Genomic DNA, 212,077 nt, shown 5'->3' on the forward strand with positions numbered 1-212,077 from the left:
AGGTGGACGTGGAGCTCTGAGATAAGGATGTTCCCTGGGACCCCGATTCTGGTCAATAGTCTCTACTTAAAAAAAAAAAAAAAAAAAACTTATGAAAATTTCAAAGATATGCCAAAGTAGAGAAGACAGTAAAATGAACTCCTATACATCCATCACCCGGCGTCCACGATTATCAACACTCTGCTGTTTAGTTTTGTCTGCCCTCAACTTCTTTGTGTTTTGTTGTTGCTGGTGTATTTTGGGGCAAATCCTAGAAATTATATCACATGACCTGTAAATTCTTCAGCATATATCTCTAACAGACATATCACCTCAACACGACCACAGTGCCATCATCACACTCAACACAAGTAACGAGGATTTCTTCGTATCACGTAAGACCTTTCCCTGTTGTTTTCCCCCACTGCCTCAGAGTCCACACGTTGCATTCGGTTGATTGGTCTTTTAAGTTTCTTTTCATCTACGGCACCTTCCCCGCACCACACAGACGTATACATAGATGCTTTTTCCCTACCATTCATGTGTTGAAGAAACCGGGTCATTTGTCTTACAGACTTGCCTGCGTTTTGAACCCGGCTTACTTCCTCAAGGTGTTGTTTAACATGACCCTCTGGCCTCTGTATTTCATGTAAACTGGTAATTAGATCCAGAGCTTACTTAGATTCAGATTCAAGATTTGTTTTTGCAAGACTACATCGTAAGTGGTGTTATGTACTTCCCATTTCATCACACGAGGAGGCATATACTGTCTGACTGTCCCAGTTTTAATGTTGTTAAGATCCATCGCGGGTTCAGCTTTTGTCGGCCTGATCCATCCAGTATAAAGCTCTCTATCAACCTTTCGCCTAATTATCTTAGCAGCTGTTGATCATTGCCTATACCTACTATTTCGTAAGGATTAATTGTCCATTTCTATGATTTTTCCCGCATTTATTACCTGTGATTCTTCTATAAAGAACTTTCCCTCATTGACTTTGCCCTGAAATGAGTCTGAACAGGAAAGACAGGATCAATGCTTGATTCTTTCCCTTTATTGCCTATTATGAGTTGGTGCCCTAGCAACCTCGGTGATGACCAGTGAGACTTTTTTAAAGTATCTGTTATGAACTCATGGCTTTTTATACATTTGATTGTTTTTATCCATTGCGGTCAGTTTTTCCATGTTCAGCTTGTTTCAGGTTGCCCCTGCTGTGTTAGTGGTCCACACTAAGTCGTGGGTGTCGATGAGGTTTGGGGGTCCTAGAGTTGCAAAAAGTGCTCTAATAGGAAGGAGGAAAAGGAGATGAGTGTGGTGTCAGGAAGGCACATGAAGAAAATGTTTCAAGGAGGACGGACTGGTTAGCTGTGTTGTGCTGCCAATATGATAGGAAAGATGAGTTCTGATGAGCAGCCATTAACTTAGCACTGGGAGGTCTTGGTGATCTTGGTAAGATGGATGGTAAGAGTGAAAACACTGGAGGGGGTTTAGGAACAACTGGGAGGCAAGAAATTGTAATGAGAGAGTATAGATAATAGTTGCAAAGAATTTTACTATAAATGGAAAGAAAAAGATGGGATGGTAGCTGGACTCCATTTTTTTACTCATTTTTAAAAATTTGTCAGGTTTTTAAAATTTTTTATTTTGAGATAATTATAGATTTATAGAAGAGTTTCAAAGATAGTACAGGGTTCCCATATACCCTTTACCGGCTTCTCCGAATGTCAACGTCTTACATAACCATGGCATATTTATCAAAACTAAGAAATTAACAGTACAGTTAAATTGGTACAGTACTACTAACTAAACCACAGTTTGTTTTTTTAGGATGAGAGAAATAACAACCTGATTGTATGAAAAACTATGAAAGAGTCATTTAGTGGGACTTCAGTTGGGGAGGTGATGACTTTTTCTAGAAGATGATAAATGGGTTAACTTATTCATTGAGCATCTATTGTGTGCACTGTGCTAGAAATTGAAGGTAGGAAAGTACAAGACAAAGGTTAACTTGAGGAGCAAGTTAAATACTTTGAGAAACTGTTATTTTGTGATTGAAAGTGGAAATGCTTTGGAGGAAGATGTTTTTTTGCAACTATCACTGATTGAAAGAGAAGCTGTAGAGGATGGCTGTCTGGGCCAGTCGTTGGAGTGATGGTATCCTATGGGTGGTGGAGTGGGAGGAGGCAGTGGGAAAGGTTGGGGAGAACTGTTATTACTGGGCGCATGGCTGCAAGTGTGTATACGTGCACAGATGCGAGTCAATATGTGTGCACATGCAGTGATTGTCAAATAGTATCCAGTGTCATATGCCTCCGCCTGAGATTTTTTTTTTTTCCTTTCTGAATAGAAAACAGCAATTTCCTTTATTCCTGGGTATTGCAGATGATCATGTGCTGATAATTTAATCTGAGAGCTGTTATTTCATTTTAAATGAAACTCAAAGAAGTATACTGTTCTCATCTTAGAGAAACAGTGAGGTGTCTCATCTTGAATATTACTCTTTCCTAATACGCACCTAGGCAGCAAGCATGGTGATGACACAAAGATACCTGTTAACCCACCATCAAATCAAGGCATGCATTTTAAAATGTTTTGTCCTCAAGAATCCAGACTTTCCTAGTAGTTGGGTGGCCATCTTGATTCAGTCTGTTCTGAGTTCTTAAAAACCCTGCAGGAGCCCATTAGCCTAACCTCATCTCTTCCATCTCATCCCATGTCCCATTTTGCTGTGCTTGAGCCTACCAAGATTTTATCCGTTCCTTTATTCTTTTTTAATTACCTGATAAATATGGTTGTATAAAAATCAAATAATATACAAGTATCTACACACTAAAATGATGAAGTCCTCTGGTCCCCTGTCCCACTCTCTCAGCTAGAATGAACTTTTGTGTAAAGAGCTTGCTAGGTGTCCTTGTAGATGTGTTTTTTACGGTGTGTTAACATGGAATACATATATAGCTGTGTGTGCTTGTGGATTTCATTCTTTTAACACACTCCAAATTATGGATATATACCATAATGTACTTAACCATATCTCTATGACAGACATTTAGATTGTTTCTGGTTTGGGGTTATTATAAACAATATTGCAGTAAACAAACTTGTCAGTATAATTTTTGTGCACGTATTCCTGTACAAGTGCTAGAAGTGTCATTTCTGGATCAAAAATTGACTGGTATTGTCAAATTACCCTATAAAACGCCTAATCGATTTATATGCTAATAGAGTATGAAAGTACTCATTTCCCTACCTTCTGGCCAACACTAGATCATTTAAGTCTATAAACTTTTTCTTAGTCAGTTGGGTGAGAGATTCTTTTTTTAAATTAATTTCTTGATTGCTCCCTAGCATTTTTTCATAAAGTGTTTTAGCCATTTCTCTTTTTTCTTTTGAGAATGGTGTGTGCACGTTATGTCCATTTTGATATCTTACTGATTTGTAACTTTATAAAACAGAATGAATGCTAATCCTTTGTCTGTTATATGTATTGAAAATATTTTTTCCCAGTCTGTTACTTGTCCCTGAATTCTGTTTGTTATATCAGAGTTTTACATTTATATCTAACTAAATATGTCAGTCTTTTCCCTTGGCTTTTATGGATATATTTTCTTCTGATACTTTTACAGGTTTTTAATCCATTGGGAATTTATTTTTGTGCTTGAGAGGGGATAGGGATCGGACTTTTTCCATATGGCTCTCCAATTGCTCAACGCCACTTATCAGATATTCCACTTTCCCCAGTGGTTTGAAATGCCTCCTTTATCACATACTACATTCTCACCTACAGACGGGTTTTTTTCCCTAGACTCTCTCTACTCTGTTCCATAGGTCTGCCTATTTGTTCCTGCTCTGATATCACACTGTTTCAATTACTCTAGCTTTTTAGTATATTTTGTATTTTCTTTACCACCATTTTTTTTCATCTCCAGGTTATTTAAGCACAAATAGCTCTTCTTTGTAGCAATATAACTTACTTTCACAGGTCAAGTTATAAAGTAAAAGTGATGGGAAATAGTAACTCGGGTTAGTTAACCTGAATTCAGTGGTGGTCTGGATTTTGGTTGGAGCTCTATTATCGGTTGAACACTACAGCAGTCTTGGCATCTGATGAGGACTTTGTTTTATCTCATTAAATTACTCCACTGCATTTATGTGAAGTAGGCAGGGTGAATGATGCTGTCCCATTTTGCCAATAAGGGAAATGAGACAGAGTGGTTAGAAGGCTTGCCCACGCTCACATGGCTGGGAGTGACAAAGCCAGACCTATGGGATTTGGTCTCCTCCTCTCAGAGGACTTCCCTCTCCACACTCAGCCTTGGGCTTGTTCCAGAATCCTCCCCAGCACTAAAGGGTAGGGATCTCCTCAATTTTTAGAAAGATTCAGTTAACCAGAATACCTCATCACCAGAGCATTCCAGTTGGTAAGAAAAAATGTTTTTTAATCCAAATAGGCCTGCCTGTTCTTAGAGACTGTAGAAGCCTAGAGAGAAGAAACAAAAAATGAGACAACGTGTGGTTGGCTGTGTGGTATGATGGAAGGAACATGGCGCCACGTATCGAGAGACCTAAATCATCCCTATTGTACAACAGCTTCCTGCATGACTCACTCCACCTCTTTCTGTGACCTGCTCTCCTTGTCTGTCAAGTGGGTAGGACTATGCAACTTAAAATCCCTTTCAGCTTCACCATTCTACAATTTCATGATGGAAAAATGGGCCTTAGAGATCGAGGGGAGTTGAGGTTGGCCATTCTGATGAGAGACAACTAAGGAGTGTCTTACCTGTCCTCAACTATTTGATGAATTGTCACAGTGACTGTTGTTTGCCTCTCCAACTTTGACAGAATAAGAAGAAATTGCCTTGGACTGAAGCAAGGGAAATGCTTGGTTTGATGTAGAGGACTTTTGCATTATACAGCTGATTAAATTCTACAGTTGGGGCTCAAGAGAAATGCTGGATTCACCATTAATAAGAAAGAAAACTGACAACATTTTCCTACTGAGGCTTCAGGTGGTCTGGACTGAGACAGGGGCTGAATTGATAGTTCCCCAGCTTCATGAAATGGAAGAGTTGTAGACAGTTAGTAACTTAGGCATTTTGTGGATCTAGAAACTGGCGAGCTTGCTGGTTGTCCTTCATTCCAAGATGATTTTTTTGTTCTTTCGGTGAAGAATCAACAAGATAGGAGGTACCCAGGACTGAAGGTTCAGAAACAGAGATCCATTATAAGAAGTATTTTAATACTCACCCTGATAAGTGAAATATATTTCTTAGCAGCATTAAGCCTTTATATTATTTAGAGGTAGCAGAAAAATCCAGAATCATATTGAACTTAATGACTAGTGAGCAACATATTTAAATAACAGTGTAAGTTTTGACTGCATTAATTATAGGGTGAAAAACTTTTCCTCACCAGTCAACCAACATGAGACCCATGTTTTTAAACCATCTCTGGATTGAATGAATCTTTATCCCATTTCCAAGACACGGTCCCCACAGTTGATGGCATCACCATTAAAAGTGGTTTGGGGGCAGAACTTAAGCTCTGCCCCTTGAGACCCAGGACAGATGGTTCCATGTACCACTGCATGCCTTACCCATGGATCTCCCCCACCAGCTGCTCTTGTTTCGCAACTGCCTCCCTCCAAAAATTAGAGACATATTCTTTGGGCCTTAAGGGAAGTATCAAGACTTATGCTTTAATGACTTTGTAGAATAATGTTGAATTCGTCATTCAAATCCTGAAAACTAATCCATGAGAGAGGATCTAGAAAAGTTCTAAACAACGGCATTATTCCTGGAGTATTTGTTACTCTGAGGAAATGCCTTTGATAAGGATGGTACTCATCTGTTCCTTTTATGACTGGTAGCTTCAATACCTCCCTCACCCTCCCATCAATTGCAAAATCCAGTCAATTTTTTCACCTAAATTACTCTCAAATCTGTCCCCTTCTCTCCGTCTCCACTGAGACACAAACCACCAGCACTCCCACCTGGACTACAGAGCTGGCCTCCTACCTTGCCCCTCTGCACCCGCTCTGGGCCCCTGCACACCCTTCTCATTCAGCAGCCAGAGAGACCTTTTAAAAATGCAAATCCGTTGTCATTTCCCTGCTTAACACGGATCCCATTACTTTTCCCATGAGGACCAGAATCCTTGCACTGTTCCGAGGCTCTGCAGCATCAGGCCCCGCCCCCTCTCTAACCTCGTAGTTGCTATTCTGCGCTACCCCCCCTGCCCCCGCACACCCACGCACTCTGCAAACCTGCCTCAATGGACTTCTTTCAGTTACTTGAACATAAGCTTCTTTCTTCAGAGGCTACCCTCAAATTCCTCCTTGTCAATTCTTGCTCCTCCTCATCACTGACATTTATATGGTACTTACTGTGTGCCAGCCAGTCTCTAAGCACTTTACATATATTCATTTAATTCTCGCAACAACTAGTACGCCCATTTTACAGATGAGGCAACTGAGGCACAGAGGGGTTAAGTAACTTGCCCAAGGCCACACACCTGTAAGTGGCAGAGTCAGGATTCTAGCTAGGCAGTGTGGCTCCAGAGTCCAGGCTCTTAGCCCCCCCCACACACACACTGCCTCCCTGTGGACTGCTCACCTGACTGCTCCTCTCTCAGGTCTCGGCCTATACTCTGACTTCCTCCCTGAAGCCCTCCCTCACCAGGTTACATCTCCCTGTCCCACGTCTTCATGGCATCCTGCACTTCTCCAGGGCACTTTTCACAGTGACGACTACTGGTGCAACTACTTGGTGTCTGTTGTAAGCTCCGAGGGAGCCGGGAGTGGGTCTGGCTCGTTCATTGCTGTCTTCCCAGCACCTAGCATGGTGGTGTGGGGATTAAAAACTGTGTGTCTGCAGAGTGACTGGTCGGTGCCCTCCCGCCCACGTGACCGCACAGGTCCCCCACGCGGCCTGGCTGCTCTGCGGGAGGAGACTGCCGTGCCACACCGTCTTGCAGGGGCTGGGGAGGCAGGCACCTGCCAGGTTCAGAGAGAGCTGCCTGCACCCAGAGTTAGGTTCTTAGTCTGGCCACAGAATTGATGGTTATCAACAGGAACCTGTGGTGAACATTGCTTTTGCTTCCTTCTCTGGCAACAGCCACCTCAGACTCCCAGCCAAAGGCTTGTTGGATCTTGTACTTAGAGCTCAAGTTCACACGCTTCCCTGTTCCAAACTCCGGGAGCCAGGTACAGGAAGCCCAGACTCTCCTGGGAAGCTGCCTCGGTCGTTGGGGCAGGTCACCGAGCGGGCAGAGTGCTGCTAATCGCCAGGGGCCCACCCTGCACGGCTCACACAGGCACTTCCGGGAGGGCTGCTGGCAACAGGAGCGGCTGAGACAACTGCGCAGGCGGTGCTGGGCTGCCCGCGGGCGGCCTGCGCACACCCTGGTCCTCCGTTCCCCTCCGCCTCCCCAGTCCTTTCACAGCTTCATCTCTAGTCCCAACTGCTGCCGTGGCCCCTTGGAGCCGTGAGCCCCCGCAGGACAGAGCCGGACTGTGCTGCTCCCTGCGGCCCCCCTGGCCAGCCCAGCCCATACCGGCTACAGAACTGTGTTAAGTGACTAGCGAGTTTCCGGTCTCCATATTCCTACTAATATGCACTGCCACATCTGAGAGCTATTCCTGAAATATGTTTCGTGGTTTAGAACAGGCCATAATTAATATGTTTAGATTAGAGTACTGATAAAATGTGCTTCATAAGAAAGGAATTAGAACGTCTCCTTCTAGTGTTTTCTTGAAGCTGGTCCCATCACCCATAACTAGTGAAGTATGATTGATTTGGAGCTTTGAAAAAGTCCGACAAGGATTGGACTGATGTTTACTGTTTTGTCACTTATAAACCACTAATAAAGATTTTATTAACATTATTACAGTATTTCTGTTAGGATGGGCTATGCTATGCTTCAGTAACATAAACCTCCAATCTCGGTGGCTTAGCACAGCAAAGGTTTAATCATCCCTCACGTCGTGGTCCATCTTGAACTATGCCAAGGGCGTTGGAGATGAAGAGAGGGCTGGGGTTGCATGGGGTATTTTTAAAGATCAGGCGCAGAAGTTGCTTACCTGACATCTGCTCGTGTCCCGTGGGCCAGAACCCACTCACATGGCCCCAAACTGCAAGAGGGGCCGGGAAGTAGGGGGGCCCTGGGTATGGGGTGAGCACGACAGTCTCAGCACAGTTAGTGATTACCTGTCAGCATTATGATTAACTGCTACCCACAGAACCCTTACCACGGACCTAGCTCTACCACATCCTATTAACCCTCACAAAAATCCCAGGAGGTGGGTGTCATTAGCCCCATTTCACACATAAGGAGACTGATGCTTAGAGATGGGAAGGAATTAACTTGAGGTTACGCGTGTAGGTTCCGTGCAGTTAGCGCTCTAACCAGCTCTGTTCAATTCCAAAGCCTGGTTGGGCCTTTCCGCTACACTGAGCCCGATGTAGAACGGTCTCCCTGCTTTATTAACAGAGGTGTGCTCAGGCCCAACAGAAGGCAGTGCTTTGACCTTGTGGCCGTGTGCACTTGGGAGCAGTACGCTTGGATTTCTTTAAGCAGATTTGATAAGAATTCCTCCCCCTCCCTGACTGGCCTGCGAGGGATGAGAACCTCCACCCCTTACCCTCTCCTGAACCTCTGGAGGTGAAGAGTAGGGTCCTGAAAACACTTTCCTAGTGAAAGACTCAGAATTCAGCCACAGCTTCATAGGAACGTCTCTTTTGTTCCTGGGACAGGTTGTTTTTTTCCTTCTAAAAATCTCCTTTCCTAGGCGAATGACTGGGCCGAAGAACTACCAGAACCCTCCATGGCAGTCTCTCTGTTCCCTCCATGAGGCTGGCCTTGGCCCTCTGACCCCCTGGAACACCCCATCGGGCTGCTGGGTGGTGGCAGCAGGGCCTAGCGCAGTCACTTACTTCCCCCCTGCAGTCACCTGGTTAACTCCTCATTCCTTCCAGACCTTCTGTGACAGCTACAGCCCCAAAGACCACCTACCACAGGCACAAGGCTCCTCATGCCAAACTACTCGTCTCTGCAGCTCTTACTGGTCCCGGGGGCCTCGTCAGCGCCAGCGACGGCTTTTTACCCTATGGGCAATCACAGGAAAGTGACATTCCCTTCAGGAATCCCCCGACTTGAAATGCACATGCAGGATGTTGGGACTGGTTTTAGGGGCTGGGTTATTTACCTTTTGTAAAAAGCATTTCATTTCACAAGGAACAGGCTGCGATTCGATTCATAGTGATCCTGTGGCCAGTGGGTCTCACCCCTGGCTGCACCTCAGAATCCCTGGGACTGGGGGGTGGGGGCGGGAGGGGGGTTTACAAATCCTGGTGCCCAGGCCAAGCCCCAGAGCAACCATTCACAGTCCCCGGGGTAGGACCCAGGTACCAGGAACCTTTAAAGCTCCCCCTGTGACTCTAAGGTGCAGCCAATCTGGGAACCGCCTGTGGTAGATTGATCTTCCGCCAGATAGCAGCAGGGGTGTGGGGAAGGGAGAGGGAGAAACAGGACCTTCAGGAATTATTTGTCGGCCTGGCGCTAGGGCCAAATTCCCTGAGGAATTCAAATTAGCTAGTTACCTTTAATTTTTTCCCACAACAAATTCAGGCATCATAAATGTCATTTAATTATTGAGAAATGTACCCAACACTGAGTGACGTAAGGCTGTTCACCTGAAGGGTGCAGCTGGAATCCTATGCTTTTCAAAGTTGTGAAAGATGAGCATTGTTTTTGTTGTAGCTTGTGCTAACTAGCATATTTTTTAAAAGTCATGATCCTCTAAGATATGGGGCTAAGAGATAATATTTTTATTAAATCAAAATTCTGTATAGCTATTCCCGAGTATAATTGTGGAAAATGTCATTTTTTCCCCCACTATTCCTAGTTTACTAAGAGTTATCATGAATGAATGGGTGTTGGATTTGTCAAATGCTTTTCTGCATCTATTAAGATGATTGTGATTTTTCTTTTTTTTAATTGATTTTATTGAGGTCACATTGGTTTATAACATTATATAAATTTATTTCAGGTGTATGTCATTATATTTTGGTCTCTGTATAGACTACACCATGTTCCCCACCGAACGTCTAGTTGCCATCTGTCACCATACACATGTGCCCCTTTACCCCTCTCACTCTCCCGAGCCCCCTCCCCCTCTGATAACCACCAATATGTTCTCTGTATCTGTGTTTATCTTCCACATAAGTGAAGTCATACAGTAATTGTCTTTCTCCATTTGACTTATTGCACTTAGAAAATGTCATTTTTCAATAGTTGTCTTCTCTTTGAACAGAGCCTTCAACCTTTCTCGTAAGCTCTGGGGGTGGGGGGAGGTTTGCTCAAAAATGAAGGGAAAAGCAACTGTGCAATATGGCTGTACAAGGGTTTTCCATTCTGCTCTATGAAAATTTATTACATATGTTTTTATTTTAGCAATGTAGCAAACAGGGAAAAGACTTGCCTCATTAAATAATTTACTTAAAAGCCTGGAAACGTGCTTAGAAACTGATGCAGGCTTTTCGTTTTAAATATTTTATTTATTTATTTATTTTTTTCCCCCCAAAGCCCCAGTAGATAGTTGTATGTCATAGCTGCACATCCTTCTAGTTGATGTGTGTGGGACGCGGCCTCAGCATGGCCGGAGAAGCGGTACGTCGGTGCGCGCCCGGGATCCGAACCCAGGCCGCCAGCAGCGGAGCGCGCGCACTTAACTGCTAAGCCACGGGGCCGGCCCTCGTTTGTTTTAAAAAGGTATTTGTCTCCACCAACATGGGCCATGGGAGGTGGCCGCACCCTGACACCTGGTGGCTCCTGAATCTCACTTTCTGTCTTCTTTCTACAAATGACCAGATAGCACAGCGTGCTCAGCTGGCTCTGCTGTTTCCCATAGGGGCTTTGTGTTCTTCTCCAAAATCATCATGCTGCCAGGAGTTAGAAACTTATGAAAAGTGAATGGGGGACATGGAGTCGAGTCCTCTGGACATTAGGAAAGGACTTTTTATTGCGACACGATAAATACTCAACACTCAAAATGCACTGAACTCATCGACAATTTATTGCTTTAAGTAACTAAACAAGAAAGAGAAGAGACAGGCTCGTTTCGGTCAAGAGAAGAGACTCGGCATTCTCTCTCCAAGGTTAGCCCGTGGCATCTACTTAAAGCCTTCACAATACTCTCCAGACAACATAAGCACGTGACAGCAGACATGGGAAACAACCTGGCCAATGATACACTAGTGAAAATAGCACAGAATGGGCTCCCAACCAGTCGGGCTGCCCTGAAATGACAGAAAGAACGTGTGTTCATATGATGTGCTGAGTACAAAATTTTTAAAAAAAATTTTTGGCATTAATACTAACACGGAATACCTTCTTGGACATTCTGCAAGAGCGGGTGCACAAACAGAATTACCTCTTCATTTCCAGATGACCAGTCTCTATGGGAATACTTTCAGAAAAGCCAGGAGGGGGCGCCTCCCCTCCCCAACGTCATTTTCTTTGCAAAAGCAGCCGGGTCTGAGGGGTTTAGGTGGGGAAGGGCAGCTGCCGGGGCTCCAGGGGGCATTACAATCACCAAGTAGCTGCGGAAAGCAGCCGAGTGTGGGGATGAACAGGCAACAGCCTTGGTTTGCAGCTAGGGAGGCCCATGGATGTGACCCCAATGCTCCCTGAAGGCCCTGCGGGGCCAGCACAGGCACTGGACAGTCCAGACCCTTCCATGGGAGGAGTGGCAGAGCCAGGGCTGGGCCTCCAGCCCTGAAGTCTAGAAGAAATAGCCTGACCTCTTGCGTTCCAACACTGGGGCATACGACACATTTCGAATGGATGTGCAGAAACCAACACTGTCAGGGACCCGGCCCTCGGAGGGCCCAGGTGACCTCATAAGGAGAGGTCAAGCCAAGCCATAGGGTAACACACAAGACCAGGGCAAACCAGCCCTTAACCCAGAGGCCGGCATGGTGCCTCGGGTTTGCCACCTCGTCAGGCTTCAGCGCCAACTGCCCGAGACTCAGTTGTCTTCTGCTGTAGCGGGCTCTGCAGCCGCCTCCTCAGCACCTCCCTCCCTGGCATCCTCCCCAGGATCGGGACTGGAGTGCCCAACGCAGCCCCCCGCCACGGCCCTGCAGTGGCCGGCAGGACCATTCTGCACGGCCTCGCCCTCTGCACAGAGCTGGCTGTCAGGATGCAGCTTCTCTCCCGTGACCCCTTGGATGGGGACCTTCATCTCCTCGGAGGCCCCGTCCTGCTGCAGGCCCGGCACGCAGTTTCCCACGTCTCCAGCTTTGGACAACTGGTCTTCTAAATTCTTCTCGTTCTCTTCTGCTTGTCGCTTGTCTCGGGCGCTGAGCTGACCTCTGGATTTCCTCATCTGCCTGGTGTGCGCGTCTTCGCGGGAGAAGCGCCACTGGAACTAGGAATCAGAGAGGACGGGGAGAGAGAAATGCAGTCTCCGTGAGCTGACTGTCTGTTTGCAGTCACACCCAAGTCACTTCTCGGAGCGAGACACAATTCCCAGTAGTGCTGGAGCATTTCCGACACCAAACCTGAATCAGCGCAAACACACGGGCCCACCGCCAGAGCGTGCGCGACGCCTTCCCTGCATGGACTTCAGGGCTTGGCGGGGGCAGGGGGCCACTTCTTTCAGCCGGCCCCCTACCAAAGGCCTGCAAAAGGACGTCCTGTGATCCCATTATCCGGAGAGCCAGGATGGGAGAGGAGACGGGGCGCCTGCCCTTCCTCGGTGCCAGGTGCTGGCTACTCGCTTCCATTCTGAGCAGGCCATGGGTGAGCAAGCACCGGGCCGGCATTCTCTCCCCAGGTTACCTGGGTTAGAGGGGCACAGAGCACGGGGCTGCACCACCCAGAGGCCCCTGCAGGATAGCGGGATGCCAGCCCCGCCTTCGAGAGCCCTCAGCTGAGTCCCCCTCACCTCCCCAAAGGTCACCTCCCTTCCTGGGGCAACCTACGACCAATGACTGGTCCGGGTGGGGCACAGCGGCCCATCCTCCTTGTCCCAACTCGGGACAACTCTAAGAGGCCATCCCAACTCCAGAGCTACCCGGAGGGTTGGCTGAGGCCACTACTGCGACTGCGTCACAGCCCAGCTGCTCCCCCTGCCCACTCCGCGCCCTGCTTTCCTCACAGGTGTGGCTCCCAAGAGCACTCCCCCTAAAAACTTCCTCCATCCAAGTCCGTCTCAGACGCTGCTTCCCAGGGAGCCTGACCTGCACCCACGTGTTTCCCGTGGGACAGATAAGTCAACAGAGGCTCAGAGAAGACCACGGCCACGCAGTCAGTGATGGAGCCGGGCAGGAACCGGGTGGTGTCAAGGCTGTGGAGTGAGACCGCCGGTTGAAGAGTCCCAACTCCGCCACTCACTGGCCTGATTTCTCACCCTCCTGTTCTCACCTCTACAATGGGGATAGTAACTCGAACTCAAATCGAGGTCGGTAACTCGATTTTCTGCAAAATCAGGGTTAGTAACTCTTTCTGTAAAAGTCAGATAAATATTTTAGGCTTTGCAGGCTACATGGTCTCTGCTGCTCTACCGGTGTAGCACAAAAGCACACAGAGATGCAGTGTCTGTGTGCCAATAAAACTTTATCGACAAAAACAGGTGGTGGGCCTGATTTGGTGCATGAGCCACAGCATGCCAAGCCCTGCCTTAGAGGGTATTGATGTGGATTCAACGATGCGATAATCCAAGTAATGGGCGTAACACCGTGCGTGGCACATCATTACCAGATATGCTGTTCCCACGACTGACACCAGATGTGAGTTGCATAAGATCAGAGATGCCCTCTTGTATCCCTGGATACAGCACAGAGCGGGCACTCAAAATCTACCCGGGGGGTGAATGATGGAGACGACAGAGCCCAGCCGAGCCGGCTACACTGCACATCAGGATGAACCAGTCCTGTAATTTCAGATTTGAAATACAGCTCGGGGTTTAGTGAGGAGGCACTGGTGCATTCACAAGACATCAGGTCTGGCCGATTTCCAGAAAGAGAAACTAATTTGAGGAAGAAAAGAGAGGAAAAACTTTCAAGTTCTGTTGAGTCTGCTGACTCCATGAACTGCCACAGAGGAAGAGAGTTTGGGAGCCTGTGCACTTGGAACAAATCTGGGCAAATGAGTTTGAGCAGACACGGAAGCATGAAGAAGGGTGTTAGGGGCCGGCCCCGTGGCATGGCGGCTAAGTGCATGCGCTCCGCTGCTGGTGGCCCGGGCTCGGATCCCGGGCGCGCACAGACGCACTGCTTGTCAGGCCATGCTGTGGCGGTGTCCCGTATAAAGTAGAGGAGGATGGGCACGGATGTTAGCCCAGGGCCGGTCTTCCTCAGCAAAAAGAGGAGGATTGGCATAGATGTTAGCCCAGGGCCGGTCTTCCTCACAAAAAAAAAAAAAAAGGGTGTTAAAGAGAACAGTCTGGAAGACTCAGAGACATGGGTCACTGTGTTGATAAAAGAGTAATGTGTTTTGAGGGCTAACAACTCAGCAAGGACTGCAGCCTCCTTCTTCCACACCCTCAACATAAAGGGTCCCCACAGCCTTCCTGAGCAAGGCCCCTCTGACCTGTCATTCTGGGGGTCAGTATCCTCAGGATGGCCTCCACCTCAGATGGGGCCAGTCCACTCTGAGTGGGGCCTAGGTCTCCAGTGCTCACAAAATCAGATGCCACAGAGCCATGTGGCGTGCACTTGGGAAGACGACAGCCACAAAATCTCCAGGACATGCCAGGCCCGGTTGTGCAAGGCACAAAGACCAAGAGAGAAACCCCCAGAGGAGAGAGAGCTGGGTGGGTGAGGGCCACAGTCAGGACCCCAGCTGGAGGGAGTGGTCTCGCTGGGAAGAAGAGGATCATGGGACGAGATCCTGGGCAGGTGACTTGGCTGTCCTGCAGGTTCAGCTCACTGACCCACAGGACACACGGGGGTTTAGTGTAAGATCCCACCATGGTCATGTCCTTCTACTTCAGTCGCACCACACTGGTTTCACCAAATATGGACTTAAATCTTAGACATTCTGTGACTGAAAGAAAAATAAAGGGAGCCTTCAGTTCTGATGATTCTTGCTAAGCTGGAGAGGGGCCCCAGGAATGCAGTTGCACCATCAGTGGAAACGATTTCTTAAGGCTTTACCCCATCGGAAATAATTGAGTGCTTTGCTAGGAAAAACCAAGAATGTGCTATGTAAATTATTTAAAATCTGCTACCTCTGCAGAGTTTTCAGTAGTAGAGATCTATTTCCTCAAAACATTTGCCTAAACACTCACAGGGTTCTGAGACTTAACACATCATGGGATTCTTGGATTTAACACCTTTGGACAAGACTGGTAAATGTGAATATTCCATCGAAGTAGAGAAAAAGGAGTGAAGTACATGTTGAGGTTAGGATTTAACATTTATCCTGTCACCCTCCACCCTGCCCTCCCCCCCAATCCCCAAATGAGTTCACCGACAACGTGGGGGGGGTTCCCCCTGACACTCCTGTTTGGGGAGCTCTCTGGCCACAGCTGACCGACTTCCCCTGGGGATGGTTTGAGCCTCTTCCACCCAGGCATGAGTTCCAACAATGGAATCACAAATCCCTCTACAGGTGAGGTGGTGCTCAGACCCCCCCACCCCCACCTTCACGGTGCCCACTGCAGCAGAGACCGCCCCGCAGGCATCTGGAGGCCCCGTGAACACCAGTGCAGGACGCTGACTGCGGACCTCAGCGCCACGGCTGCTCCTCCAGCGCCAGCCCACCATGGCTCTCCGGCACGGCATGGCCATGGATCATTAACTGCTGCCTTGTCACGTGCAGCTGCTGCTGCCTTTTTTTTTTTGTGAGGAAGATCAGACCTGAGCTGATGCCAATCCTCCTCCTCTTTTTTGCTGAGGAAGACTGGCCCTGGGCTAACATCTGTGCCCATCTTCCTCTACTTTATATGGGACACCGCCACAGCATGGCTTGACAAGTAGTGCGTCGGTGCGCACCCGGGATCGAAACCGGCGAACCCCGGGCCGCCACAGCGGAGCGCACGCACCTAACCGCTTGCGCCACGGGGCGGGGCCCTGCTGTTGCCTTTTAATTCCAGCCCAAATGGAAGGGCATTTTTTTTTTCTTTTTATTTTTTAAATCAATGACCCAAATACTCAGAGCCTGTGTGTTGTGCATGTTTTTAGAAAAAGGCTGGTTAAGCCTGCCTATACATAGTACTCTGAGAGACAGTCAGCTATCAGGGAAGTTGGAGGAAGTTTTACTTTTGCCAAAAAAGTGGTGAGATTGCTTCAGCTGAAAGGCCCTAAACCCTAAAACGTCAAGGCATCATAGCACGGCCTCAGGGACCGTGGTGCACCTCTGCAGCCCCCTCACACTGACGTGGATGTGAACAGCGCCCTCTGCAGTTGGGCGGTGTACAACCGCGATGATTCCACCTGCACCAGAGTCCAGCCTCCACACGTGTTATTTTTTAATGCAAACCCAGAGCTTCTCTCAGAGCTGCTCTTGCTAAATAAACAACAGGACTTCCGTGGTTCCTCTGGATGCCAGCCATATCCAGCTTCCTGTAGAAGATCACATTTTGTTGATCTCCTGATACAATAAACTAGGAGGACAGAGACCGTGGAAGGAGCCTGTGGCAGGCACACCAGCCGCTTTCTCCAGGAACATGCCCAGGCTGCTGGACAGAGAGGATTTGGGACTGCCAGCACGGAGCTGGGTGGGAACTACTGCAGCCAAGGTTCTCTGTCCCTCAGAGTCATCACAGGAAGACCTGCTACCCCAGTGCCTTCTGGGACTGCACCGTTTTCTGTGTCCTCAGATGGGCTGTGGTGACGTCACTGACTCCCCGTGCCGCCTGGGCCCCCCCATCCGACCACGGTTGTCCCGGGGGCTGCAGCCAGGCCCCAAAGAGGCCCTGAGTCTTTCCTTTTCCTCCTCCTCTCCTCTGCAGGGGCATTCTCACGAAGCAGGGAAGTCGCTGCGGCTCAAATTCGGGGTCTGTATAATCTAAAGCTAAGAGTTCTGAGTTTCAAAGGAGACTGCCTGTAGGGTACCTGCCTAGAGTAGAACAAGCACACGGCCAGGTGCCTGCTATGTGCCCCACATTGTGATAAGGCGTCCCATTTCCCTGAATCCCCAAAGCAGCACTCTCGCTAGGCATTGCTAGCACCATTTTATAGATGAGCACATAGACGTTCAGAGAGGTTAAGTAACTTGCCCAAAGTCACAAAGCTAGAAAAGAGCAGAGCTGGAATTCAAACACAGGTGTCCCTGGCTCCACATGACCCTTCTGGCTTCTCATTCTTAGTGAGTGAAAGGCTTTAAGCTCTTGCCTTAGAGGGAAGGGAGGAGAGGAAGCGAAGGGAGAGGCCACACACCCTTGCACTGGCTCAGCCCATCGCATAGGTGCCTCAGCTTTCAGACTGTACGAAGTTAAGATGTGTTAAGGGGTCAGCTAATGGAAGTCCAGATTTAACTGCCATTAAAGATACTTTGTTTGGCTTATTAAAAACAAATAGCTCCCTGATAGGCCCATTTAAAAAAAATCAATAATGATAAAATTTGAATGGTGGTGCACAGATGAGCCTGGGAAGGGCCCTAAACTATTTACCTAAGACACCGGCTATCAGACTGCAGCAGGCATCAGATCATCAGTAGGGCACCTGCAAACAGATCACTCCCCCCAGCCCAGAGCTTCTGACTCAGAGACTCTGCATTTTTAACAAGCTCCCAGGTGAGGCTGATATTGCTAGTCCATGGGCCACAGTCTGAGAACCACTGAGCTAAGAAAAACACCCCCTGCCCCTCCCACAGCCCCCAGCTCTGCCATCCACGCAGGGCTTCCTCCAGCTTCCTGCCTTCCATCCTCGCACCTGCTCCCTTCCCCACCCAGAGCTTCCTCCTCTAAGCTGGGGACAGTCATGGTCTGTAACAAACAAAAACTGCTCCAGATCCCAAGGCTCAAAAGGGTGACACCACAGAAAGCAAAAAGTGGAGCGGAGGGATGCGGCAGCCCCTGGGACAGTGACGGCTTTCCGGGTTGAGGCTCCGAGGGGAGGTCTGTGACATCCACACACTGAGAGGCAGGCGGTCTAGCCTGGAGGACGTATTCCATACATTGAGCAGCCCAGGGAGAGTCGCTGAACTCAACAGACAAGCCGGGAATTAACCAGGCTTCCAAGCAGGGGGTCTGGGGCATTGGATGTGCTGCTGGTGCCTAAACCAAGAAAGATTCCAACCTGCCATCCATGTCAGAAATACGTGTGGAAAGGAAAAAAAATCCTTCACTTTACAGCAGTGTGTCTACGGTTCTGTGTGGGGTCAATGGGTTTAATTCACACATTTTGAAAACTGTCGGTTATCTGCCTCCACTTCAAATAGCTTAGTCAGAAGGAAGACTCCTCTGGTGTCTAGAAATCATCTACTACCTTCGAAGGAGTTTAGTATCTGCTTTGAAAGGCACACTCATGTATAGACAGAGAGGTTTCCTTCAAATGCTAAAAATCTTGGAGAATTTTGTCCACTTTGCTGATTAAAAGAGGACTAAATATGCTAAGTCCTTGATGTGCCAATGCTGTGATCTCTTTACTTACATTTCAATGCTAGACGTAACACACATGTCCTGGGCTCAGAAGTTTGATTACTTATTCATTGACTCCACAAATATTTTTGTTGAGTATCAACTAAAAGCCAGGTACTGGGTATACAACAGTTAGAAAAAAAATCTTTGCTCCAATAGAGTTAATGTCTGACTCTACAGGTAGAGGATAAGCTACTGATCACAAATAATTAGAAACTGCGAGAAGAGTCCAAAAGAGAGGAACGTTTTCTTCCCACTGTACCAACAAAGGAGGCTGGCTGAGTGTGGAAGGGGAGAACCCTCTCCTGAGACAATACAAAGGAAGAGAGTGTCTTAGGCATGGGGAACAGCTGAAGCCAAGGCCCTGGGGCAGAAAGGGACTCAGAAGAGCAGGAAGGCCAAAGGCACTGGAGTGCAGAAAAAGGGGCTGATCACATGGGGCCTGTGGACCATGTTACGGGATTCCATCCTTAAGAACAACAGGAGGCTTTTGACGGTGTTTTAAGCAGTGGGCTGACATGATTCAATTTGCTATTTTAAAAGATCATGTTGGCTCTGAGTGGAGAACATATCTGAAGGGGACCTGTTTGCAGAGGATTAGAGTGGTCGAGGGATTCGAGTTTCTATGACCTAAAATAGACATGTCTTAGGACAGACTGAATGGGGGCACTGGACAGAGATGCAAGGATGACCTCTGCGAAGGCAGGTGCCTCTGGACCCGTGGTAGTCCATTCCTCTAGGTAGTGGGGAGGTGGTCCCTTCCTCCAGGTAGGGGAGAGGTGGTTCATTCCTCCAGGTAGGGGGGAAGTGGGCCATTCCTCCAGGTAGGGGGGAGGTGGTCCCTTCCTCCAGGTAGGCGGGAGGTGGGCCATTCCTCCAGGTAGGGGGGAGGTGGGTCATTCCTCCAGGTAGTGGGGAGGTGGGCCATTCTTCTAGGTAAGGGGAGGTGAGCCATTCCTCTAGGAGGGGGAGGTGAGCCATTCCTCTAGGTAGTAGGGAGGTGGGCCATTCCTCTAGGAGGGGGAGGTGAGCCATTCCTCTAGGTAGTGGGGAGGTGGGCCATTCCTCTAGGAGGGGGAGGTGAGCCATTCCTCTAGGTAGTGGGGAGGTGGGCCATTCCTCTAGGAGGGGGAGGTGAGCCATTCCTCTAGGTAGGGGGAGGTGGGCCAGGTGTGGGGGAGGGGCAAAGTCTCCTGTTGCTCTGAGATTGTTGAGTGGTGACAGCACAGGTGGAACTGGGGTCCCTGGGGAGAAGTGAGGGCAGAAAATGCAGATAGAAGAGTCACAGACACAGACATGGCGAGTGAGCTTTTCTCACTCGAGGGATGAATGAGATTTTCTAAGGAAGAGGTACGAGAGTGAGAGGAGAAATGGGGCTGGATTTGACACCGAGCAACCTGGTGGAAAACCAGGAGAGTGTGGAGGGACAGAGCCAGGAGAAAAAGGTGCTTCAGGAGGTGGAGGGTGGCGGAGAGTGTCAGTGCTGCAGGGAGCCCAGGCACGGTGAGGACGAGATGGAGTTGCTGCCACGGTCATGGGGTACACAGACCTCACGGGAGCAGGACACTGACCCGAGTCAGCTGAGGAGCGAATGGCGGGGACAATGAGATGGAGACAAGACATCCGGCTGTAAAGTTCCCTCTTTGGGACTCCACCAGTGACGTGACTTAGAGGATCTCGAGGGAGAACAAGTGCTTGACACTAGCCAATCCTTGGAATGAGCAGGGGATAAATAAGTACTTTAAAAGAGAAAGCAGTCAAGCCATATTTGTATAGCCTAATTAGGGTTGGAAGTTTCCACTGACCAGAAAAAAATGACTCCCATCCTCTCTGGATTTTCCCTGAGGAAAGACATTCTGCCTTCTTACAGCAGCTTGAAAACTCTACCTCTAAAACCTATCTGCCCGCTCAAGCTTCCACTGGCTCGTGCCGCTCTGTGAGATGCACGGCCTTTACCAAAATCCAACCATGTGTCTCTCCTTTGGGATCCGCGAGCGCCATAACCAGGAAGAGCTGGCAAGGAAAGGCAGCACCACCTCCCTCTCTTAAAGGCGGGAGCAGGGTCTCTTTTGGCATCTGATGGAGACCTCGCGTGCATTGTTGTTGAATGTCACTCTGTGACTGCATGCTGTGCCCGTGGGCCTATGGCTAAACTGTAAATGACAGCGGTCCGGGGCCAATCTATCTTCCAGCCGGCGGCTGACTGCTCCTGGTGGTTAACGGTGGGTTTGGCGGTTGCCTTCTGGTCCTCTGCTGTTGTCACCTGTCACATTAGTGTCTCAGAGCTTGGAGAGAGGCCTTCCCCTGCTCTCCACCCCATCTGGCTTTGGGTTGCCATCTCCTTGGCGTCCCTTTCACCAACGGCCCACCCCTGGATTTGTTGGCTGGTGAGGGGCTGCTCCAATCTGTTCATTTGCTGGCTGCTCCCGTCTGGGCTCCACGTCCAAAGAACACGAGGAACCAAGAGTGGGGAGCATGGGATGGTGCCAGGCGTGAGGAGAGAGGCAGGTCCAGAAGGCTCTGCCGGAGAGCATGGCCCTGGCCATCAAAGGTGGAGCAAGCTGGCTCCAGGTGACACCTGACTCGGGCTTCGGCAGGTCCCCTCGACTCACTGGCTTCTTCCTGAGCAACTGGGGAAACACCCTGGGAGAAGCACCCACCGGCTGCCAAGCGTGGGGTGTGAAGCCTCAGCATCGTCTGACACAACGAGGACTGGGGCTCCACTTCAGGAAACACAGGAACAATCCTGAGAATGGCCGGTCTCTCAGTGTGACTGTGTTTTCAGGACAGTTCATGTGATGTCCAGTGAGGGGAAGAAGGCCCCTGGCGATCCCCAGGACAGCCTGGCCTGAGGACTCACTGCCACAGGCTGAGGCTGGCCTCTGTCTACACCAGCTGCTATCACTCAGAGCCTTCAGGTCGGGGCCTGTCCGAAGGGGCTCCAGTAGGTTCTCTCTGACAAGATCACCAAATTCTGACGTCCCCAAGGATCCCATGGGGCAGGCCAGAGCTCCAGCCAGTTTGTAATGAGATTAAGATACAGAGAGGCTGGGCAGGAGCTCAAACCATCTCACCCCATTGGACTGAGCTGACTTCATCCCCTATTTTTAGCCTGGTGGGAATATCGGGCATGCCTGAGCGTCCAGAAGAACCTCTCTCCTCCGCTCCTCTGGCCTGACTGGCAGATGGGCAGACAAGGCCCTTCAGCGCCCTCACCTGTGCTGTTCTGGCAGCCTCGGGCATGATTCAGTTTGCCACAGGGCTCAGGTGTTCTGAGGGCTCTGAAAGGCTGCCCACCCAGCGGCTGTAGAAGCTCCACTTGAAGATGATGTCCCGCCATGGAAAACCGAGGAAGGCAATCAAGGTCACTTACCTTTGATTCCTTCTTCTTGATTTTCTGAGGTAGACATGGTCTCTGAAGAAAGACAATCTGCTTGGTGGATACATTCCCCTCCCTGAAACACACACGGGGCTGAGAATGAGTTATGTTATACCTGGGGGAACTCCAGACCTCACACAGACGCTGCCATCCCTAACTTCATCAAGCCAACCACCCACAGAAAGGAAAGCTGCCACCAACGAGAGGTCAGAGATCAAGAAGGCCCCCCGCCCACCCCCAGGGCATCCACCCTTGCTTCCAGGGGGCTACTCAGGGGCCCAACAGAAGCTCTGGGGGCTTTTCTGCAAAGTTTGCTTCGTAGCTGGAAACTCCCCTTCCCTTGATGTGAAATAACAGCTAGCATCTTGGCCAAATGATGACAAACTGGCTTCTTCAGCGAATCTCAAAGGGTGGGAGGCCTGTTCCCAATCTGTCTCTGGTAATGAGGCCACGGAGGGGCCTGGTTGGCCCAGGGTGGGCGGGTAGATGAGGACCTGGGTGATGAGCTCCGCCCATCAGCCATCACAGGAACAGCAGTGGAGGGCCCTGCTGTGCACAGGGTCCTTGCCACGGGCCTGATTCACCCTCGCAGAGCAGCAGGGCCACGTGGCTCCTGCAGGCGCAGGGATGAAGGGCAGGCAGCCAGGCAGGGACTGGCATTCACAAAGTGGGTGAGGGGGAGCGCAGGAGTGCTGCTCATTCATATGGCACAGTTGAGTGCACTTTCCTCCCCAAGAGGCAGGACCCCATGGAGCTGCCTTCAAAGATGACAGAGATATTGTTTTCTCCCTGCCTCCACCCTTCTGATCATTTTCTTAAATCTCTGTTTTGCAAATGTGTTCTCTGCTGAGGCAATGTGTCACTGCATGGAGTGTCAGAGGGAGAGGACTAACGTTTCCTATTTGGTTCCGGGGCTGGGCTGGGTGACTTCACACATAACGGCTCATTTAAGCCTCACCACAGTGCGCCAAGGACCGGGACCACCACCTTTACAGGCAGGAAATGGAAGCTCGGTTAAGGAGCAGCCTCGAGACCACACAGGGAAGATTCAAGCTGGGATCTGCCTGGTTCCCTGCGCTCCCCACCCCACCATGATGGGTCATTTAAGGCACAGGAAGTGGAGGATTAGGGATGATTGTTTACAGGTGTGACTATCCCAGACACAGACAGAGACCTGTCTGCACACTCTGGGTTTAGCTCAGAACTAGCTGGGGCTTCACATTCAAATACATTCTCATCGTGATTCTTGTCCTCTGGAACAGATGCTGGGGCAGGCGTTCTTCCATCTTATAGAAGAAAACTGACAAAGCTACATGACTTGACCCAGGTGGACAGTTAGCAAGCGGCAGACTCGGAACTTGGGTTCAAGTCCACAAATCCAGGGTTCTTTCCACTCGACTGTACTGCCTTTTGCCCAAAGAAGTCTTGGCTGAGAAACAAGATGGCAGCTCCCAGTGGCCAAGGGTCTAAAGGCAGCTGCAGACTGGCTCTTGCAGGTGTACGACCCACCATGCCCTAGACCTGCTTGTGGAGGGACCCAGGAAAGGCACTGATTGTCACTATCCTTCTCCATCCTCAGACTAGGCTCTGGGGCTGTACTGCCCTTTTGTCTCCCCAGATCACCATCTCTGTCTCATGCTGTCCATCACTCTGCAATGGTGAGCATGCAACCGGACTCAGGGAGGGCAGAGCACTGAGAGCCATGGGAGGGGGCCTCCCTATGGGTCAGCAAAGAGGTGGCCTGGTGTAGGAGAAGGAATGCCTGACACTGCAGACTGAGGTTCTAGTCCCAGGGTCTGCCACTTACTGGGTGTGTGGCCTCAGGTATGTGATCAAGCCTCTCTGAGCCTCAATTTCCTCATCTATACAATGGGATTCATATCTATACTTACAGCACCATAGGATAGTTAGAAGGACTAGTTCAGATAGCAAACCCAAAATACAGATGGAAAGCCTTTTAGGGTTGGTATGACTGGGATAAGCCCATGGGCTCAAGGGATGGAGGGCAGAGCCGAGGGTGGACAAATGAATGTGAAGTTGTAAGGACTGCCACAACCAAGGGCTGAGACCCAGGCCTTCACATCCCCTCTGTGGGGCCGCTGACCAGCGCCATGATCTCGGGTGAGTCCTTCAACCTCCCTGGCCACACTTTCCTCAGCTGTAAAATGGGTTAAATTAAAAAAAGTCCTACCTCATAGGATTTTTTGAGGACTAAATGGGATTTTATATGCAGTGTGCCTACCCAGCCCAGCACAAGGCACACAGTAGGTGCTGAGTTTCTTTGGCCTCTGAGAGCCCTGGGCCCCCTCAGCCCAGGTGGCTCATCTTTGACATGCTGGGCAGTAAGATTCACTGACCAAGGCTCCCTACGTGGAAGAGGGGTGCAGGGGAGTGCTCTGGGCAGGGGGTGGGGGGATGGTGGTTAAGAATCTGAAATCCTGGCTCTGCCACTTCCCACCTGGAGAGTTTCTGTAACCACGCCAGACTTGCAGGCTTGTCACAGAGATTAAGTAAGTTATGTACATGAAGTGCTTACTGGGAACAGTGCCTAGCACAGAGTAAGTGTTCAATAATAATAATAACGGCAGTTATTGTTACCTGGTCGTCTTGATGACAGGAGTTGGTAGCACACAGGTGAGCTGCCAGCCATAGGCCGCCAGTGAGTTCAGCAGGGGCACATAGTCTGTCTGCACCTCGACGCCCTGGGGGAGAAAGGCCACTGTGAGGGCTGCTGCTGCCTCAAGCCGACACCTGAGTACTTCGAGGGGACAGTCAGTCTGCCAGCTCAACAAAGCGGAAAGAGGCGGGCACCCTGCAGCCTGCAGGCCTCGCTCCATAATCCTTAAAGAGTTTGGAGCCCAAGTGCCAGTATGGGATTTCTGTCTCAGACTCAGTCTGTGTAGTCAGCAAGGAATTAGAACCAAAGGATTAATCTATTAGTTTTGTTTTATTCTTGTCTGGACAAATAGCCTCCTGTGAGTTTCACTGAAGAAGCACAGTCACCTTGCCTCAAAGACATGTATTTGGGGCATATGACAACGCACCTGCTCCAGATGCTTCCGGAGCGTGTTGTGGGGAGTTAGACTACATTTGATAAATGATCAAGTCATTTGCATCCAGCCACAGCAGCCACACACACACACACACACACACACACACACACACGGCCATACGTGTACACACACATACAGGGAGCTCCACCTGTGTTACCATCCTGCCAGTTAGGGATAAATGAATGCTGCCATGTTTTATTTTATATCATCGTGGGAGTAGGGGACTAACATTTGCCTTTCAATTTAAAAACTCAGCCCTGCTCCCGCGGGAGAGACCCCTAACGTGAGGCCCCTGCGCTGGGTTCCACGTGATGCTTTCTCACTGCGGCCGACCTCATTTCTTACTCTGGGCTGCTCACTAACACTGAAAGCGCAGCTCTCACCCCCGCCCTGTGTGTCCACTGGACTCCCCATCTCTGTTAGGAAGGCTGCAGAACATCTCAAACGTGTCCAGATTCCTTCCAACCGAGGCAGCCACGCGGATTCAGTCAGCTGGTGTCTCGGAGCCGTGGGGAGTACAAAGATGAATGCAGGCAGGTCCCGCCGCTGGAGCTCACAGTCCAGCAGAGGCAACAGCACAAACATGCACGGAACCGAAATATGAAATGGCCCGTTGGCAGGGCCACAAGGCTTCGACGGTCAGCAAGAGAGGAAGGATGCCGGCTGTGGTCAAGGCAGGCTTCCTGGGGCTCAAGGGCTGGGCAGAAATTTGACAGGCGGAGTTGGGGAAGGGGTATTCCAGAGGGAGAACTCCAGCATGTACACGTGGAAGACCACCCTGGACCCAGAGCACCTAGGACGGTGGGCTTAACTTGGGAGCAACGCTGATCAGAAAGGGACCATCCGTGGTGAGTGGCTGTCCTGCTGGAGGCCTTGTGGGAACAGAACCAGCTCATCAGGCTGCCCTGGGTTAGGGGTCAGGAAGAGAGATGAGCTAACAACCAGCCTCTTCAAATGGCTTTTAAAGCTCCTGTCACTGGGCACCCGTCTCACTGTGGCTACCAAGTTGCCTGAACCCCTGGCAACTAATTTATCCTTTGGGAGCCTGTCTGCTCAACTATACAAAACAAGCTTGGATTATCTCAGTGGTTCTCAATGCATGGTCCCCGAGTCAGCAGCATCAGTATCACCTGGAAACTTGTTAGAAATGCAGATTATTGGGACCCCACCCCAGACCTGTGGAATCAGAAACTCAAGGAATCTGTGTTTTAAAGGGCCCTCCTAGTAGTTCTGATGCAGCTAAGAGCCTGCAGTTCTGTGGCCAGAATCCATCAGCTGTTACTTCGTATCAAACCTTTCCCATCATTCTCCAGGTGAGGAGAAAAAGTGGAGGGGATTTGAAAGGATCAGCTCTGTGAGAAACACTGTGCAGCTAAAGAGCATGGAGGGGAAGGAGGGGAGACGGGAGGGGAGGAAGGTCGGGGACAAGGGGGGAAAGAACAGGAGGAGGGAAGGAATGGGAATTAATAAAGGAGGGGGGCCGGAAGGGAAGGAGGAAAAGAGAGAGGGGTATAAGTATAACCAATTTACTGGAGTGGGTTAGGAGGGGACCCCATTCTGGCCCGTGCCTGAAGCCCCACTCAGGCCAGAGCTGGCAGCAGATGACCCAGCGACCCTCCTTTCTGCCCAGGGCCCTCGCCCATGAAACCTCCCTTCCAGACCAGCAGGACCAGTATCCCTCATGCTGGGCATGGCCCTCACCACCTGCTGTGGCTGCTTTATCCTGAGAACCCCTGCCCCCATCCCTGCAGCCCCGATTTAAAGAGGGGAGGGAAAAAATGTTAAATCCACACTCTCCAGCTCTGAGAGGTTATGATTACTTGGGCCTATCAAGAATAACCTTCCCACTTTATCAAGCACTGTGACAAACCCGCCACAATTAGACAGTAGCCATGGCAACCAGGACCAGCTCTGGTGCCTCACAAAGCCCTGAGTGGCAGAATGGAGTCCTTTTATTGATGGCTGTGCCCTGGCCAGGTTTTCTCTGCGGGCTGTTTCTCCGCGGGCACCCAGAGCCGCGAGACAATGGACAACCCCGCGGCAGCCTGACCTGCTGCTCAGACGGGCCTCGCAAGGGCTGCTTCGATTTTGCTCTGTATTTCGTTTGTCACTATCTTAAAGAGAAAGACAGCGGGATTTCTCCCAAACAGTTCTTCCCCTCAGGGAAGAGGATGTCAGCCAGAGGGTGCAGAATCATAAAGACTAAAAGGAAAAGAGAAACACAACAAAACAACCCTGCTGGAGAGAGCTGAGGGCTCCATCTCCTGTTAATATCTGGCTGTCACGTGGTGGGTTGAAAAGTAAAATACAAATGGTAGGGGGTGAGGTGCTACACGCTGCCAGACTCTCCCACTCCAACTATGTGGGCTGGTCTCGATTTAATTAATGTTGAATGTGGTCTTCCATCAGCATCTATCAAAGCTGGTTTGCATATTATCAATACAGTAAGAAGATGACATTTCTAAAATATGACATGAGCCCCATGCAGCCAGAGGAAGGGGCTTTCAAGTCCATGAGCTAAGAAAAGTGGTGGGAAACCTACCTGGATGGAAGGCTCTCTTTGATCTGCTTTTCTGTGACACTCCGGTGAGGACAGAAAAGCACAAACAGCACTCCAAAGTCAGCCGGCTTATCACACGGAAAGACATTTCTTTCTGGGAGTAGGAGCAAAAATTTTAATTAAATCTCCACTCTCCTGTGTGGATATGTAATCTCCGATCACACCTGGAGTGTTAAAAAAATGGAGCACGTCCTGTGGTTTTTCAACTTGTACAAAAGGAATTCATTTGTATTTAAGGCTCTTCTTCCTTTGTTCTCTATAATTTGTCTGGTGGTCGCAAATTGCCGAAAGAAACAGACATCCAGCACAACCTTCCCTTACCCTCCAAAAATGAGGACAACGGAATGCAGAGTTTACGAAGAAATGCATTTGTCTTTTGATCATTTTTAAAGATCCTCTGTGCGGGGAAATAATGAGGAGCTAAAACATGGGCCCAGTGAGAAAGTCTGTAGCCTGAATGTCAGTTTGCTCTTCTCTTTTCCCGTTTTCATTTGTGGAAGCAATGTGGGAGAAAAGCAGTTTAAAAGAAAATACTTTGCTCCTTCTACGTGACTGTAAATGAAGAGAGCAATTCAATTTCCCATGTCTGAAAAACTGTGCGGGACCAGCTCTGGGATGCTCTCCTATCTGGAAACAGTGACTGGGCACTGTTTGCCTGTTCCTGACAGCCACAGGGCTGGGCTCTGGCTTTTGACCACGAGGGCACGTGAAGAGCCCTGCAATAAACACTTGTGGGTCTTTTGTAAAACTGCTACCAAAACACTAATGTCCAACACCTATTGGCAGGGTACATTTATACTACTATTTATTTATGTATCAATTCTAGATATCTTTTGATTTCCTCCCATGGGAAATGAAGGCTCAGCGCTCCCATATGCATTTCTACCTTCTTTCTTAATGCCCCAAATGGCTATAATGTAATTTTAATTAATCAAGTCAGTGTTTGTGTATTATAACTTTGCAAATATATCTCAATGCTGGGTCAAGTAATGTACTATGACCATGCCTTATTTTTTATATAACCCTTTATTTTTCCTAGAGTTAACTGTGACCTCAATATTTTTTCATCTGTCTGGTTGTGTTCCAACACCTCTATTTTATGCCAATCAATAAATATCCCATGTGCCTAAATACATTAGTTCTATTTTCTTCCACTGGAGACATCATTTCTGGAGCTTTCTGTACCCTTGCTCCAATCTGGTCTGGCTGCTTTCCATAGGTTCTCCCTCCACTGCTGTCTATGGCTGGTGTTTTTTCTCTCTTAGTTTCTTCCTCATTTTGTTGAAGCACATCCTCTAGTGATTTCCTAGGAACTGATGCCCTGGAAGTCATCTGAATCTCTGCATTCCTAAAAATGTCTTTGTCTTCACCTTTAACTAACAGTTTGGATACAGAAGTCTGGCCTGAATTTTCCATTAACATTTTGAAAGTACTGCTCCACTAGCTTCTAGATGTGATATCTAGCTTCTATTGAGATATCTATTTAGATTACTAATACTTCGTGTAAGCTGTTGTGTTGCTTTGGAAGATTTTAGGATATTTTTCCCCATGAAGGTCTAGAATTTCACAATGGGCCTTTGCGTAGGTCTTTCTTACTCAAAGGGCTGTACACTTGATGGCCTTGCAATCTAAGGATTCTAGTCCTTCAATTATGAAAAGTATTCTAGTTTTTTCTTTGATAATTTTTTTCCCCTCCATTTTCTGTCTTCTTTCTTTCTGGACTTCCTATTAGTTAAAATGTAGGATGGATATTTTAATTTTATTACCTCCCCCCGACCCCTTAATTTTCTTACTTCCTTTAGATTTTCCCTTCTGAAAGATTTCCTTTATTTTCCAGCCTTCTTATTATGTTTTTAAATTTCCTGCTGCCTTATTTTTAAGATTCAAAAGCTCTTTCTATCTTTTGATTGTTTCTTTTTGTTTTTGTTTCACAGATACATATATTTTATCTCTATGTTTTAAGTGGTTTCTTCTGATCCCTGCATTATCGCTACATTTACTGAGTTGCACGAGGCAGAGATGGGAGCCTGGGGTCTTGCCTCACGGTATAAGGACTTGAACCAATGCCCTGGTTTTCAGCTCTGCAGTTCACTTCCCACCATCCCATGGTGATTTATGCTTTGAAGACGAGACCTTTTCTCAGGTTCTGCAAGAGAAAATGGCTCCCTTCTACATCCAGGTTGCAGCTTCCTCCACTTTGCTAAATCAATTAGCATTCCTCCATCCACTTTCCATCTTCTAAAAATTTGATGAAATCAATCCTCTTCTTCTTTCTCTTCTTCCAATCTTTTAGTTCTTGTAGGTATCTATCTATCATCTATCTATCTATCTATCTATCTATCTATCTATCTATCTATCTATCTATCTACTGACCTACCTACCTACCTACAGTCAATTTTCATTATTCATGGGAGTTATGTTCTATACTGTGCCATAAACACTGAATTATTGAATACTGAACAACTGTTCCTAGGGGAAACACAAGGTTAGGTTCCTGTGAGCCTCTGGTCATATTTTTGTCAACTAATCAGTACATACCCTTGTTTTATGTGTTTCTGTTTAAAGACACCTTGTTTAATATATATTGTTGATTCATTGAACCTCATGGCCAGCAGCACTGTAACTCATGCCTGAATAAAGCTCATCTAACACACGTATTTGCTCCATTAGGCACATCACAGCCTTCCTGTGCTTAGAACACTACACAGCACGTCAGCACTACGTGGCAAAGGGACACTTGTTTATAGTATGGGAGCTGAAACGAGAAGGCAGAGTGTCGCCTTACCTGGGAACATGCACGTGGCTACTCAAATTTTTTGCCACTCCACATATATCCCCAAGTGACTGTGAAAGCACCATGAGTACTGATTTGGGGATTACAAATAAATTTTAGCAAGTAGGATTCGAAAATATGAAATCTGTGAATAATGAGGATTGACTCTATCATTCCTTTAGTATCATTTCACTGGGATTTTTCAGAAGAGAAAAGAAATAGATGCCTATGTCTAATTCCCCACATTTAACACAATTTTATTATTTTAATTTTTAAAGGGTCCCCTGGAAGCCCTTTCTAACTAACTTAGAATCCAGAAGCCATAAAGTAAAAATAATAAATCTGGTGACATAAAAACCCTTCTGCATGACAAAAGACAAGCAAAGTCAAAAGACAAATGACAAGACGGGAAATATTTGTAGCTCTGTAATAATGCAGACAAAAAAGAGCTTCTAAAAATTGATGAGAAAAAAAATCCAGTAATCTAAATTTTAAAATGGACAAGGATAGGAAGAGAGTCACAGAAAAGGAAATTCAAATGGCCAGTAAACACATGAAAAAACCCCCAAATCTCACAATAACAGAAATGTAAATTAAAACTACCCTGGGATATCATATTTTCACTTATCATATTGGTAAAAACCCAAAAGTTTGACAACTACTTTGTTGACAAGGCTGTGGGGAAGCGAGCATTCTCATACATTCCTGGCAGGGGGGCAAACTGATTCAACCTCATGGAGAACAATTTGACAGTGTCTCTCCAAATTACAAATACATTTACCCTTTGACCCAACAATCTCACTTCAGGGAATTGATCCTATACATAAAAAATGACAAAAGTACAAAGTTATGCACTGGAGAACTGTTTGCAATAGCACTGAAGACCACCCAAGTGTCCATCAATGTTGGGCTTGTTAAATTATGTTTTATCCATATGATGGCTTGGGGGCCTGGGTAACGGCTGCTTGTGTGTTGAGCCAAGGCCTACAGGACAAGGAGGACAATGAGAGGGAACGCATTCCATTTCAGACATGCTGAGTTGAGGAATGTGTGGAAAGGTCCAGGAGGCAGCTGGATGAAATAAGGCCTGTGGTAGAAACAATAATGCTCACCCATCCCCCCCAAAAGGTGCCTATGTCCTAATCCCCGGCCCCTGTGAATGTCACCTTCCATGGTAAAAGGGATTTAGCAGATGTGACTAAGTTACAGATCTTGAGATGGGGAGATTATCCAGGTAGGTTCAACGTAATCTAAAGGGTCCTCAGAAGAGAGAGGCAGGAGGAGGGTCAGAGAAGAGGGTGCGAGGATGGAAGCAGAGGTCAGAGTGTTTGGCCACGAGCAGGGTGGCCTCTGGAAGTTGAAAAGTCAAGGAACAGATTCTCCCCTAAAGTCTCCAGAAAGAATGCAGCTCTGCCAACACCTTGATATTAATCCGTTAAGACCCATTTTGGACTTCTGGCCTCCAGAAGTGAGAGAGAATAAATTTATGTTGTTTTAAGCCACCAAGTTTGTAGTAATTTGTTACAGCAGGAATAGGAAACTAACACACAGTCTAAAGCGAGGTAACAGTTAGGATGAAAATAAAGACTTCGAGGCGTTGGCCAATGCAGGGTATGAAAACTCAAGGAGGGGCTGGCCCCGTGGCCCAGCGGTTAAGTGCGCGCGCTCCGCTACTGGCGGCCCGGGTTCAGATCCCGGGCGCGCACCCACGCACTGCTTGTCCAGCCATGCTGAGGCCGCGTCCCACATACAGCAACTAGAAGGATGTGTAACTATGACATACAACTATCTACTGGGGCTTTGGGGAGAAAAAGGGGAAAAAAAGGAGGAGGATTGGCAATAGATGTTACCTCAGAGCCGGTCTTCCTCAGCAAAAAAAAGAGGAGGATTAGCATGGATGTTAGCTCAGGGCTGATGTTCCTCACACACACAAAAAAGAAAACTCAAGGAGGGATGAGGCTGGCTAGGATTGCATCTCCTGGAGAGAGAGGTAAGCAGAAGATGAATAAAAAACACTGAACTGGGAGGAATCAGCTCTTGAGCAGCCCAGAGTGGGAAAAAAGCTTAAGAAGAAAGATCCACACCATCCAATGTCTTGAGAGGGCAGGCAACATGAAGCCTGAAAAACCACCTCTGGAGTGGACGGTGAGGTCTCAGGAGACCACGGCCAGGACATTTCAGGAGGGAAGTTTCCAACGGAAAGACGGCGAGCAGTGGCTGGTGGTAAAGACAAGATAGGGTGGGTAAACATGCTCTCAGGAAATCTGGGGTTTGCCTTGACTGTGCCCCAGCTCAGCAGAGACCCCGGCCACGATGGCACATGGGGAAGATATGAGTCACACCCTCATGTGGTGGAAGGTAGAGATCTAAAGGTGGGGCAGGAGGGGAATGCCTAGCTGGAAAGAAGGAACATTTCTTCTCTATTTATCAAAAGGAAAGTGAATGCTACAATACTGGGCAATCTTGCAGAAAACTCAGCAAGTCCTTCAGTATCCTAAAGGGCAAGGTGATACTTGGTACCACTATTCGTTATGAATCTCCACACTGAGTCAACCTCGCTCTGTGCTGGGCACCTGGGAAGCAAAGATGTGTGAGCCTCTTCTGCCCCAGGAGATCCCGGTCTGGGGGGTAGAGGGGAGAGTAAGTGTTTGGTTCCCCCACCAGATGGTGGCTACCATGAGGTCTGCTGGAGGGAAGGAAAAGAGGAAGAAACGACTTGCTCCTCAGTTCTCTCTGGGGAAAGGGCAAATCCCTCTGAGGCCAGCGGCGGCTGCGTCCCTTCCTTCCTGGCCCTCATCCTCCCCCAGGCCTCCCACAGGACCACAGCCTCTGCCAGAGGGAGGGAGGGGTGAGGACGCTGGGCCGGCTGGAGATGCTGTTTTCCTCTTTGTTTTACACACAATGCCCCAGAAAAACATTTTGCTGATATGTAATTAGGCCAACATAATAGAGTCTAAGAAAGCAGTCGGGCTCATTTTAGACAACTTTGGCTTTCATAACGTTCAAAGAGAATATATTAAAAAAAAAAAAAAGCTTAGTTCTCAGATGTAGAAAAGTGAGCAGATGAAAATACATGCCGTGCTTAGAGGCTTCTGTTCCAAGACTCTTACCCACCCTGCTGGTTAGTTCACATCTTTGCCTGATTTTCTCCACCACGCAAGAAGGCAACAAACTCTGTAGCCCTTTGAGAACCCAACAAAATAATAATAATAATTGTTATTGAGATACATTATTTGCAAAAATGGTCTCAATTATTACCTCCCTGTATCCAGGCCTCTTTACAGCATAACTCTGCAGCTCCTCCCATAAAGAGGCAGAATCCATTCCTCCACCCTTGAATCTAGGCTGGTCTTGTGACTTGCTCTGACCAACAGAATATGGTAGACGTGACCTTACGGGAGTTCTGAACCCTCCAGGGGCCTTGCTGCTTCTGTTTGCTCTCGTGGAACCTTGCCTGTGCTATGAGGACAAGCCCAGGCCAGCTTGTTGGGTGATGAGAGACATGTAGCCCAACCAACTAGCAGACGTGAGAGGCGCCATCTTGGACCAGCTAGCTGCCAGTGGACCCGTCAGCTACTGCAGAAGCATGAGTGAGCCCAGCTGAGATTAGTGAAGCCTAGGCCAAATCAGCAGAATTACCCAGCTGACCTGTGGACTCAGTAGCAACAATAAAGGGTTGTTATTTTAATTCACTAAGCTTTGAGGTGATTTATTCCACAGCAGAAGCTAACTGATATATTATTATTATTCTAGGAAGAGCCGAATGCCCGAGTAAATCTCTAGGAGGAAAATCATAGTACAAGTCACCTCGTCTGATTTGAGAGAAATAAAATGTAATAGCTATTACTGAATGGAGCTCAGTGTGGCTCATTTTTCACAACCCTCCAAGCTGGCACACCTAGCCCTCATTTCCTCCATGCCAGACACACTGTGACCTGGCATCACTTCTGGAGCCCCGAAGTCTAATTCAGGACAACCTACTGTGAGGCCCAGCATGGCCACCAGCCTACCCTGGGAGGGAGAGATAAAAACCCAACACTGAGGAAGAATGTCCTAGCTCAAGACACTGCCCTGGCTTCTCCTAAAGTACCACGCGTGCCAAGCTGGCAGGGAAACCAAACCTGCACGCGCAAGATAACACTCTCCTGGATTCTAGGACAAGCGGGGTGGTTTGGTCCTGGTACATGCGGTTTCTCTGAAGTCACATACACAGAAGGCAGAAAAGGCCTGTGGGGCGGAGGGACAAGATGGCATGCCATACATACTATCAGAGCTGTCTGCTGACATGGGCCTGCCTGGGCAGAATGAGAACCATGCCAGGTGCGTTACAATACAGGGCTCCCAGAGCACATGGGAGGTAATGAAGCCAGATGTTTCCAGGTTAAAGGGGCGATGGCTGGGGCTGACTCTGACCATTAGTAGGGACAGACACTGCAGTTCTGAGGGCAAACAGTTAAGCAGCTCAAAGCTGTTACATCCTGTGGGCTGCTCCGAGGGACCTCATCCTGTGACAGCACGAGCCTTACGTCCTCCAGAAGCTGACATTTTCCACACAAACTGAATGTATCGGGGTGAGCATGTCCTCTCCGGCAGACTTGGAAACAGCTCTGTTTGATAACAATTAAACAAGAAACATTCTCTCCGTCCAGGGACTTGCCAAGTCCCTCCCACTTGCTTTGATGAGTGAGAGGAAATTAGACTTGCTGGGAGTACATGGGATTTGCTACTTTATTACTCTCTTTCAACAATATGAGGTGGATGAAGGATCATATTTTAAACCTTTCTTTCTTATTTTTTCACCTTATCTACTACCTAGAAAAGAGATAATTTAAAAAGAGCTTTCCCACAGCATATAATTAAGAGGTATTTACTTTGGAGTAGAGAGTGGGGAGGTTTGTCAGCAAAACCTCTAGAACTTAAAAGTTCATCAAAGTCCTCACCTTCAACTACAGTAAATTCCTGACAGCACAACAATAATCATACACGCTAACCCAGGTGATGTCTCCGAATGAAGGTTGGTTCAAAATCTTAACAGAGGAGGAAATGGAAGTTAAAGGGTTATTCCATTGTCACTGGGTGAGCTAGCAACAGACAGAGCCACACAGAGTCAGGCTGTAGTGGTATTGGGTTCACTCTAGAAAAAAAAGTGGGTGGAACTTGTGACAAGGTGGAATATTCAACACAACAGATTTTCTCTCCCTGGCTTTCTCCACCTGGTAAATTCAAGGTGCCACCTTTCCATTTCAGCCTACAGTCAATATTCTCTTCAGTCAATATTCTCTTCGTGGTGACCCAACTGTCTACATCTTGTTGCTATGGTTACCACAATTCTAACTCAACCCTCTCTCCTCATATTCCCCTCTCCCTGAAGCCAAATTATGTCCCATTAAATCCCACAGCACGTCCTCTGAGGACCCTGCTCCTGGTAAGTGGACTTCTAATAGGGCCTCTGAGGTGCTGGAAACCTCCAACAGGAATATCCAACCTTCAGGACATGTCAGCCCCCTGACTGTTCAGTACCTCCTGTTGCCATGAGTCCTTCCATTCTCTCTGGCTTGCTACTCCATGACAGCCTAGAGACAAAAGCATCAGAGCCTGTAACAGATGCACTCTTGGATTTCCATCAGCATCTGGACTGTGACCCACCAAAAGACGAGCTGATGAAAAGAAAACCAAAGTTAAGAAAATGAAAATGGTTTCAGAGAGACTGGCCAATTCTATTTGGGGTCCTGAAGAAAATCCCCCTTCATCATATTGATCCCTACTTAGCACTGATTTATCTGTTTATTGCGATCTCCTTCACTGGAACTCAAACCTCCACAAAGGCAAGGAGTTTATTTTGTTCCTGATGAATCCTAAGCGCTAGGGAAGTGTCAGGCAAAAATGAGTGCTCAATAAATAGTTGTTGAATGAAGGAATGAATGCATCTTTCCTAGCATTTCTGCGGTAGGTTCTGCCACCACTGTCTTATATTTTCAAATCTTATCAAAATTGCTGTAAATCACATCCAACATTAATGAGACATGAGTTTACCCTTAAAAACATGAGTTAATCTGCCAAGATACTGTAATACCATTCTTCTGAGCATTCTGTATGTGGAATTTGGCAGTATATTCATGTAAGAAAATTAAATGCACAGAGTCATATGTTGGTCACCAACCACTAAGGCCAATGGATGTTTCAGCAAAGATTGGTAAATTATTAAAGTGGCCACACACGGATTCATCCCCTCCCTGCATGTGTGCCACTACAGTGTATTTCAGATCGTCCTATCAGGAAGGAGTGTCTCTTTCTCCACCTCTTGAATCTGAGCTTGGTTTTGTGACTTTCTTTGGTCAATGGAATACTAACAGATATGATGCAAACCAAGGCATGAAATAAGCTAGCGCACTGGGACTCTAGGGAACCCTGTGACTGCCATGCTGTGAAGAAGGCTGGGCTAGCCTACTGGATGTTAAGATACACAAGACCCTGTTGCCCCAGCCAACAGCCAGCCGACCGTCAGACACGTGAGTGAGGCTACCTGGATCATCCAGCCATCATCTGATGCATGAGAGAGCCCAGGAGCGATCAGTTAACCCACTTCAGAGTAGAACTGCTCAGCTGACCCAAAGAATCATCAGCTAAATAAGCTGTTATTTAAAATTACGAAGTTTGGAATGGTTTGTTACACAGCAAAAGCTTACCAATACAGACTGGAAAACAAAATACCCATCTACCATTTAATAGAGACAAGCCTGCCTGCTTCTTTCCAAGTGACTTTGTCTTCATATGGGAAGGTGACTCTGCAGACTCTCGTGGCCCAAATAAATTTTAAATAGGGTGGCGCCTGTGTAATGATCCCCACCCATCATGTTCTTGCCCAGTGCCCCCTTCTGAAAAGCATCAAGAATTTTCAAGGTGAAATCAGAAGTAAAATTTGTTTCCAAGGGATAAAAAATAGCTAGCTTAAAAAAGTATGGACCTTTCAGTCAAAAAGTCATATGAAGCACAATGATAAAGCTAAAGAATATTCATGGTTTACAAGGGCAAGAAAATGGAAACCATATAAAATCTACCAATAGAAAACTAATTAAATAAATTAAGATATGATTGTTCATATACTGCAATATTTTACAGCCATTTAAAATGAAGTAGCAACAGCATGATCCCATTTTTTTCAAAAAAATGCAAATATAGACAGAATATATATACTAGAAGAATACACACCAAGATGTTATGCGGCTTTCTTTTCAGTGATGATGAGAGTAGGATGATTTTTGCTTTCCTTTTTTTTTTTTTTTTTAACTTTTTTCTTTTTCTTTTTTTTTTTTTTGCTGGAAAAGATTCATTCTAAGCTAACATCTGTTGCCAATCTTCCCTCTTTTTTTGTTTTTTCCCCCTCCCCACAGCCCCAGTACATAGTTATATATTTTAGTTGTAAGTCCTTCTAGTTCTTCTATGTGAGCCACCACCACAGCATGGCTACTGACAGATGGGTGGTGTGGTTCCATGACCAGGAACCGGACCCCGGCCACCAAAGTGGAGAGCACCAAACTTTAACTGCTAGGCTATCAGGGCTGGCTCTTGCTTTCTTTTCCTTATTTGTATTTTCTAAACTGTCTTCAATTACATGTATCACTTCTTAAAAACATCTTGAGATATAATTGACATATCTAAAAATTCACCCATTTAAAGTACACAGTTCAATGGTTTTTAATATATTCACAGAGTTCTGCAACCATCACTGTGGTCTAAATTTAGAACATTTTCATCACCCCCCAAACATTCTTGTACCCATTAGCAGTCACTCTCCTTTCCCCCCACCACCCCTAGGAAACCACCCATCTACTCTCTGTTTCTATAGATTTGCCTAATCCAGACATTTCATATAAACGGAATCATACAATATATGGTCTTCTGTGACTGGCTTCTTTCACTTTAGTGTAATATTTTCAAGGTTCATCCATGTTGTAACATGTATTCATACTTCATACATTTTTATAGTTGAATAATATTCCATTGTATGGATAGATCATATCTTGTTTATTTATTCATCACTTGATGGACATCTGGATTGTCTCCACTTTGCGGATATTATGAATAATGCTGCTATGAAGACTCATGTATAGGTTTTTATGTAGACCTATGTTTTCATTTCTCTTGAATATACTCCTAGGAGGGGAACTGCTGGCTCATGTGGTAACTATGCTCAACACTTTGAGGAAGTGTCCATGCATCACTTTTGTAAAAAGAAAAAAAGAGTTATAAAAATTGAAGAACAGATGTCTTGGCCTCATTAGGCTAGCTCCTGAGCCTTCTTCAGTCTAATTTGCCAAATGATGTAAGCAAAGAGATACCTTCCACCTCAGCTGAAGAGTACCTTTAAGAATTCTGCCTCAAAGGGGCTGCTGACTTACAAGCAATGGGTGAACCATGCATCCCTGCTTATTAAAGCTGGAAGGGATCAAGGTGGTCCTCCAGTCCAGTGGTTCTGGGATGACTAGATTTTTAACATGCAGATCCCTGATCTCCACCCCCAGACCTACTAACTCTGAATCTCCAGGGGTGGTGCCTGGGAATATGTATTTTTAACAAGTGATTCTGAGGATCGACAGGGCATGTGAACCACTGCTCTGGTGCTTCCTGCCCGAAGCAGGAGGACCACCTACGTCACTCCAGAGAGATGGCGACTGAACATCTGCATCACTCTGTACCTGGGAGCTGACAGCCGTGGGCCCAGCCACTTCCATTGCTGAATGGTTCCGTAAGAGCTCTCCAGAGGGACCTAGTTTTTCCCTTGCAATCAAGGAAACAGAGTCTAGCTCTTTTATCATAGATTGGCCTTTCAAAGATATGGAGCCAGCTATCTGCCTTATTTTTTCCTCCTCCAACATAAATATGCCCAATTGTTTTCAATCATTTCCAGGCATATCCTCCATTGCTGTCCCTCTGTTCTGTCCATCCCACAATCTGTCTGTGTTTCTCATCAAATATGGCAGTTGTGGGGGACACAAGACTCCAAGTCAGCCGGCACCAGACTGAAGAACAGAGGGATTAGTGCCTTCTGTGCGCATTTTCACAAATATGGCCAGTTCTCTTTTATAAGTAGCAGTAACCTCATGTTGTTCAGTATTCACTCAAGCAATGTTTGTTGAAAACTTGTAACATGAAAGGAATTAATTTGGATCCAGGCAACATGAATATCAGGAATGGCTAGTACCTGACTCAAGGAGTTTGCATAGCAATTTAAAAATTAAATAGCTCTAAAGTAAAGTGGAACATGCTAAGTGCCACAAGGAAGGGAGAGCAAATCCAGCTGATGGTATCAAAGATGAATCCACAAAGAGTTGGGCCAAGGAGGGTGAGGACCTCAAAGGTGAAGACTTGAGGTGGAGGGGGGACTCAGCAGAGGGCAGGAGAGAACACAAATGGAGGGACAAAGCAACACAGGGTGTGATCTGGAAAACCCCACTTTGTCATAGCCCAGGGCATCTGGAGCATTTGGAGGGGAGTAGTAGGTACACTGTTCATCCTTATTAAACTCTTTTTCATTAGAATTCCTGTCAAATCAGGTATTTCTCCATTCTGCATTACTAATTTTTTTGAACTTAAATGCAATTGATTTTTTTTTTTGATACTTAAATGTATCCCATTATATTTTATTGGGCTGGTTTTGATCCAACATTGATAAACTAATAGATAATGAGACTGGAAGGCGTTTAAGAAGTCAAGGAAACCTACTCAAAAAAGCTGGACTAGATAAGTAATTTTCAAGGTTTATGGTTTTGTTTCTTTTCCTTTTTTTAAAGTAGCGGAATGCTTTCCATAAACATCAATTGTAATCTAAGTTAGAAACCCCACAGGTAAAAATGGACAGATTCAGAAAAAGCAGCTCTGGTTGATGTTGGTATGGGTGGGTTGTCCAGAATCTTCCCCATTCTCCACTCAAACATGCCCTTGATCCTCTTCCCCCGTGCCCCACTGGAATGTTCTTGCGGAGCCCAGGAGCATCCATGTTCTTTAGATCCTGATGGCCACCCAATACACTCCGTGGCCCCCCAGCTTTGGGTCTCCACAGGTCCACCACCTTCTAGATCTCTACACCAGCCAGTGAAAAAGATTGAAACAGGACAAGGCACAGGATGGTGTCATAGGGGCCATGAACAAAGACTTCCCTCCAATTAAAGCATGTCCTTCCAAGTGCAACCTCTCAACCAGCTTTGCTCCATCCATAGGCCCTTCCTTTTCATTTACTTTTACTAAAATTCTTGGCCATGTAAATTTCAAAAAGAACAAATTCCAAGGAGTGGCAATGAATTATCACTTAACTACAAGAAAGCTCTCCAACCCTCTACACTCATTGATTAAAATACTGAGTTCTTCTTGGAGAATCATTTGCCCTGTCCTCACCTGTGGCTCCCAGACTGCGTATGCATTTAACAAATTCTTATAGGGGGCCACATGGAAATCATGAGAAGGAATGTGGGCAGCCCCTAGGAGCAAAGACCAGCCCCTGGCTGGCAGCCAGCAAGGGAACAAGGACGTCAGTCCTACAACCGAAAGTAACTGAATTTGGCCAACAACCTGAATGAGCTTGGGAGTAGATTCTTCCTTCAGAGACTCCAATAAGGAATGAACCCCTGCCAACCCGATTTCAGACTTGTGAGACCCAAGTAGGGAACTCAGTTGAGCCCACCTGGATTTCTGACCTAGAGAAGCTGCAAGTTTGTGCAGATGTTTCAAGTTTTTATAGAATCATCTTCCCCCCTTCTAATCTCAAACACACTGGGAAACCTAAAGGTCAAGCCCTTCTTACCACACTGAGGGTTGCCTCCTCCTCGTATTTCTGTGGCATGCATTGAATGTTTTAAAGTACGCTATTTTTTTTTAAATGCATTTGTCACAAGATTGTGAAAATGTGACGATTGCCTTCAGCCCCCCTTCTTCTGTGGCAAGGCCCTAAATTCACGGTGCCCCATGATCTTCAGCATAACGCACACTTGCCTCACCCCCATCTTCAGCTTTAAAAGGTTCGTGGTGATTTAGTGCCTTTCACCACCCCTCAGGAAGCTTGACAACAAAGAGAAATTATTTATGGATGTGGAAAGGCCAGGGGGTGGGCATTCATTCTTAATGTCTGCACTCCTTCCCTCCAGTTAAAGGAATCAATCCTTTCTATTCGAATTTCCTCCATTCATCGTGTTTTCACAGTGCCTGACACACAGTAGGAACTCAATATTTATTTATTGCATAAATATTTTAAAAGGTCTAACTTATGTGTATAACTAAATTTTGTACAGGAAGTGAAATATGGGTGTCTGAGAGAACAGGAGAGTTGAGTTTATGGAAGAAAAAAGCGCAGATAGAGATTAAAAGTCAAATTCTTCCTTTCGTCATCCCACTATTCGAGCTGTTACCAAGTCTAGTCTTCTTTAAAATACCTCTGAGAGCATCCCCTGCCTTTCTAGTCCTACTCAGTGGCAAACACTGTGGGCTGCCAAAGCCAATAGCCACTTGGTAGCCCGGGTCCCCCTTCCTAGCTGACACCCTCTCCAGTCCCAGCTAACTGTGATCCTTGACAGTGACATGGGTCTGTGACCCAGCCCTGGCCAATGGGCCCTGAGGGGAACTCTGCTTGGGGGTTTCTGGGAAAGGTTTTACTTGTTAATAAAAAAGGGCACATGGCAGGAAATGCCTCTGTTCTTCCCACTGTCATCATGTTCGCATGAGATGCTTGGAACTGCTGCAGCAACTATGGGATTAGGATCATGAGAAGACACCTGGCAGACAAGCTGAGGACCAGAAAGCAGAAAGGTGACAGCACCTGGGTCCCTGATGATGTCTTTAAGCCATTGAAAAAGCTGACTCTGCAACGACCCCACCTTCCTCCAGACTTCCTGCTCGGTGAGATGAGATGAAAAATCCCTACTGTTTAAGTCACTTCTAGTTGGATATTCTGCTATTGACAGAGGAACGCATCCTAACCGATACCCATGACCCCCACCCTTATTCTCTCACCTTGGGACCTCTCCCCCAGGCTTCTGTCTGCCTTTCCCCCATTCCGCCTCATCTGTCCAAACACACACCACTTCAGGGCCAACTGTCTGGATGCACAGCTCTCTGGTGAGATCCCCACCATGGCCCCCTTCAACCCACTGCAAACCCAGGCTCCTGCCTCGACCACAAATGCAGACATACTGCCAAGTACACACCACAGGGCCATGTCCATGCGTGTTGTATGGGTTTCCTAGGGCTGTTGTAACAAGCGACCACAAACTTGGTGGCTTACAATAATAGAAATTTATTCTCTCACAGTTCTGGAGGCCAAAAGTCCGAAGTCTGTATCACTATGCTAAAATCAAGGTGTCAGCAGCGCCACACTGCCTCTGGAGGCTCTAGGGGAGAATCTATTCCTTGCTTCTTCCAGCTTCTGGTGGCTGCTGGCATTCCTTGGCTGGTGGCTGCATCACTCCAATCTTCAAGACCAGCATTTTCAAATCTCTCTCTACTCTGCTCTCACATCCCCTTCACATCCTCTGTGTGTAAAATCCCCCTCTGCCCCCCTCTTATAGGGATACATACGATTGTTTCTAGGATTCACCTGACAAGAGATTTTCACATATCAAGGTATATGGGGTAACTATTCGGGTTCAAAACTGATTCGGCTTGAACTAAAGAAGCCTGACTTACGGCCTGTCAAACATACATTGTACATCTGCTTTAACCATTAAAGTAAAGAATACACTCTCTTGAGATAAGAATGCATATTTCTCCTATGCCCTATTGGTAATGCCCGGATTAGTCGACTATCTTTCCCACCAACAGGGTCATGTTGACCTGCTAATCTGCAACTAAATATCTCTTTGAAACTTTGATGAAAATGTATCCTGGGTGTGTTTCATGTATGTTCTTTGTCCTAAAAAGATATAAGACTGTACTGAAAACCATGCTACTCTGGAAGGCTTTCTAAGGCCTTCCAGGGTTATAATCCTCACTCTGGCTCAAGTAAACTCACCTTATTTCTCTTATCTATAGAATGGCTATGGGTTATTTTGTGTCAATACATCCATATAATGCAGGATAGTCTCCCATCTCAAGATCCTTAACTTTAATCACATCTGCAAAAATCCTTTTTCCAAATAAGGTAACATTTACATGTTCCAGGGCTTAGTACCTAACAGTGTTGGAGGGTACTGCTCAGCCTACCACACGTATGTCTATGTGTGTACACCCACCTCTCTGTATCTCAGGGAGGAGCTGCCTCTGGGAAAGGAGAACTAGAGAACAGAGGGCCAGAGCGGGGAGGAAGATTCATTTTTTAATATATACACTTTTGGACTATAAGAGTTTTGTTTAAGATTATTATAAAACTCACAATAATATTTTATCTCAATTTGCAACATAATTCACATTATCACATGGAATTTTTTTTTAAGATATATTCTATCTTAGCCAGGTTCCCCAGAAGCAGACCCTGAGAGGAGGATTTACCGCAAGTAACTTACTAAGGCGCTGCTCCCAGAGAGGGGGTGGGGAAAGCCGGACTAAAAGCAGAAGCCAAGCAAGGTCACAGGTTTCTGCAGTGTCTCCTGGACAGCAGCTTAGCGTTGTCCCAGGGGGAAGCTCTGCAGGGTAAGTTGTGCTCAGAAGTGTCCCGACCTGAGACAAGGGAGCTGGGCTTTCATACACCCAGTCAGTCACAGACAAGGACTACCTCGGGGGCATCTGAACCTCTAGGCACTTCTGGCTGTCCTTGCCTGCGCAAAGCAGGCTCCGGGAGCCCTGGGGGCAGGGTCAGCCAGGAGGCACAGGCGCGGGCTGCTGGGAGTGAAAGCACATTGGTTAAAAGAGATCCGGGGGATCTAGAAGAACACGGATGTTATCCACTACGTGTTCTAATGGTGAAAAAAATTAATACATGTGTTTTCTCTTCTGGTCTGCCTCTGCTCTTGCCACTTCCCCCCGGCAGGAACCGCCCCCCAACCCCCCTGACTCATCCACATCCTGACGGTCAACACCCCGCTGAAGCCCACTGGGTCCAGAGGCCTGGGTCAGCCTCCACGTTCTCCCAGGGCACTTCTGTCCTGTCAGCAGCACTGAATGCCTTGCTACTTATTTGCAGGAAGTCTTCTTCTCACCTGGATGCTCCTCGAGGGCAGGGGTTCAGCAAACATCCCTCTGTGTTGCTGTCCCAGGGCAGCAAAGAGAGATCGCTCTCTCTGACCCTCCAGGGTTTCCCAATTCCCTAAGAGTTCTCTGTTTTGTACCCACTGATACCCTTCACCTTAAACTATTTTTACTCCTACATAATCTTCCATGAGTACCAGCCACCCCTGGGAAGCGGGAGGGCTGCTTTTGACCCAATAGCCCATCATCTCTGTGTCCTGCCACTGCTACAATCCACGTGACATTTCACGACCCCAAGCCAAGTGCTGCTGCCAAGGAGGCAGAGGGAACATTCTGTCTGAAAAAGAAGAAAGAGGGACAGATGGCACGCAGGGGCCCACCACCCCAGCACAGGGTCAAAGATTCAGATCAGAAGTCGGGACTCAATGACCTGCTGGTGGCTTTTTTGGGTCACTGTTTTTAAATACAGTCTCTATTATTTGGGGAAGAGGAGTGACTTACTTGGCAAACACAGACCGTACAAACTAAGCTGTCCCCGCCAAGATCCTGACAGCAAAGAGCGCCAGAGGCCCTTTCCAGGGCCAAGAAGCACAAGGACTTCCAAAGTTCAGGGGAAAGTTCAATATGGCGCCGTGGCCAGAAATGCTGGAAGGGAAGCTGGCTCCAGGTGGACGTGTCACTCTAGAACAAAAGCTGGAGGCAACTAAGGAAATCAGAAGTCTGTAGAGATTGATGAGGGTGGATGTCTGAGGACAGAAGGGAGGTCCCTGACCCTCCAGGGATGGTGACAAAAGTGAGGCAAACCCAAAAAAGGAGGAGGAAAGCTAAGCCTAGACTGAGACGAGATGCATGTGACCACATCCATATATACGCGTACACACACCTTTTTAATTATGTTCAAAGCAAGAAGCTGTACAGAAAAAGGAGATGTTGAAGACAATAAAAAGTAAAATTACTCAACTCCTGTTTTACTTTCTTTTCTACAAGGAGAAAATAAGTCTATCTAAAGTCTAAGAGAAAAAAGGATGAGGTGAGATATAACTAGTGATCTTTTAACAATTAATATTTAATTACACAGTTAAATGAGTATTTATATAAAAATGAAAATATTACAGACAAAGCAACCTCCCATCCTTTAATTCCAGGTCACAGGTAACCACTGTTATCAGGTTGATGGGTGCCCTTCCAGGCCTTTGTTCTGCATTTGCATATACCCAGAGGAAATACATCATACTGTTTTGTGAAGTTTTTCCCCATTAATGGCATCACACTGTTTGTATCTGTACTAGTCAGGATTCTCTCGAGAAACAGAACCAACAGGAGATAGAGAGAGAGAGATATCTATACTTATATATATGCATATATATATATATAAAGAGGGAGAGATTGATTTATTTCGAAGAATTGGCTCATGTGATTATGGGGGCTGGCAAGTCCAAAGTCTGCAGGGGAGGTTGTCTCTTAAGGCCCTCAACTGATTTGATGAGGCCCACCCACATCATGGAGGATTAGTAATCTGCTTTACTCAAAGTCTACTGATTTGAATGTTAATCACATCTAAAACATACCTTTACTGCAACATCTAGATGCGTGTTTGACCAAGCAACTTGGTACCATAGGCTAGCCAGGTTGACACATAAAATTAATCATCACAGTATCATTTTGCAACTTGTTTTTTGACTTAACAACCTTTGCTGGAGTTCCTTCCATGTCAATTTATACAGAATGACCACATCCATAATAAGGATGTACCATCCTTTATTTAACCAATCTCCTACTGAGGGACATGTACCTTGTTTCCTTTTTTCTGTTACTAATAATGCTGAAATAATGTCCTTGTATATGATTTCTTTGTGAACAAATGTATTTGTTTCTCTACAAGAGATGGACGTGAGGTATGGACTTGCTGAGTCATGGGTACTCATGGGTGCACATTTAAAATTTTTAATAGAGGGCCGGCCCTGTGGCTTAGCAGTTAAGTGCACGCGCTCCACTACTGGCGGCCCGGGTTCGGATTCCGGGGGCGCACCGACGCACCGCTTCTCCAGCCATGCTGAGGCCGCGTCCCACATACAGCACCTAGAAGGATGTGCAACTATGACATACAACTATCTACTGGGGCTTTGGGGGGAAAAAAAAAAAGGAGGAGGATTGGCAATAGATGTTAGCTCAGAGCCGGTCTTCCTCAGCAGAAAGAGGAGGATTAGCACGGACGTTAGCTCAGGGCTGATCTTCCTCACAAAAAAAAAACAGAAAAAAGAAAAAAGCTCTTGCTAAAAAAAAAAAAAAAAAAAAAATTTTAATAGAGCTTGGCAACCTGCCCTCCAAAACAAACCTCAAAATTTTAGATGATGAATTTAAAATCCATCGAGACTAGATGAGCTATGTCTTAAGGAAGAGGTGCTCAGGCATACCACTCAGCACACTAGTGTGTCACTGTCGAAGCTGAGAGGGGACACGAGGAGTCTGACGCGAGTGAAAGCACTGAGAGAGCTGCTGGCATAGATCTGAGGTTATCTGACGACCTTGCAGGCCTCCTCTGTGCTGTGATTTGCTCGGGGCTGGAAGAAGAGTGGAGTTACAGCCCGGGAGGGGCTGGTGTCTTCAGTCCTGGTCCTGTCACGGCAGTGATCGTTCACGGAAAGATCTTCTGTATCACAGGAAAAAGGCAGAGGACTGCTGTCTTTGGCACTAAAGGCTATGATCTCAGAACCAAAATAATTATCTTGGAGAAACTGTGGCAATGAAAAAGAAATGCCAGATGGTTTAAAAAGAACAAATATTGGCTCCCTTGTCAGAGCAGAAGGTGGTAAATTCTAGATACCATAGCAATTGATGTTACTCCTGGCAAATTGTAGGGGGGTTGTAAAAGAGAGGGTTGGGGGCCTTTGGAAACAAAAGATTAATCCCCAGAAGCCTGCAGAAGTTCACGAAGAACAAGTGGGACCTAATATGTTGTGGAACAGGGTCATGGGACAGGTAGGGTGGAAGTATGCCCAGAGTGGATTTCAGTTACAGAAATGCATCTTACCAAGCCCCTCGTGATTCCTTCAGGGACAAGATGGTGACATGTTAGACGGAATAATGGGGCCATCTAAAGCCTCTGTGGAGGAGTCTGGGGTAGCATTAGGGACCAGAGGAGAGATTCCCACAACATGCCAAAGAACCATGTCCTCCATCCAGTCTGTTTGACACTGGAGAGGAAAAGATGCACAAAACACCCCTAATAAATGCCTTATGGGTGGACTTTTATCCCACTCACAACTGCCTTTAATTGTAGGCTGTAGGTTTCCAACTGAGAAAAATGCAATTATTTGCATTGGACTCCGCACTCTCCTGAGCCCAACCTCCTCTGTGCTTTTACAACAAGATCAAGACCATCGGGAGAGGATCTTTCTTATTGATGATACCAGGTGACTGATAAAGGAAAGTGCTATTTATGCCAAGTACTACATTCATAACCTTTTAATATATTACCTCTTTTAATTCTCATCAAATTTGAGACGTTGTTACCAGTGTCCCCATTTATCCAACTAAAAATAGAAAAACAAAAAGGGAGCAGTCTACTTTTCATCCACTCAGTTAGTTATTCAGCTGGGAATTAGAAAGCCAGGATACACACCCAGGCCAGACTCGACAATCTACATTCTTTCTCCAACAGACTGCACTGTTTGCAGAGCTGTGAAGAGCTAGGTACAGTTTTTGTGAGTGTGGGTGTGTGTGTGTAGAGAGGGAATGGCACACTGGCACACAGAGCTGAGGACATTAATATGCACAGGAGTAAAGAGGCAGGAAAGGGACAAGTCAGTCCCAACTGTGAGCAGATAGAAGCAGCTGGTCAGAGAGGTTTTGTGGTCAAAGCCCAGGAGTTCATGGGCTGGCCTGGGAGGACAGTGGTTGCCAGAAAAGCAGGGTCAATCAGAAGCCAAGAGGGACCTGCCCCGGGCTTGAACAGGAAAGACCTTCCCAGAGGCCAAAAGAGTGGGGAAGAGAGGAAGTAGCTGGGTCTCCAGGGTGGAAGGTGAGGGAGCTGGATAAACACCCACAGGCCTGGAGGGGGCATGCAGAAGGGTGGCTGTCTGTGGTCAGAGTGGGGGTCTGACAGAGTCTCTTGAAAGAGCTGAGTCATGGGCAAACTGGCCCTGGACGGGACACTGCTGGGCTGGGTGTCACAGCTGGATACACGTGGTTCCTCTAAGGCAGGGATTCTCTAAGCGGGCTGAATATGACACTCTGGGGGGACAGCCTGGATAGCTGTGTTTAGAAAGCTTTCAAGGTGATTATGATACAAGCTCAATTCCGAGAAATGTTGGTCTACCCTTGGGCTGAACCAAAAGGCCTCCAACCCAATTCAGGAAGCCTTTACTGGGTGCCCTGGAGAACAAAGATGAATATCTCCAGGCCAACAAAGTCACAGTGAAGGGAAGAAAGGGGATAAATAAATAACAATGATTAGAATAGGAGCCTGACAAGAGTATGCACACAGAATTTTGGGAACACAGAGGAATGGTCTTTAGTCCTGAAGGAGTCTGACAGGCTTCCTGGAGGAGGTGACCTATGAGCTGACTCCAAGGCTGCCTACACCAGCTGCAAAGAGAAAGAGAAACTCATACACCAAGGGGTACAGTCTGCCCAGAAGAGTTCTCCCCTCCTTTTGCCCTTGAGAGATGGTAACCTCAGAGGCTGACACGGCTAAAACGGACAGGAGTCTGTTTCCACTGTGGGAAATACAGGGATGCTCCAAAGACATCAGAGAGAAGAGCAGGTCTGAAGACTTGTGTAGGGAAAATTGGTGAAGAACAACATCAAAACCATTAATCCACTTCTCGTCACTATCATGATAATTAAGAAAATCTGTTTCTGCCTAACTGGATGCCAGCCACACCTGTATATCATAACGTGGAAATGTGATGAAATAAAGGCCCATTCAGTGGTGTGCCAGTAAATGCTTACAACTGCCTCTTGTGCGGGGGGGCGGGGGATCTAATTTCTAGCGTCTGCCAATTTCAGTGGTGTAATACTTCCACCATGGCCAATTTCAAGCTACCGATCTGAATGAATCTGTCACTGAAAATGGAGTTGGGAAGAGATGCACAGAACTGGCTTTGCAAGCTGGTGCACACCACTGGGCCCATCACAGCTTTAAACCTCTACTTCATTTCCAAGGATTCCTGGGGAAAAGCCAACGCATTCCTGAAGCGAGTGTGTGAGTGTGTGCATGTGTGTTTGTGTAGGTGTGTGAGTGCTCACCTGCAGTCACAAAGATGGGACACGGGATGATGACAACACGACCCAAAACTAATATCGCCAAATAGATTAATGCTAGATTAATGCACAAAAATAAGAGGAAAAAAGTTCAAATATGTGAGAAAGAAATAAAATTGACAAGTAAACCTAATGGAAACCAATCTGCATATCCAGGAAAAGTTTCTGAATAAATGATCTAACTTCTTAACCTGATAAACCTTAACCTTCTTAACCCATAAAATCGACCTCTTTTTGAATTAAAAAGACAACAGCGTCCTTATTTTAGTTTGTAACCTTATCTCCTTCCCACAGACATTTCAGGTAGTATGCATTCAGTTACCCATCAAGGTCACAGTTAGTTTCAAAGGCTAAAGACAGACAAATGACTGGAGTACTTTTTCCATCACCCCTTCATCAAATAACACACTACAGACATCTGGCAAAACTGGCCCCTGTACTGTACTTTTAGATACTGCTTCTTCAAATCGAGTGTGCATGAGGAACTGGAGGGTTATGAAAACACAGATCACTGGGCCCCATCTGCAGAGTTTCTGATTCAGTAAGTCCCAGGTGGGGCCCAAGATTCTGCATTTAAAACAACTTCCCAGGTGATGCTGATGCTGCTGGTCCTGGGACCAGACTTTGAGAATGATTTTGGATCTTTGCCATAAAGTCATCTTTCTTGAGGAAACCACAATGCCCTCCCTTAAACAGCTGTTGTAACATGCAGACAGCAAGAGATTTTTACACACGTCTCCATGGCCTGCTAATTGCTTCCGCACACGCACCTATTGTTGGTGCAGCCATGCATGGCTTGCTGATAGCCGAGTGTTACAGAGCAAACTGAGTGTGGACTGTGTTCATGGGGTCCTGATCCTCGACTGCTACCCCTGTCATTTCATGTTTCACCATCACCTGGAGCCTTCACTCTCCTACTTGTGGTGGGCTGGATGAACGGCACTGCCTCCACCTTACAGTTGAGGAAGCTTAGGGTCCCGAGAGAGGACATGACCTTTCAGACTGAGCCTCATTTCCTTTGCACCCCATTTCCAGTTAGGGGCGTGGAGGTGCACTGGGACTAAGGTCAGATGGGAGTAACCGGTGGAGCCTGATCACAAACCAGGGCATCATCTGACTCCTTACCGTCCTTACTCCACATGCCCTCAGGACTCCTGGCCCCTATCCTAACTGTCCTGGATGCTGTGTTTTTGGAATTCCTGTGTCTGATTACCACAGTTTAGTCCATTGCTGTCACACTTGCAAGCAGTTATTTCCCATCACTGTTGAGATGCAGGCATGCCCCCCACAGCCCTCCTCCCCACTTCACGCCTGCTCAGAACTGCTGCGGGCTAAAAGGCTGGGTAACAGAGTCCTTGGGGCACCCCGGCCCAGCAACCAGATGAGAGACTCGCCTCCAGGCTGCAGTTCCAAGGGCACAGGGTGTGGCGAGCACTGCTGTCTGGGGGTTCCTGGGGCCCCACATTCCTCACAAAGAGCTGCATCCACATCTGTCTTACTTTGGCACAGAGAGCGGTTGGCAGGGGTGCCGCAGAGTGATGCCAACCCTGTGCTCTTTCAGGGCTTACGCGAGAGCGTTCAGGAACCAGTCCTCTCTGTTCAAACAGCTTCTCCCTTTACATCCCAGATCCTGGGTGGACAAGAGACAACTCGAAAAAGCCCAGGCTTCCACAGGTAGAGAAATGCCTTTAAAGTACACCCCAGTGAATCTCAGAAATAAACCAGCTCTTCTAAGGGCCCAGAGGAACGTGGTTTGAGGAATTCCTCTGCCCACAGCAATTTGGTGGCCTCATGGGTCAACATTTCTCAAAGACACCCTTCAGCACTTAATGTGTACCTTGGGCCAGGGACCTAACTTCTCTGTGCCTCAGTTTCCTCATCTGTAAAACAGGGGCTGTCACATTACTTACTTCATAGGCTTACTCTGAAGTTAAGTGAGCACGTATGCATACTTGGCAGAGGGAGCCATAGGGTCTACCTCTAATAATGATGTTGCTGTTATTACCATGGAGGCCACAAACTGTGTGTTCACCTCATTCATGTCACTTACAGTTTTTAGTTCTACGCAAATTCATGAAGGAAGAATCTCCTTCCACCCAATGGTCCAGCACACACAAAGTGTTTTTCCTACCGAAAGGGGAAAGCGGGGCCCACCCCCCCCACCTGGAGGGTGGAAAAAGAGGGGCAAGAAAGGACGCAAGGGGTCCTCCTCAGGTCTCCCCAGGTCACACTACCCGGCAGAGAAAAGCCACAGCTGAGCAGCAGCCACGGTCAGGTCCAGCCAGCGGGTAAAAGAATCACCGTCCAAACACAAGAAGCGCCCCTGCCAATCCCCCACTTACTTCCAGGACTGTCCATTGTTCGACAACAATAGCATCATAGCCCTGCATGGTTTTGCTATCTTCTGTGGAAACAGCTTCAAAGATGAATACTCCATCTGTCAGGCCGTGTAAGGAATCTGTGGAAAAAGAAACGGGCGGGGGGGGGTTCTGTAAACCGTCTGTGGCAGAAGCCTTGCAAGCAGCAAAAATTTTCACTGCATTCATTAATAATCCCAATCAGAACATCTTTTCAGCATGTTAATTAAAGAAGGCACACACAGCCATAGAGTCTAGCCCCATCAGAATGAATGAGACTAATTTACCTCGCAGTTTTGAATAATATCCTTGATTTTATGAGCCCAAATTTCATTGTTAGCAATCACCATTTGATTTCACGCGTTTACCTTCCTTTTCACGCTCCAGTGGCAGGATGCACTGGGGAGAAACTATTCAGGGTAAAACACAGTCATTGGAGACAGTTTTTAGAAGAAAACTATATTTAGGTGGAAGAGATTTTTTTTTTTTACAGGGGGATAGATATAACACACCAGATCTGAGCTTGTCAGACCCGTTCTAGACGCGTTGATTCTTGGAAGTTCCCATGATGCGGGCTGCTGTACAGACAACACTTCAGGCAGCTCTTGTCAAGAGGTGGGATTTGGGGGAAGGGGGAATTTTCCTGAATGATTTACCACTGAAAATGTTTCCTTGGGCACGGCTCCCATCCATGGACCAGGTTCTGAGTTCTGCATGATTCAACAATGGACACTAAACATACAGCATGACTCAAGAACTGCTTTAGGCAACAACGTTATAAGGAAACTTACAACGGGGTCCTTGCCACAGCAGAAGACATCAAGGGAGGGGCTTTCAGCCCTTGTTTTGGTTAATGGCTCCTAACGGCCCTGGATTCATTTAGATAAGAAATTGCGGGAAAGAGGACTGGACTTAGAAGAAGGTAGTCTGGGTCCGTGCTCTATCATGAAAAGCAATGGGACCACTTTCAGGAGCTTGGTCTCTCATCTGTGAAATGGGGTTGTGGGCAGAGAATTCCTCTCGGTCCCTAGATTCTAGCCTACGAATTACAGCTCAATCATTCTGTTATGGACAGAACTGTGTCCCCCGCCAACTCATATGTTGAAGCTCTAACCTCCAAAGTGACTGTATTTGGAGATAGGGCCTTTAGGGAGATATTAAGGTAAATGAGGTCATAAGGGTGGGCCCTAATCTGATAGGACTGATGTCCTCATAAGAAGAGGAAGAGACACCAGAGCCACCCCCCTTTTGCATGGAGGAAAGGCCACACGAGGACACAGAGAGAAAGTAGCTGTCTGCAAGGCAGGAATAGAGGCCTCACCAGAAACCGAATTTGCCAGCACCTTGATCATGGACTTCTAGCCTCCTGAACTATGAGAAAATAAATGTCTACTGTTTAAGGCACTCCATCTGTGGTATTTTGTTAAGGCAGTACACATAAAAAATGTGTTTAACGATATACTATTTTTATTTTAAAAGGATAATTCACATAATAATGTGACCTTTTTTTTCAGGGAGGGAAGGGAGACAAATTCAGAAAGTTCTCTGAATCATACTGGAGTTCAGGAACTGCCAGCATTTTCCAGCAGTCACAAAGAAAAAGATGGACAGATGTAAAGACATAACAATCTTTAGCTTGTCTTCCAACAGACCTCATAAACAAAATCAAAAGGCTATCAAAATGAGAAAATTATTTGCAACAACAAAAGCAAATAAATAAATCACTAAGCTTAACATTCTTTTTTTTTTTTTTGGTGAGGAAGATTCACCCTGAGCTAACATCTGTTGCCAATCTTTCTGTTTTTTTTGCTTGAGGAAGATTAGCCCTGAGCTAACATCTGTGCCAATCTTCCTCCATTTTGTATGTGGGTCACTGCCACAGCATGGCTGAAGAGTGGTGTAGGTCTGCAGCCAGAATCCAAACCCACGAACCTGGGCTGCCAAAGTGGAGGGCGCTGAACTTAACCACCACACCATGGTGCTGGCCCCTTCACATACTTTATATGTAAAAAGCTTTTACAAATCAAGAGTTAAAAATACTAAAATACCATTAGAAATGGGCAAAGGACATCCACGAGAAACTAATTAATTCTCTCTCTCACTCACTCACTCTTGATAGCCAGTAAATAAGTCAAGTCATTCAATGTCCCCCATCATTCAATGACGGGGACATGTTATGAGAAATGCCTCCTCAGGCAATTTCGTCATTGTACAAACATCATAGAGTGTAAGATGATATAGCTTACTACACATCTAGGCTCTATGGTACTAATCTTATGGAACCACCATCGTATATACAGTCCATCATTGACTGAAATGTCATCATGCAGTGCATGACAGTATTGAAAAAAATTTTCATTCTCTCTTTTGTTTATCAAATTAGCAAATTTTCAAAAGAAAATGCTCACTGCTGGTAAGGGTATGGTGATATGGAAAGCTTACTATGCTAAGTAAATTTTAACTGCACAGTCTTTCTAGACAGCAATTTAACAATGTCTCAAGAGCCTGAAACAAAAAAGTCTATTCTCTTTGAGCAGAAATCCTTTCAGTCTATCCTGAAGTAATAACCACTAATGCCATCAAATATTAATCTACAAGCATTACTTAGAAATTTCTTAAAAATATAAACAGACTAAATGTTCAACAATCCAAATATTCAACCATAAAAAAGTAGTTAAATAAATTAGGAGATTTCCATACAATTAAATACTATACTGTCCTGAAAAAAAAATCACAGGAATTTAATGATTCAGAAAAATGCTTTAGGGACAACACTATGGAGAAAAAGACAGGATACAAAACCACAGTAGGAGGTGTATGTAAATTTTTATGTTAAAAAAGTGTTAGACGAAACTTGAAGGAAACACATAAAATGCTAGCAGCAGTTATGAGTGGTGGAATTAAGTATAATTTGATTTTTCTTTTTTATCCTTTTCTACAAGGTTAGTACAAGAGTTCATACAGGCATAACACAAGTAAACATACAACAAAGATGACAAACAGTTTTCCTTTTCTCTTCTCTGCATGGCTCTTGAAGGCAGAACTAGAACCAAAAAGTTTTAGAAACTATGGGGGGGAAATTTTAATACAATCTAAATATGAAAAGCCTTCCTTACAATAGTCTAAAAAATGGATGATAAAGCCTCAGAAGAGTGAGCAGCATGTTACTGGAAGCATTCAAGTTCACACTGAAAACCTTTCAGCCACTCACTCATTCCAACCCTATTAAGCACCTATTATGTACCAGGTACTCTTGTGGTCACTGGAGATTGAGCAGGCAGAAAGACAAATGAAGTCCCTGTCCCATAGAGCTTACCTTGCAATGGGAGAGGGAGACAATAACATAATGTCAGAGGTGATAAATGCCATAAAAATATAAAGTGGGCTAAGAGGAGAGAGCGAAGGTTGAGGCAACGGTGGTGGCTATTTTTGAAAGAGGTATTCAGGATAGGTCTCCCACGTTGAGTAGAGACATGAACTAACTAAGCAAGCAAGTCATATGGATCTGCAGGGTTTGAGAGTTCAAGGTAGAGGATATAGTTTAAATAGAAATGCAGAGTGAATGAGGGGCAGCCAGGGACCAGAAGAGCAGCAGAAACATGAGAAAAGAAAGTCAAGACTACGATGACTGGTGGGGACACCAGCCAATCTGGGGGCTTTCTATGACTTGGTTGGCCAATGGAATATCAGTAGGTATGATGCAAGCAGGGGCTTGAAAGCACTTGTGTGGTTGAGCTTGATCTCTTATGTCTCTGCCACCACTTCGAGAGGACATGCCCCAGCTAGCCAGTTGGTTCCAGGAAGATGAAACACACATGGAGCGGAGCTGCCCCAGTGGGGTCTAGCTTAGACCAGCTGACCCACAGACCTGTGAGTGAGCCCAGCTGAGATCAGCAGAGCTGCCTCAACAGAGCTGCTCGAGCCAACCTGCAAACATGTGAGAATAAATTTATATGTGAGAATAAATATGTGAGGATAAACAGAGCTCACTGTTTTAAGCCAATGAGCTCTGGAGTCGTTGGTTATGCAGCAGTATCGTGACAATGGCTGACTGATACAATGCCCAACCTAAACTGAAAAACATGAGACCAGTGTACTTTGCTTGGCCTGGGGACTTTCTGGATTATTCCAGAATGATAGAGAGGCCTGACTAGCTCAACAAACCACAGCTGTGAGGTTAATTCCTGGAGCACAGCAGCCTTATCCTGATATTATTTCAACCTGAGAAGATAACACTCCATTTCAAGAAGATCGCCGTGGGTTAATCAATACCACGCTCCAGTTTCTTATTTGCTTCCTATCCTGAAAGTCTGGTATCAAACAGCATTAGCAAAAATTCTAGGCTCACCTCTTTCATCTGCTGTGCTAAAAAGTTTCCCCCAAGTGTTGGTTCAATGCCCTCCTGAGACATCTTAGCTTGGTGACCAGGGAAGAACAGAGCTGCTCTTCAGCTAAACCACATTACAAGTATTTTGGGGTCCAAGACAAACATGGACCACAGTCCAGGTCTGCGTAACACGGGTCCTGCTGGAGCCTCTGCTGCAGTAGGGATGCCCTACAGAGCCCTCTCAATAAAGCTTTCCCAAGTCCTGACCTGGGGATGCCCAGGACCAGAGGATACTCAATGATTCCTTCAAGCACAAATTCTCTCAAGGCTTCTACAAAAATAAGTTATATCCAATTTCCAAAGCCTTTACCTACAGATCTCCTCAAGGGACGACCTCCCAGCCCTTTGAATATGCTTACCATGTGCTTTAAGTATTAGAGCGTCCAATTTGACATAAATAATATCATAATATTTAGCCTGCCAACAACACTATACAGCAGAGTTGAGGCCCAGAAGGGGGAAGGAGACACTGCAGCCCATCTAGATTTTCTCTCCCACCCGCTACTAGCTGTCCCTCCGTCGTCCCGAGTCACAGGCCTGGGAAGAGGGCTGTGTGGTCAGTAGGGAGAGGTATGGCTGGGCTTGGGGGCATAAAGTAGGAACAAACCAGGTCCTTATGTACCAGCTGACTCGTGCCGTGTCTGCCTTCCCGCCTCTCAGCCCACCGCTCTGCTATTCTGAATCCAGTGTGCTGATTCCATCTATTTAACTATGAGGCAAGTTAAGAATGGCTGTCAAAATTTGGTCATCTGTAACAGCAAAAAAGTCAATGAACCACAGAGAGCAGACAGCTGGGCTTTTAAATAGCCCCTTATTTTGACGGCCTCATCCACTTCGCATCTCCTTATCACCCTCCTGGCTCAGCCTCACTGTAATGTGCACCGAGCTGGGTATAAATAGGTCTATCTTAGAGTGAAGGCTCCTGATGTAAAAGGTTAAATCGCCCTCCATCTATGGAAAACACTCCATTATCTCTGCATTTGTTATTAAAGTAAAGATGCTTCCCTACTGTGCACAGAAAGCTATTTGCCCTGGTATTGTATAAATATTTGATGCTGGTCTTTTGGCAAAAGGCCACCTTAACATTCCAAGCTTATGATTTACAAGAAGGATGTGGGAAAAGGAGATTTGCCCTATTATCCCAAGAGGTGGATCCCATGAGGCAACTGCTCTTCCCCTGCAGCCTCTGAGACATGAAGACTCTGTCTAGCAAGCTAACCTTCAGGCTCACCCTACATGCTGTTCTTCTCCAAAGTCTACCTGAAATGTGCACACCATGGCAAGTGGTCAATGTATGTAGTCTATAAAAAAATGTGACTCTTCTTTTAACAAGCCAGGTTGGACTAAATTGTCCCCACTGGGGTAGCTATCATAACTGATTTCCTTGGCTCTCTGAGTGCCCCTTCTCCCCATCAGAGGCCGCACGATGCTCACAGCACCTCCCTGGTTCCAGGAATGGCATGCGCCAACTGCATAATCATAATTGCACGTGCTGTCATACTGATCTGTAACCCCACTGCAAATGCAATCACTGTTCAACCGATCTCGGATAACGGTGCCATGTTGCTCCCGAATCACACCACAGCTAATTTTCTGACATTATCAAGAGAGCGAGCAGGCCTGCTCCTGCTCTTACTTCCCGAGCCCTCGCTGCTGCTCTTGGCCGGCCTTCCTTCCGGCATTCTCAGTTTGAAGCAGTGACTAATCTATAGGAAATATTACTCTTCTTCAGTTACAGTAAGGGTTAGCCTGCAAGTTCGGTGCCATTTAACTGACCAGATGCGGAAGAAATGCTGATTTGGTGCTTGGTGGATGGGAGGTAGTCAGCAGGCAGAGTTCATGGTTTCTTATTGAATCCTACCCAAAATTCTGCAAGGGTTATCCTTACCTCCTGGTGGGTGAGAAAATGGAGGCTACAGAGTTAAATCATTTGTCCATGTTCAATTGGAAGGCCACAACCAAACTAGACCTTTCATTCCAAAGCCTCTGCTCTTTGAACAGCTAACAGATATTCACTGAGCTACCACGAGTGACGGACCAGGTGCTGCTGCTCCAGCAGGGGGCAGGTGTGAATGGCCTCGCTTCCTAGCCCTGTGGAGCGGGTGCTCTCCGACCACTATACCTTGGTGTTTTGGGTGGCATCTCAGGAGGGTCACAGGGAGATGGCCTGAGGGCTTCAGTTTGGGGCCATAACCATGCAAATGCTATGCTTTCTTACAGGTGGCAAAAAATGAATAAAAACACATTTGTAAATGGACAAGTTGTGTATAGCGACACAAGGGATAGTAGACAGCAACGAGAAAAAATGACCTGCAATTATATGTAAAAATGTGGATGAATCTCACAAATATAATGAGTGAAAAAAGCCAAACATGAGAAGAGCATCTCTATTTAAATAAAGTTCACAATCTATGGTGTTTCAGGTCAGGACTGGGGTCACCCCTGGGTAAAGGGACTGTGAGGGGCATGAAGGGGGCTTCAAGGGGGCCTGTATGTTCTATCTCTTGATCTGCTGCTGGTTACATGGGTGTGCTCACCTTGTGAAAAATCCACTGAGCTATATCCTTACAAACTGTACAGTTTTCTGTATGCGTGCTACACTGCAATAAAACATTTACTTAAAGATGTGCTGTTACGGATACAAGAGAAAATATACTTAATGACATAAGCGAAATCTCTCCCCTACATTACTAAGTGGATCCTGTGAAAGAGAAGCCACACCTGTAACCACTAGGCCAAACATTCCTGAAGACGGTGGTGTCTCATGGGAGTGGCCATTGGAACCTCCTGGAACCTCATTCTCCCTTCCTTTCCATTGCCTCCAGGCCCCAGCTCTTTGCTCCTCCAGATCCTAAGTGATAACAACACCCCAACACCAGGTTCTCCCCTCACTACCATCGGCCTTACTGCAGGTTCCTAAGTAATAACAACACCCCAACACCAGGTTCTCCCCTCACTACCATCGGCCTTACTGAGCATCTTCCAGAAACCTTTATTGGTCACCTTCTGTATACAGGGCACAGTGTACAGGCACTAGGACGAGAAGAAGCATAGGAGGCAGGAGCTGCCTCAGGGTTTGCGAGTATGTCTGTATAAAATAAGTGTCCCGACACGTATTTCATTTGAAATATGCACAGGTTTTTTACATATGTATTTTGCAAATATAGGTAATGTAGGTTATGCTGGGTGTCAAAAAAGGGGGTATAAATACCAAATGTTATTTGGACTTAGATGCAGCTGGGGCATCAGGGAGAGTCTCAAGGAAGACCTAATCTCTTAATCTTTTAAAAAGGGTAGGAATGGAGAGACATCAGGTATAACGTGTCTCCAGATGTGATGCCACAGGTAGAACACAACATCATCTAGAAGATGTTCTAGTCATAAATGCTTAATTTATCAAGGCCTTAGAACTAAATTCCAGTTTATAGGAAAGAGAGGCTAGAGAAATAAGATAAAACGACATCATGAGGCACTGACCAGACAAATCCAGAATGCAGGACATTCCGCAGGATAAGAGGCTAGATTTATTTCAAGCAGTCAGGGTCATAAAAAATGACCTTTCTAGGTAAAAGAAAAGTGAGGACATGGTCACTGTCTGCAGTACATGTCGCTAGATTGGATTCTGGTTTGGATAACTTGCCGCAAAGGACATTTTTGAAACAACTGAAGACATCTGAGTATGGGCTGGATGAAGATGATACTGTCAGAGGGGGAAGGACAGTGGAGCCAGGAAAGGGCGAGGGCAGGGGAGGGGGAGGGATGGGCAGGGCCAGGACAGGGCCAAGGGCAGGGCAAAGGGTGTAGAGTGAGGGCAGAGCGAGGCGGGGACAACAGAGGGCGAGGGGAGGAGAGGAATGCAGAGCAAGGACAGGGCCAGGGGGACAAAGGGAGGGCAGGGCAAGGCAGCTGGTGGCAGCAGCAGCATCGGTGGCCAGTGACAGCAGCAGGGATCCTGCAGGCCTGGAAGCCTTTGGTGACAAATCAGGCTCCTGGGTGGGTCTTCAGATGGTGGGCACCCAGCTCCACCTCATCCTTATGCTGACTCCTCATCAACAGCAGACGGTCTCCCCTCCTGGCCTCTCCCACCCTGGAGAAGCGTAGATTCTGGCCTTCGTCTCACTGGCTGGAGTGTCTGTGTGCCTGTCCACTCTGCTACCTGACCAACCCCTGGACTCGTGCATACTGCTGGCTGGTGACCCAGGTCCTGCTACTTCTCTAGGGTGACCCTGGAGCTCCCCTCCTTCCCTGAGGGCCGCCCAGGGTCCTGCTGGGGACCTTGACCTCTCACCAACACGGCCACCTCTTTCCTCTCTTTTCCTGCCCTCCTCACGTTCCTTTTCCCCGTCCACACCCTTCTTTCTTCCTACCACTTTCTTGCCACTTACTAGCTGGTAACGTTGGCAATGACTTAACCGCTCTATGCCTACAGTTTCCATGCTGTAACCCAGGGATAACAACAGTACCTACTTCACTGAGTCGTGGGGATTAGCTGACCTGCTTAGACCAGCACCAGCGCAGAGTAGCTGCTAGGTATCCGCTATCAATGTCAAGCTTCGCTTTCATCTGGACCCAAGAGCACAGCCTCCCTGGCCCCGGACACCTGGTCATTCTAAGGAGAGGATCCCTGGAGACCGGAAGCAGAAGCCCAAACATGAGGACTGTAAAAGCCTTTACACGTGTTGAGGGTAAAGACTCAAAAACAGAAGCCGGAGTCTTACCTGGATAATTAGGACTAAAACATCACCTTGTTTATGGGACAAAGTTCTCATGAGTTTTATGACTGTGGAAAATATTTTGAAGTACAAATATCCACTGAAGAATCAAGACTGGTGCTTTTCCAGATGGCCAACAGCTTAAAGATGTGCTCTCGCTCTGCCAGGCTTATTTGTAAGGACACTAATTATCTTATTAGAAATAGGTTCCTTTTATGATGACAATTAGCTTGCTTTTTATTTTTTAAAATTCTGGGAAAAGAACATATGCATATTTCATCCCTGGCCAAAGGAAACCTCTGGCTTTTCCAGAGCAGAAACGCCCTAGCCCACTGAGCATTACTCTCAAGTCACACTCTCCCTCCCACCAGAAACATAAGAGTGAAACTGTGTTTGAATTTTGGTGTGGGTTAAAATTATTTTGTTCGGAGAATTGTGCAGCCGTCCCTGAGACAGACGCGCAGCTATGGTGGCGCTCTACATGTGCGCAGCCCTGCGGTAGAGACGTCACAGGCTCCGTGCAGGGCTTCACAGCTGCACCTGCCAGGGGAAATCTCACGCTCCATCTTCAAGGCAGGAAGGTTGGATTTAATGCAGCTAACGCCAAGGGAGGATGTAACAGCACTTCAAACACTCAAGTCAAATCCGAAGAAAACTTGTATAAATTTTCTGTGTTTTTGGACGCAAGGTCGGAGAACAGGGTAACGGGGAAGAGTGGAGGAGATGAACTCAGCCTTGGTAGCCAAAGCCATAATGTGTAGGGAGACAATAAACGGCACTGTGAACTTTCAAGGTGACCTCTCTTGGGGCTCAGCTTGCCCCTATCACGCGCGGGCAGTAGAGCCAAAGAGAAAACTTCCCTTTTGACGCCCACATCTCCTAAGGGGGGAAAATTACCAGTGGCCACCTGTGTAGCGGCTACCTCCAGCACCCCTCGGCACATCTTTAAGATGTCAGCACAACTAACCATCAGTTTCCCAGGGAGAAATGTAAAACTCTGCACAGCCACTGAGAGCCTCTATGGGCACCAAGAGGAGATAAAAGGAGCAGATGGTGCCACGACCCAAGATGGCTGATGCGGTGTCCCTGCAGGAAGCAGGGGGCGAAGAGTTCCTCCCTGGTCTCCCCTAATGCCGCTGAATGAGGGCTGTAAACATCTGCCCCAAGCAGATGCCACTGTGTTTACAGTGCATCTCAAAACAGACTGTGACCATCCCAGCTTCAGGGAACTCTGCAGGCACCCAGGGCAGGCTCTTTGTGCAGGGGAGGTTACTGACTTGCCGCCAGAGAACGGAATTAACTCTTCATTCGCTATATTAATGAAATGTATACTCCAGCATCACACTGTCCAATACACTAGCCATTAGCTACATACGGTTATTTAAATTTAAATTAATTAAAATTAAATAAATTAAAAATTCAGTTCCTTAGTCATAATAGCTACATTTCAAGTGGTCAGTAGTCACATGTGGCTGGTGGCTACCATACTGGACAGCACAGATATAGAACCTTCCCATCATCACAGAAAGTTCTACTGGATAGCGCTGCTCTAGATGTATTCTTAATGAGCCAGTCACCTCTCTCATGTCATTCATCCATGCCACAAATGGCCATGGCCCACTATACTATACAAGGCCTGCTGGTATATTAACATGTTGACATTAGATACCGCTATTTAGAGAGTAACAAGGGACTTGCATCCAAAATTAAGACCAGTTCGTGCTGTACAATGTTCTAAGGCTTTGGATGATTTAAAGTGTATTAATTCAGAATTAAGACCGATGTCTCTTCTAAGGATGTTTGCTGGCATTTCAACGTTGCAAATAATGTAGAATCCAAATCCTGTTCGTGACTCTGCTTATTCTTAGAGAGAAAACTGCTCAACAACCACCACACAGTATTGTCGAAGCCCCGCGCCAGGTTTCGCTAGGATCAACGAATTTGGTGTTATGTTTCACTTACTCAGGAATCCTGCTGACTGGCAGCCCTCAGAATCCGCACTTGTTGGTGTGTTGGCCCCACTCCCCAATTTGCCTCCTAGCTTTGAGGCACCCTAGTGACTCAACTTGCCTTTGTGTTGACATGAAAACCCTTTCTTGGCTTGACACTTCCCCACTTTGGGTAGACTTTCTCTCTGCCTTAGAAAAGCTGACATCAACAGTGCTACTCCATGCAGCAAATCCTCAGAGATAACCCATTCTTGGGGAGGGGCACTGGGTGCATGAGACCCAGCAACACTGTGTGTCCCCATAGAGCCTACAGAAACCAGGCTGTTCAATTCACTTCTCTGCTGTTAATTCCAAGGTGCTGCTGCTGCTACTTCAAACTGTAATAGTGTCTACAAACAATTTGCACTTTCGGAGCAGCAGGATCCCAGGGGCTAATTAACAAACCCGGGGGGAATAATCTTTTTAAAAGCCTTTAAAAGCAACACAGATTGAGGCCACCATCAATGAAACAGAATCACTCCCCCTTCTCTGTCATTTTAGAAGATACCTGGCTGACTCCTAGAGAGGTTTAGAAAGCATAGGTGGTGGGCTTTATGGAAAATGCCTCACCATGTGTTAATTAGAAATTAAATGCAGCATGTTATCAGCTGCAGAGCTTTCTGAATGGGGCGGGCTCTGGAGATGGACTAAGATGACAACAGTGAGAAGCAGAGTTCGTAAGGGCCACAAGAGGGCTGTGACTTCCATACCGTTGACCATGCCAAGGTAGAAGACCGCGTTCACCAGTGTGCCTCCTTTCCGGAAGTGGTCGCTCATGTGCTCCAACCAGTTGGCGTCCAACCCACTCACGGTCTGGCCGTTCTTGGAGACCCGGAGAGGGATGGTGACAGGATAGTACTGCCGGCACTTCTGATGGCTCTTCGGTTTGTTGAAAAGGGTGAAGATCTCCATTTCTGTTGAGATTTGAAAGGGGGTGGGGAGAGAAGAGGTCAAACGGTGATAAAAATCCACCTCATCGGGTCTAGTGGAATCTCTTAGAAGCCTGAAGAAATGGTATCAAAGGTAAAATCTCTGTTAGGTCGCACTGTTGCCAAATAATAAAACTGGATTCCAAATACTAAGTTAGGGTGTCTTGAAAGTGACATGGACCTCAAAGGTTGAGCTTCAAGTCAGGGACTTAGGTTTTGAATCTGGCATATAATAAATAGCTGTGATCTGGGATTAATTTGTACAGTTAGGTGTTTAAGAAAAGGACATAGTAGACATTTCTAGAAATTTACACAAAGATGTGTTTTCAAAGAAAAAACAGACATATTTGGGTGAGAGCTGGTCTTAAAAAAAAGTAAATGTACAGAGGCACATAAAAACAAAAATACTGCTGTAATTCCAGGAACCTTGGACACCCTCAAACTCACTATTTATAAACTGCAGTGGTGTTTCCTGGGGCCAAACCCATAATACTTAATTAAGCACATCAAAAATACATCATTGATATGTAAAAATAAATATGTTCCAGTAAACGAGGGTTCCTGCCTGCAGTGGTAGGTCGCTCCAACAGCCAAGCAGGCGCTGGGAGCAAGGCGCCGAGCTTTCCCTTCCGTCATTTATAGCTCGGTTCTTCAAAAATCAATACTCACTACCACCCGGCAGCTGACCCGCGCCTGCCATACATGCTGCCGGCCATGAGTGAGCAGAATCGGCCTCTGGGAGCAAATACCTGGAATTTCAATCTAAGTCTGAAGGTCTATTTTTGTGCTACTCATTTAGTCAAGCAATCAGAGTTCCCTCAGCTTAAAAAGCCTTGCTTACACAGGCTAGTCAGGAATATGCTTTGGTTTATAAAAATATCTATTTGGATAATAAAAAAATCCCCACCCCTCTTTCAAAGAAATATTTTAAAGGTCATAAACAATGGCTGACATTAGCAAAAAGGACAAAGTACATTTGTGCTCCCTGTGGGAGACACCTGACCTAGACCCACATGTGGGGACGCTGTCTCCCATATTTCAGTATTGCACAATTTTTGCAGTATTCAAATGCTAGCTGAATTATTACTTTTAAAAATGGACCCACTCTCCTTTATGTAAATAAATGCATTTAAAAAGGAGACTTTGCTTCATGACCATAAGGGAAACAAAACTATCATGTGCCATATACAGGAGGGAACCATGAGGCACATTAACACCAAATATGTGCATCCAAGTAACATCTAAAATTCTCTCACATAGGTATTGCATTCTGGGACAAAGGAAGTCTTTCCACAGCCCCATCTGAGCAAGCATCAGCAGACATCTCTGGGGAGCAATGCTGAGCCATGAGACTTGGTCATCAGCAACAGTGAAGCTAACAGGGGAGCCATTTCAAGCTATCCACTGGATAGAACCAATTAGGAAAGGAAGGTGCCCATTTCACAAGTGGCCACGTGGATTTCAAACAACCAACTTTGGCCTATTCATCATCCCCACCCCCAATTACCTTTCTCAGTCCATTTGCCAGTAAATGCTTTCACATGAGAAATTAGGTCTTGGTGTACGGAGCTGGCAATGACTAGATTTTGTGACTTTGAAATACAAACGTTAGGAATGGAGTCATGCAGAGAAAGGTTCGTAATGGAGGGGAATCAAGCAATGGATTGGAGCTGGGAGGACAGGAAGTGATCGGGCCTTTTCCAGTCCCTGGGCGCCAGGGGTTCAAATAAAAGCCACAGCTACTAAAGTCAAGAGGATGAGCAATGCTTTAGTGAGTCCTTGACTTCATTTGGATTTCTTCAAAAGCAGACCCTTTAAAAGTTTTGGGTGCAAGTAGTTTATTTGGAAAGTGATCCCAGGAAACAGAGTGAGGGAGTAGGGATGGAAAACAGGGAAGAGACGAAAGCCAGTGGAAGGGGCATTAACGAGCAGGTTACTGCTACGGCAATTGGGGCCCCTGAGACACCGTACAGAACACACCACAGGTTGCCCTACTGAGGGGCAAGGAAACTGGGGCATTTACCCTCAGGGACTGAGGGCCACTCCTTAGGCAATAATTTCTGGGGCATCTGGCCTGGGGGTGTGTTCCCACTCTAGAGAACACCTGCAGGCAGACACTAAGAAAGCTGTCCTCAGCTGTTAGCTTGGCTCAAGGTGGGCCAGAGGACCAGTCGCCGTGGTCTGCTATAGTCAAGATCAAATGCATGTGAATTAAAAAGAAAAAGAAATCACAACCTCTACGTGGGAGAAGTGAGTGAGGAATTTGGAAGTGGCCAAAGTCCAAAAATGCATGACAACACTAGATCACACAGAAGGATTCCACTCACATGGCAAGACAAAAACACAACTTTCCCAAATGCATAAGGAAACAGAAAAAGGGGAAGGCCAAAAGGAGAAGCGAGAACGCTGGGCGTGGGGTAGAGGGAGACAAACCAGAGATAAGGTGGATGCTGCGGTGCTGACAGCGCCCCGGCTTTCCCGCTGGATCCTCCCCAGGGGGAGGACCGAAGCCAGAGACAGAAATAAATTTTCCAGGAAGGAAAGGAAATGCTGTTGGAATCAAGAGCCTCCAAGCATTAGCAGTGATAAAATATTGGGAGAAACCTGATTTCAGACGCGTAACCCTTTAGTCAACTCCCATGCCCCATGTCTCCTCCGCCATGATCCTCTCTACTCACATGGAAACCAGCCAAGGGAAACTGTCCCAAAATGATGCGCTTTGATGTTTTAATATTCTGATTCTCCAACACATCGTCACATGAGCAGGCACCAGGGATGCCAAAAAGAAGCCCTGCGTTTGTTTAAATTTTCTCAGCTGCTCTGTGACTCTGCCATGACCCCAGTTGGAAGATTTTTCCAGACATGGGACAGAAAGTCCCAAAGGAGAGGGGAAGGCATTGTTTCTAAGAATGTTCTGAGAACAGCTGAAGAACTGGCCTGGCAGAGCACCCCAGGAGCATCAAGATTGTCTTTTCCTTTATTTCTATTTCTGTCTTCTTGTCTTTCTCTTTCCCCCAACAGGAGGGGCCCTGCCTTGTGCCATTTAGACCCCTGTGTTCAGAAAAGTCCCTGTGATATGGGAGGTGCTGCGAACATGTTTGCTGGATTGACCTAAGTCAGACGAGTGTGGGAAGCTGGGGGAGGAAGAAGAGGCATGGGGCTCACTGGGTGCTGCCGGCCTGATAGCCAGGTCCACTCAGGCCTTGCTAAGCTCCTCGGGAGTGGGAAGGAAAGACGCAGATGCCCAGCTATGAGGCCCGTGCCAGGCAGGAGGGACTTAGGCACAGGATGGAAGTCTGCAGTCTGTCTGCAGGTATGGCCCCAGAGAGCCCGTGATGGGCAGGTAGCAGGCGAGCTGGTTGGGTCCTGGTGTCCCAGGAGACCTCCAGGCTGGAGGGAAGAGAGGGCTCAGAGTCTGGATTAAAGCATGGGGCTCCAAGGGCTAGACTGGGAGAAGGAGAAAGCTGGCGAGTTAGCTGGGTGGGAAGGAACAAATGGGAGTCAGACTTGGCCTGGTAGCTGGACTGAATTGGGGCTAAGGTCTGCTGAGGTCATGGGCAAAGGAGCTCAGAGGAAAGGTTTGCACTGAGAAGGCAGGGCTGTGGGCGCCATGGTGGGAAGAGAGGGCCTCGGGCCTGTCCAGATTCCTGAATCTGGGAAAAGGCTGCTTCAGGCTTCGATCAGGCTCGGGTACTAGTAGCAGGGCCCCTCCGGGCCTGGGCGAGGCCTGTTTGCCAGAGCAAAGTGTGGGAACCACTGCACGCACAGCAATCCACGGGAATCCACTTGTAAGGATGACAGCAGCCATAGGTACACGTCCTGTACTTACAAACGCCATTCACCTTCACCATCTCACGTGACTCTCCCAACCTTCACGGGAGGGGCTGCATCAGTTCTGTGCCCAGAAGCCTTAAGTGGATCCCCCAGAAATCACAAGCTAAGTGGCAAAGCCAAGAGTCTTTCAAACCCTGAACCTTGGGCTGTTTCCCAAATCTAATAAGAGGCTAATTTCATCAACACACAGCAACAGGAGCTGATGACTACGTGGGAGTTCAGTACCTGTGTGTTAATGGACTGAATGCAAGGCCAGAAAGATGGTGGCAGGTGGCAGATTTGGGAGGGGGCGGAACCACGGGGTAGAACCATCCTGGGAGTGCAGGGAGGGGAGGATACTGGCCCAGCGATGGAAGGGGGGCCACACATCAGGAAAGCAAGACTCAGGAGGGCACCTCCTCTCTCTCCTCCACAATGAGCTGGCTGCCAAGGAGGCTACGGAACAAAGTCCCCTTGGCTGAGCAGTACTATTGAGATCATTGGCTTGGGTTTCTGGCTGACATTTCTAAGCGTCTTAAGTGAGTAGGTGTGGGGTAGGAAGGGCAGCGCTTGGAAGACCTTTTATTATTTTTCTGGTGACAGTGAGAACAATTTGAATTTGCGTGACCCCCTCTGGCCTCCTTGTTTCTCTGATCGAGGTTGCAGCTACAGAGACGCTGAAGGAAGGACAAGACAGATTGGAATGTTGGAGGCCAGGAGAGAAGTGACAGTGGACACCCGGCGACCCCTTCCTAACCTTTCCTTGCCCTGGCCTGTTCACGACATATGAAGAAAGCAAGCTCCTCATCGACAGAAATGCATCACAAGGTGCCGTTCGTGCTCTTCTGAGCGGAGCTGCTGGGGCCGTTCTTGCCCATGATGAGGCAGGGGCACGGGGCTTTCCCTGCAGCAGCTCAGGTGATCTCTGCACAGCGTGGACAACAAACCAATAGAAGATTCCCCAGGAGGAGGAAATACAAGTCAATGAACAGGAAGAAAACCACATGATGGGCCTCCCAAGGGGCCTGCGTGGGCAAAGGGGGCATAACCTCTGGACCAGAGCAGCCCCAGAGCCCACGGGGATTGGGGGGAACCTGCCCCGTTTCCAGATGGAGAATTCACTGGCAAGCCCCATCTGAGCAGTCGCAGCCTAGACTCCGAGGCCCCCCCAGGCCTCCTATAAAGGAAATAAATTAAACGAGGAGAGGAAGGGGAGGAGGGAGACTCCCTCTGGATTTTTTTTAATTGTCTTGCTGTGATTGCCTATTTAAGCCCACCTGGCAGAAAGAGGAGTAAAAACACTTCACCATCCTTAGGGGGCCCTGAGAGAAAGGCAAGCTGAAAGCTTAGCGAGCAGCAGGGAGGGGACACTGGGGGCGGGGCGGCGATGGTGCATGGACTTCCCAGGGAAGGAAACCATGAGACTTCCTAGGAAAAAGATTAGGAGGGAAGCTGGGGTCAGGTGAGGGCCATGACCAGTGGGGACAGGGTCCCTGGACGTTCGGCCTTCAGGGAGGCTGAGTGCTCAAGTTATGAGATAAAACTTAACTCTATGAGGGCATGCAAGGTGACTTTCCTTATCTGTGAAATGGGCGTAATAAGAGCATCTTCTGTCACACAGCCACTGTAAGGCGTGTTCAAGATGACACATGGGAAGAGCTTGCCACCATTATGACTGTGGTCTGTCCATCCCCCGCCAGGCCATGCATGTGCACTAGTAACCCCTGTGTGTGCATTAAGTGACGAAAAAAATCCAAAGACCCATTTATTCCACAACAAGAGGAATAAAGGATAACAGTGAGCTGCCTAAATTTCAGAGAGATCTGTGGCCTCCTGAGCAAAGAGATAAGGGCCAGCCTCATAAGTAGACAATAGCTGCCTATCTAGTGAGATGGGTGGGGGTACTGTGACACCCTCCACAGCTGAGGGCTAACCGCCTCCAGAAACACACACATTACTTCATTATTCCCCAGGAGGAGGAATGAATCTTGGAGATGAAGGAATCCTGGAGAAAGATGGATTCTGAAACATGGGAAGTATCTGAAAACTCCCGAGGGAAACCTCGGTATTAACTGCCTCCTTTCTCAAAGCCAGGCTTCCATGCGGAGGTGGAGGTCAACAATCAGGACCACTGAGCCTGTACCCCAATAATAACAGCTCGCACTTATGAATAAGCCGTGCTGAGTGCTTTAAACGTACATCTCACTTAAGCTGTCAACAAGAAACTATTTTTTATCCCTATTTTACAGGGTAAGAAACTGAGATACAGAAAGGTGTCTTGCTCAGGACTGCCTAGCCAGAAGGTGGCACACTGGAATGTAAACCGAGTCTGGGTTCTTAACCACTGCACTACCTGCCTCTCCACAACTTCTGCCCTGAACCCTCACCCTCCCACAATCCCGGATGGCAGAGAAGGGCTCTAAGGAGGCCCGTCTTCCTTCTCAGGATTCTGAGCACACACCCAGCCCAACAGCAATGAGAAGATGTAAGTTTCTAGAACAAGACTTGGACATTCACCAGGAGGCACACACAGGGTCTAAATGTGCTCTCAGCTCCTCTGGACGGAGCAGAAGTCTACCTCCAGCAGTGTGAAAAGTCCCACAAATGAAGAGCTCCACTTCAGTACCCATTTAAGAAGGATCCAGGCCTTGATTAAACAATAGTCCTAACATATCCCAGCACTGAGGGGGCACCAATCTCTCCCTCTAAATCAACTCTGCAAATAAACCCCAAAATGAACCATCCCACAATTTTCTTTTCAGGAAGTAATGACATAACAAAAGAAACAATTTCACCTTCTTTTCTATTCTCAAAGCCTTAACTGTTCCTCATCATTTATAAGAGGCTAATTTCAAGAGAGAATAAATAATAACATTAACCAGGGAGGTGATCCAGAAAGGCCTATAGAGAAAGGTTTCCTATGGCCTGGGGGTCTCCTCCTGTCAGTCCTGTTACTTATCCACCTTCCAAAGGCCAGAAGAGGCCCAAGCTCATCTACTAGCCGGCTCTCGGGAAATGGCTGGACGCTAGATTTCCTGAAGAAAGAAAAGGAAAGGGAATTATGGGGAATGAAGGGAAACTTCACTCCCTGTAAACTGAGGGCCTCAGTAAATCTCGTTAGTCTATTTGGGTATTACACGGGACAGACCAGGTAGAGAGGTGTAACAGATGGTGGTTCAGCCCGCCTGGGGTCACCTGCCAGATCTGCCAATTTCCAGCCTGGTCAACAGGTTTACTCTCTAAACCTCAGTTAACTCCGCTCTAAAACGGGCAATGACAGAGCTCACCAACATCTGAGATCTATTGGGAGAATGAAGAGATCAGTTGTATAAAATGCTTATGGCCACAGGGCCTGCTACACAGGAAGTATTAACAAATGTCAGCTATTATCATCCTGGTCGTGTTCTTATCTGAAATTCCCAACCTGAGGCGCAGGCTCTGATGGCCATTACGTGATTAGGAGGATTCATAAATTGGTGGCCTCTCCTTGGCAGAGTGTTCTCTCCACGGTGCTGATCTGTCAACTATATGAACTCCCTGAAATCTGGTTGTTTACAGCCTAGTGATCTGAATCACCAGTTTCCTGCACAATTTGTCCTCAACTGGCGTTCTTGATTTCTTTCTTTAGGCAGATATTCAAAATAAGCAGACCAGAAGTGGAATGTACATTCTGCAATGGTGCCCCGGCATGTTAACACTTCCTGTGTTAGAGCAGGGTCATTCAGGGGCAGCGCAAGAGCGCAGGGGATGAAATAACTCGCGTTCTAGAATCCACTTCAAACGTGACATTTCGAAGCAATTGCAGGTCAATTTCATGTGGTTCTGCTGCCTGTAAGCCCCAAATTCAGTAAGTAAACAGTCAGAAGGCCCAGAGAAACTGCTTGATAAAGTTTCTCCAGTTTGATGAACTGCTGTCTCTACACTCCAATTCCATTTCTTTTTCCTAAAATGCCATAGGGATTACTGAAAAGCTGTTAGTCTCTCTTTAACCAGGTCAAAAGTCCCGGGACTGACATACTTACTTTCCGAGAGTGGCTCTTCATGCACTTCTGAGGGGTCACCATTCTGTCTGTCCAGAGTCTTGCTCACCCCGCTTGGTGAAAATCCTGCGCCATCTCCCTCTCCCGCGGGCAAGCTGGGTTGCTTGGCGACGGGTGCCTCCCCTCCTGGGCCCTGGCTGGGCTCTGGGCTTCTGTCCATCCCTGCTGGAGCACTGCACACGTCCGCAGCCCCCAGGCTCTCCTTCTCCCCACATCCGCCCGGCTCCTTTTTCACATCTCTGGCGTCCCCCGGGGGGCTGCTCCCTGTAGGGCTGTGGTACTGAGGTATGACACCGACGAATTTCAGGCCCCGACTCGCCGCCTCCTGGATCTGTGAGGCAAACAAAAGGAAGGGAATCAAGTGAATGGGATGTTCTATCAGAAGGTGGGGGGGGGGGGGACACGTGCAACATTCAAAATGCCTCATTGGAGGCCTTTGAGGATATTTCAGTTTGAACATGAAATGTATCAGGCTGGCAGAGGCTCCATGTCCTCAAGGCAGTGTCCACACCCTAACCCTGGCCCAACTGGGGACAGATAGCATGGGGCTTGTTGTTTTTAACTACGAAAAAATAAAGACTTGGCTATGAAGGGCTGGGATTACCTCTCTTTGAACACTGCCTTCGTCCCTATTAGTTGTTTTTTATTGAGAGGCTGGAAAAAGGTTCTAAAAAGATGAGCTGGAACAAAGAGCATTTGAAAGAGGAAGTTCATCTTGGTAAGAGTTTATTTTTTCATTTTTTTTTCTGATGAATCACCTACTTCCTGCCAATCAGGCTACCGTATAATACAGCATGTCTATATAACCATACACTAACTACCAGATGACATTTTATGACCCAAAGAGCTTCCTCTTTTAAATAATTGTTTTGGCACAGAAGGGCAGAGGTGGGGAAAACCGTTGCCATGTGAAAGCTGATGCGCACACTCCCCGCCAGAGGGGAATCTGATGGACACCTGCTCGTGGTACTCTCAGTCCGAGGCAAAGCCAAAGGAGCCGGAAGACCTCGCCCGGCCCACACGCATAGCTCGGGCAGACTCATGACTCTCCAGGCCATGGTGCACACCATCCGGTCTAGGTGGCAGGTAACTTCCCAAGCCCACAAGATGGAAGACTAACGCAGTCCTCCACACAGAGGACTGTGGCACTTGAATCCTCCCCTCCCTAAAAAATACTCCCAGGCAACTGAACCTAATAGTCATAAGTGAAAGAAAAACTGAAAGTAATAGCCTAATAAAATCAAGCAAGAGCCAGTCCAAACTAGAAGATGGGCTGTAGCAGACTCTCTGGGCAAGGACGCCCAAGTCACTTTACAAATAAATGGGGAAGTAGAGACCTCAGAGCTGTCTAAGTCTTAGTCACCAACCCCTCGGTGGATGAGCTCAGAAAATGAGGCCTCTGCAGTGATCACCTCCTGTCATCTGAGAATTAGTAAGACACGCCAGTGTGGAGTACTCCCTCTGAGGGAGAAGCAAGCCTTGGCAGCCCTCCTAGGAGGAACCACCCTAACTTTAAGCAGAAAGTCATTTTAGTTCAACACTGCACATTCTAGAAAACAATCTAGAGCAGCTGCAAATATGCAGTCCCGTCTTTCTATAAAGTCTAGCCTCTGCTAGACATAACATTAGTAGTAATTACCATCTATTGCAGACCTGCTATGTGCCGGGCATTGCATTAGGCATTTTACAGAAATTGTTTTGTTCAGTCCTTCAACGATCCTGCATGGTATCATTATCTCTGTTTCCGGTGAGGACGCTGAGGCCCAGAGACATTCGAGTCATGGAGCAAGCAGTGAGAAGCCAGGGTTCAAAGCCAAGTCTGGCTTGGGCCAAGTTCATGCTCTTAAACATAAGACTAAGTGGATACATCTCACGGCATCAAGTACACACATGTTCTTGGACGTGTGTGTCCACATACATGCCCATGGTTGGATCAATTCACTCTTCAAAAGCCAAAAAAAAAAGAAACAAACTTCAAGTCATCCTTTCCATTCCAAAAATGTATTTTTCACTCAATCTGTGATATCCACCTACTTTTATAAATTATTTTAGAAAGCTTATTTAAAAAGACACAGGTAGCAAAAGTTTTAAAAGAAAAGAATAGAGAGATAATTATACCAAAGAACCTTAGGCTAAGGGAAGCTACTGCATACAAAGCATAGCTCTGAGCTTCCCGGCAACACAGGCAAAAAGAGAAAGGCAATGGATTTTACAGCTCTCAAATGAAATGAGGAAACATGCCCGGTCAATAAAAGAGAAGTATAATTTGCTAGTAAGGAACAGAGAAATTTGTTGGATAACTCTTGCAAAGATATGGAGCTAAATGTGTCTTCCTTTGTTTTACAGAAAATAAAGAGACGTTCTTACACCATTTATATATTCTAAACTTTTGACAGAAGGTGAAGACATTACGCTAAAGCAGAGACCTCTGAGCGTCCTTCTACGTGGAGCTAAAGTGAAGTAATCCAGGTGACCGACAGGTGGACCACTGCGACAGATGGCAGCATTCTAAACTGTGCCAGAGCCTGGGAACCGCGCCACTCTAGTACCAACTTCTCAAGTCTCCACTGCAGATGAGTGGGATGGCTCTTCTCTAGTCTTAACTGTTCGTGAAATGATGCTGCCAGCCTACGCTTCTTCAGAAGGGTTTGGGAAGACTGGCTTTCCATTTAGTGTTGAACACGTTATGGAAATTCTCAACACACCAAACCTGTTGTCAAAATAAACAAAAACTAAATTTCTACAAATTTCTTCATTTGAGAAAATAACGTTAATAATTTCCAGATGTAGCTCCTACAGGCAGGACAATTAGCTATTTCTCCCCAAACTGCAGACCGCTGTTTCAGCTCTCAAGCCCCCTACACCCCAGTCTGGCTTTCTCCCTAATACACGGCAAGTCCAAGCCTCTCTCTTTGCTGCTGTGCTTGAGAAACGTACACCGTAGGCACAGCCTTGCACCGGCCCCTGCTCTTAGCATCTTACCACAGAGGAAGCAGCTGTGACTGCTGAAGCATTTTTAAAACTGATCCCACGAGGGCTCAACCATAGGCCAGTCTCAACTTGAGTCACGGGGTTTGAAGGCAGAAAGGCCTGGTTTGGAGCCCCAGATGTGCGACTCACTGGCTTAGGGGACCAGGGTATGTTACATAAGCTCTCTGTGCCTCAGTTTTCTCATCGCTAAAATGGGGGAAATCATACTTCCCTTGGCGTTGCTCTGAAGATTAGACATTATGAATGGCAAATGTGCCAAAGGACGGGGCACAGAGAAGGTACTCATGGCCATCGTTATTGCTCTGCCCTCTCTCCCTATCGGTCCCAGGCTTCCGCGGCCTGCAGACTGCTGAGAGTCATCCAGAGTGAGGAGGCAAGGACTCCGGACACAGGGCATTATCCCAGCCCTCTCCTTCCTCACCGGAACTTGGAGAATCGGAAAGGCTTCGACATAAATCAGACGTGTGCCCTTCTTCCACAACACACTGGACAACCACACTCCTTTGCCCTACTGTACTGCAAACCTACCCTCTACACCAGGGGATCTCCAAGTGTGGGCCCACATGAGCAGCATCCACATTACCTGGGAACTTGTCAGAAATGCAGATTCTCAGACCCCACTGACTCAGAAACTGAATCAGAAATCCTGGGGTGGGGCCCAGAGATCTGAGTTTTAGCAAGCCGTCCAGGACATTCCAATGCACCCTGAAGTTTCAGAATCACTGTTCTAGAATATACATTCACGGGCAGGGGTTTGTGCACTGCTATGTCCTCAGTGCTGGAATGATGTCCAACGCATAGTAGGTGCTCAACAAGTATCTATGAGTGAATGAATACATTAAACAATGAGTGAACATGTATGTCTCCTCTCCCAGAATGAGTTCCTTGAAGGTAGGGATGGAGACTGATGAACTTTTCAGCTCCAGAACTCATCCAACATTCATTGAGTCCCTACATTGACCGACACTGCGCTTGGGTGCTGGGGATACCAACTGGAGTTCCCACTCTCAAGAAGACTCAGCCAATTATTGTAAACAGACTTTAAACATAATTATACTAACATGTAATGGCACATGGCACAATAATGTTTATATTATGTTACATAAAAAAATCAAGATTCTAAACTTTATAGACACAGTATTATGACAATTATATAGTATTTCTATTTGCACGGAATTTTTCAAAATTTATCTAATAAGCATACATATTACTTTTATAACTGAAAAAAGTAAATATTCCAAAAATGTCTCATACAGGGTGATAAATGCAATAATGGATAGAAAGGTAAAGAAACGATAGGGATGAAAGTGATTATTTCTGCCTGAAGGGGAGTCTGAAAAAAGTGTCTCACGGAAGGTCAGAGCTGTAACAAATGAAATGGTGTAATGCAATAGGGAGAACTGTAATGTGTATGCTTCACCTTAAACATTCAAATTCAATTTCTTTTTTCAAAATACCATGCTAGACAAAACCTATTTGGGGACGAAATTTGTAGGAAGCTTTGAAGGATGAATAGGAGTTCACCAGATAGGTGAAAAAAAGGGAGAAGGGCAATGCAGGTAAAGAGAAGGAAGGATAAACATGGGTAAAAGCTTGATGGTGCACAACAGCTTGATGTATTGAGGAAACTTCTGGAAATATTTCTGAAACATGACATGAGAAGCCAGGAGTGCCCAGAAATGTGGTTGGACTGGAAATCACAAGGACCATATCACGGATGTCATTGGATACTATGCCAACAAAGGCTCTGACCTCACCCTGCGGGCCAGCATATCCCCAACTTTCCCACTATAGGAACCCCAAGAGCAGAGGAGAGTGGGGGTCTGAGGGCAAAGCACAAGATTTCTTTGAATGCTCATCTTGTATCTTAAACAATGAAAATTTTTATCCTGTACCATAGTATTGCATAGTATCAAAACTTTTAAAAAGATGCCAAAGTTAAATGGCAAAGATGCACTCCTCCCCCACCCCGCAATTCCAAGCCGTCCAGGGAAGGTCATGTCTCAGGAATACGAAACATCTTTGTGTATAAATCTTTGTCTGCAGCTCTACTTACTTCCTTCGGGTGGATTCCTGGAAGTGGAATTAACGGGTCAAGGGGTATTAACTTTTCAAAGGCTTGGGACAGGCTGCCAAACTGTTTACCAGAAAGGGTGAGTAGTCCTTTGTAACCAGAAGAACCACATTTAGATTTTATATAGAACATTTGGCTACATCCTAGGGGCCTTGACACTTCCCGTTTTCTACCTTATTCTAGAATTTATAAGCACTCTCTTTTCTCTTTTCAGTGAAGTCATTTGACTGTGTTTGTCAAACTGAACCCTGTTTGTCTCTCATTCACTTATTTATTCATTTGTTCATTCATAACCTTCGCTGAGGAAGTCTCACACACATCATAATGGCGGGCACTAGATGGTGTCTATCAGGGTTCATCCTTGGCCACCAGCTCTCCTCACTCTACACTCCCTGTGGTGACCTCTACTCACCTGGGTTTAGCCACTAGTCATATGTTAATTATTCCCAAATTTAGACTCCTCAGCCCTGACTTGGCTCTGGGTTCAGACCTACATGGCCAATGATCATAGCTGATGAGTCCACCATGGACCTTGTCTCTCAAACTAGAGTCAAGGGGTCTTAGCTCTTCTCTTTCTCTATTCCTGTGTATCCACTCACCACATCCTGCCAGACTTATCCCCCAGTGTTTATGGAATCCCTCTCCCATTCTCCATACATCCAAGATCACTTTACTTTAGGAACTCATCATCTGTGGCTGGACACCACTTTTACTTCAAGCTACACCAGGTCTTCACGGGCATGGAGTCAAATCAACACGGAAGATCAAATCATGAATACTCAGGCCACCTTGGTTAAGGAATTCCCCACAGATTGTCACATGCATGCCCACAAAATTTCCCTAACACCTGCAATTACTTAAAACAATAACTGATAACATTGTACAACTCTCTTCAAAGAACTTTAACATGCATTATCTTAGGCCTCAAAATAATTCCTCACAGAAGAGGAAACTGGTTCTGCGACAGTTATGTGACTGGTCCAACTTCATAGGGCTAATCACAGGCAAAGCCTAGATTTGATTCTGAGTATCCTAAATTCAACCTTATGCTCCTTTAATGATAACACTCTTTCTACTTTATTCAATCCGACCTGGGCCAAGATGCCCAGCTGGACACTAGTTTAAACTGAAATACACCCTCGCCCACTTTCTTCTCATTTCTGCTGCATTTGAACAATTGCTGGTTCAGGCACCAAAAATTAAATAAGACCATTTTCAACTGATCCGAGTCTTTATTCAACTGCTCTCTAATGAGTAAGAACAAATTTGATGGTAACTATCTTTTCCCCACCTAAAATCAGGGATCGTGATGTGAAAAAGATTTCTTTTTTCTATAAAAAGTCTCAACATATTGTAAAAAATTATATCATCTTTGGTTATATATTTAAATAATCACTTTTATTAAAAATAACAACATGACATTAGAATAGTCCCAGAAAATCTAGGACATATTGTCTGTTACTCTGCTTTCGAAATGGATACTATGCTGCTAATGGTAAGTGCAAATATACACTTTGTCTAGTACACGTATTTGTGTCTCAGAGGTCAAGTATCAGGCAGGGTGAAACCAGTTAGGGAAAAATGGGACATGGGTTGGATTTAGTAAAAATGAAAGCTATAAGTAACACAGACAAATGAGCAGAAAATGCTCCTGCTGACAGGTCAACAGGAATTGAGTATCCAAAGGCCATATTAGATGACATAGGTGAAGGGTCAGAGACAGTCTAAGACCATTTTGTCTGAATCTAATGAAGAAGGTGTCGTGCTTAACTTTATGTGTCAATTTGGCTAAACTATGGGGACTAGTTGTTTGGTTAACACTAATCTAGATGTTGCTATAAAGATATTTTTTAGAGGGGCCAGCCCCGTGGCACAGTGGTTAAGTTCATGCACTCTGCTTCGACGGCCTGGGGTTTGTGCATCTGGATCCTGGGCACAGACCTACATACTGCTCCTCAAGCCATGCTGTGGCAGCGTCCCACATACAAAATAGAAGAAGATTGGCACAGATGTTAGCTCAGCAACAATCTTCCTCAGACAAAAAGTGGAAGATTGGCAACAGATGTTAGCTCAGGGCCAATCTTTCTCACCAAAAAAAAAAAAAAAAAAAAAAGATATTTTTTAGATGTGATTAACATCTACAATCTGTTGACTTTAACTAAAGCAGATTACTCTCCATAATGTGGGTGGGCCTCATCCAATCAGTTGAAGGCCTCAAGAGCAAAGACTGAAGTTTTCCAAAGAAGAAATTCTGCCTCCTGACAACAACATAGAAAATCTGCCTGAGTTTTCAACCTTCAGACTCAAGATGGCAACATCACTCTTACCTAAACCTCTAGCCTGCCAGAAGGCCCTGCAGATTTTGGACTTGCCAGCTCCCACAACTGCATGAGCCAATTCCTTAAAATAAATCAGTCTCAATCTCAATCTCTCTCAGATAGATGATTGATAGATAGATAGATAGATAGATAGATAGACAGACAGACAGACAGACAGACAGATAGACAGATAATCCTATTAGTTCTTTTCCTCTGGAGAACTCTAATACAGGAGGAAAGCAGGTAAAGGGAGTGAGGGAAATAAGACAGCACAGGGCAGAATGATGGAGGTCTCTAAATCTAAACCTGACTTGGTGTGAAATGAAGAGATGGCTAAGAGCTCCCAAAGGCAGTGAGAGAGCACAGGCCTCAAACAGGAGCAAGACCACTAGGATTTAATCTGGTATTGATTCAAGGTCCCAGGGGAGAATTGAAGTGCAGCAAGAAGGTTGACAGCGGTCACTATTGCCCAGGTAAAGGAAATTTCCCCGCCATGTTTTGAGGTGAGGGAAGTTCAATCTTTAGCTGGTAGATTTAATTTCTACAAGTTATAGGTAGTTTCTAATTTTATGATGAACTTAATGGAATGCCTATAACTAATGAGCTAATTAATGCTGGGAATCAGAAACTTACTTTTTGAAAATATAGAGAGCTGCTGTCCAATATGGTAGCCACTAGCCAAGTGTGGCTATTTAAATTTAAACTACTTCAAATAAAATAAAGTTAAAAATTCAATTCCTCAGTCGCATGAGCCACATTTCAAGTGTTCAATAGCCACTGGTTGGATAGTGACCACAGTATTGGAGAGTGTGGATATAGAACATTTCCATCATCACAGAAAGTTCTATTGGCTAACCGTTGCTATGGAGCATAATAAATCACATAAGGCACTGAGTAACAGAAACAGAGTTTTCAACAATGATTTCAGAGGCATATAATATAGGGTAAAGATCAAGACTCACACACACATAAATCCCAAATATATCCTAAACCAGACCACTGGCCACCCTGACCCTCCCTCACAACTCATGGGCCACCTTTCCATGAGAGCTGACATTTTAAAGTCTTAGGGATCCATGACATACACAGGGAACCTACAAATAGAGGCATGGACTGTATATCAAGAACAGGCACAAAAATGCTGTTCTGGGTTGCACGGTTACACGAGTCTTTACGGTGAATATTTTATCACACACACACAACCTTCTCACCTTTTGTCACCTAAAGTCTTGTACAGCTTTCCGAAAAAGGAGGTTCAAAAATAACACAGGTTTTAGCTCAAGTCTGAAGCTGCCTTTTGTTCTAATGTGTTAACACTTAGTTTCAGGAATTGAAACCTTTACCAAACACTGCTGGGTGTTTAGCTCCATTATGGGGCCACAAGGAAAGATCACGTAGACCTTCTGGCGTTGTGGTTTTCTCTTTTAATGACTAACAGGTCTCAGAATGAGCCCTAGACAAGGAGCCTGAGACCTAAAGCTTTGGACCCAGCCCTGCCACTCACTAGCTGTTACTGGTCAACACAGTTGATTTATCTGAGCCTCAGTTTCCTCATCTATAAATGGGGATAATATTATCCATTCATTCATTACATAATTATTTGCTCACTATCTACTATGTGCTGGGCACTAGGTGCTGGGGAAACCATAATGAGCCAAACAGGCACTATCCCTGACCTTCTGGATTTCATATGTGTTGGTCTAACTCAAGGAGCAACTGAGTGACTCTGAGGTCCATCCTTCTCACACTGTCTATGCTCAGTTTGAGGGACCACTGCTTGCCTGTAAGTCCCTGGTGGGGTTGGGGCTGGAGGAAAGAGGTACTGCTTTATTCTCCTCCACTATTAGGGGTGATTTGGTGGGAAGCTAGGGAAATGATGAAAGAACTCAGAAGACTGTAAACTCTCTTAAAAACAAAAGGAAGCGATGGGGCCGTGTCTGGTGGGAGTAGCGAACGGAAAATCCTCTGGTGGCTCTGTTCAGAGCAGGCATTTCTGACAAAAGGAGTTTTACTGGCCCTCGTTATCTGTGTTAATTAACTCAGTTATTTCACTTAGATTGTGCCTATAATTTCACAATTCATTGAAAATATAGTGCATGGGAGTTAGAAATCAGTAGAAGTGAGAGGAAGTGCTATTAAGCTCCCATCCTCCAAAGATCTTCAACTAGCTCTTAGCGCCCCCTACAAACCAACCCGCCAGAAGATCCCAACCTGATGTCAAAAGTGGAAATCAAAGACCCGACAGGGAAGTGAACAAGGAAAGGCCTATCTGTGAGGAACAACCCAGTGGTGTCTCAAAGAGCAAGTGGTTAACATGGTAGGGCCAGGGCTGGACCTCAGGAAGACCTGGAACCAGCATCTCCAGCACTGTCAGGAAACTTTTTCCAAGTCTTGTCTCTACTTTTCTTTATTTGTTGGCATCATTCTTCTTTCTTATCTAGGGCCAATTTTCTCCATGTGGCAGAAAATATGGCCACTGCCAATTTCTGAGTTTTTCTGCTTACAGCTTAGCTACTGGAGATAGAATGTCTAAGCTTCCTGGTTACACACAAGGCAAAGATCACAGGGAAGGGCTCTGATTGGCTCAGGTCTGGTCAAGTGTCCACTTCTGGGTCAATCAGCTCTGGCTAGGGGCGGGGTGGCTCCTATGGAAATCACACAGCTGGATTGTGGGAACAAAGCAGCTCTCAGAAGAAAATGAATTTCAGGGCAGACAAAATAATTATTTAAATATCTATCATGTAGAGACATCATCTGATGTGAAATCAAACCTGAAATCTGTTCAGTACCCACATGTACTAAAATAAAGAAGAGAATATAAGTCAAGTGTTATATAAGACAACTGATATTTAAGTCAAATCAAACTGGGCAAATAAATCCACATCTATTACAGCAATGTTGATACATTTTGGTCAAAGTGGCTCAGTGCTCTAGGTTACTTTGTCTGCATAGACACAGCATTCTTGTACTTCACACAGGGTATCTACATATCTCCATCAGGTCTGCTCAGGACATTTTTTTCCCCCAGCATTATTGAGGTATAATTGAAGACTGCTTTTTACGAATACTTTCTGGAATCAACGTCCAACCCCAAATCATCCCACTACACACAGCAGTTTGCCATAATAGATCAGGAGGGGCACAACAGAAGGAGTCAACATGCAGGAGCAGATGGGTGTCACCTCTGACAGATGTTCACTGACCCTGCAAATCCCTAATCTCCCTCAATGTATGCTCATCAGCAGAATTGAGCATGTATGTGTTTGCCTGTGCTCAGACCAGGATCCTGGAGCAAAAGCAAAGACCTTGGCCCAAGAGAGCTGCTGTCATCCAGGTCTGAGCACTGAGGCATAAGAAGTGGCAGGAGTATCTGCCATCTCCCGCCAAGGCTACAAGACCCCCCAGGCTTGCACTAAGGCCAGTGCACACCCACAAAGGAAATGGATAAATTGAATCTCAAAACATTATGTTAGCAAAGCATTTAAAGAGACTCTTGTCACAGTCTCATGGGAAAGTCAAAAAATGTGCACTGGACTTCACAGTTTGTTAGTTTTGTGGCTGCTGAAATCCACAGTTGGTAAAATAACCTTACCCAAGTGGAATCTGTGCATACAGAAATGGCTTGGGGCAAGGATTCTCATTAGGGACAAGGCTAGCAAAGGTGAAGAGATAAGAAAATGTCATAGGTTATGCAGAGAAGAGCAAACATTCAGTGTGCCTGCACCAAAAGTCCACAATCAGAATAGCTTACATTTCCTGAGAGCTTACCATGACATGGATTAACTCATTTAATCCTTGCAATGACAATAGGTATTTTTTTTATCTCCATGTTACAGATTAGAAAACTGAGGCCCAGAGAGCCCGCACAACTTGCCCAAGGTCACACAGCTAGTAAATGGCAGGTAGGATTCAAACCTAGACAGTCTAGTTCCAGAGACCATATTCCTACCTATTATACTGCTCAGCATTGTATTCGCTACAGCGTATCCTATACTCGAAACTATACTGTGAAATACCAGGGCCAGATCTTGAAGAGCGTTGAATCTTTCGAGTCTGGACTTTTTATTCTGTAGGCAATGAGATGCCATCGCCGCTTCCGAGCAGCAGTGACATAATTAGGCCTATCCTAAGGAAAATTAATCTGTCCACAGGACGTGGTATGGATCGAGGTGGGTAGGGTAATAGAAGCAAGCAGACGGGAGGCAAAGAGAGTAGTTGGGGGCCTGAGAGTCACCGCAGAGCTCGTGGGAGAGGTCACAGAGCCGACACTTGCCATGGGAAAGGATGTGAGGGGTAGGGGGGAGACTAAAAGTAGAGAGAGAAGTCTGTTGACCAAAAGGTGATACACCACAGGACCCTGATGTGTTAAACAACTGGTCACCTATCGAACAAACAAGGACTATTAATAACTGTGCTGGGACAACAGGTATGAGCTAGAACTCTCCAAGCAAACCGAGACATAGGGCCACTTAATTAAACATGGCCAGCAGTGAAGACCCAGAAACCTGCTTTAAAAAATACACAGGGGTGGGGCCGGCCTGGTGGTGTAGTGGTTGGGTTCGTGCGCTCTGCTTTGGTGGCCTGGGCTTTGCGGGTTCGGATCCCGGGCGTGGCCCTATGCACCACTTGTCGGGCCATGCTGTGGCAGGCGTCCCACCTATGGGGTGGAGGAAGATGGGCACGGATGTTGGCCCAGGGCCAGTCTTCCTCAGCAAGAGGAGAAGGATTGGCAACAGATGTTAGTTCAGGGCTAATCTTCCTCTCACACACACACACACACACCCACACACCCAAAATATACAAGGGGGCTGGCCCAGTGGCATAGCGGTTAAGTTCGTGCACTCCGCTTTGGAGGCCCAGGTTTGCAGGTTCAGATGCCGGGTGTGGACCTACATAGTGCTCATCAAGCCCTGCTGTGGTGGCATCCAACATATAAAATAGAGGAAGATGGGCACAGATGTTAGCTCAGGGACAATCTTCCTCAAGCAAAAAGAGGAAGATTGGCAACAGTGTTAGCTCAGGGCTGATCTTCCTCACAAAAAAAAAGAAATACACAGGGCCAGCCCCAGTGGCCTAGTGGCTAAGTTAGGTGTGTTCTGCTTCGGTGGCCTGGGTTCGGTTCCCAAGCATGGATCTATACCATTCGTCTGTCAGTAGCCATGCTGTCGCAGTGGTTCACATATGAAAAAGAGGAAGATTGGCAACAGATGTTAGCTCAGGGTGAATCTTTCTCAGAAAAAAAAGAAAAATACTCAGATGTCTGCTCTGTCTCATCATTCCCTGTCCAGTATGTGATCCGCTTTTTCCATTACTCTCCTGCTGTTACATCCTTGGCTTTCTCTGCCTGGACCCTCCCACAAATGTCAACTCCATCCCTCCACTCAGGGTCACAACAAAGAAGGTTTAAGGCCTTCCATCTTGTAGAGAGCATACAAAATGGAAGAACTCATGCTAAGGACTTGGCACAAGAAAACGGAGTTATAGGCATAACAGACAACACCTTAAAGGAACACCCATGGAACGCCTAAAACCAAACCACACAAACCACAGACACACCTAGAGATAACCAGATGGCATGACTGCAGACCTGGATAAGATAAGGAAGCAGCATAAAAGAAAGAGATGATGGAACACCGACGCCAGCAAGCCATACTCAAGAGAGGAGGACACACTGCTAGTCACCTTGCTGGTTCCTGTGCCTCTCGCTGTCCCCTTCGGCTGGACCGATTTCCCGTTCCAACTCATTGGACCGTGCCAAGGACTTTGTGGACTTTGGTCTGTAACCTCACGCATACTGAATGCTGTGTTTGGTGTTAATTAATATGTTCTTATGATACTCATATGATTGAATGTGTGATGTTTGATTGAGTCTCCGTAAAGGAATGCCGGGTTGTTACCGCCGTTCCCAGACCTCAGTCGCTTGCAAAGAGATCCTTTGAATTCATCCTAATAAATTCTGGCATTATGGAAAGACACAAAAGAGAGTGGACAATCCATTATTATCTCATTACACATCTAGACCACTAGTGGACACTCTGCTGACCTGCCATCCCTCCATCCACCCCTAGATAGCCATCTTGTCCTTCCCCTTGGAGCGCCCTACCCCACACGCTGATCACTCCCCTCCACTGTCACAAGCCTTTGCTTTTTGACCATTCAAAGTTCGTTGCCATCCAGGGCCTCAGCACTCGCAGCTCCCTCTCTTTCGGATGCTGTTCCACTCAATCTCCCCATGACTGGTTTCTCCTTGTTACCAGGGTCTCCTCTTCCCGTTTCCGGCCTTCCCTGAAATCCCAGTCTAAAAATGGACACCTGGTCACACTTCAGCAGACCTCTTTAATTTTCATCATATCACTTATTTCCACAAACTTTTTTACTAACTTATTGTCTGTCTTTCCCAGTTGAATGACAGCTCCATGAGAGCTGGAATGCTATCTATTTTGTTCTCTGCTATGTCTCAGCATCTAAAACAGTTCCTTGTACCTAGTAAGTACTCAATAAATGTTTATTAGAGGAATGAACAGGTAAGAAATTAAATTTGCAGAATCTGAGGTTACTTCTAAGTGGAAACTTATATGAGTTTACGATTTCAAGAAATATTCATCTGGGGCCAATGTATTGCAAATACACTCATTTGAGATTTTGAAAATCTGCACTTCGTTTGCTACCTGTATCATTTTATCATTTTAACAGTGGAGAATACTGAGGCCTACAGAAATTACGGGGTTGCAGGTCCAGGGGTACATCTCAAAAAAGCAATACGGTTATAATAAAATTACTCCCAGCCCCTGGGTTTCCAGTCCATCTCTTAACAAACCAAGGTAATCTTCCCCTCAGGAAAACGAAAATATGCAGCAACAAACAATTTGTTAATATCAGTACTTCTTATCAACATGAAAAATGCCTCATAACTGGGCATTCCTCTGGGCCATCTTTCACAAAGGCACTACCTAAAAAAGACAATGCATTTCCTAAAAAAAAAGGAAAGAAAAAAAGCCCCGCTAGAATCTAGAATTCTGGAGCTGCTGAGGTTGACAACCCCAATTTTATACTTTGGTAATACCAGTGACCCCCGAATTACAAGTTTGGGGCAAAGAACCCCAAGGCCTTATTAAGACTCCTGAGAATCTTTTGGAAAACCAGTTTTAGAGCCTTCCTGGAACTAAAATCTCAGCACCACAGTTAAACGATTTAGGCAAAAGAACATACGTTTAAAGGACTTGAACCAGGAGCAGATGCTTCCCTTCACACCATGCTGCTTTAACATCCAGTATTGGTAACTTTTTTTTCCCCACCAGTCCCTGATTTACATAGGCTTCCACAACATTAATGAAAGGCACTTTAACAAAACGTTGAGATGGTGTGGTTGGACCAATGCTATCCTAGTTTTAACTCTTGGTTAAAAAAAACCTTTTCTATTCCCATGACTCCAGATCAACAAAAATATAACAGGGTCATAATGGCATTTGAAACCTCTGTGGTAAATAGAGCAGTTAAACTAAGTGCTTGGGCATGGTTTTCATTACAATGTGCTAAACAAATGAATGTTTTATTGTTCTTTTGTAAATACCCTGGAAAACTCTGGGATGGTTTTTCTGGAAGATGGAAATGATCTGAGAGAGTTTCAGATCTCATGAAGATATGTGATCTCTTCGAGTAACAAATAGGGTTTTTTTTAGGGGGGCGGCCTTTGCATGTTGGGAATTAAACTTAAAGACTATTTTCAATGCCCAATAAACCTTATATTCAATAGTCAACTTCTGATTTCCTCTTCTTGCCTTCATTTTTATTTATTCCATATTAGCCCTGCATGGTCTCAAAGTTCTCTCCTAATGGAATGAACCATAAATGAACATAGCATGTCTGAATTCATGTATGTGGCAGACGGTATTTTCCAAAGATGGTCACCACAATATTTCCCACCCCACATAGCCTGCTGGAACCTTGCCACTCCCCCATCAGGAGGCAGAGTCTACGTCTCTCTACTTGAACTAGTCTGGGCCTCCACCAATGAGTGACGTGGGAAAAGGACACTATGAGCCTTTTGAGACCTGGTCATGATAATTCCATAAACTTCCATCTTGTTCTCCTGGGATGCTTGCTTTTAGAACCCAGCCACCATGTTTTGAGGAAACCCAAGCAGCCTGTGGAGAGGCCTGTAGCCAGCAACAACTTGCCAGCCACGTGAGTGTGCCATGTTGAAAGTGGACCCCCCAGCCACTGACAAGCCACTCCAGGTGGTACCAGGTAGAACAGAGATTAGCTGCCTCTTCCAAGTCCTGCCCAAGGCGCAGATTTGTGAACAAAATAAATGACTGTTGTTGTAAACCACTATGTTTTGGGGTGGTGTGTTACGCAGCAATAGACATCCTCTTAAAATACAGTAATTCTCACTAATTCACACCCATGGGAAGATACCAGACTGCAGTAATTTCTTAAAGTAAAATCCACAATCCTTTAGAAAGGATGCAGTTAGCAGCACTCTTAAATATGCAGAAATGTAAATAAGGATAACACAAATACTTCCAAGGAGTGGGCCTTTAGGGAGTGGGTCTGCTTTAACAAAGAGGTAAGAGCAGTTTGTAATGAGTCCCTGAGTCTGTGATGGTGGATCCAAACTACTGGAACCAGAGGGTACCCTGAGGTAAGCCCCGGCCCTGCAGAGTGCCTTCCTTACATTATTAAGCCGCTGAGCAAACCTGTAGGCAAACGTAGGCTCAGTTCTTGTTTATCTCAAGTTACAAATGTGCAGAACATGAATTAATGATGATGTTTTACTATTCAAGAGCAACACAGAATGATACCCACATTCCCAGCCACAATCAGAGTCAGAAAAGGTCACAGAGACTCCTGTGCTTGAGGCTTCAGAAAAAATCCATTGGTGTTATTCTTAAGGTGTCATAAAGAGAATCTTCCACTGCCCTCTGGGGAGTGTCTCAGAAGTTAGTTAGAATAACCACTGTATCTCTCATTCAAAATGGGAAGTCAGTGAAATAAAGTTTCTATGCCAACTAACAAATAAGTGTTCCATCAAAAACTAACTTTATTTCTACCAGGAATATATTTAAACATTTTCTTTTAAAGTTTTTCCATCTCTTCAGGTATTTTTCTTCTGACTTCTACTCCCTGTATCCTCCATATCCCAACCTTTTTCTCTCTGAAGAAGCTTTCTTTATAGAAACTTCTTTGACTGCCTTCTGCTAAATAACATCCTTATCACCCCACCAATAACATTCTCACTACCCCCAATAACATCCCTATCACTGCTGCCAATAACATCCTTACTTAAAGAAAATGTGGTATATGTATACAATGGAATATTATTCAACCATTAAAAAGAAGGAAGTCCTGCCATTTGCAACAACATGGATGGACCTTAAGGGCATTATGCTAAGTGAGATAAGTCAGACAGAGAAAGACAAATACTGTATGATCTCACTTATATGTAGAATCTAAAAAAGTCAAACTCATAGGAACAGAGAGTAGAACAGTGGTTACCAGGGGCTGAGGGGGGAGGGAAAATGGGAAGATGTTGGTCATAGCGTATAAACCTCCATTTATAAGATGAATATGTTTTGGGGATGTAATGTACACTATGGTGACAATAGTTAACAATACTGTATGTATTGTACAAGTGAAACTTGCTAAGAGAGATGTTAATATTCTCACAACAACAACAACAAAGATAACTATGGATGTGTTAACTAACCTTAAGGTGGTAAATCATTTCACTAATATATAGGTACATCAAATCATCATCATCATGTTGTACACCTTAAAACTACACAATGCTATTTGTCAATTATATCTCAATAAAGCTGGAAAAAAAATAAGATCCCTACTACCCTCACCAATATAACATCCCTATCATCCCCAAACAATAACATCCCCAGCACCCATCCTCCCCAGCTACCTTCTCAAGACCTAGGAATGCTGCTACAAGGCTAACAAAATGAAGACATAGATTGGGAAGTAATTAATTATATAGGAAACCTTGGTTTCATCTATTTTCTCTTACTAGAAGACTTGGGCCATTTGTCCAAACATACCTATCTTGGGTTACTTCTACAGATTACAGCACCACCCACAGAATGGTAATCTATCTTATTTTTCAGTCTTTTAAACACTTAAGAAGTCAGAAGTGATCCAACAAATGAATCATTTAAAGTTTAGATTTTCCTCACAACAGATTTTTTCCATTGGAGTGTCAGAAGGTAACCTTTACTTTAAAAAATGACCTTAAAAAAAGAAAAAAAGAACTTATAAAAATAATAGCCCTTATATTGAACTCCAATTACAGTTATTAGTTGAGGGGAGAGACAAGAATGGTTGTCGATTATCAAACACTGACTTACTGGATGCAGAGCACAGGGAATACTAAGATGTGCCCAGCACAATTCACAAAATGAGGGCCTATGGCACCAAAACTCAGCATGCCACCCTCATAAACCTGAATTAATCAAATAAGCCTCTTTGATAATGAGGAAGAAATAATTTAAAAGCCAGACTGATGATAGAATCACAGAACATTAGAGATTATCAATGTGCAAAAGTCTCATTTTACAGAGACGAAAGCCAAGAACTTGAGAAAATGATGTGCCCTGCCCAAATGACTGCCCGAGTATGAGTTAAGTAGTAGGTTTCCTTTACTGAATCAGGAGAAAATTCTGGAACTGGGCCTTTAAAGTTCCAGATTTCTCCTTCAGGAGGCAAGTCAGTTTCAGTAATTGAGAACTTTGTGTCCAAGTGCTTCCCCACCGCCCTCCTCCCCTAAGTCATCGTCCACACTGCTGACCCATCCTAACAGGACCCAGCTCTTTGACGGGAATTCTCCCGAAGGCAGAAAAGGGGAAAACCTTATGTGGGTTGTAATCCTGTCAAACTGGCTCTCAAAACTCTCAGAAAAGATTCCACATAATCTCAAGCAATAAAAGTGAAACCTTCCAGTTTCGGGGGAAGATACAGCAGGCAGTCTAACTGTCTGCCAGGATAAACTCCAGGATGAACTGCTGTGAGGTTAGTCCAAATTCCCACACTCATTATCTGTGCTGGATCCCAGACAAATCCGGCAGACAGGAGGTCTCACTGAGGGGACGTTCAGCACCTCTGAACAACGCAGATGGGAAAGTTCAACCTGTGCTGTAAACCCGCTAACTACCACATGTGTTCACTGACAGTGCATAATTAGCACTCAAAACATGTACACGTACATATATATATATATATATATGCATGCATGCCACTTTAGAAACTTTCCTGGTGATAACAGCAAATTCCATATTCGTAAACGTGTCTGCTGGGAAGTATTAAGTAGAAACCGTGACCTATAACCCTCATGAGTCACTTCCAAGGAGGGCTTACTCAACAGCTTTCAACCACCCTAAACACTGAAAAAGGGTACTGCAAGTTACAGGAAAAAGAAAACGTACGAGTGTCCATCTACTTTATCTTCATTGCGTCACCTCCGAAAGCATCTGCTCCCATACGATTCTGATAGCTTTCAAGCCTTGGAAATCCATGGGCTCTCCCTCTTTCATTCCATAAATATTCATTGAGCATCTGTTCTATGACTTACACTCTTCTCGCCATGGAAAAAAGAGACAAGAAACAATAAACATAATAAGTAAAAATAGTAAAGCATCCTAGAAGGTGAAAAGAGCTACAGATAAAAGAGTAAAAGAGAAGAGGGAATCACTACGACGGGGAGTGGCAGGGAATAAGGTGCTCTTTTAAACATGGTGGGCAGGGTGGGCGGGTGCACTGCGAAGGGGAACTTGAGCAAAGATGTGAAAGCAGTGAAGGAGCTAGCCAAGCAGACACCTGGGGGAAGAAGGTCCATAAAAGTTATCTCCCCTGCCAAGAATCAGACCAGTATTCACTACCCACAACATGATGACCACACGCACAGTAAGCTGAAAGGGGAAATACACAGTCCATATATAATCACACACTACATCTCCTGGATAGATCTTGGGTTTTAGCCCCCAAATGTTATTTCTCAGAAAAGAGGGAATTACTTTATACGTTTACAGACTTTTACAAAATCTCGCACAATACAAGGTCTTGGTCACTTTATTTTGAACAACAAAATGCTTACTAGGGAAAACACATTAATCAAAGCTGGTTTGGAACCTTTATTAAAGTCATCTGATGGACTTAATTTTTTTTTAAAGCAAGGAAATGCAGGAACAAAAATTTAAAATAAGTCCTCTAGCATGAAACAAAATTTTGGGTGCTACAGTAAGCACGCTTCTTAAAGACCACTTTTAAAGACCACTTTCTGGGCCATGGATGAAATTTCACAGAGTGTGGAGGAAAAGATGCCATTTATAAAAGATTCCACTGATATAAAGTTCAAAACCAAGTGAAGCTAACCTTTGGTGTTAGAAATTAGACGCAGGCTACCTTTGGGGAGGATAGAGCAGGAAATGACAGGAGTGACCACAGGGAGGGCTTTGAGCTGTTCTATTTTTGGACCTGGGTGCTGGTTACCCAGGTGCGTTCATTTTGTGCAAACTCACTGAGCTGTACACTTACGATTTACGCACTCTCTTGTATTTACGTTATCTTTAATAAAAGGAGACATCTCCTTTTTTTAAGAGCAATGCAGAGTAAGTGGTTGCATTATGGAGATTTCTCCTCCACATGTGAGCTGGATAAGAAAAAATAGCTATCCTAATGTTCCATGAATGAGCACTTATGACTTAGGATGGAGTCTCTAGTGAGAGATCATTCATAAATTTTAGCAATGCCGAATTCCAAACAATTTGGATAAAAGTAAATACGATGAGCTTGAAACCTGTGTTAGATGCTCCTAAAAGTCACTCTGGTCATGATAAAGACGCTGAAAGCAAAGATGCATGGAAAGTGTAGGAATAAAACTGCTTCACGAAATGTAAACACGGGGAAAAAGCACTATTTCCAAATTTATATATTTTTATATCATTTAAAATATGTATGTACAACTAAATTAATAATTAATATTATAAACAAAAATTTAATTATTTCAAATATATTCCTAAAAGGTTATATAGTAAAGTTGACCCAAAACTGTTTTTTGGATCTTTTCATGAGGAAAGTTTGTGGCTGACAAGACTCATTATCACAAATATTTTGTGTCAACTGAGAAAATACAGAATACTAAAAACTGTTTAAATCAATGAGGCCTACAAAACCATGCTTTCTAAGCCAGCAGCCACTAGTCACATGTGGCAATCGAGCACTTATAATGTGGCTAATGAGACCAAGGAGCTGAATTTTTAATTTTATTGAATTTTAATTAATTTAAACTTAAAAACCGAAGCAGTATAAAATATTTTTCTGTTAAACACAACTTTATTTGTAGGACATTTCACTTTTAACTACTGAAAATTTAGTGTCCAAATTGAGATGTGATACAAGTGTAAAATATACATCAGATTTCAAAGATTCAGTTTGTTAAAAAAAAGTACATAAAAGATCTCATGGCATATTAGTAAAATTAATTTCTCACCTGTTTTACTTTTTTAAATATGGCTACTGATTTTTTAATTACAAAATTAAACACTACTAAAATTTCAAATTACATAGGTGGCTCAAATTATATTTCTATTGGACAGCACTGCTAAGGAATAAAATGCCACTTTTGATTAGTGATTATATGGGAGAGATAAAAAACCAAAGCTGGAAAAACCAATATATTTGAAGATCTGATTAATAACTATGGCACAAGAAATTCAGGGGTGAGGGTGAGGGAAGAAAGTAGAAACGGGGAGAAAAGTCCAAGAAACCAGTACTTCTTTTAAGATACCATGGTCAGATATGCTGGGACTGACCAACAGCAGAGCGAACGCTATCTGTGATTCCACAGCTGTCAACAAATCCAGTGACCTAGTTCTCGCTGACTGTGTGTTAGAAGATTGCCATGTCTGTTATTAAAGAAGCAAGAATGACACAGGCGCCAAGCACATGTCTTTCTAGGGTGACAAAGAGGGGAGGGAGTTTTAAATTGCCCTGCTCCAAATCTTCCCTCCACTAGAAGTTTGGGTGAGGATTAGGAAACAGTTACACCAAGTGTCTGGGCAGAAAGACTCGTTTTAGCAGAACCAAGAAAATACAATCAAGCACTTGATTCATGCGAGCCTATAGCGATTCTGCGCAGTTGGAGACAATCAGTATAGGAATCCACTGTAAAAAGAGAGACTGACGCCGCCATCCAGTGACTGCCTGTGATTGTCCGTGGTCAGTAAGTGCTCAGTGGGTTGTTGACTTGGCACATTTTCCACAGATGCTCCATGATATAAATAGGTATTTGGGGAGGAGGAAAAGGGGGAAGTTCTTAAATTATATTTGAGAAATGCTGAGTTAAGCTAAGTAAGCAGGTTTCTTACTGCAGACCTCCTTCAGAGCCTTGACTCTTCTAAGGAGCATCACGACCCTCCAAGAGGGCTTACAACATGCATGTTTCCCAAACATACCGGACTACAGAACCTTCCTCTTCCAAGGAGCACTGCAGAAAGGGCACACGTCAAGAAGTGTTGGCTTGGAAGGAGGCAACTCCAGATCTTCAGCCGTTTCGGTTTCACCCTCAGCCAAAAAGGAACATTACTGCCTGCTGCAGGCATGGCTCAGGGGCAACGGAAGCCGGAACCTGGTGGCTGTCTCAGCTTGTCCATCACCAGACCAGGGGCCTATTTCAGCAGCTGTGGGAGCAACGTACATCTCTGGTGCCCCATGGACACAGCCGTATCCTGGAGAAGCAGACATTTGTCCCTCACCTGTAGGAGCTCCCAGGCTGGCGTACAGCCAACCCAAACAACTGGCCTCAGGCAAAGTTATATGAACCCTGGCACCACCAGCCTCCTGCTAACAAGAGGGGATGAAGGAGACATTAGCTTTCCCAAGGTGCTGAAAGCAACCCAGGAGGGTGGAAAGGTATCCTAAGTGTTATGCCCAGGACAATTTCTCCCAAGAACAAAGCACTCATGGGCACATATCTGCCACCTCCATCCAGCTTACTTTGGATAAAAGACTGGTCTTTTTTGGGCCGGCCCTGTGGCTTAGCGGTTAGGTGCGCACGCTCTGCTGCTGGCGGCCCGGGTTCGGATCCCGGGCACGCACCGACGCACCACTTCTCCGGCCATGCTGAGGCCGCGTCCCACATACAGCAACTAGAAGGATGTGCAGCTATGACATACAACTATCTACTGGGGCTTTCGGGGGGAAAAAATAAATAAATAAAATCTTTAAAAAAAAAAAGACTGGTCTTTTTTGTCTGCTCTATCAGCCTCTAGAAGAGTTTCTGATTCCTTGGCAAGTCCTTGGAGAATTTTGGGCAATTTCTCTGCAGAGACCACAAAGGAATGTAGGCCTAACAGCCACAGGCCGTCCACAGAGTCAACAGGTCACTCTCTGCTCTGTGCACATCTCAATGCCATTTTTAGGAATCCCAAGTTAATTTTTTTTCTGATTTAACTATAAGTTCTTCTTCTTATTATTATTATTTCATGTGATATGTTCTCCGAATGCTAAAAATTACTTAAAATTGCAATGTTTTACATGGGCAAGTTCTAATCCCCTAGTCAGATACTAAAATTCAGTTGCTTAACAAAAAATTACTTTAAGGGGAATAATGAAGATAATTTAGTAAGCCTGTGGAAAGAAAGAACACCCTAAATTTAAAAGTGAAATAAAAAAAAAAAAACTCAGAACCATCCTAGGAATAACACAGGGACACACATGAGTTTTATGGGGAAAAGGGCAGTGGTTTTTAATCATAAGCCAAAGACATTTTGGATCAGGCCTTGTAAAATATGTACTGGAAGGGGAGAGGCCATCAAAACAGCTGCCACGAAGGGCCCCAAGGACCTCATGGCGACGCCACCAATGGCAATTCCTGATTTTTAGTCTTAGGGGCACCGACAGGGTTGACAACCCCTTCCTTGTTGCAATACCCTTGGCCTCCATCACCCCACTCTCTGAGTTCCCCTGGGACCTCTCTAGCCACTTTCTGCATCTTTTTTCTGCACAGCAGTAAAAGCTGGAATTCCCCAGCGTTCAGTTCGAGGCCCTCTTCCTTTGCACCCTCCCTTTCTTCCTCAGCGATTTCATCCATGACCATGGTTTCAATTACCATTTGCCAGCCGGTGTCTCCAGCCCAGACCGCTCCTGAGCTCCCAGGCCACAGAAACGATGGCCTGTTTGGCAGTCTTCCTTATCTCAGCAAAGACCCCCAGTCATCCAGCTGCACCAGCCAAACCAGCCTGGTCCCCTCCCTCTCTGCTATACCCTGTATTCCAATCCGTAAACAACCAGGTGCTTTTCCTGGCTCAATGGCTCTTAAATCTAGTCACCTCTCTGCATCTTCACCATGATGCTATGCAGACTGTAAACTAAGCTATAATCTCTGTCTATAGAGAGACTCCAACAGGGTCCTAAGGGCATTCATTTCTGGCCCCTAGTCCAGTCTCTATCCTGTAGCCTTCAGATCTTTCCCAAATGTAAATTTGCTATCATTCTCTAGCTCCTCCTTAAAACCCTCGAATGGCTTTCCATTGCATTTGGGATAAAGACCTAAATCCTGAGCCCAGCCTGCAGGCCCTGAACATGTGAGCCCAACTAACTCTCCAGCCTCATCACGTAACACTCAACCCTCCCCTCTCTCTGGTCAAGTCACAATGGCCTCCTTCCTCTTCCTTGAACCAAACACGCTCCCTTCCCATCTCCTAGCCTTTGTCCAAGCTTTTCCAGGCTCCACTACCTCCACTCTCCCTCACTTTTTGCCCCTCAGATCTCGGTGCAGACATCACTGCTTCCTCCCACTGCCAGTCTGGGTCAGGGTCCCTGACCAGAGCACTTGTCCATTGGGATTATACCTCCATCACGTGACTCTCTGCTCCAGGTCTGTGTCCTCAGCTAGACTGTAAGCTTCACGTGACCGGGGACATTACCTGCACTGGCTCACTAAGGTATCCCCAAGACACTACCACATAGGGGCCCTCAAAGATCTGTTCAAAGAAACATGAATGAACCTTGGCCCACTGGAACTGGGTCTTGGAGTCACGCAGAGGAAGAAAATGAAGCACAGGAATTTGTCTCATTTTTAGGAGTGATCAAGACAAACATATGACCTCTTCCCTCCCCTCAGGCTCAAACTAATTTCAACTAACCTCCCTGGACAGAACAGGAAGATCCCAGGCCAATGAAAATAGCAGGAGGACAGAGGATCAAGAGAGACTGGGGCGGGAGAGGAACTTTATAAGAAAACAGAGGCCTCTGGGCAGCAGCTCCCACATTTTTCCTCCACTGTAAACATCTAAGCCTGTAAGTTTCCTCCTACCTCCTCCTCCAGCCTCAGAGGAAAGGGTGTCCAGGCCCACGTGCACAGCTGATGCCCTCTCTGTAGGGTCCCCTCACCGGGACCTGCCTCCATACTCTGACTTCTATTAACTTTTCCCTCTCTATTGGCAACTTTCAGCTTTTAAAGATGCTCAAGTCTCCTATTTGAAACAAACAAACAAACAAGACTTCCTTTTACCAGCCACCACTCCCTCTCTCTCCTTCTAAACTTATTTACTCTTAAATCCACGGCAGGGAGGCCTCTGCCTGCTCCACCTCTTGAAAACTGCTCTTGCAAGATTTATCAGAGGCCTCCAGTGGCCAAACCCATTGGGCCACCCACCCAGTGGGTTCCACTTGACCTGTTTCCTGCTTTTACTATTCTCCAGTCTCTTCCCTCAGATTCCGTAACATCATGCTCTTCCCTTTCTCCCTCTGCTTTGTAAAAGTCCTTTCTCTTTCTTCTTCCCTGGACCCTCCCCACAGCTCTGGCCACAGTGCTCTCCTCTCTCCCCTCTGCAAGCCCGGGTGAGTTCATCCTGTCCCATGGCTTTGCCACCTCAATCAGTGGCTACTCAAAGCGTGGTCCTTGGGCCACTGCTGGTCCACAAACTTTTTGTTACCAGTCTAGGACAAGACAGGTACAAAAAGTTAGAGTAAGCATTTAGACACTTTTCTAGCTAGTCAATGTTGCCACCATGTTTTTATTGTATTTTACAAAAGTATCACTCCTTAATGGATTGAGGAAAAATCAAAACAAACAAACCAAACTGGTCCTTCACCGCAGATAATCTGAGAAACACCGGTCTAGATCTTGTAGTTTTTTAATTGATCTATCTGCTTACATTGAAAAACCAAGAGACTTCACAATAAGAAAATAAAAACATTATCAACTTCCCCAAAACAAAGCAAACCAACTAGCCAACCAAACAACAGAAGATCTTGTGATACTGGGTCAGCGTTTTCACCAGGCAATAATGAGTTGATGCTAAGTGGTGGCTGCCCCTTGAGATGGGCATGTGCCACCCGGATGATCACCTGAACCACTTCTTCACCATCATTACCTGCCTGGCCCCTGTGGGCCTCTGAGTCTGCACCTCAGACAACTACATCTCCATACCTAGCTTCCTCCTGAGTTCCAGCCCAACAACCACACCTGCCTTCTGGAATGTTCCCCTGAGTATCCCAGTGGTCCCTCAGTCCCAACATGTCCATCACCAATCTCATTACTTCTCTGGCCCCAAATGGCTCCTCATGCTGTGTGTTCCCATCCTCTCCAATGACCCCACCTCACACTTAGGTCACCTGTGTGTCATCTTAGGCTCCTCTCTCCCCTTCTATGACACAAAGTCTTAATAATTCTTCCTCTGCATTTCTCTTTTAATTTGTTCATTCACAAATATTGCTTAAGTTCTGGAGACACGACAGGGAAGAGGACACCCCTGTGCCCAGCAGTGCGTCACTTCTCATCCTCAGCCTCTTCTCTGCCAGCCCCCAGCTCACTTTCTTCCACACTGAGGGCACCCTCATCGTTGGAATTACACCTATTTTGCCTTCAACCCCCCACCCCACCAGATTTGCCTTTTAAAAATGTCATAATTCTCTTCGTTTGGGGGTAGGTGGGGGTGCGGTGAGGAAAAGGAAGCCTTTTTAACATAATTTTCCTTTCACTCTGAATCGGCGTTTTGCTCTAATTAAAATTAGACTCTGCACAGCACTCATAGAAATGAGGCCCTGAACACTCAACAATCAGCCAGGAAGTAAATGATGAGTCATTTATATACCACAGGCAAAGTTTCATAATCCTGGGGTTTGGGATATTCTGTTTCATTAAAAGAAGCCATTGAGATTTTAAAAATCTGTCAGGTTCCTTTCTTTAGGTCAAGACGTAAGCAGTACCATTTGTTTTCTGAAGGGCAATGCATCTCATTTAATCCAGGCCACTCAGTTTCTGACCGTGTGTCGTCCTCCCACAGGACAAGGCAGGGGTCTGCCTCGCCTCCCCTCAATTGTCTTCATGCTAAAGGCTCCATGGTCCAGTGTAAGACAAACCCAGTTCTAAGTATGTCATGCAGGGCAGTGCCACTCCTGCGTCATGAAAGGAGTGAATCTAAGGAAGAGAGCCCAGAGCTGAGGGCCTGAGGGCAAAGGCCTGAAGTCTCACCTGGACATTGGCAGGGTGGGTGGCTTTTCCCCGTGGGCAACGAGGCCTGGAGCCCCAGCCTCCACTGAAGGGAGGCTTTGGAGGTGCTCCAAAACCTGGCCCCATGGACCAAACACAGTTACACCCATCTGCCTCTCATGCCTGACCTCGCCTTCTGCACAGCCCCACTCTCAGTCCCTGAGGATTATGCAGAAGAGGCAGCAAGGCCAGTGGTCATGAATGTGGCCTCTGGGTCAAGCAGGCTGGGATCAAGTCCCAATCCTGCCTTTCACAGGTGTAACTTTGGGCAAACTGCATAGCTGCTCTCTGCCTCAGTTTCTTCACCTGTAAAATGGGGATAAGCCTTCAGAGGGGTGAGATGAGGGTTAAGGGTACAGTGCATGTAAAGGCTTTAGCACAGGGTCCGCCTGGCACACATATACTCCCTCTGTGGAGTAAAATTCCATTTAAAATTCAAATAAACCTATAGATACATAAATATGGGCCAGCAGCATACAATACAGCCAGAGAGACAAATCACCCTCTTTTTTTAGCTCTTCTGTATTCCTGCTCCCGGGGAATTCCTGCCCCTGGACCTTGGGTTCCAGGCCATTTCCTGTATCTTTATAGTAAACCCTGCCTGACTCACCTGAGCTGGCTTGAGAAGGGCTCTGTTCCATGTCATCAAAAGGGCCCTGCCCAGAACAAGCTTCCTCCTCCCTTTGTCCATCCTGCACTCCAGTCAAACAGGACTGGGCTCTTTCTCAGCCTTGAGCCTTCATTTCACGCTCCTGTCCTCACCAGGAACGGCGCTGTCGACCTCGCCCCTCCATCTCCACAAGTGTCCAGCCCTCACTTTTCAGAGCCCTCATTGCTACACTACACCTCTCCAAAACCATCCCCCCGGGGCCACGCAGCCAGGGAACCTTCCTGCTCCTCCGGCTGCCGCCTGCTGTGGTGCATCCTCACGCAAAGACCAGCTGCTGCCATCATTTAGCAGACCCAGGCCCTGGGCCAACCCCTCGTCCCCTCTGAGCTTAGTTCCCTCCTGTCTAAGAAGGGAGACACCATTGCCAGCACGGCCTCTTGAACAGAATCATTGTGAAGCACAAACCAGAAAATGTGTGCAGTGACTCTGAAAACTTTAAAGCGCTTTCCAAACATATGAGCACTTTCCCAAGAAACTCGAAGAATGTCAAGTAATTTGAAGATGAACACGTAGGCCCTTCGTTCTATATCACTCTGCTTCTTTACAATCCTCCGGGAACTCTGAAGTATAGGAAATCCCAACGGGGCCCACAGATCCACCAGCCATGGAAGACAGGCTCCGGAAGCACTTGGCAGCCGAATCTTTGTCTCAAATGAACAGAGACGCACCGTCGCTCTCCCACAGCCTCGCAACTCTTTGTCTCTGGAGCATTCAGTTCTAGGATTTGGAAAACATATTCTCTCCAAGTCTGCCCATAAATCTGCATTTTAAATGTTCTGTGGTCCATCATAAATAATTTACATAAATGGCCAGTTGGATGGAGCACAGCAGGATCCAAGAGGGAAAACAAAAGGCAGTAGCCACATTTAATATGACCAGTCAAGTGTCAGAGAATCATCAGACCATATGGAAAGGAACAGAGTCATCTCTATACAATTCCCTTCACCCTCTGTGCAAAACCATGATGGAGAGGGGCTGTGAATTATGGCATCTTCAGCTAATTTTACACGACAGATACAAATGATTTTATTTTTCCTAATTGTGGAAAATAATGAAATCTCCTTTCCCTCCTTCTATCCATGTCCTCTATCCAAAGGTTCTGCTAATTTAAAACATTTGGTGGAAAAATCATACTGCGACATTGTTCTTAAGAACAAAAATTCTCATCACTTGCAGTTTCACTCTCATATGCAGAAAAGAATATGAGCTTATCTTGCATGATGGCACAATGACAAAATGAGTTAATTACCATCTCATCGCAAGACGGATCTACTTGTCATAGGAACAGGAGCCATTATTTCACACAAAACAATGACCCAGATAAAAAGTAATGACTGTAAGCTGTAGCTGCCAGTGACACAGCTTCATCTTGGCCTAAGTGAATGGCAATTAACAAGTGTCACCACCATATATATAAATAGGGACCAAGCTATTCATTAAATATTTACTGAATGAACACAAATGGGTTTTAGCATATTTCTTCCCAGGAAGCTCCTGTGATCTACCTGTGTGACGACCGAAAAATTTACACATGTGTAAAATTCTGCCATCAGCTGGAATAGCTGTTGACCCTGTAGAGAGGCATCTGGGTCCCCTCTGCTCTTCGCACACAGAGATACTGTTTTCTCCAGAAATCACGTCCAACAACAGCAAAGAGGAACAGAGGGAAGAGGGCCCGGTCCCAACGTTTTGTCTCTCTTCTCCTGGTTGTCATGGCCACTTGCCTAGAAACTAAAGCCACAGACGGCACTGACAGCCAGAAATGCTGGATCCTTCCAGGTCCAACCATAGACAAACAGTGTGGGGACAAATGGTGGGGAAACCTCAACACACCTGGGATCTCCAAGGTGGGGAACTTTCCTTCCACCCTGCTGACTATGACCATGAACCACTTCTCTACGGAGAGGAACAGAGGTGACAGACTCTGGGATGCACATCTGGAGACAAACTCCCAGTCAGAAGTCTCAGGGCTGACCTAGTGTGCAAGTCTGTCTGGACCCGATAATTTTTATTTGAAAACCAGGGGTATGGCAGGGGCAGGACGGCACAGTGGGCTTTAACGTGTATACTTTTCAAAATGTGAAAAATAGAATTCTTAAACAAACATAGAACAAGCAGGTGTCAATGACTGACAACTAATTATTGAACAAACCATCAGGTCCTGATGTGTACACACATGCACACACACGTATCATGAGTATAGGAGAAAACAGTAGGATAAGAGTAAAAGTTAAATACAAAACTGGCTTGTCCTTCAGGACATAAAAACCATAACTCTGAGGTTATCTCCTTGTTGGACAGATGTCCATCTGCACTTCAGGCGCTATAGATACAGAGCATCTTAGTGCCCACTCATCAGGCTGCTGTCACCTTAAGACCTGATACGGGCACTACGCAACGGGTCAGTCATGCAATATCTGGTTTGGTTAAGACAAAAGCACGAAATCACATGTTTTCAAAAGAGCATATTTGATAGTATGGGCAGAGCCTCACACCCTCATCCTACCCACTTACCCCTCGAATATTCCAAGCATCCGAGTCTTAATTACAAAACCATTTCTAAAACTATATTTTCCCCAGTAGTCAGATCACGGGGTAAATTCCACCTCTAGAATGTCCCTACCCAAGTTTATTACAACATTTTATTTGCAACAATCCAGAGAAAATGGCCCTCTTTATATAGACATCAATGTGAGTTATAAACACCTGTGTTCTCAGGCTTTTCCATGTGTGAACAAAACTACTTTTTCCTGTTTCTTAAGTAATGATCTGACTTCTAACAGCAGAGAGAGAGTCTCCATCATCCTAGTAAAATTACCAGAAATTCTGACCCTAGAGGCCATCTGATTTCTAGGCTGTAGGTCTTAGCCCCCAGCATCCCTGAGTGGTTACTCCCAGGCCTTGAAGAGCCTGGACACTCAACAAATGTTGAAGGGAGGGAGGAGACAGGAAGGGAACAAAAAAAGAGTCATTGGGTGTTTCAAGCAACAATCTAATTATTTCATTCTTCTGCAAAACTCCTCTCAACAGCCTCCCATTGCTTTTACAGCTGAGTCCTGGCCCCTTCTCCCACCCCTCACACTCCTTTTCTTCCCAGAAGCTCATCTGATTTTCTTTTGATTCTCCTGCTCCCTCCTGCCTCAGGCCCTCACACATGCTGCTCCCTGCTTCTGGAGGGCACCCCAACCTGCCCCACGCAGCCCCATCACCAGACAATTCCCCCTCATCCTTTCTGTCTCAGGTGAGGCACCTCCCTGATGGCCAGATCACATGGAGTCCACTTGCTCCTCAGCCCTACTGCTTTCCTCTTGGTAATGCTCATCACACTCGTTCAGGGTCTGTCTTCTGGTTGTGAGGACATGAGAGCAGGGACCACGCCTATTCTGTTCTCTGTATCCAAGCAGCTAGTACTATTTCTGGCCCAAAGCTGATAGCTCAAAATTGACAATATTTATTAATGAATTCACTAATCACTAATTGACTGACTAGATCTCAAGCAAATCATAAGCACCTCTACAGGACGGGGAATTGTCAATTATTTTGGAAGACTGGGTAGGGGAGAACAAGATAAGAGTTAAGCAATGAATTTGGCCACAGTTTGGGCAAGACGTTCCTTCTACAGTAAACGTCATCATATTGAAACCCAAGTGGACCCTGCAATTAAGCAGGAAACCTCATACAGCATGAAGAGAAGTTCAAAACCAGACACATTTCTGGGCAGAAAATGAATCCCCTGCAACTAGGCAATTTTTCCCTGGTACAATCGCATGCCAGTGGCCACAGCACTCTGGCTTGCTCCCACACTAGGCAAGGAAGGGGGCTCATGGCAACCAAGACCCACAGGATGAGTGGAAGGTGGGATCTGGGGGGCTCACGCCAGATAGGGGGGTTGAGAGGAGTCTCGGCAGTGGGCCCACAGGCCTGTCAGCTGTTAATGCCACTCCAGCCCTAAAAGACAGGATTCAGGGTCCCACCAGCCTGGGACAGAGGGGGAAGCCACTTTATTTCAGAGTCAACTCCAGCCTGAGCGATGTGTGGGAGGGGGCTGCCCAAAGGTCCAGGTCAGAGGAGACGCTGGCTCCTGCCCGGCCTGTGGGGTGTGGCTGACCTGCCCTAAACCAGCCCCTCGCCTGCTCACTCAGGGGAATGCTCTGCGAGTCTGTTCAATCGTGTGCTGACTGCACAGCTCACCTTCTTAACAAACTCTGGGATGATTTTTTGGTCTGTCAGGTGGTCCAAAGAGGAACAGCAATCTAATTCCAAGATGTAGCCTTCATTGTGAAGATCAGTTTTCTGAGACCTAAAGAGAGAGGAAGGAACACACACAAAGATTAAGATTTTGCACAATACAAAAAAAAAAGAATCATTAGGCATTTAACTAAACCCCAAATTCTTTCCTGAAAGTAAATGTCAAAAAGCACTGCTGAAAAATAATTTATGGTAAACAACTCAAATAATATAGAGAGATCTACATCATGGAAAGACCTCCAAGACATACCATCAAGATAAACACATTATTACAGAATGACAGGTTTAGTACAATGTGGTTTATATGTGAAACAACACACACGCACACAGCCCCACATCCTTCAGTAATGTATATTTCCCAGTGGTTTCTACCTTCCAGGGCTTAGAAAAAGAACTAGTAAGACGCACACCAAACCAATCATAGCAGTTACCTCTGGGGATGGAGAGGATCTGTGTGGGACCCGGGACTGGGAGTGGAGGTGGTGATCACTTTTTCTGAAGAGAATTTATTCATATATCACTTAGAAAATTAATAATGAATTTTTAAATGACTTTTAAAGAGTTCAACTCTACAGAGGGCAATCTGGCAAAATCGATCAAAATTAAAGATGCATTAAAAAAAGGATGTAAGGCAACTGAAGTAGAAGTTCTGGGGAAGGAGTGGATGTGAAGGGTTGTCTGAGGTAAACACCTTCAGTCCTCCGGGCAGTGTGGAGGTGTCCAGCACGCCCCTGCCATCTCCCCACACAGTGGGTGGGGCTGCTTCCCCCTTTCCCACCATATGGACATGCACGTGATGCAACACTGCGTGCATTCAGGAGAACCAGAGGCAAGTGGTCGCCAGAAGGACATGCCACCACTTCATGCTGTTCCTTTGAGGGGCTCCTGTGTGAGACTAACGTGGGTCTGAGGAACTCCTGGATGCCATGTGGCTGTCCGAAACTGAAGGTGATTCCTTGGTCCAGGCAGGCATAAGGCAACAGGAAGTGAGACTACAGCTACGGGCCTACAGAGCATGCTCTCTCTTCATGGGGAGCAGGACTTAGAGACCAGGGCCCCGGGCTCTGTCTAGGGCTCACACCACATGCACAGCCACTGGCTGAGGGGGTGAGCAGGGCCCTCCCAGCCCACTGATGGGGAGCTCTACCAAAGAGGGACCCTGCCAGCCCCTGGGAGAGTAGGTGTGGCCAGAAAATTCTTAAAGTGGGCACTTTCACACTGAACTGAGACATATATATCCCACCAAAAAAAAAAAACAGTTTCCAAATGCATTTTTGTTATAATACCTTTTAAATGAATTTCTAAGATTCTTATATACCATTAAAAGCAATTTAGGGGCCGGCCCGGTGGCGCAAGCGGTTAAGTGCGCGTGCTCCGCTTCGGCGGCCCGGGGTTCGCAGGTTTGGATCCCGGGCGCACACCAATGTACCGCTTCTTAAGCCATGCTGTGGTGGCGTCCCATATAAAGTAAAGGAAGATGGGCATGGATGTTAGCTCAGGGCCAATCTTCCTCAAGAAAAAAGGGGAGGATTGGCATCAGATGTTAGCTCAGGGCTGGTCCTCCACACACACACACACACACACAAAAGGCAATTTATACTACCATTAACCATCTGGGTATGATTCATATGAAATTCCAAAGTGAAAAAATTAAAGAGGATTTGGTTTTCCCCAGGTGTGCACCTACAATTCAGTAAGCAAACGTCAACAGCATATTTTAATTTTATTTTTCCTTCTAACATTTCCCTTCCTTTACATTTTGAAATGTAAAAGAATAAACTAATTCCAAACTGGTCAAACTGGAATAAATTAATTCCAAAAGAATAAATCAATTCTGCACCCCAGCCCTCTTGCCTTAAAACTTCATCACAGACTAGACTCATGGTCTCATTTTTTCCCCACGTTCTCATCCTCCCCCCATAAACAAAAGACATATTAAGAAGAACTAAAGCAGAAGATTCCAGACTTTTGAAAGAGAAGACTTGGTCACGACATACTGTCATATGTATTGTGTGGGATCTAAACAACATAGACAGGCATGGGAGGAAGAGAGTTCCAAGATGTGAAACCCCAGCTGCTCTGCCACATGGAGACTAATGTCAGACTGCATGAGGTTATTTATAAATACCTATTGAGATTTTAAATGATTAGTTTGAAAAATAGTAATCATTTTAAATAAGTCAACACTGTACCCACTTGATAAACACCCACAAAATGAATGGAGGGAAGGAGAGTCTGTCTTTAAGCAACGCACAGCCCAGATTCATAAGGGATAAGCTTTAATACAGGATCTAATAACTGCCATCTTTGATTCCGGAACAAGAAGTTCTATAAGAAGAAAGGCAGCTTTGGTTCATTTCATCAGATAATTAACTTAGTTACATCTGAACTGAAAGGAGCACAAAAAATCAACAAAAGGAGGTATTATTATAAATTTTCTAGATGAAACATGCAAAATCACATCTCAGCCCATGGTCTCTTGGAAAAGCAAATTCAGATCATATTGGGGGAGCAGCTGAGCAACTAATAGGTCTTCCCTTGCCTTTAGGAATTACCTCTACAATCTGAAATGAAGAATGGCTGAAGGGGAGAAGAGGTGGCAAAGACCCCTGAATCCTCTGAGCATAGATGCTGGCTGCCCAAGCCTTGAAGTCAGCACTCTGTGAGGGTGCTGGGCCAGAGCTGGGAGGAGGGCACAGTCACACAGGAACCCTCCCCCTGCCACTGACCCCATGAAAAACAGCGTCAACTCCACAAGCAAAGGTTGGCTAGAGGGCAGCCAGAGGGAGTTTCTGAGCTCCTCAGCACTGGGGGCTGGGAGTAAACATGGTTGCCGTGGTGACCACACCCTAAGGTGACTCGCCATGATCTCCACCTCCTGGCGTCCATGCCTTTGCACAATCCCTCCCCTCTAGTGGGGGCAGGACCTGTGACTTGCTTCTAGTCAACAGAACATGGCAAAGGAGATGGGGTGTCACTCCCGTGATTATGTTACACTGGAAGACTCCATCTTAGCAGACTGGAGCTAGAGACCCCCCTTGTTGGCTTTGAAGAAGTAAGCTGCCATGTTGTGAGAGGACCATGTGGCCAGGAACTGTGGGCAGCCTCTGGCCAACAGTCAGCAAAAACCAGGAATCTCAGTCCTATATAACCGCAAGGAGATGAATTCTGCTGACAACCTAAGGGAGCATGGAAGCAGATCTTTCCTCTGATGGAAGCAGATCGAGCCTCTGAGGAGACCACAGGCCCCGCCACCACCTATAACACAGCCTGATGAGACCTGAAGCAGAGAATTCAAGTGAGCAACAAAAACTGTGAGATAATAAATGTGATGTTGTTTTGAGTCACTAAGGTTGTGGTAATTTATTACAGAGCACAGAAAACTAATACAGTTGCTGAGACATGGCAGCCTCAGGCTCAGAACAGGCCTCCCACTGGTAACCAGGTCGAGGCTCAGGCCCACAAGATCCAGTCAGACACCTGAGAGCAACCTCTGACAGGTGATGAGTGTTCTGTGTCGCTGAGGGCAAGGACCACCCTGAAATAGAGAAGCAGGTATCCCATAGAAGTGGCTCCAGGGGCCATGGCCTGGCCCGCCCAGGGATCACAGCATGAGGGGATAGATATTCTGCAGTGATCAAGTGCCTGAGGAAAAAGTATTAAGCTGAAACTCTAGGCCAAGTAGGCATTTGCCCTCCAGTGGGGGAGGGGAGACACCTCTTATGTTTCCCCAAAGGCCACGTCCTTGTGTCATCCTGGAAAAGGGTATGGGAAACCACCAAACTTCCCCTGGACTGAAGCCCAGATGGCTTCCACTTCTTAAAAGGACAGAGAGATCTGGGTTTAAATAATAACAAAAAAGAGGGACACAGAATGCATTTCTGGAGACGTAGGATTAACTACCAGCAATTTCCCTTATCTGGAAATTAACACCGAATACTCTGAGGTTAAATGTAGGCACTCTGAGAAGAGTATTGCTAACAACGAAATATACTTCCCCATCTCCCTCCATCCCCTACTCCATAATTTCCTCTAGATTTATTAGTCAGAGGCTATAGATTCTAAAGCTAACTAGAGGTGTGTCATTTACAAGCTGCGTGCCTTTGGACAATTTATTTAAACTTTCTGTGCGTCAGTTTCTTTCACTGTCAAATGGGAATATTATGAGTAGCTCTCTCTTAGCATCATTTTAAGGATTAAATAAGACAAAAGCATGTGAAGCCCTTGGCACAGCGTGTGGCATGAGGTTCAAGCTCAACAATATGAGCTGCCGTGGGCCTATTACCACCGTCTGTAACTGCCTTCTTTACTTTGCCTCCCTAGCACTCTTCACACTTCATAATTATTCATTCAATAAATACTGACCACACTACTACTATGCGCCAGACACTCTTCTTTAGCACACCTCAACAGACAGAAGAGACAAAATCTCTGCCCTCACAGCATTTACAATCCGTTGGAGAGGGACAGGCAATAAACAGTAAACATACACGAGCACATAAGAGAGTATTTTCAACAGTGGTAAGTGGAAAGAGAAAAAGAAACAGAGCAAGGTGAGGAGAAACAGGAGTGTGCGGGGGGAGCCTCCGTTTTAATGAGAGTGGTCAGGGCAGCCTCCTTGATGAGGTGACATTTGGAATAAAGATGGATGGGAGGTGAGGGAGTTGGCCATGCTGATATCCAGGACGAGAGCTTCCAGGCAGAGGAAGAGCCAGTGCAAAGGCCTTAAGCTGAGATCATGCAGAGGCCTCGTGGCTGGAGCTCAGAGAACAAAGACAGAGGAGGAAGAGGGGACCAGGTCAGAGAACCAATGGGGAGCTAGATAATGGAGACCTGCTGGCCACAGTGACGACTGTCGCTTTTACTCAGAGTGACAGAGGAAGTCCTTGGAGGGTGTGGAACAGAGAAGTGACACAATCTGATTTATTTTAAAAGAATCCCTCTGGCTGTAGGAGGCAGCTAAGAGACTAACTCGGTATCCAGGAGAGGGATGATGGTAACTCAAAGTGGGTTGGTGGCAGTGCAGCTGTGGTGAGAAGTGCTGGATTCTGGATGCATTTTCAAGGTAGAACCTTCAAGACGTCCTTATGGACAGGCTGTGGGGTGGGGAAGGAAGAAAGCAGAGGAGGATGACTCTAAGGATTTTTGCCCCAGCAACTGGGAGAATGGATGAAGTTGCCACAACCATGATAGGGAAGACAGTGGGTGGCACAGACTCGGGAGGAAGATCAACAATTCAGTTTCAGATGTGCTGAATCTGACATATCCAGCAGACATCAAGTAGAGATGTTTGGCAGACAGTTTAATATATACTTGAGTCAGGACTTCAGGAGTGGGGCTGGAGATGTAAATTTGGGAGCCATCAGCTGCCAGCTGTATTTAAAGCAGGAGACTGGATGAGATCTCATTTAACATAGAGAGAAGAGTCAACGACTGAGCTCTGGGACCCTCCACCACAAAGAGGCTGGGGAGAAGAGAGGAGAAAGCAGCAAAGGAAGGAAGAAACCCAAGAGCACACACTGCCCTGAAGGCCAAACCAAGGAAGTGTGTGGAGGAAGAGAGTACGAGCCACTCTGCCAACGTCTCCAACTGACAACTTCATAACCTTCTCTTCAATTTACTCATCCTCTTGAAATCCCCAGGGGAATTGGATTTAATCCACCCTAAGGAAACAGGTGTGAAGAAATCTGTTTATATTTAATATATGAGTATCCTGTGACATGGGCCAATTGTCAAATTAATCTGTCAATTTGGGTTCTGAATGGCTTGGCCCCTTGATAAAAAACCATCTTTGTGCTGCTGGGCCATTTCTCAGAAACAGCCTAGGGGAAAATTAACTAAAAAGAGCTCTGACCCATCTCACATCTGTGGCCCCCGCTTGTAGACAGCATTGGAGAGCTGGGAGGAGTTTACTTCCAGCCATTCCAAAGGGATTTTTTGAAAGGAAGAGGGAATAAAAGGATATCACTGAGCAGAGATGTGATGTCCTGAAAGCCAAGAACGAGTAAGACAAAATGAATTCAAATTCTTAAGAGTGTAGCCACGTAGTGTTAACCAGACACATAAACACAGTGGTCCTGACTGCTTAAGACTGGAGAAGCCACTAAGACATCCCAGCCCAGCTAAGTTTTAAAAACCCATCATAACATGACAACTAATGCATTGTGGTACCCTGTTTTGGGTTCTGGAACTGAAAAGGGACATTAATAGAAAAACTGATAAAATCCAAATAAAACCCACAATTTAGTTAATAGTAATGTACCAATGCCAATTGCTTAGTTTTGACAAATGTACCATTGTAATGTAAAATATTAATGATGGTGGAAACTCAATGAAGGGTATATGGAAATTGTCTGTATTTTCTTTGTAGCTTTTCTGTTAAATCTAAAATTATTCCAAAATAAAATTTATTTCAAAAAAAGAAAGAAAGAATGCCATCATATACTTTGGGGGATTTGTGTGTTTGTTTTGATTCTGTAATATTTATTCTCAGAGTCATTGTTTCTAGTCCTAAAGTACACCGGCACCCCTGCCTGACTATACTTCTTATATAAGAGGCCCCTTAAATCACATGAGGCAATGACTGAAATAACTGGGTCTGGGGGAGAAAAGAATCATCTCCTTTGACATGCCCCAACTTTAGGCACTGGAACAATCCCACACACAAACCTTGGGCTCTGTGAATCAGGCAGGGTTTCCCACAGGGTAGGCATTCTCAGCCCTGGCTGCGTTCAACCTTGGAGTCACTTGGGAAGCTCTCAGAAATTCTGATGTAATTGGTATGAGGTATGGCCTGGGCAGAGGGCCTTTGGAAACTCCCCGCTGATTCTAACGTGCTGTCAGAGTGGAGAAGCACTGCCTAGGTGGGGTGTCTTGTAACTGCCACTCTGATTTTCCTTGAGAGATAACTGAACAAGTCTCTGGAAAAGAGAAAACAGAGAGAACGACTTGTAGAGAGAAGTCATGTAGATTCCTATACCCTCAAAAGAAGACAAACCTCCAAGAAAAAGGAAGAGATAAAAGAAATATAAGGATGGGGACCTTTCTCTATCTGTGCCTCTTTTGGTCAAAAAAACTCAAAAGTACTTCCAACTTATTTTCATTTTTTACTGTGGTAAAATATATACAACATAACATTTACTGCTTTAATCATTTCTAAGTGTACATTCAGTGTCATGAAGTATATTCATGACCTTCACCACTATCCATTTCCAGAACTTTTTCATCACCCCAAACAATCCTTGCTTCTTTGACACCTTACATTGGGACTTGGGCCAAAACTGAATGAGAACAAGCAGAAAAACTTAAATAAATGCTTGTCAAACAAACACATAAAAGCAGATTTAGACACTGAGCATCTGTGCACAAACCTTTCCTAACTGGAGGAGGGCAAAGAGCCCACGTGCTAAAGTACCTCAGATGTCAACACATCTGGCCATAGATGTCAGAGTTGTTTAAGACCATAATAAAAGACCACCTATTCTGTGTCACACTGACCTCATTACTCATACACAAACATTGACTGTAATAACAACTTGGCATAAACTCAGAGCCGTACCCAGGGATCCTCACTCATTACAACTATCACGTCTGCCAAGGGTTGTGTGGTCATTCCCCAGGCAGCCAGAGGGTCAGAAGGTCAAACCAAGGGCTGCAAACTTGAAGGTCCACAAACAATGATTGAAAGAGGATATTTTTTGACCAAAATACATAATCTAGACACTTTGTTCTCATATAAAAGATATAGGATGGTCTTCATGTGCACCAAGAAATATGCTCTCTCCTATTTTCCTTCAAACACGGGGTCCTGTCAGATGCCCTTTCACATTCCCACTGGCTACAGGGAAACTTGTCTCCAGCATGAGCAAGTCACAGTGCAGGGGTGTTGTTAAAGCACCATGTCATTACAGTACTGGGGAGACAATGGGAACAGTAAAAACCATGGTAAGTTGGGCCGTTTCTATTCCAACCACTACTAGGAATTCCAGGCCAGGGTTGCCAAATCTTCTAACTTTTTTAAAGAAGTCATTCAAGAGTTTTTATGTCAACCGTAACTGTCAAATTGGGGCTCCAACCAATGTTTTTTAATGTTCTGTAGGCCAACATGTTTGGGATTGAATTTGACCTCTGAGGCACCAGTCTCTCACCTCTGGGTTATATACACAAAGCTCCAATGTGAGCCACGGAAGGCTGGATGCCAGGCAAGAGATAAGAGAGAACAGACTATCTAATTGTATCATAATCAGAATAACTAACCCATAAACCCAACCCAGATATTTCATTCCTTGTAGTGACTCAGCAGATTCTCCCCTTCGGTGCTCCTGCAACCCATCCAGGCCACAGCCAGTACATTTACACAGCCCCTGTCTGCTCTCACAGTGGCCGGGACATAACCCTTTCCTAAGCCATTAAAATAACATGTTTGCAAGCAAAGACTGTAACACTTATGAGCGCTTGAAATATTCAAAATTATCGCAGGCAAGAAGTTAATCCTCAAATTATTCCGACGAAATGCCAAGCAGTAAGTTGAATACCCATTTTGGTCTCATGGATAGATCTGAAGTCAGGCTACTAAAAAACAAATGCTGTTGAAAAACTATCATAAACTATACTTTTAAATAATAAACATGTAACAGATCTCATTTCAACTCATAAATGCCTGAGATAGCTTCAAAGACCAAGAGTTTAAACATCTTCTTTTTCCCAGGACACAAAGCATAGTTTGAACTTGAGTTATGAAAAGAAAGGAGAGAGAATGTGCAGTTCATCAATAGGGCTATTTTTGCTTCATTTAGGAATAATCAGAAAGAAATGGTGACAAACACAAACTTAGATTACTAGGCCCTTCTCCAACTAGAAAAAAAAAATGACAGAATGTCAGTTGACAGGAACAAATTCTCTATCTCTGGGAAACAGGAAGGAATTTTAAGATATTTCCCCAAGGCAACACCAGGCTCAAGCAGAATGATCAGAATGGCTTTTTCTCAAGGAGTAGTAGGGATGGAAATGAGCTACAGATCTGAAAAAGATTTGTCAATGAAAGAAAAAGAAGGCTTTTTCTAGTTTCATCAGCTTATGTAAAACTAATGACAATAAAAAAATCTATTTATTCACTCATCTATTCATCCTCTTCTTGGCCACTGACCACATACAAGGCATTGAGCTAGATCCTGCCCTTAAGAAACTTATCGTCTAAAGAAAGATAAACTATATATAAACAAAAGTGCAATGAGAGTTCAGTTATTTCCATTGTCAGGGATCAGGGAAATTTTTAACACGCAAGGAGCACATAAGCTGAGTCTTTGAAGCTGTGTGGAAATTAGTCACGGGACAATGGAGAAAAGGGCATTCCAGGCACCAAGAACAGAAATTAGAAAGGATCTAGATGAAAAAAAGCATGAGTTATATGATGGAAATAATAAACAGGTCAGTTTGGTAAAAGATACGCAAAGGTGAAGGTTGCTTATCATAGTTCAGCTGCATCAGTAAACACGAGCCTAAGGAATATCTGGATCAATTCACTGTTAGAAGGAATCCGTGCTCGCGGGCTCTGCGGTGGCCAGAGCAGAAAAGGGAGAAACGAGGTTGGAAAGAAAGGATGGGTGAGTGTCGCTACAGGGTGGGACTGGCCTTCATTTTGAGGTAAATGGAGTCATGGATGGTCTTCGATACAAGAAGATACCAAAATACAGATTTTAGGAAGATTAAGCAAGCAGCATTGTGTGTGATGTAGGAAGAGGGGGAAATATTTAGGAAAGCAGAAACAAGAGCTGAGCTTGTTGTAGAGGGAGTGGATGGATGGGGGAGAGATTTTAGGTATTTCTTATTGCTGCAACTGGTGGTGATTGGGGTAGGGGTGGAATAAACTGCTGCTTCCCAAAGCTGCTCTCAGAACAATGGGGAAAAGATTTCCAATAACTTTTATGACCTCCTCTTTGCAAAATGAACTGAATCTACAAAAAAAATGAGGCTGCCGGAGTCAAAGTTCTCCTTAAGACTGAAGCTTAAAAAATACTTGAGGGAAAAAAAGCCAGGTAAACAAATCCCGGTGAATCTTTAAATAAAACACCTTGTTATAGAGTCCATCAGGGGAGTTCTGAAGTAGGAAGTAGAAAGAAGGAGAATTAATCCATAGAGGGGTCACTGCCGTTTCTTCTGATTTTCCCTTCCTCTTTCACCAACAGACATTCACCACTTCTGTTGATAAGGGTTTAGTATCACCAGGAACATTCCGGAAATGATGGGGAGAGATGTGCAAATGATACCCTAACCACATGCTCTCTCAGGGAGCTGTGTACCGCCAAGAGGGTGCAGGTCACCAGGGGCATCTAACTACCCAAGCTACTATTTATTCTAGAGAAGTCTTGCCACATCCTGTCTTGCTGTTTACAGTTAGAGCCAGCTCCCTGGTAGATAAACCATCAGCTACTGCGCAACACAAGGAGTTCACCATTAACCTTAAAGGGCAAGAGGAAAACAAACTTTACCCCAGTGATCCCTGTATAATGTAGCTGTGAAAGAATTTCCACCCCCACCAACCTGGACTACAGAAAAGAGGAGAACAACCACAAGAAATGGGATTTGGGGCAGGGGCCTGTTTTCTCCGGATCCTGCAAGGCTCCTCATTTACTTTAAAAGATATGGGAAAAACTAATACTTGTGAAAATGCATAATTAATCATATTTTATCACAAACATAACAGTGAATAAAAGCAGGTCTGCCTGATATTTACTAGTCATATTACCTGCAAATGAAAATAATGATAATAGCTACAGACATGAAAGCTCTTCATAAGACTCTCTCACGGGCCATGTCTGTTGAGTGACAAGAAGTCTCTTCTCTATCTACATTTAACGCACATGTTCCAAATTAAACTTTGCTTATTGTTTCCTTCTTTTCTAGATCTTCCTACCTGTACCCTCTAACTAGCTGAGTCAGATGATGGAAATGTTCTATGTCTGCACGACCCAATACAGTAGCCACTATGCACATGTTACTACCAAGCACCTAAAATGCGGCTAGTGCAACTGAGGGACTGAATTTTAAATTTTATTTAATTTTAATTAATTTAAATTTAAATTGCTACATGTGGCTACCTAATAGGAAAGCACAGCTTAACCCTGTTCTCAAACTTTAATGTGCACATAGATCACCTGGGATCTAGTTAAAATTAAGATTCTGATTCAGCAGGTCTGGGGGGCCTGGGAATCTGCATTTCTAAGGAGCTCCCAGGTGATGCTGCTCATGCCTGGACCACACTTTGAGTAGCAAGACTCTAACTGCTTCAGGAACCATCAGTGTGACCCAGAAGCTTCGTGGACCAGTGGTCTCCAAATTTCTTCATCACACACCCCATCAGTAAGACTCCTGAGGACTACTGTACCAACATCTTACATATGTTATAAAACAATACACACAAAACAGAAATTTTGAAAGATGAGAAACAGGTGAAATCAGCAATATCTTAAAATTATAATCACATAAGTTCATATTATTAATAACTAATATTTCAAGACATAATATACACTTGAGATAAGATTCACTGTTAACAATAGTGGAAGTAAATTCACATTTCAAAATGTCTTCGTGATGAGTCCAAATCTCCTTGGCCATCTTCTGTCAGATATGAATAGGTGGGCATTGCATCAGTGTGGCCATTTCTCTGCGTGTGTGGGGGGGGGGGGGCGGGGGGGAGAGAGAGAGAGAGAAAGACAGAGATAGAGACAGAGACAGAGAAAAGCAGAGAGAAAGAAGGATTTTACTTTTACATTACTGGTATTCTCCTCAATCTGCAATCACTTTACAGGAATTTTTTAAGCCATGTGTATATTTTGTGAGGGTTACTTTACTTAAAACTACAAAAAATAATCTACAAATCTACTTCACTGAGTTCTCAGTGGAAAGTGTTCCTCTGAACCCAAGCTCCGTCAGGACCCATCCCGCTCCATATAGGCAGGTGACCTCTGACACCTGCACCCAGCCAGGGCACCACCTCCAAACTGAATGTTAACTATTAGTAATGCACAATTTCTCTCCTAATTTTTCAATATAAATAAATACACATAGAAGCTTCAGTTCTCCTTCAACATGGATATGTCTACCCCACTTTGGTAACCACTGGTCTAGATAGTATAGAGAATTTTCAGAATGATCAAGCTCTAAAATAAAAATTTAGTTCCAACAATAATATTGAATTCTATGTTCTTGAAAACACATGGTGGAACTTCTTCTCAAATTAGTATGAAAATGTAATTACAATTTCAACAGGGTTTACTGGGAACTACAGAAAAATCACTTTAGACTTTATTTGGAAAAATCAACGTGCAAAAGTTGCCAAGATCCTGAAAAAGAAGAACAGTGCCCTATTTGATATTAATATACACTACAAATTTAGTGTAATCAAAATAGCATGGTATTAGCACATAAATCAATAAATAGATCAAATGAACAATAAAGAATCAGGAATAGATTAGGATATACATATAGAAATCCAACCTATAATAGCAATGGCATTTAATTCAGTGGCAAAGTTAGGTTAATGTAATAAATGCTGTTGGCAAAGGTAGTTATCTAGAAGAAAATAAAGTTAGACCCCTACCTCACACCCTAACTCTAACCCAGTGGTTCTCAACGGGGGGCAGTTTTGCCTGTCAAGGGACATTTGGTCATGTCTGGAGACATTTTTGATTGTCATAACTGCAGGGTGGGGAAAGGGGGTGTTTGCTACTGGCATCTAGTGGGTAGACACCAGGGATACTGCTAAATATTCTACAATGCACAGGACATTCTCCACACAAAGACTTATCTGGCCCCAAATGTCAACATTTGAGAAACTATGTAGGTTGAGAAATCCTACCCTAACCCTAATCCTAACCCTAATGGGTAAAAAATTAAGGAGGAACAGTTTTAGAAGCAGACAGATCCTGATGTGAATCCTGGTTCCTCCACTCATCAACAGTGTGACTCTGGCCAAGTCACCACTCTGAGACTCATTTTCTTCATCATGGCTTCCAAGATCAAAAACGTATATCGTGAAGCAATGAGCAAGGACTCTGCCAGCCACAGCAACAAATAAATGGTAGCTATTCTGACCATTACCATAAATGATAAAGCATATTAAGACGTGCCTGCAAACATATAAATGTTCTTCATAAGAAAAGTGGGCTTTTTGTTCCTAGTAAGATCCAGGTTGCATGAAAGAGCCATTTTGGGGACTTCAACTATAGAAGTTTGAGAATGAAAATTTCAACAAGTTAGGTATGTTATAAATATCCCTAGAGCAGGGATGGTGCTCATCTCATTCTCTCTAACAAAGGCTACTACCTCAGAAGACAAAGACACCTAATAATATATTTTGATTTTGTTTTTAAGGGGCAGAGGGAAAATAATGCACTAATGGGCTTAGAACCATCATTTACATAGAACTGTTTAGCGCAGAAACTGACAAGATCCAGCCAGCCTGCTGAATGGATCCATCTGGGGGTCCCAAATGGTTTGGAGTGGCAGCCCTATGTCCTGAAACCAGTTCGTGGATAACCAGGCCTCTGGTCCCATAGTCTACTATGGGGATGGGGGATGCTGAAAAGCCCAGAGGATTCTGGGAATTCTCTGAGGAGCCTTCAGTAAGCTCCAGGGCTGAAGATGGTGTACGTCTGAGCCATGAGCCTCAAGATGGAACTTAAGCCCCATACCCCCCACAGACTCCCACTCACCTACCTCACATTTCAGTACTGAGAAGTACTAATAACTTCTTCAGCCTAATTTTCCTAGGATATAAAACGGGAGGTGGGGAATAAGGGACAATAATGGTACCTCTCAGCTACAAAATAGAATAAGTCTAAAACCTCCACTGAACACATACTAATATTTTCAACAAATATTAACAACAAAAACAACCATCATGAGGACATAGTGAGAATAAATTATAACACTTAACACATACAGGAATGAAGTAAAATGTTCTCAGACCCTCAGAAAACAGGTGTTGTATGAATACGAGTTACTAATTTGGTTTTTGAAGTCTTTGTAGCCATTTTAAGTTCCAACTCTTGGTCGATGAATAGGAAGCAAATGAAATGACGTACTCCACTAAATCATATTTATAGCATTTACCTCTTTGTAAAATGGTTCCATCTTTCAACCATTTAAAAAATTATAGAAAACAGCTAGATAGATTATAGAGATAATCATTATATCAAAATCTCATGAACACTGAAATCACTAATAATGTACTTACATGGACATGAAAGTTATTTCTCACCTGCTGCTGCATTCATAGCTAAAAATGCTCAATTCAATTAGTACCAGTCTTTTCCAGGACCCATCACCAGTAACGCTCAGCATATCCTTCTCAGCTTGAAAAACACACACAATCTAAGCTACCTCTGATTGACAAATAAGAGAAAAGACAAAAAAGACTTTGCCAGAAATATTTAAAGTAAGACAATCTGAGTTCCTAAATTTAATATGGGACAGGCATATAAATATGAAAATCTAAAACTTCAGTAAAATTATTTTGCAACTAAATTACCTACATTGTATGCACATGACCCTCAAAACAGTAAGTGTCCCTATAGACCACCTGCAATGCCACAGAATAAATCTTCCTAGAGAGTCCATTTTTACTTAAAGATTGTGTGTACGTGTGGGAAGAGGGAGACTTCATTTATTTATTTTAAAACAAATACAGACATTTCATGGCACTGTAGTCATTGCATAAGTTTTAAGATCAACAAGAAATTTCAAAGAAATTTAGTGCTTGTGCTTCTGTGTTTTGGGTACCTGCTCCCTGTTCTCTGCCATTCCAAACGACTTCTGGGAAAGACTGGAAATCACTAGTATGCTAATTCTCTCTCTCAGAGGAGACAAAAAACAAATAAAAAATAAAACGTGGAGAAAGACACAGGCAATCAAGGACAGCTATAAAACAGGAGGGACAATAAGCTTTCTCATGAACAATGCACGTCTCTCTCGCTCTCTCCACTGGGATAAAGGCCAACACTTTGGAGGGAGAGAGTAAGGGTATCTAGGCAAGCCATTTAGGGGTGTGGATTGGAAAAAACTCTCTTCCCCCAGGAGAATGTGGCTTTACACCGGCATATTAGATTGGAAAGTGCAAACACAATAATTAACAGTGAATCCTGAAACTTCAACACGCCAGAAAAGGGTGTCACTCCAGAGTGAGACGGGAAATAGGAGGAATACATTAAGGTAGGCTTCGTTGATGCTGGACAGCTCCGTGGGGGTAAGGTGGCAGCCCAGGAGAGCTAATCAAGTTCTGCAAACACCTCGGGAAGCCTGAGAAAACTGATGAAGATGATACCCCGCCAGTAACAACGGGCTGCTGCAAGCACAGAGTGGGGGCCCTTCCTCTATCTGAATCCAAAATAACGACCTCCATGCTAAACAAACACCTTATTCCCTGCTCTGATTTAAGAAGAGAACTTGAATCCACTTTCCTCAATTTCTGCTCCCTGGGAATAAACCAGCTGCTGCAGTTTCTCCACCACAGTAACACATGTCAATCACTGCTAGGCCCCGCATTACTTCTCCTCCCCACGTGTGATTCCAACAATCAGCATGCTCCAGGGCTGAACCCCGGCCTCATGTGTGAGCATTTTCTAGGGCACACCCCAGTAGGCACTACCACCCCCTGTGTATTTCGTTTAATTATGAAACCTCTTTCTAGAAACCCTATAATTCTCCCAAGAGTCAAAGTAATTGGTAGAAATTAGACATGAAGAGATGCAAGGCCACTTAAAGAGGACACTTCTGACTATAATTTTTAAAAGAATTTTCTTTTTAGTTCCAACATAATCTTGTACTTTCCCAATTTTGCCCTTTCCAAATGCCAAAGAAAATGTTCATGTTATCTTGTGGGCTATAAAAAAGGCAATGTAATGCATTTGTACTCCACTTAAGGTTCACAAAGATCTCCATTCTTTTGAAGGCCATCCTTTGGATATTTTTTAAAAAGAAAAAAAAAAAAGAGTGAAAATAACGTACATTATACCCTTGTGGCAAATCACTGTTATTTGGGCAACGAAAGGAACTTCTGCATATCTGAGAGTGTGTGTGTGTGCGTGTGTGTTCCAGTACTTGGGGTCCATGCTGTATGGCTGCATTATCAAGATGCACTTTTGGTACTGGTAAATATGTAAACCAAAGACAGATCTATCTTGCAATGAATTTATGGTCCTTTAGTGAATGATGGTAGCAAAATTTCAGGGCATAGTTTTATTCCATTCAATTCAAGAATATTCTATTGAGTAACACCCACTCAGCACCTGGCACTCTAAGTAAGTAATGAGAATCCAAAGATGAAAGAAGATTTAGCAAGGGGGAGAGGAGGTGGGCAGATATATAAAAAACAATCACAAGAGAGTCTGAGAAGCCTGATGATTGCTATGCGTGAAAGGAGGAACAGGCAGCTCAAAGGGTGGGTGATTAACTCCACCAAAGGAAGCATCACTCAGAGATCTAAGGGTTGCAAGATGGCAGCCAGTGGAGTGGGTTAGGGATACACATGTTATTTTGAAAAAGTGAGACAACATTTTAAAAGGAGAGGTTTTCACATAAAAATCCAGATTTCTGGCTTTTCTTGAAAAAAAGCACAAGATCTGGTGACAACTTAGCAACAACGGGGCAGAGTTAGGCATTGGCTCTCCAATACCCAAGGGTCCCACTAAAGGAGCCTGGACCCTGTAGGCATCTGAGTTTGCAAGCCCCGTCAGAATAATGGCACAGTCTTCAGGATTTCAGATTCCCAGCCCCAATAAGAGAAATGAGGGCTAAAGGCTGAGTGTGCTTTGAGATTCGCTTTCCTGGAAACAAAACAGCAAAAAGCCTAAAGAACTGTCTCTCTCTGCATCACTCGACACTGGGCGGCCAGAGCTGACTCATTCAGCAATCTGTGCTGCTCGTAAGTAGCTGGGAGTACAGCTTGCTGATGTGGTCCGAGAGGAAAAATTTCTCAGACTCCAAGCATATGGTCAATTTGGAACAGAGCAACCCACTTAGCACAGCTCTCGGCAAGCACTGCATCTCTTCTCAGAATCACCGGAGGCATCTGGTATAGAAAATGAGGACCACAGCAGCCTGGGCTCAGTCAGCAACACGGAAGCAGGCCGGTCCTCATGGGCTCACCACGGCCTCCCACAGCCTCCCCCAGCTCAGACTTCTCTCCTGGCTCCTGACTGCCCAGTGGACACCTCTGCCGCAAACACGATGAGACCAAACTGATGCCTGAGACCAAACTGATGCCGTTCACACTCATCTTGTGGTGGATGCTCTCTGTGCCCTGCCCACATCCCCTCCGATCCCCGCTCCCAGTTCTGTGTGTCTCCCCAGCTTCTGCATGCTTTGCAGTCTTCTTTGGCTACTGGAGCTGCTTTGCCTGGATGAGCTCTAGACCTGGAAGTGTCTGGGGAAGCTCAAGGCAAATGGCTCCCAGGTGCAGAAGTATGAAAGCCAGTTCCCTGGCCTCAAGGTGGACTCACCGAAGGATCAGCCAGCTCCCTCCCCTTCCTGTCTCACGTCCCCACTCCTAAGTGATTCCTCCTGGGAGCACTTCCTTAATAACCACTTGCATGTGAATCCTCCTCTCAGGGTCAGCTTCTGGGAAAACCCCACCCAGATACATCCTCTTCCCCATCCCCACTCCCTCCTTCTTCCAGTTACTCCTCCCAGCCACTCAGGGTCAAAAGCTCACTCATATTTTGATTCTTCCTCTTCCTTCATGCTGCCCCTTTCCAGCCAAACATTAAATCCATTATTCTCTCCTATCAGACATATCCCACATCTCTCTCTTCCTTGCCTTCTTACTACCGCCTACTTTAGTCACCGATTGTCTCCCACCATAACTAATGCCATCAGCTTCCATTTTCTTCCCCTCTTATGCTTCTCCTTTTAAGCTTTTAAAAACTCAACACTTCTAATGGTTGATCCTGTAAAACAAAACAAAAATATTGCAATGGTTCTCCACTGACTTCAGGATAAAGTTCAAACTCAGCCCAGCCATCGGAGGCATCCCGATCCAGGCCCCCATACTTCTCGCACCTTTTCTTCCCACTTCCCTCTGGACCTCGTGCTCCAGTCACCCTACATCATCTGTGGTCTGCTTTCCAGGCTCCAGGCTCCTCTGGGCCAGTCCCCCTGCCTGGAAGGCCCTTCCCCTTACCTGTTCCCTGTTCAAATCTACCCATTATTCCAGACCTAGAGCAAACAGGAGCGGCACAGTCTCCTCTGCTGAAGTACCCCCATTGACAAATTCCAGGTGAGAGATGAAAACCAAGACCCATAGATTTACCTGAGCATTCATGTAATTTGCATATATATTTTACATCCCCCTAGTAGATAAGTTTCTTGAGAGCTGGGAGCTCTTTAGAGTCAACTTTGCAGAGTGAAGCTACATCATGTTTATCTTAGAAAAATCTAACTGAAAGAGAGGAAGGTTTACCACTTAAAACAGTGCCAGTTATTCTACTCAACAGGCAGATGTGCCCCAGAATGGATGTGAGATGGGAGGTGTGGAGATCCTGTTCCCTCAATTTCGGTTCCCACAAACACCTCTCTGGGTGCAAGCATCTCATCACTTTAGGTGTGATTCCAATGAACACTCACTACGAACCCAAACCAACTTACTTCCCCATGGGGCTCATTGGTGGAAACACCAATCTGATCTAGTCCTGAAGGAAAACATGCATTGGTCAGGTAGAGAGATGCTACAGTATTACATTTCACGGGCAATTAAAGAGATTTTTCAAGGGCAGTTTTGATTATATGCATTTTCCACCTTCCACAAGGGTTTCAGAATCCCACCCCCTGCATTAGCTGCAGCTCCTCTGTGTGCCCCACCTCCTGACCCTAGGTCACAAGGCACCTGATGAATGTCAACAGAGTTCACAAATGTCCTGGTCCCCTGTATCTTATAAGGCGTTATTCCAGGGGACCTGGACCCAAGTGGCTTCAACCCATTAGTGATGAAAAACACATCACTGACACCCTGAACTCGCTCTCTCTGTGAACAACGACAATTCAACAGCTGAAAAATGCAGCACAATACATTTTTACACTTACCTCTATAACCATAAAATGACCTAGAATTAAACCCACACTCACAAAACATCAGAAGTGACATTTTAATAACTGACTTCTCTTAGCCATCAAGTTTTGAGATCTTTGGCAACTCCTTCTAAGGAAAACTGCCCCCCAAAAATTGAAGGACAACTTAACTGTACTTAGAATTCAGAGTGAATGCAACCATATTGCCTGTTAAAAATCACTAAGTCTTCCGAAGAGAGAGTTGAGAGAAGGAAGAACAAACTCTCTACTTATTCACTAAGTATGTCATATTTGGCTACTCATTCCTGAGTTAGTTTTCAAAGTATCTGACTTTGACTAAATTCGACACACGTAGGATCAAGAACAACGTATGGTTAGATGTGGGGTTTGGCTTGCCATCTTAAAATGAAGTGGCAGTTATCAGGAATTTTCAAAAGAAAAGATCAGGTGATTTTTCACGGATTTAAGTGAAATTTGTCAAAATGGTAGAGGGCTCAGAGGAATGTCACTGCAATGAGCTTCCAGAATGACTCATCAATAATCCAGCTGGACTGTCAATGATGCTCTCAACTCACTCAACCTCCACCAGAACACATTTCATTATAAGACTTAAATAAACTCTTCCCATCTCTTGGGCATCACTCCTATGTTTGCCCAAAAGAAATCAGGCCCAAGTGAAAAGCTCCTTCCTCCAGAAACATTTCCTTGGGCTCCTTCCCAGCAGGAGGTGACTTCTCCTTTTTCCACACTCCCATGGCAGGAGTTGCCTGTCTTATTTTCTCAGTTAAATTGTAGGTCCCTGGAAGGCAGGCTCCATGTCCAGGTGAGCCTTGTACTGCACTCTCTATCTTCCCACCAAGCAGAGCTCCTAGCATGATGTCTTACAAAGATTAAGCTCAATAAGTGTTTGCAAATGAGTGAGTGAGTGAGTGAATGAATGCAAGCTTATATGGTTCTGTTCTTTTTCCTGCTCTTGCTGCAGACCCCAAAGACCAGTTACTTGCTAAAAACTTTATGCTCACCTGTCAAACACATTAAGGTTGATATTCACGCTTCAAGTCCTCATCCCACGGTGATTCTTGCTAATGAACTTGATTTGGACTGATAGTAATTTAGGAAGTTTATCTACAGCTCTTTCAATGTGGTCTACTTAGAAAATATTAACCAGGCATTTACTGCCTTTTCGAGAGCTAAATCATTTCATTTAACAGCATCTATAGCTGTCAGAACTTTGGCAGACTTTGTGAAAAATATCATTTTAACTGTCCATATTAAAAATTAATCACATAAGATTTACTTTGTTTTGATTCTACTACGTAAACTCCCTACTGATACAGAAAAAGTTCTGTTGTTTTTTGTTTTAATAGTGTGAGGTCTTTTCCTCATGATGCAAAAACACATGGTTATTGCATTTGCTAGGAGAGAAAATGCCTATCCTTTAAAATTTTATTGTATAATGACTCTGCTTTCCCACCACCACTGGTCCTCCCACCCAATACTAATGGGGAGTGGAAGTGGGGGAAATTCTCTTGGCCATTTTTGCCATGAGAATGACAAATTACCATTCTCATTACCATACTTGGTAAATTACCACACTGTTGCAACTTCCTTTAAAAAAAAAAAACGAGGGGGGGGGGCAGTTTCAAAGACCCAGCACAAAGTTATCCAAGGAATTTCTTCCTTTGTATCTGCTTATTAAGGAGCTGGAATGTTTGTTAAAATTATCCAGGCAGGTGGTCCGGGCACTCTGGCCTAGAGTGAACTCAAACCCAAGGGCAATGCCACCTTCCCTTTCTTGAAAACTCTCCTGCACACCCCTGTCTCATTCTTCTTAATAGCTGGACTCATTTTCCTCTTCTGGAAAGTAAGTGCATTAGCTCAGGGCCTGTCCTCAGTAGAAGGAAAGAACCCCTATTGAACATCCTAGTTCCACTGCTGGCTTGTAACGGACTAGTCCCAAAAGTGGGGGTTCTTATTCCCGAAAAGGAGCTTTCTTGCCCACCTCATCCAATCAGATAATTTAGAGTTGATTCAGGCCTTGCAAATCACTTAGTACCAGAAAAATCTATTGATGTGCCCCCCACATTACACCACTTACTAGTAGCCAAGTGCAGCCTGGAACACAGACCCTCCAACCAGGCACCTTGTGTTCTTTCTCACCTTTCCCGGCACTCAAAACTCTTCCCAGGAGTGAAGTGGCAATCCCCAGGAGTGTTGGTGAGTGTCAGGCATGGAGCCAGACAAGAATTAGTCAGGTCCTCTACACACGTGCTATGCTAAGTGTGGTCCATGGACCAGCAGCATTGGCATCACCTGGGAACGTGTGGGAAACGCAGAGCCCCAGGCCCTAACCCAGACCTGCGTAATCAGACTGCACTTGAACAATAGCCCCAGGAGATTCAAGGAGGCAGAGCAAAGTTTGAGAAGTGCTGCTCCATAGCAAGAAAAAAAAGACACCTTCACATTTAGAGTCAAGTTCATTTATGATGTGCAGACTTCATGGCAAGTCTCACGCTTACATCACCTATAGTGGAATTACATCCTGTGACCTGATCAAAGGGGACTTGTCCCCTCTAAACATCAAGGCCAATGGACTAATCTAAGTACAGAAACAGGGGAGCCCCGTGAATGCCTTGTGTAATCTGGAAGGCACATGGTAAGTCGGATTTATTTTGCACATGGTAAGTGGGTTTTATTTTGTTTCCTTTCTGAAATTCAGATTTATTTGAAGACTGTTGAGTGGTAAAATGGAGGAAAAGTGGAGTAATGAATACTGCCTCATCAAAAAATCAAAGATACCCTCCCCACTTTTTTTTCATAAAGAGGTTGCCCACAAGCATCATGGGTGCAGGAACACAACAGGTGCTTCACATCGAGGTTAAGATGCAGGAATGGAAGTCAGCCTGCCTGGGAGCAAGTCAGAGCTCTGCTTGCTGCCATGTGTGTCACCTAGACAAATAATTCAACATCTGGGCCTCAGCTTCCTCACCTTTAAAATGGGAATAACAATAGTACCTATTTCATAGGCTGATTATGAGGATGAAACGATATTTATAAAGCCTGGCACACAGTAAGCTCTCAATAAATGTGACCTACAGTCACTATGCAATGCATGTCCTATGTGTCAACGGAATCTAAAACCACTATGGCTCCCAGAACAATTTCCTCTTGTGATTGACCAAGATATTGATCCACAGCCAACTGACCAAAGAAACCAATATGCAAAAAAGGCAGACATTGAGTAAAGTTTCACTCTACGAAACCCATGGTAATTCTGGACATTAGCAAAGGTACGCCATCTTTGACTTCAAACTCTAGTGCATGTTGATGTGGACTAAGCCCCATGGCTTGATGAGCCATGAAGAAATGAAGAACTCCGCTTGCCAGGAAAGAGGAGCCCTTCTTAGTCACACAGCCTCCCGCATCACAGCTGTCCCTCGTGAGCTCACTAGCTGAACGTCTGTCCACTCAGCAAAATAACTTTTAAAAAGAGAGAAGGAGAGGCAGTCACTCTGTATTCTCTCTTTCTAAAATATGGCGTATGATGTCATTCCTCCCATAATAATTGGCCAAAGGACAGATCTGATTTCCCAGACTTTACTTCAATTTTTATTTTTACAAAAGCAGCATATTGCACTTTCTATTCTATCTTCATTGTTTTAAAGAAATCATTTAAAATTAATGTTACTCCTTTTGAGAAACCAACCTCCACCTCTCTTTTCCTAATTAGACCCAATAAAAATATAAGAGAAAGCATTCAGTTGGGCAAGATACTGAAAAACATCCTCAAAGCCTGGAAAATCAAAATCAAGACCAAATCAATTACAGCACTTGATTCAAGTGGATTTTGGTTTTCCTCCCAAGTGACTGACAGAACTTATCATGGGTTCAAAATGTTCAAGTATTTCTAGAGTTTGGGGGAAAGCATTAAGTTTCTATATATCTTTTTAAAAAATTAGTGTTTTCCAGCCATGCTTTTCAGATTAATAGTATTATACTTTCCCTAGCTGATCATTCTGGGAGCACACCTCTTCAGAGGAGACATTTTTCTCTATGTGTAATCCAATAAATTAAAGTGTAATCTTTGCTAGGAGAGAAAAATGCCTGTCCTTTAAAATTGTATTTTATAATGACTCTGCTTCCAAACACTAATGATGTGTGTAATCCAATAAGTTAAAGAAGGGAAAGGATACAAAATGGAACCTTGCTTATGCAATCGTGTGTGGACAGACACAGGACACGAAGAAACCTCTCTCTGGCTGGATAACATACTGCCTCACCTGTCAGAGGGCAGAGGCCCTGGGAACATCATGCAAATTTCAAACACACACCCTGGCCCCCCCCAATCCTCCATTTCCCCACTAACCATCCACCCACAGAGGCCTTACCTGTCGGTTTTCTTGATCAGAATGGCCCTGAAGATGTGCTGGAGGGGTGTCTTCTCCTGCTCGTGGATTGGCTGCACGAAAGGGTGCAGGGCCACCAGCGAGAAGCCCTGCTGGTACAGCTCCAGGAGCTGGGCGGGCAGGTCACGCAGGGAGGACAGCCTCACCGCCGAGGAGTGCGGGAGCTCCGCTGGGAGTAGAGAGAGGAGAGGCTCATCAGAGACCCACCAAAACCGCCTGCCCCACCGCATCTGAGTCCCTCTCCTCTTGCCCTTGCAAAGGATCTCTTGGTCACCTCTTGCTAAAAGGGAGTTTGTTCCCTCTTAACTACTGTCTTCAAAGAGAACTTACAAGCACCCGCTTATTTTCCAACTCATCGAAAGGCATTGATAATTGGATGTTTTAAATCTAGAGTCAATCTTCTCAGAGACCACACTGGAAAAGTCGTTTCCACCTCCTCAAAGAATAAAAAAGAAAGAAAAGAAGAAGAGGGAGGGGGAGGAGGAGAAGACAACCACTGTATGTGAATACAAAATCGCCAGGTGGCGAAAAGCAGCATCAACAGTCAAAAGATAAACTGGACTTCTGTGACACTTAAGACAAAGGGGTAATTTCCTTGATTTCCAAAGAAAGCACTCCAAAAAAAAAAAGAAAAATGGGCAAAGTATATGACCAGGCAATTGCCTAAAAAACATAAAATCAATATTTGAAAAGACACTCAAATTAACTCAACATTAGAACTATGCATATCAAAACAAATAAATATTCTTCACCTATGAATTACTTTAAAATTTGGATTTAAAAAACATTTTAAGAAAGGCAGACAAGATTCAAAATTCAAAAGGTACAAGTGTATACAGTGAAAAGTCTACATCCCAGCCCTATCCCTGCCTCCCAGGCTTTTTCCCTAGAGGCAATAAATATTATCCATTTTTTTGTATACACGTCAACATTCGCTGAATTCATACACAAGTAAATAGGTCTATACATCTCCTTACCCTTTTACCCAAATGGTAGTATAATGTCACACACCTGGCTTTTTATCAATTAACAGTATACTCTTCTAAGAGACCATTCAATAGCAGTACACAGAGCTCTTCCTCACTCTTTTTACAGATGCACAGTGTTCCATTGTGTGATATACCGCAGATTATTCAAACTTTTGCTTTTATAAGTAATGCTGCAATGAAAAATATCGCTCCAACATGATTTCACATGTTTGCACGTATACATAGTACCTCTAAAGAAATAAATTCCTAGGTGTGGAATTGCTGGGCTAAAGATAAATACATGATAATTTTTTCAGATATTGCCAGACTTCCTCCATAGAGTAGTATCGATTTAGCTCCCATCAGTGATGTACAAAGGTATTTCTCTTCCCATGCCCTGGCTAATCTCATACTGAAAAAATGACCCCTGTGAGGTGGTAATTTATATTTCTCTTATAATGTAATTTGTATTTTTTCTTATTAAACATTTCATGTTTAAACGCTATCTGTGTTGCCTTTTCTGTTAACTGCTCGTAATCTGTGCCTAGTTTTCTATTGGGTTATTGGTCCTTTTTTCTATTGGTTTGTAGGAAATCTTTATATATTAGGAAATTTAGTTCTTTTTTTGTGATCCCAGTTGCAAATATCTTTCCCTAATTTATTGTCTTTTGACTTTGCATAAGGTAGGTTTTGCTATGAAGAATTTTTTTTTTTCCTGAGGAAGATTTGCCCTGAGCCAACATCTGTACCAATCTTCCCCTATTTTGCATGTGGGTCACCGCCACAGCATGGCCACTGCCGAGTGATGTAGGTCCATGCCCAAGAACCAAACCCAGGCTGCTGAAGCAGAGTGCACAGAACTTAACCACTAGGCCATGGGGTCGGCCCCAAGAATCTTCTTTTTAAGAAGTTAAATTTATCAATCTTATCTTCAATGAGTTCATGTCATAGCAGAGAGATGTGGGATTATAAAACAATTCTCCTGTGATTTCTTGTAGTACATATTTCATTTTTTGCATGTAAATTTTTGATTTGGAATTTATGCAACATGAATTAAACATTTTCCCTTTTTTTAATCCATTTTCCTCATTGATTTGAGTTGCCACCTTTATCATATATTCCTAAATATATTTTAGTTTATGACTATAATGCGTTAATATATTTTAACAATTTTAGTTTCATATTATGTTTTAATATCAAGCTATTTCCTGAATCTTCCTATCTTCTTGTTTATTTTCTGAATCTTCCTGTCTATTTTTACTTATTTGTTTTCCCAAAGGGTCTTTAAAATCAGCTTATCAAATTCCCCCTCCAAAAAAAAATCATGTATATATTTTTATTGGATCATGTTCAAATTATAGCTTAACTGAGGGAGAATGGATATTTTCATCATGCTACAAGTTCCCAGGTAAGAACATGGCATAACTTTCATCTACTCAAGTCTTCAGTCCTTCAGATGCATATTAAAGTTTTCTTCACATAAATATTGCACACTGTCAAGTTTATTCCTAGTTACTTTACAATTTATTACTATTGGAATAGTAGAATTTTTTCTCCTTTTAATTCTATGATATCAATCGTGGGCAAGAATGTTGGGGAAACGGGCATGCTCATCACAGTTGATGGAGTGAACCTTTCTGGAGGGCAACGTGGTGACTGCCTTCAAACCTAAGTGTCCACGCCCTTTGTCCAGCAACTCCACTGCTGGGTATTATGCCTATGGCTGGGCTCATAAAAGTTTTTCAAGACATATGGACAAAGAAAGATAATCACTACAGGGTTGTTCGTATAGCAAAAACCTGGAACCCAAGTGTTCTTCACTGGTGGGCTAGCTAAACAACGATGAATCCTATGAACCATTTAAGAAGATTAAAGTAAATCTGTTATGTGCTGATGGAAACGAGTCCAAGATACATTAGTAAGTTAAGAGGCAAGGTGTCTAACAGTGTTTATCATACAATACTATCGTATAAAAAAATAGGACGGGGGCCGGCCCGGTGGCGCAAGCGGTTAAGTGCGCGCGCTCCGCTGCGGCGGCCCGGGGTTCGCTGGTTCGGATCCCGGGCGCGCACCGACGCACTGCTTGGTAAGCCATGCTGTGGCCGCGTCCCATATAAAGTGGAGGAAGATGGGCACCGATGTTAGCCCAGGGCCGTCTTCCTCAGCAAAAAAAAGAGGAGGATTGGCGGATGTTAGCTCAGGGCTGATCTCCTCACAAAAAAAAAAAAAAAAAAAAAAAAAAAATAGGACGGATAGACATGAATAAAGAATTTTTTCTGGAAAAAATCACAAAAACATCAATATTGGAAAGAGAGACTGGAGTAGAGAGGGGAGAAGGGGAAGGTGGTTTTTACCTTATTTTGTACTTTTGGTACTATTACCATCAACAGGGATCATTTGGGCGGAGGGTTTATGAGACATTTAAATTTTCTTCTTTATATGTAAAAACAATATTATTTACAAGTTTTTAATGTATTTTTAAAAATAATGTGTTATTTTAAAACACACACTTAAAAACAAAATCTAGGGGTACTTAAGAATATTACTTAACATCAGATACTGCAGCTCTCATCTCCATATATCATACAAGAGGTTTACACGAAAAAAAAGAAAAACTATCGCAATGAGTCACTCTACAGCTAGTGTCCAGCATCCTGGTAAACTCTCCATTCATAACAGCAACAACTAGGAGACTGGCCAGGAAAGCAGAAAAGTATGCAATCTTTCCCTTGAAGGGAACACTCTGGATATGCTAGATAAAAAATCTAAAGGTAAGTCTAGTAAAGAATGCTAAGTCCCTCCACACTCCCCCACACAGAAACCCATCAAGGTCTCACAAGCAGCTCCTTGGACCCGGGCAAGAGGGCCCCCACTCCAGACCCCACGCTTTAGAGCAGGGATCCTCCAAGAGCGCACCTCGGCCCACCAGCAGCAGCGGCACCCGGGAACTTGTTAGCAATGGAGACTTCTGGGCCCCACCCCAGACCTACTGAATCAGAATCTGAGCCATCTACATCTTCACAAGCCCTCCAGCAGATTCTGAAGCTGAGAACTACTCTCCAGAAAGTTCCACTTTGGCCCTCCTCCGACGACTCTCCTCTCCACGGGCCAGGAAACGGTGGATCTAAGGGCATGCACCCACCTGTGCCCTGCAGCCCACAGTCACACAGCCAAGACCCGGGAATTCTCTGCCCTGACAGCCCCGGGCCCACCTTGGGGGCCTGCGCTGGCTTCTTCCCGGGTCTGTAGCCAGGGTGGACCAATGGTCCCCGCTATGTGCACACCCCCAGGCCCAAGGCGGGACAGAGACTAGGGTGAGGCAAGCGAGGAGACATTGCCACAGGTGCAAAATTTAAGGGGCACCAGAAACTCAGCAACGAAGATAAATATTTAATGCACTATATTAAAAAGTGAAAATTAATGCAAAAAATCCATAATAAACAAAACATCAACAATTTTAATAAGGACAGGATCAGATTATTGATTTTTCCTTTCGCCTCAGGCTCCAGTATGGCTCCACACAGCACTGTTACTGATCTCGTCTTTTTCACATATGTTGCCTCACTTGCCTCACCCTAGTGCTGGCTCAGGCCCAACATCTCCTCTTGCACTCTGGTCCTGGCCCTGCAAATGACAGGAGTGGCTCTGCACGGAGGTTGTGCCAAAGGAAACAGGGGCAGGTTTCCTCTGCTGTCAAGAGATTATGAAGCCACTGAACCAAAAGGGCACAACTGTGTGTGGCATAGACGCTGGTTGTTTTATTTGAAAAACTGAATGGACTCGTGAGAGGGGTGTAGACCTTTCCAGGGGGTAAGGTCACGATATCCATCAAACCTAAAAATACTATGCAGCACTAAGATCCCCTCTTCTTTGATAGAACTGCAAATAAAGAGCATCTGTGAGTCATCAAATATGAGACCTCAAACACAGCCAGTCTCTACACAGTTCAATATTCTGTGAATGTTTCAAGTATTTCAAACTCTTACTGCTATAATAAAATAAACCTTCACTAAGATTTTGATAATTTATATACTCGTTTCTTCTTATGCACCACGCTGTAATGAAAAAATAAAAGTATGGGGCCGGCCCGATGGCATAGAGGTTAAGTTCACACCTTCCGCTTCGGTGGCCCAGGGTTCTCCGGACCGGATCCTGGACAAGGACCTACTCACCGCTCATCAAGCCATGCTAGGTGGCGTCCCACACAGAAGAGCTACAACTCTACAACTATGATACACAACTATGTACTGGGGCTTTGGGAAGAAAAAAGAAAAAGAGGACGATCGGCAACAGATGTCAGCGCAGGGCCAATCTTCCTGAAAAAAAAAAAAAAAGATTCAAATGCTTTCAATTACCTAAAAAAAAAAACAAAAGTAGTTGATGTGGTTAGAAGACTTGGGATTCTAGTAGCAGCCACATTTCTCACTAGCATTAATCCTAGGCACGTGGACATTCAGTTTTCTCGTATAAAACGGAGATAATAACATCAGCCTGTTTCCTATCATTGAGTAGTTGTGAGAATCAAACAGGATAATGTGTGTGTAATGGATAAAGCTCAAAACTATCATAGTCAGTGGTGCCAGCAGTGGTGGACAGGGAGTGGGCCAGGGACACTGGTCAGCTGCAGGTGGTGACGATAACATGGTCCTGGGCCACTAAATCGCTCCTCATTCCCACCCACACCCCTTAACCTCCAGGCTCCCAAATCAGTGTACTAAAAATATTAGCCTATCAACTACTTTATTGTTAAATGCTTCCTGAATAAAACATAAAACCTTTTAAATTTTCATCTTAAAATCTAAAGATGTATCTCCTATCAAAACTCAGAAATTTTATGGCTTTAATTTTTGGTGTGCATGTTGTCAAAGTAAGGTTAGCTTTACGGTTAAAAAACAAATAAAAATGAATCTCAACAATCTTATCGCCATAAAAAAAAACCAGGCTCCTATTGTAAATGTGATTAAAGGCCTTAATTTCATGTTTCTATTTGAACCTTAACCTTAAACAAAAACTCTAGTTCTTGTAAACTGACCAATCCCCCAATATTATTACTAGAAAAATAAACGAAGGAATGACTTATTTGTTTGGCTGGACATACCAATTGTAGCCTCTTGGTCTATTTCTCACCCCACCCATCAGAGCAACTTCTCCACTACTCTTGTAATATTTGCGTGATCTCGTTTACAACTTATGTAACCCTGGGCATGTCATCTAACTCCCACCCCCTCTCTTGGGTCCCTCATTTACAAAATGAAGACTCTGCATAGGCAATTCTTAAAGGAACTTCCAAGTTTAAAATGCAATGATTTTATTATTTCAATTTGGAGACTAAGGTACCAGTTCCAACTAAAAAGTGACATTGGATAACATAATAAATGTTTTCAGTGTGAACTGAAAGAGTTCCCCCAAACCAGAGCCAAAATGAAAATAAGGAACAACCACACGCACTGGTGGGTGGAGAGATGGAAAGAAAGACTGCAACATAAGCTGCTGCCGGGTGGCAGGATAAACATCACTGCTGTCCGGGGGTCCCAGCCTTCTGCCTGTCCCAGGCACTAGAAGGGATTCTGCCTGCTCTGACTGTCCCCTGGGACTGCAGGGAGCCTTCCAGGGCAGTTCTAGGGAAGGGATGCCTGCACAGTGGTGGGAGAGAAAAGGGGTATTTTAGGAAGTATCTCTGGGGTGATGGGTTCCCCTCTTCCTAGCAGAGAGCTACAAGGAAAATGGTATGAATTATTGAAGTTACTTTGGTTCCTGGGCTTTTACTAGGACTCCACTCCACGACTGACCCACCTAAGTCACCTCATCTTAAGTTAAAATTGCTAATTACTAAAGGTTTTCGTATTCTAAAGATGAGGGACACTGATGAGTCTGTCTTGGCCAATGGATAAAGTAAACGAGAGACAACTTGCAGAAGAACATTCAATGAACACCAAGGCCCCACCTCGCCAAGGTGGCCTCATCTTGTCATTCCAGCCTGGTTATTGGCACGTGGGCCCAATGGTGCCAGAACTTCTAATTCTTATCTTCAAAGAAGTCAGAAATCTTGATCCTCGTAGAAACTCTCCTAATCTTTAAATTTGGCAAGAAATTTCAATTTCATTTTCAACTCCATGTGGCCCAAAGCCAAGACTTGGCAGGTTGCAGAGTCTGGATGGGGCTTGTGATCCATGTGGAGGGAGGGATGCCCACATCCTTCCTGTCCCTGATCTTAGCACCGTCGAGGCTCACATGACTGTGTGAGCATCAGTCATATACTGAGGCACTTGCGAGTCCATTCATTTCCACATCATCACAATTTACACCCAAGTCTTCAAGGATATGTCTGCAGGTATTTGACACAGGCCTCTATTTCCTAATTCCTCCCTTTTCTATACTCATGTAGAGATGAACAAAGACTTTAGAACCACACAATTATATTTTGAATCCCTTGGAAATCTTGTTTTTTTCCCTCACTCAATTACCAATAACAGACTTTTTAAAAATCAAAATATAAAAGGTACTGATGGCGGGGCCAGCCCGGTGGTGTAGCGGTTAAGTTCACGTGCTCCACTTTGGTGGCCCACGGTTGGCGGGTTCAGATCCCAGGTGTGGACCTATGCACCGCTTGTCAGGCCATGCTGTGGCAGATGTCCCACATATAAAGTAGAGGAAGATGGGTACAGATGTTAGCCCAGGGCCAATCTTCCTCAGCAAAAAGAAAAAAAAAAGGTACTGCTGGAAAGGTATTTTGCATGGCATGGGAGTCCAGAGAGCTTTTGAAATAAGTGTTTTGTTTTTCTTTCAGAAAATAACTCCATATAAATAAATAAACCATTATTCCAGGAGAAAAAAAAAGAAGAAAAAGGAAAAGAATGAAAGCAGGGGAAAAAACATAATCCACAAAACAACACATTTCTTAACACTCCTGGGATAAAGTAGATTTTGTTTTTGCTATGACTTTGCTTTGTTTAGCAAAAACATTCTGCAGCCCCATTTACTCCCTTGAAACAAAGCCCTTCAGACATCTGCAAAAGAGCCAAAGCGATGTCTTTGCTACTTCAAACTATTATTGGGAAAGTACCAGCTTCCAACACAAGAAAGAAACCACTGAGTACAGCAACCGCACATGTCACCAGACTCTACAGCAGGCAGCAGCACGTTGAATAAGCTTCTATTATTTTGCCCAGCAATCATTTGTGACTTTAACCTAATTATCCAAAGTCCACTTTGCTTCTCTAATTACATCCGATAATGGATCTGTCAATACCAAGGAGCGCCACACACGAGAGAAACACCCTCTCTCTCAGGTAATTTCCCTCACAGGTGAAGCTGATAACGACACTGTTCAACCAAATCTTTTTTTTTTTTTTTTTAGGTTCCTTGAAGGCTGCTATTTCTATAACATCAATCTGCCTGGGCTTTGCAGTAGATCCAATTTAGCAAAATACTAAAATCAATCATTTTTCAATGTGGGATTTTTCATTGTATAGGTAAGGAATAGGAATTCCGTTTTTAAAATAATGTTTGCAGCCCATGTCTTCTGTGTCATTTCTAAATCTGTGGGGAAAAAATTTCATTTTAGGGCTTTTCAAATTCAGATTTCTGTCATCTTTTTATCAAATAAATTCACGTTTCTGAAACTCACAAAAAAGAAAACACATATCCAGGCTCAGGAGACTACCCCATTAAAACGCTATTTATTCTTTTTTATTTTTTTAATTGAAGTGAAATTTACAACATAAAATCAACTATTTTAAAGTAAACAATTCAGTGGCATTTCGTACATTTATAATGTTGTGCAGTCATCACCTCTATCAAGTTCTAACACATTTTCATCACCCCAAGAGGAAACCCCATACCCACTAAGCAGTTATTCCTCTCTCCCCCGACCCTGGCAACCACCAAGGTGCTTTCATAAAGCACAATTCTTAACACCTTAACTAAACTATGGATAAACTCAAGGGGGAAATCTCTGTAAGACCAAAAGCACTTCTTTAAGCTTATATAAACCTCAGACCTACAGGTCAATCGTGGAGTAATTGTCAACGAAACAGAAGCCTCATCAACTGAGTTCTTAAGATGCGAGCCACCAGACCACAACTGATTGTTAAGCAGCAGACTATCAGACTGCCATGACAATGGGTGCGTGTGGGTGCATGCGTGCATGTGGGTGTGTGAAGGTGAGGGGGAGGAGGACTCAAGTTGTTATTGGTTTGCTTGTCATTTCAAAGCGTCACACACAGTCACAGAATTACACACACACAACATCATACTGTAAAAAATTCATTGTCAAGGTGTTTGTAAGGAGAGTGCATGAATAATTCCCAAAGACTGTACCCACTGATCAAACACAAAAGATGGCATTATTGCTCATCTCACCAGTACATGTTGTCGGAGAAGACAGGCTAAGATTCATCAAGAAAGCTTTTCAAGAAACTCCAGGCCTCATGCTGCTTAGATTTCACAGTGGGGTACTCAAATATTAAAAGCAACCAGCTAGAAACCGAACCCAGAGTATTAATAAAATATTTCACACACTTAAAAGTACTTTTTATAGAGAAGGGAAGATGCAAGGGATCACCAAGTCTTCAGAATTTCTATCCAAACTCATCCACACCAAATCCAAGAAGAGCTTAGCATGAGTCAGAAGGGAAGCTAGTTATCAATATTTTATGCCATTTTCCTAATTGGGCATGATAGCACGATAGCTGACAGTCCTGGTAGTTCTGATTTTGAGAGTACAATAAACTGATTGCATCAAAGACCAGCCACTAATGAATATGTACAAACAACATGGAAATAAAACTGTTCAGAATGTAAATGGGACCCTATATGAATTTCTATGATACAGTCTCAAGACTTTTATAACAGTAATCAGTATTGAAAATATAATGCCATATGGCCAAGTCCTTAGAGAAGGTATATCAGAAAAATAACGAATCTTTACCAGGAGCTTCCAGGGAGTCTCAATTTCAACTAAGAGTGTGATTGTTCAGATACCTTCTCATTCAGGTGTGTCGAAAGCAGAGGATCCCGCTACAGGAGCACCTGAAACGGGTAACAGACACTGAGCCTGCAAACTCATTCTGACCTGGAGTCCATGTGGCCTGTCACCCATCCACCATCTGGAGCAGTCTCACTAGAACCAGGCAGGCGACCAGCTTTTTCAGAACAAGAGGAACACAGTGCATTTTTCAAGTCTGAAACAGCCAAGTGCCATTTTAATTGCCCACATCCGTGCAATGAAATCCATTGACAGTGGAACAGCTAAACACACTATGGCTCATTCATATTATAGACCATCAAGTAGCAATTTTAAAAATGAGTTAGATCCATAGCTCTGACCTAGAGGGACATCCATTATAGATTGATAAAAGCATGATACAGAATGGTACATACATTACACGTGCCCATTTTTTTAAAAACCAAACAAAACCCCTATAAATGTGTCTAGGACCATAGGGGCACAGAGGTGTGGAAGGAGACCCACTAGATGGCTAACACTATTAATGAGGGGATTGGGAACTCTGGAGGTGGGGGGAACAAGTAGAGATCATCAACTACTTTTTTAATTACTTGCCTGCATTGTCTCACTTCAAAGTTACAAAAACAATATTAAAGAGATAGAACCATACAAGAGGACAATGACAACAGAACAACACTATTAAGTTTCTCAACAGCCTAAGTCAGGACCAGGGTCATGCTCTAAATTTCATGACCTAAAAAAATCAAGGAAGAGAAAGAGAGAGAAAAAAAAAAGGAGATCAAGGGAGGCTGTCTTTATCCATACCACCTAATTATGAGCCACCCCCGTCCATCTCTCAATCCCTCTCTCTGTCTCTCTCTCTCTCTCTCTTTCCATCCTTCCCTCCCTCTCTGTCTCTCTCTCTCTCCGTCTGTCTGTCTCTCTCTCTCTCTCTCTCTCACACACACACACACACACACACAGCTCTCTCCCTGTGCTGTCCAAGACAGTAGCCACTAGCCACATGTGGCTATTCAAGCACTCAAAATGTGGCCAGTCAGAACTGAATGTGCCGTTAAGTGTAAAATACACAGATTTCAAAGACTCAGCATGAAAAAAAAGAATGTAAAATATCTAAGTAAGAAGTTTTTAAAAATTGATAACATTGAAATGACAATATTTTGGATATATTAGGATTAAATAAAATATATTATTAAGGGGCTGGCCTGGTGGTGTAGTGGTTGAGTTCATGCATTCCACTTCAGCAGCCCAGGATTTGCGGGTTCAGATCCTGGGCATGGACCTACACACCACTCATCAAGCCATGCTGTGGCAGTGTCCCATATACAAAGTGGAGGAAGACTGGCACAGATGTTAGCTCAGAGCCAATCTTCCTCACACATACACACTATATATAGATATATATATACACACAATTAAAATTAATTTCACCTGTTTCTTTTTGCCTTTTTTAAATGAGGCTACTAGAAAATCTACACTTACATATGTGGTTCACAGTATATTTCCATTGGAAAGCACTGCTCTATACCATTACTTACCAATCATTTGTTTCATAGCATCTATCACAACTGTTAATTACATAAATTATCCATTTAATTTCTTCCCTATCTTTCCCACTAAATAAGTTCCACCAGGCTAGAGCCTACGCCAGATTTATTCACCAACAAGCTGGTCAACCCTGGTGCCTGGAGAAGGGTCACTAACAGCCATCTTTAAATAAAGAAATTCTCCACCAATATGGCGACAGCCCATGTCATGACAGCACTTTTTCCGTCAAAGAAAGTCCAATGCAAGCTGCCATGTGAGCTACTCTGGGGGATGGTTAACTCTGAGGTCCCCACACACTCTGGGCCCCCCAGTAGATTAGCCATGAGACCAGATGAAAGAATCATGATTGGTCCTAGAAAACCACTAGCCAGTGTAAAACTCAGAGGGAACCCAAAAACCTTTGTGGGTTTTTTTTAATTGTGGTAAAATATACATAACAAAATTTTTAACCATTTTTTAAGTGTACAATTCAATGGCATTAAGTACATTCACACTGTTGTGCAACCATCACCACCATCCATCTCCAGGAAACATTCCTTTAACCAACACCATAGGCCACACCTTCCACTCAACCTTTCGCCTCTGCTCCCACCTCCATGTCACCATCTTTCCTCTCTCTGCCCCCTCTGGTGTGAGCAGGAGATACAAGAGCAGCAAGAAGGAAAAAGAAGCTGGTAAGAGTCATAATAATTCACAAATGCGAAAAGCTGCCACTGAAAAAATCAAAGGTTTTTGCTTTTGACAATGAAAGCAAAGGAAGAACGTCAACATTTCACTTTGCAGAGATAGCCAAAGAAAAAGAACAACAGGACAAAGACCGTGGTTGTATACAAGAAGTGACTGAAAAATCTTAACCCCAAACAGCGTAAAATGAAAAAAAAGAAATTTCCCAGAAAGTAGGGTGCCCCAAGGGCATGGGCACATTTCACTTTGACATTCACACAGGACACAAGAGAATATTACTATTTCTTTTTATCCTGAGTTATTATCAAAAGGGTCTGAACTCTATAACAGAGTTTAACACTGGTAGATCAATAAAGTCTTTATTTAGGAGAATTTTTAAAAATTTTTGAATATAATGATATAAAATAATACACTATGGAAACTGTTGGAAAACATAAAAATTCACCACGTGCGAGACTAGTTTCAAGAGCTTATGACAGAATAAATTCCACTTTCTGGGGGCTTAGGACAACTTCTACCCACAAAGGAAGCCCACTCGTTGGCTCAAAGGCACTACCCCCACACACACCAGCACATTCACATCAGTAGATTCTCCTTTTCCTCGCTGTAGTGGAGACACGCCGTATATTCAGTGGCACAGTCACATAAGCCATTCATAAGACTTACAAAAAGCTCCACATATCGGAAACGCATTTTAATAAATAATATTCTGATGTGTATGACATCACAAAAGATTCAACAAAACTCAGTCAAATGAGAACGGGGCCAGACAGTTCTCGTGCTCTAAACAAGGCTTTCGCACCTGCACTTTCAGCTTTGCATGAACAATTACTTGGTTCATGCGCAAACTCCCAAATTGGTGCATGGAAATAGAAAATCATACACACAAGTTGAGCAGCTCCGGGCTCCGCTAACCAATTTGCATGCAAAATTGTCATCAGTACTCTCCAGTTTATTTTTTGCCCATGGAAGAGATGGGGGTCTGTGATGCCTCGGGAGGCTGATTTTAAGAGACATTTTGGTTCCCACTATAAAACAGGGGTCCCTGATAGTGCTGAGGTCTACGCATGCATGTATGTCCCTCCCAGCTGCCTTCTCATGTATTCCAATGGAAGAGGAGAAAAGCTGGAGAATAAGATCAAGTAGAATAATTAGGTGAGAGCAAACGGCCAAGGAATGTTCTTCAGAACAATAAGAGAAGAAATGTGGTAAAAAATAGTCATTTGTATTTACAGCCAGAAAAATGCCATCTATCCATGACAGTTGGCACAAGAAAGGAAAGAAAGATTTTAGCTAGGCAAGAGAAAGGACTTTCCTCACTTGCTAGTGATAATTTATTGAATGGACCACTGGGAAGTTTGGCCTTTGAGATCAACAAGGAGGATCTGATAGGCATCTATGTGCTCATAAGGCATCTTTAGGTTTTCTCTAACATTTCCTTTTCCTTCCCTCTCTTCTTTCCTTTCTTTTCCACCCTCCCCCTTCCCTCGTTTCTTTCCCCCTTTCACCCCAATAGCCACATGCCACCCGTAGCTACTGAGCACTTGAAATGTGGCTAGTGTGAACTGAGGTGTGCTGAAAGTGTAAAATACACACAGGATTTCAAAGACTTCGTATGAAAAAAAAGAATGTAAAATATGTCAATAAGAATGTTTTGAGGGGAGAGAAGTCAAGATGGTGGCGTAGGCAGACTCTGAACTCACCTCCTCCCGCGGACACAGCCAATTTACAACTACTCGTGGAAAAATTACCCCTGAGACAGAACTGAAAACTGGATAAGAGGAACTCCTGCAACAAAGGACAATCCTAATTGAGGTGGAAGAGGCAGAAACTCCCTTCTGGAGAGGAAAAATGCCGCCTTCACAAGCCGCCAGCTTCACGGCCGCCAGGAGCAGCCCACAGGTACGCAGCCCTCCCTGGAGGAGCAGGGACCTGAGCCGGGGAGCGCCCCCGCTGTGGGCATTTTGTGGACCCAGCACAATCGAGACCAGTGGCATAATATCTGACTTTGCCTGCTACTAAAACATTGGGGAGCACCCCCAGAAAACCTGGTTCACAAAGAAACTAAAACCGGCTCTTAAAGGGCCAGCGTGCAAACTCACCTGTTTCAGAAAGCATCCTAAAAGCACTAGAGAGAAAGGTGCATAGTGCTTTGGTGAAAAGAGACTCACCTGATAGGCCCTGAGTGCATCTCGGTGAGGGGTGAGACCTCTCCAGGGACTGGGACATTGGCGGCGGCCATTGTCGTGGCCTGGTGTGGGCGCACTGACACAGACGCCATTGGAGTTCTCCCTGAGGCCTGCTAGCCCAGGGTCTGCCCCACCCGCTAGAGCACCGATTTGATCCAGCTCAGCCAGGGCGGGCAGCCCACCCCAGAGACTGGTCCCACCCAACAACAAGCCCTCAGGCAACTTGTGGGCCTGCATAGATTGGTGACTGGATTCTCTGCAGCCTGGCAACTGAGCCCACTTCAGTGCGGCAGGGCGTGCACAAGGAGCTGGTGGAGAGTGTGGGGCAGTGGCGGAGTGTGTGGGGCTCCCGCCGTGGAGAGACTGGGTCTACTTCGGGTCGTCGGGGCACACACACGGAGCAGGACTGTGTTGACTGTGTGTGTGGACCTGTGGGCGGCAGGGCTTGTCAGCTGCAGAAGACTTGTGCTTCTCAAAGACCCACATAGGGAGTGTGCCCGACCTTCCAAAGTCTGAAATAATTGGGTGCTCCTGTGCCTGAGGCCAGCCCCACCCAGCTGCAATCCTCAGAGAGCTGACAAGAGACCTAAAGGCTGCAGGCTTATAGCAATTGTAAGGCCCTGAGCCTAACAACCTGCCACGCTGGGGGCCTACTCACTTAAATACTGCAACACAAATGTGGTATTAGAACTTGCAGCCAACTGTGCTGGGGCTCCCCACACCTGATAAAGAGACTGAAGGGCGCACAACAACTACAAACAGCTGAGCATTACAACAGCTGACCAGGAGCATAACTCGGCCTACCTGGCCACATACAGGGAGAGCAAACAGGCCACAACAAAAGGACACACGTAGCCCACATAGGGGCCACCCCTGGAACACTGAGAACTGAGGGAAGCACACTGCAGCCCTCCTAAGCCATCACTTACATAAGGTCACCTATCCAAGAGCAGGAGACGTAGCTGACCTACCTAATACGTAGACACAAGCACAGGCAAAGAGGCAAAATGAGGAGGCAAAGGAATACATTCCAAGTAAGGGAACAGGACAAAACTCCAGAAAAGGAACAAGGTGAAACAGAAATGAGCAACCTACCCGACAGAGAGTTCAAACTAAGAGTGTTAAGGATGCTCACTGAAGTGGGGAAAAGAATAGATGAACTCAGTGAGAATGTCAACAAAGAAATGGAAGATATAAAAAAGAACCAATCAGAAATGAAGAATACGATACTGGAAATGAAAAATTCACTAGAGGGACTCAAAAGCAGAGTAGAGGATACAGAAGAATGGATCTGCGAGCTGGACGAAAGACTAGAAGAAATTACCCAAGCTGAACAGGTAAAAGAAAAAAGAATTAAAAAGAGTGAGGACAGTCTAAGGGACCTCTGGGACGACATCAAGCGCACTAACATCCGTGTTATAGGTATCCCGGAAGGAGAAGAGCAAGACAAAGGGGCAGAGAATCTATTTCAAGAAATAATACATGAAAACTTCCCTAACCTAAGGAAGGAAGCAGACATCCAGGTACAGGAAGCACAGAGAGCCCCAAACAAGATAAACCCAAAGAGGCCCACACCAAGACACATCATAATCAAAATGTCTAGAATTAAAGAGAGAATCCTAAAAGCTGCCAGAGAAAGACAAGTTACATACAAAGGAAACCCCATAAGGCTATCAGCTGACTTCTCAGCAGAAACCTTACAGGCTAGAAGAGAGAGGCACGATATATTTAAAGTGCTAAAAGGAAAAAACTTACAGCCAAGAATACTTTACCCAGCAAGATTATCATTTAAAATGGAAGGAGAGATCAAAAATTTCCCAGACAAGCAAAAATTAAAGGAGTTTGTCACCAAGAAACCAGTGCTACAAGAAATTTTAAAAGGACTGATTTAAGGGGAAAAGAGAAGACCACAAATAGGAAAAATTATCTATTTCCATGATAAGAGGGCAATGGATACAAATGCACAAAAAAGAGGTTAGATATGATATCAAAAACATAAAATGAGGGAGGAGGGGAGTTAAAGAGTAGAGCTTTCAGACAGAGGTCAAACTAAAGAGACCATCAATTCTGTACAGAAGGAGAAAGGAACAGAGAAGGACTACTAAAACACTGAGAAAAAAAGTTAAAAAAGGGCAGTAAGTACATACTTATCAATAGTTACTTTAAACGTCAATGGACTAAATGCCCCAATTAAAAGGCATAAGGTGGCTGATTGGATAAAACACCAAGACCCATATATATGCTGCATACAAGAGAGACACTTCAGACCTAAAGACACTCACAAACTGAAAGTGAAGGGATGGAAAAAGATACTCCACGCAAATGGCAATGAAAAGAAAGCTGGGGTAGCAGTACTCATATAAGACAAAATAGACTTTAAAACAAAAACTGTAAAAAGAGACAAGGAAGGGCATTACATAACAATCAAGGGAACAATCCAACAAGAGGATATAACACTTGTAAATATCTACACACCCAATGTAGGTGCATCTAAATATATAAAGCAATTATTAACAGACATAAAAAGAGAAATAGACAGTAATACAATAATAGTAGGGGACTTTAACACTCCACTTACACCAACGGATAGATCATCCAAACAGAAGATCAATAAGGAAACATTGGCCTTATATGACACACTAGAACAGATGGACCTAGTAGATATATACAGAGCATTCCATCCAAAAACCGAAGAATACACGTTCTTTTCAAAGGCACATGGAACATTCTCCAGGATTGATCACATATTAGGCCACAAAACGAGTCTCCATAAATTTAAGAAGATTGAAATAATACCAAGCATCTTTTCTGACCACAACCGTATGAAACTGGAAATCAACTATAGGAAGAAAATCAGAAAAGCCACAAATACGTGGAGATTAAACAAAATGCTACTGAACAACGACTGGGTCAAGGAAGAAATCAAAGAAGAAATCAAAATATACCTGGAGACAAATGAAAATGAAAATACAACATGCCAGAATTTATGGGATACAGCAAAAGCAGTTCTAAGAGGGAAGTTTATAGCAATACAGGCCTATCTCAACAAACAAGAAAAATCTCAAATAAACAATCTAACAATGCACCTAAAGGAACTGGAAAAAGAAGAACAAACAAAGCCCAAAATCAGTAGAAGAAGGGAAATCATAAAAATCAGAGCAGAAATAAATGAAATAGAGACTAAAAAAAATAGAAAAAATTAATAAAACCAAGAGCTGGTTCTTTGAAAAGATCAACAAAATTGACAAACCTTTAGCTAGACTCACCAAGAAAAAAAGAGAAAAGGCACGAATAAGTAAAATCAGAAATGAAAGAGGAGAAATTACAACAGACACCTCAGAAATAAAAAAAGATTATAAGAGAATACTATGAAAAGCTATATGCCAACAAATTCGACAATCTGGAAGAAATAGATAAATTCTTAGAATCATACAACCTTCCAAAACTGGATCAAGAAGAAGTAGAGAATTTGAATAGACCAATCACCAGTAAGGAGATCGAAACAGTAATCACAAACCTCCTCAAAAATAAAAGTCCAGGACCAGACGGCTTTCCTGGTGAATTCTACCAAACATTCAAAGAAGACTTAATACCTATCCTTCTCAAACTCTTCCAAAAAATTGAGGAGGGGGGGAAGCTCCCTAACTCATTCTATGAAGCCGACATTACCCTGATACCAAAACCAGACAAGAACAACACAAAAAAAGAAAATTACAGGCCAATATCACTGATCAACATCGATGCAAAAATCCTCAACAAAATACTAGCAAATCATATACAACAATACGTTAAAAAGATTATACACCATGATCAAGTGGGATTTATTCCAGGTATGCAGGGATGGTTCAACATTCACAAATCAATCAATGTAATACACCACATTAATAAAATGAAGAATAAAAATCACATGATTATCTCAATAGATGCAGAGAAAGCATCTGACAAGATACAGCATCCATTTATGATAAAAACTCTAAATAAAATGGGGATAAAGGAAAGTACCTCAACATAATAAAGGCCATATATGACAAACCCACAGCTAATATCATCCTCAATGGTGAAAAACTGAAAGCTATCCCTCTAAGAACAGGAAGCAGACAAGGATGCCCACTGTCATCACTCCTATTTAATATAGTACCGGAAGTCCTAGCCAGAGCAATCAGGCAAGAAAAAGAAATAAAAGGGATCCAAATTGGAAAGGAAGAAGTGAAACTGTCACTATATGCAGATGACATGATTTTATATATAGAAAACCCTAAAGAATCCACCAGAAAACTTTTAGAAGTAATAAATGAATACAGTAAAGTTGCAGGATACAAAATCAACATACAAAAATCAGTTGCATTTCTATACACTAACAACGAAGTAGCAGAAAGAGAAATTAAGAATACCATCCCATTTACAATTGCAACAAAAAGAATAAAATACCTAGGAATAAACTTAACCAAAGAGGTGAAAGATCTGTACACCGAAAACTATAAAACATTGCTGAAAGAAATTGAAGACGACACAAAGAAATGGAAAGATATTCCGTGCTCTTGGATTGGAAGAATTAACATAGTTAAGATGTCCATACTTCCTAAAGCAATCTATGGATTCAATGCAATCCCTATCAAAGTTCCAACAACATTTTTCACAGAAATACAACAAAGAATCCTAAAATTTATATGGAACAACAAAAGACCCCAAATAGCTAAAGGAATCCTGAGAAAAAAGAACAAAGCTGGAGGTATCACACTCCCTGATTTCAAAATATACTACAAAGCTACAGTAACCAAAACAGCATGGTACTGGCACAAAAACAGACACACAGATCAATGAAATAGAATCAAAAGCCCAGAAATAAACCCACACATCTATGGACAGCTAATCTTTGACAAAGGAGCCAAGAACATACAATGGAGAAAAGAAAGTCTCTTCAACAAATGGTGTTGGGAAAACTGGATAGCCATATGCAAAAAAATGAAAGTAGACCCTTACCTTACACCATACACAAAAATTAACTCAAAGTGGATTAAAGACTTGAATGTAAGACCTGAAACTATGAAACTTCTAGAAGAAAACATAGGCAGTACGGTATTCGACATCGGTCTTAGCAACATATTTTCAAGCACCATATCTGACCGGGCAAGAGAAACAATAGAAAAAATAAACAAATGGGACTACATCAAACTAAAAAGCTTCTGCACAGCAAAGGAAACCATCAACAAAACAAAAAGACAACCTAACAATTGGGAGAAGATATTTGCAAACCATACATCTGATAAGGTGTTAATCTCCAAAATATATAAAGAACTCATGCATCTCAACAACAAAAAAACTAACAACCCAATTAAAAAATGGGCAAAAGACCTGGACAGACATTTCTCCAAAGAAGATATACAGATGGCCAACAGACACATGAAAAGATGTTCAAAATCATTAACTATCAGGGAAATGCAAATCAAAACTACAATGAGATATCACCTGACGCCCGTCAGAATGGCTATAATTAACAAGACAGGAAACAACATGTGTTGGAGAGGATGTGGAGAGAAGGGAACTCTCATACACTGCTGGTGGGAGTGCAAACTGGTGCAGCCACTATGGAAAACAGTATGGCAATTCCTCAAAAAATCAAGGATAGAACTATCATATGATCCAGCTATTCCACTGTTGGGTATTTATCCAAAGAACTTGAAAACACCAATGCGTAAAGATACCTGCACCCCTGTGTTCACTGCAGCGTTATTCACAATAGCCAAGACTTGGAAGCAACCTAAGTGCCCATCAAGGGACGAATGGATAAAGAAGATGTGGTATATATACACAATGGAATACTACTCAGCCATAAGAAACGATCAAATCCAGCCATTTGTGACAACATGGATGGACATTGAGGGTATTATGCAAAGTGAAATAAGTCAGAGGGAGAAGGTCAAATACTGAATGATTTCCTTCATTAAGTAGTAGATAATAACAACAATAAACAAACACATAGACACAGAGATTGGATTGGTGGTTACCAGAGGGTTAGGGGGGAGGGAAGAGGGCGAAAGGGATAATTCGGCACATGTGTGTGGTGATGTGTTGTAATTAGTATTTGGGTGGTGAACATGATGTAACCTATGCAGAAATAGAAGTATAATGATGTACACCTGAAATTTATACAATGTTATAAACCAATGTTACTGCAATAAACAAAAAAATAAAAATAAAATTCACATCAAGTGAAAAAGAAAAAGAATGTTTTACTGATTACATGTTGAAATGATAATATTTTGAATATGACGGGTTAAATAAAATATATCATTAAAATTAATTTACCTATTTTAATATTTTTAATGTGGCTACTAGAAAATTTTAAATCACATCCATGGCTCACATTACATTTCTATTGGACAGGTCTGTTCTAGAACCTTTTGCTGTAAATAGATACATGTTATTTTAGTCCAAAGAAACAGGATTCCTTCTCTACTTGTATTAAGGTGCCAGTTTAATTCCTTACTAAGCATCCTTTAGCTACATCCACGAGTAAGGTCACTTTCTTTCCTAAAATAAATCTGTAAAGCGGAGGAACAGAGAAAAGCTGCAAAAATATTTACATGTGGGATCAAATGAGTAATCTTCCTTCAAGCATATTAAATCTCTTCTTTTCACTAGTTGTCACTATTCCAAATTGCAGGGAAAAAGCAAAATTTCGTACTGTCTTCATGTTTGCTGCTTTGGTCCCTGAGACCCTGACATACCTGCTCTTCGAGAGTCTCTAGTAACACAATCCCACCAGCCGCTACAGTATTCACCTCTCCAGAGCAAGTAGGTTCTCGACCTCTTTCTGTCCCGGCTCTGTCGCCAGGCCCACAGGCCCTCCTGAGTCACACCTCTCTCCCCACGCAGGGAACCTCAAGCTGAGAATCTTGGCTGCGAATCACAGCTCTGGCAAAACTGGAAATAAGTGCCAGAGGCCACCAGCTGGCCGGCATCCCGGCTGAGTTTATTTATATCAGAAATATCAATAGACAGTGGACACTCCAGTCTGTTTTGTTGAGTCCCTGAGCGTGCTTTGTACTGGATTTTCTGGATGATTTATGTTGCATTCCAGAAACACAAATTCTCCCTCGTGCACTTAATAAACACATCCATGTGGTCTTCAAGTTTCGACGTAACAGAGCTGTCCCCCTTCCTGGGCTTCCTTGCTTGGTTCCTTTGGGGGTAGGATGGGGGGCTTCCTGATATTCGGAATTCCCACATATTGGTAAGAAGTGAGTATTATCATAACTTTGTTATAATTGCAGTGCACCTTGTCTTAATTCTAAATGATGCCGATCTTGGTAGGCAAACAGAGGACAGAAATCTGGAATTGAATTATAAGGTAGAAAGCTGGAGATGTATGAAATCAGGCTAAGGCAGAGAGATGGGTGGTGTGCTGGCCCAGGTTCCCGCTCTGGAGCCAGATTACATGGGTTCAAACCTCAGTACTACCCCTCACTAGCTGTATGACTTTGGGTGAGTTATGAGCCCTTATGGGCCTCAATTTTGTTTATTTTGGATAAAAGCAATGTCTATCTCATTGGGCTGACATGAAGATTACGTGAGATAAAGCATATGAAGCACTAGAACTGAGCTTGGACCCTGTAACTCCTCTATATACGGCAGCTGCTAAAATTGTCAACGTTATTATTATTAATAATCCTAATCACCTCCCAACTTGTTGGCAAACATGACAGATCTTCACATCCATAAGTTGATCCTTACATCTAAAACCATTCCAGCTCTACATCAATCTTCTTTAGTTTTCACATAAGACTTTATTTCTCAACCTAAGCCATAGGCCTGCATATTTTCTCTGCAACCCTCTTTTAAATGCTGTTGTAACTTTTTTTCATTTCTGAATATGAACCAAAAACGGATCTAGAACACCAGGACTCAGAAAAGTAAGAGAGGCAAAAGGCATGTTGAGGGGTGACCATCTCTGTGATTTGTACCAGACTCTACTCTAGACTTCTGTGATACTTACAGAAGTGGGTATGAGGGGGAAGGGGAGAGGCCATGTCTGCAATGGGACTGGAGAAGGCTCGAGAGCCAGTTCTAGAAAATGGCACCATCTTTAGGAGGAACCAGGAACCAACAGGAGAAGGACAGCAGAAGGCCCCAGTGAGGTACATAAACCACATTCCAAAAGGAGCAAGAGAATAAAGGAAATGATTGAAAAAAGAGCTGGAACTGTGGTGGGAATACATTCAGAGCCTTTAACACACAGCACACCAGGAAAAGGCAGAAGGTGAGGGGACGGTAAAGAGGAAGACATCAGGCAGGAGATGGGACCCGAATATGTCACCTCTACCCTGACCATTCTTCATGCCTGTCTTGAATCCATCCCAAATTTATAAATTTAAATGTGCAAAAAGAAGATATTTCTCTGAAGGAGGCAGAAACCCAGGGATAATTTCAGCCTCTTCACTTTCCTTCCTCACTCACATTTCCTAAATTCCTCTACTAACTAACTGCCACCAACAGGGACTCATATCCTAAATTCTCCTCCCACCTCAGGTCTGCCCTGCCAGCAGCTCTGCCTGGCAGCATTTCAGGCACAACATTTACAATGAAAAAATAAGCCCTAAATGTTTGTCCTTAGCTACTGCAAAGAAAGGGGAGGCTGCATGGATAGTGTCTGGCCACATGCAGGCACACACTGGTGGCAGCCTCAGAGAGGGAAAGCAGGCAAGTTGGGGACCTGACGCCTCTACTTCCCCAGGGCTCAAGACGTCCCTCCCAGAGCTTTCCCACTGCACCATGATGCTGCTTGACCTGAAATCCTCCAGAAGCCTGTTCAGGTTAATGTCTCCCATATCTGTGCTGCCTCAGGTGACTTCTACAGGCAAATCGTTTCATCGATCAACACCAGGTAGGCACTGACCTGTCTCTAACTGCTCCTGACACAGGACAGGTACTCTTAACCCAGGATTAGAACAGTAAGTAACAAATGCTTAAAAAAGCTAACCCAGTATCTGTTCCACATCAACCAGGGAAGGTGTTATTTTGCCTTCTCTTATCTTCTTAGAAGACCCTATTTTAAAGTCTCTTTCCTTCTTCTTCTTTTTTTTCCCCATAAGAAAACAAAACCAAAGAAATGGCTGGGAGATGAGGAAGAGAGATGGCAAAAACAGCTCCTAGGTCTCTGGTTTGCAGGGCCCTGAATGGATGGCACTGATGTTCACCACTTGGTTTTGGTCATGGTGACTGCAAAAGGCTTCTGTGACATCTGAGAGGAAATGTTAGATAGGCCGTTGGATATAGGGTCTGCAGCTCAGAAGGAGAACTCTTGGTTGGAAACATAAACCTGAGAATCATCTACCTGAGCACAGATGCTCACTGAAGCCAGGGGCTTGGATAAGCTCTCATTATGACAGAAGGTGCAGGGAAGACCAGGCCTACAACCGAGCATTATCAAACTCTCAACATTTAGTGGCAGAGCAGAGATGCACAGATCTGCAAGCTGCAAGGGAGGCAAAGAGCAACCAGAGAGGTAGGGAGTAAACCAGGAGAATGTTGGAGAGAAGCCAAGGGATGAGGGAGCAGGAGGAAGCCTCTTAAGTGACCTCCTCTTACCGAGTGCACCAGGTTAACCCAAGCCCTCCATGCCTTCTAGGACACGTGGTGGATGCCCCTGTATGCTGGATGCTTGAGGCTAGTAGGGTGCTGTCTAGTATACACCCAGGACCTTCTGCTTCTCCAGCCGTGTCGTAGGCCTACCACAAGCTAGCTGGGTATAGTCCCAAACCTGTTTATGCCAGTTGTACTAGTTATAATGAAGAAGTTTAATCAAATGTTACGCAAACTGAAATATAAGTAGTGAACAAGAAACGTTCCTAAGAAACCAAACTTTCCATAAAAGAGCTGCTAAAAGCAATGGCTGTCAAGGTGGATGAGGGTGAGGACGTAATAAAAGACAAAGGGAAAAGTAATTTTTAAATGTACAATGTTATACTCAGATTGCCTTGTGAGCATCAAAGGTCTCCCTCCATCTTAAAAAATTTTAATTGAAAAGTTTAGATAGTATATTCTGGGGTTTACACAAAAAGATGACACCAATGTTTAATCAGGAGAAACCTTATCAAAGACCACATCCTTAAAGATGGGCACAGGATGTACATTTTTGTTTTTATGCTAAAATAAAATGTTTAAGGCATTGTTTTAAATGATTCCCTTTTCAAAACAACTTTTTTGATTTACTGACCAACTATGGTCTCCACTATGACGATGAGAGAGTGGTCAGTGTTGCCAAGCAGTTCAGTAACATGAGGAACAGAAAATATCCCCGGGATTCAGAGATAGCTGCGTGTGGAGAAAAGCAACTGAAGTCAGGCTGCAGACAAGTCAACCGTCATCCGACAGCTCTGCTGCCTCTTGCTCCCCAAGTATCATATTCTTTTCCACTTAGTGTTTTAAAATTTAAATACTGCTTTTTAATCTGCTTTTCTGAGAACCACGCTTTCAAAGGATTTTACAGATGATAGAGCCCTTAAAGATGATGGTGATGATGATGACGATAAAAGTGTTACAGAAATAATAACAATGATAGCTGTCTCCCATTGAACATATATCGTACACTTGACATTGTTTTATGTGCTTTACCTGCATCCTCACTCAATTATCAAACCACTCCTGAGCTATGTATTATTATTATCTCCATTTTAAAGATGAGGAAACTCTGGACCAGTGAGGTTGAGTAACTTCCCCAAGGTTGCACAGCCAGTAAGTGGTGGACCCAAGATGCAAACCCAGGCATTCAGAGCCTATGCCTTTAATCTCTATACAATGAAGTCTCCCTGATTATCTAAGCCAGTCCCCTCATTTTACAGATCATAAAATGATGTCCACATGGATTAAACAACTGGATATGGACACATGGCTAGCAGCAGAAAGACCCCTGGACTCCAATCCAGTACTCTTTCCACTATACCACAGAATTGTGACAAAAGCAGCAGAATCAGAACAAAATGCCTCCTAAAGTCCAATGCGCACCGCCTCCTTGCTTCTGCACAACTGCGTGCCTCCATGGTGTTCCTTCCTCGGCTCTGCACTTTGTTTAGGTTCCAACAATAGTCAACTGCTTGGACCAGTATTTTCCTTGAAAGGGTGATCACAACAAAGCCTTTCTTTAAAATGTAATGTTTATTTCTTCAATGAATTTGGTTGTGTGATCACAGTGTATTCAATGTATTGAATTCAATGTACTGGAAAGAAAATACAGCACAAACGTGTGCAACATGTTTACTGCCACAGAAGTCTATAACGGGAGAACCAGAAAAATAAGAATAGCTACATAGCAATTATAAATAATCATCATAAACCAGACTTCCTTATTTTCAGGGTAGGACACAAAAATAAAGCAACTGTTTAAAAGCAAATCCAATTTTCAAGTTTAAATTTTAATAGTGATATTCTAAGACATACAAAAAGTGGGGCCCGATGTAATCCAGGTGAGAAAATGCAAGTAACATGTTATTGACCTTCTCCATACCCCTGGACTTCCTGCCCACAGTGTGGAGGTGGGAGGCAGAGGACAAAAGTCACAGCCAGTAGGTGAAGAGAGTGTCATGGCAGACTCTACAAACACCTGCTCAATCCCCGTGTGAGCTTCCCCTGGTAGGAGAGGGGCTTTTCCTCATCCACCGCTGCTCTCCTAATGGTAATCATTTGTAGTGCTTTTCTAAAAACCCATGTTCACATATCTTTACAGGCTCAAGGTTTGATAGGAATTGCCAAATTGCCCTACACGTTGGTCTTACCAATTCACAGTCCAATCTGTGGAGTGAGACCATGCATATCCCTACATTACTAACCCAATAGGTGAAAAATGACCCTGTTGATTCAGAATTTCTATAATTAATAATGAGGTGGGAATCTTTTTATAGATAATATATAAATATATAATTATATATTTCTTACTCTTCACCTAAGATTCCTGCTGACCATTTTTCCATAACCTGGCTTATCTTTTTCTTACTGATTTGTAGTAAGATCTTCTATAAGAGGAATATTAGTCTTTTATCTGTTAAGTATATTGAAATTTTGCTTCTATTTTTACTACACAAAAGTTTTTAAATTGTGTACGGTCAAAACTTCCAAAATTTTAAGGCTTCCAGGTTACACGGCATAATTAGAAAGAATCAGGCTAGTATCTTTACATTTAAAATTCCCTCTATAGTTAAAGGTCTTGCCACTGACTCCTAAGAGAAGTAAATGCTTTGAACTGGGCTTCCAACTATGGCGGTAGGTTGTGCTGGGTCTCCAGAACAGTCCTAATGAACTGGCTGTGCAAATGCACTGAGGTCCAGGAACACAGCGTTTGTCTGAGCAGGGCCAATAGCCCCACAAAATAATGAACTAAATATTTAGGACCCTTCTTGCTCTGAAGCTACTGAGATATTTTACTTTTCCCCCACTTCTATTAAAGCTTAGATTGTAGATTCCTTGTGTTCATGCCTAATATTATATTTTTCTTGGCGATTCAAAAGACATGCCGTCGGAACATTTTACAAAAGGGGGAACTGAGGCTTCTCCCCTCCTGGACCCACGCTATTTGGGCACTGCTGGAGAGAATCACAATTCAGACTCCTGGTCTCCAGCATCAGCAGGGCCATTGCTGCCCATGTCTCTGGGACTGCCTCTCCTAACTAGCCTAGGAGGAATTACAAACTTGAAGCCCTTCTCATCCACTCCATGACTCCACCACCATTTCCTTCCTGACGATTCCATGTGCCCCACACTCCTAAATCTCCACCTTCTGAGCTCCAGACCCATATCTGCAGAAAAAGCTCCATCTGCAAATCCCACAGGCAATCAAAACTCAACATGTTCAAAACAAAACCCTGCCATCTTTCCAACACTTTCTTGCCTCCTGCATTTCCTCACAGCTTATAGCATCACAATGGAGAGAAACACAAGCCTGAACCCTGGAAAACAACATAGACACCCTGCCTCCCTCTTGCTCTTCTCTACATCTAATTGGCTGCTGCCTTCTGTCAAGTCTCTCTCTTGAACTCTCCTTTCTAAGCCTCCTTCCCCTCCACTGCTACCCTCTCAGCCTTAGGCAGCCTCCCATTGCTTCCCAATCACCATGCCTACCTGCAGGCTGCTCTCTATGCTGTCTACACCAACAGCAGGGCGGTCTGGTGAAAACGCAAGGCTGGCACACCTTTTCCCGGCCACAAAACCAGCGTTCTCACAGGGGATGGTACTGCCTCCTAGGGAATATTTTGGAAATTTGCGGGGGGGGGACACTATTAGTTACCACAGTAATAGGGAGGTCATTACCATGGGTGAAGGCCAGACAAGCTAGACACCTACAATGCACAGGGCAGCCTCACAAAGAACTGTCCCGATTCCTATACAATTTTCAAAAATCCCACTGGACATTCTTTGCAGATGAAAAGCCTGTCTATAATTATCCGAGGCTAGAATTTCACTTTGCTTTACATATAAACAAAAACAATTTTACACAGTTTAATATACACTGAATTTTCCAGGAATGCACTCCTGCATAAATCAAGGGAGATCAACTACCAGAAAACTGTTTCTCAACAGGGTTGCTGAGCACACCCTATCAGGATCACCTCGGGGCAGGGGAGAGCACATTTGCTTAAAAAATGCAGATTCCCAGGCTATGTCCCAGATCCACTAAATCAGATCTGCATTTCAACAACCAGGGACATTGACTTCTTCGCTCACTCAAGTTTACAAACAATTGTGTGAGAGGCTGTTGGGAACCATATTCTGAAAAAGACTGAAAAAGACTGTTAGGCCAAGAGTGAGCTCACTGGGAAATAGTTCCCAATTGACTAGTAATGCCTGCATGGTGGCAGGAATGGGGGAATAGATACAGATACGCAAGATCCCAATCTCTCCTTTCTCCTCTCCCCCTCATTCCCTGTCTGTTTAGAAAATCCCTACTCATCCTTCACAACTCTTTCTAGAAGACACTTCTTCAACCTACCCTCAAGGCCTCCCTGTATATCTCAAGGCACCATCTAGCACTCTCAAGTTAACATAACAGTTTTCTAGTGTGTCTCTCCCAGGAGGCAGGGACTCTGTCTTGTTCATTTTGTTCTCCCCACAACTAACCTCCTCTTTGCCTAGCTAATAACCAGAATTCATCAAATACTTAGCAAATGAATAAATGATAAAAAAGGACAGAGCAAATACAGAGCCAGTTCCTGGGAAGCACAAGACGGCAACACAGGCTCTTCCTCTAAACCACACTGCCTCCCGTTAAGATCCCTGGGTCCTCCACAGATAAGGAAAGACAGGCTAACGAATGAAGACTGGCGGCCAGCAGAGCCTCGCACTGCAGCCCCAGGCCTTGTCCGGGTGTCTGGGAGGAAGAGCTCCAGGCCGTCATCGCCTCCTCCCTCACATAGTCGGACACTGCCGGGATCAGCAAACAGCTGCAGAAACAGCCGCCCAGACCCTTCCCAGTTTGTTTAGGTGGTGCGTGTTTGCGAGAAAAACTTGCTCCGTGGTGTTTTTCTTTAACTATCACTTGGAGGAATGATGTTATTTTTAGGGGGCGGGGGTCACCAAAGAGGCTTATTTGGCAAATGAACACAATTTGTTCGCCGGAGCTTTGCGTGTTTGTGTGAAAATCCTCACACTAATAGCCGGCAGTTTTCAAATCCACTGGGAAGAGACTCCATAAACAGATTGGGGGAGGGAAAATAAAAACCCCAGGATGACAAGCATGCAAATGAACCCTGGAACCAGGCACAGAACCAGTGTTGACAGACAGAAAACAATGAAGCCGGCCATATGTAAGAATTAGGAAAATTCCGAATAAGGGAGCATTCTGCCCAAAAGTTTTATTAGGGGAAGACATTAACACCAGTCATTTATGGTCCCCAAAGCCCACTACACCAGCAAGGGGGAGGAGGTATGCACTGTGTTCAAAGACCAGTGGCACTGAAAATTCAGGACCCAGAGAGGTACACTCTCTCTGACTCTCTCCTCCAGCTCTCAGATAATCAACTAATAGAGTCAAAATAATCTAATCATGAAATAATAAATGCATATGGCAAAAACACAACGGATAGACTATTCAACAGAATTATACATCAGCTGTTCTGTCAAGATGATAATGAAACATCAGACAATCTGTGAGAATGCCATGCCAAGGAGGAGAAACACAAATTGGCCTCCTCCACTCCTCATGGAAATTAGAAGATACTAAACTAATCAATTAGCTCAACATCCCCCACTCCCTCCACCCCATCTCTGCATCACCATCCCTCTTCATGAAATTTCCCGGGAATCCACTTACTATTCTGTGATCGCAGAGAGCAGATGAAAATCAAGTTCTCTGCTGAACGTGAAAGAAACTTTATGTTGTAACATAAGATGAACTGATTAAGGGCACTTATCTATGAACAGCTAATTCTTACAACCTCGAAGCGGCGTGGACGAAATCAGGAACGAGGAATGCAGCTTAGTTTTGATCACACAGAAAAATGGATTCTGGTGCTCGGCAGGCTGCCTTAATAACAATTACAGTAACTAAGGGTGTTCTTTCCAAAATAACACTTGCAAGTTAGAATGAAGATCCAATCTTTGCAGAATCAAAGTAGAAAGGATACCCTCTCTTTTAGGAAATAAGTTGCTCAGGCCTTTGAGAGCACCCTAAAATATTCGAGGTATCTCAAAGAGAAGAACGGTTTACTTTCCTAAGGCAAATTTCATCTTACCCAACTTCTTACACATTGGAAGGGGACTGCAAACTCAGATATAAATGTATTATTATAAAAAAATACTAAACACCCTCCCTTGATTAAACTCTGAGAAAAAAGTTCTCAGAATCCCTTTTTCCTCTTAAAAATTCTTGAGGCCTCCTTAAGAGCTTTTGTTTATGTGGGTTATATCTATTGATATTTACTGTATTAGAAAATTTAAAACTAAGACATTTTTAAAACAAGAATATCCAAGCACACATTAATGAGCGATGATGCCATCATACACCATGTAGCCTCTGGAAAACTCCACTGTGCCTTGTGAGAGAATAAGAGTGAAAAAGGTGGATAAAGACCTTAGTATTGTTTTGGAAAGAGTGTGCCCTTAGAACTCCCAGGGGCCCCCAGACCACACTCTGAGAACTGCTGGCCTGGAGTCGTGTCTGGCTGACACAGAGACGTCAACTGTTTCAAGAACCATTTCTATCGTAAAAACACAACACTCAATGTATATTATGCATCAATAAAAAGTTTACAAAATGACAGATGCCAGCTCCATAACAACTTCAACAAGTACATGTGAAACTTTCTGGTAGATGAAGGAAAACTGGCTCTTTAATCTTTTACAGTTCACCACGTTTGTTTTACAGTCTCTGCTGGGACAGACAACTTATTCCTTCTTCACAGGGCTGTGCGCCCAAGGGAAGGGCCTGTCTGGGTAAATTCAGTCCCTTCAGGAAACACTGTGTGCAGGCCAGTCACTCCCAGCAGGCAGTTTGCTCAGTGGTTATGAGTGCAGACTCTGGAGAGAGACTTCCTGGGTTCAAACCTGGTTTGGTCACTTTCTAGGTGACTTTTGCTGGGTTACTTAATCGCTTGGTGCCTTTGTTTTCCCAAGTATAAAAAGGGACAATAACAGTATTTACGTGATAGGATCTTTATAGAAATCAAAAGGCTTAGATGCCTAAGATATAGTCAATGCTCAACAAATACCTGTTATTATTACACCTTCTTCTACGATAATAAGAGGTACCCCAAAAGTCTCAAGGAAGTTTTAAGTTCAGACTTCAAAAGTATAAGCACTACACACTTATCAAAAAAATTTATTTCTGTGAATTCTAAATAATAAAATTTTAATTTTTTGTTTCAGAACCTCTGATGAAAATGGTAAATGCTGCCTGAAACAAAAATTAAACTAGTGCAAATCTCATAGTGTGGGGGGGAATAAGATGAATATATAAATAATTCTGACAAAGAGAAGATTTTTTACCATTAAGACTTAACTCACTAGACACTTATTGACCTACCATGTGCCAGGCTTGTTCTAGGTGCTAGGGAGATAAAAAGAAACCAGACAAGGTGTCCGGCCAATAGGGGCTTACACAGCCTAGTGGGGACAGGCATGGAAATAGATGGAAAGAGCACGTGTCCTGCTATATCATTAAAGTTCGGTTATGCTCAGGGTGCTGGGGCCTCAGGCAGTGGAGTCCTTAGTCCAGGCTAGGGCAGAGGGAAGGGAAACCATACATCCTTGCTGACACTTGGAAAACATCTTCTCTACCAGCGAAGAGAATTTTCCCTTTCACTTATTAATTCTGTCCTTCTGCAAGAAGCCCATCTATCTACAGCTTTCCCAGTGCACCAGCTCTTCAGTATGGATCTTATTGAGCTTCTCCCCTTTGTAAATCGTAAATTGTCCTTTCAACATCCATAATGACAAGATTTTGACCCATACGTTCTATTTACATATCATAATAACAACCTGTTATTTAGACGTCAAATTCCAGTAACTAAAAACTCAGAGGCACACAAAACACACAAAAAGCACAAAGAAGCCAAAATAATTCTCAAAACCATGGCTACTTTCCACAAACTTCAGTCCCCTTTGGAGAGTGTCTCAGGTCACAGTTACTCTTATTTTACACACATATATAGTGAGTTTGTTCATCTTTTTTTCTAGCAAATTAGAAATACAAAAATCCGAAGAGTCAATTGAAAATATGATACTCAGCTTCATGAAATCTCTAAAGTTACAAACCAGTACTACTTGGTTTTTACTGAATGAAATTAGTCTTAACAGAACCAGAAAGGACTAAGTAATGTCCACAAAGTATTTCAGATATCTGAACTCTTACATGAAGACTCCTTTGCCCTAGTACAAGACTATTTTTCATTTTCCCATATGTCAAAAGACTGAAAATTAAAAATCAAACTCAAATCTACACTCAAAGTTTTCTTAAAAATTCTAGTCCGTGCTCAGAACTCACTTGCCTGAATAGCTATCACTTATATCTATAATGACCTAGTCAATATCATCATGATATAGAAAAAAGAAAACATATTATTATAGAAATGGCCATTATTATTCATTTAAATGATAGAAAAAAGTAAACTCTAAGACTTATATACATAGGTTTTAAAAGAAGTTTATCATTTTTTTGTTTCTATAACTTTTAACTATTTGACATTTGCAGACTAAAATAGAAAACTAAGAAAATTAAACGCGATTTTTTTTCTTCTCAGATAACTAAAGCCAAGATGTTTTTGAGAACATGAATTTTCCAAATGATTGGCTCACTTCAACACTATGTGGATACAGTTTTGGTCTGAATTTTTATGATTTTTAGAGGTGATCTAGAAATCACACATGAATATTATATAAAATCAGATAATGTAGTATGTAAAGTATACACTGCAGAAGGAGTAAATTATGTGGATTATTCTGGCCCTACAAAACACCAGAATTGCTTCAATTTCTCTTTTTCCAATGTAATTTTTATCTACTGTGTGTTATTTTGATAGTTGGACATTTATTGGAGGCTAACAAGATGAGTTGCACATGGGGAGCTTTTATATTAACCATATTTGGTTTTCATTTCAGAAACAAATTCCTCCTCTCCTCTTTTCTCTTCCCCCAAGGCCCAGTGGACTTATAAATAAACCCAAAGCCCAGAGAGAAGACTTCAGGAGGCACAGGTGGACATTTCCTCTGAATTTGTTGAGCCCAGTTTTGTCTGAACAGCCCTCATGTTCTTTGAACCACATCTGGGCAAGCAAAGCGAAGCAGGAAATAGAATTATCGGATCAATGATGTCAATAACCAACACCACCGGCCAAGACCAAAATCTCACATTTCAACCAGAGGTTGGGTAGGGAGTATATTTTTTTAACTGAAATTTTCTTCCCAGTGTTCTCCTTTTTTGGCTAGGGTAGAAATATCATATCAGAGGTCTGTTACACAAATAACTAATAAGAGAGACATATAAGCAGACATCACTTGAGCCTCATTTTCCAAGCCAAAATTCTATGTAAGGTCTAAAACAAGAAAGAATATTTTAGAACCGGATGGTTTCAGAACATCTGAGACGTGTGGCCTCCACAGTTGTGACATGGTCCACTTCCTCCTACCCATTCACCCCCAAATTTCTCACCCTTCATAAGGCAGCCCTCCTCTTGAATGGCCAGACTTCTTAAACAAAATGACAGACAAGGCAGGCTTGGCCCCAATATGTGTCTCAGAACACACTATTCAGTCATTTTGGAAAGTGAGATGGAAAGGCCCATGGAGGCCCTGGAGGCAGCCCAGCTGCAGTGACAACATGGACCAGGGTTAGGAAGATGAAGGATCAAGTAAAATGTATGTGATCCAATAGCAAAACCACAACAGGGACCCCATCAGGCAAAGTTCAGGTAGAGGCTAGTGAAGTCAACCTGATTTTCCTTTGACCATCTTTGACAAGGAATAAGCTCTCCTATAATGCGTTTCCTGGATGATTTAAATATAGACATTACAGTAGGGTTCAATGAAAAATTCTAATAAAGGGGAGCCAATGTCCTCAAATTGACTCTAAGGTGGTTTACCTTGGAGGTACATATTTCTTTAAAACTCTTACATAAATTATCAGCAATAATCAAACTTTAAAATACTCCCTATATTCCCATTTTTAATTAAAAAAATACATATACACACACACACATACATAAACACATACACATGTATGTGTGTATTTTTCACTAGGAAACCCAAGCTCTGTACCCTGGGTTTGTCTGTAATAATCTGACACACTATAACCCAATGGCCAGGCCACAGACAATAGCAGATGCTTCAAGAGAGAATAGAGCCCTTTCAGCCAATTATACAATTACACAATATGACCATGTTTACATTATCAAAGGGAGGCAGACCCAATTACCTAGCTACTTCAAATTAATAACCCCATTTACCTCAATTATCTGGCAGGCAGGGTCTAAATAATCTAAGTAATTACCTCAAATCACTCAGATGGTATAGATCTGGCCTGTGAGTCCAGAAGTAATCTTTCCTTCCAGAACGCCTCCACCATCAGCAAATATCAAAATGGACAACAGCAAACTCACATCGGCTTCCTCTAAAAGCAGTGTGAGCAAATTCTCTCCATGATCTGGCAGATCAAAATTTGTTACACTCTTAATAATCCAGGTTTGAAATTTTTTTCTTCTGACAAAAATTCATAGGACCATAGAATTTTAGAGCTAGAAAGCACCATCCAGGGCCAAGGTCTCAAAGCCAGCTGCCGGCAGCCATCCAAACAGAAATCCAGCCTACTGACTCCCAGCAGTTGAGGGAAGGAGCTCCAAAGCCCCAATGTGTGGGTTCAAATCCTGGCCCTACCACTTAGCAGCTGCAAGGTGACCTTAGCAAGGACTTCACCTCTCCGAGCCTGAGCGTCTTCCCTGTGCAATGGTGGTAATGATGGCACTCATCTGATAGAGTTAGTACTAGGACTAAACGAAACAATGCACGCGACGCACTTAGCAAGTTCTTGGCACTGACTACCATTTTTAAGCACTTACTATTATTATTACAACATCACCACCTTTAATGGGCTCAGTGGTAGCCTCTAAAAAGATATGTCCACATCCTAATCCCCAGAACCTGTGAATGTGACCTTACATGGTAAAAGAGTGAATATTACCTTACATGGCAAAAGACATGCTGAAGTTACAGATCTGAAAGGAGTTTATCCTGGATTATCAGAGTGGGCCCTAAATGCCCTCACATAAATCCTTATAGAGGGAGGCAGAGGGAGTTTTGAGACAGACACACAGAAGACAACACAGATACACCAGCAGGAGGCAGAGCACAGAGAGATGCAGCTTCAAGCCCAGGAACGCTCACAGCCACCAGAAGCCAAAAGAGGTAAGGAATGGATTCTTTCCCTACAGCCTCCAGAGGGAGTGTGGCCCTGCTGACACCTTGATTTCAGACTTCTGGCCTCTGGAATTGTGAGAGACTAGGTTGCTATTGTTGTAAGCTACCATGTTTAGGGTAGTTTGTTACAGCAGCCCTAGGAAACTAACACACCACCTTAATGGATACAGCTCTTGTTTGACCTTTCAACTGTGTCTTGATGATGTTAACGATGACAATGGTAAGCCAAAGGTAAGGGTGCCTGGAAGTGGGAAAAGCCAAGGGCTGGTGTTAGGGGTTGAGCTTGACAAAAGCAGAGAAGCAGGAACATGTAAGACAACAGGTTTGTTTGGAGGAGACAGCTCAGAGAAGTAAACACATTAAGCATGAGGCTGGAGGCTCACACTGTAATGGGTCTTATCCATCAGTAATAGTAATCTAGAATGACAGTGTACTGTTTGTTTTTAAATAACATCTTTATCCATTCAGCACCCCATATTTTTTCTTTGTATTTATTATGCTTGGAGTTTGCATAGCTTTTTGAATCTGTGGGATGATATCTCTTATAAGTTTGGGGAAATTCTAGCCATTATCTTTTCAAATGCTGCTTTTGTCCCCTTCTGTCCCTCTCCTCTCCTTCTGAGAATCCAATTATACAGATCTTAGACTTTTCATTGTGTCCCACTTCTCTCTTACGTCCTTTTCTGTATGTTCAATTTCTAACTCTCTGCACTTCAGTTTGAATAATTTCTCCAATTCATTATTCTTTGTCTTCTGCTATATACGATCTTCTGTTAAACCCCATTCTATTGAGTTCTTAATTTCAGATATTTTTTTCCGTTAATGGAATGCCCATTTTATTCTTTATAGACTCCAATTCTCTGTTGAAAGTTTCCACCTTTTCATCTATTTTCTCCATTTAAAAAACTTTTCTTGAACATATTAATCATAGTTATTTTAAAATACTTTTTCACTAAATCTAATTAGTTAACTCTGAATCTGTGAGTCTGTTTCTATTATCTGTTTTTCTCTGGGGTTTTTTTTGGTCACATTGGCATGCCTAATAATTTTTAATTAATACCAGACATCATGTATAAAAAAATTGAAGAGACTCCTGATGAAGCTATCTTCCTCAAGAGATGGCTCTCCCTTTCTTCCGCAAGGCAGATGGAGTCAGGGTGGGGGATGGGGGGGGATCATCTGAACCAATGAGGGACTGGTCCCAGACTCAAACTACTCCTGGTTTACCCCTGTTCCTAGGACTTGGCCCACCAAGGCTTTCAACTGAGAGCCTGGTGGGTTCACCACGCCCCCACCCCTCCTAACCTCCCAAAGCAAGTCCTGAACTCTAATCTTGATCTTCTGAGCACCAAGACTGCTGAACATTCCTTCTGCTTCTCAGATGTTTTCAATTAGTCTTTGAACATCTCAGCCGATGCACCTTCAGAATTTAGCAACTGTCTTGAGGCAAAAACTACCTGTGTATTTGAGCCTCCTCGAGTCGCCAATTCTGTCTCTCCAGTCCAGTCTCATGAGATAACCAAAAGCTCTGCTGGTTTCTCGTTCCCAGAGCAGCATCACTCCATCTGGGCAAAGCCTGGATTTCCAGTCCCTTGACAGCACTGAGAACCAGAAACACCCCCAGGGATAAACTAGCTGCAGATCATCAGCTTACCTCCTCATCCTTCTCCCCTTCCTGACATTCTCAGCCCCTCAGTCCTCATTGCTCCAACACCTCTCAGATGGTTTTAAACAGAATGATTTCTGTGTGTGTGTGTACTTTACATGGCTTTTCTTGTTGTTCTTCTAAAGATCATTAGTTTGCCTCTAACTACTCAATCTTATCCAGAAGCAGAAATCCCTCCTTTATATTTTTCAAACTGCTTTCACTGCAATATTTTATTTTCCCCTTATAAACCTATGGGAAAAAATAGGCAGTATTTTCTCTGATCTTTTCGACTCGAGGTGGGCAAACTATGGACCCCAGGCCAAGTCCATCCCATTGCCTGTTTCTGTAAATTTTTGTTGGAACACAGCCACATTCATTCACTTACGTACTGTCTATAGCTGCTTTTGTACCACAACAGCAGAGTTGAGTGTTGTGAGAGAGACTATATGGACTACAAAGCCCAAAATATTTACTATCTTTCCTTTTACCCAAAAAGTTTGCCAGCCACTGTTTTATATGGAGGAAACTGAGGTTCAGACAAATTCAGTGACTTGCAAGTTAACTTCAGAGAGAAGATTCCATCTCAAATCCCCTGATTTTTATTCCAGCCACCTCACCACTCTCCTAATTTGCTTCCCATCACAATGATTTATTATAACCATTTTTAAAGATTAACACAACAAGGAGAGAGGGATGAGTTTGAACCAGACAGTCCCAGTATGGAAAAAGGAGGAGTCCCAGCAAACACAATGAAGGGCCCTTCTTATCTTTGGAATATTCGGGGAATTTCAGCAGTCACCTTGGAAATCTGCTGAAACAAATAATAGAAGGCAAGTTTTCAAGGATGCCACTCGGAGGTAACAAAGTCTTAATATTGTACAGAGATTTGTTGCTGCTGTTGTCCAGAAAATGAACATGTAAGGCAACGAAAAGAATCCTGAAGAACGTGTTCAATTTTTATTCATTTGATTGCTAAAAGCTTTCATCAAGGCAGTCCCTAAGCTGTAGGAAAAAATGTCCCCAAAAGAAGATGGCAGCTCAGAGGGACACACACACGCACACACTATACACGACTAAACAAAACAAAACAAAAAAACCTGACACAGTTCCAAACTTAACTATAACTTAAAAGAAAGGCCATTTTCCTTTTTCCCCTCCTCTGCTTAATAGAAGTACATGGCAATTTGCTTCTTTTTAATAAAACTGTACAATCTGATGATTGGTGCAGTTTAGTAGCCCATGTCAATTATGGGTGCTAAAAATTTCAGAATCATGAGATCACCAAATTAACACACACATACACACACACACACAAGACCTGGTGGGGCAGCTAGTCTCTTTCTTTTCACATCGTATGCAGAAGGCTGAACAGGGCATGTCTGCATCCCGCCAACTACGGAGCCCCATTTTCCCAGGGAAAATGGGTTTATGGCTGGAGAGGGCAAAGCAAGGAGAAAGAGAGAGGAGAAAGACTAATTTATAAAAGTAAAGGAATCACGTCCTTAAAAAAGGAAGATGAATTCCTCGAAAAGGAGAGGAAAGCAAACAGGGAGGAAGGAAAGGCTCTTGGGGCACCCCAATAGGATTCCAAAGTTGGTTCTTCCAGTGCTTAGATGTTTTTTGGAGACAGAAAGGCAAAAGCAGAATTGAGCTCACATTTCCATGACTGAGCCATTTAAATGCCCATCATTCCGCATCACTCATGCTCTGAATTCTTCATTGGCTTCCCAGTGCCCAGTCTGGGAGTCCAAGCCCCTGAATGCAGCATACCCAAGGCTCCAGAGTCTTGTGTCTCTCCTCAGACTCACTGTTCAGCCACTCTCTGTCTCGTCTGTTCTGCTCTTGCAATGAAGAACCCCTTCAAAAGGCATCATCCCGCCATCCCAAATGGCACAGGAATAAAGCTCTACTCAAGGACCACATTTTTACTTCAGAATATGACATGAAAAAGTTATAGTATTTTACTTTATCTTAAAGATGTAATATCCGTAAAATCTCTTTAGTCATTTACTTAACGATAGTGAAAATATCGCAAAAATTACTGCTTTATAAAGCTCGATGAGATGTCCCATATCATCTACTCCAAATTTTCCAACTGGTGGTTCACAAAGCCCATAAAAGAACGCAGAGGATTCTTTCTGCTCACCGAGAAACACCACAAAGAATGGCTGGTTCCAGGGAACCAGCCATTCCCTCCTTTTCTTCTGAGCCTGACTGCAAGCCCACACCTGATTTTCAAATAAAACACTAACCACCCTCAGACACCAACCTTCTTTAAAGGTAGGAGTTTCTTCTACCTTCTTATCTGAGAATTTCAGAAATGCATCCCTTGTCTGCCAAACAAGACTTCCAGCTCCACAAAGAAAGGGCTATGCTGAGGGAAGTAGATGTATACACACACACACCACACACACACACACACACACACACACACACACTTCTCACAGCTGAAAATACAGAAGGCAGTTCACAGCTCACTCTGAGCACCTACTAACAAAATACTATCAAACATAAAAATGGATCTCTGAGCCCAAAGAACTAATGATGCAGTTGAGGAATTAACACAACAGCAAGACAGGAAATCTAACCTCTGTCACATACAATATTTTAAAAGTCATCTTAAATATTAAACAAAGGTTATGAGAGTCAGGAATTAAAAATTCTCAATTACTGAAAGCTTTAAAAATCGGTAAGCAAAACACATGCATCCCAATAGAAAATAAGCTAAAGACAAAATACAGCTACTTATTTTTAAAAAATACAAATGACAAGTGACCAGAATTTTTAAAAAGTTCAACCTGGCTAGTCAGCAGAGAAATGCCACTCAGGGTGGAAAGGGCTCAGGGAAACAAGGATTTTGGCGGCCTACTAGAGGTAGATTAATCTCTAACACATTTCGTTTTTCCGGAGGACATCTGAGAAAAAGGTCTTATCTTCCTTTGCATAGTAAGTCCCACTGGGACACAATAAGTATTCAGCCAACCAAGAGTGAATGAATGAAAGCATACCTCTGTTCTTGTCACAACCACTGGTATCCTAGCCCACTTACTGACAGATCTGTTTGTCTGCAAGACTAGCCACCACCAGCTCCTCCCATCTCTGCATGCACATGCTGCTCCTCCCATCAAGAAGTGGAGTCTACTTGCCCTCCCACTGAATCAAGGCTGGCCTTGTTGACTTGCCTTGACCAATAGCACGTGGCCAAAGTGACACTGTGCCACTTCCAGGCCTAGGCCTAGAAGACGGCAGTATTCACTTTTACCCTCTTGGGATCCAGCTCAGGCCAGATTACTGAAGAATGAGACACATGGGGAGAGTGAGACCACAGAGAGGAGCACCAAGATGCCCCAGTGGACAGCCACCGTCAACTGCCAGACATGTGAATGGAGCCATCTTGGGCGTTTCAGCCAAGCTCCCAGCTGACGCAGCCACGTGCGTCACATCAGATAACACCACACAGAGCAGAAGAACTGCCCTGCTGAGCCCAGCCAACCCACAGACTCATGAAAAATAAGGCATTGTCTGAAGCCACCAACTTCAGGGTAGTGCGTGACACAGCAAAAGACAGCTGAAACAACACGTATCTACAGCCACGTGTTGCTTAAGAATAGGGATATGTTATGAGAAATGCATCGTTAGGATATTTTGTTGTTGTGCTAACATCATAGAGTGTACTTACACAGACCTAGATGGTATAGCCTACTACACATCTAGGCTGTATGGTACTAATGTTATGGGATCACTGTTGTATATGCTGTCGGTAGTTGACCGAAACATTGTTATGTGGTGCGTGACTATAGTTCTTTCCAGATAGTGAGTGCCTAACACAGGTCAGGACACAGTTAGTATGCTACAGAAAAAGGAAGGGAGGATAAAAGAGAGGCCACTCTGATTAAATGTGGGGGGCTAATAAGGAGAAGGAACAAAATAACAGAACTCAAGGCCAATTCTTACCTCGCTGGTGTGGAGAAGACTGTGTTAAGAGCAGTATTTAGTCCCATGGCGAGATGCACAAAACAAGGAGCAGGGGCAAGAGTTTCAGGTAGAAAGAAGTCACGACTGCAGCCCACTCCTGAGCTAAAGGCCTGGGCCAGGTAGCCGTGAAAGGAATGTGACCGAGGGACAAATAGAAAGATGCTGGAGAGAAGAATCAGTGGATACGATGGCACTGGAAATGGTAGGAAAGGAGAAGAGAAGAAATTACAGCATCTTGATCTTTCAATTTGGGGGAACAAAGAGCAGAAGGTCAGTAAGGCCTCACTTGTGCAGAGGCCCTGTGGCTCAGAAATTCAACCATCCAGAACATAGTCGCTGCCCTCTGCTCAGACGGCTACAGTGGCTGACCACATCACAGGAAAAGCCACACTCCACACAGGCCCTCTGCACAGGACTGGCCCCTGCTACCTTGACCTCGTTGCCTACCGCTCTTCCCTTCTCTCCTTGATCCAGACACAGTGACTCCTCACTGTTCCTCAACATGCCAGGCACGTTCCCGCCCCAGGATGAGCTTCTGTAAGAGAAGTGGGGGCAAGCCCTGACCCCCAGGAATGCCCAGAGATAAAAATGGGGCAGAGAAAAGCACAAAGATGAATCATCAAAAGAGTTGATAGCACCGTGTCACAGAAAGGAAGCTAGAGATTCAAAACACTAACAGCAGTTCATCAACATCAAAAACTTTAGGAGGTAAAAGCAAATGGAAACAAAGTCCAGTTGAAGGAGAGAAGGAAGGATGAAAGGAAGAAATGGATGAGAGCTGTCCACAGCAAACACAGCATTGGCAGCCAGAGCAAGAAGTGAACCCACAGCGAAAGGCAGTTGTAAAGCATACTGTCCCCCACTCCCCATCATACCTGCACGTCAGCCAAATCCAGCGTGGAGATTACACTTTGGGGAAAGAGGCTGGGAGAAGCAGGCTCACTCTCACTAACCCCAAATTAATTCCTCAGCAAACCTTTCCCATTCATTATTGTCATCTTTTCTTCATAAATCAAGCCCTCCAGACTCAAAGGCTGGAGCATTCAGGAAGGGCTTACTCAAAACACAAAAACATCAATATGGAGACTCCAGAGCCCGGAAGGACAACAGGATGGGATATATTTATATTCCACAGTTGGCGATGCCTCAGCACACTTTTTGCTTTCTAGAAATTTTGTCAGCTTAATTTATGTGGCTCATACCTCATTCCTTTTCAGGTGACAAGCTTTTTATCTTTTTCATTTGGAAACTTATCTTTAGGATTTTCCAAATCCTCGCTGTCATTAATTTTTGATGTACTGTGTTCTGTCTAGAGTTTCCCGTAGATAAGCAGGGCTCCTTAAATGCTGTCTATCTACACATCATGACTATCAAATACGGCCCCACCCTGTGATCCAGCCTCAGATCCTAACAGCCCTGACAGAATGAGAGGGACAGTCTCCCCTCAGCGTGGTGAAAAAACTCTTTCAGATGTTTTTTTGTATCTTTGCTATCTTTAGATCAGATGCTTAATGCATAAGTCAGCCCAAGTAGAATGATAGGGTAGAGAAAATGGCTGAAGCATTGCCTCTCATACAACCCAGTATCTGGAGTTTAAAAAAATAAAAATAAAAAAACTTTACTCAGAAAAAAGATAAGGCTAAAATCAGATCTCAGATTAAAAATGGAAAGGAAATTGCAACTAGCTGAAGCCAAATCAAGCTGAGCCAATTATCACCAATAGTAAAAGATGACTTATAAGAGGCCCCAATGCCCCAGTACAATGGAGCAATTAAATGTTTAGAACGGAGACAGAAAGTGCCACATAATTAGAGGCAGCCAGAAAAGGGTGCATACGCTTGCCCTCCCTGTGGCTGACCCACGAAGCAGGCGTGCAGCCGTTTCGACACTGGCAAAGGGCCGGCCCGCTCTCTCATCACTCAGCCTGCTGGAACCATATCCGACAGCAGGCCACTGAGGTGGAGTTTCCTCTGGCAACAGGCCACTAACAATCCTTGAGTTCTTTGCCTACACCAAATCCAAATAAGTACAAGAATAACAGCGTCCCTACCCCTCAGGTACCCGCCTGGTGTCATGCAAAAAAATCTAGCTGTTGAGCGGCCAAGTGGTCAAGGGCACAGCTTCTGGAGCTGGGCACCTAGGTTCAAATCCTAGCTGTGCTGTCCCCTAGCAGTTTTCTCATCTGTAAAATGGGCATCGTCATAGTACATACCTCATGAGTGTTATGAGGATTAAATGAGCTAATATACGTGAAGGGTTTCGAATAGCGCCTGGCATGTAGTAAATATGGCTACATGCGTTGCTGTGATTATTAAGTACTCCACAACAGTATCATTATTAATATTACGCATTTCACAATAGCAAGAGTTGCCATCAGCAGCCACTTGTGAGGCTTTACACTTACCCAGGCGGGACACACCCACACCCACGCACTGGTCACAGGCATGGAGAAAACAAGCCAATGCTGAGAGGCACTGCAAAGGTAGATCTGCAGCCTTCAACAAGAGCGCAGCACAGGAGGAAAGGGAACTAGAGATGCGAAGCTCGATTCCAAGATGCTGCACCAGGAGAGTGGGAGAACAGCGTCCACGGAGGGAAAGGAGGAGAAGACCAGGAGCTCAGGGCAGACAACCAAGGCTAAGGCCCCTCCAAGACTTCCCAGGAGGATGGCCTCGGGCCTGGCGGACACTTGCTCACCTTGAACAGGAAGCTTTTTCTTTTTCCCCCCTCTCACATCAACACTCCCTGGACACACAGCCAAGGCCGGCCCCATGGGAAGATGCGACAATGAACCAAGGAAGATACACCCCCAAGGACGCTTTCTGTTGATGCAGAAACATTTCCTAAATGTCTACTCTGCAGCAGGCACTCCAGATATGTTATCTCATTTCACCCTGACAACGATCCCATGTTGCTGTGGGCTCAGAAAGGTTAAGTAACTGCTCAAGAATCACGGAGTTAGCAAGGAGCAGAGTGAAATCTGAACCTGGATCTGTCAGAGACTCTAAAACATGCCCTCTCCACTGCAGACACAGTGCCTGCCCTCCAGTAATGATTATTTATCAGAATCAGCAGGAGGGCCTCAGGTATACTTCCAGTGGCATTGAAGTGGAAAAGAAATTTCCCTTGGACAACCACTAAGCCAATCCACATGAGTAGAGAGGCAGACGGGAAGTCATAGAAAAGAAGAAAGAGGACCAGGTTACAGACCCAGAAACCTGTATTCAGTAATAATTAACAATCTCAGAGATGTGATGCCTCAGTGCTTTCATTTGTCCATCTCTAAAATGGGGATGTTAATATTTGTCCTTCCAGCTCTACTTCTGTGTGGCTGAGGAAGCTCCTACCAGATTGACTCTCCTGCAGGTGACAACCAGAAGCTCTAAGAAAAAAAACAAAAAACCATAAAACCTATCTGAGGGCACTGGAGAGTGAGCCAAGGCAGGCAGATACTGGAGGGGAGTCAACACTTGGAAGAAAGGTACTGCACTAAGTTTATGTTATTTATGGCCTTTAGCCCAAGGTCTGTACCACAGGGGCAGCTAAAACTCAGAAACCCACAGTCTTTCTGGCTTGGAGAAACAGCAGACAAAATCCAAGCCTACTTCAGCTGCTGGAATATCAAGGTGGAATCCCAGAAAGGAGAGAACCAGAGAGGGGAAGCCTCAAATTCTGGGTATAAACTCTGTCCAAGTCTCTGGTTGACCCCGAACCATGCATGCATGTGGTACTCTCCAACCAGCTCAGTTAAGGCTAAAAGAACAAGCTGAGACTTGAGTGCCACCTAAGAGACAGAGTTCGCAGCTGGAATCCAATTAAGTAAACCACCTGCTAAAACAAACAAACAAAAAAAATCAACACTCATCAGAGAAATATAACAGAATCCAGAGTCTCCACAACATAACAGTCACAGCATCCAGAAAATAATCCAAAATTATTCCAAAATGTGATCGAAAATGTGATTCATTCTCAAGAAAAAAGACAATCCACGAAGACAAATCTCAAGTTGACTTGGAAGTTAGAACTAACAGACAAGGATTTTAAAGCAACTATTATATCTACACTCAGTATCTGTCCAACCTACCTCACAGAGTTGTTCAAAGCTAAAGTCTGGTCAGGCAAGCAAAAAGTGCTTTGAAAAGTTTCACATATGCTCCTCCTACAACATAAAAATACAGGTGGTCCCTACTTTTCAAGTCTGTTCCCAGAAACCATACATTAAAGCAAACCATTGGAATACCCATGACCTTTCTTCTAGGAACAAGTTGACTCAGGGACTGAATTTCTGATCAAAACTCTGTTTTTAAATAAATCACAAAGACAAATAATAATGTGTTATTATAAATCAGGACTTATAAAGCCTATATATCACCACAAATCATTTTGAAAAGCAAAATTGGGCCACATGTTATAGCCTAGGGAGAGGAAAGTATGCACAGTGGTTACCACTGTGGGCTTGGAAGTCAGGCAGCCTGGGCTCAAATCCCAGCCTCAAGACATAAAAGCTGTGTCTCTCTCCATAAGCTACTTAGCCTCTTTGCGCCTCAGTTTCCTATTGGTAAATGTCGATAATAATAGTACCTGCCTTGCAGGACTGGTGTGATAATTCACATTCAGGGCCTATGTAGCAACTTGGTGCAGAGTCAAGTTCCGAATAAACAGGTGAGAGGGAGGTGACTTGATCAGCATCACCCAGCTAGCCAATTACAGAACTGGGAGTAGAACCCAGATCCACTCTTCCATTTTAAATCGCTTCTTCATAAAAGTTCTTTAAATAGGCACCAATGCACTGTAAATTGGTTATTCCAAGTTCCTTAAATACGATAAAATGTGCAAAACACATAAAAAGCACAACTCTGCCATGTCACAAATATGATCAAACCACTACGCCTAAAAATTAGAATATTTTATTTTTAAACATTGTTTTATTCCTTTGATTTGAAAGGTACTAAGAGGTGGTTTAAAAGGACATCATCATTTCTAAAAAGTGATCCTGGGAAATTTACACAAGTACCTTTTTTTTTTTTTCCAATCACTTTCATCGCAGCCCACAGAGAGCTTCAGAATCACCTCACACATAATCACTGACAGCCTCTTTCTACAAAGATCTCACTGCAGGCTTTAGTGAGAGGAGACCAAGCACCTCTTGCTTACGGTTCTTGCATTCGATGTTTTTCTTTTCTCTTCCTTCCCGTTTCCCTAACAGCTAACACAGCATTAAGAAGTTTAAGCTGTAAAAAAACAACTGCCTAGGAGTTTATCAGGGAAAGCCACATTTCTTTGCCTGAATGACATGAGGAGTGTTATAACCGTTTATGAAACTTGGAATTTTGCCGTTTAAAAAAACAACAGGTGTTGGAACAGGGAGCCACTGAGAGAGGTGACTGTCCTTCCCCACATAGCCCTCTTCCTTCCTGTGACCAAGTACAGGGCTTGAGAAATGAAATACAGGAATTCATTAAACACTGAATATATGGAAGAAACGGAGATCATCTACATGGATAGATGCAAACCAGAACCAAGAACCTCTGTCTTAACCCTCATTTTGTGAAGCGAAAAAATTAGAACCTTAAAAGTTCTCAGAACAAGTCCCCAGTCAAACAACTGAAGCCAGAAAGAGGAGGGAGAACTTGGAGAAGCCCAAAGAATTACAGAACTTCTGCCAAGCGTACAGCAAGAGGACTGGCCCTGGAGGCATTGAGGAGAACTCAGCTAGAGTGTTCTGGAATTACAAGGAACACCCGGTTTGATTGAGGAGGAGTGGAACTTCAACAAGGCAGAGACAATTCTGTTGTCTCCAACTCCAGGCGAATGTGACTTCCTGTTTGAAACAGAGGTGGGCTTTGTCCCAACACATGATGATCTTCACAGGCCTACAGTCTGGTCTCCTAATTACACAGGAGGGATGTCGAAAGCTGAAGTGATTAATACAATGTGAAATGATCAAAAGCTGAGGAATGTGGTGAACGCAGGACCATGGTGAGACCAGGAGTCGCCAAGAAATCCGGATTCTTCCAGGGGCTGGCATCACCAGCTTGACTGGCCTTGGGTGAGCTCCTTCTCCACCAATGGCCTCAGCTTCCTCATCTGCACAGGGGCACAGGGTCACCCTTGGGTGGGGTGACCTCAGTGGCTCCTCTCGCTTCTAAACATTGCTGGGAAATCACTGCTGGCCATAAACGTCCTCAGTGATACACCCATTTCCCACCACGTGCGTGTGCGCGCCCACACACAAATAATTTTAGACTGCAATTACCCCGTCAATTCCTTCAGCACAGTCAGTTCAACACTGTTGGCCAGAGTGAACCACCTCAGCTCCCGAAACTGGGCAAGATGCCATTAAACCCGGTCACTGGGGGTGCTGTGAGTGCCAGATTTCCACAAATTGATCATCTTCTTATCACACCTATTGATAAAGCCAGTAAGACTCGGAGTTCCTTATTTACTATTAAATGATTAAGGTCCACAAAAACACTTCATAATCTTGCAAGCACTCTATTAATACGAAGCATTACTATTTTCCCCAACCCAGCCAGCTTCTACCTTAGAGGGGGAGCTTCTCCACAAAGTCTCCCCACTTTTCTCTATCCCGCCCTGTCCTCAGAGGGGTCAAGCCCTACATCTCTGGGCCACCCTCACCCCTGTGAACACCGACCTCTCCTCAGCCAATGCCTGTGGTCCTTGCGGCCTGGGGTGTCACATTCCACACTCTTCTATCTCGGAGTTTCCCACCCAGTGTGGTGAACCACTGTCTGCCAGCATCCTAAAGGTGGATGGGACTTTGGAGAGTGATCAACTAGGACAACCAACCTCATTTTGCAGATGAGGGAACGAAGGTCCAAAGAATCATTTCAGTCATTCCTGTCTTAGGCGGTAAATCCTGCCTGGCCCTTATGGATATGATTCTTACTTGATTCTTCTTTGCATTTGGTATAATAAAAATAGCTGCCATTCACTGAGCCTTATCTACGGGCCTACTTAATGCCTTATCTGATAACTTTATTCAATTCTAACAACCCCAGGGAATATATCACCATTTTACAGATAAGAAACTGAGACCTAGAGGAGCTAAGTAACTCATTGGAGGTCACAGAGTGAAGGAGAGAGACAGGTCTCCCACCAGGTCTGCAGGCCTCACACCCAGATCTGTGCCCCACCAAAGCCCATGCTTTTAGTCACTCCACCAGCACTAGTTCCTGACTTGCAGGGTGATGGACTGATAAATAGCTGCTGATTAATTCATTAATGCCACTGCTATGGGCCCTCCTCCCTCCAAGATAAACATAGGCTGATCCTGGGGACGTGAGAAAGATGCCAGCATGCTCCCAGGAAGTCAGCCAGCCCTGTGGTGATGAGTGATGCTGGGAACAACAGACTGGACATCTACGGGCATCCGATGGCCACTTTGAAGCACTCAAGGAGAGGTGTAGAGAAAAAACAGGCTTCCATCCAATGCAATTTTAAACCACTGATTCACTATGCAATGCAGTGTTAAAAGAGCCTTAGCCACCACTGTTTGCAAAATTCTGTACATTGTTAAAAAAAAAAAAAAAAAAAAGCACCATTTGTTGGTCCAGCATTCCCAGTGGAACCAGTTGGGAGACAACATTCTGAGAAGTTGGAGTTCACTCTTTCAGGATGAGGAATATAGATTGAATCAGTTCTATTTCTTCCACAGCCAGAACACACAGTTCTTGCCATCAAGAGGTGGAAGACTTAGAATTTTTGCTTCCTGGCCTCATAACTTTCCGATCTGTTGGTTTGGAGGTCTTGGTTCCCAAGGGAGGAACACTTCCACCAGACGACACAGCAATGGTTTCACCGAACTGGAAGTCCCTTGGCCATTGTGGATTACGAATGCCACAGAAACAAAAGGCTAAGAAGGTGGTTACTGTACTGGCTGGGGTGGGTGATCCCCATGGAAATTGGACGTTGCCATAAAATGCAACTCAAGGAAGTCTCTGGAGGGCCTCTTGGTACTTCCATGTCCAAGGGTAAATATTAATGGAAAACTAAAGCCACAGAGAGAGAGAACCACTAAAGATTTAGATTCCTAGATCATTCCACCAGGCAACGAAGCGAGTCCCAACAGTCACGGTACCCGTATCCGAGCAACACTGATTCCTCTTCTAGTTCCACCAGTCCCATCCGAATACTCCATATCCTATGGACTGAACTAGAAAATAATTTGTGTCACCCAGAGAAAAACACCATGCCAGTTGGGACTTGGTGTCTCTTTTTGGTGAAAGAGCAAAAGCACTGTATGAAGAACAGTTGAATCTTGTTAAGCAGAAAGAAAGTTGTTTTGTTATGTCAAGTTAAAAATGTGGAGAAGGATGTATGGATGCCGAGAATCTGAAGGTGTCGACTGTGTCGGTCATTTAGCCGCTGTCTCTCAGATCCAAATCCACCTTCAGGACCCTGATCTGTGCTATGAGCTAGGACTCTGCAAACTGCATTCTTCCTTTGCCAGCTGACTTCCTATTAGATGCTGCCAGTGGGGGCTCTAGATGGAGATTAGGTGGCAAGAGACAGGGAAAGGGACCTCCTTCTTCTGTGGGCAGCACTTCATCCTGGTGGCAGCAGCTGGTTCCAACCTCCAGCATCTTTCAATACTCCCAGGAGCAGCCTCATGTAGCTCACTGGTAAATGCTGAGGGCAGAGCAGTCAATGAGCTAGAAATGGCCTCTATCCTCAAGGTGCTTAAAATCCAGCAAGGGAGAAGACACTGCACAAATAGGGAACTGTGATCACCGCTGTGAAGATGGTCAGGCTCCTCTGAGAGGACACTGCAGAGGTCTGGGGATTATGTCAGCGGGATGGTTACATCCTGGGACTTCTGGCTATTGGCACAAATATAGAAGGATAACGGCACCAAACCACATTCCCAGGATCAACTCAGACTTATCAGCCTGAAGTCAATATATCATTAAAGAAGACTGGTGTGAACACGCAAGAATTTTTTAATTACCCTGAATTCTGGAGTTTTTACATTAATCATTCAGTCATTCAACAAGCACCCTCAGCACTAAAGCTCTGAGGGCTCAGCAGCGAAGAAGGCAAAGTCATGCCCTCCTGGAGCTTATGTTATGGTTGGGGGACACTGTAAATAACGACAAAACAATAAAATAGTATGATTTCAGATGATATGTTCCATGAAGAAAATGAAGAAGGTGGTGGAGGTTGAAAGTGAACAGGGCCAGGGGAGGGGCTATTTTACGCAGGATGGTAAGAGAAGGCCTCTCTGAGAAAGTGGCATTTAAGCAGAGAGTGGGACGAGGGGAAGAATGAGCCAGGCAAAGACCTGGGAGCAGAGCCTTCCAGCCAGAGGGGCTCCACACGCCATTAGAGAGAAACACTCTGGCCGTGTGGTGACATCTGAGGGCCCGAGCAATGCCATGGTGAAAGGAGATGCTCCATCGCTTGTTTCCAGCAAATCCTACAAGTCAGACACATCTCATCGGTTGAGTTCATGTCCCCACTCTGGCGTGTGGTTATTTTTCTTTACTTTCAATTTACATCGCAAGCTGGAGAGAAATGAATTACATCCCCCTGGGTTTCTCTGTTCCATACAATTAAGAAAAGCTATTTCTTAGTCACAAGGCGGATGACGACACCAAGATTTCCCATTTTCTCTCGGCGGGGAGGCTGTCATCACTCAATATTAATTGATCCTACTTTCCATCCATAAAGCAGGGGCTGAAACAAATTTTTGGTCACAAAAATGACAACTATTTCACTATTAAGGTAAATTATTAATGGCATCTCCATTAAAGCATGCTCGTGTTCACAATGCATCAGCTGCCTCAACTCTTTCGGTCTTTCTTTAATGGGGAAAAAAATGAGTAAATTATTATATTGCTTCCTGATACTGGGTACATCACCAGCACCTATCTTGTTTACAGTTGCCAGAGATTGTCCACCATTTCATCACAACCAGGAACACACAGAAAGGGTGTCATACATCTTGGGTTCCCAGCAGGAGAGCATGTCAATCGAATGCAATTTTATTTTCCTGCTAGAGAGCAAATAAAGTGAAAACAGCAAGAAGACACAGGAAACTCTCAAAAACTGAGGAGAGCAAGTATCATTCATATATATTTTTTCTTTCCCTAGACAAAAATTTGGTGCTGATTTTTAGAGTAGGGGGACTGAATTAGAGGAACTTAGTTAAGGGAAAAAAAGAAAAGAAAAAAATCCAGTTGTATCTACAAGTAAACAGCCCACAATGAACAGGGGACATTTAGGAAGAGCTGACCTTCATTACTACCAACAGAGGTGACAGACGCTGGCATCCAGGGAAGAACAACCCTCAAATTTAAGAGATGGCTTTGGATGCTCTCCCCTTCCAACTCCCTCCCCGTCATTTATTTATCTAAGTGGTAGGGCCTTGTGGAAGCATAACCATGGGGCATTTGCATTTCATCAATATGTTTAAATGTCACAAACCTTGACTTTCACAGCAGGAAGCCAGGCTTAGCAATTTACAACCAGGCTGCTGGTTCCAACCAAAACTGTGGTCGAAGCAGAAGGCTTTTCTTAAACATATAATTTAGTCTTGAGAAGAGATGCACTCTGCTCAACAAGGCCCATGGCATGAAATCAGAGATGCTACGGACGTGGCTCATGGCATCAAAGAAAGGACAAGATGGAAAAATGAACAGCAACCATTTGCTTCCAGACTGGCAGACCACTGCAGGGATCACTCTGGTTGATGGCCTCTAAGGGACCCGTGCACCCATCCCCCAGGTGCTGTGTGTTGGCTGCCCCTTCCCCTGGAAAACTGTCCTCAGCCAAATGGGAGCCACCTGGTCTGGGAGTTTAAGAGGCTGAGAGTCACAAAAGCTACAAAGTGTAGTCCCTTCTTTCCACTCACCGTGGCAGAAACTGTGGATTGTGTCAATTAAAACCCATTTCCACCTCCTTCAAGCTAGTCTTCCCAGAATATAGAGCCTGGAAGCCAAAAACTACATTCCTCGTTTACAGATGAGGAAACTAGGCACAGAGAGGTTAGGGGACTTTCCCAAGGTCACACAATTAATAAATGGCAGAGCCAGAATTTGAAGTCTGGCTCGAGAGTTTGTGTTCTCAACATCCTACAATGCTGCCTCTCACAGAGGAGCAAGACTTTTAACATAAGCTGCCTGTATCAGTTATCTAATGACGTGTAACAAATTACCCCAAAACTCAGTGGCTTAAAACAACAAACATTTATTACCTCACAGTTTCTGTGAGTCAGGAATCAGGTGCAGCTTAGCTGGGTGCTTTTGGCTCAAGGCCTCTCATGAGGTGGCATCAGGGCATTGGCCAGGGCTGAGGGGATCTCAAGGCTTGGTTGGGGGAAGACCTACTTCCAAGCTCACACACATCGGTGCTGGCAGGACTCAGGTCCTCCAAGGCTGTGGGAGGAGGGCCCCAGTTCCTCTCTGGCTGTTAGCAGGAGGCCTCCCTAAGGTCCTCACCATGTGAGTCTCTCCATTGGGCTTCACAACATGGCAGCTGGCTTCCCTCAGAGGGAGTGAAGTGAGCAAGAGCGAGTCCCAGGTGGAACCACCGTCTTTTTATAACCTAATATCAGAAGTGACATCCCATCCCTTTTGCTGTATCTTTTTCACTAGAAGGAAGTCACTAGGTCCTCCCACACTCAACGGCAGGGGATTACACAAGGGCGTGGACACCAGAAGGCAGGATGATTCGGGCCATCTTGGAGGGTACCTACCACACTGCTCAATATCACACAATGAATAAGGGGAAAAGTTGAGTTGAAAGTTTTTACCTCAGTTAACTTGGCTCCCAACTCCAAGCCCTGTCCAGGACTCCAACATTCCTCCCAGTTTGGAGAACAAAACGGTAGGTGGCTCACCTCTCTGGGGCACTGGCCCCCATCAGCCGCCTTAGGCTACCTCTGACTTCTCACTTTATAACAAAGAAAGTAGAGTATTAAGAGGAAGGTAAGTTTTGTTGGATTTTAGTTATTTGTGTCTAATCTATTTATATGAAGTCCGCAGTAAGAAACCACCAAGTAGGAACATGAGTAAGTTTTTGTTTTAATTTACAGTTTCCAGATTGGTAAGAAACAGTGGTAAGACAGGGAGCAGCTGGGCCACCAGTTTGGCAGATAAAACAAGGCAATCCAGAAAACCCTCAGTGCCCTTCCCCCTGTTCCTAGTTGCCTTGCTGGCATCACCTCAGCCCAGGCTGTTGGAAGAAGAGCAGCAACTTTTCTTTCACAACCTTCAACTCACTCCAGCCAAAAAGACGACCTCTCACCAGGAAAGCCACAATGGACTGAAAGCCTGGGAGCACATGCCCCGGGCCCCCTGGATGCGTCTATTAAGTCCCTAAAAGCTCAGCCTGCGGGCATGAGCAGCCCAGACGAGTCCCTCACCCCCAGGAAGCTGGTTTGACTGAGGCACTGACCCGGGGTCGTCCAAGCTGCAGTGGGCGGGCCCAGGAATCAGACTTGGTCTAGGATTTTCAGAGCCTTCCCGTGCCCACCAAACAGTAAGCAGATCTCCAGCCATGTAGGGCCCACCAGGTCAAAGATAAACCACGGTAAGCTGAGGCAGATCCTTCTTCAAGATACCACTCAGACACAATTAAGGCTGTGCCCACACTGGACTGGTTTCTAGATATGGGAAAACAGACCCTGGTCTAGGACATTAATAACATAGAATTGGGTGGGAGGTTTTAGACACTGGCTCCCACACGAAGAGACTGCACCATCTTGTTGACCTTTGCAGGCCCAGCCTGGAGCCTGAGAAAGAGCAGGTAATCAATAAATATCCAATGAGTTAATTTTGTTGAATAACCCTGTCAGACAAGACTGCTTTCTCCATTAAGGACAGTCCACCCCAATTATGCCAGCTCCCTTAGGAAGATATTACTAAAGCAACATTCTTTCCATATGGCACCATATTGTGTTTATGCTTACCAAGCAACTCCGAGTTTACACTTGGGATGCCCAACTGAAATAATCCCCCTCCTCTTTTAAGAGGGCCCAATAAGGCTGTCAAACTAATGTATCCTCCTCCTAATAAATCATATGTATGCACCTGGAAAGCATGTTTATGCAACAGAATGTAAAAAAAAATCTCAGCTGCTGCTAAGTGTAGCAGGTACCCATCACCTACCTAATTTTTACTAATCAGGAGATCTGACCTGTAAACAAAGAACAATTTAATGTATGTCTGAAACACAGAAGTGAGGAAACGACTTTCTAGACTGAATGACAGTGACAAGCAACTTGAAGCCAGAATTACCTACCTTTTCACACCAGAACTGCTTTTGAAAATATTTCATAGATAAAATTCAACAGGCCTCCTTTCTTCTGAAGCATCGGTGAAATCTGGTCCAAGAACTGAATAAAGTCTCTTCATAAAAATTCTTTGAAGCAATATCGCTAATAACAATAATTAGTAGGGTGCATAGAACATTAACTTGTTTTCTGTTCGTTTTAACCAAATTAGACAAAAATCATTACCACTACCACAGTGCTGCTTTTATGAATCCCTGCAGAAAAATAATTTGGTTTTGCTTTGACAGATAACAGTCATCACCAAGGAATTTTTTCTTTGTTTTACTGAAGGCAGCCTTAAGTCACTGAAATTTACTGTTTGCACACACACACACACACACACACACACACACACACACCTTTCCACACGAGACTGAGTGTTGTTTCTTGGTCTGGATTTGAAGTAGCTGGGAAAAAAGCAAGAACAGTTTTTTACATTAAGACAGAAATGCAAAAAATGCCTTCCTTCCTCTTAAATCTAATCTTATTCCCTCCATTAGTGAATATTCAACAATAACATTAATACTAATGGCAGACTTGGCTGCATCATCAAAAGCAACAACAATACAGAAGAAGTATACAGGAGCTTTGCTCAGAAAAGCTTCAAGCCATGTCACACATATTATCTCATTTATCTTTAAAAATCCCCGCACACTGTAAAAGCGTATATTTATCTGCGGTAAGACATGTTTTATGGGAACTGATGTCGTTACCACTCTTTGCACCTTCTGTTTAAAAACAAGGTCTGCTTTTAGCACACCTCCAAACCAGAACCTCAACTCATAACTCATGCCACTGATTTCCTTTCATGAGTCTTAAAACCAAAAAAATACAACCAACTCTTAGCAATTATAGAAACTGAAAACAAAAATGACACACGGTAAGGAAATTAAATAAATTCACAGCACCCAACAATTGCTGTTGCCCAAGCTGAAATTAAATAAATATACACACACACTCTCCACGAAAACTCTGCTACACAATTTATTAATGAACAGTGAAAGGAAACAGAAGCCGGAAGTGGGTCAGGAGAAACCTTTTAATCTAATAGTCTGGAAATTATATTGGAAGTAACAGATGGTTTCACAGAAGTCAATGCTACCTAGAGGAGCAAGGAGCGATTTTCTAGGAAAGAAAAACGTTTCCCTACCCTACTGCACATACTATTTTCAGCAGAGGAGGAGTCTATATTCAGCACAGGATAAGCTCTGAGCTTGGCGCACTGACAAAACGGGCACTAAGTGGCAGCCATCCACACGTACCCAACCTCAGGCTTGGCCTTCCAGATCTGAGCTGGAGGTCAAACAGCCCTATTTTAAAACTAGCAACAAGCGGAAGCCAATACTCTACTCCAGTGGGTTATTGACCAGCATCCGTGATCTTGGCAAATAAGAAAACTGGTTCTCAAAGGGTGGTGGGCAGTGTGATCTGAACGTGGCTTCCAACCCCCAGACCCTGAGGGTCCTGGGCAGCAGTGAGACACAGTTCACCTGGAGTCAGAAGACTGAGGTTTAAGCCGTGGCCCTGCAAGTCAGGACCACCTGTGACTGAACCTCCCCATCCAAAGGACGGGTCTGAAAAATCACCTCTCGAGCCGTAAGGCTTACTTGAGCTCAAGTATATGCAGCTGCACAGCAACCCATACAGCGGAACACTCAGCTGCTATTTCCATCCCCACTCCCAGTGATTCACCAAAACATACAGGTAAGTTTACCCTAGAGCAGGGTTCAACTGCAGGGAGGGCCGCACAGTTGGGGTCTTCGAATGACAGATCAGAGCCTACCAAACCGCAAAGTTGTACCTGCGAGACCTGTGGTACAGCCAATATTGCTTAAAGCAAAGGATTTGAAGAAGGCAACTCTGAGTTCTGATTCTAGCCCTGTCACACATTTCCTGTGTGACTGTGGGCATGTTGGTTAACCTCTCTGAGCCTCGTTTCCTCATCTGTAAAATCAGGATCTTGTAAGGATTAACTTACACTAAGCACCGTGTGTGGTTCATTGGCTGTTATTATTCTTGTTACTGTTACAATAATAATAATATCATCAACATCCAAGACTGCTGCTCCCTTCACACCTCGTCCTTTGCAGGGATCCTCAGCAAGCCAAGAGAGGACACAGAAGCAGAACAGCCTTTCTGCCATTAAGATTCAGGGCTGCAGCAGGAGGACCCTCCCTCAGGGATGAGTTCAAGTTTGAGGGATGTAAAAAGTCATCCCCCAACTCAGACCAGGGGACATCCTGCCTTATGCTGTAACATCAAGGCTGCTTTGGGCCTCCCTTCTATCCGTCCACCTCCCCTCCTTCATGGCTTCTGACATTGGTTTCAAGGTTGGTGGTTTCTTTGTTCTACCTGAAAAAAAATACCATCAACATCAGTGACTTTATGTTCAATTCTGCTGAAGAGCTGCAAACGTTATAGACGAATTTGTTATGTTCTAAAGCTGCAGGTATTGTATTTAGAGAGCGATAATAAATAACTCATTATGATGGCAAAACAAACACTTCAGGGCACTTGAGGATCCATCTAAAGGAATCCCCATGGTGAAACCCACTTTAAACCAAGAATCCTCCTGCAATGCAAATAACCACCCCCTCCCCCAATTCTTTTCCTTCTTTCCATAGCTATGCAAGCCTATGCGGGGCTTCCCTGGAAAGGGGGACACACACTTGCAGGCACCTGCAGCCAGGTGTCACTCCTAGCCAACTCCCTGATGCATCACAGACTCAAGCTCAATCCACTAACACTTGCTCTAGGTTGTCAGCTCTAGGTCATTTCTATGGGGCCTGGTCAGACAGGCAAGGGCGAGGCAAGCAGTAGAAAAGGGGTGCAGGGAACAGAGGTGGCAGAGACCTCATTGAGGCAAAGGCTTCCAGAAAAGAGCAAGGAGGAGGCCGGACCACAGCCTACAGGCCAGCTTCTCAAGTGGAGTGGTTGGAGCTATGATGAGTCAAGAAGATAAAGGTCTATCCAGATGTTGGGGGTGTAAGTGGGCCCCCACTATGCCTGTGTGTGCTGGCCAGAGCCATAGTTCTGACTGCCCCCCGAGCCGGGCTATGCCCCCTTGCCCTGGACAAGTGGGAAGGGCACAGACATTCACTAGCCAAGACCCCTGAGCCAGGAAGGGGCTGTCTGCAGACCCCTGACCACCAGCTATAAACCTGTTGGCCAGCAAGAAACTGTTCCCTAACCCACCTCTCACACCTCTTCCTTCAGCTAAGCTCAGAAATCTGTTAGCACACACTCATTCCCATCCACGCAGCCTCTCAGCCCCAAATCCATCCTCCCTCCTGTGTCTTCCACTGTTCCCCCCCACAGTGGTCGGTCACCCCCAAGGGCTGGGCTCCCAGGGATGAGAGCCTGGAGGAGGCAAAGCTTTTCCTGGACCTTGAGGAGAGACAGGACCCAGATTAGCCTGGGGGTGGGGGGTGGGGGGCAGCGCTCCACACGGGAAGCAGTACATGCAAAGGCAGAGGCGCCGGAATGTGTGGTTCCATTTCAGGGACAGCGAGTAGGTTCCTGGGATGACTGTTGGGAGAGGAGGGTAACGACAGATGGGAGGAAGCCAGTGAGAGAAGTGTTGGCTTTTCTGATGGACAGCCATTTAAGGTTTTAGGGAGCCCCAGGGAGGTGGGGTGCCCACTCGGGACAGCTGGGTTTCAGTTACAACTGAGACATGGAGGACTCAGGTAAAGAGGACATTTTTGGATGCTGAGGGGAATTTACTGCCCATGGTCTAGACCAGTGGTTTTCAATGTGGTCCCCAGACTAGTAACAGCAAACAGCTGCATTACCTAGGAACTTGCTAGAAATGCAAAATCTTGGGCCCCACCCCAGACCTACAGAATGACAAATTCTAGGAGTAGGGCCTCAGCAATCTCAGCCCACCAGGTGATTCTGATGTCGCTCAAGTTTGAGAACAACTGTTTGTATCAGGCCTTCCCAATCTATACCATGTCACACATTTGCTCAGCACTCTGGGGAAAGAAACTAGGCTTCGGGGAACTGGAGGCCACCTGCAGGAGATTCAAACAGCCCCGAGGGCTGCAGGGAAACAAAATCTCAGCAGAGCTGAGCCAACTAGGGGTACCCATGCTTATACCAACAACCTGGCACTTCACAAATGCCTGCTCACTTGTTCTCAACCACGGCTGCATACGGGCATCACTTGTAGTTTCAAAAAATACTGATGTCTGGGTTCTTTGCTCAAGATCGACTCAATTGCTCTGGGGTGCAGCCTGGGCATGGGAATTTTTAAAGCAACGTTTGAGAATCTTTATGTCAACTGGTATTGTTTTTGTTTTAGGAGTATGGCCTGTCCTTCCAAATATGTTACAAGCTACTTCAAGGAAATAAATCATGAGTTGGTCACAATACATAGTTAGGTATGTAAGTATTTAGTGCATTTTATAGTTAAAAAAAATCACACCAGTATCATTTTTTTCTGCCATCTCCACTCGGATAAAAGAAATTTGTACTCCACCTGGTCTTCAAAGGTTCTCAAAGTGTGGTCCCCAGACCAGCAGTATCAGCATCTCCCGGGAACTTGTTACAAACGCAAATTCTCAGGCCTTGCCCAGACCTAACGAATCAGAAACTCTGGGGCTGAGGCCTGCGATTCCGGTTTAAGGAGCCCTCGGGTGATTCTGATTCACCCTCAAGTTGCAGAACCACTATGTTAAGGAAATGATTAGTTCCAAAGGCTTATAGTCTTCCTCTGGAGGTTAGAATTATTTTGAATGATATCTTAGAACTTGCTTATCACCTCTCTCCACGACGCATGAAATCAGACAGGCTAACAGTGCCAGGATTTATAATCAGCCATTAGGCACCCAAGCTCTTAGCCCCAAAACACTTTAATCTGTTCATTTTTAGACCTGAATGTAAATTGTGATCCATCTTTTTAGATTAGTCTTTTTCCTGGTTGTGAAGAGAGATTAAAAGGACAACTTAAACAGACAATGATTATCAGCTGTTTCTGCAGTTGTGTTTAGGGCTAAGGTTACCCAGACTGGAAGTTAAATAAAAACTGGACCCTTAAATGGTTCATTGCACAATATGCATGTTTTAAATAATGAATGTCATCCTGTGTCGTTATCATGACCACCCAAAATTTATATACAGAGCTAAGGCTAAAATGCTGGCAGCCAAAATCCAAGTATGAGCCTGGTCAGCACAATGTCGAAGAAAAAATCCCAAAGGTCAGCTCTTAAAGACCCCTTAGAGAGGAATACCACAAAGATGGGAATTTTAAAAATGTGGCAATGCGAACCGGTCCTAGAAATTGTAATGTGTGTCATGGAAACGTTTGATAAGCAAGAATGGGGGAGGAGAAACAGAAGACAAGCTTGCAGAGGACATGCAATGGAACATGAGTTGCTTTTCAACTTTTTCATGTTGAAACTCTTAATTTAGTTTAAACCCACCACAGCCTGCAGCAGATTCAGGAACCAAGAGAGCCCAACATGCAGGCTCCACTGGTTAGGAAGATGATGGACGGGATGAGCTACAAACATCCAACCACTTGGCGGCCTAAAGCAAGTGACTTTTACAAACTCTCCAAACTCAAGATCTCAATTTATTCTTTTATACCATGGAGGTAACTCTAGCCACCTCATTAGATTGTTGGTAGTTTGTTTAAAATTGATTAACACAACACTAGGTGCTGAATAAATAGTAGCTCTAATTATTACCTTTAAAAAAATGAAGCTACTAATCCTCATACATTGTTGTTAGAAATGTAAAATGGTACAACAACTCTGGAAAACAGTTGGGCAGTTTTTTGTTTTTTATTTTGTGAGGAAGATCAGCCCTGTGCTAACATCTGCCAATCCTCCTCTTTTATTGCTGAGGAAGACTGGCCCTGGGCTAACATCCGTGCCCATCTTCCTCCACTTTATATGGGACGCCACCACAGCATGGCTTGCCAAGCGGTGCGTTGGTGCGCACCTGGGATCCAAACCAGCAAACCCCAGGCCGCCGCAGTGGAGCTCATGCACTTAACCGCTTGCGCCACGGTGGGGGCCGGGGGGGGGGGGGGGCCCTTGGCAGTGTCTTATAAAGGTGAACTGCATTTACCAAACAACCCAGCAATGTAACTCCTGCATATATACCCAACAGAAACGAAAACACACGTCCAGACGAGACTTGTTCACAAGTGTTCATAACAGCTTTTTTCATCAAAGCCCCAAACTGGAAATAGCCCACACGCTCAAGAAAAGAATGATTAAACAAATCATGGCACATCCAAACAATGGAATATTACTCAGAAACAAAAAAAAGGAATGAGCTCCTGATTCATACAACAGAACAGCATGGATGAATGACAAAAGCGTTATGCTGAGTTAAGAAGTCAGACAAGACAAAACATATTGTATGATTCCATTCCTGTGTTGTTCTAAAGGAAGCAAAACTAATCTACAGGGACGGAAAGCAGATCAGCAGCTGTCTGGGGAAGGGGTGGGGGATGATGATTTCCCCCAGGGGGAAGCATGATTTCCGGGGTGATGGAAAAGTTCTTTATCTTGAGTGTGGTGGTAGCTACACAGGTGTTTACACTTACCAAAACTCATCAAGCCAGACACTTAATATGCGTGTATTTTATTGTACATAAGTTATACCTCAATAAAGTTATTTAAACAGATACACTGAGACACCATTCAGGAGGCCTGCCAGGTTGGCACTGAGCTCTTTCACCTGCAGTAGAAAAATCCTGTGTGAAGAGAGTTAAGACACTGGATTCTGGTCTCACTTACTATTTACTACCTGTCAAGGCAATTTCCTCATCTGGGAAAAAAAGAGAAAAATAATACCTTCCCTCTAGCTCTCAGGGCTCCTTGGATGATCGAGTGAGAGCATTATTTGAAAATGCTTCAAAGCAGAATCAGAGCATCCAGCTGTGTGGTCCTCCTGCCATCCATCCAGGTGCTCAGCGACCCCACCTCCTCCTCTACTTCCCGCCCTTGCTCACCTGCCAGTCAGTCCCAGGGACCACCTCCTAATCTCTCGACCCCACCCACTTCTCTTGTCCCCACTGCCACTCTCTCAGCTGAGGCCACCTTCACCCCTTGCTTGATGACTGCAATGGCTTCCAAAGGGTTTCCTCTCCCCCAGTTTTACCCCTTCCATCCTTCTTCATTCTAAATCCAGGGCGGTCTTTCCAGAATGTGAATTAGATTATGTCACCCACCCTCTCCCCATCTTAAAAACCTTCAGTGCTCTTGAGAGAGCCTAGACTCCTTAGTCCAAGACCTAAGACCTTTAGTCATCTGGTCCCCACTAATTTCTCCCAAAGGCCACATCCCAACCAAATTGAACTGCCTACAGCTTCCTATATATGCAATGTGCCTCCTGGTTCCAGTCCATCCCATAGATTGTCCGCTTTGTCTAAAAAGATCATCTCCTTCTACCCTCTTCCTCGGCTCATTCTTCGCCTGGTTAACTCCAAATCTACCTGCAGATCTCAAGCCTTCCTTGACACACACCCTTCCAGCGAGACTGGGAGCTACCACATACCCTCTATCACTGTCACTCTAGCCTCAAGTACTACAATCACCTGGTTCTTCATCTGTAGGAGATTTCGAACCAATTTAGACTAGTGGACCGGTGCTCTGGACTGAACTGTGTCCCTTCAAAATTCAAATGTCAAAGCTCCAATCCCCAATGTGACTGTATTTGAAGTTAGGAAGTAATTAACGTTAAATGAGGTCATAAGGGTGGGGCCCTAATCCAATAGGATTAATGTCTTTATAAGAAGAGACAAGAGAGGGCCAGCCCCGTGGCTTAGCGGTTAAGTGTGCTCGCTCCACTGCTGGCGGCCCGGGTTCGGATCCCGGGCGCGCACCGACGCACCGCTTCTCCGGCCATGCTGAGGCTGTGTCCCACATACAGCAGCTAGGAAGATGTGCAGCTATGACATACAACTATCTACTGGGGCTTTGGGGGAAAAAAATAAATAAATAAAAATTATAAAAAAATAAAAATAAATAAATAATAAAAGAAGAGACGAGAGAGAGAGCTCTCTGTCTCTCTCTCCACCATGTGAGGAAACAGCAAGAAGGCAGCCATGTGTAGGCCAGGAAGAGAGCTCTCACCAGAACCCAAGAATGCTGGCCCCTGATCTCAGACTCTCAGCCTACAGAACTGTGAGAAAATAAATGTCTGGTTAAGCCAGCCAGTTTGGAACATTTTGTTATGGCAGCCAGAGCTGACTAAGACAACCAGGAACACCTGCTGTCTGGTTCACCCGCATGTCCCCAGGACACAACTTCTGGGCCAAGGTTGACATTGGGCAAATACCTATGAAATCAATGAATTGCCATCGGTGGTCCCCAGTGAACCCAAGGGCAAGCTTTCATGATAAAAATGGTACATTAATCTGAATTGGAGATGCAGATTCTGACCTGAAACTGAGTTATCCTCCCTTGAAAACAGACTGGAGCAGCACCATCCAATAAAATTTCTGTGATGGGGGAAGTGTACTCAATCTGCACTGTCCAACATGGTAGCCACCAGCCACACATGGCTGTTGAGCACTTGAAGTGTGGCTAGTATGATGAAGGAACTGAATTTTTTATTTTATTTCATTTTAATCAGTTATTACATTTAAATATCCGTGTGGCTAGTGGCTCCTATACTGGACAGCACACAACTAGACAGTTCAAGCAAGCATCAGGCCCTGGCCACTGGCCTCAGGACACAGATCTCTCACTGTGTCAACTGTCCCCAGCACCAAACACTATAAAACAGTCGGTTCTCACGGAGCTGACACAGGTAGCTTTCAAGTGGTGTTAGAGTGGCCTGGCACAGAGAAGCTGGTAAAACATATGCACAAAAGGGATAATGAGGCACCGTTTTGCAGAAATTGTGATGCTTTATGGGCCTCCGTCTGCACTGAAAACCATCAGAGGGCAGGTTCACCCCTCGGTGACCAGAGTTAATTGAAAATTTAAGACCAATCAAATCATCCAGAATTGAGATTTTTGGCAGCTTATGTGCTTCACTGTGAGATTCCTGCTGCTTTTCGCCTCCACCAACCCTACAAAAGGGAGGCTGCATGTTCCAATATCACCCACAACGGCAACAAGCTGTATGCAAGGGACAAACAAAACAGTGTTAACCCCGATCTTGGTTTTTTAAAAAGTGCACGTGGTCCCATTCCTGCCTAAGCCACCAGTGCCAACACTCTCTCCTCACTTTGTAATTTCCTGAAGAGTCAAATGAACATCTTCTCTATGAAAAATAATCATATCAAGTGTTACTCAAAAATCTATGGTCAAAATCTCATGGAAGAGGAATATTTTCATTCCCCTCTACATGATAACACAAGTTTTCTAACAAGAATGTTCTATTTGGTGTTAATGCCTATTTGTCTAACACCTTGCAGTTTTTAAGGCACAAGAGCTTTGATGCCCAAGAGATCTAGGTTTGAATTCTGCCCCTGTCACTTCCCAGCACTGCATCTTTAGAAAAGTTACTTAACCTCTCTGAGCATCCGTTTCCTCTTCTGCAAGAAGGAATGAGTGTACCCATATACCTCACTGGGTTACTGGGAGGATAAAATGACAGAAGCAGCTACAGAAAGATGAATGTTCATAGCAAACTAATCCCTAATAGCCCAAAACTGGAAATGACCCAGATGTCCATCCATAGGTGAACAGAAAACCACACTGTGATACATCCATACAATAGAATACTACTCAGAAATAAAATGGGAATGAACTACTAACACCAAATAACAGAAATGACTCTCAAAATAAGCAAGTGGAGTGGAAAAAGCCAGACCAAAAACAACACATACCAAATGATTCCATTTATAGAAAATTCTAGAAAATAAAATCAGGGACAGAAAGCAGATCACTGATTGTCTGGGGACACAGGGTTGAAATAAGGAGGGATTACAAAGGAACATGAGGAAATTCTGCAGGTGATGGAAAGGTTCTGCATGTTGGTGAGGTGACGGTTTCATAGTTCAAACACTTTAAATATGTGCAGTGCAGTGTACTTAAATTATACTTCAGCAAAACTGAAAAAATTAGGGGAAAAACAAGAGCAGGAATATAATGCCCCATCACAGGACTTGGCACACTGTAGGCTTTCCACAATGTTAGCTCCATTCTGGAGCAATAACGAATGGTCTCATTAGAACTTTTGGAAAAGAACTTGAGAGGCTGCCAGGGGAAAAAGTCAGCGTGTGCAACATTTACTTCAAAGGTTTACTAGAACCCAACGATTTAGGACACGCTATTCGCAGTTAGAAAGCGTGAACAAGAAAGATGAACCGAAAGATGAACAGAAAAGACTAATTCTGACGAGATGGACATCAAGAAGGAACACTTTTAGGTGGTGCGATTCTGGCAAGCAGTGAGTGGCGGGGCAGCCCTGTGCAGAAGGAAGGGAGAAGCTGGAAGGGAGGGTTCTGAGGGGCAGTAGGCAAGGCCAAAGGCTATGCACACGGTCCTCCAGGGGATGAGTGGGGAGGGTCTGCAAAGGGCCAGGCCAAGCTAAGGAAAGCCCTGAGCGCCAGCTGGAACCTCCCTTTCATTCATCCAGGGGAACCAGCCAAAGGGTTTGGCATGATCGGATTTGTGTTTTACGTAAACACGTCCTATCTAGAGGGCAACTTGGCAATTTATCAAGAGTCTTGACATTTATATGTTTCAACTCAGTAATTCCTGAGGAAATAATCAGAAATGTACACAAAGATTTATGTACAACATTGTTTATCACAACATTATTTATAATAGCCCAAAGCCTGAAATAACTTAAATGTCCAATAAAAAGGGACTGCTGAATAAATTATGGTACGCTGAGTGATTAAATGATATACAGCCATTAAATCATATTTTCGGAACATATGGAACGACAGGGTGCATGCCTCACTATACAATGCTAAGTTGCAAAAAAGCAGGATACAAAAATATGCATGGAGTATTCAACAAATATTTACTGATGATCAATAGCGCCAGGCACTGTCGTAAGCACTGAGGGTACAGCAGAGGATAAGACAGACACAACCCTGCACTAATTAGAAGGGCTTCTACCTTCTCATGAAGGAAGGCAGACAACAAACAAGGAAACAAATAATAATAAGCAAAATATATAGCACATTAGATGGTAAGAAGTGCCATGGAGAAAATCAAGAGGGGAAAGGGATGGGAGTCCCGGGGTAGGTAGAAATTTCAAATAGGTGGTCATGCAAGGTTTCACAGAGAAGGGGGTTAAGGGTTTGAGCCAAGGGAACATCTGGGAGGGCTTCCAGGCAGGGGGAGCAGGCAGTGCAAAAGCCCTGAGGAGGCCTGGGGAGTTGGAGAAACAGCAAGGCCAAAGTGGCAAAACACAGGACAAACAGCGGGAGAATGAGGGCAAAGGAAAGCTGGTGCCCTTTGGGGTGCAGGGGAGCCATAGCAGGGCTTTGAGCGAGGAGTGACGAGATCTGTAGGGGGACCAGGGTGGAAGCAAGGAGACTAGTTAGGATTTTTCCAGTATTTTCCTAACATTTTATAATGGGCATATGTTCATTTTATAATCAGAAAACAAAAGGTAATTCAATCAAAGAAAGCACAATGCAGAAAACAAAGTGGGTACTATGACCGGAGCACAAGGCAGCAGAGAAACAAATAAGGAGGTTAGTGAAATAATTCAGATGAGCAATGTCGCAGTGGGAAAACACAGGGGGGTTTTGTGAGCAAAAATTACTCTTCTGAATAACAGAAGAAACAAAACCACAATGCAAAAAATATAAAAAAGAGAAAAAGAACCTCTCCATTATGTCAGTACCCTGACAATCAATATTTAACATCTTGGTATATTTCCTTCCAATCTTTTTTCTATATATTCTCTGGTTTTTCCTTAATCATTCTACAATGGCTAGAACACTGTAGTCTCTCAAATATTCACTGCTCAAGTAATGGATGACCAAATGCTCCAAATAATTTTGTTTGGATTTGTTCATGTTACATTAGCTATATTACAAGCATTTTCAGAAGTAGTTTTAATAGGCTTATGTGATGGAATGGAAATTGTAGGAGAGGAGAAGGCACAGTCACAGATGACAAAGGTGTCAAGTCTGACTGTTTAAGAGGATGGTGGTGACATTATTCATCAAGGGCAACAGCAGGAAGCAATCTGATGAGGAAGATGCTGCGTTCCATTTTGGGGACCTGGAGGAGACACCCAGCTGCGCATCTCTCTCAGGGCTCAAGGAGCAGTTGGAGCCTCAGCACGGAGGTGTCGCAGCAGGAACAGTCGAGCAGGAGTGGAAGTAATGCTAGCAGCCCTACTATGCGCCAGACATGGTGCTAAGAGCTTCACGCATCTTCACTCTTCTAATCTTCACCGCTGCCCTACGAGGTGGACGTTCATATGCTCATCTGATGGATGGGGACGCCACAGGTCTGCTGATTTGCTCAGCTACTCCACAGCAGAGCAGCATTCAAAACCACAAATATGATGGCTTTTCCCACTCTTTTCTATCAATAGAAGCGTAAAATATACCGAGAAACCCAGGGAGAAAGTGTCTTAAGATGCCTTAGCTAGGTAGCATCTGGTTTTTGCTCGAAACTTCCAAGGACTCCCCTAAAACAAAGAATGCTCCCTTCTTTCAAAAACATATTTTACAGGGGCTGGCCTGGTGGTGTAATGGTTAAGTTCTCTCGCTCTGCTTCGGCTGCCCAGGGTTCGCAGGTTCAGATCCTGGGAGCAGACCTATGCACCGCTCATCAAGCCATGCTGTGTCAGGCGTCCCATATAAAGCAGAGGAAGATGGGTGCAGATGTCAGCCCATGGCCAATCTTCCTCAGCAAAAAGAGGATTGGCAACAGATGTTAGCTCAGGGCTAATCTTCCTCACCAAAAAAAAAAGAACATATTTTACATGTTTTCCAACTTACAATTATAGCCTGGTAAGGGTTTTTTCCCCACACATGTGAGTCTTCTCTCCCACTAGGTAAGAAGCTCGAGGAAACCAAAACAAGCCACACAATTTCCCCACAGCACCGGCCCAATACTCTTGCACACAGTCGGTGCTCAGCAAATGCTCTGGGATGGCAAAACTGACTATCAGTCACCAGCGCCATTGGGACACTGGTAGTGGGAGGTGACCAGAACACCCTCAGGTGAGACAAAGCCAAGCCCAGACGGACGAGCACTCTTGAAGGACGGCGGACAACAGGCCAGTGAATCTGGGTGGACGGGCAGATTAATCTGAGGAAATAAGGTAAATTTTCCTTTTCCACCTGGCTGGCTAGGAAACAGGTCTGTAAACTGACTAGCCCATGGGCCAAATTCAGTCCACCCACGTCTGCTATTTGGCTCACACGTGGTTTTAATTTGTTATCATTTTATTTGGTTGCTATCCTTTAAAATGTGAAAGGTTCCACATAAAAATCTGGATTTCTGTAAGCAGCCCCCACCCTTTCCAGTTCCCCCCACCCCACCGACCTCCCCAGTATGTTCTTGTCAGCCCCACCAGCACTGACGGGGCAGCTGCAGCTGAAGACTGTGCCCTGGCAGCGCTGTGGCGCGAGGCTGGGTCTGGGCCCCCTGTTACCAGGACACCGGCCGCCTGTACTCACCGGCGCTCAGCGTGGTGAACTCCAGGAAGCGGTACTCATAGGACACGTCGATCTTCGTTTCCACCTGAGGCCTTTTCAAAGTCGAATAGATATTTCCAGGCCGTTTGTCATCACGTTTCTCTAACTTGTTCAATCCACAACCCATCTCAGCAGCTGCCAGCGAAAAAAAGGAGCGGGGGTGGGGTGGTGAATTTTTTCCTCTGAGATTTTGTTTTTAAACACCATAGGATAAAAGACCCCATAATTTCCCTGAAGAATACATAAAAGACCTCAGCCTTCATGAAATCTAGAGTATAATTTAATATATGAACACCAGAGGAACTGTGCCCAGTACCCAGGCTGGCTTCTCTTTCTGTAACAATACCATTACCAGCCATCCTGTGACTCTGAAATGACACCAAAAGCATACCAGTTTTATTTGATTTTTTCTCCTCCCTAATCTGAGGAAGATAATACCTCAGAGTGCCTCAGTTCCACTGTAATCTGTGTACATGATTAAAAAATGGGATCTAAAAAGCAATATGGTGTATCATGGTGTCAGCCCATCTGGAACAAAAAACAGGAGATATGTCACCTTCGCTGTGGTTGCTAAGAGAGAATAATAAGTTGTTGTTACAAGTTCCAAACCCCGAAGTCCTTTCTACCCTCAACAGTAATTATTTAGACAGGAATTTATATTCATAAAACATCTTCAAAATAGATGGTGGTATTTTTATGGGCCTTGTCTGCAAGTCCCCCTTTTATTCTTTTTCAGACCAAACCACAGGAATAACAGTATGCTTCCATGCTCTTAGAGGGTCATTTTAGACCAAAATGAAAACGCCTGAATACTACTGGCAGGGCCAGAGAAACTGAAAGCAGAAATCCACATTTATTAGAGTGAAGATCTGTGGCTACTTTGAAAAGAAAATGGAGAAATGTTTAAAAAATGTGCATATTAGGGTGGGCTGAGCTTCTAGTCTTCCCAGGGAATTAAAAACAATGAACGTTCTCTGTTTATGTAGGCAGAATGACATTCACGAAATGGCTTTTTATCCACTCCCCAGACTTCAGTGGAAGATATTTTCTTTTGGTGCATTGAGCACGACCAATCCTCCCCCCTCTCCGGGTACCAGTGCTGCCATCAGAACATATTTCACAAATATATTAACTGGCCGAGAATATCATAAACAGAAACGCGGTGACTGCTTCCTTTTAGAGATAAGAATTTCCTTTTGCTCAATCCATTCACTAGGTATCCAGCTTCCTACGGCAATTTGGCAAGCTCCAGAAAAACAAAATGAACCTCAAAAAAGCAGTGAGGGTGTGGAAGGGGTCAGAGGGTGGAAGAGGGTGGTCTAGTGACAGTCAGGCTATACTTCTCAGTAATTAAAAAAAGTCTGGAAGGATGGATGAGAACAGGAAGGCTTACTTATGCCTTAATAAGGGAACATTAGTGTCCAAAGGGCCAGAGCAGACATGATTTATGTGCAATCTGCATGAACTGATTACTTGTACGATACTCTGTAGTTCTGCAGATCTAATAGCTGATTTGTACAGAGGCTGTATATTTAACTGCTAAAAAGCAAGCCAGCTGGCATCTGCTGGGGCAAAGCAGAAGACAAGTGGACAGGAGGGGCCCCTAAGTGCTGGGGAACAGGTAACTGTGGTGACATGAGAGTTATTACCACTAGAACAGAACTGGAAATAAGCCAGAGGCTCACCGATCACTCACTCGTCTACCTCTCTATAAAGCACTGAGTGTTCATGGCCCTCCAGGAAAAAAACCTCTTCCTCAAAACTCCTCCCAATCTTGCTACCCTATGAGGTAAGTTCTAGCATTAGAGATTCACTCCTTTGAAATCCAGATCACCCTATCTCAGCATCTCCTTTGAAACCACAAATATCTCCATGGGAAGGGTAACGAACTAAGCTCCTGGTAGCCACTAACACTTTAGTATGATTTAACTTCTTCTATAAAAGACAGGTTCCCTGGGGGGCTGACCTGGTGGCACAGTGGTTAAGTTCGTGCGCTCTGCTTCAGCCACCCAGGGTTCACAGGTTCAGATCCTGGGCGTGGACCTGCACACCGCTCATCGAGCCATGCTGTGTGGGCGTCCCGCATGCAAAATAGAGGACGATGGTCACAGATGTTAGCTCAACGACAATCTTCCTCAGCAAAAAGAGGAAGACTGGCAACAGATGTTAGCTCAGGGTCAATCTTTCTCACCAAAAGGAAAAAAAAAAGACAAGTTCCCTGACAGCAGGTAAAAAGGAGGAGAAGATTACTAGGATGAATAAGGAAGACTCAGAAAAGGTTGGATGGGGGGTGGAGGTGTGCCAAGAAGCATTAGAAAAATTCTCAGTTCACAACTTTGAGTTTAAGGTTTCAATCAGACTGTCCCAAATTTGAGTTCTCTGCCCAAGTTCACCCCAAACGGCACCCTGCTTGTCTCACAGGATATGATGAGGCTCTAGGCAGATAATCCATGTGATCAGACACAGAAAAGACAAACAGTCTCAGCCAACAGCAAAACTGTAATATGAGTGAATCCTTGAGGTCTCAAACTTTAGGGATTCATTTCTTTGACGTGTGTGCAACCCTGGTTAAGCAACTGCTTCTAAAGCACAGCTGTCTCTGGGAAGGGAGACACACAAAGCAGTTGCTAGTCACCAAAACCTTAGTGTGAATTTTTTCCTCTTACTCTTTTGTTGAGGGCCCTACCTTGCTTGCTGCTGACACATCTGTGTTCCTTTTAGTTCCTTCTTGCATTCTTCTACCAACCCCCACCCCTTGTCAAAATAGGAAAGACTTTACATCACTCCAAAATATCTATTACAGTCCCCACTATGCTCTAACAAGTCAGAAAAATCTAGCTTACAAAAAGGAGGAAAAATAAGATACAACAGTGCCCTACATTATCGTAGAGTTTTGTAAACTTCAGTTTACTACGCAAGGTTCCCAGACCATGCTCACACTAGAATCCTGCAAGAGGCCTGGGGCACGGGGTGGATATGGGCCTCTAAGAGCAGTGAGAGGTGGGAGGCAGAGGGATGAGTGGAGGCAACAGCTTTGCTGGATGCAGGCAGACGATGCCTCGCCCTGGTGTGGCTGCACATTCCCTCTCGCAGACATTCAGGGAGTGTCTCAGTGGAAGCACGTCTCCCTCAGGGGTCCAGGTTTCTAGTAGAAACCAGCAGAAGGTAAATGGTAAGTGTGATGGTTTTTAAATGTGTCCCAAAAATCATTTGACACTCCTGCCATGGAGATGTGGGGTCTATGTTACCTCCCCTGAATCTGGGCTCCGTGACGGCTTGACCAATAGAATATGGCAGAAGGATACAGTGCCAGTTTTTGGACCCCGGCCCTAAGTAACTGGGAGCATCCACTGCCTGACTCTTGAGACACCTGCTCTTGGAACCTGGCCACCATGCCAAGAGGAAGCCCAAGCAGCCCCAAAGAGAGGCCCATGTGGAGAGGAACTGACAGCCAGCACCAACTTGCCAGCCATCTTGCCAGTGAGCCATCTTGGAAGCCTCAGGCAAGCCACTGACACCATGCGGAGCAGGGACAAGCTGTTTCCACCAAGAGCTGCCAAAACTGCAGATTCTCGAGCGAAATACACTATTGTTGCTGTTTTAAGCCTCTAAGTTTTGGGGTGGTTTGTCAAGCAGCAGGTAACTTATACCCCAAGTTGGCTCAAAATGTCCACAGCTTGCTGCCTCCTGGGTCGAGCACCAGTTGCCGCTGGCCTGCATTTAGGGGCCTGGTTTTAGCTGTTCACCCTTGGAAGGGCACCTGGGTTGTTTCCAGTTTGGGTTGATTATAAATGAAGTGGCTATAAACACTCACGCAGAGGTTTTTATGAGGACACAAGTTTTCATTTCTCTAGGTAATGCCTAGGAGTGGGATTGCTGGGTTGTATGGTGAGTGCAGGGTCCTGTTAATGAACAATGCTTCCCCTTACCCACTCGGGGTGGCCAGATGCTGACCCCACGAGAGGCACTGTGGAAGGGGAGACCCTCTGAGAGAGCGACAGCTCAGCCCCTCCACCTCCTGCTCACTCTGGGGCATCAGCTCACTGGGTGGAAGCATGAGCGGCGGTGCTCTTCCCAGCTCTCTCCCCTTTTGTTGTTGTCTGTTTTCATAAAGGACACCTGCTAAAAACCACCCGTGTGTGATCTTCTGCCAGTACTTTTCTGTGATCCATCCAACCCCTACAGCTCTGCCCCTCCACATTCCTATAGTCACTCCACATTGACACCTAACGTAAATCAGGTCACTTATTTTATGTGTGAGTTGATGACTGAATCAGCTTTGATTATTTGATAGTTGTACAGGAGGTTTTTTCCTTCTTTTTTTTGTCTTTGTCTTCCCAGAAGACATCCCGCACCCACGTGTATGGGTCTCTCTAACATCGAGGTACCAAGAAAAACCACCCCAGAGGTCTTCAAAGGTAAAGGAAAGAGAGAGGTCTTTTCCATTCCTATGGTGAGACAGCAGGAAAAGAGCCAAAATATACTGACAGATCTCTAGCAGAAATCGGCTAAAAGTAATTAGGAATTGGATGCTAAGGAGGAAAATAAGGTTAATTACTGGGAGGTTCAGAGACCCAACTGCAAGGAGAGGACTTTAGACATTGCAAATGACCAGGAAGCAAAGATCCTTCAAATGGTGACATTCTGGAAAATCAATTCTCTCTGAATCAAACCTAGAATGGGGTGTGTCTTTGGGAGATGGTGGACCAGCTTCACGCAGACACTGTCAGCTCCATAAGGAAGGGAACTTAGGTTCCAAATTCAGGTATTCATTCATTCAACACACATTTATTAAGGTCTGTTTTGAGTCAGGCCCTCAATTAGGAAATAAAAAATGGGAAGACCACACCCTGCCCTCGAGGAAATCACAGGTGAACAGAGGAGTAAGACAATGAACAGACACACACAGAGCAGGGAGGCTGGCTGTTCTACAAGTCTGGGCAGAGAGCAGGGCGTTCAGAGAAAACTGTTGTGATATGAAACAGAGCACATCACCATAGACTGTTCCAGAAAAAGCTGATCAGCAATGGGGCACAATGTCCTGTGTCATTTTAAATGTGGACATTTTTAAATGTTTATTTTAAAAGTACTTTTAATTTGTTTCTGAAATGCTTCTCAAGACGCCCATAAAAAACCCTGGAAAACCACTTCAAAAAGGATCACTTCCTTAAAAGATTATTTTTCAGCTAGGATTTATAAAAACCTCAGTTTAAAGGTTCATTTTTACTATCAACTAGCATGCACATATTTAAATAATGGGGGCAACAAATGTAGTTATATTTTCAAATACAAATTAGTTTTCATTACGAGTGAGCCTTCATTTACCACACTTGCTGCTAATCTGAGGCAGGCTGTAATGCTAATTTTAACAGTTGCCAACAGCTCATGACAAGTAACCAGAGATGGGGCAATTATATGCAATGATGCTGGATGAGCTGGCAAACTTATTTTTTATTTCTACACCCAAATCCCATATTTGAAGCCTTGAGTGTGTTTATTACCTCATTCAGGCACCCAAAGTAAGAAGTGATGATCCAAATTAAGACGTTTTTACATGACAGGGACATCTCTCTCAACCCAAAAACGTAAATGAAAACTTGAAAATTCAGTCAACTATTCAGATGGTATAAAATCTTGATATCCTACAAACATAATCTGAGACAGAAACCCAAGGATAACTAAAATTTACCCATTGAAATTACAAACAAAATAAAATTTACATCCTGATTCGATGCACATAAAAGAACAATCTATATGAACCAGTAGTGTTATCCGGTGCCACTTTTTTTTTAAGTGTCTATGTGTGTATCTGTATATAAAAATCCACATTCTTGTCTTAACTGGCAGGACACAGGACACAGAACTTTTCTCTGGGTCATGAGATTATAGATGACATTCTCTTTATAGTTTTCTATATTTTTCAAGTTTCTATGTGGCGCATGCATTATTTTTCTAGTTGAAGATAATAAGGGGCATCACAGCCAGCCTCCAAGATGGCCTTCAGTAATCCTCCTGGTATTCATAAGCCATCCTCTCCCACACTGTGTGGTCCCCTCCCACACTGAATAGGGCTGACCTGTGTAGCCAGTAGGATACTGTAGAAATGACACGTGTGACTCCAAGGCTAGGTTATAGGAGACATTGCGAGTTCTACCTTGCTTTCTCTTGCCCCCACTCACTCTGGGGGCAGCCAGCTGCCATATTATGAGGGCGCTCTATTAACCCTATGGAGAAGTCCCCAGGGCAGGGAACTGAGGCCTCCACCCAACAGCCAGTACTAACTCAACACCCATGTGGAAGCACATCCTTAGCTCCAAAACAGTCTTCAGCCCAGCCGACATCTTGCCCAACCCCCAGAAGAGACCCCAAGTCAGAACCACCCAGCTGAACTGCTGCTGGATTTCTAAGTCACAGAGACCCTGTGAGATAAAAGCTTATTGTCGTTTTCAGCTGCCAAGGTTGGGAGTAATGTGTTGCACAGCAAAAGATAAGGAATAAAAGGGGTATTTAGATAATCAAAAGAAAACACTCACTTACCACCCACACCCACCCCCACGTCTCAGTGGCTGTCTGACCCAGACGACCTTTCTGCTCTCCTGCTAGTCTCCATCCAACACCCTTAACTAAAAACAGCTCCCCCTCAGAACTTGCTACTCAAAGTGTGGTCCTCAGACCAGCAGTATTGGCATCCCCTGGGAGCCTGGTAGAAATGCAGAACTCAGGCCCCACCCAGGCCTGCTGAACCACAATCTGCATTTTACTGACAAGAGATTCATTCAAGTTTGTGTCACAGTAAAGTTGGAGACACCCTGGGTATGGCCGTGGTTCTCAATCTTGGTTGCACACTGGAATCATGTGGAGAACTGTCTTCAAGTCCCGATGCCTGGGCATTTGGGGGTGGGGCCCAAACACCAGTATTTTTTAAAACCCCCTAAGTGATTCTAACTGGCGGCCAGAGTTGAGAATCAAGGCTGTAGGAGCAAACCTAGAATTTTCCCACTCCTAACTCCCTCGAATCTCCAACACCAGGCAGGCCTCAGCGGGGCCCAGGATCCTCCTTAAGCCTCTTAACCAGGGCTGAGAACTACCCTCTAGGAGAACGAGGCCCTGCTGACCCCCTGGTTCCACACCCCCCACCTGAATCTCTCTGTACCTCAGACGCTCCCTTCCTAGGCTCTCTGCTATCCTCCCAAACACAGGGGCACCCCTAAATTTCTATCCCCAGCCCTCCTCTCTCTCTCTCTCTCTTATTTTCATCATAAACCATTACAAACGTGTGGATAAGGAGAGAAAAGAAGACATCTACGTACCCACTACCCGGATTTAACAAATGCTTACATTTTACTTTACTTGCTTCACATCTTTCATTTTTAAAGAAATGTGACCTTTTGGATGCAGCTTCATACCCATCCCTTTCTTCCCTATCCTTCTATCCCACTCTTACTCTTTTACAATCTAAGAAAACATCCAGAGCAATATACAGCAAAGGTTCAGAGACTCCCCGGTCCCTGGCACCCTACTGTCTCAGTATGTCTTTCACGGCACCCCTCAGGCTAAAAGCAATACCTACAGTTCTATTTATGAAGCAATCAGGTCCAACAACTTAATAATTATGTCCAAACAACTTAGTAGCCTTTTGAAAAAATAGAACACCTAAATTGAAAAAAAAAATCTTTTTCCTTCATTCTTAAATTACCATAACTACTTACTAATGGGACGTATGCATCTGTTCTGCACTGCACAACTTCAGAAAGTTTGGAATCACATTGGACACCACCACTCTCATTTTCTGTTCCACAATGACTTAGCAATCACCCAAAATCTGGCTTCACAAAGAGATGATATCATCAAAAGGAACGTGGTGCTATCTAACGCTGACACCGTGAATGAACTACCTCAAGCTAGTAGCTCGGTGGCATCTAACACGTCAAGTATTACTGTGTTTCTCTCAAAAATGTAAAATATCCCCTGTCCCTCACCCATGAGTTTGCTGTAGTGCCTTGGGGCGTCTTAGTACAGAGTTTGGGAAACTCCAATACACGGTATTGTTGTGTATGCTCAAAAAGTTACACCATTGCATTGTCTCCCCCTTGGTTATCATATCCCCTCTCACTGGCCTCACTCTCCCTGCTCCAGGTGAAAACTCTCCAGTCTCCCTCCCCGCCTGTCTTCTCTCTAACTCTAGGTGGACATGCCCCAGGACCTGTTTCAGCATCTTCACCTGGAACTTTCCTGGCACTTCCAGATGAAGATGCCCCACAAGAACTCAACATCTCGCCCAACAGGCCTGTTCTTCCTTCTGCGTTTCTTGTTTCTGTGGGTGGTACCACTGCTTTCACAACATCCAGGCTCACAGCACCGGGTATCAGCCTGCTCCTGCCACCGTCCTCACCCCTACAGCCTGCCAGGTGCCAAGTGCTGTGGACACTTCCCGTTCCACCACTTCATTCTCTGTGCCCACCCACCATTTCTGAGCTGTCAGAAGTCTTCGTTACATCTGGCTTCCCTTGGTCTCTCATCTACATAATTCGTATCACCGGCTTTTGCCAGATTAACCATTCTGTACCACACAAGTGGCTCAAAGAGCACAAATCACATTCGCTGCCCAGCTTGGAGTCCTTAGCCTCAGCCTCACCCCAACCTCCCTCCTTCCCAGTCTCGTTTCCCATTGTTCCCCTTCACGTACCGTGGAGTCAGGCCGGACTAAGCAGTGCTATCTTGTTTACACACCAAGCACCCTCCAGACACCACTCCTTTACCTCCACTGGACCCTCCACCTGACACTCCTTTCCCTTCCATCTTGACCCTCTGGAGTAGGGCTCTCCAGAGAAACAGAATCAATAGGATACGGGGTGTGTGTGTGCGCGCCCACGCGCGCATGCACGCACGTGTCTATAAAAAGATACCTATATAGAGAAGGTGGGCAGATTTGTTTAAGGAATTGGCTCATGTGATTGTGGGGGCTGGCAAGTCCGAAACCTGCAGGGCCGGCCAGCAGGCCAAAGACTCAGGGAAGAATTGATGGTGCAGTATTGAGTCCCAAGGCAGTGTGGAGGCAGAATTCCTTCCTCCTCAGGAGACCTCAGGCTTTTCTCTTAAGTCCATCGACTGATTGGATGAGGCCTGTCCATATTATGGAGGGTAATGTGCTTTACTCAAAGTCTACTGATTTAAACGTTAATCACATCCAAAAAAATACCTCACAGCAACACCTAGACTGGTGCTTGACCAAAAACTAGGTACCAAAGCCCAGACAAGTTGACACACAAAATTAACCAACATACCCTCCTTTATTGAGCACTTAGTACATGCAACGCACCATGCTAAATGCCAAGGATACCAAAGGGAAACTAGAGACAAAAAATAAGAACAATCCCGCCCCCATGGACCGTATCTTCAAGAGCAGAGAAATGGACAATAGACAAATAAAAATAATAAATGAATTTCAATTTTAAAAGCATGTTTAAAAGGCAGGGAGGAAGGATAGCAAGTACAGGGGAAGGAGGTGCAATTTTAAAAAACAGGGTGATGAGGGAAAGCCTCTCCAAGAAGTTGATGTTTAAGCAAAATCCTGAAGAAGGTGACAGAGTGAGCCACAGGACACAGGGATGGTGTACCAGGCCAGGTGGCGGCAGGTACAAACAGGCTGGAACGTTCCAGGATCTGCCTGGTGAAGTGGGGCGGGCTTCACGAAGGCAGCACATGAAGACGGAGGGCGTGAGGAGGCATATTATGTGGCCGTACAGGCCAGGGTAAGGACTCTGGTTTTACCCTGAGTGAGATGGGGTCCCCTGGAGGGTTTCAAGCCCCGGGGAGACATGATCACTCTGGCCATGACTGACTGTAGGAGCAGGGAGACCAGACAATGATAAGCCGTGAGCAGCGGTCAAACTCTGGATATACTTGAAGGTAGAAAATGAGATTTACTGGTGGTTTGGAAATAGAGCAAGAGATAAAGAGGGCATCTAAGATGCCTCAGGGCTTGTGACCTGAGCAGCTGGAAGGCTGCAGCGGCCACCTTCTGAGATGGGGATGGCTGTGGGAGGAGCAGCTGAGCCAAGGAAGACAGGAGTTGTTTTAGATGGGTTAGCTCCAACCAAGTGGAGGTGTGGAGTGGGCAGCTGGTGGACCAGTCCCGAGTTTAAGGGAGAGCTCTGGAGCTTTCTGTAACACCTCATCTTCCTATATGACAGTAAACTTCTGGAAGGCTGCAATCGCGTCTTCTTCATCCCCAACAGCAGCGACCCCAATGTCCCGCCCCAAGAGATGCACTATAAATACCTATTCAGTCAACATCCTTCAGGAGCAGGAAAGACACTTATTATCTGTAAAGGATGGAAAAGGGCCTTGGGAATATTGGCCTGTCGCTCTCAGGTTCACCTTCTTAATGGCATAGCACAGGGGTTGGGGGCACAGGCTCTGGAGCCAGATTCCCTGGGTTCAAATCCTGGTGTCTCTACTTCCTAGCTGTGTGACCTCCAGGAGCCCACTTAACTTCAAATATAAAATGGGGATAAACTTGGAATCTACTTGTCGGGTAAGGATTAAATAAGTTAATATATTATAGGGCTTAGAAGAGCTCAGGCACATAGAAAAAGCAGTATAAATGTTAACCATATTGGTACTATTACTAGCATTACTTGTTATCTGTTATAAAGATTTCTTTTAACCAGCCTATAGCCATAATTACACCACAATGAAAAGAGTGGTTATAAGGTGTCCCAAGACCCTGGAAAAATCCCAAAAGATCTTTCTAAATTAAAGAAGTGTTTAAATGAACAGTCTGATTTCTTGAACTTTATATTTCCAAAATCTGGTAATGCATGATATGGTCACGTTCCATTAACTAGAATCTGTGATTAACCTAATCTTTTCTCATCCAAATTTATGGATAAGGTCTATTAGGACAATTTCTCCAAATCTGAGGAATTTGGGAGCTATTCCATAAAACTTGAAGGACTCCTCAGGAAGTACTTCCTCAGGGTGAAACACAAAGTAGGGAGTTTCAAAACACAAGCGCGCGCGCGCGCACACACACACACACAAATGGAAGCTGATAATGCTCTGCAAAAAATAAATGCTGACAATCAAGGGGGTCTGCCCATGGAACAACAAAATGGGACATTTTAGTTGTAAAAGCCAAAGAAAGTTGTCAGTGAAGTGCAGCTGGCTTCCTGGTTGAAAAAGTCTGGAAACATACAACAGAGTTTCATAAAGTAGCATAAGAGTTGCTTAGTATCACAAAAGAGCAAAACATAGCTGATGTTGATTTTCCACCTCTGGCAGGTCCCTGCTCCCTGCTGACACCTGAGGGCTGGTGTCCCCTCTCCTTTGAACCCGATTCTGGAGTAGTGTACACCACAGAAGAGGGGAGAGCCACGGCACCACCCCCGTCGCCCTGTACAACCAGGACACGGAAGCTGCGGCCCTCTTCAGCGCTCCCTACCGCACTGGGGCAGGCCAGACCTAGGAAAATGCCAAAAGGAAGTCCTCAAGAACCCCTAAGGGCGTCTCCTCTGTCTCAGTCTTGGCAGGTAGCCATCACGCGTAGAATGTGACCTGATTTTCTAGCTCTTTGGTTCTGGCCCCGCTGAGAGCGATTTTTCTTCCTGAACTCAGCCCAGGTAGGGAGTAAGTCACACAGTTGCATATTTAAAAGCTGAACCGAATTCTTATTTGAAGAGCAAGGAATTAACAGGGCTCAAGCAGTGGCCATTGCTAGCCTGCTGTACTGATCTTTTCAGAGAAAGCATCTTGGTAAAATATGCGATGATAATAACAAAAGCCCCTTTGGGGACCCAGGAGAAAAGGGAAACTCGAAATTATGTCAAAAACTGAAATTTATGAATGTGAATGGGCAGAAAGATCACACACATCCAAAAAAAAAAAAAAGCTTTAAAAGGTAAACATAAAAGAAATCCCTGGCTAAATTTATCTCTTTGTCGGTAAAAAATAGCCTAAGCCTTATCCAAGCGTGTTGCCAATTCTTAAACTGAAGGAGAAGAGAGAAACACTCACTATAGAGTCCCACCATCAACCAGAACTTTCCGCGAGGATGAAATAGCCTATATTTCACATCATTTAATGTGCTGTCCATTTGGTAGCCAATAACCACACGTGGCTCTAGAGCACCTGAAACGTGACTAGTGAGACTGAACAACTGCATTTTTAATTTTATTTCATTTTAATTCATTTACATTTAAATGTAAATAGCCACACGTAGCTAGTGGCTACTCTATGGGACAGCTCAGCTACAGACACTCAAACCAAACAGCTGGCAACATCTTTCCTTTCCTACAAAAAAATTACAATTGTAATCAACCAATAATACCTTAAACTCTCACTAAAATTAGTACCACTATACAGGCTCCAGCCACCCCAAACTCAGAAAGCTTAAAAGAAAAAGATAAAAGACTGAAAGTGATTCCATTGCGTCATTTCTTGGAACTTTGTTCTGTCTATCCAGTTTACATTTCTATTACACTACGGCTTCATGCGTTTGGAAATCTGTGCTTGTAGACGGAATCTGCATTTGCGAAATCAAAACGTCACAGTCTCTCCCCTTAACGTCTAGGAAACATGAAAATGTGAACTTAGGGCAAGTTACTTAACCTCGTTAAGCTTCAGTTTCCTCAAAGCTAAAGCACAGATAATAACAGTACTTGCCTCTCATGAGGATTAAACTCAGAAAATACAGGTAAAGTGCCTAACAGTGCCTGGCAAAGAGTAAGCACTCGGCAAGTGGCAGCTATAATTATTATTTTGTTAATAACAATAGTAATATCTGTAATAAAATAAGAATGGTGCTACCTACTACAATGAAAGTTTACAGTCAGCAAAGTTTTCCTAGGACCAAACCCTGTGAACTTGTTTCCCAGGCTATGGTAAAGTGGCCTCTGGTAAAATACACGTTAGGGCCTTCACATTTCAGCACTCACTGTCATCCTCCAGAGAGCCAATCCCCCAGATGGGTACCATGAGTCAGAATCATTCAGCCAACGTTGATTGAGCCCCTGCTCTGTAGCAGGCACTGTACTAGGCTGTTGGATGAGAACAGTTCCCAAACAGCGCAATGTCTCAAGTCTCTACACCATCTGTCATTTGACCCCTGCAAAGCTTGGTCCCCACTGAGATACCTTGGAGAGATGTAAAAACCTCATCCTGGGGTCCCGAGCAGGCAAGAAGGCTCAATTCCTGTTTCCTGGACCAGCCAAGACCAGGTTCAGCTGCTGGCCCACAGAATGCACTAAGGTGTAAGAAGACCTGAGGGAGACAGGACAATAAGAGGGGTGTTGACAGGCCATGTTTCTCACTGACAGGCCAAATCACTTTAACAGGAAAGCTGTGCTCTGAGCCTTCAAAAAGCCAAATCCGATCTGCCTCCCAAAGCAGACACAACTGCTTTCAGCAGCCAGCTGCCCAGGCCGGTGAAATCCAACGGGAATCTCCACCAAGTTCACATCAGCCAGACCAACACCCCCAGAAACCCCCCAGAAGTTTCTAAGCGGAAGTTTAGTGGAATTCTGTGGGGCTTGGGGGGTATTTTTCTTTATACAGAAAGCATTCAATCAATCTTCTTTCACAACCAAGGGTACATTCCCCTATGGAATTCCCTTCTCTGAAATCTCTAAAAATGAAATATTCATCTGACCATCTGCAATAATTTTAAGTGTAAACCCATTTACTGGCAGAGTCAGGGATTTCTCACAGCTCCTGCACCTATGAAATGACATGTTCCAGACTAGACTGTCTCAGGAGGTTTCCATTTCTGGGTCCCTCTAGCCCCAGAAGAACACTGGTCAAACTATGCTCTTGACTTTGGGATAGGAAAATAGGGTTATAGTATCTGGAGTCTTACACTCGTATTTTCTGCTAGTGGGAGTGTAAAATGGTATAACCGTGTTGGAAAAAGGTCTGGCAGTTTCTTCTAGGTTCACATACATCTCTTCTATGACCCAGCAATTTCACTCCCAGGCATTTACCCACAAGAAATGAGAACATGTGTCCCTAGGAAGACTCGTACACAAATATTCATAGCAGCTTTATTCACAATACCCCCCAAAACTGGGAATAACTCATGTGTCCATCAACAGGGGAATATAATATATAAACAAACTGTGGTATGGACATATCCTGGAATATAACTCAGCAATAAAAAAAGACTGAATAACTTGTACATGCAACATGGATGAATCTCAAAACCATGCTGAAGGAAAGAAGCTCTACACAATACTATAGAATTCCATTTTTATGAAGCTCAAGAACAGGCTAAACTAACTTCAAGCGAGAAACCATCAGAGCAGTGGTTGCCACTGAAAGGGTGAGGGCAGGGACTCACTGGAAAGAAGGATGAAGGAACTTTCTAGGATGATGGTAATAGTCTCCATCTTGATAGAGACTAGGGTTACACAAGGTGTAAGCATCTGTTAAAACATTATGCAAATGTTACTCTCAAGATGTGTGCATTTCACTATACGTATATAAATCTTACCTTAAGAACATCATAAACATATATTGAACTCTAAATAATAAAATCTGTGCTGAAATGTTTAGTAGTGACCTGTATCAACGTCTGTAATTTACTTTAAAATGCATAAAACAATAAGTTGTACTGATGGATGGATAGAGGGACGAACAGATGGACAAATATATAACAAAGCCGATATTACAAAATCACAGACTCTAGATATGGGTATTTCGGTGATCACTGTTCTTGAAAATTTTATATATTTTTCAAAATGAGACGGGTAGGGGAAAGACTCACAGAGCCCTCTCCTTAGGCTATCAAGTGAGAAATTTGGCAAGACACCCATGCCCACCAAGCCATGGGCCCACAGAGTGTCAATTCTGCTGAAAAGCGAAGACTGGAATAACACAAGTAGCTTTACAGGAACTCACATCACTCATGCCAAAGATTTTCTGCCTGTTTCCCTACAGACAAAGCAATTATTTGAATGGAAGCCAAAAATTCCTGCTCAAGAGGGAGAAAAAGAACTCAGTGACTTGTATCCCCAATTTGTTCTCTTTCAATTCCTGCACCAAATCTATTAACTCACTGCAACACACTCCACTTCCATTTGCCCCATGTCCATGCAGCCAAAAGACAAACAAAGAAAAACCAACCCAACCCAGCGACTTGTTACACAATGCAGCCAGAGGATGACGTACCAGCTCTGGGGCCAGAACCCCACTGAAGGCAAAAGAGGATGCAGGGCTGGGTCTGAGGTTAGAGTGATTTCACTGAGGTTAGCACACACATGCACCGGAGAGCCCCAAACAGCTTGTTGCTTAACCCCTTGGTGGGGTTTGGTGACATCTGGGGTCACTTGAACTTCATAGGGAATTCAGCTGTTCAGAGGTACAAATTAGGAGTCCCGGCTGCCAGGGACACGTGGGGTGCACAGCGCGCCCTACCACAGGCCCAGAGGTCGCTCACATTACCCCCGCCTTCCTTCCTGGCAGGGCCTCACTTATCCTGAGATGACACACCATGGCAGGGGCTGGAGGAGCCTAGCCTGACTGAGCGACCAGCATCTGAAAACAGCTGTACCAATTACGAGAAGGGGCTGTTGCTGAAAACCAGGGCAGCCAGTCAAACATAAGGATTTGTGCCAGACTTTTTTAAAAAATACTTTTTGTTTGTTTGTTTTTAAGCCCCCTCACAAACTCACTGACACCACCCAGCGTCCCTGGGGATCACCCACAACCTCACAAGTGCAGCCCAGAGCGAGCAACGGGGCGGCAGCAGGGAGCGCGCCTGGGTCTAGCACCTTGGCCTCCACGCGGTTCTCACTGCCAAAGACGGCGATACCCTAGGTGAAGGGCACGAGCCCTGGCGCGGGAGAGGGTGTGCATGCCTAACAACGCGGCTTCCTGAAATATACGCCACCACCACCCGCCCTGACCCACACCCACCCTGGCGTCCCTTGAGCCTAAGAAAGTGGATTAGGACGAGAGAGGAAACCCCCTTACAGAAGGGGAGAAGCCCATTTTCAGCGCTGGGGACTCCCTGCGCCCCGAGTCTCTGAGCCTCCAGTGACTGCGGCGCTTCCTCTGAACGCGCGACACGTCTGCTCCCACCCATCCAGCACCCCTGCCACGGGAACAAACCCACCTCCCAGGGCGCATGCAGAAGGGCAGCCGGAGCCGCCTCCACCCCACCCCACCCCACCCACCCCACCCCGCTCCGCCCCAGCCTCGCGCCCTCCCGAACCTGGAGTCCACGGGCCAGCTCCCGCCTGGTCTTTGCCAAGGAACCCCTGCAGCAGTGTCCTAGACCCACCTGTAGCCTTGAAGCTTCCCCTCTGCTTCCTTCCTAGGGGACCCCGAGCCTGCAGAGTCCGTGACCCCCAACAGACTGCTCTGGGGTGCCTCTCCCCGTGGCGCGCCAGGGATGATTTTTTTTTTCTTTTTTTTTTCAAAAAAGTTGGCCCAAGACCGCTGCGTCCCATGGATCGGGGCCCCGACCCCATCCGACCCGGGCTGGGGGTCGCGGGGCGGAGAGGTGGCCCCCTGGCTACCCTGGCGCCTGGGAAGCACGCCCCAGCCCCGGCAACCTGCAGGGAGGCGCCACGCGGGGCTCCCCTTGCCCGCCGGGGTCCCGGTCCGCGGGGCCAAATAGAGGGGCCTGTGCGCGCCTACACCCCTAGTCCTGCCGCGCGCCCACCTACCGTTCGGGACCAGCTGAGGAGAAGGCGCGGGAGCGGGCTCCCTGAGACAGCGTGCTCCGTCCCGGGAGGAAAGTTTGTGCCATACAGAGCGGGCGGCGCGGGGAAGGCGTGGGCGCCAGGGGGTGGGGGCGGGGGGCGGCGGCGCGGCGTGCTCGGGTGTCCGTCCCTCCCGCGACCGGTGCGTCCGTCCCTCCGCGGAGCCCGCGGCCGCCGCGCTCCCGCTCGCTGCGCCCTGAGCCCGGCGCGCTCCGGCTCCAGCCCCGACGCGCCCCCGCCGCCGCCGCGCGTCCGCCGGCTACACTTCCTCTTCCTCTGAACTCATGTGCAAAATATGCTGCGCTGCATCTTCTGGGGAACCGCGCGGCCCCTGACAGCCGCCGCTGGAGCAGCCGGCCCGCCCCGCGCCCCTCGGCGCCCTGCGGCCCCTCTGCGCTCCGCACCGCCACCTC

General features: G+C 44.8%; 1 protein-coding gene across 3 annotated transcripts; it reads right to left on the minus strand.

Moving 5' to 3' along the window:
- Positions 1–11,033: 11,033 nt before the first annotated feature.
- RFTN1 (raftlin, lipid raft linker 1) lies at positions 11,034–211,867 on the minus strand. 3 transcript variants are annotated; one of them, XM_058553614.1, is made up of 11 exons: positions 211,629–211,693; positions 197,838–198,103; positions 194,941–195,093; positions 127,181–127,367; positions 103,674–103,782; positions 71,914–72,262; positions 63,860–64,063; positions 52,048–52,163; positions 24,544–24,647; positions 21,940–22,021; positions 11,034–12,407 (listed from the first exon to the last, which is right to left on the minus strand). In XM_058553614.1, the coding sequence occupies exons 3-11, from the start codon at positions 195,083–195,085 to the stop codon at positions 12,006–12,008; spliced, it is 1,698 nt and encodes a 565-aa protein (XP_058409597.1). In that variant the 5' UTR covers positions 195,086–195,093; positions 197,838–198,103; positions 211,629–211,693; the 3' UTR covers positions 11,034–12,005. The 3 variants fall into 3 exon arrangements, with proteins under 3 accessions (XP_058409597.1, XP_058409617.1, XP_058409607.1); XM_058553634.1 differs by lacking the exon at positions 197,838–198,103 and having other exon boundaries at positions 211,629–211,867; XM_058553624.1 differs by lacking the exons at positions 194,941–195,093; positions 197,838–198,103; positions 211,629–211,693 and adding an exon at positions 141,538–141,711.
- Positions 211,868–212,077: the final 210 nt, after the last annotated feature.

The sequence above is a fragment of the Diceros bicornis genome, chromosome 2 (assembly GCF_020826845.1).
Source record: "Diceros bicornis minor isolate mBicDic1 chromosome 2, mDicBic1.mat.cur, whole genome shotgun sequence".
In the NCBI taxonomy this organism is placed as follows: Eukaryota; Metazoa; Chordata; class Mammalia; order Perissodactyla; family Rhinocerotidae; genus Diceros; species Diceros bicornis.

Excerpts from the sequence above, each read along its gene's own strand:
- RFTN1 (XM_058553634.1), bottom strand. The coding sequence starts at position 195,085 with ATGGGTTGTGGATTGAACAAGTTAGAGAAACGTGATGACAAACGGCCT. Across the intron at positions 52,164-63,859 it reads CTACCTTGGCATGGTCAACG|ATTCCTTACACGGCCTGACA; the intron begins GTATGGAAGTCA and ends CTTTTTCCACAG. Across the intron at positions 12,408-21,939 it reads TCAAGAAGAAGGAATCAAAG|TTCCAGTGGCGCTTCTCCCG; the intron begins GTAAGTGACCTT and ends TCTGATTCCTAG.